Raw genomic sequence first — 277,574 nt, 5'->3', positions numbered from 1 at the left:
GCTGAGGGAGGGGAAAGAGGGAGGGGGAGCTGGGCCTCCAGGCAGAGCAGGTCCCAAGACCTTGGGAAAGAAGCTGGACATGAGAGGGGCCCTGAGGGGAAGGGTGAGGCAGAAAAGATGGGGAGGAGCTTCCCTCTCCCCCTCTCCCCTCAGGAGCAGGAGATCTTCCTAATCAAGGTTGGAAACCCAGAATCTGTGAAATATGATAGACCTACTTGTATAGCACTTAAATACACTGTAAGGCAATGTACAAAAGGCTTGGGGGACATAACTATAATATATAAAGAGTGGTTACAAACTGACAAGAAGGTATCAAACAACCCTCCCCCCCATTCCAAGAAAATTAAGTCCTAGGAGGGGGAGAGGGAGGGAAGAGGAGGCTGTTACTCCTCACTACCACTGTCTAGGAGCCAGGAGATTTTCCAAAAGGCTAGAAATCTTGAATCTATAAAATAAAGAGTATCCATTGAAATGTATAAAACCTTTGATTAGCAAGAAACAAACCCAAACCTAATCTGGCGGGAAATAGACAGTTCTTGTAACATGCAATGAACACTTACCAATCAATAAGCAGAACTAACACAAGCCAAAGGAAAAATTAGGGAGCAACACAGGAAGGGGAGGGAGGCTGGGATCTCAGGGTGGGACAGGGCCCTGGGCATCTGGGAGCCTGGCCAAAGCCCTTCAGAGGCTCTTTGGAGTTCCTGGACTCCTGCCAGACAAGAACAAGGTCAAGAGTGTGAATGAGCTGCTCAGACAGACAGTAGTTCAAGTCTCTGGCTCTGCAGGTTAGTCAGCCTGGACCTCAGTTTTTTCATCTGTGAAATGGGTAATATTTTCTCCTATACTATAGGATTATTGTGAAGATTATAAGGGATAACAGAAAGTTTGAGGGTTAAAGGAACAGTCTATGCAGCCAGGCTGTCTGGGACCAAATCCTAGCTCCTCCATGAACTTTCGCACAGGCTTCCACCTCTGGGCCTCATGGAGACAACAGTGGTACCCACCCCAGAGGGAGTGAATAGATTAATCCACATAGCAGCACTTACAGTAGGGCCCTCACTAAGTGCCATAGGAGCATTTGCCATCATTATTATTATGAAAGCCCTTAGCGTGGTACCTGGCACACGATAAGGGCTCAATAAACATAAACCAGCACAACACAACATCAACAACAATGTGCTATCATCCAAGGTCATTCAGCTAACCCTACTCCCGCCTGTCCCCTCAGCTTCTGTCTTCCATCTTGACCAGGGTAATGGCAATAATGTCTGGAAAGAGCCAAAAGCTGGAAACACAGAAGTGGGTTCAAATTCTGACTCGATCACCTTCCTGAGTGACCTCGTTTACTGTGTGACCTTGGGCAAATTAATTCACTTCTCTGAGCTTCAAGTTTCTTCCTATCTTCAATGGGATAATAGAATATGATAATATAAATAGAAAATGATAATATAAAATCAATTTATATTATAAAGTAATTTATAACTGATTTAAAGTATTCATAAACATGAACAACTCACATAATTGTTATTTATAAATATAATATACTTAATATGTCATATTGGATAAAACAACAGCATAAATATAAATACAAGGTGTGACAATTAAGTTCATGAACTAATCCTAGAAAAAGTGCTACATACCTCAATGCTGAATATCACTATGGCCACCTTCAAAGTACTCCCCTTGGGAAGCTATGCACCGATGTCAGTGCCTAGTCCCCCCTTCAAAGCAATTTTGGAACTTTTTCTGGAATGGCCATCAGAGCTGTCATCATATTTTATGCTTGATGTCCTGAATGTCATCAAAATGTCTTCCTTTCAATATTTCCTTTATCTTTGGGTAAAGAAAGAAGTCACTGGGGGCCAGATCAGGTGAGTAGGGAGGGTGTTCCAATACAGTTATTTGTTTATTGGCTAAAAACTCCCTCACAGACAGTGCCATGTGAGCTGGTGTATTGTGATGCAAGAGCCATGAATTGTTGGCAAAAAATTCAGGTCGTCTAACTTTTTCATGCAGCCTTTTCAGCACTTCCAAATAGTAAACTTGGTTAACTGTTTGTCCAGTTGGTACAAATTCATAACGAATAACCCCTCTGATATAAAAAAAAGTCAGCAACATCGTTGAAACAAGTTCACGAACTTAATTGTCAGAACTTGTATAAAGAGTGAATACAGTGCCTGGCACATGGTAAATGCTCAATAAAAAGGAGTTATTATGACTATTCTTATAATGATTTTGAGACCCTGGACCCTGGCCTGGCCCTGCCCCAGACCAGACCTGGATCTTTCTCCCTCCTTTCCTCCCATGACCACAAGAAATCTAATCTCCAGCCGCTAATTTCCCAGAGGGCCTCCTTGACCTCAGTGACACAGAGTCCCTACCCACCCAGCTCTGCAAGGGCCTGGGTTCTGATGGAGACAGGTAAGTGTAGCATGCTTGGACACAGTCACGTAGAGCCCCACCCACCCAGAAGGGCCCTGAGCTTCAAACATGGATGGCAACGTGGGATAGCAAGGAGACCTTAAGAGGAAGGCAGACCCAGGGACAGGAACACAGGACCCACTGGGCCACAGCACATGGCCACTGTCAGAGAGAACCCACAGAGATCACAGCATCCCCAATCCAGGGACACACACATGGGCAGGGAGGAGGGATCCCTGTTCACACACCCAGACACTGAAGATCACTGAATCTCACTGGTGAATTCTAGAGAACAGTACCCATCGAATGTAGACACATGCTCCCTATACAGTCCCAGAGAAACACAGTCCCAGACAGTGTACCCCACCAGCAAGCCCCTAGCCCTCAATCACACCCACCCTACACCCCACAAAACTTCAATCTCAAAAATACTGACATGCCTGCATGAGCACACACATGGCATCTTCATCCAGAAACAATTTTCTCACTGTTTAGTAACACAAACTGGACAAATAGTAGAAAAATAAATATCTCTTTATTACACTTTTTTTTTTCAAATGGAAGAATGTCCTGCCCTTGAGGAACCCATGAGCCCTTGAGAAAGTCAGACAGTAAATCAATAATTTGAACACAGTGTGAGAAGAGTTATAACAGAGGTATTTCAAAGGACTCTGGGAGTGCAGTGGGAAGAATAGCAGGTTTTTTTTTTAATCCATTGATATATTCTGATTCGTATAATAAGAAAAAAAAATCTTCTTTTCAGATCTCATAACCTTGATTCGACATTTTTCACCAGACCATAAAAAAGGAGATTGGTATACACGTGGAATTGCCGCTAGAAGAAAAGAGAAAGTATTAGTCTTACTCAGGGTAGTACTTCAACATAAACAACATTACAGGTGACACACAATTTAAATGAAAAATGCTATGTGTGTTGCATAAATACAGGAAAATATTCAGATCAGTACGTAAGCTCACACTGGACCATCAGAACTCATTAATTTCACTTCTGTAATGATGTCACTGAATGGGATTATTTCTTAAGGGCTAACATGACTCTCCAAAGTAGCCATAACTGTGTGGTTTGGAAACGGGTTCTCAAAGTGTGGTCCTGGGCCAACAGCATCAGCATCTCCTGGGAACTTGTTAGAAATGTAAATCCTCAGACCCACCCCAGTCCTACTGAATCAAAACTTGTAGTGGTGGAGACCCAACAATCTGGATTTTCACATGCCCTCCTTCCTGGTGAAACATGCGCTGCAGTTTGCCACCCACTGGTCTTCTGAGGCTTCGTATGTCACTAGCTGTTTATTACATCTAGAATTTTCTGCATTGATACTTCAATTTGCTCAGCTCCTATAAAGTTTATTTCATGTAATTTTCCTGATTAAAAAAAAAAAACTTCCACAAGCAAAAGAAAGAAGGACCTCTCTAGGGGTCCCACGTGGAGCCTCATAAGACAGTGCCTGGAACCCAAATGCTGGGAATGAACTTGAACTCTCCCACATAGACAATAGGTCAGTCATCATCTAACTTGAGGACAGGGCTGAAGACCGTTTTTCTCAGATACCCCTACCCCAGTTGAGGAACCTTGTTCCCGTCTCCCTGGGTCCCAGGGCCCCCTTGTGGTCTAGGCGAGAGGTACTCAACCAGCAGTGTGCTGCAGATCACATGGGGGTGGAGGTGGGGGAGGGTCTTGTTAAAATACAGATTCCAATTCAGCAGGTCTGGGGTAGGTTGCAGGTTCTGCATTTCCTACAAGTTCCCAGGTGATACAGGGCTGCCGGGGGCCGTTGAGTAAGCGGCTCTCCACAGACTGCACCCCAGTTGAGACAGATACGGTAAGAATACAGCTCCCAATCCGGAACCTGCCACCAAGAGGGTGTGGCAGGAATTCAGAGGTGAGCGAGGCCGGGCGAGGGGTTGGGGGTGGGGAGGGAACGCAGGATAGTGGCTGAGACTGAAAGAGAAACGCAAATGAAAGTTCAGAAGAAAGCCTGTGGAGGAAGCGGAGTCTGAAGGTCTTAGGGGCTGGAATATCTTTGCCTCAAGTGTCCCTGCGGGTGGGCAGTGGGAACCCTAAGCTAAACCCGGAGAGGGGACGTGTTTTCTCTGGTAGCAGGATGGGTTAGGGGAGGCTGGAAGTGCTCGCGAGGTGGCGCCACAGCACAGAGATTCAGCAAGTACGTTCCAGCGTGCTGGACCCAGTGTTCAAATCCCAACTCTGTCATTTATATGCTCCACGAACTTGTGCACGTTACTCAACCTCTGTGAACTTCAGCTCCCTCCTGTGTAAAGTGGGGATAATACACGCAAGATTGTAGTCTCTAGCTTTGAGGCTTGTAAAGGAAGTTTGTTTCCTTATTGCTTATATTGGTCATTGATACGTTCTCTTTTTTTTCTTTACCAGTTTTAAGATATACTTGCAACAGTTTTATTAGTCTTTTCAAATTACCCATGATAATCGATATTTAGCTTTGCACATCCTATTGTATATTTTCCCTTTAGTTTGATCTTATTTCATTAGTATTAATAAATAGTGTTAGTTTCTATTGTGTATTTCTATTGTGCATTTTCTTCCATTTTACTTTCTTTGAATTTATTGTGTTGTTCTTGTCCTAACATTTGAGATGGTGTTTAGCTTGCTAACTTTCAGCCTTTTGTCTTTTCCCATATTTGTCTGTAAGGTTTTCTACTTCCTTTGTAGGAGTGTTGTGTGGCTTCCATAGATAATATGTGTAGCATGCTGAGATTGTGTTAGGAACACAGAAAGTGCTCATTATGTTAACTGTTAGTGTTGGTGTTGGTTTTGATTATTATTGTTAATCAAGGGCCTTAAAGACACAGAAAGAATTGGGGGAAGAAGCCTGGATCGATTGCTACCATGAGCGTTACAAACTTAGTGGTTTAAAAATCACACAGATTTATTGTCTGATAGGTCTGGAGGTCAGAATTCCAAAATGGGTTTCCTTGGGCTAGCACTAAGGAGTCAGCAGGGCTGCATTCCTTCTGGAGGCTCCAGGGGACAATCCATTTTTCTTGAATTTTCTGATGTCCAGCGGCTTTTTGCATTCCTTGACTCATGGATCCTTCGTTCTTCAAAGCCAGCGACATAGTATCTTCAAACCTCTCTCTGCTTCTGATTTCCTCTTTTCCTCCCTCTTCCACTTTAAGGGATCTTTGTGATTACATTGGACTCACCCAGATAACCCAGGATAACTTCCTTATTTGAGGTCAACTGATTAGCAGCTGTTCTTCCAACTGCAACCTTAACTCCCCCTGGCCATGTAACAACGTATTCATGGGGACTGGGGATTAGGACATGGACATGTTTGGGGGGGAGAGGGTGTCATTAGTCTGCCTACCACAAATTAGTGTGGAGGTTTACCATAAATGAAGAATAGTCATCTCTCTTATATGAAGAGAGGTGGATGCCCCAGCTGTCTGGGGCTCCAGTGTCAGGGCCCAAGCTTCTTTTATATTATTGCTCCTTCATCAATGTGTGTCTTCCTCTTCATGGTCCACGATGATTGCTTGAGTTCCATCTTTCATATCCACATCCTAGACAACAGGTGAAGAATGGGAGGGGGTGGGGAGAAGAAGAAGGGACTTCCTTACCCTCTAAGAGCCCTTCCCAGAAGTGCCACATGATACTGCTTTGTGTATCGAACTTAGACACAGGTGGGTGCACTAGAAGCTGAGTCTTGACTCAGGTTAACCATCTGCCTGATGAAAAGTCAAGTTTCCTGTTACTGAAGGAAGAACACGTACTCAGGTATTGTCACAAAGCTTGGGTGAGAGGCAGGTTGAGGGATGACAGAGAGAAAAGACACAGATATCTGGGGGGAAACAAGGGGAGGAAATCCATCCTTTCCACAACCTGGGCATAGTAGAGTGAAGGTTGTCTGTAGGAGGCTGATAATGGCCTTCAAAGATATCTAGGTCCTAATCCTGGGACCTGTAAATGTGACCTTATTTGGTGAAAGGGACTTTGCAAATGTGATTGAGTTATATAATATACGAGTAGATGTAGCTCCTGTTGGTTCTGTTTCTCTGGAGAACCCTGACTAATGCAGGGAGTCCGAGAAATGGGGTAGTACTTGGAGGGAATGTGGAATTAGGATAAAATTTCTTTAATAGAAATTATAGAAATACACAGAGGAAAAGTGATGATGCAGGGTAAGGGCGAGGATCGTGGCGGGTGCTCTGGAGTGAGAAAGGGGTAGGATCCAGGGCCCAAGTAAAGAAGTTGGACCTAGGAAGGAGGACAGCAGAGTACGTAGGCCCGGATGCGGGTGGGTGAGCAGATGTAGTCATGGGAGCACATGGGACGTCTATGGCTTCCACGTTTTCAGTGGAAGAAGCAAAGCCATCCATGAAGATGAGGAAGGGGGAGTGGGAGGTTTAAGGAGCGAGGAGATAACTTGAAATAGGTGTTGGAGGATTATAACAAATTATGGGGGCCTGAAAGCACTTCAGTTTTTTGTTTTGTTTTTTAAATCTGTCCTCTTTTCTATGGCCTGAGCCTTCAGGGGAAGTGGTCCTCAGCCTCACTCCATGAAGTGAGCAAAGTATCTTTGCTCTGAGCAAATCATAGTTGTCTCATGTCCCTTGCCAGCAAATTATCTAGACCGAGGCATGTTCTGGCCAATGTGACAGTCATTCTTTCAATAAATATTGAATATGCACCTACTATGTGCAGGGCACCATTTTGGGTGTGGGGACACAGGTAAACAAAACATCCCAGCCCTGGTGAAGCTTAATATTCTAGCAGCGAGAGACACAGGTAACAAACTACAACATAAATAAGCAAATTTATGGTTTGTTAGAAGGTGATATGTGCTCTGGGGAAAAAGTGGAGCAGGGTATTGGATATGAGGAGACTAGGAAGGTTGTAATTTGTAATGGGATGTTAGTTGGGCTTGAAGGGAAGTCTGCCAGGGGGTTCCTGGGAAAGGTTTCCTTGGTGAAAAAAAGGACACATGGCAAGATTCTGTCCCTTTTCTTCCTCTGGACATTACCAAGAGGATGTAATGCCTGGAACTGTGGTGGCCACCTTGTGACCATTAGACCTAACTTGGGGATGAGGCTGAAATGCTGAGGATGGCCAGGCTGAAAGATGGGAAGAATCTGGATTATTAATATTGTTATTGTGATGCCCTGAATTGGCCAGATCCTGATCTATATTACCCTCACTTCTTGTTATATGAGATTACAAATTCCTGATTCTTTAAGCAAGTTGAATTGGGGTTTTCCATTACTTAAGGGGAAAAAAAATCCCGGATACACTTATTTGCATTTCATACACAGTAGGATAGTTCTGTTGGTTCTACAACCATATGTGATGTGACAATATTTCATTTGAAAAAATAAAAACAATCTTAAGTGTTGAAGATGTTAACAGGGTCCCAGGGATGAAAGAAACTACCCTGCTCTAAGCAGACGGTGGTGTTCAGAACCATGGAGAGCCCCTGACGTTGCCTTCTCCACACTGTAGACTAGCTCTTCTTAGGAGGGGTTCCACTTGCCATTCCCTTTCTGTGGATCATTATTCGGAAGATGGCAAAGAAACTATTAGGACCAGAGTCTTTGTTGCTGTCGGTTTACCAGGTGGTCCAGTCTGAATCGGCTCTTGAGTTGGTTTTTGTGTACACGAATAAAGCAAATTTGTCCTTGTTCTTGAGATCAGCGTTGGAGATATGAATTTAGGATGTGTTATCATTCAAAATATCTTCTCCTCTTCCAAAGTAAGGAATCCATTTCTTGGAAGAAATTATAACTCTCTGCCCCATTGACCTCAGGCTTCGCTATGTCACTCGTTTGGGCAAATGAAATGGGGGTAAGCGAAGTGGTGTGTATTATTTCTGGGCAGAAGCTCTAAGAGCCGATGCATAGTCCTCCATGTGCTCTTATCTCTCTATTCTAAGGCCAGACATATCCTGGGTCTGCACCTTTATCTTGTATTCCATGAGGAGCTGAGACTCAGCCTACCCAAGGTAACCATTGCATGAGTGAGTAATAAACCTCTGTTGTTATAAGCCAGTGAAATCTGAGGCTCATTTGTTACTATAGCATAGTCCAGCCTCAGTGCACTAGTACAAGGGTAATCAGTGAGAAGGTGGTTGGTCTCATGCTTCAGGTTATCCCCAGGGATGTCTGAGATAAACCCAGAGAGAGGATAAAGAGGGAAGAGAGGAGAGCCCAGGACCGAACCCTGAGAAGCTCCAGTATTTAAGAAGTGGGAAGAAGAAAGAGAACCAGAAAATGTGACTGAGAAGCAGCAGCCAGAAGCCAGAGAGAGACAAGAAGAGTGTGATATCACATAAGTCAAAGTGAGAGACAGTTACAAGTAGGAGTTGGTGAGAAATGTGTTAGATGCTTCTGAGAGGTCTTCTGGAGTGAGAACTGGAGAAACAATCACAGGATTTAGCTACGAAAGGATTGTTGGTGTTGCGTGGAGCTCTGGGGGGGGGGGGCAGAAGCTAGCTGTCAGGACTGTGGCGACTGGAGCAGGTGAGGAAGTGGAGCCAGTGGAAAAGACAGATGGAGAAGTAGTTGAAGAATATACATTAAGAAAGGGACTTTTAAAAGAGGAGACTGCTGATTTGTAGAAAGGCAGTTTTGAGAAATAGAGGGGAAGAGAGGGTTAATTTATAGCGGAATGACATAAGAGGGGCTATGATCATGCAGTGGCCCAAGTTAGGACAAAAGACAGCTCATCCATGGTGACAGGAGAGAAGGGGAGGGTGGGGGCAGGTAGCAGAGTGGTCTAGATGATGAGGAATTTCTACCTGGCAGCTCTGAGGCAAAAGGCAAAGTAATCTCTCTGAAGAGAGAAGGGGCATGATGGACTAGTGGATATGAAGAAGCAGAGATTTGAAAGACTTGAAGTGAAACTTTCAAGAAACAGAGGTTTGAAGAAATAGTGATGTCACATAGATGGGGGTAGGCAGAGGTGCCTGTTCCCTGGATTGCAACCCCAGATTACTCATCTTCCCATCTCCCTCTGGGAATACTGATACAAGGATGCTTTGCAGCTTCATACCAATGACAGTCCAGAGAATGGTGGAGGCAGAATAATACACACAGCTTTGAGGGAAACTTACCTTTCCTTTCCATGTGTATCATTAAGCATGTTTTTGGCTGCAAGTAACAGAAAGCCCTAACTCAACTAGCTTAAACATTGAGGTAAATTGATTATCTCACACAAAAATAAGTAATGAATACAGACACAAAACTCCTTCACAAAATATTGACACATAGATTCAGCAATAGATCCAAAGAATTATACACCATGACCCAATGGGATTCATTCCAAGGATGCAAGCCTTGTTCAGTGTTTGAAACATAATCAGTATAATCCACCAAAACAGGCTACAGGAGAAAAATCACGATTACATTAATCAATGCAGAAAAAGCATTTGACAAACTTCAACACCAATTCATGATTTTAAAAAAAAACTTAGAAAAATAGGAATGGAAGGGAAGTTCATCAAATTGATAAAAAGTATCTACAAAAACCCTGCAATCAACACTACACTAAATGGTGAAAATGAGTGTTTTCTTCCAACAATCAGGAAGACGGCAAAGATGTCCTCTCTCACCATTTTAATTCAACATAGTATTGTGGTTCTATCTAGTGAAATAAGGCAAGAAAAGGAAATAAAAGGCATATAGATTGGGGAAAAAAAGAAATGAAACTGTAGCTCACACAATTGTCTACAAAGAACAATGCCCACAATGATACTTAAATGACATTTTGGTGACAACTCTTTTCGTGACGATTCATTCCTCCCAGCAGATTTCCACCCTGACAATAGTCACTGCAGGTTTACAACCACAGGAGGTTTAGATGAATGAACCACAAACCCACGTTTGATACATATCCTTAGAAATACAGATACCGACCTTAGGTTCATGATAAAGCCATTGTCCCACTGACCTCACCTGGCCACAGCCTCCTCTAGGCATCTTATTACGTGGTGTAACAACTGCTTGTGATGTTTAAGTCATTTACAATGAAATCTTCCATTACCTGTAGCTGAAAGCATCCTCAGTGATCCCTTCACTCATTTTTCCTTCTTTCATATTCTCTCCCTGTCTCACTTCCCCCTCCCTCTCTCCCCTTCTCTCTCTTTACCCCTCCTCTCTCTTTCCTGCCCTTCTCCCCATCCCTGCCTCCCCTTCTATTCCCCCTCCCCCACTCATACACACACACTCAGAGGGCCACAGTCACATATGCAGTCATGCAGTCATTTATACAGTCACATAAACAAGGTCAATGTCACAAATTGTTTATTTTCACACATTGTATGGAAAGTGCAAGAATAAACACTTTTGTGGGATTCATAAACAAGTAGGAATCTGGAAGCCATAATCTAGGGGAGGTAACTGGTGCATAAATAATATTTAAGGTGCTGGGACAGTTTGCAGGTGGGTTTCAGGGGTCAGACACACAGGTCTCCACTGTTGATACATATCAAGTCCCTGGTGCAGAGGCAGAAGAGGTTGAATGTGACAGAGGCTTCAGGCAACCTTGGTTTAGTTTCCTTCCCTGGTCACTCACCTTCTTACACATCTCATGAAGCCAGTGCAGCCAGTGGCAGAGGTGGCCCTGGGGCCCGGGGCTTGCTATGGGCTAAGCTGGGATCTGTGGGCAGAGAAGGGTGGTATGTGAGGCAGGGCCTGGGACAGAGGGGGACATACGGGTGGTCAGAGCCCACAGACATGGCCTGGGTGCCCCAAGCACTCACACAGGCCTGGAGCTTGGGGTGGATGTAGCGCAGCATGTGGAGAGGCTGGTCCAGGGTGTCCCCCAGGGTCGGGTTAGCCATGGTCCCCAACACCTTCAGCGTCAGGGCCACCTCAGCCTCCAAGGCCACGGGGTGCTCCCACACCTGAGCAGGGGAGACAGAAGACAGGTGAGAGTTGTGCGTAAGAGAGAACAGGTAAGAGGGACAGGTGAGGAGGATCCACAAAGGGACAGGTGAAGGTGAAAGTCAGGTGACAAATGAGAGAGCACAGCCTATGTGGGCAGGTGAGGGAATGAGGTCAGGAGGACGGGAGGGGAGGGCAAAGAGACAGGGACAAGTGAGAAGGAGAAGGTGAAGGGGCCACCTAAGAAGCCAGAGAGGGGCCAGGTGAGGGCAGGGCTGGGCCTGACTCTCCCAACTCACCTGCAGCCGCCTCAGGTCCCAGGCCTTGGGGAACGGGTGGGAGCTGCAGCTCCAGTTCTTTAGCAGGAGCGACTCTTCCTGTAGAGCAAGGGCAAAGGTCAGTCCACAGCCCAAGGGAGGGACATTGGGGAGACTCACGAAGGTACCTTTCACCCTGTTGAGGCCCCTCGCCAGGCTTTATTCCTGGCTCCTGAGCCTCTTTCACCAAAAGGAGGATGCACATCTGCCCACAAATCTACCACGCAGGCTCAGTCTTGTCTGGCCTCAGTCTCCCCACTGCTCTGTCCCTGACTGCGTCTGGGATTTAATTCTTGTCTCAGCTCCACGTTGAAACATTTAGCCGGGACAGGCAGAAGGTCCAGGCTGAACTTGGCACTGCACTGGGGTGGCCTGGGGCTGGGAAGCCAGGAGCAGGGCGGGGCCAGGGAAGCCTGGGAAAGGGAAACTGACAAGGAAAGGTGACTTCCTGAATCGAGCAATCCTCAGGACTGTACAGATCCAGCCCCACAGAACAGGGTTGTAGGTGCCCAGATGGGCTGGGGGTGGGGCAGGGGTTCATCTCTCAACAAGTTGCTCAAATATGGAAGTGGATGGTGACAGGAGACCCAGGAAGTATTTCCACAAAGGGGCTGCAGGCTCCTAGGGGGAAGCTGCTTAGATGAGGGGAGACAACCCAGGGAGAGAGCCACTGTGGGGTGACAAGAGAAAATCAGCAAGGCCACCACCCACCACCTCAGAGTATAAAGCACAGGACAGGTCCCACCCCTCCCCACCTGCCACCAATATGAGATGGGAATGAAAGAATCTGCTCAGTATTATAGGTATGGCTGAGGTCTTCAAAGAACCAGTTGGTTATGACCAACCCATCCATTTATTCATTCAGTCAGTCATTGATTCCAGAATGTATTTATTGAGCAGCTACTATAGGCCAGCACTGTTCTTAGCACTGAGGATCCAGCAGTAAACAAAACGCACAAACTTCCCTGACCTTCATGGAGCTGACATTCCAGTGGGGTCAGACAAGAAGAAAATAACAAACTAAATACATATAATGTCAGCTATTGAGAAGTGCTCTGGAGAAAGATTAAGCTGGAGATGGAGTCAGGTGTTCAGAGTAGGGGTTGCATGACAGTTGAGAAGGTGACAGCAGATTGAAGACCTGAAGGAGGGAGGGAAGGAACTATGAGGACATCTGCGGGAACAGCATTCCAGGCAGTGGGAACAGCCAATGCAAAGTGAGTACAATGAAGAGCTTCTCTCACTGCCACTTCCCTGTCCTGGAAGCTTTTCACACACAAGAGCAGTGAATTCTCAAAACACCTGTGGTAGGTACTTTGCTTTCTCCCACCTTGAAAATGAAAAAGCTGATGCTCAGAGAGGCTAAGAGACTGGCCAAGTTTACACAGCAGATGGGTTCCAAGGGTAGACACCCAGGCCTAACCCTGGCACCTTCTGCCTCAGAATTGTTGGGTTTATTGAGGAAACTTGTCTGTGCTCTCTGTCACCTGACGCCTCCCACCCAGAGTCCCCTGAGGGGACCTCAGGACTGCCTTTGCCTTGTCCACTAAACTCCTCTCACTCCTCCTTCCTCAGAACTAGAGATGGAGGCTGGTATGAGCCCCAAACCTAAGATGACAGTTCCTGCATTTTCTACACTGAGTGTGGCCACGTGACCTCATACTCACCAGCATCTAGGTCGTCCAACATGGAGCAGGTTGTCCCCCTCTTTCCCCTTCCCACAACCTGGAACTTGGATCTGTCTGAGAACCAGATTTCACAGTGCAGAAAAAACGTCTTTATTTTCACTAACCTCTGTCTGAAATTTGACATTTCCTTCCTGTACGAGCTTCTTATGGCTGCTCTAACAAATTACCACAAACGTAGTGACTTAACACAAATTTTCCATCACATGATGATTGGATATACAAAATGTGGTATATACAGACAATGGAATATTATTCACCCTTAAAAAGGAAGAAAATTCTGATACATACTACAACATAAATGAAATTTAGGACATTATGCTAAGGGAAATAAGTCCATCACAAAAGGACAAATTCTGTATAATCCCACTTATAAGAGATCCTAGAGTAGGCAAATTCATAGAGACAGAAAATAGAATGGTGATTGCTAGGGGCTGGGGGAAGGGAGGATGGGGAATTAACCAAGTTACCGAGCTTCAGTGTTGCGGCCAACCGACGACTGGCGATGACGGGCGACTGCCTCAGCCGGGGGGAGCACAAGGCTCCTAATACCAGCGTGGGCCAGGGAGCTGTGTCCTACACAACTAGACTGAGAAACAGTGGCTTGAACCAGAGTGGGGGAGGGGAGGCGAAAGAAAGGGGAGGGAAGAAATCACACGTACAAAAAATGGCCAAGATGATCAATTTTATAAATATTTTTCATAATAAAAAATAAAAAATTACCTAACCAAAAGAACAAAACAAAAACACTCCACAAACTCTTATACTCCTGCAGTGCTAGAGGTAAGAAGTCTAAAATCAAGGTATCAGCAGGGTTGGTTCCTACTAGAAACTTCTGAGGAGAATCCACTTCCTTTACTTTTTCAGCTCCTAGAAGTCAACTGCACCCCTTGGCTCATGTTTCCTTCCTCACATAACTCCAATCTCTTGCTTTTTGTGTCACACCTCCCTTACAGGCTGGGCCTGTGAACCTGTAAGAGCAGGGCTACTGGCACTGACCCTCTCACTTCCCTCTAATAAGGACCCTGGGCCCACCTGGACAACCCAGGATGACCTTCCTATCCTGAGACCCTCAGTCACGTCCAAAGTCTCTTCTACCACATATGGGGACCTATTCACAGCTTCCAGGAATTAGGAACACTTCTGGGGGGACCACTATTCAGTCTACCACACATCTGCTACAAATGTAGGCAACAAACCCCAACAGTGTTAGCAGAACTTGTGACTTTGTCACCAAAAGAAATCACAGATATTTTCATATTACGTTATTTTCTAGCAGGCATCTTGAAATATCATGTATGCTCAGCTCCACTTTGAAGTTACAGGAGCTATCAAAGCTGCCACGAGTGACTTTTTATTTAATGTATTAATGAAGAAGCACAAAAATTACTGTATCACACTTTAAAAAAAATATTTTGATAACTGCCTTACAATAGAAATTGGATTCCTTTGTCCTGTGTATTTTCTTTTATTCTGAGAAGCTTTGCTAGGTTGCCATGAAATCCAGTGCATGAAGATGGTTAAGAATGCCTGCCCTAGGGGATTGTGGGGCACAAAACCAGGTTCCTGGCTGACTGAGTAGAGCTGTCCTGCCAACTGGACCCCTCCCCTTGGGACTGCGAAGAGGCCGAGAGTTCCACTTCTGTTTTTCAATCCATGGATTTTGAGGTTCTCTTTGTTACATCCACTCAGCCTCTATGTGAACCTAACTCAGCATGGATGGACTGGTTTGTGTTGTTTGCACTTTTAGGGGCAGATTCAGGATTAGTAGAGCTTTAAGCTTACACTACTTAGGGGCTCCTTTTAAGAAACAGAATGCAAAAAAATACTTTATTTTGCTTATTTTACAAAAATATATGACCATGTGAAGACATTGACAGGGCTCCATCCCAGACCTGGGAAGGGCCATGCAAAGGCGAGACCCTAAAGCTTAAGCTGTGTAGTGGGTTCGGTAACGCTCCACCCAGACCCACACGTGTGCTCAGGACCCACACTCGCCCCAGCTGTTGGGAAAGCTGGCTGCTGATGCTGATGGCTCCAGGCTACACCCCTCGTGGGGGAAGTGCTGTCGGCCACAGGGTACTGCCTTGCCTCAAAATTAGTCCCCCTCCCAGGACACTGCCCTTGGCCAATGGTTCGCTAACATAGAGACATCACAGCCTAGGTCTCTCTGAAGGGCCCTCCCAGGTGCAGTGCTCTCTGTAGGATGGGTTAACGTCTCTGTTGCAACTGCATTGCCCCCCACCCCAATCCTGCCTTCCCCATGTACTTACAGGTGCTTTTCCTGAGACTGCTCCCCAGTAAGCATTCTGCCTGCAATTCTGTCTCAGAGTGTTTCCAGCAAATCGAATCTAAGGCCATTTGTATCACAGGTGGTCCTAGCAAGCTGACTGCAATGGGCTTTTGGAATGGACTCACTTGCTGGTTGGCTGGCAGTGGGGACCCCACCCTGGGGGCAGGTGAAGCAGTGCCATACTTAGCGGTGCAATAGTTAAAATTTGCACCTATTGTGAATGGCGATGAGATACCAGTGAAAGAGGAGGCCTGGACCAGAGCCATATCCACAGCACTGGAGTGACACCATGGAAATGGAAATAATGACCGTGGAATTGGGTGGCTGTTGCTGAAACCACTGATTCATTGACAAGAGATAACGACAGTCGAAGGTCGTTAATCACCAATTCAAAGCAGAACTTAAAGACCAAGAATCCACCTTGGTGGCAGATAAAGCAGACTCAGGAGATCTTCCTAAGGGTGCAGAGCTTCAGGGAAGGTTGAATACCCAGGTCCGCAAGTCCCCTGTGCCAGTGTGAGACTGGGAGACTTTCGATGGGAATATCTGAACAGATGCAGAGAGAAGCTTGAAGATCATTAAAGACCTCAAATGACACAAGTGCTTATAAGACAACTGGAGTCGTTTCCAGTGGCTGCTTTAGCAAATACTATTAACTGCGTGTCTTTAATAACAGAAACGTATTCTCTCACAGTTCGGAAGGACAGAAGTCTGAAATCAGTACCACCGGGCTAAAATCAAGGTGTCAGCAGGGCCCCCCTCCTTCTGGGGAATCCGTTCTTTGTCTCTTCCAGCCTCTGCTGGCTGCTGGCATTCCATGGCTTGTGGCCATATCACTCTATCTCCAAATCTCTCCCTGCTCACCTTCACATCACATTCTCTTCTATGTGACTAACTCAGAGCCTAAGGGCAGCGGCCCTAATGACAAATCATGATCCCTTGCCGGTTTCCAGACCTGAGTCGGTTTTCTGATCCCAAACTGCAGGGGGAGGCCAGGCCCCCTGTGGGGAATGACCCTGCAATGCCACAACAAGTGTGTTCATTAGTGATTTCCCCAGTCCTTCCCAGGGGGACCCATGACCCATGGTGTGTTGGAGCTGGCTTGTACCAACACACAAGAGCAGATTGTTAAATTGTCGGGAATTTTCTTAGTCGATTGTTAAAGCCGTTAAAAATTAAATTATTGGGGCGGCCGGATGGCTCAGTTGGGTACACCGTGAGCTCTGAACAACACAGTTGCCGGTTCGATTCCCACATGGGCCAGTGAACTGCTCTCTTCACAACTAGACAGAAGGACAATGAGCTGCCGCTGAGCTTCCAGAGGGGCGGTCGGATGGCTCAGTTGGTTAGAGCGTGGGCTCTTAACAACAAGGTTGCTGGTTCAATTCCTGCATGGGACGGTGGGCTGTGCCCCCTGCAACTAAAGATTGAAAACGGCGACTGGAATTGGAGCTGAGCTGCGCCCTCCACAACTAGATTGAAGGACAATGACTTAGAGCTGATGGGCCCTGGAGAAACACACTGTTCCCCGATATTCCCCAATAAAACAATTTAAAAAAAATTAAATTATAGAAACTCACAGTTTAAAATTGTATTAAAACAAAAGTAAATACTCACAAATCACTTTCTGGATATTTTACCACATTTTCCTAGTATCTATACTCTTGAGATTATTTATGTGTTATGGGTTGAAGTGCGTCCCCCCAAACGAAAGACATGTTGAAATCCTAACCCCCAGTACTCAAAACATGACCTTATTTGGAAATAGGGTGTGGGGACAGAGCCAGGAGTGCAGTTTCCAGGCTCTCGGCCTCACGTGGAAAGGTGCTGGCTCGGGTAGTAAATGACCATCAACTGTGATTGGATGGCCATCAGCTGTAACCAGTGAGCCATTGGCCACTAATATAACTGCTGTGGCTACGCTAGCAGCAAATGGGGGCTAGCAAGAAGATGGTGGCTGAGCTAGCAAGAGTGGATTGCAGTTAGCAAGTGGGGTTGGTTTGTTGGCAGAGAAGTGGATGGCGGGTTGCAGATTGTGTGGATCCTGCTTCCTGTGTCTCCATCGCAGCTGCCAGTGAGACTATAGTGGTGTGACTCCCCTACCTATGGCTCTGTGGGTGTTCCTTTTTGGCCTCACCATGTCCTGCGTTCTTGTGTGGGGAGAGGGACCAGAGACCCCGCCTGACGCCACGCATGACAAGGGTCATGGCAGATGTGATTAGTTAAGATGAAGTCATTAGAGCGGGCCCTAATCCGATAGACTGGCATGCTTGTAAAAGAGGAAGAAGACGCAGAGGGAGAGACACACAGGAGAAGCTGGCCATGTGACAGTGACAATTGAGGCAGAGAATGGAGTGGTGCTGCGGATTGCCGGCCGACACCGGAAGCTGGAAAAGGCAAGGAAGGATCTTCCCTACAGGTTTCAGAGGGAAACCTGCGTGGCCCTGCTGATGACACCTTGATTTTGGACTTCTGGCCTCCAGACCTGTGAGACGAACTGTTGTTTTCAGTCACCCAGTTTGTGGTACTTTGTTATGATAGTACTAGGAAAGGAAAACATTCTGTCTATTATATCTACATAAAAATACTAAACAATAATGTCCTACTGTCCATGCTGTGAGACAGCATATTGGCAGCTTGATATCAACCTATGGTGGTGGTATTTCCACCATCGAAACTGGAAAATGCCACAAATTAGAGCTTTTCTTTTCCGAGAGCCACTTATTAAACACGTGCTGGGAAGCTGCTGCCAATGGCAATTTCCTCGGGTAATGAACAGCACACTGGTGAAAGGTGAAAACGTAGACCTTTGGATAACTGTTGAACACAGGGTCTGGATTAATATTGATGTTCAGAGCCCAGAGTACCTTCCTGGCCTTTCTGTTCAAGTTGGGGGGCATGTGGAGGCAGGTGATAAATGGAGTCCTGACCCAGGTCTGGCTTACAGAGCTGTTATAATGGGGAAAGGCCAAAAAGAAACCTCTGACACGGGCCCCTTCCCATTCTGGCCATCATGGTTTTTAAAAATCATCACTTCCCAAAGGCCATGGGAGAGATCAGTGTGATCCTCAAAGACATGAAAGATGCAGGGATGGTGGTCCCTGTCATGTCCCCACTTAATTCACCTGTTCCCTTCAAAAACCATATGGATCATGGTAGATGACAGTGGACGTACAAATTTAACAAGTAGTAGCCCAAATTGCAGGTGCCGTGCTGAACGTGGTATCTTTGCCAGAGAGGATTCACGCAGCCTCACTATGTCATATGTGGCCATTGATCAGGAGAATGCAGTCTTTCTGTCCCCACCAGAAAGGAGGAGCAGAAGCAGTTCACATTTACTCAGGATGGCCGAGATGCACATTTAGAAGATGACTACAGGGATATGTTAGCAGTCCTGCCCTCTGTCATAACATTAACTGCAAAGCCCTTCCACAGATCTTTATATTGGCCGACTGCTTGGAGGCAACAAGCTAATCAGATTTTATGAGGAAGAAGTGAGGAGGACATTGAAAGACATGCTCCAGAGGGCTGGAGAGAAACTTTTTAAAGACTTGTGCACCTACCCCATGGGTGAAGTTTTTAGGCATCCAGTGGTCTGAGGTATGTCAGAACACCCCCTCCAAAATAAATGTATTGCAACTCACACCTCACACTACGAAGAAAAAAGCATAAGTCTTGTTAGGTATCTCTGGGTTCAGCAGACAGCATATTCCATACTTGGGAATAATGCTTCAAGCCAGAAACATGGAAAGGTGTCAGCTTTGAACGGGGTACAGAACAGAAAAGCACTCGGCAGTAGGTCCAGGCTGAGAAGGAAAGACCCTTTGTGGAGTTTACGTAAACCTCAATAGAAGAAGCAGGGTTCAAGGTCACAGCATTCTACAGAAAAGCATACGCCATTCGTAAAGCAGTACCTGGAGTGTTTCTGCATCATGGTAGAGAGGAAGCACAGGACCACAAGACATCAAGTGACCGGTTATGAGCTATACGACCCACCAATTCATAAAGTCAGTGAGCCAAGCAGCAGTTCATTAGAAGATGGGAGTGGTGCACGCAGGATCCAGCAGGCAGGGCCAGAGGACAAGCCAGCTTCACGAACAGGTGGTCCCCGCGTCCATGTCATCGCCACTGTTGCACCAGTGCCTATTCCTCTGATCACACCTATGGCAGGGGGTCCTTTATGACTGGCTGATGATGAAACAAAGAGGCTAAGCTTGGTCCCTGGGTGGGTTGGTTGAGTATGTGGGTATAAGAAGAAAAAAAGAGTTTTGTTTCACTACAGCTCAATTCAAGGGTGACCCTGAAAGGTGACAGTGAGAGGAAATCATCCCAACAGGCAGAGCTGATCATCTACTGTGTGGAAAGAGAAGTAGCCTGAGGTAGCGATACCGGAAGTTATGAGCAGCGGTAAAAGGTGCTTAGTCAGCAGCCTGAAGTTAGCCTGAAAAAGATCAGATGAGAACATTTGAGGTAGAGGTAGGTGGGTGGACATATGTCAAGGGACACACAGCAGATTTTTTTTCATGTCAATGGCCACCAGAGAGCATCAGCTACTGAAGTGGCACTAATCAACCAAAGAGAAATAATGATTTGGCCAATTGACATCAGACAGCCTCTATCGTCAGCCCTCCCAGTCTGGCACCATGGGTACATGAATAGAGCCACCATGGGAGCAGATGGAGGCCATACATGTGGCCCAACAGCGTGAGCTCTGATTCACGAAAGCTGATCTGGCTATTGCCACTGCTGAGTGTCAAGCCTGCCAGCCAGAAGCACCATCGTCTGAGAAGACAAACCTGCTGTTTGGTGGCAAGTTGAATACACTGGATCCCTCCTACCCTGGATGGGGCAGGGACTTATCTTGATTAGGATAATCCAGCCATGGCTTTGCCTGTACTGACCTTAAAACCTCGGCCAGAACTATTGAGGAAATTCAGAACTCTGATCCACCAACAAAGGATTCTGCGAAACATCACCACAGATCAAGGGACTTCGTAGAAAAGGAGATGCAGCAGTGGGCGTACAAACACAGGATCCTCTGGTTCCATTACAAACCCCACTCCGCAGAAGCTTCTGGCCTAACAGAGCAGTGAAATGGCCGCTTAATGATGCAGTGTAGGCCACCGCTTGGAATCAAAACTCTGCAAGGACAGAGTACTTTACAGGGCGTGCAGTATACACCTTAAATCAACCATCACTAAAGGGTGTTGAGTCCCCGACAGTTAGAAAAATGAGTCCAAGAACCAAGGGATGAATGCCAAAATGATATTGCTTACCATCATTTCCACTGACCCACCTTAGAAATTTGTGCTTCCTGCCAGAAAAAGTTTAAGCTCTGCAGATTTAGGGACACTGCTTCCCAAGAGTGGTTCTTTCCACCTGAAACACAGAAAGAATCCCATTAATCTCTGATTATCACCCACTCAATATGCGCTTCTGCCAAAAGACCAAGGAACAAGGAAAGGGGTCATATTGGCAGGGATAATTGACGCTGGTTGTCAGGAAGATATAGGGGATGCACAGTGGGGACAGGGAAGAATATGTTTAACACTTAAGTGATCCACTGTGGCATCTTCTGTTGACCAGTTTTAATGAAAAAAGAAATGAATGAATAGGTAGACAGCAGCCATAACACTAGAGTCCAGTGCTTTCTCCACAGCCTGGACACTGCCAACTCCTGTCCAATCTCTCCCTAGAATGAGGGTAGGAGACAGTGAGGGTGTGGGTCAATGGAGTGGAAGAGAGAGAGGCCATATGAGAAAAGTAAGACAGAGACAGGTGAGAGGGTAGAGCCTAACCTCCCTATGGACAATTACCAACTCTGGACAAAATATTTTTTAAAAGTACTATTATGAAGGCCCTGGAGAGTAACCAGAAACAGGAAGAAACTGGTGTGGATTTGACCTTTTAAAGAACAGAACACACTGTGTGAGATCTAAGTTTATATGGCTTTTCCTCTGGAGACACACCCCTGTCCATGTGGCAAGGGACAAATTGAACTCAAGCAGAAAACCAATCATTGACTTGAGGTGTCAGATGCCAGAATTTGGGCTGCCAGAGAAGTCAGAAATTGAGAGGAGAAACCTCAATATGGAGGGAGCCCCACAGGGAGAGGAACTAAGTCTATATCTAAATTACCTACTGAATATTTAATGTACTGAAAGAAAAAAAGAAAACTATCAACACAGAATTCTATACCCACTGAAAATATCCTAGAAAATTGAAGGCAAAGTAAGATGGCTGCTCTAATTTCTGTCATTCAGCAAGAAAGGAGAAAGGAGATAAGGAGAGCATTTTCTATGTCCTTTAAAGGAACTCATAAGGTGCTCAGTTCACTTTCACTCATACACATTGTCCAGAACTTAGTGCTGTAGGTGCAGGAATAGTTGGAAAATATTGTCTTTAGTAGAGCATTCCCGAATCCACATACAATTCAGGGATTCTCTAAGTAAGAGAAGAAGAGGAGAATAAATATAGAGACAGCTAGCTGGAATCTCTGCCACTCCTGCTTTGTAGACAGTTATGTGATTGTGTGATGGCTGGAGCTGTGGCAGTCACATTATGATCATGAGGGCAGATGGTACTAATGCACTGAGAATGGAGGATCAGCCAGATGGAAAGAGCTTGGATCCACTATGACATCATGCTCTCTAAACCAGCACTGTTCGGTCTAAATCTTATGTGAGCCACATATGTAATTTTAAAATTTCTAGTAGCCACATTTAACAAGTAAAAAGAAATATATGAAATTATTATTATTATTATTTTTAAAGATTTTATTGGGGAAGGGGAACAAGACTTTATTGGGGAACAGTAATAGGACTTTATTGGGGAACAGTGTGTACTTCCAGTTCTCTTTTCTTCCAAGTCAAGTTGTTGTCCTTTCAGTCTTAGTTGTGGAGGGCGCAGCTCAGCTCCAGGTCCAGTTGCCGTTTCTAGTTGCAGGGGGCACAGGCCCACCATCCCTTGCGGGACTCGAGGAGCTGAACCGGCAACGTTGTGGTTGAGAGCCCACTGGCCCATATGGGAATCGAACTGGCAGCCTTCGGAGATAGGAGCACGGAGCTCCAACCACGTGAGCCACCGGGCAGGCCCTGAAATTATTTTTCTATAAACTTTATTTGACCCAATATATCCAAAATGTTATCATATATTACTATATTATGTTAACATATAATCAATATAAAAATTATTAATGAGATTTTACTTTTTTAACAGTAAAAAAAAGTTTTGTACATACATCCATCTATTCCCTAACTTTGTCCATTGAGATGGTGTAGAAGCAATGATAGCCTTGTAGCAATCAGCCCACCTAGCACCCAGATCTTGGTTTTTAAATACTGTTATCCACTAAAAGGAAGCAGATCTCCTTGGAGAAATGGCTGGTTATAGAGCTGTGGCAGGGAAAGTACAAGATGAGCCTGGAACATCTTTCTGCTTATTCCAGAAAGCAAGGAGGTACTCTAAGAATTACAGGGACACATCAGAAGAGCATCAGACAATCTTGTAAAAGTTTCCATTGGCTTAATCTGGGACAATTTGAGCATCAAAATAAATGATAGTAAGGAATTATAATACACTAAATAAAATAAGAATTCAGGAATCTATGCTGATATAAATCCATTGGTAAATACATAAATGAGGGAGGGGAGAAAAGCTCTGAATAAATGTGAATAAATGTAAAAAGAATGATGAAATTATTTGGTGACTGACATACAGTAACAGTCAGGTAAATACCATCTGTGGATGCTAAAGTTAATGGGCCAAAGTTTGAGAGGTATTTACAAAGTCTCAAAGTCTCTTCGCATATTTATTACTAAGAAAAAAATAGTAACTTTCCAGGGATAAGCTTGACAGGCACCATCCGAAAAAAAAAAAGTTTTTTAATAAAAATTCTTCAAATTCTGGGGTATATTTTGCATGTAGAACACAGCTCAGCTTGTCCTAGCTACATTTCAAGTACTTAGTAGCTACATGTGGCCTGCGGACCATACTGGACAATACAGCTTTATATGGACCCTGCTGTTCTAGACTTCTCAGCATGTACAATGATAAATGTTCATTTTATAAAGGCATTTTTAGTTCATATTACTTTACTTATAACAGAATGCATCTAAGTGATTCACTCACACACTCTCAGAGGGATCACACATATACACAATCACACACATACTGTGGTAGGATGTCCACCGCCATCCCTGGAGCCTCTGCCTGTCTTATGTTATGTGGCAAAGGGACTTTGCAGATGGAAGTAAGATTTATGGACGTTATAATAGGGAGATTATCCTGGATTATCTGAGTGGGCCCAATCTAAACACACGAGTCCTTAAAAGCAGAGAACTTTCTCGGGCTGGAGGCAAAAGAGAAATGTGGTAGAAGAAAAAGTCATAGGGATTCTAGGTAAGGGAAAGGTTTGACACACCATTGCTGGTTCTGAGATGTAGGGTCCATGCACAAGAATGAGAGAGAGGCTGGCAAGAGCTAAAATAAGGATCCTCAATGCCAGCAGGGAAATGAGGACCTCAGTGTTATGACGGAAAGGAATAGAATTCTGCTAACAGCTTGACCAAGCATGGAGGTGGACTCTTCCCAGGGTCTTTTAATAAGAACCCTACTGACCACATTGCATTTCAGCCCTGTGAGAACCATAGCAGAGAAACTAACTGAGCCCCCTGGATCTTTGACCTATAGAACTGTGATAAATAAATTTGTGATGTTTTAAGATGACAAGGTATGATAATTTTTTATGGCAGCAAAAGAAAAGTAACCCGTACAAATACACACAGTCCTACAGTACAGAAAGCATCTTTCTTATTGTTTATTTGTACAATTATTACAAAAGTAGAAAAATAAACATTTTGAGTTTGAGAATTCACACAAATGAATACACATAAATATACAAATAGATATTGGGTGGCAATAAATTAAGAAAAGTGGCTGATACATAAATAATATCTACAATGACAGAATAGGTAGCAGGGGATGTCAGGGGTCAGACACACAGGTCTCCACTGGCAACACATTTCAGGTCCAGGGTGAGGAGGCGGAAGAGGTTGAATGTGACAGAGGCTTCAAGGCAGTCATGAGACTCCTGTGGAGAGGAAGGGATGGGTCAGTGGTTGTCCCTCATCTGGGCTCTAAATGTCCCCAGAGACTGGGCACTTCCATTCACTCACCATCTCCTCGGCCTTATGAATCCTGTGTAGCCACTGGCGGAGGAGGCCCTGGGCCCTGGGGCCTCTTGTGGCCTGAGCTGGGACCTGTGGGGAGAGGAAGCTGTGTGAGGCAGGGCCTGGGACAGAGAGGGACTAAGTGTGGTCAGAGCCCACAGACATGGCCTCGGTGCCCCAAGCACTCACACAGGCCTGGAGCTTGGAGTGGATGTAGCGCAGCGTGTGGAGAGGCTGTTCCAGGGTGTCCCCCAGGGTCGAGTTAGCCATGGTCCCCAACACCTTCAGCGTCAGGGCCAGCTCAGCCTCCAAGGCCACGGGGCGCTCCCACACCTGAGGAGGGAAGACGGAAGACAGGTGAGAGTTGTACAGGAGAGCAAACAGGTAAGAGGGACAGGTGAGGAGTATCGACAAAGGTACAGGTGAAGGTGAAAGTCAGGTGACAAATGAGAGAGCACAGCCTATGTGGATGGGTGAGGGAATGAGGTCAGGAGGACGGGAGGGGAGGGCAAAGAGACAGGGACAAGTGAGAAGGAGAAGGTGAAGGGGCCACCTAAGAAGCCAGAGAGGGGCCAGGTGAGGGCAGGGCTGAGTCTGAATCTCCCAACTCACCTGCAGCCGCCTCAGGTCCCGGGCCTTGGGGAACGGGTGGGAGCTGCAGCTCCAGTTCTTCAGCAAGAGCGACTCTTCCTGGAGAGCAAGGGCAGAGGTCAGCCTACAGCCTGAGGGCTGGAGGTGAGAGCACTGCAGGGGGACTAGAGGATGGCTAACAACAGGAGGAGGGGAGGTTAACTTGGACAAAAATGGGAGAGGCACCTCCACTGCAAAGGCACATGGTCAGCTCCCTGCAGTCAGAACAGGACCTAGCCCACTGTGGGAAGGCTGGCGGTTACCCAGTGAAGGAAGGGTGCTGGTCCAGCTTCAGTGGAGCGTGCATGGTAATCCACAGAGGGAAGGGGGAGGTTAGCCCACAGCAAGTGGGGCAGTGGGGAGACTCACCAAGGCGTCCTTGGCCCTCCTGAAGGCCTTCAGCTCTTGTGGAGACAGAGTCTTGAACTGGGACATGTGGCAGCCCCTTGCACCTGGGAGGGTCCTGAGGGGTGTGGGGACAGGAACTGCCCCTGTGCTGGTCAGCACCGTGGTCAGCAGCATGAGCACCAGCCTGCAACCTGTGGCCATGTCTGTGTTATGGAAAGAGAGACAGATGAGGGGAGAGAGGGTGTGAGGGGCTGAGGATGGGGGCTGTGGGGAGGCGAGGATCATGGATGATAACGTGGGGCTCACCCAACTTCATCCTGGTCTCTGGTCTCTGGTCTGTCAGCAGATGGGGATCCAAGTGTCCACACCTGGGTCTGTCACTCAGTCTTGTTTGGTGTCTGATTCAGTCTCCTCTTCTGGATCTCAGCTCACTGCTCTGTCTTGAAGTTGAAGAAGGAATTGTGTTGTAATGCCTGCCTGAGCTCCATGCTGCGGCTTTTAGCCTGGTAGTGGGGGCAATCCCAGGCTGACGTGGGAAAAGTGAAAACACACCTGCCACCAGGGGAGGCGCAAGACTGGGGAAGCCCGTGCAGGGCAGGGCCATGAGCCAGGTGAGCGGCCAGAGCGAAAGAGAAACGGAAGCTGAGTCACCTTCTCTAACAGGAGTTCCCAGCATGAGCCCTCAGGATAGGGGCAGCTTCTACCACGCAAAGAGGGGTCAGGGCACCCTGATAGGGCTAGAGCCAGGACTGGGTGAGGAGGGGACAGAGGGACTTGTCTTTCTGCAAGATGTCCTATTGTAGGGACAGGGGGGAAAGGCACCCCTGGGGTGTGGCCACGAAGAACCTGGAACTTCCAAGAGGGAGGCTATTCAGGGGAGGGGAGAGGACCCAGGGAGAAGGCTGCTGGGGGCAGGAGAGAGTCAGAAAGGCAAAGCAGCCAAGAATTAAGAGAGGCGACCAGCTCTTCCTCCCCTTCCCCACTCAGTACTGAGAGAGAAAGATGGGAGAGAAGGGGAGCTTGACTAACATCTTCTTTCATTGTCCAGGCACAGAGGGGCCCAGGAACAGGAGGCTCTGCTAGGGAATTATGGTGTGGCCAAGGACTTCAAGGGAACCAGCTCAGTTTGTGACAAACGCCTTCGTTCATTCACCAAGTATTATTCAGCTTCCGCGTTGTGTCAGGCACTGCTCTAGGTGCCAGGAATGGAGCACGGAGGGGTCGGGGGGACATGAAACAATTCTCCGTGGAGCTTTTCACTGGACAGGAGTAACGGAGAGTATGGGGTGTTAGTTAAGCACGTGGTGTGTATGACATCACGTAAAGGAAAATGAAAGAAGAAAACAGGCATGAAAGCAGTGGGTTTGCACTTAATGACGTAGTCTGAGAAAATCCCATTTGAGCAAACCTCAAGAAAGTGAGGAAGGAAGTTATGTGAAGATTTGAGGGGAGCCTCTTAGGCAAAGGGAACAGTCAGTGCAAAGGAAAACGAAGACCCCCCTTCTTGGAGCACTTTATGTCTCACCCCATCGCAGAGGCTTTGCCACGATGTAGTATTGGATCCACTTTAACATCAAGGGCGAACCGTGCTTTGTCTACATTTTCCATACAGACTAAACTGCAGGGACTCAGAGAGGTGAAGAGACCTACCCAAGGTCACACAGAAAACACATGGTGAGGGCAGGATTTTCATGGAGTTTCGTCTGAACCCACACAGTAACCACTGCACCCTCCAGCCTCTGTGCAGCTAGAGCTCCTGGACTGGCAGCTGACGATCTGGGACAGCGGGTGCTGAGCCCTTGCTGACTCCCACCCCGACCCCTTTCCCTTCATTCATAATTCCAGGGAGACAGTGGACAGAAGTCCTCAGCTGGGAAAATCTTTGAGCTCTGACACACAAAAATGTTTCAAAGCCAAGAGCTGGGACGTGCCCAAGTCACTTTCCAGGGCATTGGTCAGTTTCTGTCAATTGTAGGGGACCTTACCCCAGGGTAGGAGACACTGCATCAGGAGTGAATTCTGAAAATGGACATATGATCTCAAAATTCCTAAACTTCACACTTAGAAAGGAAGTTCAGCATGGGCTCTGGAGCTAGAGGGTCGGGTTGAAACTTGGCTCTGACCTTCACTAGCTGTGTGACCTTATCAACAGAGAGGCGTGCAGTTAGAACAGAGATCCCCAGCCTACACTGTGGAATAAATAAAAAAGTGCAATGTTTCTGCATTGTGTGTGTGGTGTTAATTAATAGAGACCATTAATTAAAACCATCCTATGACCTCAGCTGCAAGCTTTATAAACACTATTTCAATGTACGATGACTCATTTGCAAGGGAAGGATAATAACGCCATTGGATAGAAGAGAAAACTGAGGCTAGAGAGAAGTAATTTCCGGGTTACACCATAAATCAGTGGCAGGGTCAGACTTGAAACTCAAGTCACCTCATATCCCTGGCTCAGCATTGTTACCTGAAAAGTGACCCTCAAAATGATCACAGGGGTACAACCATCATAGATGCAATAATATTTATTAACGGCAATAAATTAACATCGGAAGAGCACATTACACATCACAAAGACAAAAGACACATGGGTAACAGAATCCGAAAACTACATTCACTTGAGGACATTTGGTCCTTTCACTGCCAAATCCCTCAGGGATGAGGCCTCCCCAAGGGGAGATCCAAGGGTCACAGATTCACAGAATCTCAAAGCAGGCGCTGAAGGTTCAAATCGGGGCGTGGACCTGTCATGGGAGAGGGGCTTCTGGTAACCAGAGAGGTAGAAACTAGTCCACGGCACGTGGCGGACTGAGTAAGGTCGACCCAGGACTCAAGTTTTCCTGCCACACACGGACCCTGGGAGACCTTGGGGAAAGGCATCCCACGGAAATGTTCCTTCTTCCGCGGGACACGTTCTGGTCCGTGGAAAAGTGCTCGCGCCTTGTGCACCCAGCGCAGGCGTCGAGTCCGACCCGCGGCGGCACAGAGTCTCCCGAGGCTCAGCGCCCACTGGCTGGAGATCCACCTGGACCGAAGGGCAACACAGGGCCACGCCTGCAGAGGGGCGGGTCCCCGCGGAGCAGTTGCGGGATCAGAGACAAGGTCCCGGGTGCGCCACCAGCCTCAAGTCCCACGTGAGCAGGCGCACGAGGTTGAAGATGACGGTGGCTTCGTGGCACCGAGGCGAGTCCTGGAACCCGGGAAGGAGAAGAGCGGGGCTGAGGCAGGAATTTCTTCCGGAGAAACTCCCCTGGGTCCCTCACCGCCCCAGCCTCCCCTCCAACCCTCACGGCCCGAGCCTCGACTCCAACCCTCACGGCCCGAGCCTCGACTCCAACCCTCACGGCCCGAGCCTCGACTCCAACCCTCACGGCCCGAGCCTCGACTCCAACCCTCACGGCCCGAGCCTCGACTCCAACCCTCACGGCCCGAGCCTCGACTCCAACCCTCACGGCCCGAGCCTCGACTCCCGGCCCGCTCCACCTCACACGGTCCCCGCTGGCGTCTACTCCCTTTCCGGGCCCGCTCCACTCACAGCTCTCCGCGTTTTGGGTCGCCTTCGGGGTGACCGGAGGGACTTCCTCCAGGAGCCTGGCCTCACCAGCTGGAGCTGGAGGGGGGACAGGAGGTAAACGAAAGAGGCGGAGATCTGAGTCTCCCACCCACCCCGACCGCGACCCTCCCAGACGCAGACCAAACCCCGGATCTGGGGACACTGAGAGGACGCGAATCGTGTCTGGACGGTTTGGGGGCTCAGCGGGCCAGATCTAGAATCCTGCGGCCTCGCGGTGGGACGGTGCGCGCAGAGCGACCACGGGGGGTGGAGGGGCCGAACCCGCAGATACTCACGCAGGCCGCCACGTCCCGCCCGGCGGCCGCCAGCAGCTCCAGGGTCGGGGGGACGCCGGGGAACAGCTCCGGGCTCGGCAGGCTCTTCAGCACCGCCTGGGCGTCCGCGAGGCCCCGTGCCACGTGGCGGAGCCGGGCGCACGACTGAGGGGACCCGGCGGAGTTAGAGACGGTCGCGCCCCTGGCCTGCGCCTTCCCCGGGGACCCCCTCCCCCGCCACTCCCCAGCCGCCGGGCAGCGGGCCTCACCGAGGGCCGCGGGGGATCCCTCCTTGGGCGGAAGGAGCAGTTGCGCGGCCTCCAGCTCAGCGTCTCTTCCTCCTGCCGGACAAGAGCTAGGGTGAGGCTGGACCTCCTCGCTGGGGTCGCTGAAGCGCTGGCCCGTCGGGGATTCCGGGACGCGGACCGGGACTGGCCGGTACGGTTGCGCGTGTTGTGCACCCAAGCACCGAGCTCTCCCAAGACGTGAACGTGGACTGAAATGCAGCCCTTGCGGAGCGCTGCTCCCCAGCGTGAGCGGTATTCTCCAGGAGGGGCCGCCCTCTGGTGACTGGCACGAGGGCGTGTCTGTGCCTCGAGCTCCGGGGCCCGGAAGATCTCGTGCTCAGAATTCTGGACCCTGACATCCGAGATGCGCCTGGCGGACGCTTGGATGCTGGGCCCCTCGGGACAGGGACCGGCGTCTCCTACCCCGGCGGGCCCAGGGCTCCTGGGAATGGGGCAGGGGTGCTGACATCACTCACGTAGCGGTCTCTCAGCGCCTTGACCGCTGCCAGCGCCCTGGGGTCCAGCGAACGGTAGTGCGAGAGGATGCAGCGTCGGGGCGCAGCCACGTCTGGGCCCGCCGCCACGCTGACTGTCACCGAGAACCACAGCCCCACGGCCACCGCGGCTGCGCCATTCGGCCCCATCTCTGCTCCTGCATGAGGCGCGGGACGTCAGGGAGGCCGAGGGGGAGAGCCCCTGACTCCAGCGCCTGCCTCTGGTTGGGACTGACGCTCAGCGCGCTGGCGCTTAGCACCCGCAGGGGAGAGGCGCGGGGGGCCCCTCCACCCCGCCAGCCTCAGCCTTTCTCCCCTCGCTCCTCACCTGCAAAGTGCCCTGGGTGCCTCGTGCTGGAGCGGGGCCTGCCTTTCACTGTCCCCTGAGAGGCGTCCAGAGTTGTGTGGACCATCGGCAGCTGTGCCTGCACCCTTCATGGCGTCTTTTATGTGCGGGACGGAGACCTGGGGAGCGGCCGGGCTTCCCCGTGCAAGTTCAGGTTTCCGAACATCAGCGCTGGCCGCTGGCCTGGGAATGAGGACTTTACTTGCCCGAGGGACGGTGCCAGCCATGGCTCTGCCCCAACTCTCTATCCTGAGCCAGCTGGTTTGCCAGTTTTTCCAACATCTGTTTGTCTTTCAAATGCCTTGTTGGTTTTTTTTTTTTGGTTTTTTTTTTGCACTCTAGGAATGAACTGAAAACACACCATTTACTTCTCTTCGAAAATGCAAACTTGGCCACGGTCCCCACACACCGGCCTGCCTGAGGAGTTCATAATGGGGGTTTCTAGGGCTCTTTTTCTTCACTCTCCTTCATTACATTCCTGTCTGTCTCTCCCTGTCTTTCTATCATTCTCTGCATGAACATTTCCCCTTTTCTACTCTCTGGTTATTCCTCATTTGAGTCTTTGACAAACTGTCTCTAGCTTTCTTAGTCTGTCATTAAATGATATTTATTCCTTTACCAATTACAGTCCTGTGCCGCTTAACCACGGGGACACACTATGAGAAATGCATCATTAGGCAATTTCGTCATTGTGGGAGCATCACAGAGTGCACTTCCACACACCTAGATGGGGCAGCCCACCGCACACCTGGGCTGCATGGGCTGGCCTATCACTCCTGGGCTACAAGCCTATACGGCATGTTATTGTACTGAACACTGCATGCAATTGTGATACAATAGTATTTATGTATCTAAACATATCTAAATATAGAAAAGGTACAATGAAAACATGGTTTAAAAAGGTTAAAAATGATACACTTGTATGGAGCACTTAACATGAATGGAACTTGCAGCACTGGGAGTTGCTCTGGGTGAGTCAGTGAGTGGGGAATGAATTTCAGTGAAGGTCTAGGACGCTATTGTCCACTGCTGTAGACTGTAAACACTGTATACTCAGGCTACACTAAATTTATTCAAAAATATTTTTCTTTCTGCAGCAATAAATTAACCTTGGCTTATTGTAACTTTTTACTTTATAAACTTTTTAATTTGTATTTTTTTACTTTTTAATTTTTTTTAACTTTTCTACTCTTTCAGAAGAATACTTAGCTTAAAACACGCATTGTACAGCTATACAAAAATATTTTCTTTCTTTATATCCTTATTCTAAGCTTTTTAAATTTTATTTTATTTTTTGTTTTACTTTTTAAATTTTCTTGTTAAAAACTCAGACACAAGCACACACTAGTCGAGGCCTACACAGGATCAGGATCATCTATAGCACTGTCTTCCATAGCTTTTCCCACTGGACAGTCTTCAGGGGCAATAACACGTGTGGAGCTGCCATCTCCTCTGACAACAGTGCCTCCTCTGGAAAACCTCCTGAAGGACCAGCCTGAGGCTCTCCTGCCTCAAGAGGTGTCACTTTTTTCAGAAATATGTCCATGGTGCTGTGCTTGGTTTGTTTTTTCATCAGAGATTTGCTTGTAAGCAGTTAATGCACCATGAACGTTCTTCTCTACTATTGAAAACCTTTTGGTGTCGGGATTCATGTTTTCAGACTTTTTAAGGAGCTTGGTGAGGTCTGCAAAAGCTTCTGCTAAACCTTCACTGCGGATTTTCTTGGGGATTCTTCTTTTTCTTCTCCTGCAGTTTCCTTTTCTCTTGCTTCCTCTTTAGCCATGAGTTCCTGTCCTAGTTCTGACAACTCCTCATTAGTTGCTTCCCCAGGAACCACCTCCAGGAGCTCCCCAGTGTCATCCTCACCCACCCCCAGGTTAAGGTTGTTTGTTGTCTCAACCACAGCCTTGAGGGTTTCTGCAACCCCCTCAACCTTGAATAATCCTTTGAAGTCATAGATAAACCTTCTGAGTGTCTTCTTCCAGATGACACTCATACACTCCTTGGTGACATCACCTGAAGCCCAAGCAAGGTTCTTGATACTGTCATAGGTATTGTAATCCTTCCAAAATTGCACCAGTGTCTTCCTCAGTTGCAGGAATACCCTGGACAAAGGTCTTCTTCTGGTAACAGGCCTTAAAAACTGCTATAACTCCTTGATCTGTTGGTTGGACAAAAGTGGTGGTATTTGAAGGGAGAAACTTGACTTTGATATTCAGATACAGAGCACCAATAAAAGGAGGCTGTCTGGGAGCATTATGAATAATAAGCAAAATATTGAAAGATACCTTATTCTCCAAATAGTACTTCTCCATTTTGCTGACATAGCAATTTGGAAGGGCATCTTAAAAGAGGAGCTGGGTCATCTATGACTTCTTATTGGCACTGTAGGACACTGGCAGTGTGTGCTTATTGACAGGCCTGACGGCCTCCGGGTTCTCCCTGTGCCAGGTCACAAAGTGTTTCAGTTTGTAGCTGCAACACTGCCCCCAAGCAAGACTGTTATCCTGTCTGTAAAAGCCTTGGAAACTGACATTGACTTGGCCTCCTTATGGATGAAAGTCCTTTCAGGCACCCATTTCCAGAAGAGGAAGTTTTCATCCATATTAAATATTTGCTCTGGCAGTAGTTTTCCTCCATAATCAGCTTATCTAGAGTTTCCAAAAATTCTTCAGCTGCCTTCACATCAGCACTCACAGATTCATCATTTGCTTTTACATTATATAATCAATAATAATCTTAAACCTTTAAACCACCCAGAGGTAGCAGTAAATTCAACATTATAATCAGGTCCAGCCTTTTCTTTCAACATCGCAAATAAAACTTTTACTTTGATTGTGATCGTCATGGTGCTGAAAATAATTTGCCTGTGTCTTGTCTTCAGTTCAGGTCATTAGAAGTTTCTCCATGTCTGATATAGACTCTTCTTGAATTTTTGTTAGTTTCATTGCTTTCAATGAAATAGCTCCTTTAACAGTTTCCATCACTTCATTCTTGTTCTTCAAGACTGTAGCTGTGGTGGAATGGGACATGCTGGACTAGTGAGCAATAACCATCACCGATTTTCCACGTTTGTAGTCCTTAATCGCTTTTTAAAACACACTTTTTTAAAAAAATTATTTTAAGTGTGTTTTTCCAGGGCCCATCAGCTCCAAGTCAAGTAGTTGTTTCAGTCTAGTTGTGGAGGGCACAGCTCACACTGGCCCATGCGGGGATTGAACCGGCAACCGTGGTGTTATGAGCTGATGCTCTAACCAACTGAGCTAACTGGCCACCTCCCCTTAATCACTTTTAATTTGATTTCTAGGTCAGTCACTCTACGTGGCCTCTTATCAGCAGCATAGCAGTGAATTTTGTATGCTTAGGGGTCATGATGAACAAAACAACTGAGATTAAATTAAGAACAAGAGAAAAATGATGCAATCAAGAGACATGGTAAACACAAGATGTATGAATGAGGCTGCTGCTGGGGTAACATTCATACTGTTTTACATCACACTTTTTTATATATAAGTAGAAAGAGTACACTCTTAAATAATGATACAAAGTATAGTATAGTAAATATATAAGCCAGTAACATAGTCATTTATTACCTTTATCAAGTATTATAGACTGTACATAACTGTACGTGTTACACTTTTATATGACCGGCAGCTGACAGCGCAGTAGGTTTATTAACATCAGTGTCATCACATGTCGTGATGGCTACAATGCCACTACGTGATAGGAATTTTTCAGCTCCATTATTCTTTTATACAATGGTAAATGTGATCCATGGTTTACTGAAATGTTATGTGGTCCATGACTGTATATAAGTATTGTAGTTTGCTGTTGAAAATTGGAATTACAGACATGTTTTCTCAATCATTGTTAATAATTATAGCTACCATGTACTGAACACTTCTCACACTCTAGGCCCAACTTGAAACTCTTCTCTTATATTTACTGCTTTATTCTCCTCATCAACACTGTGACATAGGTCCTCTTATTGGCTGATATGTTATAGATGAGGAAACTGAGGCACAGAGAGGCTATGAGTCCTGCCCAAGCTCACAAACCTTGTAAATGTGGCTTTGGGTTTTGATCCTAGGTCTTCTGGGTTATTATCCATGATGTCTGCCATCTCTCATCTATATAGACTGATCTATCCACGTACAGAATAGCTTAAGTATGCTTTGGGCAAGTTCAGCCAAGCGTCCTACGTGAGACCACCATTAATTAATTATAATTAAGTTCATTAACAAATATTGATTAATTACAGCCAAGTTGTGGCTGTTTCTAAGATGTGTGTCTTTCTCAGCATTAATATGAAAAAAATATTTTGTTTTTTGGTGTATAAATTAGAAGGCATAGAGATTTTTTTTTAAATTGGGGAATACTGGGGAATAGTGTGTTTTTCCAGGACCCATCAGCTCCAGGTTAAGTCATTGTCCTTCAATCTAGTTGTGGAGGGCGCAGCTCAGCTCCAAGCCCAGTCACCGTTTTCAATCTTGGTTGCAGGGGGCGCAGCCCACCATCTCATGTGGGAATTGAACCAGCAACCCTGTTGTTAAGAGCTCATGTTCTAACCAACAGATCCATCCAGCCGCCCCCCGCATAGAGGTTTTAAGAAACATCAAAATGATTGAAACATAAGAACTCTGAAAGATCCTGAGAGAAATTGTACTGAAACATCAGGAAAGATCCCCCAAAATGTCCAGGCAACATATTTTCCAAGCTTCCATTACTTCTCCCCCACCCTTCCCAACAGTCCCCATTGTAGTTGTAGTTCCAAATAGTTTTGGGAAGGTGACTTGACCTCCCCACCACCATTCCTGGCTGTAGCCATTTACCTCAGTTTGTCTCCTTAATCACAGTAATTGGGTTTGGGGGTGGGCATATGAACTAAGCCAGTCTAATCAGAGTGAATCTCAATCCTGAAGATCTTGAGGGAAAAAAGCTAGAAAAGAAAGAAGTGTAAAGCCGGGGGACCTGCTAGCACCCATCTTGGAATTATAAGGGTAAACAGCCTATCCAGCAGTGGATGGAAGACCTGAAAGATGAAAACAAAATGGAACAAAACAACACTGGGAGGTTCTCGAACTTTACCTGAAGTCTCACCTTCACTCTGGACTTCTCAGTTTTTATAAGTCTATAAATTCTCCATTGTTCAAGCCATCCTGAGTTGGGGTTTTGGTTATTTGCCACCCAAGTGTCCAAACTGATATACACCATGGGGCTGAAATGAAACCACAAGTCTTCAAAGACCGAAGAACTAGAAGCAAAATTGGTAATGGCAGGAAGAGTGGTGTGTTGTGGGATTGGACACAGGAAAGTACCAAAAGCAAATTCCTGACAATCAATAATTCAACTCTGAGCACCACAGTGCAGGTTACCGGTTTGAGTTATGTACAATAAAAATATTACATTTAATACTGCTATGACCTGAATGTGTGTTCCCTCAAAATGTATGTGTTGAAATCCTAACGGACATAGTAGGAGGGGTCACTAGAGGGTAGTACAGTCAGGAGGTGGAGCCCTCAAGAATGGGAGGGCTTTCTTTTAAAAGTACGGCACAGAGCACCCTAGCACCTTTCCACCGTGTGAGGACATAATGAGAAACTTTCCCCCTGAAAAATGGCCCTCGCCTGACTTGGCACCTTGATCTTGGATTTGCCAGCCTCTAGAAGAGTGAGAAATAAATTTCCGTTGTTTACAAGGCACCCAGTCTGTGGTATTTTGTTATAGCAGCCCGCCTAGACCTAGACATATATCCTTACAGAAAGGTTTCCTGGGAGCCCCTGCTAGGAATGCCTACTGTATTACAAAAACTGCTTCCAGAATTGAACAACAAAAGCTCTGGAGCACTTACTTGTAAGTACCATTCAAAAATGATCTAGAAACTGGATCATTCCTACGTTACCTGTAGGAATGTGAAGCCACTCTGAAAAACAGTTAGACGGTTCCTTATAAAACTAAACATGAAACTGCTAGTCAACCCAGTAATTGCACTGCTGGACATTTGTTCCAGAGAAACGAAAACTTACATCTGCCTAATAAGCTGAACACGAATGTTCACAGCAGCATTATTCGTAATAGCCTAAAACTAGAAATGTCCTTCAGAAAGTGAATGGTTAAACGAACTCCGGTACTTCTATACCATGAAACAGGAATAAACAATTGATGCACGCAACAATTTCAATGCATATCCAGGGAATTATGCTGAGTGAAGAAAGCCCACCCCATAAGGCTACTATGTACCACACGGTCCTATTAATATCATATTTTTGGAGTGATAAAATTTTAGAAGTGGAGAATAGATGAGTGGTTACAATGGGATAGGAACAAGGTGGACGGTGGAGGGAGGAAGATGGCTGTGGTTATTAAATGGGGAACCCTAGGGGTCCTTGCAGTGATGGAACCATTCTGTCATGACTGTGGTGATAGATACATAAACCTACACATGTGATAAAATTGTGTAGAACTAACACACACACAATGAAAACAAGTAAAAGTGGGGGCATCTGAATAAGATGGGTGGATTGCATCGATGTCAATATCCCATTTATGATATTGTACTATAATTTTGTAAAATGTAACCACTGGGAGAAACTGGGTAAGCAGTGCACAAGATCTGTCTGCAGTATTTCTTAGAGAGCAGAATGCAAATCTACAACTATCTCAATAAAAATTTCAATGCAAACAACTCAGAAAACCATGTGTGCAGACAACAGGTGACCTACTAAAAAGTGGGTGGGGTTAAGAGAACCAACAAGGTAGTCATGTACCCAGAGGCTAACAGCATGGAGAACTATTACTGTCCTACCAGGTGAGCCCAGGCAGAGAGTAGCTAGAGACCCAGGAACACAGCCATTCTCAGACCCCAGCCCAGGAGGGAGAGAATCAGGAGAATGGAGAAGAAATATCCCAGCCTTGCTCTTCTCCCTCCCTTCAATCTCCTGCCAGCACCTCCCATTGGCTGAACCCAACCATAAACCAGAAGGCTGGAGAGCCTCACAGATGAAGTATCTGAGGGCCCAGTATGGGGGCCACAAATCAATCTGGAGGGGTCACCAGCACAGCGGCAGAGTGGCATAGGGCAAATCCAGTGTTTTACTCAGCCATTGTCATCATGTCGAGTAGTCAGACCAACATACTCTAACTCCAAGAAAGCTCTCAAAAATTGTTCACTCTACCAGGAATTAAGGAATCAATGAGCTAGCATTTCCCCCATATCCAATGAGTTTGTTGTTTTAATTTTTAATTACTCAGATAGAATTATTTCTCCTTGTAAGAAATTAAAATATTATTGATAAAATGATATACCCCAATGATCGCAGTAGGGCCAGGGAGAGGGGAAGGAGACTGTTTATTCTCTGAGAGGTGAGAGTATTTATTTCCCAGGCTTCCTCCCTTCGATGCCACCACAACTGGTCTGTTTCCTTCACCTGTGCCTGTGACTCTCTCCTTCCCAGGCCAGATAACCACTCCGTCCAGTCCCATACCCCCTTCCTGGACTAGGGATGACAGACCATCCCCCAGGAAGGCCCCAAGGTCTTGCACTACCCCCTGTCCTTTCCCTTCACTATCCAATCCCTTTGTAAATACTCCTGGTATTAAATCCACCCCAAATTATCCTAAATTGATTGGGCCATCTGTTTCCATCTGTTTTCTGCTGGGGCACTAACTGGTAGTGTATAAGTAAAGGTGTGGGGAAATGCAAATGAGAGACAATGGTAAGACATAAAAAGCAGACTACCAAACTCTGTATAGCCTGGTTCCATTTGGGGAGAAATTGATCATAAAAAGGGGCGGGGAGGGGGGGAGGAGAGGAGGAATAACTACTAATTGTTGAAAAGAATTACTTCCAGGAAGTGGGATTAAAGGCTTATTTTAATTTTCCAAGTTGTATGTTTTTGTATTGACTGAAGTTTTACAATTAATGTGTTACTTTGGAAATCAGAAAACACAGGCACTAATAAATATGTGTAAAATTTCTGCACATTGGAAAAATTGTTCCAGACCTGGGTGAAGAAAGAGAAGTGGGTGGTGAAGTTATAAGTGGGGTTTATTTTCTCCTTTATGCATTTCTGTCTTTTTCAAGCTTTAGCAATAAGCCTGCATTGTTAATTTTATAAGAAAAAGAAGTCGATTTTATTTTCAAGCTAAAGAAGGAGATTGATTGAAGCAGACAAACAGAGAAAGACAGACAGACTGAGAGACCCTGGCCTGGATATTTGCTAGAAAAAAGGAGTGAGAGACCCATGGAGTTAGACAAAGGCAGAGAGAGAGAAAGAGGAACAAGAGAAAAGACAAAACCGCAGGCGTATACAGAGGGAAGAAGGAGAAATGGAGTGAAATGAAGACAGAGACAGAGAGAGAAAAGGAGACTGAATCAGACAGTTAGGGGTAATGATGGCATAGAGAACAAGCTTTGCAGCTGTACAGTGTCTAGGTAGAAATCCTCCCTATGACACTAACTGTGAATCTTGGAGAAGTTCCTTCACCTTACAGTACCTCCGTTATTCCGTCTGTAAAATGAAGGTAATGGCAGGACATCCCTTGTAGTGACCTTTTTTGAAAATTAAATGACACATATATTACTTAGAAAAGGGCCTAGCGCACAGTAAGCATTATGTAAAAACTCGTTATTATATTACAACACAGAAAAAGACACAGAGGATGACGAAGAGAAAGAGAAGATACAGGGAAAGACAGAGACCACAACTGGTGACAGAGAGTTGGGGCAGAGCCATGGCTGGCACCGTCCCTCGGGCGAGTAAAGTCCTCATTCCCAGGCCAGCGGCCAGCGCTGATGTTCGGAAACCTGAACTTGCACGGGGAAGCCCGGCCGCTCCCCAGGTCTCCGTCCCGCACATAAAAGCCACCATGAAGGGTGCAGGCACAGCTGCCGATGGTCCACACAACTCTGGACGCCTCTCAGGGGACAGTGGAAGGCAGGCCCCGCTCCAGCACGAGGCACCCAGGGCACATTGCAGGTGAGGAGCGAGGGGAGAAAGGCTGAGGCTGGCGGGGTGGAGGGGCCCCCCGCGCCTCTCCCCTGCGGGTGCTAAGCGCCAGCGCGCTGAGCGTCAGTCCCAACCAGAGGCAGGCGCTGGAGTCAGGGGGCTTCCCCTCGGCCTCCCTGACGTCCCGCGCCTCATGCAGGAGCAGAGATGGGGCCGAATGGCGCAGCCGCGGTGGCCGTGGGGCTGTGGTTCTCGGTGACAGTCAGCGTGGCGGCGGGCCCAGACGTGGCTGCGCCCCGACGCTGCATCCTCTCGCACTACCGTTCGCTGGACCCCAGGGCGCTGGCAGCGGTCAAGGCGCTGAGAGACCGCTACGTGAGTGATGTCAGCACCCCTGCCCCATTCCCAGGAGCCCTGGGCCCGCCGGGGTAGGAGACGCCGGTCCCTGTCCCGAGGGGCCCGGCATCCAAGCGTCCGCCAGGCGCATCTCGGATGTCAGGGTCCAGAATTCTGAGCACGAGATCTTCCGGGCCCCGGAGCTCGAGGCACAGACACGCCCTCGTGCCAGTCACCAGAGGGCGGCCCCTCCTGGAGAATACCGCTCACGCTGGGGAGCAGCGCTCCGCAAGGGCTGCATTTCAGGCCACGTTCACGCCTTGGGAGAGCTCGGTGCTTGGGTGCACAACACGCGCAACCGTACCGGCCAGTCCCGGTCCACGTCCCGGTCCACGTCCCGGAATCCCCGACGGGCCAGGGCTTCAGCGACCCCAGCGAGGAGGTCCAGCCTCACCCTAGCCCTTGTCCGGCAGGAGGAAGAGACGCTGAGCTGGAGGCCGCGCAACTGCTCCTTCCGCCCAAGGAGGGATCCCCCGCGGCCCTCGGTGAGGCCCGCTGCCCGGCGGCTGGGGAGTGGCGGGGGAGGGCGTCCCCGGGGAAGGCGCAGGCCAGGGGCGCGACCGTCTCTAACTCCGCCGGGTCCCCTCAGTCGTGCGCCCGGCTCCGCCTCGTGGCACGGGGCCTCGCGGACGCCCAGGCGGTGCTGAAGAGCCTGCCGAGCCCGGAGCTGTTCCCCGGCGTCCCCCCGACCCTGGAGCTGTTGGCTGCCGCCCGACGGGACGTGGCGGCCTGCGTGAGTATCTGCGGGTTCGGCCCCTCCACCCCCCGTGGTCGCTCTGCGCGCACCGTCCCACCGCGAGGCCGCAGGATTCTAGATCTAGCCCGCTGAGCCCCCAAACCGTCCAGACACGATTCACGTCCTCTCAGTGTCCCCAGATCCGGGGTTTGGTCTGCGTCTGGGAGGGTCGCGGTCGGGGTGGTTGGGAGACTCAGATCTCCGCCTCTTTCGTTTACGTCCTGTCCCCTCTCCAGCTCCAGCTGGTGAGGCCAGGCTCCTGGAGGAAGTCCCTCCGGTCACCCCGAAGGCGACCCAAAACGCGGAGAGCTGTGAGTGGAGCGGGCCCGGAAAGGGAGTAGACGCCAGCGGGGACCGTGTGAGGTGGAGCGGGCCGGGAGTCGAGGCTCAGGCCGTGAGGGTTGGAGGGGAGGCTGGGGCGGTGAGGGACCCAGGGGAGTTTCTCCGGAAGAAATTCCTGCCTCAGCCCCGCTCTTCTCCTTCCCGGGTTCCAGGACTCGCCTCGGTGCCACGAAGCCACCGTCATCTTCAACCTCGTGCGCCTGCTCACGTGGGACTTGAGGCTGGTGGCGCACCCGGGACCTTGTCTCTGATCCCGCAACTGCTCCGCGGGGACCCGCAGCTCTGCAGGCGTGGCCCTGTGTTGCCCTTCGGTCCAGGTGGATCTCCAGCCAGTGGGCGCTGAGCCTCGGGAGACTCTGTGCCGCCGCGGGTCGGACTCGACGCCTGCGCTGGGTGCACAAGGCGCGCGCACTTTTCCACGGACCAGAACGTGTCCCGCGGAAGAAGGAACATTTCCGTGGGATGCGTTTCCCCAAGGTCTCCCAGGGTCCGTGTGTGGCAGGAAAACTTGAGTCCTGGGTCGACCTTACTCAGTCCGCCACGTGCCGTGGACTAGTTTCTACCTCTCTGGTTACCAGAAGCCCCTCTCCCATGACAGGTCCACGCCCCGATTTGAACCTTCAGCGCCTGCTTTGAGATTCTGTGAATCTGTGACCCTTGGATCTCCCCTTGGGGAGGCCTCATCCCTGAGGGATTTGGCAGTGAAAGGACCAAATGTCCTCAAGTGAATGTAGTTTTCGGATTCTGTTACCCATGTGTCTTTTGTCTTTGTGATGTGTAATGTGCTCTTCCGATGTTAATTTATTGCCGTTAATAAATATTATTGCATCTATGATGGTTGTACCCCTGTGATCATTTTGAGGGTCACTTTTCAGGTAACAATGCTGAGCCAGGGATATGAGGTGACTTGAGTTTCAAGTCTGACCCTGCCACTGATTTATGGTGTAACCCGGAAATTACTTCTCTCTAGCCTCAGTTTTCTCTTCTATCCAATGGCGTTATTATCCTTCCCTTGCAAATGAGTCATCGTACATTGAAATAGTGTTTATAAAGCTTGCAGCTGAGGTCATAGGATGGTCTTAATGAATGGTCTCTATTAATTAACACCACACACACAATGCAGAAACATTGCACTTTTTTATTTGTTCCACAGTGTAGGCTGGGGATCTCTGTTCTAACTGCACCCCTCGCTGTTGATAAGGTCACACAGCTAGTGAGGGTCAGAGCCAAGTTTCAACCTGACCCTCTAGCTCCAGAGCCCATGCTGAACTTCCTTTCTAAGTGTGAAGTTTAGGAATTTTGAGATCATATGTCCATTTTCAGAATTCACTCTTGATGCAGTGTCTCCTACCCTGGGGTAAGGTCCCCTACGATTGACAGAAACTGACCAATGCCCTGGAAAGTGACTTGGGCACGTCCCTGCTCTTGGCTTTGAAACATTTTTGTGTATCAGAGCTCAAAGATTTTCCCAGCTGAGGACTTCTGTCCACTGTCTCCCTGGAATTATGAATGAAGGGAAAGGGGTCGGGGTGGGAGTCAGCAAGGGCTCGGCACCCGCTGTCCCAGATCGTCAGCTGCCAGTCCAGGAGCTTTAGCTGCACAGAGGCTGGAGGGTGCAGTGGTTACTGTGTGGGTTCAGACAAAACTCCATGAAAATCCTGCCCTCACCACGTGTTTTCTGTGTGACCTTGGGTAGGTCTCTTCACCTCTCTGAGTCCCTGCAGTTTAGTCTGTATGGAAAATGTAGACAAAGCACGGTTCGCCCTTGATGTTAAAGTGGATCCAATACTACATCGTGGCAAAGCCTCTGCGATGGGGCGAGACATAAAGTGCTCCAAGAAGGGGGGTCTTCGTTTTCCTTTGCACTGACTGTTCCCTTTGCCTAAGAGGCTCCCCTCAGATCTTCACATAACTTCCTTCCTCACTTTCTTGAGGTCTTTGCTCAAATGGGATTTTCTCAGGCTACCTCATTAAGTGCAAACCCACTGCTTTCATGCCTGTTTTCTTCTTTCATTTTCCTTTACGTGATGTCATACACACCACGTGCTTAACTAACACCCCATACTCTCCGTTACTCCTGTCCAGTGAAAAGCTCCACGGAGAATTGTTTCATGTCCCCCCGACCCCTCCGTGCTCCATTCCTGGCACCTAGAGCAGTGCCTGACCCAACGCGGAAGCTGAATAATACTTGGTGAATGAACGAAGGCGTTTGTCACAAACTGAGCTGGTTCCCTTGAAGTCCTTGGCCACACCATAATTCCCTAGCAGAGCCTCCTGTTCCTGGGCCCCTCTGTGCCTGGACAATGAAGAAGATGTTAGTCAAGCTCCTCTTCTCTCCCTTCTTTCTCTCTCACTACTGAGTGGGGAAGGGGAGGAAGAGCTGGTCGCCTCTTAATTCTTGGCTGCTTTGCCTTTCTGACTCTCTCCTGCCCCCAGCAGCCTTCTCCCTGGGTCCTCTCCCCTCCCCTGAATAGCCTCCCTCTTGGAAGTTCCAGGTTCTTCGTGGCCACACCCCAGGGGTGCCTTTCCCCCCTGTCCCTACAATAGGACATCTTGCAGAAAGACAAGTCCCTCTGTCCCCTCCTCACCCAGTCCTGGCTCTAGCCCTATCAGGGTGCCCTGACCCCTCTTTGCGTGGTAGAAGCTGCCCCTATCCTGAGGGCTCATGCTGGGAACTCCTGTTAGAGAAGGTGACTCAGCTTCCGTTTCTCTTTCGCTCTGGCCGCTCACCTGGCTCATGGCCCTGCCCTGCACGGGCTTCCCCAGTCTTGCGCCTCCCCTGGTGGCAGGTGTGTTTTCACTTTTCCCACGTCAGCCTGGGATTGCCCCCACTACCAGGCTAAAAGCCGCAGCATGGAGCTCAGGCAGGCATTACAACACAATTCCTTCTTCAACTTCAAGACAGAGCAGTGAGCTGAGATCCAGAAGAGGAGACTGAATCAGACACCAAACAAGACTGAGTGACAGACCCAGGTGTGGACACTTGGATCCCCATCTGCTGACAGACCAGAGACCAGAGACCAGGATGAAGTTGGGTGAGCCCCACGTTATCATCCATGATCCTCGCCTCCCCACAGCCCCCATCCTCAGCCCCTCATACCCTCCCTCCCCTCATCTGTCTCTCTTTCCATAACACAGACATGGCCACAGGTTGCAGGCTGGTGCTCATGCTGCTGACCACGGTGCTGACCAGCACAGGGGCAGTTCCTGTCCCCACACCCCTCAGGACCCTCCCAGGTGCAAGGGGCTGCCACATGTCCCAGTTCAAGTCTCTGTTTCCACAAGAGGTGAAGGCCTTCAGGAGGGCCAAGGACGCCTTGGTGAGTCTCCCCACTGCCCCACTTGCTGTGGGCTAACCTCCCCCTTCCCTCTGTGGGTTACCATGCACGCTCCACTGAAGCTGGACCAGCACCCTTCCTTCACTGGGCTAACCGCCAGCCTTCCCACAGTGGGCTAGGTCCTGTTCTGACTGCAGTGAGCTGACCATGTGCCTTTGCAGTGGAGGTGCCTCTCCCATTTTTGTCCAAGTTAACCTCCCCTCCTCCTGTTGTTAGCCATCCTCTAGTCCCCCTGCAGTGCTCTCACCTCCAGCCCTCAGGCTGTAGGCTGACCTCTGCCCTTGCTCTCCAGGAAGAGTCGCTCTTGCTGAAGAACTGGAGCTGCAGCTCCCACCCGTTCCCCAAGGCCCGGGACCTGAGGCGGCTGCAGGTGAGTTGGGAGAGTCAGACTCAGCCCTGCCCTCACCTGGCCCCTCTCTGGCTTCTTAGGTGGCCCCTTCACCTTCTCCTTCTCACTTGTCCCTGTCTCTTTGCCCTCCCCTCCCGTCCTCCTGACCTCATTCCCTCACCCATCCACATAGGCTGTGCTCTCTCATTTGTCACCTGACTTTCACCTTCACCTGTACCTTTGTCGATAGTCCTCACCTGTCCCTCTTACCTGTTTGCTCTCCTGTACAACTCTCACCTGTCTTCCGTCTTCCCTCCTCAGGTGTGGGAGCGCCCCGTGGCCTTGGAGGCTGAGCTGGCCCTGACGCTGAAGGTGTTGGGGACCATGGCTAACTCGACCCTGGGGGACACCCTGGAACAGCCTCTCCGCACGCTGCGCTACATCCACTCCAAGCTCCAGGCCTGTGTGAGTGCTTGGGGCACCGAGGCCATGTCTGTGGGCTCTGACCACACTTAGTCCCTCTCTGTCCCAGGCCCTGCCTCACACAGCTTCCTCTCCCCACAGGTCCCAGCTCAGGCCACAACAGGCCCCAGGGCCCAGGGCCTCCTCCGCCAGTGGCTACACAGGATTCATAAGGCCGAGGAGATGGTGAGTGAATGGAAGTGCCCAGTCTCTGGGGACATTTCAGAGCCCAGGCAAGGGACAACCACTGACCCATCCCTTCCTCTCCACAGGAGTCTCATGACTGCCTTGAAGCCTCTGTCACATTCAACCTCTTCCGCCTCCTCACCCTGGACCTGAAATGTGTTGCCAGTGGAGACCTGTGTGTCTGACATTGAGACTCACCTGGAATCTGTCCCAGCACTTCAGATATTATTTATGTATTTTTCTTAACTTATTGCCACCCAATCACTATTTATGTATTTATGTTTTTCTATTTATGTGTGAGTTCTCAAATTCAGACCATTAAAATGTTTATTTTTCTACTTCCTGTAAAAAATGCGCAAATAAACAAAGAGGAAAAGACCCTCTTTGTGCTGTGGGACTGGGTGTGTGTTTCTGTAGATTAGATCTTCCATATAATTGGTCTGGAAGAGGTCTAATCCCTGTTCCACTTTGGTTCTGACCCCCGTGTACAATGGAGCAGTCTTATTTACAGCATTGTCTGGGTTCCCCTGACCTATACAGGGCTGGACCTCTGGTTTGAACTCCAAACGCCTCCTTTAGGATTCTATGAATCTCTGACTCTGGGATCTCCCCACCTGAGCAGGTCTCATTCCTGAGGTATTCGGGATCATAGATGTTAAAGTTCCTAGTTACAACCCCGCACCCCTTAACCACAGGGCTTTGTTCTGAGAAATGTGTTGTTAGGCGATTCTATTGTGGGAATGTCACAGAGTCAACTCACACATACCTAGGTGGTCTCGCCTACTACGTACCTGGGCTGTATGGTCTGGCCTGTTGCTCCCAGGCTACAAGCCTGTACAGCATGTTACTATACTGAATACTGCAGGCAATTGTAACACAATAGTAGGTATTTGTGTATCTAAACATAGAAAGGTACCATAAAATACAGTATAAAAGGAAAAATGGTACACCTGTGTAAGGCACGTACCATAAATGGAGGCTGCAGGGTGAGTGAGTCATGAATGAACGTGAAGGTGTAGGACATTACTAAATACTGTTATAGACTTTATAGCACTGTATACTTGGGCTACACTCAATTCATAAAATAACACGATATTAAATCAAGCACTAGAGAAAATGATGCAATCAAGAGACAGTGTAAAAATGAGACGTGTGAGAGACTGAAAGAGTACGCTCTAAAATAATGATTAAAAGTATAGTACAGTAAATATAGAAACCAGTAACAGAGGCATTTATTTTCAAGGATTATGTACAGTATAGAATTGTAATGTGCTATACTGCCACATGACTGGCAGCGCACTGGGGATGTTTACAAACATGTGAGCAATGCGTTGCACTAGGAGGTCACAACATCTACAGCGTCGCTAGGCGAGAGGTATGATCCTGCTCCATTATATTCTTATGGGACCACCGTTCTATATGCAGCCTGTTGTTGACCAAAATGTCATCATGCAGCCCACGACTGTATTGTGATACTTTGGGATTCTGTTATTTATGTGTCCCTTGTGCTTGTACCACTGGTGCACCTGTGGTGTTATTTTGTTTATCCTGGTGTTAATTTATTTTTATTTATTAAATGGTGCCTGTGGGGACAGAGCCAGGAGTGCAGTTTCTAAGCTCTCGGCCTCACATGGAAGGATGCTGGCTCAGGTAGTAAATGGCCATCAACTGTGACTGGATGGCCATCAGCTGTGGCTAGTTGGCCGTCAGCTGTAACCAGTGAGCCATTGGCCACTAATATAACTGCTATGGCTATGCTAGCAGAAAAAAATGGGGGCTATTGAGAAGATGGTGGCTGAGCTAGCAAACGCGGATTGCAGTTAGCATGGCAGATTGCAGCTAATCAGTGGGGTTGGTTGGTTGGCAGAGAAGCGGACAGCAGGTTGCAGATCGTGTGGCTCCTGCCTCCTGTGTCTCCAACCCAACCGCCAGTGAGACTATAGTGGTAAGACTCCCCTATCTATGGCTCCGTGGGTGTTCCTTTTTGGCCTTACCATATCCTGCATTCTTATGTGGGGAGCGGGACTAGAGATCCCGCATGCCACCCTGCATGACAGTGCCACACTTAGTAGCAAGAACAATCATTTTGTATGAAGTAGAGGAGGCCTGACTTTGAACTCAGACCTTAATTTGATACTCAAATGGGACATTTATCTGCCAAGTGACTTTTAGTAATATACTTGCCTTTTCTGGCCTTCCGTTTTCTTCACCTGAAAATAACTTAGTGGTACCTCTCTTGGAAAGTTTCACTTAATCATCCATCCATCCATCCATCCATCCATCCATCCATCCATCTTACATGGGTGGTATTACCTGCTTCCTTGTCATTGCCCAGGTATTGGGGATACAAAGCCATAGGCCCTGTCCTCAGGGAGCTGCAGACTGGAGAGGGAGCCAGACATTGAAGTTTGAGGAATGGAAAGGAGACCAATGTGCTGCATCCAGAGCTCACAGAGGGATGGCCGGGAGCGAGGTTAGACAGGGGCCAAGTCCCACAGTGCCTGTGAGATCTTTAAAGCATTTTGATTTTCCTGGAGAAGACAGAGGGAGGAGTCCTTGCAGGGTTTTAAGCAAGGGAGCAACTGCTCCAATCTCTGTTTCTAAAAGTTCAGGCCTCATAAGCAGAGAGTTGACTGGAGTGCCCAGGAGTGGGTGAGGGAGTCTAGGTGCGAGCTGATTGTGAGTTTGACCTCAAATGAGGCAGAGATAAGAGTGATATGTATTCATATATTTGTGGATTAGAAACAATATATGCAAAACAATAACATCTCACCCGATAGGTAGAACTATCTAAAGTACAGCAAAGGAGACAGTATGGTTTTGTGGTTAAAAATGTGAGCTCTGAGGTCAGAGAACTCTTAGAATCCCAACTTCTGCTCACTTAATTACTGTGTGACCTTTGGCAAGTCTCTTAAACTTTTAGTTTCCAGTCAGCAAAATAGTTACACTATCCTTGCTCAATGGATGGTTGTGCAAATTAGATGTGTTAAATCATGTCAAGTGCTAAGGCACAGTCCCTGGCACAAAATAGAACTCAATATTAAATCCATTTATTATCATTTTAGAAAGCTCTAATGGGTGAACTGTTGAATAAGAGGAAGCTTTATCCTGGGGCCCTGTCTCTAAAATAGATGAAGGAGACTCACAGCTGTTGCCAGCCAAACAAAAATTTATCAGGCCATTCTTTTTGGCAGAGGCCCTCCCCCATGTCATTCTTGGTGAATCTTGATTGACCTAAACCAATCATGGGGTTCCCCTTCCTCCTGCTAGAGATGAATGTGGGTACGACTGTGTGATTGCATCAGCCAGGATCCCTGCAGGAGACCAATGTCACTGTCCAATGGGGCAAGGGACTTACTTACGTAACAATGTACAGATGTGGCACATAGTTACAGGACACCAGCAAAAGGAAGCAGCCCAGGCCCAACTAACAGCCAGAAGCTATTGCCATTCCTAAACCAGAAGGGACACAGGAGCAAATGGTTATCAGTCCCCTGGCAGAGAGTCTGGAACACCACTGCTGCCAGCCCACAGCCCAGCAGGGAAGTAGACAGTAAATATTGGTTGGGAAAAAAAGGGGGTTCTATAGAAAGTAACCTCACAAGGTGATCTGAAAAATTCCTAACTAGGCAGGTCATGGGGGGTAGTCACACCCCAGGCATGTAACTTCTTTAGTGAGAGGTTTTGAAGCCAGCCCTGTCCATTGTTCTTGTGCATCTAGGTTAACACATCTTTGAGTGAGATGTCAGAAGTAATACCCCTGGAAGACATAATCCCCCTTAAGAAAGCACATAATCTTTTAAACTATCCTGTAATCCGATGCCTGCCTTGCTTTCTCTCACCTTCCTGTAATCTTCTTTATGTCCCCTCCTTAATCTCAAATGCATAAAAGAAGCTGCAAAACTGTTATTTTCTGGAGCATTTGAGATCTTGCTCCCTGGCATATGTTGTCAGGATGACTCAAACAAACTCATAAAAATTCTCTACAGGTTTGGATGTTTTTTACTTTGACAATACCCAACTGCTCTCTTCCCCCTCCAATTTTCTGCTAACACCTCTCATTGGCTACACCCAGCTGGAAGATAGAAGGCAAGGAGTCCCACCCGACATAGTCCCAATTCCCCGACCTAGAGCAACGCAAAGGGAAAAAGAGGACATGTTTCACAAGGATCTCACTCTGGCCAATGACGAGGGGACACAGGCTTGGGGAGAGGGGGTACTCTAAGAGAAGTTTTGTGTCCTTTTATGTGGCAGGCTGAAAAATGGCTCTCCAAAAAAATATCTATGTCTTTATCCCCGGAACCTGTAAATGTGAATTTATTTGCAAAACAAAAGTCTTTGTAGGTGTGATTAAATTAAGGATTTTGAGGTGAGATTATCCTGGATTATCAGGGTGGTCTCTAAATGCTATGGCAAAGTGTCAGTATAAGAGAGACACAGAGGGAAATTATCTACCCAGAAGAGGAGGAGGCAGGGCTTGGAGGGATGCAGCCACAAGCTAAGGAGCGCCGACAGCCACCAGAAGCCGGAAGAGGCAGGGAGCCGGTGCTCCCCTAGAGCTTTGGGACGGAGGCCCTGCTGACACTGATTCTGGACCAGTGATACCCATTGCAGACTCCTGGCCTCCATAACTGTGAGAGGATAAATTTCTGTTGTTTTATGCCGCAGAGTTTGTGGTAATTTGTCATAGTAGCTATAGCAAACTTACACAGTTCATTACAGAGACCAGGACCTAGCCTAGTTAATTTTTGCAGAAAAGGATTCATTATAGTGTGTTGAGTGGTTTACAGAAGTGTCAGGAAGGTTAAACAAATAGATTCTGTGCTGGCCATTCGGGTACAACTTCAAGAGCCAAACCATAAACCTGAGCTTTTTAAAAGCCCACTTCCTTTCTAGGAGCCGGATCTTGGCTGCTTAGTTAGGACTTGGCTTCCACCACCATGGTCAGGAAGGCAGCACAATCAGGATTTGGTTGCCATTGGGGGCAACTGCCATCAGGAAACTGCTATGATCAGAAAGATCACCACGGAAAAATGGACCCTTCCACCGTGATGGCGCCAGAAGCGTGGCCTCCACCCTACATCCACCAGGCAAATCTTGTGAGAGTCTGCCTGGCAGACTCTAGCTGCAGGGTAGTCGAGAAATGTAGTTTTTAGCTTTTCAGCCCCTGCAGGCAGGACGGGAGATAAAAGTGAAGTTGAAATGGATGCTGAGCACCCACCCATCATATTCAGGACAAGTTTCCTGGTTGTTAATAGGAGACACCGTTACTCATCCAGTTGAACGGCTATAATTAAAAAGATTGAAAAGAGCAAGTGCTGGAGTTTGAGAGCAACCAGACTGGGAACTCGGTGATGGCAGGACCTGGGCTCTCTTTGTCACCATGGTGTCCCATAGCCACTCAGTTCAGGACTTAGCATAGAGCAGGTATTCAGTAGATGTTTATTGAATGAATGGACAAACTATTTTCAGAGGATACTTCTTGATGATGACTGAGATCCCCTTCTTACCCTGGATGTCACTGTGTCTCTATATGATGCCTGGAATTACAGCAGCCATCTTGGAACCATGAGGGTCTGAGAACAAGCAAACCCTCTAAGACTAGCAGACTTGAGTGATAGAAGCTATCTAAGCTCTCCACACTTCCTTGACCCTCTAAAATTCTCTATCCTCCCTCCAGAGCCACCTACATTTAAGACTCCTTAATTATGACAAAATTCATTTTCCTTAATGCTAGGTCCCAGGTGAGACCGGGTTTCCAGTTATCTGCAGGCAAAGCATCCTGGTGACTTGACACAGGCATATTTTCTGTGTGGAAATAGAAGGGCTTCGTGTCAAAATAACATAGTTCTTTTACGTAAATGTTTACTAGTTTGCATTTGTCCCTGCACTGGTCACTTGAAGATACAGTGATGATGAGACAGACCCCTCTTGTCCCCACAGAGCTTCAGATACCCCTCTTTGTCCCTTAAGATCTAATTAGGTCATCCCTTCCTCTGAGAGGCCTTCAGTGGCCTCATCAGTAAGTCATGTTTACCTTTCTTCCTACACACTTTGCCCAGGACACTTACAGAGGGTATGGGCTCTTTGTTCATGTGAATTCTAAGCCCTGAGAGGGCTGAGACAATGGGTTCCATTGGATTCCAGCATTAAGGACCAAGGCCTGGACTCTGTAGATGGCAGAAATACATGATGAATGAAGAAAGGAGTTAACCAACAACTATTGTGAGGCCATCACCCCGAGGTGGGACATTATCTCAGGGTATCCCCCAGGAGAGCGGGTCCAACTGCCTGGGACCCCAGTCATCATCAAGAAATGTCCTCTGAAATTATTTTGTCCATTTATTCAATAAATATCTACTGAGGACCTACTCTGTGCTAAGCCCTGAACTGGGTGGCAATGGGACACCGTGATGACAAAGACAGCCCGGGTTCTGCCGTCCCAGAGTTCCCAGTCCAGTTGCTCTCAAACTAAAAAGCATTTATTTCCAATCTTTCTAATGATAACCATTCAACTGGGCAAGTAATGGTATCTCTTGATTTTAATTTGCATTTCCCTCCTGACTAATGATGAGCATGGTTTCATATTGTTATTTGCAATCCATGTATCTTCTTTGGTGAAGTGTCTGCTCAAAATTTTTGTTCATTATTGGTTTTTTGTCTTGTTGAGTTGCAAGTTTTAAAAAACATATTCTGGAAAAATAAGGCTTTATCAAATCATTGTTTTGCAAATATTTTCTCCCCATCTGTGGCTTGTCTTTTCATGTCTTAACCTTGTCTATTTTATGTATACAGCTTTACTGAGATATAATTGACATATATAAACTGCACATATTTAAGTTTACAATTTGATCAATTTTGACATAAGAATACATCTGTGAAACCATTACCACAATCAGGATAATAAACATATTTAATGGCCCCTAAAGTTTCCTCATGCTACTTTGTAATTCTCTCCTGCTTTTCCTTGCTTATTAACCCTCTCCTGAAATAAGACAGAAAAAGGCCACATCCTGTATGACTCCATGTATCGGACATTCTGGAAAAGGGAGAATGATTGAGACAGAAGTCAGATCAGACCGCCAAGGAATGTTCCGGGTTGGCCCACCCTGGTCCCAGAAACAACTCAGACTGGGCCAATCCTTATTCTGCAAGTTGACAGTGACATAAATAGAGGTCATCAGGCAGAGTGAATGCCCACCTGTGGACTTTTTTCTCTTATTTTATGAGTTTTCTATTGCTGCCATAATAAATTACCATAAATTGAGCAGTTTAAAACAACATGAATTTATTGGTTTACAATTTCTGTAGATCAGAAATATGACTGGGTTCAAATGGGTCTCACAAGGCCCAGATTAGGGTGCTGTGAGGGTTGCCTTCCTTACTGGAGGCTCCAGGGAAGAGTCTGTTTCTAAACTCACCACATTGTTGGCTAAATCCGTGTTTCTTGCTGGGTGTCCAACGGGGATGGTTTGGAATCTTTTTAAATTTATTTTAAAATTATAGTTGACATACAATATTATATTAGTTTTATATGTACAATATAGTGATTAGACATTCTACACTTTATGAAGTGATCACCCTGGTAAATCTAGCCCCCATCTGGCACCATATATAGTTACTGCAATATTGACTATATTCCCTATGCTGTGCTGTATATCCCCATGAGTATGTTTATAACGGGCAGTATGTATTTCTTAATCCCTCTCCCCTTTTTCCCCCAGTACCAACCCCCCTCCCATCTGGCAACCACCAATTTGTTCTCTGTATCTGAGTTTGTTTCTGTTTTGTTTTGCTTATTCATTAATTTTGCTTTTTAGATTCCACTTGTAAGTGAAATCATACAGGTATCCGTCTTTCTCTGTCTGACTTATTTCACTTAGCATAATGTCCTCTAGGGCCAGCCGTGTTGTCAAAAATGGCAAGATTTCATTCTGTTTTATGGCTGAGTAGCATTCCATTGTTATATGTACCACCTCTTCTTTATCCATTCGTCTATCGATGGCCTACCGTACGACCCAGCAATCCCACTTCTTGGTATTTATCTGAAGAAATAAAAAACACTAATTCGAAAAGATACATGCATCCCTATATTCTTTGCAACATTATTTACAATAGCCGAGATATGGAAGGGATGGGTCTTTACTCCTAGAAGCTGCCCACATTCCTTCTCACACTTATCATGTGGCCCCTTCCTGCAACGCTGGGTGGAACCCCTCTCACACGTCGAATCTCTCTAACTTCTCCCTCTTTCACAGCTCTCTGACTCCAGCCATAGAAAGTCCTCTACTTTTAAGGGCTTGTGTGATTAGATTGGGCCCACGAACTTAACTCAGGACAATCTCCCTATTTTATTCTCAGAGCCTTAATTATATCCTCAAAAATTTTTTTTGCCATGTGATGTGCTTCAATCCCTCACATCTGTCTTCTCATTCACGGGCCTTGCTTCATCTTCTAGCCAACCTAGTTTTGCTCAAACTTAACTCAACCTCTTCAGGAATTAGGACATCGACATTTGGGCAGAAACATTCCGCCTACCACCCTTTTTATTGAGTTGTTAGAGTTCGTTATATATTCTGGATTTAAGTCCCTTATCAGATATGTGTTTTGCAAATATTTTTTCCTAGTCTGTGGTTTGTCTTATTATTTTCTTAACAGTGTCTGTTAAGTTTTAAATTCTGATGTTCACTTTTTCTATGGTATTTTTGTGTCCTAAGAAATTTCTGCTTAACCCTGGATCACAAGGATTTTCTCCTAGAATCTCCATAGTTTTAAAATGTACATTTAGGCCCATGATTCATTTTGAGTTAATTTTTGTAGATGGTGTGAAGTATGCCATGAGGAGTTTGGTTTGTTTGTTGGTACAGGATGCTCAATTATTTCAGCACCTTTTGTCTTCCGTTGAATTACCTTGGCACCTTTTGTAAAAATCAATTGACCACGTATGTGTGAGTCAGTTCTAGACTCTATTCCGTTCCATTGATTTACATATCTATCTTTCACCAATACTACACTATTTTCTCAATAGCTCTTGCTTTATCATAAGTCTAGAAATCAGATGGTGTAGATATTCCAATTTTTTCTTTTTCAAAATTGTTTTCTTTGCTTTCTATATAAATTTAAGTATCTGTCAGTTTCTTCCACTCAGAGAGCATCCTATGATTTTGATTGGGATTTCATTGACTCTATAGATCAATTCAGTAAGAATTTATATCTTAACAATTTTGCATCTTACAATCCATAAAAATGCATATCTCTCCATTTTTAGATCTTTTTTTATTTCTTGCCATTATTTCTTAGCTTTCAGCATACACATCTTACACACATTTTGTTAGATTTATTCCCAAATATTTCATATTTTGATGCTACTGTAAGTAGGACTTATAAGTTTTCAATGTTTAATTGGTAGCATATAGAAATACAATTAGTTTTTAATATTGATCTTGTTTCCTGTGACTTTATTAAATGTATTCAGCTGTTTTTGTATATCGCTCAGGATTTTCAGTGTAGACAATCATGTTGTCTGTGAATAAAGATGCTTTATTTCTTCCCTTTTTTTTTTTTAAGTTATGTGTGTGTTTTTTAAAGGGGAAGGGGAACAGGACTTTTATTGGGGAACAGTGTGTACTTCCAGAACTTTTTTCCAAGTCAAGTTGTTGTCCTTTCAATCTTAGTTGTGGAGAGTGCCGTTCTCAAGTTGTCCTTTCAGTCTTAGTTGTGGAGGGCGCAGCTCAGCTCCAGTTGCCATTGTTAGCTGCAGGGGGCGCAGCCTACCATCCATTGGATGGTAGGAATCTAACCGGCAACCTTGTGGTTGAGAGGATGCGCTCCAATCAACCAAGTCATCCGGGAGCTCAGCGACAGCTCAGCTCAAGGTGCCGTGTTCAATCTTAGTTGCAGGCGGCGCAGCCCACCATCCCTTGCGGGAGTCGAGGAGTTGAACCAGCAACCTTGTGGTTGAGAGCCCACTGGCCCATGTGGGAATCGAACCGGCAGCCTTCAGAGTTAGGAGCATGGAGCTCTAACCGCCTGAGCCTCTGGGCCGGCCCTATTTCTTCCTTTTTAATATGTATGTCTTTTGTATCTTTTTCTTGCCTTGCTGCACTGATTACAAGCTTCAGTACAATGTTGAATAGGAGTGGTGAAAGTGGACATCTTTGCTTTGTTTTCAATCTTATGGGAAAACAATCCTGCTTCATTCCCCTCCCTTCCCTGAGTCGATCCCAAGAGCCCTCCCTGATAAAAGGCCTACACACTAATCTTCATCTCAGAATCTGCTTCCTGTGAGTCCCAGCTGTGACACACTGCTGCTGGAAGGATGCCAACCTGGGCTAGAAGCTAGAGGAAAGTTCCTGCTCCCTTCTTCTCTCATTGGCAGGACTTCATCAGAAGATGGCGAAGGAGTCTAGGAAAATGGACTTTGTAGATTTTCAGCCATTTAATCACAGGGCAGAATAGAGACAAATGAGCTTGGGGCTGAGACCATAGAAGAATAATCAGTCCTCCCAATTTGCTCCTGAATTCAACAATCCCACAAGAGCCTTCAGAATTCGCACCTCCTGGTTATGGCAGAAGGAGTAGCTCCCCCGGTGGGTGAATTCTGCAGCACTGATTGAGAGTCATTTCTGGAGGCCAAACTAACAGCTTTCTCCTCTGAGCCTTTCAGTGACTTTATAAGTGCATTGTCAGGGTTATGCAGAGAAACAGAACCAACAGGAGATCTGTAGATATCAAGATAGGAACATACGAAGATAGAGATAGATAGATAGATAGATAGATAGATAGATAGATAGATAGATAGATAGATAGATAGATAGAGCTTTAAAGGAATTGTCTCACCTGATGATTGTGACCACTGGCAAGTCCAAAATCTGCAGAGTGCACTGGAAAGCTGGGTACTCTGGGAAGACGTAATGTTGCAGTTCAAGTCCAAAGACTGTCTGAAGGCAGAATTTCCTTTTGCTCAGGGGAGGTCAGTCTTTTCTTCTTTTCAAGATTTCAACTGATTGGATGAGGCCCACCCACATCATGAAGAGCAATCTGTTTTATTCAAAGTCCCATTGATTTAAATGTTAATCTCGTCCAAAACCACCATCACTGAGACATGTAGAGTAATGCTTGATCAAATATCTGGGCACCGTGGCCCAACCAAGTTGATACATAAAATTAATCATCAGAGTAAATGCCTGATTCTTACTATTAAACCCCTTTCTGTTTAGAGTAATTAGAATGGTTTAATTCTCCTATAAATGAACCCTGACAAATATAAATATTCGTCTTCTGGCAAGATATCTGAAGTCTTTCTCTTTGCAAAGTCTCTTTGTTAAAGTCAAGAGGGGTCAGATAGATAACCCGGGGTGAGTTCACTGGGTTCAGGTCCCAGAGCTGCCACTTACTTGGTATGTGACTTTGATCAAATCATCTAACCTCTCTAACTCACTTTCCTCTGAGATGAGGATAAAAATAGCACCTGACTCACAAGGTTATTAAACAATGCAGTTATTTCATACATATACATTACTTAGAATAATTCTTGATACATCATCAGTGCTCAATATATGTTATCTACCATCATCATCCTCATCATAACCTATCTGTGGTCCTGAAGCTTCACCGCCCACTTGAGCTTAATGATTTCTCCAAATGCTAGGATACAGGGACTTTTGGCCAGTCTTTCCAAGGAATTCTAAACCAGGAAAGGGAAAAGACAATAGGAATAAAAAAGGGAACAGAGACAGACACATAGACTCAGGCTGTGGGGAAATATATGTGTATATATATATATATATATATATATGTATTTTTTTAAAGAACAAAGCTATTATTGGTATAACTAGATAAATTTGAACATGGAGTACATATTAGATAAAATAGTGTTGATAGCGTTACTATAATGTTAAAATTTTGGTGTGTTGTGATTTATGTAGGAGAATATCCTTGTTTTGAGGAGATTCATGGGAAATGTTCAGGTGTGAGGTATTGTAATGTCTGCAATTTACCTTGAAGTGGGAGAAAGAGAAGGAGGCAAAATGTTAGCACTGGTGGTGAATCTAGGTGAAGGGTACTTAAATATGTATTGTACTACTATTATAACTTTTTCATAAGAGTGAAAATTTTCAAAATAAAACATCGGGGGCAAATCAACAAGTATTTCTTTTAAAACTTATACCATGTTCCAAAAATTACGTGTTTTTTTTTTTTTTCTGTTCCTTAGAGTATTAGCCAGAGGTACATTCAGTAATTCATTCAACAGTTAGTGAGTGCCTAGTGCGCGCTGGCATTGTTCCAGGCCCTGGGTAAGTAAGCAGTGGTGAAGAAAACACAAAAGTCCTTATTCTCATAAAACTGACATTCTAGTGGAAAATGCTTCTCCACCCGACCATAACCCTCACCATCCAGCTATTGGTGTGTGATAAAGACTGCTGGTGGCGTAGGCCTATATCCCTTCTCCACTTCTTTAGTAACAGAACCCTGACCTAACTGCAGATGGCAATGCACTCAGCTAAAAGATGTTTACCAGTCTCTCTTGTAGCTAGGATAGCTAAGATTAAAACAAAACAAAACAAAACGAAACGAAACAAAACCAAACCCTTAAGTGATCGGGTAGGGCTTCCAGGAAAGGAAAGTTTCTCAAAGGAAATAGGCAGCTGGCAGGTGCCTTTGTGCCCTTGACTTCTTCCATGTAATTTCTGCTTTAAATATGGCATGGGCTTCAGCAGCCACAGCGAATCTTGAGAATAGAATCCATGTGCTGCGATGGGCAGAGCAGAGGCCTGAAAGGAGCCTGGATCCCGGGTGACCCCGTGGGGCTGAAATACTAGCGCTAACTCTGAATTTGTCTTCCATGGGAAAGAAACAAACCTCTATCTTGTAGATGGTCTCTGTTCTAACAGTCAAATATCATTTACAACTGACAGGACAGCGTGCAGGAACACCGACAAACCAGCCAGAGGTGGTAGGGGAAAGTGATGATAATGGCCATTGTTTATTGAGTGCTATCAACATGCCAGGCATTGATCTAAGTATTTTGCATGCATTAACTTATCTAATCCTCACAACAACCCTCTGAAATAGATGAATATCGACCCATTTTACAGGTGAGGACACTGAAGCACAGAGCAGTTGAGTCACTTCATCCAAGTCACACAGCTAACAAATGGTGGAGCCAGGCTATCTGGCACCTAAGCCCATTCTGTTACAGCACACTACATTGCCTCACAAACAAGAGGGAACCCAGGGGCATTGTGGTGGGCTTACCTGGCTGGCCCTGATCGACCTCTTTTTCCAGAAGCCCCAGTGTGGTCTTCTCTCACACTGACTGTGACTTGGCCATGTGACTGGCTTTGGCCAATGGAACATTAATGCAGAAGCTTGGTTAGTGCTTGTGTATTGGGGCCTGGGCTCTTGGAAATGCTCTCACCACCATACATGGAAGCCCAGCAGAGACTACTGAATGATGAAAGACCACAAGAAAAGACAGAGACCCACCCATACAAGCATCTCAGCTGCCCCAAACACCCATCCAGCCAACCAGCTGACTACAGCCTCCTGAGTGAGCACAGGAAAAATCAGGAGGAGAACCACCCCTTCAACTCAGAATCTTGAGAAAGAAGAAATCACTGTTGTTTTTATCTACCAAGCTTTGGGGTCATTTGTCATGAATCAATACGTAACTGAAACAGGCAGACAGAGACAGAGGAAGTGACCTGAGGAAAACATACAGAGAAGAGACAATTAAATTCCTTAACTATTTATTGAAGCCCCATGTCTTGTAGGTCCCAGCGGAAGCTGGGGAAGGGGAAGAATGAGGTCAGAATGCCCAAGGAATCAGTCTCTGACCTCAAGGAGTTGACAGCCTCTGGTCCCATAAGATTCCTTCTGGGCTCCAGCAATCAGATGCATCCATATAACCCTGAGTCGAAAAGTGAGCCACAATAGCCAAGATAAATAAAAACAAATATCCACATAAAAACGTGTACACGAATGTTCATTGCAACATTATTCATAACAGCCAATGAGCGGAAACAAGCCCAAAGTCCACCAACCGATGACTGGATAAACAAAATGTGGTCCATCCATTACAATGGAATATCATCAGCCATAAAAAGGAGTGAAGTACTGATCCATGTTACGACATGGATGAGCCTTGAAACATACGAAGGGAAAGAAGCTAAGCACAAAAGACCACATACTGGATGATTCAATTTGTATGAAATATGTAGAATAAGTAAATCCATTGAGATAGAAAGTAAATTAGTGGTGATTGCCTTAGGCTGGTTTCTGGGAGGTGGGTGGGAGGAAATGAGGGGTGACTGGTAAAGTATACAGGATTTCTTTTGGGGGTGATAAAAATGTCCTACAATTGACTGTGGTGGTGGCTTCACAACTCTGTGATTATATTAAAATCCATTGAATTATATACTTTCAATGGGTGAATTATATGGTATGTGAATTATATCTCAATAAAGTTGTTACCCCAAAATGTATAATATAATGTGAAGTAGGAATAAGGAATATAAAATACATAAGACACATTTGGGTATGAAGCCTGGCTTTACCACTTACGAACCGTTTGACCTTCAGTAGATGGATTCACCTTGCCGATGCTCAGTCTTCTCATCTATAAAATTGGGATAAAAATAATACCTACTTCATGGAAAGATTGTGAGAATTAAATGAAATGAATAACAGTAGCTGGGAGATAATAAGGGCTCAACAAATGTTGGATTTTGTTGTTTAAAAAATCAATAAATAAGTGAGCTACGAGAGAAGATGGCCACACAAATGGAGAGCAGTCAGCTGGTGGCCTCTGCAATAGAAGCCCCCAGTTCTTTGCGGGAGGTTGTGAAGGAGGTTCCTGGAGTCTGGCCCTGACCATCAGAGATTCTAAGCAGCCAGGACAGGGTTTCCCGCCGAGAGATGCCTTTGTGGTGTGATTGGGGATTATTCCAGGTTATTAGCTTTATAATCTGCCTCTCTGTCCTCTCTGATAATCTATGAGCTTCCCAATGGCTTTAATTGGATGTCTTTACCATTCCAACTAGCCAGTGTGGATTCTGTTGTGTGCAACTAAGAGCCCTGATGGATACAGGCAGGAAGGGCTTGTTCAAGAGGCAGCAATGAGGTCATGTGTTAGAGGAGGGGGTGTGAAGAGGGACAGGGGTTAGAATGCTTGGAGGGGCCAGACCTCAAAGGGCTGTGAAAGGCACAGCAGGGAGGTTGGATTTTATTCTGAGTAAAATGGGAACCAAGAGAGCAATTCGAATAGAGGAGGGCCATAATCTCTGACTGTATGTGGGAAACAGACTGGGCAGGGGGTGACCACGGTGGAGGCTGCTGTGGGCTTCCAAGCAGGAGGTGATCAGAGATAGGTCCAGGATGGGGGTGTGGAAAGAGTGAGAAGTGGGTGAATTTGCTGATGAATTGAAAATAGTATGGGGTGTGTGTGTGAGCAAGACAGACAGACAGAGAGAGAGACAGAGTCAGAGACAGGGAGAAAGAGAGAGAGAGAGAGAGAGAGAGAGAGAGAGAGAGAGAGAGAGAGAGATCAAGGATAACTTGATGGGTACAACGAAGCCTCGATCTCACCAACAGGAAGAGGAGAGCAATACTTACCTCATAGGGTCATCATGTGGACTCTACATAATCATGGGTATAAAGCACTTAGCACATTTCATGTACCACTGTCATCACTATTATGCGGTGTGTTTGAGACAACTCATCCAAGACCCTCATCTTTGTTCTGGCATCCCCCAAAACACTACGTGTGTCCCATAAGATTCCAAGAAAGGCCTCTACCAAGCCCCAATTTCTTCAAAAACATCTGCCTCCTTGTTTTGTGCCCCTCACAAGAAAAATAGGGGTAACTCAGGACAACTTCCTTCTCTCCCACTAATCCATGGGTTCTAAGGATTTGCCAGTCCAGGGATCTCTTTCCAGAATTCCAGGGTCCCTGCTCTCCCTTCCTTTCTGTTTCTCTTTCAAATTCAGCCTCCTATCTGTCATCTCCTGGCCACCACCCACGTGGATTTCCCCTGTCCTACTCAAGCCCTGCGGCAAATTCCAAACTCAGGTGTTATATTTGCTTTACTTACATAAACTGGGATTGTCCCTCTGGCCAACCCAGTGGCTGACAGCCTTTGCTTGCTTTACAATCACCGGGGGAACTCTAAAGATAACAAAGTCTGGGCTGCAGTCCCAGAGATTTGATTGGTCTCATTACACTCTATCAGTGCTTCTCAAACTTTACTGTACATCAGAATCAGCTGGAGGTCCTGCTGAAACATAATTGCTGGACCCGGCCCAGAATTTCTGATTCGGCAGCTGAAAGAATTTGCATTTCTAACAAGTTCCTGGGTGAAGCAGGTGCTTCTGCTCTGAGGCCCACACTTTGAGAATCCCTGCTCTGGAGCAAGAGGCAGTTACATGTCATGAATGGCTCAAACTCGTGCTTCTCAAAGTGTCATGCATAATAGATGATTGGCATCACCTTGGGAGACTGTTAGAAATACAGAATCTGAAACCCTACCTGCGACCTCCTGAATCAGAAATCTGCATTTTAACAAGATCCCCAGGCAATTCGTACACATGTTCAAGTTTAAGGCTCATGGGGTTCATTCCCAGTTCTGCCTATTTGGAAGCGGCTTCTTGAGGTCTCAGTTTCCTCATCTGTAGAACGGGGGTAATAGTAATACCTACCTCATAAGGTCGTCATAAAGATAAATGAGTTCACATAAGTATAGCTGTGCCTGGTATAGGATATGCACTGTTGACATAAGAAATGACCAAGCCTGTAGGGAATTTTTATAACAGTTTATTTGAGCCAAACTGACAACATATTATGGGGAGCAAGATCTCAAATGCTCCAGAGAATAACAGTTTTGCAGCTTCTTTTATACATTTGAAATTAAGGAGGGAACGTAAGGAAGATTCCATGAAGGTGGGAGAAAGCAAGGCAGGGGTTCGATTATAGGATAGTTAAGACCATGTGTTCTCTTGAGGGTGGTTATGTTTATTTCAAAGGTGTGTTAACTGAGATGCATAGAAACAATGGACAGGGCTTGCTTAAGGCAAAGATAAACCTTTTACTATTAGGTTGGTGCAAAAGTAATTGCGGTTTCAAAGGTTAAAAATAATTGCAAAAACCGCAACTAGTTTTGCACCAACATAATAAAAAGGTCTGTACCTCTGTGTGACTACCCACCATGACCTGCCCAGTTAGGAATTTATGATCAGATCACCCTGTGCAGTTACTTTCCATAGAACTCCTTGTTTTCATCCACAGCACCAAAAAAAGGTTAGCTATTTTTGTTATTATTCTCAGTCCCCAGGTGTTTCTGATGTGCAGCTGAGGCTAAAACACTTAGCAAGGCTGAAACCTACCCGTAGGGCCCCAGAAGCCATGAAGATGTTGATAAAAGTGTGGAAACAGACTCACCTGGAGATGCAGACACCAAGATAGAGGCCAGAGCCAAAAAAACAGCGGCAAAGTGCCCGGGACTGGGACCCAAGAAATCAAAAGCTGAAACCAGAGTGACCCAACGGGGGAAACAGAGACTCCAAGAAAAATACACTCTCAGAGAAGTACTAGCCCTTTCCATAGTCGGAAGTTAGAGGCAAAGCTAGGTGAGGCAGACCTCTCTTTCCTGATCAACGTCCATCCATCCATCCATCCATCCATCCTCCCCAACTCGTGGCCCAGCCCTGATCCCCTCCCCCTGCCATGTCCTTATCCCTTCAGTCTGCCCATCCAACAGGTGAGACCACGGGTCCAATCCTAGTCCTGATAGCACCCTCAGGGTGCATGGGAGAGACTGCTACATTGTAAGGTTCTAGTCAGCAGGCATCCAAGAGAGCAGAGCCACCACCTTTGTGAGTCTCTCCTCTTTGTGATCAAGAAGGCAAGCTCTAGAGTCAGTTCGACCTGGGTTTGACTCTGACTCTACCACCTACTAGCTGTGTGACCTGGGACAGATTACTATACTTCTCTGTGCCTTAGTTTTCTCACCTCAAAAATGGGAACCATAAATAACATGTCTGACTTCTTAAGACATTTCTGAGGATTTAGGGGACTAACACAGGTGATATATTTAGAACAGTGCCCAGATAAGGTAAGCATTCAAATATAGCCACCATGGTTTATGATTTCCCACTTGTCCTGCTGTCGGGACAGAGTCCCAGAGAGCAGTTTCCAGGCTCTCGACCTCACGTGGAAAGGTGCTGGCTCGGTTATTAGATGGCCATCAGCTGTAATCAGATGGCCATCCGCTGTGGCTGGGTGGCCATCGGCTGTTACCGGTTAGCCATTAGCCACTAATATAACTGCCGTGGCTAAGCTACGGGGGTTGGTTGGTTGGTCGGCTGGCAGAGAAGCGAACGGTGGATTGCGGGATCGTGTGGCTCCTGCTTCCTGTGTCTTGCGCAGCCTCCAGCGAGAATATAGTCATGTGACTCCGTTATCTATGGCTCCGTTGTTGTTCCTTTTTGGCGTCACCATATCCTGCATTCTTGTGCGGGGAGCGGGACCAGAGACCCCGCATGACACCTGCCAAAGGCTCACCTCTCATACTTCCCTCCAGGCATGCCTCTCTCTGGTTCTCTGTGGACTCACAATCTCCCTCACTGGCAAATAAGAGGTAGCTCTTACTATTGAGGTCTACCCTCCATCTCTGCCACTGTCCTTAGACGGACTCCCCCCTGAGGGACCAAGGCAATAAACAGTTGGTCATCCCAGGCACACAGTAGGGACTCATTAATATTTCATGCGATACTTCTTAGAAACTTGGTGGGCCATGGCTCCGTCCCTCCACATGACTTGAAACCTGGGACCTGCTGCGGCAAGGGAGGAGCTGGGAGGCTTAAAGGACAGGTACATGTGAGGGGCAAAGGTGAGAAAGACAGTGGGGTTGGGTAATGGGAAACAGGTGATTAGTGAGAAGGAGACCCACAAGGTCTGGTTGAAGAGAGACATGTGAGCAGACATAATTGAGTAACCCAGGTGGCAGACACAGGAACGGGGAGAGAAGGTGAAGGGTCCCATGGGGGTCCTAACTCTCCAGCCTCACCTAGCCACTTCACCTGGCCCTTTCATCTGGCTCTCTTCCCCAGCCTCTATAACCTGTGTCCCATCACCTCTCTCCCTCCCTTACTTTCCCTCAACTCTCTCACCTGTCCCAAAAGCCATCACCCCTCTACTTTCTCAACTGTTTTTATCCAGCTGTCACTCCCTTCACCTGCCTTTACCACCTGTCTCTTTGAGTCACTCCTCACAGATCTCCCCCTTCATGTTTAATCCTCAGCCTCTGTCTCATTTGTCCCCCTTCACTTAATCTCTTCTTGTCCCCTCTTCCGTATCCTTTTTGCTAACAGGGTTGTCTGTTCCCACCCAGGGTCCCTCAATGGCCCACAGGGCTTCTGGGCGCCCTGGGGAGGGGGGCAGCCTGTGGACCTCAGGGCAGGGAAGGGATGTGGGGCATCAAGACATCTCAGACGTGTGGGGATGGATGGGCCAGAGGTGGGGAGGGCATGCTGAGAAGGCTGGGTAGGAGATGGAGGTCCTGTGGGGTTGAGATCTGAGTGTGGGATCCGAGGTTCTGCAGGGCAAGCCAGTGGGACCAGTCCACCTCCTCTGCCCCAGCTGAACCAACGTGCCCCTTTCTGCCACCCTCTGCCCTTGAGGATGTGCCCCTGTGTTTGCCTCTAGCATCCCTTACCCCACCCCCACTGCAGTGGGAGTCTCACCAGAGAATTCAGTGTAACTCGGGAGGGGTGGGCAATAGAAGGGGGGCTGAAACCCGACTCAGGGTCCCCTGACTCAGCTTCTCCCACCCCCACCTGGAAACCTGTACCCTGTATTCTTTCTGCCTGACATACTCCAACCACCCAGCACAAATTCAGCCATTTGCAGGAGAATTACAAAGCGAAAAAAGCAAATTGCAGAAATATATATTCTGTGTGATTGACGCCACTTTTGAAAACCAACAAGAATATGGGCGTGAATCTGCATTTGATGTGAGTGTATAGAGAAAGCAGTGAATTAACAATGGTTCTCTAAGGGGGTTAGAGTGGGGAAGAAAGAGGTGGAAAGGGAGGTAAGAAAGAAAGGGAAAATAGACTAAGCTGAATGGAAAAATAGACATGGAGTCTTTTTTTTTCTTTTAGTACATTTTTATCTACTTTAGCTTTTTAAAAATTCTTGTTTAAAAATACTATAGACCTATAAGAAGTTGCAAAAATACTACAGAGAGGCTCCCTGTATCCTTCCTTACATAAATATAGCATATTCTCAAAACTAGGAAATTGACATTGTCACAATACAATGAACTAGACTATAGCCTAATTACTGAGACTTCACCAGCTTTCAAACGCACTCATTTCATTTTGTATGTCTTTGTGTATTATTCGGTGACATTTTATCACATGTATAAATACTGCAATCAAGATACAGAATTGTTTCCTCACCACAAAGAAACACCCAAGTGCCACCCTTTTTACAGTCACACCCTTCCTCTTCTTCCATTACCCTTGACAACTACTAATCTCTATTATTTTGTCATTTCAAGAATGTTATGTAAATGGAATCATATAACACGTAACCTCTTGAGATTAGCTTTTCTCATTCAGCACAAAGTCCATCCAAGTTGTGTATACTACTAGTTCCTTCCTTTTTATTGCGGAGTCCTATTCCATTGGATGGATGTGCCTAGAATGGAATATTTAACTATTCATTGGTAGAAGGACATACGGATGGTTTCTAGTTTGGGGGCTATTACAAACTATTAATATGGAATAGTTTAGCTAGTATTAAATACTTTAATGGGCTATTAAAGCTGTTATGAACATTTGTATCAGATTTTTGTGTGAACGTATGTTTTTATTTCTCTAGGATAAATGCCCAAGAGTGTGATTGCTGAGTCATACGGTGTAAGTTTCTTAAACTTTTTAAGACACTGCCACCTGTTTTCTAGAGTAGCTGTACCATTTTACATTTCCACAGCAATGGGTGAGAGTTCCAGTTTCTTCGAATCCTCACCAGCATTTGGGTCTATCAGTATTATTAGTGTTTTTAGCCCTTCTAATGGGTGTGGAATGGTTTTCATCACTATCATAATTTTGTATTTCCCTAATGGCTATCTAGAGTGGCATGTTTTCTTATGTTCATTTGCCACCTGTATATTCTCTTTGGTGAAATGTCCATGTCTTCTGCCCATTTGCCAATTGGATGGTTTGGATTTTTTTTATGTGAGTTTGAGAGTTTTAAATATATTCTTTTTAAAATAATTTTTTAAGTTTTTTAATCACAGTGGACACACAGTATTATTGTCCTTGTTGGATACAGAGTTTGCAAATATTTTCTTCCCGTCAGTTACTTGTTTTTTCTTCCTCTTAACAAGGTCTTTAATGGAGCAAAAATTTTAATTTTTGGATAAAGTCCAACTGACCCTTTTTGTTTTTTTCAAAGAATTATGCTTTTGGGATCAAATCTGAGAACTCTGCCTAACCCTAGGTCATGAAAATTTTCTCTTACATTCTCTTCTAAAAGTTTATAGTTTTACATGAAGGTCTATGACCCATTTTGAGTTAATTCTTGTATAAGGTGTGAGGTTTAGGTCCAAGTTCATATTTTTACCGATTGATGTCTGATTGTTCCACTACCATTTGTTGAAAAGACTGTCCTCCTTTATTGAATTGCTTTTGCATCTTTGTCAAGATTCATTTGGGTGTGCTTATGCGGCTCCGTTTCTGGGGTCTCTACTCTGTTCCGTTGACCTACGGGTTGGTGCTTCCGCCAGTACCACACTATCTTGATTATTGTTGCTATCCAATAAGTCTTGATATCAGGTTGTGTTATTCCTCTACCTTCTTCTTTTTTAAACTATTGTTTTAGCTCTTTCTCTTTTCCATATAAATGTTAAGATAAGCTGTGTATTTACCAAAACAAAAAAATCTTGTTGGGGTTTTGATAGATGTGCCATTGATCAATTTGAGGATTTGAGCATTGCAGTCCATGAACATGGTATGTCTCTACCTTGATTTAGATCTCCTTTGATGTCTTTCATCAGGATTTTGTAGTTTTTCACATACAGATCCTATTCGTAGTCTGTTTACTTACACCTAACATGGGTTTTCTTGGCAATTGAAAGTGGTATTGTATTTTCACTTTTGCATTCAATTGTTTATCGCTGATATAAAGTAATGTAATTGATTTTGTATGTTCATTTCATATCCTGTATCTCACTAAACTCACGTACATGTATTAGTTCTAGGGCTCTTTGTAGTTTCCTGGTGGCTTTATATATAGACATCCATGCCATCTACAAATAAGGAGTTTTATTTTTTTCCATCCAATCTCTATGCCATTTATTTATTTATTTAGCTAGCTAGGCTTTTTACTGCCCTGGACTTCCAGTACTATGTTAAGTAAGAGTTGTGAGGCCTCATTAAGATGACTACTATTTAAAACACACACACATGCACACACACACACATGCACACACACACACACACACACACAAACACAGAACATAAGTGAGAACAAGGATGTGGAGAAATTGAAATCCTTGTACAGTGTTTGTGGGAATGTAAAATGGTGCAGCCGCTATGATGATGCCTCAAAAAATTAAAAATACTATATGATCCAACAATTCCACTTCTGAGTGTATACCCAAAAGAATTGAAAGCAGGTATTCAAACAGATGTTTACAAGGTCTGACAATTAATTTGGTGAACTTGTTGCAATGATGTTGCTAACCTTATTTCTTTTTGTATCAGAGAGCTTATTCATTATGAATTTGTACCAACAGGACAGTTAACCATTTGGAAGTTCTCAAAAGGCTGCATGAAAAAGTTGGATGACCTGAACTTTTCACCAACAATTCATGCCTATTGCATCACGACAATGCACCAGCTCACATGGCACTGTCTGTGAGAGTTTTTAGCCAGTAAATAAATACCTATATTGAATCACCCTCCCTCACCTGATCTTGCCCGCAATGACTTCTTTCTTTACCTGACGAAAAAGGAAATATTGAAAGGAGGACATTTTGATGACATTCAGGACATCAAGAGTAATACAACGACAGCTCTGATGGACATTCCAGAAAAAGTTTCAAAATTGCTTTGAAGGGTAGACTAGGTGCTGGCGTCAGTGCATAGCTTCCCAAGGGGAGTACTTCAAAGGTGACCATAGTGATATTCAACAATGATGAAACATAATGGTACCGTTTTTCCCCGAAAATAAGAACTAGCCGGACAATCAGCTCTAATTCGTCTTTTGGAGCAAAAATTAATATGAGACCCAGTATTATATTATATCAAATTATACACCCAGTCTTATAGTAAAATAGGACCTGGTCTTATATTAATGTTTGCTCCAAAAGACGTATTAGAGCTGATTGTTTGGCTAGGCCTTATTTTCAGGAAACACAGTATGTAGCACTTTTTATAGGATGAGTTCACAAACTTAATTGTCCAACCTTGTATATGCCCATGTTCAGAATAGCATTATTTGTAATCACTGAAAGATGGAAACAACCCAAGTATTTATCAACAAATCAATGGATACGCAAAATGTGATATATATAATGGAATAGTATTCATCCTTAAAAAGGAAGGAAATTCTGACACATGTTACAACACGAATGAACCTTAAAAACATTATGCTAAGTGAAATAAGCAAAAGGACAAATACTGTATGATTCTACTTATGTAAGGTACCCAGAGTAGTCAAATTCATAGAAGCAGAAAGTAGAATGGTGGTTGCCAGGGGCTGGGGGTGAGGGAGAATGGGGAGTTATTGTTTACTAAGTACAGAGTTTCAGTTTTGCAAGATGAAAAGAGTTCTGCAGATAATTGGTGATGATGGTAGCACAACACCGTGAATCTACTTAACGCCTCTGAACTGTACACTTAAAAATGGTTAAGATGGTAAATTTTACGTTGTGTGTATTTTACCACAATACAAATAAAAAGAATGGTGAAAGTGGGCTTCCTTGCCTTGTTCCTGATTTTAGGATAAAAAAAAAGCATTCAGTATTTCACCATTATAAGGTCAACTGAAAGTTTTTTGTAGATTCTTTTTATCAAGTGAAGTTTCCTTATACTTCTAGTTTGCTGAGAGTTTTAAATCAGGAATGGATAATGGATGTGAGATTTTTGTCAGATGCCTTCTCTGCATTGATCAGTGTGATTACATGCTTTTCTGTCTTTAGCCTGTTAAAATGGTGGATTCCATTGATAGATTTTGAAATAATTAGAAGTGTACAGTTCAGAGGCGTTAAGTAGATTCACAGTGTTGTGGTACCATCACCACTATCTGTTTCCAAAACTTTTCAACAGCATTGCATTCATTGAGTAAATCTTCACTTGCTCGTGGTATATGATTTTTAAATATATATACAAAGGGTGCCCAAAAAAGCACATATTTTAAGAAAGGAAAAAAACTATTAAAATTGTAATACTCAATATATACCGGTACCAAAAAATGAATACAAGTCATGTTTGACTTCTGCAATTACAAGAGATGCTCAAAGTGGTTACCATCAGCATCCAGACACTTCTGATTATGGCGAACTACTACTTGAGCAACGCTGACCAAAGTGTCCACTTGTATACATTTTTTGGCACCTCCAGTATATGTAAGAATATATATACACAATATATAAAACATCTTTATTTGTTTTGGACTACAATACTTCCAATGAGGTTGCCTTTTTACCCCTTAATTGTGGTAAACTATATGTAACATAAAATTTGCCATTTTTAAGCGTATGGTTCAGAGGCGTTAAGTAGATCCACAGTGTTGTGCTACCATCACCACTATCTGTTTCCAAAACTTTTCAACTCCCCAAATAGAAACGCTGTACACATTAAGCAATAACTCCTCCTTCTCCCATCCTCCCAGGCCTGGGTAACAGCTTTTCTACTTCTGCCTCTATAAACTGGTCAATCCAATATATTTCCAATAAGTAGAAAGATACAATATTTGTCCTTTTGTGTCTGGCTTATTTCACTTAACATAATGTTTTCAAGGTTCATCTGTGTTGTAGCATGTATCAACATTTTATTCCTTTTTATAGTTGAATAATGGACACTTGGGTTGTTTCCACCGTTGGCTGTTGTGAATAACGCTGCTATAAACAAAGGCATACAAGTATGTTTTTGAATCCCTGTTTTGAATTCTTCTGAGTATATACTAACATTTTATGTCGTTTTATTGTTGGGTATAGTTTCCTAATTTTGGAGGGGTGGTTTTTCTGTTTATATTTGTGAGGAATATTGGTCTACAGATTCCTTTTCTTTATTTTTGTTCAGTCTTTACCTGGTTTTGGAATGAGGGTAATGCTGGCCTCATAAAATGAATTGGAAAGTGCTGCCAACTCTTATTTTCTGGAAGAGGTTGCAAAGAATTGGTGTTAATTCCTTCCTAAATTAATGTTTGGTAGAATTCTTTCTACCAAAGAATGGATATTTCTTCCTTAGGAGCTTTTAAATAACAGATTAAATTTCTTTAATAGTTAACAGATTATTCATATTATCTATTTCATCTTAGGTGAGCTTTTGGTATAGTAGTTTATGGTTTTTGAAGAATCTGTCCATTTTGTCTAAATGTTGAATATATATACATAGAATTATTTAGTTCTCTCTTATTTCCATTTTAATGTCTGTGAGGTCTGTAGTGATATCTCCTTTTTAATTCATAATAGTGGTCATTTGTGTCTTCTCTCGTTTTTTTATTCTGTCTTGCTAAAAGTTTATTAATTTTATTGACATTTTCAAAGAAACAGCTTGTGATTTTGTTAATTTCTTTATTGCTTTCTGGTTATTTCATTGATTTTTGCTCTTATCTTATTTCTTTCCTTCTGTTTGCTTTGGGTTTATTTGCTCTTCTTTTTCCAGTTACTTGAGGTGGATGCCTAGATTGTTGATTTAAGACCTTTATTTATTTCTCAGTATAAGCATTTAATGCTATAAATTTCTCTCTAAATACTGCTTTAAATTTTTTTTATATGGTCTATTTTCATCTGACCAGTATATTTTTTATTTGCCTTGAGCTTTCTTCTTTGACCCATGGATAGTTCAGGAATGCATTGTTTAATTTCCAAATGTTTGGAGATTTTTTTCGTTCTCGTTCTATATTTATTTCTAGTTTGATTCCATTGTAGTCAGACAATATATTCTATATTATTTTAATTCTTTTAAATTTGTTAAGATTGGTTTTATAACCCAGGATATGGTCTATCTTGTTGAATGTTCCATGTGTATGTGAAAAGAGTATGTATTCTACAGTTGTTGAGTGAACTATTCTGCAAATGATGATTAGATACCATTGGTTGATTATCCGGTCTACTATATCCATGCCATTTTTTGGTCTAGTTATTCTGAAAGAGGGATATTGAAGTACTCAACTTTAATTGCACATTTTTCTATTTCTCCTTTATGTTCTGTTGGTTTTTGCTTAATGCGTTTTGAAGCTCTATTATTTGGAACACACATTTAGGATTATTTTGTCTCCTTGGTATATTGGCCCTTTTATCATTATATAGTGTCCTCTGTCTCTGAAAAATTTCTTTAGTTATTTCCTAAAGCCTATTTTACCTAGTATTTGTATAGCCACTCCAGTTTTCTCTTGATTGTTATATATTTTTATCCATTTACTTTTATTCTGCCTATGTCATATTCAAAATAAATTTCCTGTAGACAACATGTAGTTTTTAAAACATATTCTGCCAATCTCTGTCTACATGTAGGCCATTTACATTTAATGTAATTATTGATACGTTAGCACTTAAGTCTGCCATCTTTTTTCTTTCTGTTCCTTTTATTTTTCATTTTTCTGTTTCCTTTTTCCTGCCATCCTGTAGATTACCTGAACATTTTTTAGTGTTCCATTTTGCTTTATCTATAGTGTTTTTTAGTATATCTATTTGTATAGCTTTTTTCAGTGGTTGCTCTAGGATTTCAATATACATATAACTTATCTCTCTGTGACAGTGTTAACATTTTACCATGTCAAATGAAATGTAGACACCTTATTGCTAGTTAGGTCCCTTTAACCTCTCTGCATTATAAATACATAAATATATATTTTAATATGTTGAGAATAACATCAGACAGTAGTATAATTTGCTTTGAAACATCAAACATTATTTGTAAAACTTCAGAGGAGGATAGTCTATTATATTTACCTATATATTTACTTGTTCCCTAAGCCTTTCCTCATTCCTAATGTTCTAAGCCTCCTCTGGCTTTTGTTTTCTTTCTGTTTGAAGAACTTCAGCAATTCTTTTAATACAAGTCCGCTAGTAACAAATTCTATTAGTTTTCTTCATTTTAAAATGTCTTTATTTCACGTTCTTTCCTAAAGAATATTTTCACTGGATAAAAAAGTCTGGATTGACATTTCTTTTCCTTCAGCACTTAAAAAATGTGCCACTTTCTCCTGGACCAATCCACAGTCAAATTGTTCAACCCCTATAAAATGTAATGTGTCATTTCTCTCTGGTTCCTTTCAAGATTCTTTCTTTGTCCTTCATTTTCAGAAGTTTGATTATGATGTTCCTGGATATGAATTTCTTTGCATTTATCCTGTTTAGAATTTATTCAGCTTCTTAAATCTGTAGGTTTATACAGTTTGCCAAATATGGGATGTTTTCAGCCATTATTTCTTCAAATATTTTTTCAGACCTACTTTCTTTCTGTTTTTCTTCTAGAACTTCAGTGATGTGAATGTTAGATCTTTTGTTATCATCACAAAGGTCCCCGAAGCTCCTTTTGTCCCAAAAGGTCCCTTTTAAATTTTAAAAATCTACTTCTCTTTTGTTCACACTTCAATCTATTTACTCTCTGTTGTTCAGAGTGGATAATTTCTATTGGTCTATTATCAAGGTCACTGGTTCCTTTCTATCTTATCCCATTTTTCTATTTAGCCCTTCCAGTGAGTTTTATTTCAGTTAGTGTATTTTTCAGTTCTAAAATTTCAGTTCAGTTCTGTATGTCTTCTATTTTTTTGCTGTGACTTTCTATTTTTTAATTTGTTTCAAGAGTTTTAATGATTGATCATTGAAGCATTTTTACAATAGTTACTTTAAAATTCTCATCAGATAATTCCAACATCTGTGTCATCTTGGTGTTGGCATCTATTTATTGGCTTTTCTCAGTCTATTTAATATTTTCCTGGTTTTTGAGATGATGAGTATAATGAATTATTTTATCTTGTATCCTAGACATTTGGAGTATTATATTGTGAGATTCTAGTCCCTTTTTAAATCTTGTCACTGACAGGGCAATAATTAGAGCTCTGTTCACACATACCCAGGGCCAGTCACCTTGCACAATAGCCGAATCACACGTTTTGGAATTTTGGATAATTTGTTACATATTAATTATATATTTGTTACATGGTAACCAGACACACACACACACACACACACACACACACACACACACACACACGTGTATGTACATGCATTTGTATATAAAGGGGGAGATTGTATGTTATGAATATATGTGTGCATATATAATTCTTTTGTTCCCTGGGCTCCAGAGGCAGTAGAGTAAAAATGGCTACGTAGGATCCTAGGTAGGGTGGGAATTAGAGGTGATAGAACCCAGCCATAGTTTAAGGGATCTGAGAGCTGGGCTATATGGCTGAAGTGGCCAACTCACATGGCTGGCAGTCAACGCCGAGTGAGGGTGGGAGCATGATCTCAGGGTAATCACGGTGGGTGCCTTCCCCAGAGTGAGTCTCAAGAGCACCAAGCAGAAGTCGCCTTGCCTTTTTTGACTTAGCTTCATGGGCCGTGCAGCACCCATAGTTACACATGAGTCACTAAGGGCAGCCTAGATTCAAGGGAAGGGGACAGACCCACTTCTCAGTGGGGGAAGGGTCAAAGACTTATTTTTAAATTACTACAGCCTACCCTCTCTGCCACAAAGCATTTACATTCCTTCCATGTGCAAATTCACACCTCTCTTTCCACAGTCCCAAAAGTCTCATCCATTTTGCATTAGGCTCACCAACAAGGTCCAGGACCACGTCATCTAAATGAGATCCAGGTGTTGAGGAGGCCACACTATTGTGGGGATACAGGAACTCTTGAGCACTTCCTGAGGAAGGGAAACAGGTGCAGCTATTTGGAAGAGCAATAGATGAGTACTTAGAACTGCACTGCCCATTTTGGTAGCCACGAGACACATAAAGCAATTCAATTTAAATTAAAGAAAAATGAAAGAAACTGAAAATTCAGTTCCTCCATTGCACAGCCAAATTTTAAGCACTCAACAGCCACATGTCATTAGCAGCTACTGTATTGGACAGTTCAGATACAGAACACTTCCATCATGGCAGGAAGTCCTGTTGAATAACGCAGACCAGACAATATAAGTACAGGTATGCCCTGCGGCCCAGACATCCTACTCCTGAATATGTCTTAGTTTTGGGTCTTCCAAAAACATGCCCTCAACCGAGGGTGCAGTTGGTTTATTTGGGAAGTGTCCCGAGGAAGCACAAGAGAGTGGGGAAATTAGGACTGAAAGAGAAAAAAGCCAATAAATGGTGCAGGGTCTGGACGACAGTGAGGCAGCTGAGGCATCTAGGGCACTTGCGTGAATCTGAGAGTGAGCGCCGTCTTAAATTTTGCACACTAGGCACGTGGGATTCCTCTCCTTAGTCCCTGCCCTGAAAGGGTTAATGCTGTAAGCAGCTAGATGAAGCTCCTTGTTCCAGGAACCCTTTGAGGATTTAAGGGATCATGTAGAACACACCTCAGAACTGATACACTGAGGAAAAGGGACGCAGAGTATTTATTCACCGGCTCTGACTCTCCCTGGTTGAGGAATGCCCCTGAAGAATTAATCCTGGCACTTCCGGTGTGTTGTGCACGCAGACAGGAGAAAGAGCTCATACAGAAGCAGAACAATACCTGCACGTGAGGTGGGAAGCTGTCAGTATGTGTGGAAACTACCCACCATTTCAACAGGAGCAAGAAAATGAGCTGAGGGCTGTGATGGGGGCATTAGCTGGGGTGCTCTGGTATATCCTAGAAAACCTCCCACAGTGAGGACATGTGAGAGCCTTATGGTGATGGGGAGCTGGAGGCAACCTAAGTGTCCATCACTGGGAGACTAGATAAGAACGGAAAAGTGAAAGTGCTGTGGGCACACCATGGAATACGATGCAGCAATTAGAAGCAGAGGACTTAATGTGCACAGCTATACATCATCTCAGAAATGTACTGTTAAGTTAAAAAAAAAAGGAAGCGATAGAAGAAGATTTATAGCACAATCCCATTTATGTAAATTGGAAACACATATACACACACAAAACCACAAATTATAAAGATATATCAAGTGTATTAAAGAGGGTGCCTGTGAAGGGGAGGGCTGGGAATGGAGATTGGGTATGGGGGCACAGGTAAAATCTTAGAGGGTCTTTCATGGGCCAATTGCGATTCTGTTATGATCTGAAGAATATGATTAATAACTTGCTGTACTTGAGGGCCAAGGAAAAAATAATGAAAAATACAAAGTGCCTGAACATCAAAGCAATTCCTTGTTTGCTACACAAATATTATTACTGTGGGGCGGGGGTTGGGGGGTGGTGGTGGTGATAGCAAAGCAACCAGACTCTGCCTGCCTTCTGGAAGCCCTCCTGACAGCCTTCATACCAGGCAGCTCCTCGGGTCCCCAGCAAATGTTCTTGCCCCAGTGAATGAGGAGCTCCCTACCCTGTCATGTTACCCAGCGGGAGAGAAAGGAGAGCTGGGTGTCTGTGATTCCCAGAGGTGCCCAGCTTCTACTTTGGCTGTATATAGAATAGGGAGGTACTCACATGGGGCTCTTCAAACCCCAGCTCTGCCATTAACCAGCTGTGAGACCTAAGGCAAGACACTTTTCCTTCCTGTGCCTCAGTTTCCTCACAGGTAAAATAGAGATGATCATAAAAATAACTACAGCAGTTCCTCGAATAATGTTGTTTTATTCAATGTCATTGCGTTATAATGTCACTGAGAAGCAAAATCGATTCCCAGCTGGGGGCACTGTCTGTGTGAAGTTTGCACGTTTTCCCCACGTCTGCAAAGGTTTTCTCCAGGGACTTCGATTTCCTCCCAACTATTGGTCCGAATTTTCCCAGTATGAGTAAGTGTGGGTGTGTGTGAGTGGCCCTGCAATGAAGGGCTCCTGTCCAGGGTGGGTACCACCTTGCACCCTGAGCTGCCAAAAGAGGCTCCAGCCACCTGTGACCCTGCAAAGCAGGCCGGAAAATCATGATTTTACTTGTTTTTATTAACCTTTCTTTAATGTATGGATAGCTCACATTTATTTCAATGTTTAATATTAGCAGTGTTTTGGCGTGGCAGGTTAAATCAGTTGGTTAGAGAGTGGTGCTCTTAACAACAAGGTTGTAGTTTCGATCCCCACATGGGCCACTGTGAGTTGTGCCCTCCACAGCTAGATTGAAACAACTACTTGATTTGGAGCTGATAGGCCCTGGAAAAACACACTTAAAATAAATAAAAGTTTTAAATATATATATATATATATATTAGAAGTGTTTTGGATCTTTATTTACAAGTTTGGTGATATTTTTGTGACCAGAAATATGCCGTAGCAATTTAACTCTTGTTTATATCAATTAGCCTACAGTCAAATTGATTTCGTTAGATGGGTTCCAAGAACCTGCCAATGACATTAAGTAAGGATTTATTGTCCTCACAGGAATGTTCGAAGCATAAACCATGCTTAAAACAGGGGAGGAAGCTTCCTCTCTGCCACTCAGGCAGGCTCACCCTTACTCACCCCGCCCAGCCCCTGCCCCGCTGTGATAGCTGCCTATCTGTCTACCTGCCACAGCTCCCCAAAGTCCCAAAGACTCCTAAACTAGGCTCAGGAATTTCTCAGGCTCCCTCCTGGGATTGATTTCAGTTTCCCTTTCCTTCAAGGCAGAGCTCTGTGCTCACCTGGCCCCACCCACACCTGTGAGCTCACCTGGCTCAGCAGCTGGCCCCACCCACTCATGCCTTTTCAACCCAACGTTAACATCGAAATTTCCACTTGCTTTTTCACTTTACACACATCATCCAGGATTGCTCATTCAGCTTGGTTAAAAAGCCAAGCCATGCAGCTGAGGAAGCATTTGCGATTTTGCCATGCTTGCAACTTGGTTCCTCGTGCTTGTAGCCTTAGAGCTGGGCTTGGCCAGAGCAGGCCCTGTCCCTATTTCCACCTCAACCAGGACGGGCTGTGACATTGGAAAGTTCAAATCTCTGCTGCCAACAGAATGGAAAGCCTTCAAGAAAGCCAAAGATACCTTGGTGAGTACCTATTGCTTTTTTTTTAAATTGAGATATAATTGACATGCAACATTATAATAGTTTGGGGTGTACCACATAGTGATTTGATACTTGTATATATTGCTAAATAATCACCACAATGTCTAGGTAACATCCCTCACTGTATATAGTTACAGAATTGTTTTTTTCTTGTGATGAGAACTTTTTTCTTTCAGTCTTGCATTTAACTTTCTTGTTAAATTCCCTTACTAATTCTATAGTTTGCCATAGATTGTTTTAGTTTTTCTCCATAAATAGACATGTCAAATGCAAATGAGTTTTATTCTTCCTTTCCATTCATTATACCTCTTATTTATCTTGCTTTATTAAACTGACTAGAACCTTAATACATGTTAAATGAAGTGAGAATAGTGAATATCTTTGTCTTGTTCCCGAACTCAGGGAGAAAGTGATATTTCACTATCCATTCATATATTGATGGACACTGAGGTTGCTTCCATATCTTGGCTATTATAATTAATGCTGTAGTAAACATAGGGGTGCATATATCTTTTCAAATTAGGGTTTTTGTTTTCTTTGGATAAATACCCAGAAGCAGAATTATTGGATCATATGGCAGCTTTATTTTTAATTTTGTGAGGCAGCTCTGTGCTGTTTCTATAGTGGCTGCACTCATTTACAATCCCACCAATAGCATACGAGGGTTTCCTTTTTTCCACATCCTCACCAGCACTTGTTATTTGTTGATTTTTTTGATGCTAGCCATTCTAACAGGTGTGAGGTGTCACGGTGGTTTTAATTTGCATTTCCCTGATGATTAGTGACGATGAGGATTTTTTCATGTCTGTTGGCATCTGTGTATCTTCTTTGGGGAAATACCTATTCAGATCCTCTGACCATTTTTTTCATTGGATTGTTTTGGTGGGTTTTAATTTTTTTGGTGTTAAATTGTATGAGATCTTTATATTTTTTTGGATATTAACCCCTTATCAAATATATAATTTGCAAATATCTTCTCCCATTTAGTAGGTCGTCTTTTTGTTTTGTTGATGGTTCCCTTTGCTGTGCAAAAACTTTTTAGTTTGATGTAGTCCTGTTTGTTTATTTTTTCTTTTGTTGCCCTTGCCCAAGGAGATATATCCAAAAACAGACTGCTAACACCAATATCAAAGACTTCACTGATTATGTTTTCTTCTAGGAGTTTTATGGTTTCAGGTCATACATTTAAGCTTTTATTTCACTTTGAGTTTATTTTTGTACATGGTATAATAAAGTAGTCTGATTTCTTTTCTTTTCTTTTTTTTTTTTTTTGCATTCTTTTTTTACCCCCTTTCTTCTGCCTCCCCCCACACTCCAGTTCAAGCCACTGTTTCTCAGTGTAGTTGTGTAGGACACAGTCCCTTGGCCCATGCTGGTATTATGAGCCTTGCACTCCCCTGGCTGATTTCCAGTCATCGATGGTTCACTCACAGCAGCGCATGGCAGCACACTGTAGCCTGCGGCAGCACACAACGACCCATGCCAACCTCCAGCTGCTCAGCGCAGCCCAGCTCCAGGCAGAGCTGTCGTTCACAATCTTAGCTGTAGAGGGCGCAGCTCACTGGCCCATGAGGGAATGGAACAGGCTACCTGGGCGTTAGGAGCATGGCGCTCCAAACACCTGAGCCACCTGTTCCGTGCCTTTTTCATTTTTTCCCCCATGTATTTGTCCAGTTTTCCCAACAACACTTATTGAAGAGACTATCTTTACCGTATTGTATATCCTTGCCTCCTTTGTCATAGATTTATTGACCATATAAGCAAGGATTTCTTTCTGGGACACCTATTCTATCCATTGATCTATATATCTGTTTTTATGCCAGCATCATACTATTTTGATTATTGTACTTTTGTAGTACAGTTTGATATCAGGGAGTCTGATAGCTCCCACTTTGATCTTTCTCAAAATTTTCTTTTCTTTTCTTTTTCTTTTTTGGCTATTTGGGATCTTTTCCACATAAATTTTAGGATTAGTTGTTTTAGTTCTGAGAAGAATGTCATTGGTATTTGTAATAGGGATTGCATTGAATCTGTATATTGCTTTAGGCAATAAGAACATTTAATAATATTAATCCTTTCAATACATGAGCATGGTATATCCTTCCATTTATTTGTATCCTCTTCAATTTATTTCTTCAGTGTCTTACAGTTTTCTAAGTGCAGGTCTTTCACCTTTTTGGGTAAATTTATTCATAGGTATTTTATGCTTTTTGATGCATTGTAAATGGGATTTTTTTCTTAATTACTCCTGATTATTTGTTATTGGTGTATAGAAACACAACAGGTTTCTGTATGTTGATTCTGTATCCTGCAAAAATGAATTCATTTATTAGTTCTAATAGGTTTTTTTTGGGGGGGTGGATTCTTTAGTATATATAGTATCATGTCATCTACAAATAATGAGAGTTTTATGTCTTCCTTTCCAATTTGGATGTCTTTTATTTCTTTTTCTTGTCTGATTGCTGTGGCCAGGAATTCCAATACTATGTTGAATAGAAGTGGTGATAGTTGGCACCCTTGTATTGTTTCTGATCTTAGAGGAAAAGCTTTAATATTTTCACCATTAATTATAATATTAGCTGTGGGTTTATCATATATAGCCTTTATTACGTTGAGATGTGTTCCTTCTATACCTGCTTTATTGAGAGGTTTAATCATAAAAACATGTTGAATTTTGTCATATGCTTTTTCTGCATCTATTGAGATGATCATATAGCTTTATCCTTCCTTTTGTTAATGTGATTTATCACATTGATTGATTTATGTATATTGAACCATCCTTGTATCCCTGGGATAAATCCCACTTGGTCATGGTGTATGATCCTTTTAATGTATTGCTGAAACCAGTTTGCTAATATTTTGTTGAGAATTTTTGCATCTATGTTCATCAAGGATATTGACCTGTAATTATCATTTTGTAATATCTTTGTTTTTTGGTATAGGAGTAATGCTGGCCTCATAAAATGAGTTTGGAAGTATTCCTTCCTCTTCAATTACTTGAAACAGTTTAAGAAGCATAGGCATTAATGTTTCTTTAAATGTTTGGTAGAATTCACCTGTGAAGCCATGTGGTCCTTTTATTTGTTAGGAGTTTTTTTTCTGCTTCAATTTCACTGCTAGTAATTTGTCTTTTAGATTTTGTATTTTTTCCTGGTTCAGTCTTGGAAAGTTATATAGTTCTAGAAATTTATCCATTTCTTCTAGACTATCAAATTTATTGTCCATACTATACTTTAATGGGTCTTTGTATTTTTGGTATCTGTTGTAATTTCTTTTTTATTTATGGTTTTATTTACATGGGCTTTCTCTTTTTTTGTTGATGAGTTTGGCTAAAAGTTTATCGATTTTGTTTATCTTTTCAGTGAACCAGCTCTTAGTTTCATTGATCTTTGCTACTGTGTTTTTAATTTCTATTTTGTTTATTTCCACTGTGGTCTTAATTATCTCCTTCCTTCTGTTTACTTTAGGTTTTGTTTGTTCTTCTTTTTCTAGTTCATTTAGGTATAAAGTGAGATTGTTTGTTTGGAATTTTTCTCATTTCTTGAGGTTAGCCTGTATAGCTACGAACTTCCCTCTTGGAATGGCTTTAGCTGCATCCCATAAATTTTGAAAAATTGTGTTTCATTTTCCTTTGTCTCAAGGTAGTTTTTGAGTTCCTGTTTGATTTGATCCATTGGTTGTGTAGTAGCATGTTATTTAGTCTCTATGTATTTGTGTTTTTTCCAAGTTTCTTCCTGTAGTTGATTTCTAGTTTCAAGTTATTGTGGCCATAAAAGATGCTTTATATGATTTCAATCTTCTTAAATTTACTGAGGCTTATTGTATGACCTAATATGTTATCTGTCCTGGAAATACTTGGAAAAATAAAAGTGTATTCTGCAGTTTTGGATTAAATGTTCAATAAATATCTGTTAAGTCAATCTAATCTAATATGACATTTAAGGCTATTATTTCCTTATATGATAAATCTTCTGTTTGGATGGTCTATCCATAGATGTGAGTGGGGTATTAAAATCCCCTATTATTGTATACTGTGAATTTCTCCCTTTATGTCCATTAATATTTGCTTTATATATCTATGTGCTCTTATGTTGGGCGTGTGGATATTTATGATTGTTATATCTGCTTGTTGGATTGACCCCTTTATAATTATATGATGTCCTTTTTTGTCCATTATATGTCTATGTCTATTATAATTATATGATGTCCTTCTTTGTCTATAGTTTTTGTTTTAAAGTCTGTTGTATCTGATATTTCTACCCCAGCTTTCTTTTCATTTTTATTTGCATAGAATATCTTTTTCTATCCCTTCACTTTCAGTCTGTATGTGTCTTTCAATTTGAAGCAAGACTCTTGTAAGCAGCATATAGATGGGTCATGTTTTTTAATCCATGCAGCCACCCTATATCTTTTTACTGGAGCATTAATCCATCTACATTTAAAATAATTGTTGATAAGTATGTACTTATTGCCATTTTGTTCATTGTATTTTAATTGTTTTTATGGTTCTCCTCTGTTTCTTTCTTTTTCTCTTAATCTCTCCCCTTATGATTTACTGGTTTTCTTTAGTGTTTTGTTTGGGTTCCTTTCTCTATTCTTTTTGTATCTTTTATAGGTTTTTGGTTTATGGTTATCATGAGGTTTATGGATATCATTCTATGTCTATAGCAGTCTATTTTATGCTAATAGGCATTTAAGTTAAAATATATTATAAAACTACTACATTTTTATTCCCCCCTCTATGCTTTATGTTTTTGAGGTCACATTTTAGATTGTTCTGTGTATCTCCTAAGTGTTTATTGTAGTTTGAGTTGAGTTTGGTAATTCTGTCTTTTGATACACTGTATTTATTAAATATTTGACTTTACCTGTGAAATTTTCTTCCCCCTTCCTCACATTTTCTTATTTCTGGTTATGGCTTTCCCTTTTCTGCTTAAAGACCCCTTAACATTTCTTGTAAAGCTGGTTTAATGGCTATGAACTCTGGTTTTTTGCTTGTCCTGGAAACTCCTTATATCTCCTTCAATTCTGAATAATAACCTTGTTAGGTAAATTATTCTAGGTTGAAGGTTCCTTTCTTTCAGTACTTTAAAGGTGTTTTGTCACTCTTTTCTGGCCTGTAAAGTTGTTGCTGAGCAATCCTCTGATAGCCTTACGGCATTTCCTTTACATATAACTAGTTGCTTTCCTCTTGCTGCCTTCAAAATTGTCTATTTATCTTTTGCCATTTTAAATACAGTATGTCCTGGTGTGGGTCTCTGTGGGTTCATTTTGTTTGGAACTCTCTGTGCTTCATGGACCTGAATGTCTTTTTCCTTTCCCAGTTTAAAAGAGTTTTCAGCCATTATTTCTTCAAAAAAAGTTTCTGTTCCTCTCTCTCTCTTTCTTCTCCTTTTGGGATTCCTATAATGCCAATGTTTGTGAGCTTGATGTTGTCCCCAAGGTCTCTTAAACTGTCCTCTTTTTTAAAATTCTTTTTTCTTTTTGCTCTTCTGATTGATTGATTTTCATTAATCTGTCTTCCAGGTTGCTGGTCCATTCTTCTGCATTAGCTAATCTGGTGTTGATTCCTTCTAATTTGCTTTTGGTTTCAGTTACTGTATTCTTCAGTTCTGCTTGATTCTTTATTATACTTTTTAACTCTTTGTTGAAATTCTCCCTAACTTCCTCTATTCCAGTCTCAAGTTTGGTAAGCATCCTTACGACTGTGTGTGTGTGTGTGTGTGTGTGTGTGTGTGTGTGTGTGTGTGAATTCTTTATCAGGCAAATTATTTATCTCCATTTCCTTAGGGTTTTTATTCGCCTCCCACCCCAGGGATTTTTTTTTTTTTTTGGTACCTTCATTTGAGACATATTTTTCTGTCTTTATTTTCATTTTGTTTGATTTTCTACGTTTATATGAATTGGACAAAATAGCTCTCTCCCAGTCTTGAAAAAATGGCCTTGTGTAGAAGTGAACTTTGTATAGGCTGTCTGTGCTGGGTGGTTTTGGCAGGCCAGTTGGAGCCAAGCAAGTGCCTACAGCATCTAAAGTGCTCGCCTATCAAGCTAAAGCTGCTCCAGGTGGGAGGCTAGGTGCCTGTTGTAATGCCCTGTTGATCTTGCTTGCTACCTTTGTTCAGAGCCGAAATGGGCTCCAGGCAGTGTGGCTGGAAACATGCTGCATTGACCTTGCAGGTAGGCCAGAGCACCCAAATGGAGCTCCTGCCTACCCTACTGAGACAGAGGGGAACATAAACAATGGTGTTCTCACTTGCACCTCCAATCCCAGAGAGTTCCCACAGTTTCCTAGCATTTTCTATTCAGTCTCTTTTCCTCATTTATTGTTTAGAAGCTGTTCATTCAGCCCTCAGTTGTCTCTCAAGAGTAATTATTCTATATATAGGTGTATATTTCAGTGTGCTCCTGGAAGGGTGAGAGTTCAGCATCCTCCTATGCTGCCACCATCTTGGATCTGTGAGCTATTGTTGTAGGCTAACCCCAACCCCTCCTACTTTGGCCAAGCTGCTACCCTGCTACTGTGAACTAACCTCTGTCCTCCTCGTATGGGTGAGCATTTAGTTGTTCAGCTATGGTTAATCTCTATCATTTCTACCATAGATTAAAGTCAAGCTCTCCTGCTACACCTTCATCCTTGCTCCTATGGGCTAGCATCCTACTTTTGGCTAACCTCTGCTCTTGCTCTCCAGGAAAATTCACTGAAACCTCAGAGCTGCTGCTTCAGCCTCTTCCCCAGGAACTGGGAACTGACACAGCTGCAAGTGAGTTGAAACTGAGGCCACCCTTACCCTCACCTGGCCCCTCTTCGTCTCTCCTTAAGTGCCCCCCCCACCTTTATCTCATCTGTCCTTCCCTCTGTTTGGTCTCATCTCACCTGTCCTGTGCCCCTGTCCATCTTCAAATGCTCCTTTGACTCTGTCCCTCCCTGGGTCCCTTTTGTCCATCTTACTTTCCTTCTCATTTCTCTCTTCTTTTTTCTCCTGGGGTCTGTCCCCTCACCTGTTCCCCTTCCCCCACCCAACTTGTCGCTGTCTACTCTCAATAGTGATTCCCTTTTCCCCTCTCACCTGTCCTATTCACCACTGATTCTCACCTATGTCCCTCATCATGTTTCTTCCTCTGAGATTTTCCCAACGTACACTCCTCCTTCATCCACCCTTCTCACCGAGGCATCTAACTGTCCCCCTCTCACCTGCCTCCCTAACCTGTTATCTTCTCACCCGTCCCCATTCCATGTCCCTCAAACCTCTGTGACCTCCATGAATCACCTTTCATTAGTCTCCATTTCACTTTTTCGCCTCTCTTCCCTTATCTTTTTGCCTTACCTATATCCTCTGTATCTGCATCCTTCCTCATGTGTTCCCTCTCACCTGTCCTATAACCTGTCCCCATCACATGTGCCCTTATCACCTGCCCTCCTTTCCTGTACTTCCTACTTGTCCCCACTTAACTGGACCTTCTCGCCTATCCTTCCTCACCATTACACCTCACCTGCCTCCTCACCTGTTCTTTCTCACTTACCCTCAGATATGGGAGCGCCCTGTGGCCTTGGAGGCGGAGCTGGCCCTGACACTGAAGGTCCTGGAGACCATGCCTGACTTATCTCTAGGGGACATCCTGGACCAGCCCCTTCACACACTGCACCACATCCACTCTGAGCTCCAGGCCTGTGTGAGTGCTCGGGACACCTAGGCCATGTCTGTAGGCTCTGGGCATATGGGATCTCATTCCTCTGTCCCAGGCCCTGCCTCTCACAGCACCCTCTTCTGCCCACAGATCTTACCTCAGCCTGCAACAGACTCCAGGCCCCATGGCCTCCTCTACCACTGGCTACACCGGCTCCAGAAGGCCCCCAAAAAGGTGAGTTATCCAGAAGGAGGATGAATGTCTGGGCTCTGGATAAGGAAGGAGGCTGATGCCCGGGCAATGGGAAACCATGTTCTGATCTCTCTCACAGGTGTCTCAAGAATGCCTTCAATGCACTGTCACATTCAACCTCTTCCGGCTCCTCACACGGGACCTGAATTGTGTAGCCAAGGGAGATCTGTGTGTCTGAGAACCTGGACCCACCCCTAGCTCATCTGGGAGCCCAGACCTTATTTAAGCACTAAACCCCACCCCTGCCTTAAGTTATTTCCCTTCACCCCTTATTTATGGAGCTGCAGCCCTGACTCGGGCCTGAAAGAAATGTTTATTTTTCTACTTTTATACAATATGTTCAAATAAACAACAAAGAATTGGAACCTTCTGTGATTAGTGAATCCTTGAGTATATGTGTGACTGTGGATAGCTGTATGGTGCAGGCAAAATTTGTGACTGGTTGTGTATATTTGTATGTGCTTGACCTCTGTGACTATGTGTATATATATCCAAGTGAACGTGCTTGAAAATGAGTCTAACTGAAGGTGCATATCTCTCTTTTCCATGTATACGTAGGATAGATGGAAGTCTGTATCAATCAGGATACTTTATCCTATAATAAGTATCAGAAACCAAACTCAAATAAGTAGAATGAAAATGAGTTTATTATCCCACATAACAAAAATTCAGTTGGCAGGGAAGTTCTAAGACTGATTCATTCATTCAATAATGTCATTGGGGAACTAGGTTCCTCCTATTTCTGTTGACTGACTCTTACTCTGGTTACCTCATGGTCTCAAGACGGCAGCCACAGCTCCAGCTGTCACACATGAACAACATCCTCCAAGTCATAACAAACCACCCCAAACCTAATGGAATAAAACAACAACCATCTTATTATGCTCACAGATTCTATGGGTCACGAATTTGGACAATGCTTTGTGTGGATAGCTTGCCTTTGCTCCACAATGTTTAGGGTCTTGATTCTTCCGCAGTTCTTAAAAGCAAGGAAAACCTTTCAGAGACACTCCCTATTGGATGTGCATGCTTGTCTCATTGGCTAGAATTTAGTCACATGCCCAAGCCTAACCCAATCACTGGCAAAGAAGAGGTAATTACAGAGATAGTGTTAGACTAACCAAGATCTACCTCTAAGGCTAGGGAAAATATACCCCAGGGAGAGTGAATACCTGAATAAATTTAGAGCTCTACCATCAGGAAAAAGGTGGGAGATGGACCTAGGGAGCAGCCTAAAAATGGAGGTTCCAAGTTTGTGAATCTCTTGCAGGACTGATATCCAGTGGGTCCCCAATGATAGCACTATTTCTGTTGTTAAAATATTGAAATACTTTCATACCAGTTGGCAAATAGCTATTTTCCCAAGGTCCCCCTAAACAAACTTGTTCCCCCTACACTGTCCCAGCCCTCCCCCTGAAGCCCCTAGACCTCGCCACAGTTCAAAAATGAAAAAGTTAGTACCTGATATAGAGGGGGCAAGGTGGGGATTCTAGGATCTGCTCCAACGTGCGGCCAGCGTGCATTCTGATTCTAGCAACAATGCTAGTTGTTAAATAGCTTGCTGGCATCCCCATGTGTATTGTGGTTTTTTAAAAGTGGCCACCAATTTTTGACATGCCTCCCTTCAAGAGGTGGAGGCAATGTTCCCCTCTCATTGAACCTGGACGTGTGACTTCTTTAATCAATAGAGTGCCGTGGAACTCAAGCCCTGTGACTTTCAACACCACGTTCATCTAACTCCCTCAGAACACGCATTCTCAGACTCTCCCTCTTGCAACCCAATCGCTGCAAGAAACTCAAACCATATGGAGAGGCCACATGTACATACTTCGGTTGACAATCCCAGCTGAACTCAGTTTTGTAGTCATCCCAGCTCAGTAACCAGACACGTGAGTGAAGAAGTGTCCAGATGATCCCAGCTCCCAGCTGGGGCAGAGATAAACCATCCCCACTGTGTCATGATCAAGCTCCTGACCCACAGAATCTGGGAACATAATATTAAGTTGGTGCAAAAATAATGGCGGTTTTGCCAATTTTTTTTACTGTTTTAAACCACAATTACTTTTGCACCAACCTAATAAAATAATTTTTGTTTTATGCCACTAAGTTTTTTTTTTTTTTATGAGCAATCGATAATTGGAAAAGTGTGGCAGCCACCAGCACATCACAATCCATTGTGAGGCATGTCACAAGAAATTTATTACCAAGAGTAACCCATTGAAGTTTCTGAATGGTTGAGTTTTTGTCAAATTACAAGAGTTTCAGAATCATCCCCACAATTCTATAACTCTCACTCCTTCACATTCTCGTGTTTTATCAATTAGGAGACAAAGGCTGGAGTACAGCCATACACTAGAAATTACACACAATCTCACAGTATTCATTATACAGTTTGCAAGAGACAGAACAGATTAGACAAGGGCAGCAAGGTACCCAGCCCGGGGCATGAATTTCTTCTCCCCTTGCCCAACACCTGCTCCCGCAGACTCCCTTGTGGTTTGGAGTGGCCATATAACTAAAGGGCTTCTTAAATGAGTAAACTTATGTGAAGAATTTAAAACAGTTCTTGAAACAGCTTAAGCCCCATATATGTGTTTGTCACAATTACTCTTATTATTTTAGAATTTTTTTCTTCCCTGATACGAAGAAAACTTCCATTTGTTCCCTTCCTTCCTGCTTAGTTCATTGGTAAGAAGATGTGAGACCTGGAGCTGTAGTGGCCATTTTGTGACCATGAGGCAACAAGCCTAGAATATGAAGGTATCCTTCTCAGGAAGGTAAAACAACAGAATAGGAAATTCATCTTTGTATGCCCAGCACAGAACCCTGAGAAGGTGGTCAATTAATATTTGATAATAAAAATTTGCATCACATAGGTCATGACTGAGTTAGGCATATGACTGCTGTAACGGAAATAAGGTTGTAAATCTCTGCTTGGAGAAGTGAAGGCCCAACAAAGAAATTCTGACTGGACATATTGTGGTTTTACCTGCCCAGCATCCATTTCTCCTGGAAAGCTCCCTTTCCCAATCCCTCATTTGGCTGGACACACAATTCAGGTTTGCTCAGTCAGAGCACTCCATCTCTAGATCACAGTGACAAACCTTCCCTGGTTCTCTGTCGTGACAGACAGCCTTTGCATAACCCTTCCCTCTGCATGGGACATGCCCCACTATTCTGCCCCCACCACGTTTTCGCCTGACTGATTTCCACTCACCTTCTATGTGTCAGCTAACATCACCTCCTCCTCCAAACACACTTCTAAGTGATCCACTGGAGTTTCTATTGCTTTTATAGGCCCACAATCTTTCCCATTTGACATTTCTGGTGAGTATTTAACATAGCCCATATGAAATTGCCAATATTCCGCCATTTCTGACCTATAAAACTAGCAATTTCATATGGTAACTTTTTTTTTTTAGCCACTCCCCTCCCCCAGGTTACCCAACCTGGACACCTGGGTATTAAGGGCTAAACCAACGCCCACTTGGCCAATCAAAGCATTCCATTTCCTTGAATGCCACAACCAGTACAGGGATGTGACTCTAGTCAAGCCAATCAGAGCCCTTCCCTGGGATTTTTTTCGTTTAAGACTGGAGATTTCCCCATTTTCCCTCTGGCCTGTGGTGCTGGAAGGACTGAATCTGTGTCTGTAAATAAATGGCCATTTCTCTAGTACATGCAGTGAAGGAGATGAATCCGAGCTGAGACAAGCAAAGGAGAGAAATGAGTAGGAGAGTGTCTTTGTGGAGTTGAATCTAGGTTTGTCTCTAAGGCCATATTCCTTGTATCTTTACTCTAATTGTCTGCCTCACAGCTATGAGCCAATGAACGCCCACTTTTTATACCTATCTGGTTAAGCTGTGTTCCGTCACTTGCTACCAAGACTCTAATACGTGTCTCTGAACCTCTGGGCGGAGTCAGACAGCTTCTCTGGGTTCCCACAGCCTCTTTTTCTTCTCCCATTGCAGCCCTATTGCCATCTGTCTGTCTGAGCTCCAGGAGGGCAGAGACTGGGTCTGTCTTGGTCACTGCTGGGTCTGCAGAGCCTAGCACAGGGCCAGGCACAGAGCAGATGTTCAAACATTCCCCTTGGAAGAGACCATGTGCTTTCTCACTGGTATACCTTTTTGTTGGGTTTAAAGCTCCCAATTTTGAAAAAAACAAGCATCTCGTTGGCTTTGCTAAATACTTCTCTATTAAATGAAGGGCCTAGGGTTACAAGAGAAGGAAAGTGGTAGGTGTTCTCCAAAGGGCTAAACCAGGGACCATAAGGGCCCCAAATATGTCGATAAGTGGATGCCAGATTCTGAGATAGCAGTTCCTGGTTTTGTTTTGAAGGCAGGCACATCCCCTCCAGAACTTGGGTCTCCACAAAAATCAGACCATCTACGACCCCTGCTGAGAACCCTCCATTGAATTCCCACGGCTCTGAGGACAAAATCTTGACTCTTAACTACAGACAAGTCTCTGCAGAATCTGCTCCCTGCTTGCCTCTTCCACCTGTTCTCTTCCCACCCTCCCCCTAACTCTAGTCCAGACATACTACCTGCAACACACCAAGCACACGCCTGTCTCAGGGCCTTTGCACATACTATTTCCGTTGTTAGGCATGCCTTTCCCTGGCTCTTCCCACAATGGATTTCGTCAACTCCAACATCACCTCCCCAATCTAAAGTAGTCTTCTTAGTGTCCCATCACCCTGTTTTCATTCATTTCATGGCACTTATTTACCACCAGGCACTCATAATGTATTTACTTGCTTGTTTACTGTCTCCCCCCTCTAGAATATAAGCACTATAGAGCAGGCGTTTTTTGTTTGTGTGCTTTGTTCACTGCTCTATCTCCTACGCAGAGGTACATCGTGCATGCTCAATAAAGTTGTATTGGGTGACTCAGAGACAGTATAGTTATATGGTTAGGTGTGCAGGATTTGGAGGCAGTAAACTTTCCAATGATGGCTCTGCCGTTTATTGGCTTTATGACCTTGAGCAAGCTTCTTAACGTCTCTGAACTGTTTCCTCATCTAGGAAAGTGGGTGTACACACTATATATCTGTTGCAGAGTATAAATGCAATCATGCTTAATATCCAAATAACTCCATTTTGTGAGCATTACATGCCCAGAGCTGGGTTGCATGCTCTCTATTCTTGCATCAGGGAGGGTTTGTGAACAGTGCCTGACGTGTGGGAAGCCCTCAGTACCCAGGCATCGTGATGACTGAGATAGGTGTGACTGGGTCACTGGATGAGAGCCTCCTGGCCTGTGATTCTCTGATATCTGTCCTTGCTGCCTCCCACCCTGTCTGCCCAGATCCATTCTCCTCCCTCCTGCTCTGTTTCTATTTCTGTCTTTCCTTCTCCCCAGGCCTCAGGGAGCCTCTGGCTGGCATTAAACCTTCTTCCTTCCTCCCCAGGATCAGGAAGGAGTTTTCACTGCAGGGCCCCCAACAAGGGCTGAGGTGCCTCCCAAACCAATTTCCCTTCCCCAGCCACAAATCGCAGCCTCACCTGAGAAACTCCCTTCCCCACACTATCCTGTGTCCCCAGCAGACCCCCCTTCTCCACCTAAGATCCCTTAGATTCCAGAGTAACCAATGAGCTCTTTCCAGCCTCCCCTCCACCACCAGGCTGACTTTGGATACCCATGTTCAGCTAAGGTCACTGGGGCCATTACCCAGCCTCCAGACACCAGAGGCAACATAGAGTAGTGATAAGGAAGATAGACACTGAGGACAAACTGCCAGCTCCCACTTTTCTTTGTTGGGGGTCCTTGGGCAAGTTGTCCAACCTCAAAGAGATGAGCTTTGCTTTGTACAATGTCCATGTGTAGAATGAATATTCACTAATTGCTCAGCGGTAGAGGTCTATAGTTCAGTAGACTCAAATCAGGCTGCCTGCCTTTTTAAATCCCAATTTTGCCACCTTCTGGTTATGTGACCTTGGGCAAGTTGCTTAACGTTCCTGGGCATCAATTTCCTCATGTGTAAAATGGGACAACAGTACTGTGTTCTAGAGTTGTTGTGAGGATTGGATGACTTAAGTGCTTGGCACATAGTAAGCACTCACTTAAATGTTCGCTATTATCATTTTATTATTATTATTTCCCACCTCTAAGTCTCCCAGAGGATATGAAATTGTTTGCAAGCCTCCCTGGTCTGCTGACCATCCTTCCTTCAGTCTCACTTAGTCTTTGTGCTGTAATTTAGGTCACCTCTGTCCCTCCCACCCTCCAAGACACAAGGACACACACAGAGGTCAGCAGAGCGGCCTCAGACACAGAAAAAAGTTTAATTCTGCTGCGGCGGAGGGTCCTGGCTCCTGTAGGGAGGAGGACTTGGTTTTGGATTTTGTTCATGTGGGGATTTACTTGGGGAAACAGGAAGGAATAGGGGAAAGTCTGGTCCTTCCAGTGGGACCTGCCCCGGAGAATGTGTAGTGGGGAGAGGTAATCCGGAGAGAAAGGGAGACTGGACAAAATATGGGAGGTCAGGGGGAGAAGAGACGACGGGACAAAGGAGAGACAGGGAAAAACAAAGACCTAAGACACGACGGGACGAAGGAGAGACAAATAGGGAAAGACAAAGACATAAGACAGAAGACAGAGCGGGACAGAGACAAACGAGGGGAACAGAGAAGGGTGGGACCCCAAGCCAGACCTGATGGAACCAGGGAGGTGAATGGGGTGGAGGGGGTGGGGCTTTGAAAGCCGCCGCGGGACAGAATAGGATCTAGTCCAGCCAGATACAAGAAATGGGCCCCTCGCCCCTGCCCCGGGTCCGGGGCTGGAGGAGAGGGCTCGTGTCTCAGTGCTGCAGTGTCGGGGGGGCCCTGCCCCTCCCCGCGCTTCGCTGTGTAAGGCACCGGCTCCAGCGAGGTCCGCGAGCGCGCGGGGGGAGGAGCAGAAGGGCTAGGAGTCCATTGGGGAGGAGAGCTTGGCGGCCCGCCCCTCACCCCCCAGGGCGCCGGGGCGTGGCCTCAAGCCTCAACCTGAGGGTGCCCCACCCCCTCCAGTAAGGAGGAGGGCGCGTCTCCCCTCCAGTCGACGTCTCGATGCTGTGCTTTCTCCCCGGAGTCCTGCCCCAGCGTCCGGGCAGCTGGGCGTTTGTCCGTGGCACCCAGGCATCCCGGCGCCCGCCCGCCGCTCACACGGTACTCTCCAGCATCCACTCGGTACTGGTAAAGGCCAGGCGCGCCCTGGCGGAGCCCAGCCCCAGGTCTCCGTCCTCCCCGGCCGCGCCCCCTCCGGCCCCGTCCAGGTGCGGCGTGGACCGGTGGCGCTTTGTCCGCCGGGCGCGGCGCGGGTAACTGTGGCTCTGGAACAGCGCCCCGTAGTCCCCATCGAACGAATAGCGCTGCTGAGGCCTCGGCCGGGCCGGGGCCCCCCCAGGAACCAGAGCTAGAGTTGGGGGCGCCGAAGCTGGCGGCCCCAGGGCCCCAGAACGGCTCCTTCGAGGGCCCGCCGCTGCCCGGGACTCCTCTCCAGAGGTTTCCTCAGACGGCAACAGGCACAGCGAAGTGGCCGAGCCGCCCAGGGAGCGTCCAAGGACCGCCTCCGACTCCGCGGAAGCCTTCTCGACCGCCGTGGCCTTCGCTTCCACTGCCACCGCCGCAGCACCGGGGGACGCTACCTCCCGCAGCGCCTCATAGCGGTCTTGGGCCGGCGGGGGTGGGGCCTGCGGCGCACCTGCGCCGTTGGTCTGCGAACACACGTGGCTGACCCGCGGGGGCGACCTGGAGGTGCCTTTGACTCGGCGGCCGTCTCCGTCACCGTAGACCTTGTAGCGGATCATGAGCAGAACGATGAAGACGAGGACCGAGGCGACAATGACGCCCCCGATGGCGATGATCATGGTGCCGCCCAAAAAATGAGCCCTCAGCGGGCGGCAGGGCGCCGGATCCCCAGCCGTGGTAAACTGCACGCAGCCCACCACTCGCGTGGCTGGCAGCGCCGTGGCTTCGTCATCGTAGACGGCCAGCACGCACAGGTCGTAGGCGCGGCCCGCCGCCAGATCATTCACCAGGAAGGTCTGGCTGGTGGAGGGGATCATCCTGCAGGAGGGGGCGGGATCAGCGCGGGGTTAGCCTCTTCACTTACATGTCCTACCCGTGGTGACCAGCGGGGACCAAATCATGCATTCCTACGGGTATCTCACCCCCTACTGGGACAATGGCCGCTATTCAAGCAACAAATTTCCAGCTTTTCAGGACCACTACGACAGGTCACGCCCCTTATCTGCATGCCCCGCCCTCAGACCCACTCCGTCTCATTGCCTATTAGGACAATATCTGCCATTCATGTTCCCTCATCTACATATCCTAGCCCCTGCATGGGAGGAGTACTATAGATTTTATGCCCTGCCCTCGAGGGACACGCCCCCTAGCAGTGTCTCACTCTTAAGACAATGGCCATTTAAGGTCTCTTATCTACACCTTTTAAGGGGCTTCCCCACACCCCACACTAGGCCACTCCCCCTAGTGTTAGGTGTATGCCGCACCCTAACTCAAGTGAACACTGAGTTCGACTCATACCCCCTGTCTTAACCCTACTAGGACAATGGATGCTCTTCTATTTCCTCTTTTCTACATATCCCTGCCCTTTCCCAGAAACAATGATGTAGGCCACTCCCCTCATCTGTATGTCCCACTTTCCGGTAAATCTATCTTCTAGCTACTCCTAGCTTCTGGGATAATTTCCAAGCCCCTTAACTACACATTCCTGCCCATGAAGAAGCCATGGCTACAGGCAACTCCCCTTCTGATTGACCATTGGCTTCCAAGCCACACCCCACAGTGGCCCACTTGGATATGGTTCCCTGTGGCCCTAGGGAACTATCCCCAGTGGGCCATCCACTCTTTGCATGTCCTGAAACTACTCTATGTGCATGCCGTATCCTGTACCACCCAGGAGTCACCAAATCACACCCCCAGGTAAGTCTCATCCATAATTGGGTCAAATGAGCCAAACAAGCACGCCCCTTTCTTGCTCTAGAGAAGTGGTTAAGCTGACAAAGTCTGGGAGCCAGACTGCATTGGGCTTGAGTCTCTCCTCTGCCACTTGCCAGCTCTGTGACCTTAGGCAAGTTTCTTAACCACTCTGTGCCTCATTTCCCCCAAATGGGGATATTAAGAAGTCCTACATCATAGAGATGGTATGGAGTATGAATGAGTTAACATACCCAAAGCCTGGTACTTAATAATTTAATCATTACTACTTGCATATCACCCTTTGTTGACCAGTAACTCTTGCTGTGGCTCATACTCTACTGCCAGTTGCACCCCTCCCCATCTATAAGACCATTCCCACTAGGCCTTGCCCCTCTTCCGTAGGACACACCCCTTCCACGCTGTTGGCCAGGTTCAGCCTTGGGTAACTTGGAACAGCCACATCCACATGGATTTGCAACAGCACTCAACCTCACAAACTCTCCTCTCCTACAAAGCTCTTAATGGGTCACCGGAGACAAGGACCACCTCTTCATCTACATGAAACCATGCAGCAGGAGCTCCACCTCCTCGGAGAGGCCCTGCCCCCATCTCCATAGGCCTCTTACCTCTCAGAAGTTTCACCTTCCCTCCAGCCAGGCCACCTTCTGGTCCTGAAGCCCACCTCAGTTTTTCCAGCTCCTGGAGTTTCCCCCACCCACAAGAACCATCCTCAAACCAAGAGACTTCAAGCAAGGGCCCCACCCCCTTGTACAGGCCCAGCCACTTCTCCAGCTCTCCCCCTACCTGCCATTTCACAGACCACTGTACCTCCCACCCAACCCCCCAACCTTGTGCTCCAGGCTGTAAGTCCTCCTCTTCCTCTCATCTCCCCTTTCAGACAGCCTTGGATTCCTCTTGCTCCTTCCCCCAAAATAACCAGTTGCTACGGAATCCCCCATTTTCAAGGACAGAGGCTGGCTCCTTAAGAAAGCTTGAGCCCATGTGTCTTAATTGGCTGTAAGCAACCTAAGCAAGCAGCAGAGCAGGCTTCTGGTTGGATGTCACCTCCGCCCATGGCAGCAGTGAGGAAATTAACCCATGCAGCACCATAGCACAAGCATCTCTAATGGGGGACGGAGGACTGGAATTGTGGCCCTAAGGGGAAGGGAAGCGCCCCAGGGGTCTATTGCCCAGCTAGGGACAGGGGGCTATCAACATCTGCATACATGCAGGGTCTGGGGGCCTGAAAACTTCTTCCCACCCCACCATGTATTGGCCATGGGTTAGAGAGAGAAGGAAAGAGAGAAACAGAGAGGTAGAGAATCACAAACCAAGAGTTATTTACAAAAATGTATTATTCATCTCCCCTAATCCCTGCCTGGCAAACAGTAGGTGCTCAATAAATGTCTAGACTAGGAGTTAAAGGAGTAAGAGCTGGAATCCTGGCTCTGCCACTTTCTGTGTAACCTTGAGCAAGTGACTTCCCTCCACTGAGCCTCAGTTTCCCTGTCTATAAAATGGGATGGGGTATCATTGCTGCTTCACAGCAGAGTTGGGAAGATCGAATGAGGTAGCATCCTTGGTAGTACCTTATAAAGATTTTTGTTTTGTTTATTAGTTTGCCCTAATGTTTGTAAGACTGGGCCAATGTCTGATCTATCTTGGTGGGCCCAGGGCCCAGCATGGAATATGGCATACGGTAGGCATCTACTCATGATTTGGGGACCAGGTTCTAAAAGAGCAGAAAATGAGGATGACAGAGACAAGGGAAAAAAGAGGCATTTACTCATTCAGCCAAGAGGGGAAAAGTGCCTACTGTGTGCCAGGACTGTGGCCAAGAGAACACTGGGAAAGGTGGAGATGGAGGACAATAAGCAGGCTTCTTGGTGCAGGTCTGAGTACCCCAAGAGCTGGGGCTCCCAAAATTGGCTTTAGCGCCCCCGCCCCCAGCATTCCCAAATGAAGTCAAACAAAGGAATAAGCATTCAGCAGTCACTCTACAATGTGCATGAACGAGACAGGGCCAGGAAGAAAGACATGTTCACAAAGCCAACAACCACTTATCAAGTCTGTGTACCAGGTCCATGGCGGTGAGCTATACTTAAAAGCTCCCAAGATGGAGGACACTGCAAGGCCAAGACAATAATTCAGCATGTACTTGCTGCCTCCTTCCTCTGGGCTGTGAGCTCCCTGAGGGCAGGGCCTTGTCTCTTGGTCTCCTTGTGTCCCCAGCACCCAGCTCAGGGCCTACCACAGAGAAGGGCTCAGTGCCTAATGAGGGCAGCAGGTAGAGAAGGGACAGACAGACAGAGACAGAGGCGAGAGCAAGAGAACAAGAGAGGTGATGAGAGAAAGTGACTCTTTAATGCTGTCTGTACCATATAGGTGTGTCCCCATCAGGGCAATAGCTTCTAACCCAGTGGACGGTGGGAATAACACATATTTTTCTGATACTTTCTGTTTTGTGTGCTATAGTGTACCCAATGTGTTGATATAGTAGCACGGTATATAATTTATAAATGTAAATGTAACTGTAAATATATGTGTATGTATATTTCATGTTCCAAATAACTGACCAACGGCACAATCAGACATCTTTGGTGAGCAGGGCTGTGGACTATGAGGCCTATGGGAGTGAGGATCACGTTGGGCACATTCACTGTTATAACTCCCTTGTCCAGCCCTGCTCTGGCTCATATGGGTGCTCAACGAAGATTTGCAAAACGCATGAAAAACAGAGACAGTGAGACAGAAATAGAGAAGATAAGGCAACTCTGCATGGCCATCTAGAACCCCAGCCAAGCAAACAGGCCAAGGGGCAGATGGGAGGGCGGGCCCCTGGGGTGGGAGGAGGTCCTGGGACAGCAGCACCTACCTGTACACGAGGGAGTCATCGGCAGAGCTGTTGTACTGCACCTGGTACATTCGGATGCCAGGCACCGGCCTCTGCGCGGGCCAGCGGATGAGCACAGAGTTGGAGGTGAGCTCAGCCGCTACCAGGCGGCGCTCAGCAGTGGATTCATTGGCACCAGGTCGGCCGGGCGTGGCGATATCAGAGGAGCCAGGCTCAGTGAGAGGCGGCGGGGCGGCAGGCGGAGGCGCCATCAGAGGCAAAGGCACCACGCACACCTCCACGGGTGCCGTGGCTTCCCCGGCGGCATTGGAGGCAATGCAAGTGAAGGTGCCACTGTCCCGCAAGGTGGTGATGGTTACATCCAGTGTTCCATCCCCCCGGACCCGAGTTCGGCTCGAGTTCCCCAGCAACCGCCCGTCGGGTGCCACCCAATGCACCACGGGCTCAGGGTCACCCACGGCGCGGCACCGCAGGCTGACCGCCTGGCCCTCCACCACCAGGGCCCTGCCCCCTGCCTGCCGTGTGATCAGTGGGGGTTCACACAGAAACTCCTCCTCGGGGATGGACCAGAAGTAGCGGTCAGTGAGGTGCTCGGGGGTGGCGCACGTCTCCAGGTCATCCTCTCTGGTCAGCCGCCGCAGCCAGAGCAGCTCACAGTTGCAGTGAAGGGGGTTCCCCCCGAAGCTGACTGTGAGCGGCGTGGGTGGCTTTGGCCCAGGGCCTTGGGACCTCAGGAAAAGCCCATCAGGGGGCAGTTTGTGGAGGCGGTTGGAGGTCATGTCCAGGCGAACCAGTTTGTGAAGCTGCACGAAAGTACCTTCGGCGATGTGGTCGATGAGATTGTGGTCCAGCGTGAGGGTGTTCAGGTTCACCATCTGGCCTACGGCCTCCCAGGGCAGGGCCTCGAGGTTGTTATAGGACAGATCCAGGTCCTCCACGGTGGACAGGAAGGCGTCGAAGGCCGCCGACTCCACGCGACGGATCTGATTGTTGCCGAGGATCAGGTGGCGGAGGTTGCCCAGGCCACGGAGCTGGTCGCCACGCACCTCGGCCAGGCGGTTGCTGTCCAGGTGCAGGGCGCGCAGGGCGCGGAGGTCGGCGAAGGCGCCGGCTGCCACCTGGCCGATGGTGTTCCGGGAGAGGGTGAGGTGTACCAGGCTACTCATGTTGGCAAAGTCCCGGCGGCGGACGGCCGCGATGAAGTTGTCGGTGAGCCGCAGCTCCACCACGCGCCGGTCGATGGCTGGCGGCACAAACAGCAAGCCGGTCTTGGCGCAGAGCATGGTCAACGTGGGCGCCACGTTCTGGCAGATGCAGCGGCCTGGGCACGGCTGGCCGCGAGATGCCCCGGCCCAGAGTAGCAGCAGAAAAGACAGGGCAGCAGGCGGTGGCGAGAGAAGCGCCGAGGAGAAGGGCCCCGGAGCCATGGTGCAGCGGGAAGGCGGGAGGCGTGGGCAGCGAGACCTGCAGGAGAAGGAGCGGGGTTACCCAAGTATAGAGCTGGATTGCCAGCCTGCCCACCGTGGGATGTCCTGATAAGAGTCTGACCCAGATCCCTCCCTTCCTGACAACCAGGTCCTATAGGACAGTGACAGGCCTGACCATCAGCTGGCATGCACTTGTGGTTAATGAATAACAGTATATTCAGGCTGGTTGGCAAATTACCACTGCCCCCCACCCCCACCTCTGCCCCTCCTCTAGGAGCTCCCAGACCTCTCTCATGATTTCTCACCAGAGGGGTGACAACTGGTCCAGCCTGGGCCTTCCAGCACCCACTAAACATTTTTAAAAATCACTGCTCACTAGGGTTTAAGGTCATGGATTTCAAAGCCATGCTTCTTGGGTTCAAATTCCAGTTCTGACACTTACTAGCTGTGTGACCTCGGGCAAGTGTCTGAACCTCTTTGAATCTCGGTTTCTTCATCTGTAAAATGGAGATAAAAACAGGCCTTACCTCTGTGAGGATTAAATGGATTAATGAGCTTGGTATACTACTTAGAACAGAGCCTAGCACATAAAATATGTTCAAAACGTTTTGGTAATCACTGTCATCATCATCATCATCATCATCGAGTGCCCATTATGTGCCAGGCATAGAAGTGTGCACTGTTATTAAGAGCAAGTGCTTTGAGATCAAACAGACGCAGGTTCAAGTCCTGGCTCCCCCACTTGCTAGTTCTGAGGCCCCAAACCAATGATTTCCCCTCACTAGGCCATCATTTCCCGTTTTATAAAATGGGATGATAATTGTACCATCTTCACTGGGTTGTTGCAAGGGTTCAGTGAGCTCATTCATGGGGGCCCCCGAGCACAGGTTCTGGCACACAGTAAATATGCAATAAATGGTAAGGATAACACCCTCACCCACTCTGTCAGAGGCAAAGGGAGTCTGCAGGTGGGAGGAGCTGAGAAAATCACATCAGTCTCCCTGCTCAGCCTTGGGAAGTCCTTCTCTGAGCCTGGTTTCATCTTGGGCTCTTCTGAGCTCCTAAGCAAGGGGCAGACTTCCATGCTCACATCCATGGGTAAACATAAGGCCCTATACATGCCTACACATGCACACACACACTCACTCACTCACACACACTCACGCTATGCCTCTGCTCCAGGCAAAACCTTCCGGCAGGGATTCCCCCTGCGGCAGCTGCAGCCCACGACGTGTCAGCTCCCATCACAACATGGGGTGGGTGGGGGGGAGAAGAGAAAAGGATGGGAAGGGGGCGTCCCTGAAACTGTTTTCATCCCATCCCGCACCCCTGTTGGCCCACCTGCCTGGCAGTTCAGGGCTGCGGCCTGATGTGGCCTTGATCCTTCAGCCTGTGGGGAGAGGGGCTGAGGGCCTGGAGAGGCGCAACCAGACAGTCAGAGAGAGAGAGAGGTAAAGACACAGGGAGAGAAAAGGGGCGGAAGAGATGGACTGGCAGAAACAGAGACAGATTCAGAGAGACAGAGACTAAGAGACAAAAAGAGAAAGAATCTGAAAGAAAGGTGAAGAGACAGGGAGCAAGACTGAAGTAAAGAGAGACAGAAAAACTGAGTGGAGGAGACATACAGAAAGGAGAGATTGAGACATAACGGTGGAGAGAGGAAGAAAGAGAGAGAGAAAGGAGAAAATAAGAGTGTTAGAAAGACAAAGACAGGAAGAAAGACAGAGGCTGCGGGGCAGTGACTGGGCTGAAGAGAAAAAGAGGCAGGCTTAGGGCATCCCACCATCTCTGAGGTCCCCAACTACTTTGTATTGCACTCCCTCTGGGACGCTATTGGACAGAAAACCCTGGCCTAGAAGGCAGAACGCCTGAGTTAGGAGGCTCAGCTCTGTACCTGCCAGACTGTGGGGTCTATAAGGCTAAGAACCGCAATCTATGAAATGGAAGTACAGCGCTTCGCCTCCCACAGCTGGGTGGGACTCAAGTTGAAGGAATAATAATAGGAATGAAAACAGTTAACATTTATTGAGAGGCAGTGCAGCACTGCGGGACAGAATCTGGACCTGACTGCCCGGGTTCACCCTAATTGCCCGCTGCCTGACTCTAGTCAAGTAACTTCCTGTCTTTGTGCCTCAGTGTGCTCCTCTGTAAAATGGGGATAATGAGAGCACTTACCTCATAGGGCTGTTATAAGGATTAAATGAGGTAATGAATTGTAACATGATTAGAATAGTTCCTGACAGAGTAAACACTACATAAATGTCAGCTGCGATTATTATTATTATTATCATTATTATCATCATCACTATTTTTTTCTCTGGTTGTCTCTCAGCCACTACGCTAGCAGGCTGAACTATTAGATCTTCCCACATACATGCACATACACACACAAAACGGTAAACCACATCCATGCCACTCTCCAAATGCAAGAGTCATTTCAGGTTATGAAATTCTCTTGGACCCTTTACTGATATCCTGAGGAAACTCCCCTTTCCCAACTACCTACCCATCCTGAGAGAGGATGCCTCCAGGCCTGACACTCCCACCTGCCTCACCATGTCCTGGCTCTACTATGAGCCCTTACCCAAACATGGTGCTCATGACTTTGTCACCACACCCAGCATGTAGGACACCTGGCCCCTCAGGACACTGCCATACCCTACACTGAAATCCATACAAGGCAGGGCTCCAGGCCTCCAGTGGGCTCAGAGCAAGCCCGACCACTCCATGTCTCTATCCCCAGCCGGAGGTTTCCCACTCACCTCTCTTCAGGGAGTCAGGGCCTGGGCCAGTACCTGCAAAGAAACAAAACGACAGTTAGCATCCTCTGGCTCCTCTCTGGAGACCTACCTCGGAGACCATCTCAGCCAAGGAAGTCCCTGGTGTGTTCCCTCTTTTAAGCCCTCCTGCTGGAGGCTCTGCATAATCTCAGATGGACCCAAGAAGTCATCTCTGGAAACTGAGGAGTCTGGCCCTCAGGACTGTTCACCCTCCAAAAGCCACAAGTCCAGGACGTTAGCCCTTCGTCCTCTAGGGTCTCAAGGGGCTAGTCACTCTAGCCCCCTCCTCCCTCAAGACCCTAGAGTCGGGACCCTCCTCCCCCCTCCCTCAGACTCAAGAGTCCAGGTCTCAATCCCCTCCTTTCTCAAGACCCAAGAATTGGACCCCACCCCAGCTTTCTTCTCCTTCAGATCCAGGATTCTAGGCTCCCAGGCTCCTCTTTCCAGAGTTCACATCCCAGTCCCCCAACTTCAAAGATCTGAGGGCTGGGGAAGGACCAGAGGTTCCCATGCTTGCCATCACACCACTATCACACCAACATGTGTGGACATGCCAAAACACACGTGGACTCACAATCCAAGTCTCTACATCTGGATTTCCATGGACACACCAGCATGAGCTCTGTACCCCCCACCCTCCACCGACCCTAGGCCTGGGATGTGGACACACTTGTGTCCATGGACCCCACACTGGTCCTCGGCATACTATAGGTCACGCCAAATGGGCCCCAATCTCACTGGGCCCAGAAGCAAGGTCAGCCTTGTTCTGGGTACACAGGCACATCTGTGCATACAACCCTGCATATATGTGTTTGAACACATATAACACCACTCCCAAGAGACCAACACTGATGCAAAAATGGACTCACAACATAGACACATACCCTCAAGGTTGACACACTGGCATACATCCACACGTGTACAACACTGACTTCCTTGCACATTCACACACATAGATGCACACACACATGTGCCCCCTTGCAGACAACCAGGTATATGCACCTATAACAGAGATACCCTTGCACACACCAACACACAGGGACACACACATATAACACACTCTCACAATCAAAGATACACAGGTGCATACTCTTAAATGCCCAAACACACTCAGACACCTTCACATACCCTCATGATGCACAATCACAAAGCTGATACATTCTGACACCAACAGATGCACAAATGCACACACTAGCTGATACACACTTCACACACATACACAGAACCACAAGCATATACAGATATTTTACAAGGCTGATACACTCAAACACACAGGTACAAAAAAATCCACCTTTGCACAGACGCTCTGAGATGTTCACTCGTAACAGACACATGCTCACACAACAGCCCTCTAAGGGATTTGCACACCTACAAATGCACACAAAATATTGAACCACAGACATAGTCAACAGATAGGCACAAATTCACACTCACACGCAGGTATGGACATACCCTCCCAGCCCGGAGGCACCCTGGCCCCACCTACATAGCTGGCCAAAGAAATCCTAACATCCCTCCTTTTACCATAGGTCCCCTCACCAGAGCACAAGCCAGGGCGAGAGGTCAGAGTTCAGCAGGTCGAATCTCAGAGGGTTGGGGGGCTGAGTCCTAAAGCACTAGTCTAAGGCGATCCTCCCACCAGCAGCCCAAAGGTCCCCCAGCCTGACCATCTGGATGCAGGCAACTCTGGCCCCATTGCAGAGATCTGGCCGGTGGGGACATTGGGGTGGGGTGGGTGGGGAAAGGCCGGGTCTGCGTGCCTCCCCTCGGGCCCATCTGTCCAACCCTAGGCCTCTCATCCCTCCATCTGTCCACCTACCGGCTGCCCATCCCCCCCTCCCAGCCACCGGGAAGGGGAAGACATGGCCGTCTCCCCCGAGGACCGCTGAGGAGCCCCCCATCCAGTTAACATGGACCGGGGGAGCAGCAAACTCCCCTCCGCCAAACCCACAGAGGCCTGGAGCCACAAGGCGCTGAGCCCCAGCCCCCGGCCGGGAACCTGACGTGGTCACACAGACACACACCCTCGGAGCATACAACCCGCAGACACACGCGCGCGCGCACACACACACACAAATGGACACCCAAGCAGGCACACCCGGCTACACAGACCCTCAGATGGACATCCAGCCGGGACACAAACCCCCGACGCAGCTAGCCTCGCTCACTGGCTGGGGGGGGACCCACACCTGGGCACACAACCCACGCACACACACCTGCACACAGCCCCTCCGATGGGCACGCGACAGCCCCCCAGACACACAGTCGAAGGGGCAGCCACTCGGAGGGGCAGCCACTCTTGGGGACACAGGCACGGCTGGACCCAGAACCTCGGCACACACCCGGATGGCCACACAAGCAGGCGCCGCACACGCCGGCGCCGGGCACACACAGGGCCGCGCGAGCGCACGCCGGGCCCGCCGCAGCGCCGCGGACACACACTCACACGCTCGCGCGCTCACACCCGCGCTCACACCGGCACCCCCGCCCGCCTCCTCCCGGGCCGCTGCGGGCCGCGCTCACCCAGCCCCGGGGGGGCCCCGGGCCCGGCCCCGCCGCCGCCGCCTCGCTCCGCGCCATGGTGGGGGAGGGCCAGGGGAGGGGGCGCGGTGCCGCGGGGCCGCCTCCCTCCCGCCTCCCGCCCTCCCTCCGGAGCCGCTGCCGAGCTCCGCCCTCCGCGCCGCCTGCCGCCAGAGCCCGCCGCCACCACCGCCGCAAGGGGGAGGGGGCTCCAACCGGAGGGGGCGGGCTGGCAGCGCGGCGGCTGCACACCCCAGACCCCCGCCCCCGGGCCGTCGCAGACCCCCTTCCACTGCGGAGCCGCGGGCCCGCCCCCGACTTCTCCCCAGCCCCACCTCCAGCCTCGCAGGCTTCCCAAGAGACCCCCAGACCACGCCCCGACTAGCATAGGGACCCGGGACCTTCCAATAGAGACCGCGGATCATGTCCCAATACCCAGAGGGACCTCAGACCATGCCTTACCTCCTTTGAGGACCCAGAACATGTTCTACAGCCACCCAGGACCACAAACCACGTCCTACTCTCCTTGGTGACCTCAGACTCTGCCCCACACCCTATCAGGAACACCAGACATGCCCTCAAATCCAGAGGGACCCCATACCATATATCTCAACATCCAAGGGAATCCAGAGAACCCCTATCAGGGACACTAAATCATACACCAACATTCGGGTGGGCCCCAGACCACACCCCATCCCTCACGGACCCCAGACCAAACCCCAACATCCAGAGGTGATCCAGACCATATGTCAACACCCGGGGAGACCCAGATTATGCCTTACTCCTTTTGGGGACCCAGACCATGTTCTACAGCCACCCAGGACCACAAATCATTTCCCACTTCTTTCTTCCACACTCTAAGACCTCAAACAATTCCCTGACTTCCACTGGGGACCTGTGACCATGTCTAAATTCTGAGAGTCCCAAATATGTCTCTTGTCCCCATGAGGAGACCCTAAACTTTCCCATTACCCCCATTAAACCCAGACATCCTCCCCTCAAAGGAACCTCTTGGTTTCCAAACTCCCAGATTTGCCCCAGATTCTTTCCCATCCTCCCCACTAGTCCTACTGTAGTGAGGCTCCTGCTTCTTCCCTTTTCCTATTCTCTCTTGGACCCTGTAGACCCTACCCCCTTCCCTGTGAATTCGGTGGTGTCCAGGATTCCTCGTTCCTTCCTTGTTCAGATGCCTTTGCCCAACTCCTACCCAATGACCCCCTACTCCTCTCTCAAATCCCACTGAGTATTTTTTCATGTACAACAATCTATACATAAAACTAAATAAAACAAAAGAAAAATTTTTTTAAAAAGAAAAACAATCCCACTGAGTATCTCAGGCCACTCTTCACCTCTTTCTGAGATATTCACTTGGCCCCCAAACCCAGCAAAGCCTCACTTCAAAATCTGTCTTATGGCAGTCCCCCAGATCCCTGGATGCCTAAGCCCTTTCAATTTTGGATCCCACTGTATCAAGGTCCTCCCCCAAACCCCTTCCCTAAATTCTCCCTTGCTGTCATCACACGAAGACTGCCCTGTCCCTCAGATCAAGGGTATCTCTGCACAGCCTCCCTCTAAGTGAAATTTGACCCCACTCACAACCATGAGATACCCTCCGGGGACACTCACAATCCCCCCACCCCCAGTCTCCAGATTCCACCATTACCACCACTGTTACCAACACCTCCCACCCTGGTGCCTGGTGTTCCTTGCCAGAGCATGGAGGTCCAGAGCTAGGAAAACAGAAGTGGGAGAATAACAACAGCAAAAGTGGACACATGTCCAGCATTGTTTGTGTCAGAAAACGTTCTACAGCTTCAAGTAGATGACTCCATTCACTCTTCACAGCAGCCAGATGAGGTGTCATCACTATCCCCATTTTACAGATGAGGAAAATTGAGCCACAGAAAGCTTTAGTTACTTGTTTAAGGTCACACAGATCGTAAGTGGCAGAATAGAATAGAGGGGAAAGTGGAGGTGAAGGGGAAAGAGGGTGAGGGCAGGCCTGGGAAGGACAAGAGTGAAAAAGGAGAGGATGAGGAGAAAGATAATAATAAGAGAGGCAGAGATATAGAAATGGAGAAACAAAGAGCCTGAACCCAGGCAGAGGCGGCCTCACTCACAGAGCATATCTGGCCCTGCGAGCTCTTGGCCTAATCCCTGATCACTCTTAGCTTCTGGCCTCGATGACTTTTCTGTTCCAGCTCATCCCAGCCCCTGGGCCTTGGCAGTTTTTCCGCTTCCATGTCTGATTCCTTCTCTTCATACAAGTCTTAATTCAAATGTAACCTCTTCAGAGAAGCCTTCCTTTCCCATTCTCCAATTGACACCCCCACCCCCACCAACGGTCCTGATGTCTGCAAATTGCTTGTAAATACTTAAAAAAATAAGTTGATGGATGGATATGTGATAAAGCAAGTGCAGTAAAATATGAATGATTGTATCTAGATGGTGGGTAGATGGGTGTTCACTGGAAAATTATTTCAACTTTGCAGCAAGTTTGAAATTTTTCATAATAAATGTTGGGAGTAAAAAAAAAAAAAGCCGGGGGACTCCTCTAGAGACTAAAGAGGCAACAAAAAAAAAGGCCCAAACAGGTCCCATCACTTCTATCATATCACCTCATTTTATTTCCTTCATAGCATTTGTCATTCTTAGTAATGATCTTGTTTGCTTATTTGTTTACTTATTTGTTTATTGCTGATTGTCTAGTCATTGAAATGTAAGCCTCCTGAGGGCAGTGGCAGAGGCACCAATTTTCTCCAGTGTCCAGAAGGCCAATTAGCACCCGTAAACATGTGTTCTTGAATGCTTCTTGGGAGAGGACCTCGAGCTCCGTCTGCTGCAGACTCCCTGCAGAGGCCATACTCAGGAATAAACATCATCTCCCAATCTAGGGTCACTAAAAGGGAAAGGGTACACCCCAGCGGCTAGGGAAATGTGAGTTGGCCGGAAAAAGAGGACAACAGATGTAAGTCTGTAATGTGATTGTTTCCCTAGGGGCCTAATTCCTACCCCAAACCACAACTTAGATCCCACCCTCTGTCTCTAAAGCTCTGCCCTAAAGCAAAAACTCCAGCTTTATCTGACTTAAGCAAAGCCCAAGTGTAGGACCCACCCCCAAGCCTGAGCACCTCCCCTTAGACACCACCCTAGAGTATATAATAGTTGTTCAGACTCCCTCAGCCTCTGCCCCCAGGGGCAAGTCTCAGCCCCACTCCTCAGCCCCAGCCCCACTCCTCTATCTTAGGCTCCACTCCATAAGCATATAGTTTTCAGCCTACGGACTGGCCGGCCCTTCATGCCTAGTCTGAGTCCTTCATTCTCAGCTCCCCCTAAAATCCAGTCTCCACCTCTCCAACTTAAGCCCTGCTTACATTCTAGGTTAGCAGGGAGAAGTGCCCCAGGGAAAGCCAAGGGCTGGGATTCAAAAATTAGGGAGCTTTGGGGTGGCCGGTTAGCTCAGTTAGTTAGAGCGTAATGCTGATAACACCAAGCTTGCAAGTTAGATCCCCGCATGGGCCACTGTGAGCTTCGCCCTCCATAAGAAAAAAAAAATAAAAATAAAAATTAGGGAGCTTGGATCTGTTCCAGCCTAGAGAGGAGGTTGGGGGAAAGAGAGGAGGTGGTCCCTAGTTTGTACCACCCCTCTAAGGCGTGGCCTCAAACCCAAAGCCACACCCCATTGTGCTGACTCTTCATTGGATAATGTATTCTGTTCTGGCTTCGCTGATTGGTCCCTCCATAATCCCTCTAGCCAAACCTACTGTGTATTGGGCTGCCCCTCAGAGTCACTCTCTCTTATTGGTCCCTGCTTTCCAAACTCCCTTCTCCTGATTGGATAAATCTTTGTACATGCCTCTTTCTAATTGGATTGTTTGCAACCATAAGCCTGGATGCAGACAGAAGTTCTACAATTGGGGAGGAGGAGAAATGGAAGAGGGAGAGGAGGGAGAGGAAGAGGAGGAGATGGTTCCCTAAATCCCATGCCTAAGAGAGGGAGTGGCCATTGGCCACAGGATAGCCTTGGGTTAAAGTTGTCACTATACAGACCCCAGCTGTGGGACTTCAGGGAACCATTTTTAGCTTCTGGGCCTCAGTTTCTTCATCTGTAAATTGGGGATTATAATGGTACCTTCGTCATGGGGTATTAAATGAGTTAATACCTGTAAAGTGCTTATAGCAGTACCTGGCACGTAGGAAGCCCTCAATCAGAGAGTTAGCAATTATTATTAATTTGATCATGTGAGTGCACGACCTTGGACAAGTCTTTTTACCTCTCTGACCTTTGCAGGTGGGGAATTGCCTGACCTGTTAATTGAATGACCTCTCCTATCTCCAGCCCATCCTCCTCTTCCATCTCTAGCCATCAGGACTCAGGCTATGATGGGTGGGTGAGGGGCGGGGGATTGGAGATGTGCCTGGCAGAGAGATGGGGGGGACACTAGGACAGGTGTCAGCGGAGAGGAGCTCAACCCAAACCCCCCTCCCCAGGGGGAATTTCTCTATGCCCGATGTAGAATGAGTCTATCCTGAATCCCTCATGCAAGGGCTTGTCCTGATTGGGGATGGGCAGAGTGGGGTGGTGAGCGGATGGTGTGTTCCAGCTGGGGGGGCTGGGGGAGGGTTAGAGCTGGGCTTGTGGACCCTCCCCCAGGAATGCCAGGGCTAGGGGAGAGGCAGCCCAGGCCCAAGGTCACAGTGCCATTGTTTCCGTGGCAACGGACACGTCTCTACAGGGAACCTGGAAAGGGGTGGGAGAGAGGGAGCTCCCAGCTCCCTGAATCTGCAGACTGACAGGGGAACTGAGACATGGAGAAGCAGAGACTGAAAGAGTGATTTATATCTATGAAGACCTGCCCATCTCAGAGTTTTTAGAGCCTGGTACACTATAGCTGCTCAATAAATGTCCCTTAGAGATAGAAACAGGGAGGCTGAGAGAGTCAAGTGCCCAGAGATGCCAGGAGAAAAAAAGAATTTCTAGACAGAGATGAGTAGTATGTCCCTTTCCTGTCCCCTCAACTTCATGCCCTTCACGGATCCACTGAGGAACCTGGATCCTCTTTGCCTTCCCAGCCCTGGGCCCTCAGACCTACCCAACCACACAAACCACCCACCCTAGCAACTCCTGAGCCCCTCAAGCAATTATGTTTGATCTTTAACAACTTTTCGGCTTTTAAATTCTTCCTGCCTGGGGGCTCACTGAGAAAAGTAGCATTCAGTGCAAGCTAATGCCTGCTAGCCCCTAGAGCTGGGACGAGAAGGAGGAGGAGGGGAAACAGGCACCCACCCAGGTGTCTTTATGCCCCTTGGGAGTGGCTCCTCCATGGATTCAAATATTCCCACAATTCCTTCAGGAAAACCGACCTCTTCCGCCACCACCACCACCACCACCCTCCCAAGGAAACCCCTCAGGCCCCTCCCTTTCTTTCTGAGAAACAGGTATCCATCCTTCTTTCCTCCCCGGACTTGTCAGGCATCCACTTGGTCTGCCTGCCCTCTGCTGGCCCAAGGCTGGTACTGCAGGGACTGTCCGCTCGCGCTCACCATGAGAAACAGAAACTGAGCCATAACGGAGGAACTCTGAGTTCTTGCATTTTAATTTATTTAGGGTCTCAGCTGTTCAAGTCCTAGGGATCCGAGTCCCCAGTTCCTTTGGGAACTCAGACATCAGGAATTCAGATCCCCATCCCAGAGGTCAACGAAAGAAAGACAACTTCTCTTGGAGCCAGGCCTCCGTGAGGTCATCAGTGGTACGGATTTCAAATACCTGGGAAGGGAGAGTGCTCAGTATTATGATCCACTCAGGAACTGAGACAGCGAGGACTCTGGCCCCCTCCTCTCTCAGACCAGAAGTCCAGATCCCCAGAACCCTCCCCCATCAGACCCAGGAACTGGTCCCCCAACCCCTCCTCCCTCAGACCCAGGAGCCCAGACTCCCAGACCCTTCCTCCCCAAAACTAACACAGGCCCAGACCTTTGTGAGCTCTGCTGTCTGTACCAGTCTGTTTTTACTCCCTGCATACATCATCTGTTGTTCCGGCTTGCAGCCTGCATGGAAAAGAAAAGAAAAGAGAGCAGTGCTGGGGGGCCCTGGGGTGTTCTCTAAGGCTCCAGTAATGTCCTGCAGGCCGTGGAGTTTTCTAAGTGTCCTAGGAGCTGTTCTAAGGAGTTCCTGGAGGCTATACTCAGTTTCCAGTTTTGTCTAGGGGCTTGAAGTTATTCTCAGGGTCTCTGGAGATGGCTTAGGGGCCAGACAAGAGTTTCTAGGTAAAACGAAGAAGGAAGTTTGCTTACACCTCTGGGGACTGAGAAAGATGGGTGGGCTCTTGAATCTGTGCCCCAACCTCTACCCCACTACTCTTCCAGTACTCACACACAGCACATATTCACCCACTCAGGTACTCACCATGTCACACACGCACACACACACACACACAGGCACCTACACTCATTCACACAGTCACATACACCTGCACTCACAAACACACTCTTATACACCCCACACTCAGAATCTAAGACCCTCTTCTCAGGATGGGTAGAGCTGTGTCTTACCCACAGGACTGGAGAAGATGAAACACAGTGGGTAGGATACTCGGCCATCTCCGTGCACGTACTTGTAGCTGTAAACCACGAACCTACACCAGTGAAAGCGAATTCAAATTGAGGCCTTCAGCCTGGAGCCCAGGCCCGATGCCTATTAGCTGAGTCTCCAACCTTGAAATCTTGCCTCAGTCTGAGATCCTAGGGTTAACAACTAAGACCCAGGGTTCTCGTCTCAAATACAATAAGTGATCAAAAATAACAATTATAGTAAGTGCTAAATAGAACTACCATATGACCCAGCAATTCCACTTCAGGGTATTTATCGAAAGAAAATGAAACATTAATTTGAAAATATATATTGCACCCCCATGTCCATTGCAGCATTATTTACAATAGCCAAGATATGGAAACAACCTAAATCTCCAAAGATGAATGAATGGATAAAGATGTGGTATATATACACAATGGACTACTACTCAGCCATATAAAAGAATGAAACTTTGCCATTTGTGAAAACATGGATGGACCTTGAGGGCCTTATGCTAAATGAAATGAAGTCAGACAGAAAAAGACAAATACCGTATGATCTCACTTATGTGGAATTTAAAAAAACAAAAAAACAAGCTCACAGATAGAGAACAGATTGGTGGCTGCCAGTGGGAGGGGTTGGGAGTGGGCCAAATGGGTGAAGGGGATATCAAAAGGTACAAACTTCCAGTTATAAAATAAATAGTCATGAGTATCTAATATATAGCATGGTTGACTACAGTTAATAATACTGTGTTGTATATTTGAAAGTTGCTAAGAGTAAATCTTAAAAGTCCTCATCACAAGAAAAAAATGTTTTTGTAACTATGTATGGTGACAGACTAGACTTACTGTGCTGATGATTTTGTAATATATACAAATATTGACTCATGTTGTACACCTGAAACTAATATACAGTCATGTTATATGTCAAATATACATTAATAAAAAATTTTAAAAAGAAAAACCTAATGGCTTAAGAAATTATTTGACTCACAACAACCCTGTGCCATAGGTGCTGTTATTATCCTCATACTAAGATGGGAAAACTGAAGCCCAGAGATGTGATGTCACTTGCCCAAGGTTCTGTGGATAGAGTTGAACCCAGGAAATTTGGTTCTAGCGTGTAAGTGCTCAACCATTACTACTAGTGTCCAACACTCTAGAACCCCAGGCTGAGACCAGACCCAGCTACATAATTTGCCAAGCTCAGTGCAAACTGAAAATGTGGAGCCCTTTGTCCAAAAGGCCGGAGAAGTTTTTTCCTTTCTTCAGCAGTCTCTCCCCAGACTAACCTTTTTTTTTTCCAGACTAATCTTTTTTAATTTGCTATTCAAAGCCATGCTGTCTTGGGCATGGGGACACTTGCAGGGAGAGTGTGGATTCTCACAGGCAAACCCTGGCACTTGTCATGCAGGAGGTGTGTGCTGACCCTGGCCCTGACCCTGACCCTCTCTGAATCTGCACTCAGGCCCCTTGCCTGGGGCAGAGGACAGCAGCTGCCACTGGGCAGTGCAGGCGGTGGGTGGCTGAGAACCCATCCAGGGCTGGAGCTGGGACCCCACGTGAGCCAAGAAAGGCTCCAAGCCCCCAACACATGCTCCATGGTCCCAGAAGACTTCACACAAAATACAAATTCAAAGATAAAATTATCAAGAATTTCCAGACAGCAGGCAGCTGCAGAGCATTCCATCCCCTACCCCCACCCATTCGAGGTACCCTTCCAGGTATGGGGCCCTGTGAGATGCCAGGGAAGCTGGTCTGGCTGAGAACTAGAGTCTGGGATGGAGGCTCAAAATCCTTGGGCACCCAAAATTCCCCCCAGGCGAGATGGAAAATCTAAATAGACCAGTTTTCATAGAAGTGTCAAAGAGCTCCTGCACACACAGAAAGCACCAGGCTCATGTGGCTTCACACAGGATTCTCTCCAATCGTTAAAGGTCAGATCATTCTTTTGCTATCTGAGGTATCCCTCAGCATTGAAAAAGAAGGAAATTTTCATTTTTTTAAAAATGAAACATGTGCAATGTTGAGACCAAAACCTGACAGTTTGTATTTTAAAAACCAAGCTCTAATAAATACCATGCATGATTATCAGTATAAAATTCTGCACTAACATATTAGTATACTGTACCAAAAGTCCTAGGGTAAAAACTCTTGGCCTCAAACACAGATCTCAAGCCTGTGAATAGGACTGGAACCCAAGTCTCCACCTCCATTATCGTCCCTCTCCCCATGGCCTGACCCTCCCATCCCTTCCCCAGGATACCTGGGCTGTCTCTCTGGCAACTCCATTTTTAGTTCCTCTGGAGAAATGTTCTGGGAGGGGTGGGGAACAAAACAGGAAAGAAGAAAATACTGCCATTAAATAAGCACTTACCATGTGCCAACGCACTGGTCTAAGAAACGCACATGGATTAACTCATTGAGCTCTCCCCTAACCCTGTGGTGTAGGTCCTATTATTATCCCTGCTTTACAGGTAAGCAGTCTGAGGCCCAGAGGTGTTAAGACACTTACCTAAGATTGCACAGCAACTCTGAGCAGCAGAGTTCTGATTTGAATCTGGGTTTAAATTGTAACCACTTCACTACACTTCATTTCAGAGAACCCGAGGGAGCCCAGCTCCTAGTCAGTTCTCCTCCCCTGTCTCAAAGTCCCAGCCTCAGTCTCCATGGACTCCCCTTAAATCCTACCACAACACTAGCAACTAAGCCTTATTATTATCCCCATGTTACTGATGAAGACAGGGAGGCCAGGAGAGGGTGAGGTCTACCCTTTTATAAAGGATTTCCGCTAACTTTTTGATAACTTGTCTGGAAACTCTTTCATTTATCATCATCATAATCATCATCATTTTATTGAGTATATACTATGTGCCAGGGCTTCTTCTAAGCCCATTGCAAAGATTAAATCATTGAATCCACAAACAACTCTATGAGTTGTTATCCCCATTTCACAGACAAGGAAACAGAGGCCCACATAGGCGACATCTCTCGCTTAGGGTCACAGCTGAGTTGGGACTTAACCCCCAGGTCTTTCTGGTCTCTAATGTCATGCTCTTAGCATCAGTTCTAGCCCCTGGATCTCTCAGTCCCACCCTGTGCTTCTTGGGGGGTGCCATCCACCCCAGCCCCTCACCTGAAATTCTTCCTCCAGCACAACCATCTGTCGGTCTTTGTCCACCTTCACTGGGGAGGGATGGCATACAGGGGTTAGCTGCCCCCTCCCATCCATTGGTGACACTTGCCCAGCCCTCCTCATTTGTCCCCAACCCCCTCCCATCCTTCCACAGGAGTGGGGGGATGGGGAAGTGGGGGGGTAGGGTCGGGGAGAATGACACTCACTTATTATGGCTGCATTGTCTGTCTCCTTTCGAAAGCGGAATTTCCTCAGCTTTTCCTTTAGCTCTGGGTCCACCTCACACACCACCAGGGAGTCCGACTGTAGAGGAGCCCAGTAAGAGCTGAGCTGGACTGGCCTAGGCCCCTGCCACCATCACCCCCACACCCCAATCCTGTTTCTCCATCTACTAAGGAAAAGGAGCACCCCGATAGCCTATACGAGACCTTTGTGAACATGAGAAAAAGGCACCCTTTCCTTGGGCAGACACTACCCTCACCAGGGCACACACTTGGGATGCAGAGCAGAGGCTGGACTCCAGCCCTCCTAAGGGGAACCCTTGGGCAACACTCAAGGAGACCCAGGGATCTGCTTGCCTGGGGCTAAACCCGGAACCACCATCTCTCTTCCCCCAGCCTGAACCTTTGCTGCAGTGGGGTCCCCTTCCCAGCCCCTGACCTCCAACCCACAGCCTGACCTTCACCCAGGTGCCCTCCCAGCCCCAGACCCACCCCATAGACCCCTGGCCCCCTGACCATGGCTTTTCTGTCCGCAGGCCTCTTCTTTACTCAGTTCCGCTGTCTTCTAGGGGTGGGGACCAGCGCTGGGGGGCGGGGTGTGGGGTAGGGGAAAGGTTTCATCCAACACCACATCCTGTTTATGCCCATTCTGAGACAACTGTCACAGAGGGCTCCTCCCCCTTCTTCCTTCCCTTCATCTGCCAAGACCTCCCAGCCTTTGCTATCACCTAGACCAGCGTTCAAATGCTACTTTGCTGTGTGACCCTAGCTAAGTAACTTTACCCCTCCGATTTAAGATTTGTTGTGAGGATATAATAGCTTCACATGTCTCCTGGCATGGTGGACACACTCCATATACGCTATATAATGAGCTCTTTAGCGCCTACCCTCCTCCAGGAAGCCTTCCTGCATTTACCCCAATTCAGAATATTTTAATTCCAGAGCTGAAAAGAGGAGCTTAGAGATGTTTGCTGGTCAAACTGCCACCTGTTATATTGATGGGAAAAGGGAGACAAGAGAGGAGACGCCACAGCACCCAGGTAATGGTGATTTTTTTCCTGGTGTTATTCAGCCTCATGGGCTTTATAATAGACCCATAGTATTCAATCTTGGTATTCAACCTTGTCAGACCAATACCCCCTTTTTATTAAGAGCATTTTGTATTGCTTTCTATCCCATACTGAAATGAAATTTCTAGATAATGTAACCTACTTATACATGATTTTAAAAAAAATCAATACAATGTCCTTACTGTCATATAAAGGAGAAATAAGAAGGAAGTAATTTATAGGAAAATTTATATGTATTTCACTGAGAATTTATAAGCACACAAAAGAGAATTTTCACAAGTCCCAGACTCACAATGGCTGGCTTCTCTCCATAGTAGTGGATAAATCTTTCTCGTCCCCCTCTGCTCCGCACTAGATGCCACCCTGTCACCCACTCAAGGGCATGGCTGCAGCTATTCTCCCTCTCCCTGCATTACCTATGTTTCTGTCTCTGCTGGATCTTTCCCTCAGACTACAGTGTTCTCTCTTCCACCTTACAAACTGAAAACCCTATCTCCTGCCCAGCCACTGCCCATTCATTTCCTTCCCTTTTCAGCAAAACTTCTCGAAAGAATCATCTACACTCGCTGCCTCCAATTTCTTCTGTTAATTTTCTCGTCTAGTCTCTCCCAGCAGACTCTCAGTCCTGTCCATGTCCACTGACCAGGCCACCAATGACCTCTAAAGGGCTGGATAGAGCTCATGGTCAATTCTCAGTTTTCATCGACCATGCCCTGTCAGCTGCATCTGACACCATCCATAGCTCCCTGCACTCTAAAACATGTTTTTCACTTGGCCTGTAGAGCGCCACCCTGGCCAGCTTTTCCTCTGACTTCTCTGGCTGTTCCTCCTTTTAACAGTGGGGCGTCCCAGGACTCAGACTTTGGTCCCCTTCTCTTGTCCATCTACTTTCCCCTCTTCCTGATCTCCTCAGTCTCTTGCCTTTCAAAGGGGATACCTTAATTCTTTCTCCAGCCTGGGACTCTTACATCCGTCAGCCAACCTGACATCTCCACCTGGATGTCTTGGAGTCATCCTTGAACACTTCTCTTTCCAGAACTTGTCAGCCCTGAACTTCTAAATATAACCAGAACCTGCCTACTTCTCCCTCTCCACAGCCCATATCCTGGTTCTGCCACCTTCATTTCCTGCCTGAACTCATGAAAGAGCCTCTGTACTGTTTCCCTGCTCCCCCGCCCCACACTCCATTCTTCAGAGGACTACCAGAGGAATTCTAATAAAACTCAAGTCAAATGACATACTTCCTCTCTTAAAACCCTTCCGTGGCTCTCGTATTATTTGGGTAAAAGCGAAAGTCCTTCCAGTGGCCTGTAAAACTAAATTATATTCCATCACCCCTCCTCCATATCCTGTAGGACCCTGTCTTCCACTACTCTCTTCTTTGCTCCCTCCAACCACGCTAGCCTTTTTGTGGTTCTGTGAATGATCCTGCCACTGGGCCTTTGCACTTGCCATTTCCACTTTTGGGAACCCTCTTTCCCTTATGGTTCACCTCTTCATTCCTTCAGGTTTCACCTGTTCAAATTTCACCTGATCAAAGACGCCTTTCCCCATCTAAACCAGTGCTGACACCATCTCTCCATCCCCTTAGCTTGCTTTTTCTCTATAGTACTGATCACCAAGGTACATTGTGTTTATTTATTGTTTGTGTCCCCCAGACTAGAATGTAAGCTTTGCGAAGGCAAAGATGTTTGTCTGCCCTGTTCATTGTTGAATTTCTAGTACCCTGAGCAGTGCGTGGTGCATATTAAGTACTTAAAATATATTATTAAATGAGTAAATGAACCGGCATCTATAGAGCACAATCACTCTATATGGTGTGAAAGTTGTTGCTTCAATATAGGGGGTAGTGGATGGGGGGTTAGTGCCATCACCCCCCCTGGCCTGAAATGGCCTTTCCTCACAGCATCTGTGATGCCACTCTCCTGGTTTTCCTCCTCTCTCGCTGCTCTTTCTCAAGGTATGTTGATTGCTTTGCTCAAACCTTCCGTGTTCCCTTTTCTCGAAGTTCTGTAGGGTCCTTGTCTCCATTCATCCCGCATACCCTCCCCAGGATAGGTCACTTAACTCCCACAACTTCAATTACCATCTTTGATAATGCTCAAATCTTGGTTTCCAGCCCCAATTTCTCTCGTAAGCTTTGGACCCAGAGGTTGTACAGCCTCGTAGACCCTGCTGCTGGGTGGCCCACACTGGGCTCAGCCTCTGCAGAACCTGCATCTTTTCTGGGTCTCCTTTTCAGGTAGACCCCCCCCCCCCAAACCTCCAATCTCCCAACCAGAGGGCCTTGTCTTAGATTTCTCTCTCTATTCCCCTCCGTAGCCAGCCAGTCCCATGGTCAGTTCACACAGCCTCCTGGGCTCCTCTCCCACCTGCACCTCCTCCCCTTCCCACAGTCCCACCCTAGTGCAAACGCTCCTCTCCCATCCCAGCTGCTTCCCTGGACTCACGCCCCCAGTACTATTCCCTCCAATATAGAAGCCAGAGACAGCTTTCCAAACACCCAACTCACCATGGCTTTTCCCAGCTCGAAGACTAGTGCTCAAGGGGCAAGTCCAATCTCCCTCAAGTGGCCAAACATCTGGCTGCAGCTCTTGTCCCACCATTCCCTGCCTTAACTCTACAGTCCATCCCGACAGTATTTCCTGAGTTCCTCTAAGAAGCCACGTCTCTGTCACCTGAGAACCTTCTGAGTGAGGACCCACTCTGCTTAGTTCACCCTGAGCCAGGGAAGTTTGCGGAATGAACGGACAGATTACAGTAGCCGGAGCAACAACTCCCATTTATTTACCGCCTGCTTTGTGCCCAGCGCTTTACACGCATCGTCTCTTTCAATCCTATTCCGTTTGAGAGAAGGAGCAACAAGCTTAGAGAGAGGTGCGCTGAGAAAGTGGAGACTCCAGAGGCCTGAGAGCCAAACCGGACTGTCGGGACACAGTTGGGCCAAGGCCTTAGGCAGGGCGCGCCGAGGGGCGGGCCTTGAACGCCAGAATCAGGAATTGTGACTTAGCGTGGGGCTGCTGAGGTAGACGAACACGAGACTGCCCCCTGCGGGAGGGGAGGCCCAATCCCCGGCTCTATCGGCCCGTTGCCTGTGGCAACGCCGCGCGCGCCCCGCCCCTTCCCCGCCCGCTGGGTCGCCTGCCCGTCAGCCCCCTGACCGACCAATCACACGGAGCTGGGGGCGGGCCTCCGGGCCTCGTCCAGCCCCCGTCGCTCCCCTCACCACCAGGACCCCGCCTTCCTCCGCACTCACCGCCCGCCCTTCGCGCTGCCCTCGCCGCCCGTTGGCGGGCGCGCTGTTCGTCACAGTGGCGCCTGCTAATACCGACGCGCGGCGGTCCCGTCGGGGCGGGGTCAGGGGCGGTGACGCACAGCGCGGTGACGCAGCGCGACGGCGGCGGTGGCGGCGGCGGTGGTCGGTGAGGGAGGAGGGAAGGGAGCTTGCGGGCCGGAGAGGGGGCGACGGCGGTGGCGGTGGCCTGAGGAGGCCCGGGCGGTGGCGGCGGCGGCCTAGGCGGTGAGTCGCGGGCAGGCCGGGCGGCTCCAGGGCGGCGGCGGGTCGGGGCGCGTGGGGCTCACCTCAGGGCGCCCCAGGCCGCCGCGCGGGCGGCCCCGCCCCCTCAGGGACCCCGAGCCGCGGGCGGGCGGGGAGCGCGGGCCTCGGGGGTCCCAGCCCCCGAGAGGAGCCCCTACCCTGTTCCCCGAATCGCCCTCGTAGGGCTCCTCGGAAGCTTCCCTTCCAGATCCCCCTCACACCCTCGGGATCGACCCCGCATGTCTACCTTAGACATCTCCTTGGAGGGCGGTCCCCGGCCCCCCCAAATCTCCCTGAGAGACCCCCTGACAGCCCCCATCCCACCCCCTCTTTCAGGTCCCAGGTCTCTCTGGGAGCCCACCCCTTCCATTCCCACAGGCTTCTCCAGAGACGACCTAGGTCTTCGAAATCGGCCTCAGAGAACCCCCGCTCTGGCCCCAGTCCTCCATCCTCCTCCTCTTTCCAGAAATATTCCCCGAGGCCACTCCTCGGATATTCCAGCAATATGTGTCAGATGTCTTCTCCAGGAGCCTCCCTCGGAAGCCCTGAAACCCTCCTTCAGAGTCTCCCTCAAATACCCTCCAGACCCAGCATTCCTGGAATCTCCCCCAGAGACCTACTTTACGTTGCCCCACAGTCTCCCCCAGACTTCCCTCTCACACATCCCAGGAATTTTCCCTCCCGCCTACCCCCATACCAGAAATCGCCGGGGAGATTTTCCACTCAGAGGCCCCAAATCCCGGAACCCCTTCCCCCAAATCCTTCAGAATGCCCCTAATGTGCCCAGAAAAATCCTCTTCAGAGACTGAAATGTCCTCAGATCCCCAAAACCCACCTGGAGGACCCCCCACCAGCAGCCATCTCCCATATACACTCCCCCTTCACATATCCCTGAAGTTATATCTTTGGACCCTTCCACAGATCCCAACAATCTCTCCCAGAGACCTCATGTCCCTTAAATCTCACCACCCTGAAATGACCTAGAGATCACCCCCATGCACCCCAAAAATCTTCCTCTGTGACCCCTCTCACTTATCCCAAAAATCTTCTCCAGAGATTCCCTGAAGTCTATGGCAAACTCTTCTCCCACGTTCCAAAAGCCTCTTCCAAAACCCCTTTTCACCAAATCTTACCCAGTAACCCACACCAAATGTTCCAAAAATTGCTTTTTCAGGATTGCAAAAAGTCCTCTTATAGTTTCTCTCTACAACCTCCCCTTCTAGACCGATTTTTTGATGAACTTTCTAAACATCCTCCCCACAACCCCTGTCAGCCCTAAGACCCTCTTCATGATCCCTCTGAGATACAGTTTTTCAAGATCTCACATCTTCCCAGAGATCCAGCAACCTCTCTTGAGCCCTCCTGAGGTGTGCCCTTGAGAGACCTTTCCAACACTCCCCAGAACCCCTTGAATCACCACTCAGAAACCTCCTGCCTTTACTAAGAGACTTTTCCTAGAGATTTTCCTCCTCGAATTCTCCCTTACAGCTTCCCTCAAATCCTCTGTAGAAGACCTCCCCGCCCACCCCTCGCAATCTTCCCTCAAAATAACTCTTAGAGCTCCTGCTCTTAGAAAGTCCCAGAATTCTTTCTGAAAAACCCTCTCCTCTGACATTCCCACGTTCCACTCAGAAGGCCTACCTTCCCCATACACCCTTTTGAGGACTTTACTCAGAGTTGTTCCTAATAGACCTCTGTCACCCTGCTCCAGCGCATGGAAGGAAGATCTCTTTCGGAAGGCCACACCTCCCAGATACCCTTTAAAGGATTTTCTCCAAAATTGCCCTGCATCAACAACCCAAACTTCTAGCCTTTGGAGCAACTTCATGAGACTTCCTCAGAACTCTCCCGCAGAAGCCCCCTCTGATATCCGCAAGAAACCTTATCCAGGACCCTATCAGATTTACCCCTTTTAGGACCCCTGTTTACACCCGCTCATCTCCATTCTTTTTCCCCTGAGATCAACTTAGAGATCCTTCGCAGATCTGAACCTCCTTCCCCCATTGTCCCTTCATAGGCCTCCATCATCCTCCAAACAACACCCCCCCCCAACAGGCTCCATGTCTCCTTTCAATAAAAAGTTCCCCAGGAGACACCTTCACCCCTTGAAATCCTAACCCTCAGAGACCTTTCTCTCAGACCATTTTTCTTAGGTTCCGTCCTCATAGATCCCCCCCCTACTTCCTTCAGATCCTCCCTTCAGAGATTGAGAGACCCTAACACCGTCCTTAGAGACTGTTTGAGGAGTCCTCCCACTTTCCTTTCAGAAGCTTTCTCCTTCTTTTTCCCCTTTGGGGGCCTCCTCACAAAGAATCTCTTCCCCTATAGCAGTGCTTCTCAAAGTGTGGTCCCTGCACCAGCAGAATCTGCGTCACCTGGGTACTTGTTAGAAATGCAAATTCCTGCGTCCCAACCCAGCCCTACTGAATCAGAAAACCTGGTGCTCGGACCGGCAACCTGTTAGGACCCCTCCTGATGCTTCTGATGCATGTGCAAGTTTGAGAACCCCTGCCCTCTAGGAGGGTTTCCCTTTCCCCACAGAAAGCCCTCGAAAGATGCCTCAGGGTGTACTTCTGTGCCCTACTGCCCACCCCCATTTTCCTGGGTGTACCCTTTGTGAAGTAGTCATCCTCCAGAAAGACTCCTTACTCTCCTCACAAGGCTTCTGGCTTCTCCACAAGGTTACCCCACCCTTTGAGCAGTTACTTCACATTCTTCCTTTGTATGGTTCCCTTTCACATCTTCCTCAGCACTTTCTCCTTCTGACTTCCCCTCCACACCGTCTTCTAGCCTTTGGAGCTTCTGCTTCAAATTGGTACCTCCTCGAACGCCCATGTCCAGTTCTTCTCATCTGTCCCTCATCTACCCTTCACGTAGGCATCTGCAGATATTTTCATTTTCTGTGTCTTACTGCCCAGAGCCCTCCATTGTATTTCTTAGAGCACATTCACCTTCCTAGTAATTTTTTATGTACTTGACCACTCATCCTCACTGGACTGGGAGTTTGGAAAGTACTGAGATGTGTGTTGTACCTCTCTGAATCCCACAAGGGGTCTGTCATCTTGTAAGTTATTGGGAATCATTGGAGAATGGGCTGCTCTTCTTGGTTTGACCAGAAATCTCTAAGTTCCTCAGATCTCACTCCTCATTCAGGTTCAACACACCTTCTTGCCCCTTCCTTCCCTCTCCCCTCCTTTCTTCTCTCCCCAGCCCCTTTTGCCTCTCCTGTCTGCCCCACCTGCTCCTACCTGTGAGACTTTTCTTTGTGCTTTCTCCTGATTCTCAGCTACCCAAGTCCTATTCTGATTACCTGTCTCACCCCAGCCTGATTGGCTTCTCAGCCTTCCACAGGGCTCTCAACTTGCTCCAAAGGATTCTGTTTATCTCTGGGGTCGAGAAGAGGAAACACAGATCACAGGCTTGGGCCTGCCTTCAGGGAGCTCACAGTGCAGTAGAGGGTTTGAGCGGGTACATGGGGCAGAACATGAGGTACAAATTATATGTTGTAGAAATTCAGCAGTGAGAGAAAGAACATTCTATCTGGAAATGCTTTATAGAAAAGGTGGTATTTGGGCAGGGTGGTGTTCCATAGGAGTTGGGACAATGAGTAACCTTCCAGGCAAAGGATACAGCCTATGTAGTGGGTCAAAGACAAAAAAGCCTCCTTACCTCTCACCTGTGGCATGTCTTCTCCCCTTAAAGGACAGAGATAAAAGAAAAGAGATCTCTTCTGTCTGCATTGTATTTTGCCAGCTGCACTTTAGTGACCCAAAGGGTAATAATATTAATGACTACTGTTTATTGAGTAATTATTATGTGGCCATCATTGTTTAAGTGCTTCACATGTATTGTCTCATCTCACTCACAGGAACCCTATGAGGTAGGTAAACTACAATTATCCTCATTTTACAAAGGGTGAAATTGAGGACAGGTGGCACAAATAGAAGCTCTCTTGGCCCTGTCCATGCCAAGATGGTCGTGTCTGGAGTCAGAGTTGGATTTTCTGTTCAGATAGGGTTGGCAGCAATGGGGCATTTTAGTGTTGTGGTTAAGTGTGCAGACTCTGGAGCCAGACAGGATTTGCGTCCCACGTTAATCACCTACCAGTTTTGTGACCCAAGACAAGTAACTTAAGTTCTTTGGTCCTTAGTTGCCATGGCTAAAAAATGAAGGTGATGATATCCTGCTTCATAAAATTATTCTAAGGATTAAATAAGTTAATACATATAAAGTACTTAGAACAGTACCCTGCACATAAGTTCTTAGTGTTAGCAAAAAAAATAAATAAATAGCTCATATCAGCCAGGACTCTAAAGATGTAAGTGATAGAACCTTAACTGCTCAAACTAGTTTAATCAAAAATGAGAATTAATTGGCTCGTGTTACTGAAAAGTCCAGAGCTAGCCTTAGCATCCTCAATGGAAAGAGAACTCTTTCCTGAGAGCCCCAGTTTGAAAACAGTGTTTTTTCCCTGAATAAATGTGAGATGATGACAGAAGATCCTTAGAGACCTGTTTTGGGTTCTTTACCCTAGAACTCTCTCACTTGCTGAGCCAGGTAAGACTATGATTCCATCCCATGACCTTTCTGAGCATTGATAATAGTTCCCCTCACTGTTCCCCAGCCCTAATCTGTGATTGTTTGCATCCAGAGAGACTTTATGGCTAGTCTGACCCAATCAGATTTTCCTTTGGGTTCTCACTGGGAGAGACAGGAATGAGCTGACTGGCTCGCTTTGGTCGCCTTAGGGGGGAAGAGTACTGATATTCAGTTCCCTACCTCAGCTTTCGGTTTCCGGACTCAAAACTTTGGAAGGGAGTTAAGTAGATTACTGTGAGTAGTTTTGTTTTGTTTGTTTTCGTGTAAATGTGTTGAATAGAGTCTGGTTGAGGGCAAGTCACAGAACAGCGGTGTATAGAGTATGCAAGTCTCAAATGTCTCTAGCAATTAAATAATTTATGGAGGTACTTCTCTAGGTACTGGAGATGCAGCAGTGAATGAAACAGTCAGGGTCTTGGAACTCATGGAACATACATTCTAATGGGGGGGGAGAACGTATAAACAAAAGAAATCAGGTAGTGACGTGTGCTCTGAAAGAATTAAAGTAGTAGTGGGAAAGAGGGTGGGGGTGGCCGCTATACACAGGAGGTCAGAATTGCCTCTTCGAAGTGGTAACAATTGAGCCCGATACCATGAAAGATGAGAAGGCACCACCTTGAAGATCTGGTAGTGGGGCATTCTAATCCAAGCATCGTGACATGTGGGGAGGGACTGCAAGGTGGGGGAATTCTCACAGGTGTTTATTGAGGGTCTGTTATGCCAGGTGCTGTGCTAGGAGTTGAAAATGCAGCAGTGGATAATAATACAGCCACAGCATTCCCTTCCCATGTGGGTCTTACAGTCTGGGCATTTCTGGAAGAGCTGTAGCCTTTGAAGAAATACCTTTTGATGATATCAGACCAAAGGCTCCTTCCTACTGGGGAGATGATGAAGTTTGGGGCACACATGAACCCAGGTCTGGTTGATGAGAGGGAAACAGTCATGTGATTTTCTGGGGAAGAGCATTTCAGGCAGAGTGGTCAGCAAGTGCAAAAGCCCTGGATGTGTCCAAGGAACAGCAAGGAGACCAGTGTGGCTGGAGCATAGTGAGGTAGAAGGAGCAGGGGATGGAGAGGTGGTTGCCAGAGGCCAAATCATGGGGGGCCTTGCGGTCCATGGCAAGGAGTTTACATTTTCATTTAAGAGGATTGGGAAACTATTAGAGGATTTTTAAAACCAGACAGTGACATGATCTGATTTTTTTTTCTTTTTAGAAAGTTAACTGATTTCTGCAAGGAATAGAGAGGGGCAAAAAGTGGAAGTAGGAGGCAAATTAGGACACAGTACATTTGTCCAGATGATAAAGGATCATGACTTAACATAGTGATGGTAGTAAGAATGAAGAGACGTGGATATATTTTAGGTATAGAGAAAACAGGACTTAATGGTGTCATTAGAAAAAGAGAGGAATCCAAAATGATGATAATAGCTAACAACTCTATCAGAGTATTTATGCCTCACAACTCTGAGACTAGGTACTATTATTAAACCCATTTTATAGATGAGAAAACAGGCACAGCAAGGTGAAATCACTTGCCCAAATTAAGGAAGGTAGGAAGTGGTAGGGTTATATTTCCACCCCAAGCAGTCTGGTCCCAAAGCCACTTGAGTTTGGGGAAAGAAAAAGGAGGGCATGTTTAGCTGACATTAAGAAAAAAGAATTATCAAGACTAGATGACAAGGTCTTATAGAAGAGGAAAGAGTCAAAGATGACTCAAGTACTGAGTTGTCCGTAGAGAAGTGATAGTTGATTCTATAGGAGTTGATTACATTCCTAAGTGAGAGAATACATATATGGAGAAAGGAAAGAGAGCCAAAGATAGGGTTTTAGAGGGGAGGGGTCACACATTTGAACGTGGGAAGAGTAACAGTGACAGCAATACTTTGTGGGGAGGCAGATGGGGGTTGGGGGTGGCGGGAGGAACACCAGCTTCTCTACTCCAGGGTTTCTCAGCGCTCTCTAGGCTTTGTTATCTTACAGGAGGCCCTGTCTGGCTTCTCACCTCACCTCCCTCCCATCCCCAGGACCATTCATATGAAAGCCTCATTCTTGGCTGAGGCAATACTATACCTGTATATATGTTGTGTGCATATTTCAGGAGTTTCTGAAAATAATGGTTGGATTTTACAAGAGAGAAGTTGGGCTCCCTTGGCTTCTGACATTGTCCTGTTCTCAGGTCAGGATAGTGAGTTAACCTTAGGTAACTAGCCTATTACCTTGTTCATGAAGTGTGAATTCTTCAAAGGCCTAGGTGGGTGCTGTAGAAGGGCTAGGAATGGGTAGGAAGGCTAATAGGACCCCATTATTTATCCAGAGATGTTGGCATTTAAAGGGTGTACCCTTCAGCCCAACTTTCTAGGCAGTGAGAGGGAACTTACAGGAGTCTGTAGCATTATTCTCAGGAACAAGCAAGAGCTCTAAAGCCAGACTGCCTGGCCTTAAACAATCTCATCTCTGGGCAGTCTTGGATAACTGACTTAACCCTTTCTGCCTCAGTTTCTCCATCTATATAATGTGCATAATGTTATATACATATATATGAGATAGATATAGAATATATATTTTTGAATCAAATGAGCTCATCCATGGAAAGCTGTTAGCATAGGGTCTAGCAAATGACACTGAATGTGTGATGTAGGAAGACATGCTCAGCATCATGCTTGGTATTTTTATATACATTGTTTCATTTCATTCTTGCAAGCTTCACTGAGAAAGAAACTGAGTTACTTGCCAAAGGTCAACATAGCAAGTAAGTATCTGCGGGAGAGCCCAGGTTTCAGCGAGGTCTCACTGACTCCACAGTGCTGCTGCGTAATGAGGAGAGTTGACCTCCAAAGGTGCCTTCTGTCTGTGGGCCATTTCTCACTCTTTGGGGCCAACGAAGGAGCCTAGTGGGCAGCTTTTCCTGGAACACCTTAGCCAACTTTTGTCTCTGTTTCCCACCTTCCAGTGTTGATAGATGCTTCTGAAGAAGGTTACTTGGTCCCTTAGAGACCACATATGGCAGCAATATTATTGGGTTGTTTGGGAGGCTTTGCTATAGGTGTTCCCCTTCCGTGTCTTTCCTCAAAGACACGGAGTCATTTTTGGTGACATGAGGGCAAAGACCAGAGCAGTGGTGAATTCTGTTTTGTGTAGGAGCAGTTAAGGCTTTTTCAACTTTAAGTGACAGAAACCCAACTCAAACTGGCCTCAGTCAAAAAAGACATTTATTGGTCCGTGTAACTGAAAAGGCTGGGGTGGAGGAGGTGGGTTGGGGGAGCTTGAGGCTGGCTAGATCCAGGTCTTCAAATGATGGCAACAGGTCTCCCTTTTTCTCCCCTCATCTCTTGACTCTGCCTTCACCTGTGTCGGCTTCCTTCTAAGGCCGACTCACTGTGAGGTAGCTGAAGTGGCAGCCAGTAACATCAGGAGATGTGTAATCTGAGCAGCACTGAGAGCTCATTTTCCCCACTACTTCCAGCAGAGGTTCAGGGAGGACTTTTCCTCGTCCAGGCGTTACTCCTTGTCTACTCTTGGATCCAAGAAAGAGTTAATTAATCCTCCAAAGGGAACTTGTGGGGCTGGTACTAGAAGGTAGAAATGGATGTTTGGCAGGCAAATCCGTCAGGTTCACCACAGTAAGATGCCTTGGAGTAAGTGCTGATGCCTCTGCCCTGGCTCTCTCACCAAGCCAGGTGTTCCTTTCTCACGGCTGCCACGCACCCAGAAGAGGCAGCTGAGGGCCTCTGGTCCTTTGATGGAAGAAAGCCATCCAGTCCTCTGCAGTTACCGTGCAGACCAAGCATCCATCATCTTTCTCGGGTCCAGAACATAGGATCCCTTCCTCTAGGGGTAATTTTTTTTTTTAACAATGCGTTCTTAAAGTGGACTGTTACCTAAAACCCATTGTTTACTGAGGACTGTGAACCATCCTTGAGCACTAGATCCTCTCTGTCAGTCATGTTCCCTGAGCAGTGGGGTGGCTTGAAGGTGTGAACCAGAGAGGCCCGACGGAGGGATAGTTTTCAGACTTCTGGTCTTTTCCCAGTGTGTGTCCGTCCATCTGGTCTAAGGACCACAGGCCACAGTTTTTGTTTGTTCTGTATACAAGTAGTAGTTCATTGTTGCTATATTAATGTGAATTAATTTCCAATATTTAAAAATAGGGGAATTTTATTTAAAATTCCAGATTTCTGGCTCCACTTGAAAAAAAAAAAAGTCTAAGACCTAGTAGTACTGGACCCACATAGCAGCAGTTGATTAGAGCTAAATTGTGACTTCTCCCTTTAGACAGGGAGGTGCACTCCAGCTCACCATAGTCTTCACCAGCCTGCTTTGTCTAAACCTTCTAAGCATCGTGTTTGAGACCCCGCTCTGTCCTATGTCTTTGCTTCTAGCATTTGGCTTAGAGGAAGAAGCTGGATTAATGTTTAGTCAGCACTTTATTTGGGGAGTACAGTGCTGTTGCTTAGAAAAAATAACAACCCAATAAAAGAGTTTATGGGTAAGAGTGTGCACAACTTTGGTCTGTTTGTGGATTTGGTCACTTTTGCCGTAAATGCTGTTGGCATATCAAATCTCCCATCTCAAATATTCCCTCTGAAATAGTAACATGTCCTTCTGTCTTATGAGTTGCCACCCAGCAAAGGAATCCCTCCCACTCCCAAGGGATGTTCATCTAGCCTCTGCTTGACCACTTCCAGCAGCCAGAGAGCTTATTACCTCCTCACATGGCAGCCAGTTCCATTCTTGGACAGATACATTATTTTAAAATTCTTCCTTATGTTGAGACAGCAGTGGTTTCCTTGGGACTAAAAGCCACAAAATGCTGGAGCTGGGAAGAGAAACTGATTTTTTCAGGTGTGTGAGCTACCCCTCATCTATCCTGCATCCAGGGCAAATATTGATAATCAGTCACAGTACTCTTTCTCATTGAGCCAGAAAGTAGAATGTACCCCTAAAATTTTTGAAATTAAATTCCTTGAAAATGTACAGAAGTATGTGTTCAGTTGTAACTATCAGTGAAACAGTAACAAGTTATGTAGAGAGTGTTATTTATTATTATTTCCTCCTCTTCAAGGTAACCAGTGTGAATAGTCTAGGGTATACTGTTCTATACACTTCTATACACATGTACACATAAATATTCATATATAAGATATATAAGCATTTTTGTATATGGCTTTTTTTTTCTTTTTACAAAATGTCATTATATTGTACATATTGTTATGCAGCTTATGGACATCCCACCAGGTCAGTGTTTAAACATCAAACACTGTATGTAGATAACAGATTTTTTTTTTTTTCATTTTGCTATCAGGATCAAGCATGTTTTTAATAGCTACATGATATCCGATTCTGAGAGGTGTGCCCCAGTTTATCAATCATTCCTCATTGCTTCATTTCTTCAGGATCCTTCTCACCATCGTGCTCCTACCACAGGCAGCTACTACCGATCGATTGGAGTTAGCCTGTGAGATAAAACCCATTTGTCATGTCTCATCCAGTCTGGCTCCTTATCGCACACATTCTAGAGAAGAGAAGCAAACTAGCTCGAAGATCAAAGTGAATCAGTGGCTGGGGCAAGACTAGAACTGAATTTTCTTGACTATCAACATTTCCCATATCCCATGTTGCCTCTCTCTAAGAGCTGTCTGTCTACCCTGGTTCTCCTCTGGAATAAATAAATCTAATTCCTCTTCTGTGTGCTATCCCTTCAGGTATTTGAAGTCAGTTATGCCATTGCTCCTGAGTCTTCTCTCCCCCAGGGGAGACTTCCTCAATGCCTTCAGATTTTTCTCTTAGGACAAGATTTCCAAATCCCTTTACTGTTCCTTCTATCTTCTTCCATGCTTACCTTTTTTATTCATTCATTCATTCATTCATTCACTGAACAAATACATACTAGCATCTTCTATGTGGCAGTCACAGTTCTGGGCACTGTGTGACTGTATAGCTTGCATTTTGATGGGAAGCGAGAAACACCAAACATAAATAAGATGATATGTGAGGGTGTTTAATTATATAAAAGAAACGAAATACTGTTAACATAATAGAGTTAACAGAGAGACACTCCTTAGATTGGTCAGAGAAGATCTCTGAGGAAGTGACACTCAGCTGAGACAAGTGACAAGTAGGAGCCAGCCACAGATAGGTAAACAGGAAAAAACTTGGTACAAGAAGAGGATGGAGAGGCCACAGGAGTCTTGTGGGGCCCTGTAGAACAAGATAAGAAATTTGGGTTTAGTGTAGATTTTATTTAAGTGCTATGGGAAGTCCTTGGAGGATTTTAAGCCAAGGAGGCAACATGTGATTTCCCTTTTTAAAAGATTTCTTGGAGGCCTGTTTAACTTGGAACAGTGTTTCACTTTCCCCCACACTTGCCTCTTATATTCAAAGGGATTGACAGCCAGGCCAGTTCCCTTTGTTCAGGTGTCCCACAAAGAATGGGTGAGGTGAGTCACGGCCATTGTCAGGAGCACCTCCCAGCCCTCCTCAGCAGGAGCATAGAAGTTCAGGGAGATGGCAGTAGCTCCTTAAGACCTGAGCCCAGCAGGTTCAATGGGTCTTTGTATGGAGTTCTCAGTCCTCTTGGCAGCCAGAGGTTGGTGGAGCCAAATGTGGTTTGGGGATGGAGCCAAGAGCACTGGTTGCAAGAAAGACAGGAAATGTGAGTGGAGACCTAGAGCTGGAGACACTTAGAAAAGGTTTCAGAGTCGTGTCCAGAAACCAGTCAGCTGCAGAAGAGGCCTGTTGTCTGCTCAGTTGACACAGCTTATGTGTAGTTCCTGCCTAAGAGAGGAATTTGGATACTTTCTTCTCTGGAGTTTTTGACTTTTGATGTGTCCCCTTCTCAGGTTGACATCCTCTTGGCTCTTAGGTATCTGGATGACACGCTGGGATCTCTGGTAGCCAAGGGGAGTTCCCAACCCACTGGACTTGCTTGGGTCAAAATTGGCCCTCAGGGGAATGAAGAAGAAGACTGGGAGAGTAAAGATAGTGGGACCTTAGACATCGGGGCTGCACCTTTTCCACAGTGGGAGAGCTGGATTGGAGGAGGGGAGATCTGCCTAGCCTGTTGGAGGTATTTGAAAAGGTCCCTGTCCGTGCCCTTACCCTTGGGCACCCAGACAGTTAACTGATCAGGGAGCTAGCCACACACCTGAGATCTCCACTCGGGGTCACCACCCACATCCTAGCTTTGTGAGTCTTAGCTTGAAATATAATGTAAAGACCCCATGGGATCCTTTTAGCAGGTGAGCAGTCTGTCCAGCCCTCGGAGGAGGTGGCCAGAGACCAGCAAGGTCAGGGCATGTGCTTGGGGTCACATGTCTGCTGAGTCATGTCACCTGGGGCCAGGTCTCCATTAATTCAGACCTTTTATTATAGTGTGTGGCCTCTTCTATTTCCCATTCCTGGAAAATCTCACCAACTTACTCACTGTTTTAAACCCACACTCCTGTGGCCCTCTGCCAGCCATGCCTGAGGGGCGCTCTCCTTCGCCTAGGGTAGGTCTCTTGAGTTCCAATCAAGCTTTTTCTCTGGATCTGGAAATTGGAGGGAGAATTGTTTTAGTATCTGGTGGTGGTTTCACCTTCCTCCCAAGAGCTCAGCACATTCTAAAGAAGGCACCCTGAAAGAGGAAGGCAGGAGGCCTCCTTACCCTCTCACCTCATGCTCACCAGGCCAATTCCTGCCCCTTCATCCTGTCTGACCCCCTTGCTTCCTGTTCTAGGAGCCTGGAGAGGTGTGGCTGGACCAAGACCTCCCCCGATGTGAGCAGGTGTCCTCCTCCCACCACCACCTGTTGCCACCACGCCAGGGAACGTTCTCAAGCCCTGGCCTTCAGGGGAGAGGTAACAGGAGCCCGGAGCCGAGACCATGTGACGGCGCTGGCCCTCGCCACCGCCGTCCCCCCCACCCTGGCCCCAGGCCCGGCACCATGATGTTCCGAGACCAGGTGGGCATCCTCGCTGGCTGGTTCAAGGGCTGGAATGAGTGTGAGCAGACGGTGGCCCTGCTGTCCCTTCTGAAGCGGGTCACCCGCACCCAGGCCCGCTTCCTGCAGCTCTGCCTGGAGCACTCATTGGCGGACTGCAATGACATCCACCTGCTGGAGTCGGAGGCCAACAGTGCTGGTGAGTCCACCCCCAGAGATGGGAGCACAGCACGAGGGGTACCTGGAGCAAGAACAGGGAGGCCCACTCAGCGACGGTGCTAAGACATGTAGGCACTAGGTTTGTCGGTTGTCGGCAGTCCCTGATCCCCCAAGTCATCACCTTGGGTCTCCTGGGGCTTTGTTGCCTGGTGTCCTCAGGCATGGAATGGGGACTCCTGGGGGAGGGCGCTGCAAACTGGAAACTGCCCATAGCAAAGGAAGGATCACGTAGAGGGGCTTATCGGGGCAGCTGAAAGGAACAGGCTAAAGTCGTTACCTCCTGTGAAAGCGGGTGGAAGGTGAGCACTGATTCATTTTTCAAGCGCTAGGAAATCAGAGCTAGGAGGGAATTTTAGAAACTTCCAAATGTACAAGTTATCTTACACTGTTCTTCACTTCTCAAAGGTAGGTTGGACTTAAAGCATAAAGAGCTTCAAGAGAGGATTGAATTTAGATACAGCCCATATTAGCTCCCTAAGTCCTCAGTAGGGAGACGTTCTGTCTCATGACGTTGGCGTTCGGATGGTTAAGCCAGACTTTTCTAGAACCTCTCCTTAGGACCCAACACATAAACAGGCGTCAGGCCCGAGCACCATCTCAAAGGGCACCGCTGACGCGATTCTGGCCTCTGGGCCTCAGCAGCTTGGCTGGGGGAGAGCTGCTGTCCTCGCTGACGGGGGGAGAAATGGAGGCCAGAGCAGAGGGCGAGTTGTTCACACCTGAAAACTAGCAGGAGAGGGCAGCCGGGACCCATGGAAAGTGTTTCCAGACCCTTCCCACCTTCTTCCGCATAATACAGTTCATACTGAGCCCTTATGACAAGCTAAGTACTGGCTGTAACTTGTGTGGTAACTTTGAAAGCAGTTTTCTTTGGTGGCTCTAGAGTCAGACTTTCTACGTTTAAATCCCAGTTCTGTCACTTGCCATAAAACCAAGTAACTTAACCTTTCTGAGCTTTGGTTTCCTCATCTTTAAAATCAAGTTGGTAACTTCCAGGGTGGTTGTGAGTTCTGAGACTGGTGCCAGGCAGGTAGTAAACACTCAGTAAATGTCAATTGTTGTTTTCATTGTTATGGGTGAGGAAATCAGCGTGGGCCGTTTGGATTGGGGAGCCACAGAGCTGCCTGGCTCTTTCTCATCTCCCCAGGCCCCCCTGTCTCAGCAGCAGTCACCTTCGTTTTGCTCAGTTTTTATGTACAAGTCACAAAAGCCCCATGGTTTCCGGAGAAGGAGGTTCCTCAGGCCCGCAGTCACACCGGCTTAAGTCCCGGTCTGCTGACCATGAGCAGCAAGAACCCGGCTCGGCTCAGCCGTTTCATACCCTCCCTCCCTGCCAACCAGGAAGGGCTCCCCGTTGCTCTAGCACCAGGGACAGGAGTTCTGTGGTCATGGTATGGCTGTGCCCCGTAGTGGGGGCTCCTTTGGGCCAGGCCAGTGTCTTACGCGGCTTTGTCCCACATTCTCAGCGACCACCGTGTCCTGAGCAGGCAGTTCGATGAGCACTGGGAGCCAATTGTGGCTCTATGTCATCCCCAGTAGCGCTTTGGGCTGTTGGAGCATTTTTAGTTTTTGCTTTTGTTTGTAGAACTTGTAGTAAAATCAAACCATGTGAAAGGTGAAAAGTGAGGTCTCCTTTCCAGACGTCCATGCTCCCAATTTGTGTGTATTTTGTGACATGTTCTGTGCATGTATGAGCACATACATGTTCTCCCTCTAGCCTTTTCATTGTTTTGATTGTTTTAACACATAGAACAAAGCACTGTGCATATTAACCAGTGTGCTTTTTATATAACTTAACAGTATAACTTGAAGATCATTCAGTATTCAGCACATACATGTATACCTCGGTGTTATTAATGGCTGCTTAGTAGTAAGAATAGGTAACGTTTATAGAGCCCGACCTGCATAGTAAGGTAGGTCTTACTATTTCCTCATTTCAGAGACCTGGAGAATTTAGTGACTTGCCCTGGGTTGTACACCTGCTCAGAGGTGGGGCTGGAATTTACTTTAAAACTCTTGCTCTTGACCAGTGTAGGCTCTAACCGCATGGTATGTTCAGCCTTACTCTTATAAACAATTCTCTAATGTCTGCCCTTTAAGCATCTCTAGGATAAATTCCTAGAATTCTCTGGGACTCCTAGTTTGAAGTTATGTGCATTTACAGTATTTGTTCCTACCACATGGCCCTTGAAAGACATGGTACACTTTATGCCAAGAACCCGAGGCTCGTCCCAGATGGTTGCATGGGGATGTTGGAGGGAATGCGTAGTCAGGGTTGGGAATTGCTGTGGAGCGAATTGACTAGTGAGTGCATGTATGAATCAAGATCTTTATCCACAGTCCCATGTGAGACGGTGAGAATATAGCAAGCTGATACTTAGATAAATGGAGAAGTAGGGAAAACTTAGAAAGAAGAGAGGGAAGGCCATGGTGTGCTCCAGAGTCAACAGGCACCCTGCTAGGGTTAGAGAGCAAAGCATGACCGGAGAGCAATTCTGTAGGGCCTTGAATGCCTCTTCCCTGGAAGACATGGGGGCTCCGAAACTAAGAGGCCTGTGTCTCCTGACTCGCTCCCACTCTCAAGTAGAAAGCCCCGCCCGGCCTTATTTGTGAAGGAAGCAGCTGCTTCCAGGGCTGGGGCGCCTGCCTTGTGGAAGGAGCTGTGCATCCTCTGACTGTTTCGCCTCCTCTGTTCACTATGCCCTTCCCATTCCCTTGTATTTCCCAAACTTACATCATCGTCAGTATCACCTGGTGGCAGAAGAGGTGACTGTTAAAAGCCAGGTTCCCGGGCCCCTTACCCACACCCACTAAGTTAGAATGCTGAGGGGCTGGGCCTGGGAACAAGTACCCGGGTTCTTCTGCTGAGCAGGCAGTTTGCAAGAGGGTGCCTGCTGGATGATTCATTTGTCATAGGACGTGAGAACAGGAGTCGGGACACCCAAGAGTTTTAGATCCAGCTCTGCCACCGAACACCTCTTGAGACTTGGGCCAGCCCCACCCTTCTTGTGCCTGAGGGTTCACATCTGGACAGTCAGGGCGTAGTTCTAGATACTCTCCCAGTATCTCTTGGGCTCTGAAAGAATATGCCGAAGAAGGCAGAGTTACAGCCAAGCATACTGCTCTGTTTGGGGATCCAGCACATTCTTCTACAGCAGTGGTTCTTACTATTTTATGGGATGCCCCTCCCCCAAATCTGTCCCTCCTCCCCACTAAGATGCACACCTACCCCAGAAACCAAATCTTGATTTCAGTCAGTCCACCAATTCCTCAGTAAAAGCTGCCAATTCCAGGGTCTGAAGTTCTTCATCTTTTCAGATCCCTTCAGGTCAGGAGGACTGAACAGTGAGGCAGTTCCCTCTGCCTTTTTCTGGGTTTGTACTTCATGTCCCACCCACCCAACGCTGCTACTTCCTACGGTTCTCCCAAGGAGACCCTGGGCTCAGGTTTGGGTTTGGGGCAGAGCTGCCCACCTGCCCACCTCCTCAGGAAGGGTGGGGAGTGCAGAGGGTTTGATCTAGGCGAGTGGGTTCCAACTCTGGCTTCATGTCGAAATCACCCAGTTTCTTTATAAAAAGAACCTGAGGTCTGCGTCCTATCCCCAGAGACTCTGATGTTTTTTTAAGCTCCATAATTGGCTCTGTGCATCTAGTGGAGAACCACTTGTCTTGATGCTGATACTGATTCTGGGTGGGCCCAGGAAGGTGGTGAGGGTACTGTCATGTGACCTGCAAGGAGTGGGGGCTGTGGACAGTGGCTCTGTTCTGGGCTGTCCTTTCCTCAAGCAGCTGGGAGGGTCTAGGGAAGTCCCCCAGCCCAGGCAGCTAGTGTTGGTTCCATTGAAGCAGAATCTGAGACAACACCCTGGAACAGGCAGGGAGAGGCCCCAGGATTCCCCTTGTGGTCATCCCTGTTCCTTCTCCCAATGCTGTCTTCCCTGCCTGTCTGGAGCTATAACTAATCCTGTCTCTCTCTTTCCCTGATTCTTACTTGCAGCAGAAGGGTGGGGCCAGGGAAGCTGAAATCCCCTTCCCTCCCTGGTCCTACAGCTTCCTGGGCCACATTTCCTGTAGTTCTTTCGTCCTCCTGTCCTCTGTCAGTGTCCCTGTATCCAGCAGGTTTAAGCCCCTCCCTCTCTGGCTCACTGAATCGGGTGAGGAAACTGAGATCAGGAGGGGGCCATGGCTGAGTGAGTCACCAGAGCTCAGCTCTGATGCCTCCACCCTCCCCTTTCAAGCTCTACTGACACAGTTCATCAAACAAAAATGTAAGCCCCTGACCTTCCCCGTCTGTGTGAGCTGGAGTGAGGCAGAGAAGGGCGTATTTGGAGCCAAACCCCAGTCCCTCTGACTGGTGCCTGAGGCTGCCACGATTTGTTGCAACAGCCCAGCACATAAAAATGGGTTTGCTCTTATGGCAGTCTCCAAGATATATTTAGCTCCTGTGATTTGCCAGGACCCAGGGTCGTGACCTACTTAGCTCTGGTCACTTGGCCAAGAGGGCACTCATATTCCCAGTCTCCCTAATCTTCTCCATGCCTTGGAATCCAGGTTTGCAGCTTGGGCAGAAGCAGCCATTGGCATCACGGCATTCCCCAGCCTCCACCCCCATCCGCCCACCTCCAGAATTTCATCATTGCTTGTTGTACCTCTAGCTCAGAGAAACCAGCATCGTGTCTGTTTTTGGTAAATAACTGCGTGAAATTCCCCACTGTTAGTAATCTTAAGGGGGAGGCCCAGATGTGCTCTCCTATGTGAATTGCTCCCCCTAGCCTGGGAACAGCATGGGCTCTACAGCTTCAACCAGGAGCAGCAATAATAGGTCAGATGCATAGAGCACCTAACACAGGTGCTGTGCACAATTATCTCATTGAATCATTACAACAATCCTGTGACAAAAAGGGCTTTTACTACCCCTGTTGTACAGAAGAAGAGACCCACGGCTCGGAGAGGTTAAAGGACTGGCCCACAATTATGTTGACCTAGGTCATGGAGGCAGAGCTGGATTGCGAATCCAGGCAAGTTTGCCTGTTGCACTTGTGCTCTCTTATTCAGTATACTCTGCTAGGACACAAGACAGAATGACTTGAGGTCGGGGGTCCTAGAGAAGTCACATTATATACATATAGACACCCTTACCTTCCAGGGGACCTGTCTGGGTCCAGTTGTACCCAGTATTTGTTAGGCCCCTGCTATGCCTCAGCTCTGGGCCAGACTCTTCTGATCTGGGCAGGAAACTAGAAGTTCCATCCCCACCCGTCATCTGCAGCCCCAGCTGGAGGCTCACCCCAAGGGGCCTGAGGCTGCACTAATTTTTTGGAAGAGTTCCAGTGCTCAGTGATGCTTCCCAGTTATGGGAGGCCCGCCCTCCCCACCACACCGCCACACGGACACATGAACACACATTTCCCTAGGGTCAGCCTTTATTCGTCCAAAACCACTCTCCCCTTTCTCCACAGTAGAACAAGGTCCTTCATTGAGCCTGACCCTTGGGGCTGGTCTGTCACGTCCCCTGGCAGTACCAGAGGAGAATCTGTGTCCCTTAGCCCTGGGGTCCTGGCAGTACTCTGGGGTGGGGGAGGGACTAGACAAGGCTTCTCTCTGTTCCAGTTGCCTCTGGCCACCCTGCAGGGCCTAAACAGCAGTGATGGAGAACATCAGGGTAGGGCTGAAGGCAGAGGCTAACTGCTAGAGAAGGGAGAAAAACACCTATCATTGAGTCACAAACTGAGTGCTTCCTCTGGGCAGACTCTGTCAGGTGCTTTCCATGCATTGTCTCCCTAAATCCTCTCGGCAACCCTGGAATCCCTCTTATGGAGGAGGAAGCAGTTGTCTCTGCAACTTCATGACACAGCTGGGATGCAAGCCCTTGACTATCTGTCCCTAACCTTAATCGCTATATTCTTTCTCTCACCAAGAACTAAAATCTCAGGGACTAAGTCAGGGAAATGGGGTACCAGGGAGTTCCATCCCATGTGATGCAGTGGCAGACGGAGGTGGGAGGATGGGAAAGATGAAGACTCTAAAGTCAGGAAGGCCTGTCCCACCTTGGGAAGATCTGTGAACATGGAGATGACCTAAGATAAGAGACAACTTTGTGGTCGTGGGGAGCTGGTTTAAGAGAAAACGGATGGAGCGGATGAGGTTTCCTGGCCTCATCGTAGCAAGTCCTGAAGGGCATCTAGAAAGCCAGGGACAGAGAGAAGAAGAGAATTGATACTGGAGAGATAGCAGAGGGTTGTGGGTAAAGTTTCTCCAGACAGAGCTGGGTTCGGATCTCCACTCTGTCACTTTAGGGAAGTGACTTTACCTTCTCAGATCTATTTCCTCATCTACAAGATGGGGATGCTAAAACAGGCTTGAGGTGAGGATGAAAATCAGCATGTTCTTAGAATAGTGTGTGGCTCATAGTACGTGCTCAATAAATACTATCCATTATTTCTATTATTGTATAGTACAGTAGTCACCCCTCACGCGCAGTTTTGCTTTCCATGGTTTTAGTTACCCATGGTCAATGATGGTTCGAAAATATTAAATGGAAAATTCCAGAAATAAGTTTTAAATTGTGTTCCATTCTGAGTAGTGTGATGAGATCTCGAACCGTCCCGCTCCACCCCACCTGGGATGTGAGTCATCCTTCTGTCCAGCGTATCTGCATTGTACGCGCTCCCTGCCCACTAGTCCATTAGTAGCTGTCTCAGTTATCAGGTCAGTCATGAGATACTTTGAGAGAGAGAAAAACCACATTCACATAACTTTTATTGCAACATATTGTTATAATCTATTATTAATTGTTAATTTTATGCTGTGCCTAACTTATAAACTAAACTTTACAATACAGGGAAAAAATAGTATATATAGAGTTTGGTACTATCCATGGTTTCAGGCATCACATATCCCCCATGAATAACGGGGGGATTACTGTATTAGTATTCTGTTTTTGCCAGTACTACGGGCATAGCATGAGTTGATGACCCTGAATAAATAGATACATCCCTAGCCCTTCAACAGACGTTTTCTAGGAAGCTTGTAGCAGAGAGGCCCAGGCCAAGAAAATGTGCAGTTATATGGCCAAGAGTTGGGAGTTGTGTGTGATTATTTTCGTAGAGCTACAAATTGAAGCAGAATTAGAAGTTTGTGTGAATTCCTAGGCCATAGATTTCCAAACAGGTCATTAGAAGAAAGAGAGGTGCACAAGATGTATTCTCAGGTTTTTATGCAAGGCTCCCAGTGGCCCTGTGTTGGCCTGTAGTCTGGGCGCATGCGACCAGAGGTTCTTGGAATCTTAAACCCTAACGAAGTTGGTTTGAGACACCGTCAGATGCCGAGGGGTCCAGATCAGGGCTCACTTTAAATCCGGATGCCTAGAGTTCTGAGGCTCCCCTTATGCATGTGCCCATTCACAGCCTCTCTGTTTTCCTGGGCCAAGAGTTGTGTTGTGCCTTTAAAAATCTCTGTGGGGATTTGAAAAGAAGGAGCTACGGTAAGATATAATAACTGTGATGCTAAAAGTAGCACTTACTTTGTGCTCTACTTTGTGCTGTGGTCTCGTTTAATTCATAGCAGCCATGTCAGGCAGGCATGATTCTGAGCCCCACTTCACAGATAAAGTAGAGCTCAGTAACTTGATCGTATTTGCCGAGAGGCACATGGTCGGTAAGTGGGAGAGGAGGGACCTAAGCCACATCTCTCCCTTTTGTTTTTCATCGCCCACCCCTCTGGGGTCCTCGCTCTGTCAGTTAGACTAACCTCCTTTGCCCCTTTCCAGGACCTCACCAATAGCTCATCTCTCAGAACAACCTCATTAGGTGTTTGCGAATTGTCACTTTGGCTACAAGTATGAGTTCCATTGCCCGAGAGTGAGGGCAGAGTTGGCGCCAGTGGTTGATCATTGCCTCTTTTCTCAAGTATTGGTATTCTGGGTCTCTTTCCTGTGCCCCGTCAGCATTACCCCCCAGTCCTCTAGTCCATTGAGCTAGTCATGGAAGAGGTAACATATTTTTCAAGGAGGACACTCAGACCTGTTACAGTTGTTCCCAAGGCTTCCTTTTGTAGCCATTCTGGGGTCTTATTCTTAGGGAGCACCCTTCTGGGTCAGGAGGGGAAACCTGGCTCATCTCCACAGGCCCTCAGACCATGGGATTGGAAGGAGACGTCACCAGATCACTACAGCATGGAGTAGCCAGGGGAGGCTTCCCAGAGGAGGGCAGGTTTAGGCAGTCATAGAAGACATGGGATTTGGATAGGAAGAGGGGGACTGTTGCAGGCTGTAGCCTTGAAGCTCAGCCTGAATGTAGAAGCTTGGATGAATGCAGCATGGAGACAGCCCCAGGGAAGAAGGGGTGTCTTGCTCTGAGTCTCTGTTGGGAGGAATAGGAGGTGGGGAGTGTCCTGGAAATGATGGGAATGTTGGGCTAGGAGTTCCTGAACTTGAGTCCGTTGTTGCTGGTGACCATTATAAGCTCCTGGTCAAGAACATGACGTCCTGGTGTACTTTAGGAAGATAAACCTATCTGGGCTTATGGGACAGGTTGGAGTGGGGAGAGATAGAGGCAGCGACCAGTTAAAAAACAACAGTGAGCATTTATTAAATATATTCTGTATGCCAGGCCACTTTCCATTCTTCATTAGCTCTTTGAATCTCAGAGCAACACTGTGAATTGGGTACTGAGTCTCCAAAAATTTTCAGGTAAGGAAATCAGTGCTAGGTGAGATTCAGGATGACTTACCCAAGGTCCAGCTAGTAAGGTCCAGACTATCTGATTGCAGAGCCCAAGCTTTTATATATATATATATATATATATATAAATAAAATATATATATATATATATAAAATATATATATATATATATATTTTAAAGATTTTATTGGGGAAGGGGAACAGGACTTTATTGGGGAACAGTGTGTACTTCCAGGACTTTTTTCCAAGTCAAGTTGTTGTCCTTTCAGTCTTAGTTGTGGAGGGCGCAGCTCAGCTCCAGGTCCAGTTGCCATTGCTAGTTGCAGGGGGTGCAGCCCACCATCCCTTGCGGGACTCGAGGAATTGAACTGACAACCTTGTGGTTGAGAGCCCACTGGCCCATGTGGGAATCGAACTGACAGCCTTCGGAGTTAGGAGCATGGAGCTCTAACCGCCTGAGCCACTGGGCTGGCCCCCAGAGCCCAAGCTTTTAACCACATATTCCACTGTCCTCCCCAGTCAAGAAAGAGGCTGTTTTGATGGGGGAAGGGGTTAGAGGCCATGAAGATAATAAGGGCAGGGGTGCAGCAGGAAGAGTAGGCCTGGAGACAGCAAGAGGAGCTCAGATTCCAGGGTAGCAAGTGTGGCTGATGGGGAGCCACAGCAGGTATTTGAGAGTAGGACTGATGAAACCGGGAGAAGTTACTCTGAAAGCAGGGTGCGTGTGTTTGGTCTCACCTATATGAGGATCAAGGTTGCGGGTCATGAAAGGAGAAGGGAGAGGAGACTGGAGCTGAGGGAGCAGGCTATAGGCACCTCTCCTGGGTTTATAGAAGTTCGCCACCTCCGTGCCCCTAACATTCCCGCTTGTCCCCTCTATAGCCATCGTCAGCCAGTGGCAGCAGGAGTCCAAAGAGAAGGTGGTGTCCCTCCTGCTGTCCCACCTGCCCCTGCTTCAGCCACGCAACACGGAGGCCAAGTCGGAGTACATGAGGCTGCTGCAGAAAGTGCTGGCTTACTCGATCGAGAGCAATGCCTTCATCGAGGAGAGCCGCCAGCTGCTCTCTTACGCCCTCATCCACCCGGCCACCACCCTGGAGGATCGCAACTCGCTAGCCCTCTGGCTGAGCCACCTGGAAGAGCGGCTGGCTAGCGGCTTCCGCACCCGGTCCGAGCCCACTTACCACTCACGCCAGGGCTCAGATGAGTGGGGGGGCCCTGCAGATCTGGGCCCTGGGGAGGCAGGGCCAGGCTGGCAGGACAAGCCTCCCAGGGAAAATGGACATGTGCCCTTCCACCCATCCAGTTCGGTGCCGCCAGCCATCAACAGTATTGGGAGCAACGCAAACACAGGTGAGGGGGTAGAGAGTCCCAGGAGGCAGTGCCTACTTGAAAAAGGTCAGATTAGGCTCTCTTCACTTGCTCTGTGGCCCTGGGCAAGTCACATAACCTCTCTGGGCCTCAGCTTTATGAGGCAGTGCAGATGTTGTGAATTGGCATTCCCAGAATCATATCTCTCCTACAGACATGTTTACCGAGCCCAAACTCAACAAAACTTTGATTCTGTTTGTTGTGTTTTTTAATAAATTTGGTGATGTAAGGAATCAGGAATTTTTCCTTAAAAATCCACATTTTGGCTTTTCTTGAAATGTCAAAAGATCTGGTGGCTCAAGGCTTATATTCTTGGAGGCAATAGTAAGATGGGGTTTAGTATTGGTCACCCCTTTTAAATCCTACACGTTTCCCAGTCAGCCTCTGCCCCTACCACCCTGCCCGTGGGCATGCCTGATACCTGCCTGGCCTCTGAAGGCATTGAGTTAATGACCACAATCTGAGGTCCCTTCCAGCTCAGACATTCTGGATTTTTGTATCTGGCCTCAACTTAAAGCATCGTTTCTGAGAAACCTGTGTTTGTAAGCCTGTTCATATAAGATGTAATTCACACTGCATTAGTGACAGTAGGTAACATTGTTGAGCATTGACTGTGCTGGATACTCTTTTATAAGCACTTTTCACACATGCTCTCATTTAATCCTCATGGCAACATATCATTAACCCCATTCTGTAGACAAGGACACCAAGACTCAAAGAGATGAAGTCATGTGTTCAGCGTCACATACGGAACAAGTGGTGGAACTGGCCAAGGTTCAGACCCAGGCAGTCTTCTGCCAGAACCTGCCTCTGACCACTACACCAGCCTCCAACTAAGTGGTTTTGAAAGGGCCCTTTTCGTAAGCTCCCTGGAGGCTAAGGTGAGCAGGAGGAACTGTGTTCCAATAAGTTTTTGAAATGTTAGTTGAGGTGAACAGAAGAGATGGTGGCGTTTCCAAGGCTTGGTGAAGTGCCATGACTTGACTCAAGGCATGAGGTTTTGAAGATTATCCTCAGGGTGGCCGGCTCCCTTTGGTGGGCATGAGCTAAACAGGCCAGGAAAGAATGGCAGTAAAATGTCATCTGTGCCAGCCAGTGGGGTGAACCCTGGGTCTCCAGTGCCCAGCTTTGTGGCACCTGGTACACATTAGTTACCCCCTGAGCCTCTTTCTTCTCTAGTTAAATATGGATGTCCTGGTCACCTGCCTCTCTCCCAGGTACTGATGAGAATCAGGAAAGATAAAGAGATAGGGGGCATTTCTGGGAATTCATGCAACCCAAGGTGTTTTCCAGTCTTAGATCATGACAATTTCTGGGTCCAGGGTGGGAGGATTTATTAATAATGATAATTCTGGCTAAAATATATTGAGCATTTAGGCTTTGCCAAGAACTGTTCTGAGAACTTTATACCTTTAAATTTATTGGCTGAGTCACAGAAAAGTCACTTGTCCAAGGTGGTGTGGCCAGAATTTAAACCCACGTAGTCTGGCTTCACAGCTCATAATCTTAACTACCATGCTACACTGCCTTCACCCCCAAGTGACCTTCCCGAAGATGCTCAGACCTCATAAAGGGGAGGGTGCCCATACATCCCTTCTTCCCCATGATGCGGACAGCAGCTACTGTAGGACCGAGCTGGAACAGTGTCGGACAGGGGCTGTGAGCCAGAAGAGAGAAAGGAATTGGCATTCCAAGGGGAGAGCACAGCATGAATTGAAAGTATAGGGGTGGCAAATTAGCGGAGGGACAGTGTGCAGACAGGTCTGGCAGGGCTGGAGAGGGGCAAGGATTTAAATAAGAGCAGTAGCAAACATTTGTGTTTACCGTGTGCCTGCCCCTGTGCCAAGGACTTCACGTGGAAATGGAGGCAGGGGGCAAATGAACTGACTTGCCCAGGATCATGCAGTTAATAGATAGCAGAGCCAGGATTTTTGTATTTTCTTTTCCCCCCTTCTTCCTCCTCCCCCCTCCCCCTTTAGCTCCCCCTCCACCTCCGGTTCCAGCCGTTGTTCTGCTGGTATTATGAGCCTTGGTTCCAGCCGTTGTTCTGCTGGTATTATGAGCCTTGCGTTCCCCCGGTTAAGGCAGTCGGTCACCGGTTGTCAGTCGGCAGCTCTCGCCAGCTGTCGGCCACTCACGCTGGCCACCTGCAGAGCTAGGATTAAACTTAGGTCTGTCTTGACTCCCAGATCTCAGTATGTAAGGGCCACATTCTGGGGGGACCTTGAAGGATAGGATGAAGCTGTTCAATTTCAAGCAGTTGCAGGAAACAGGAAATTACTAAAATGTTTTTGAATGGGGAGCAAGGATTGGCCTGTAATGGCAGGCAGGGTGAGTTTGCGGTGCTGCCCAGGACAGACCAGGGTTTCTTAGAGAGTGTGAGGCCCCGAACCTCCGGCCGCACTCCTGTTTTTATAGTCCTCATGCTGTGGTGAGCCTCCACCCCAGGGGGCCAAGCAGGACTCCTCAGGAGCTGCAGGCTCAGTCCAGTCAGGGTCACTGCCAGTCCTTTCAGCCTTGCCTGTCTCCTTCATGGCTGAGAAGGGAGGAGGGAGGAGGCCAGAGGCACCAAGACAGGCATATAAAGGCCTATGCTGAGGGCTCCCCAGCCCCCCAGTGCCCAGAGTGTGCTGGCTTCTTCTGGGCGCTCAGAGGCTTGGAAGGATCCCTGAGCAGAGGACCCCAGAGGTCACGGGCAGGGCCAGAGACTGGCCTTATGGGTGGGTCAGTGCACTGCCCTCTGGTGACTTCTGTCCAGGAGTGTAGATTCTCTCACAGGTGAGGGAAGGTGCTTTAGGGCCTGGACTGGCTGGTCCTCCCTGGGCTGATGTCGGTGGAGCACCAGCAGAAATCCATCAGAAACAAGGCTGGGGTCCTTCTGCCTCTGCCTCCCAACTCTCTGTGGGAACTGGGGCAGAGGGCTTTAGTTCCCTGGGCCTTGATGTTCTCACCTACCGAGGTTGAGGTTTTGGGCTTTGTTTCTTTTTCTTTGATTCAGGGTACTCTCGATTACCTGTGTGAAGCTCAGAGGCCCTGTTGGCACTCAGGATCATGGGCGCCCTCCTTTAGACATGTAGGAAACTTTGAGGGCTCCTGTGTATTACGCCCTGCTCCTGGTGCAGGTGATGCAGACATGACTGGACAGGGTTGCCATCCTACACAAGCCCAGAGTCCAGTGCGCGAGCGAGGCAGGGTAGTGAAGAGGGCAGTGAGTGCTGGGCTTGAAGTGGCAGCAGCACAGGGGCCCAGGGAATGCAGAGAAGGAGCGAAGGCTGAAGTGGCTGGCAGATAAGGGTGGACGAGCGGTGAGCTAGGGAGAGGGAATAGCATGTGTAAAGATCTAGAAACTGTGGGAGCCTGCCCTGTCCATAGAATGGTTAAAGATCAGGTTGGAGCCCTCTTCCTACCTTAGGAAATGGGATGGATGGATGGATGGATGGATAGATGGATGGATGGATGGATAGATACATCCTGTGGAAGAGGGCCTGGATTCACCCTGATTTGGGGTCAGTCCAGGAAAAATTTGTGGGAGGTGGTAAAGCCCAAAGACAGAGATGTGAAGGAAGCAGTTTATGTACCTCCTTCGTTTACTTTACAAGTACTGCTGAAGAAACTCCTCTGCTCCAGGCCCCACTGTAATTGCTGAGGATTAATGATGTCTGAGACAGGACAGGTCCCTGCTATCCCAGATCATTCATTGCAGCAGGGGCGTATAGTTAATAAGCAAGTAAACAAACAACTAGATACGATCATTTCAGGTGGTGATAAATGTAAGAAAGATAAAACAGTAACATGATAGAGTGACCAGGACTGGTGGGGACAGCTACTTCAGAGGGAGGGTTCAGGGAAGGCCATGGAAGAGGTGACTGTGACGCTTGCTGAGATGAGAGCTGAGGAAGCCAACTGCTAAGATCAGGATTAGAAGAACAAGCAAGTGCCAAAGTCCTGAGGCGGGAACACGCTTGAATGTTCCAGGAACAAATGGGAGTGGGAGGCAAAGGCTTGAAAGGCTTGAACCAAAGGGTGAGTTGTGGGAGATGAGAGGTCAGAGATGAGCAGGGCCGTGGAAGGGAGTGTGTGGAAGAGTTTGAATTTTATTCTCAGCGTGAAAGGAAGCCACAGGTGGGATTTAAGCAGGGACTGACTTGCTCAGATTTGCGTTTTTAGAAGGATCACTGCAGCTGCTGTGAGGTGAATAGACTGTAGGAGGCAAGAGGGAAGGCAAGAAACCAGTTAGGAGGCTGTGGCAGTAATTTCAGTAAGGGGCACCATTGGGCACCATTGCCTCAGACCAGGGTGCCAGCAGAGGAAGTGGAGAGGTTCGGAGAAGTGGCTGACAGCTTACTGATGGGCTGGGAGTGGGTGGGGAGGGAGGGAAGGAACAGTATCTGGAAGTTCCCTTCAGACCCTGGGGTCCCTTCTCCCTGTCAGATTCTGGGGCTAATCTGCCATCCATGGCACTAACTGGGGGGCATGGTCTGTGGTCAGATCCCTGCGCCTGACCTCTTGCCTCTCTCCCCCCTCTGGCCAGGTCTCCCCTGCCAAATCCACCCCAGCCCGCTGAAACGCTCCATGTCACTCATTCCCACGAGCCCTCAGGCCCCTGGTGAGTGGCCGAGTCCAGAGGAGCTTGGGGCCCGAGCTGCTTTCACCACGCCCGACCACGCACCCCTCTCGCCCCAGAGCAGCGTGGCCTCCTCTGGCAGTGAGCAGACGGAGGAGCAGGGCTCCAGCCGAAACACTTTCCAGGAGGATGGCAGTGGCATGAAAGGTACAACGGGAGGGCAGCACTAGGACCCTCCAGAGATTTCTGCAGAGCTTAGAGGACAGGAGAGAGCTTCTGGCTGCCGCCTGACCTGTCCCATCCCCCCACCTCCCCTGTCCCCCCACCTTCGAGAGCAGGGGAAAACTCGGAGGGGAGTAGACAATCCCTGTCCTTAGGGCTCAGACTGAGCAGAGAGACTCCCCCGACTGAGCCCAGTCTGATGGGGAGAAGTCCTTGCCCTTGGACTCTCCAGTCTGACCAGAAAGCCGGGACACAGAGGTAAGTGACAGAACCTCTGCCCTCCCTCCTTTTCTACAGATGTGCCCTCGTGGCTCAAGAGCCTCCGCTTACACAAGTACGCAGCCCTCTTCTCACAGATGAGCTACGAGGAGATGATGACACTGACCGAGCAGCATCTGGAGTCTCAGGTAAAGCTGAGGGGACCATCAGGGCAGGGTGGGGGCAGCACCATTGTGACACTACCTTTGGGACCTGACACTGCTCCATCTCTTCGGGCCTTGTTGGGGCGCCCCAAGTACCTCTACCTCCTATTTCCAGCTTCCTGTCCCCTTCTGTCCTACTACAGAATGTCACCAAAGGTGCCCGCCACAAGATAGCCCTGAGCATCCAGAAGCTGCGTGAGAGGCAGAGCGTCCTCAAGTCCCTGGAGAAGGTGAGGACCTGGTATCTTCATCTCCAAGGTCAGCTGGCTGCCCAGCGGTACCAGAAGACCGAAGGCTCTGGGGCATTCTTGCTACCCTGTGGCCTCCCTTTGGGACTGCCCCAGCCCTAGGCTCTGGGGACCAAGTGCACATCGGATCACGCACTTGCCTGTGGTTAAAAGGCTCCCTTCTGTCTGTCCCGCTGTGTGTTTCCAAACTCTGTCAGTTGACTCTCTCCTTTGCTTTTCCACTTCTGACTGGTCTTTCTGGTCGAATAGAATGTCTCCTTGTGTGTATGGTCTCACTTTCCATTTGCTTTCTTACCTCCTCACCCTCCTTTTGTACCTGCCTGGATTTGCATTCTCTTTGCCCTTCCCTGCCACTTGCCTTCTGGTTTCCCCAGCCTCGGTGCCTTAGTCCAGGTCTCTGGGTCTGAGTCTGGTTCCATCCTGGGTAGGACCTTAAGGCTCCAGCATTAGCCCACCTTCTCCAGACTCCCATCTTGAAAGGGGAAAGAGAATGTGTGTGTCGGCTTGTGGTGCCTTACCTGTCTTCTCTGTGTGCTGAACCAGAGTCCACTAGCCCCTTCCAAGCCCTGTCTGACCCCATGTGTGTAGCCATTTCATGGAGATGTGGGATCGGCATGTGGCCCCAGCTGTGTTCTCGCCCCCAGGATGTGCTGGAAGGAGGGAACCTGCGGAACGCTCTGCAGGAGCTGCAGCAGATCATCATCACCCCCATCAAGGCCTACAGTGTCCTCCAGGCCACCGTGGCCGCCGCCGCTGCCACCCCGACTGCCAAGGATGGGGGACAAGGGGAGCCACTGCAGCCAGGTGCCGAGCCCCCCCTGGCTCACCCCGGCACAGACAAGGGCACTGAGGCCAAGGACCCTCCGGCTGCAGAGAGCTACCCCCCTCCACCAGCTCCAGCTCCCACTGATGGCAGTGAGCCAGCTCCGGCTCCCGTCGCTGATGGAGACATCCCCAGCCAGTTTACACGGGTGATGGGCAAAGGTGAGACCACCCAAGGCCCAGCAGGAAGTTCTGGGGCCGGGAGCCAAGTGAACCTAGGCGTTAGGGGTCAAATGCAAGTTAAACGGTGGAAGCAGAGCTTTTTAAAGCACTCTGGGGACTAGAACATGGCAAAGAGTAATTGAGACTGAGGGTGGCAAGGGCCCTGCCCTCAGGTGTGTCAGGACTGGTGGTGGGAGACACCCCTTACCCTGAAAGCTCTTCAGCCTGAGAAGACAGGACATATGTCAGTGGAAACTGCATACAGTACAGGGTGAACAAATGCTCTGCAATCCATTGGTTCTCTCGGGGGGACTGAAGCCCACAGGGTGGGTATGGTGAAGCTCTTAAAGGGCTCAGCCTTTCTTAAGACAGCATGGCATAACAGACTTTATACTTGGGTCTAGATCCTTTTAGCTGTGTGATCTGGGGCAAGTGAATCAGCCTCTCTGAGCCTCAAGTTCCTAAGGCTGAAAATGCCCACATTGATGAGATTGTTAAAAGGAGAAAAGGTATCATTGACTTCATATCTGCCTTATGCCAGTGCACTATGGTGGGCATTTTGTGTATCTTCATGATAAGCCAGGTACCATGCTTGGCACATAGCTAGTACTTGTCCAGCCTGAGTTTCCTGTCCCTCCTTCTGCGGCAGAGGGCACACTGGGGGCTAACCTCCCCACCTTTCCCGTGTTCCCCAGTGTGCACCCAGCTGCTGGTGTCCCGACCAGACGAGGAGAACATCACCAGTTACCTCCAGCTCATCGAAAAGTGCCTGACTCATGAGGTGAGGCCTCCTCTAGACCTGCCAAGAAGGGAAAGGCAGCCACTTCTCTCGCAGAACCAATATTCTTTGTGTGGCCAACAGGGCCCTGCCTGGCTGGCTCCTGCCCACTTCTCCAGCCTTTATCTCACCAGTGTTGGGTTCAGTGGATGCCCTGAGCTCTCCTCGGAGCCTTTGGACATATTCCTTCTCTCGGGAACAAGTCCCCTTCCCTCCTGCTGGCCCCTCAGCTCCCAGTTCAAACTGGGAGGTTCCCTCCCAGTTCAGGGATAGCTTCACCGGCCTTCATACTAGATGGGGTTTCTTGTGCCTCCTGTGCTTCTCCCTCACAACACTCATCACAGTTATGATCGCATGTGTATCTTCTCCCCACCTCAATTGTAAGCTCCACGTGCACAGGTCACCTCTGCGATCCAGCATTGCCTGGGACAGAGCAGGCCGTCGATAAACATTTGAGCTAATGAACAGAAGGTAAATCTGAAAGAAGCACCCACTTTCTGCTTTACTTCTCTAATTCTAGGCTTTCACGGAGACGCAGAAAAAACGGCTGCTGTCCTGGAAACAGCAAGTGCTGAAGCTCCTCCGGACCTTCCCACGCAAAGCAGCACTAGAGATGCAGAACTACCGGCAGCAGAAAGGGTAGGTGGGCGCTCAGGGCAAGCGGGCCTTCCCTCCCTAGGCCCTGGCTGGGGCACAGTTAGTGCTTAGAGGGGTGATTGCATTCTGAGCTGGGAATCCAGTGATACTCATTCGGTCACTGGGTGACTTACACACTTCACCCAGTGAAGACTTCCCAGAAGAAAATCAGGGTGTTCTTACCGCTAGAATAGGGTGCTGAGCTGGCAAAACCAGCTTATGTCCTGATGGCAGGCCCCTTGCCTGTCCCTTGTTCTCCTCACCTGTGTACAGAGGGCTCTGAGGTCCCTTCTCACCCCAAACAAAAAGCAGAACTATCACACCTGAGTATTGAAGTTAGGAGAACTTCTTTGCGTGGACACGAGGAACATTCCCCATCTCCAGCTTAGGGGTCCCCTTGAGCAGGAGACAGAATGTGTGATGCAGGGACTTGGACAGGGAATCCTTGCTCAGAGCAGGTCTGTGTTGTGTCCGACCCATTGGGATTGTGGGGGGTGGTAAGGAAGGGACAGACACATAGGCCCTGTCTACCTACACTGACGCCCTGCCTTCTGCTCTCTCGCAGCTGGGCGTTTGGCTCCAACTCACTCCCCATAGCTGGCTCTGTGGGGATGGGGGTGGCCCGGCGGACCCAGCGGCAGTTCCCAATGCCTCCCCGGGCCCTCCCGCCTGGCAGGATGGGCCTTCTGAGCCCCTCGGGCATTGGGGGCATCTCCCCCCGACATGCCCTCACCAGTCCCAGCCTTGGGGGCCAGGGCCGACAGGTGAGTGGCTGGTGCTTTTGGAGTTGGGGTGGTGGTGCCTGGGATGTGTGTGTCCGTGTCTTTGCATCTGCGCCTGGCTTAGAGGGGCGGGGGCTCCTTTGCCAGCTCCACCACTCCGGGGCCTGGGCCTCTTCCCCAGTCACTGACTTTCTTTCTCTTCCCATGCCCTTTGCAGAACTTGTGGTTTGCCAACCCCGGAGGCAGCAACAGCATGCCCAGCCAGAGCCGCAGCTCTGTGCAGCGCACCCACTCGCTCCCAGTCCACTCGTCGCCCCAGGCCATTCTCATGTTCCCTCCAGGTAAGGTGCCTCAACCCGTGGGATTCTGCCTCCACAACACTTGGCTGGCCTTTCTCTTCTGGGTCTCGTACGCTCCAGCACCTCTACCCTACTTCCCACCACTCTGCACCCATCTCCCTGCATCATGGGATTTTTCTGTACTCTTCCTTACCCCCATTTCAATTTTCTATGTCAGGTCCTGCCTTCCTTTCTCTAACGTGTTTCCCGAAAATAAGACCTAAGCGGAAAATAAACCCTAGGGATTGTTTAGGATGACATCCCCTAAACATAAGCCCTAATGCGTCTTTTGGAGCAAACCTTAATATAAGACCCACTCTTATTTTCGGGGAAACACGGTATCTTCTCTCACCTCTTACTTCCACCCCTGCATGCCCACCTCTCTCCCTCCTATGTCATAATCTTAGTATCTCATTTGGTCTCTATCACCATCTCTTTGGAAGGGGTTGAGGGGATGAGAGAGTCAAAGCAGCGAGGTTTCTATGGAGGGGAGTCCCGTTTATCAGTCCACTAGCATTCTTCCAGAAGCCGGGTAACCAGGCAGCAACCCTTAGACTTCAGCTCTGAGATCAGGTTTTACTCTAAAGCGTGTTGGAGGTTCGAGGGCTGTTTTCCCTCTGTTCACAGACCAGCCTAGAGATGGGAGATCAGAATGAGGGCAAAGTGGACGGAAGGCAGGGTAGAGAAGCACTAGCCCTACCTTGCTCAGCGACTGGGGACAACCTCCTCTGCTCTGTGCCAGGCCCACTGCTGGGCACCAAGGCTGCAGAGGCAGATGAGGCTAGTCTGGAATGGGCTGCCTCTGGAGAGAGCTTACATATGCAGGTGACCCTAAGCTTTTCATGTGAAACTGCCTAATCATTAGGGCTTCTTAGCTAATGAGGTTGTGTGGACTGCCGCATGTTGAAGGCAGGAGACCGCATCCGTCGTGTTCATCCGAGCACGGAGCTGGGCATGTGCAGGCATCTGTAAATGGTGTTAAAAGACTGGATGGATGGACTGCGGGAGCAAAGTAAGAACGGTTCTTTGGACCTGAATGCTGTGTGCCAGGCTGTGTGTCAGGCAGCTTTCCTGAACTGTCGTAGCAAACTCTCCCAACGGCACATGTGAGGGCGCTGATGTTATGCCCATATGATTAGTTATGAATCTGAGACTCAAAAAGGTGCCTTGCCCAAGGCATAAACATTTTTTGTTAAGGAGAGACAGTTAGGTGGTCTGACATGGTCTGAGCTCAGAGTTCAGAGGGGTTGTGATGAGAGGTGAAGCTGAAGATGGCAGCAGGGTCTTCTAAACCCAGGTAAAAAACTCAGACTTCCTCTTGACAGGAGTGAGGAGCCCAGGAAGGGTTTTCAGCAGTGTAGGGTGGGTGTAAGTCTGCCCAGGGAGGTGGGCTGTTTCCCAGACTCCAGAACAGGAGGCCCTTTGAGAGGTGGTTTGAGGACAAGCCCCATGGCTGCTGTCCTGATTTGCCCTGCCTGCCTGGCCTGCCCAGATCGAATCCTGCCCAGAGGAGCAAGTCCAAGTGGGGATGGCAAGATTTCTAATTAAGCTTCTACACCAAGTACAGAGCAGGTCACCCGTCAGGCAGCACGGGGGAACCCAGCACCCCCAGCAGATGCCCAGACTGTGCCCAAGGCAACATGCAGTGTGTGTCCAAAATAGTCCCAGCCTGTGTATGGCCTCCAGGAAGCTCCCTCCGCTTCACATCACTTCTTCTGTCTCCAGGTCAGGGTTTCTCTGTGTCGCCCAGCCTCTCTGCCCTTGCCATTGTCGCTTCTGCCTACTTTGTGACACACCCAGGCCTGTCTTTGTCCTGCATCTCTGCCGTCACACCTTCCATCCGAGTGTGTGTATGTCTCTTGTGCTCTATCTCTCCCTCCTTCCTGTTCACACTCGTCCCTCAGCTTCTCCCCAGTGCCCACCCATCCCGTCCTTTGTCTTCCCGGCTCTGCTCTTCACCTCCACTCTCACTCTCCTCTCTCCCACCCAGACTGCCCGGTCCCTGGGCCTGACCTGGAGATCAATCCCACTCTGGAGTCTCTGTGTCTGAGCATGACAGAACACGCCTTGGGTGGTGAGCATTTCCTCTTTCCCTGACCCAGCTCCCACCTACCCAGCAGCGTCTCCACCTCTGAACTGAGCAACTCAGAGTCATCCTGAGGGGTCCCTAGGGGAGGCCGGACTCCAGGGAGGGCCTGACTGGGATGACAGGCTACCTGAGCACCTTTTCTCGAGCCTCCTGCTAGCTCCTGATCTTCCTCCCTTCCTCCCTTTCTTACCACAGATGGGACAGACAAAACCTCCACCATCTGACGGGACCCACAGCCCAGCGCACCCATAGGCTCCCCGGGCGGCGGGCGGGGGCCGACCCCCAATGGGCTTCTCCGCGACAGCGAGAGGGTGGGCTGGCTCAGCTATACATTCTAATATTTTTCTACTCTCTCACCCTTTTAACTTTTGTTTAACATTGGCAATGCCTTGCTCATTCCCAGGCCCATTGAGGGATCTTTGCTGAGGCCCGGGGAGGTAGGGGGCAGCCAGAATAAAGGGGGCAGGGACTGGCCAGCCTGCCTGCCCTCTCCTTCCCTCATCTCTCACCTGGCCCCATCCCACCCCAGTCTCCTCCGGACCACCCGTCACCTGCCCCTCCCAAGGGAGCAGCCTCCCTCAGAGACTCACTGACCCACTATCTTGTGGGGCCTGCCCAGAACCAGGTGACATTTGGGGAGAGACAAGCGGGATAGATAACCTGCTCTCCTGGATGTTATTTGAGAGGCGCTAAGAAGGCAGGTGAGGAGAGGAGCCTCTCCTTGCCACCTTCTTCCCCTTCCCCATTCCCGTCATTCCCTGAGAACAGGAGCTGCTTTCCTCTCACTCACCTCCTTTGCCCTGTTTATCAGAGGTTCTCTACAATTAATTTCTTAGGCCTATTTAAGATACATATTTATATAGTTCTTAACGGTTTTTCTCTGATCATTCCCTCTCATTTTTAGAATCCCCAGGCCTCTCTCTGAGCCAAGAAAGTGGCAGGGGGAGCCTGAATTTTACGAGGGGAGAGGGGCAGAGCCCCCTCCTCCAAACCCCCTAGCCCTTCCCCATGTCCCCCTAGCCCTGGCTCCCCACATGCAGAGGCTGAAGGTGGAGAGCCAGGGCAGCTAGTGAGGTCAGGAAGTCTGTTGCCTTAACGTCCCCTTCCCCCACCAACAGACACCCTTCTCCACTCCCAGGTCTAGTTGCTGAAAGACTTGGGGGTGAGGAATAAGGGAAAGGGAATTGTTTGGTTTTTGGTTTCTTTCCCCACCCCCCTTTTCTTTCAACCTCCCCCCACCCCCCATTATGTCATGACCTCATTAAGTGGAACACTATTATCATAACCCAGAGATTCGTCCCAGCCCCAGAGTCATACAGACCCTCTGGTCCCTGTTCCTACTGTGGGGCTGTGCTGGGGCTCAGGTGGAGGGAGGGAATTTAGGGGTTCAGGTTGTGGGGAAGCCAGGGTGCCCTATTCCAATCCCCCCTTCTCCCTCACCCTCCCCACTGGGACATTCTCAAGCTTTTCACACCGAAAAGGAAAAAAAATGTTATTTTTAGATACATTTTATGAATAACTTTTGTTATGAATATGGCTGGTAACCATTGTGTATGTTATTAAAGATACAAAATGTTGGGGAAAAAAAAACACCAAAAAAAAAAAAAATTAAAACCACCGCCCTCCCTGCACTCTCAACCCATTCCCTTGACCTTTTTACCCCCACCCTCCTGGTCTGGACCTCCCTCAGCTGAGCCCAGGGAGGGGGAGGAAGCCAGGGGGTGGTGTAGCCCTGGGGACCTGCTCCAGGTCCCCACCTCCTCTCCCAGTGCCGGGCTGGGTGGGGTGTCAGGTTTATTTATGTACCTCTTGCACACTCATCAACCTATGCAAGTCCCCCACCCCGGCCCCTCCATGTTTCTGTGCCTTTGCTCATTCCCCTCAAACTCCCAGGGCTTCTCCAATCCCTCTCCCACCAGCCCCGGGAAGTGGGATGGACAGGGGCCACCTTGTTTGGAATCAGCAGGGTGTCCCTCTTACAGGACCCTCCCCCTCCCAGCCAGTCCCATCTTGTTCACTAGCCATCAGAGTGAGCTGGCTCTTCCTGGCACTGGGAGGTGGTAAGGGACAATCCCCCCCCAACACAGTGGGCGGCAAGAGCTGCCCCCCTCCTTCCACCTGACAGCAGAGTGTGCAGGACGCAGGCGGCCCCACTCTGATGGGCAGGACCCTGACCCTCTCCCGCTCCAGTGCCCCCACGGGCCCCTCCGCCATGATTTCACCCTCCCTTCTATCCTCAGCCCCACTGGCAGATCAGCTTTGAGTAACTGTACAGTTTTTCTCGCTGTTGGAGAAGACTTATTTGTTGGAGTTTCACTTGTTTAATGGTCTGGGCTTATTTTGGAAAAAAAACAACGAAAAACGATTCTGACCTTTGTTATGCTACATTTCATTGAAAACCTAATGGTCCTGCCTTTGTGGACTTTGCTTCTTATGCCTTAAGCGGAGGCCACCTAGTGCCTGGGGGAAAGGGGTGCGGGAAGGGCGGGGGTGGGAGCGGGAAGATGTCAGCAGAATGAGACCATAGGCCTGGGGAGGGAATGGAGGAGCTGGCTTTATTAATAGCAAAGGTTTGGAGGGAGGCAGGGAAACAAAAGGGCTCACGAACGGACCACTGGGAAAGTGCCTTCCTGCGCGTAACAATCACATAACAATCACGGCTGCGCCAGCCCTGAAGGTCCTGGGACTCAGTCACTGTCACTGTCGGCTTCACTGGAATCAGAAGGTGCAACTTCACTGCCATCCTCCTGGGCTGAGTGCTCGCTGCCGCTGGGGAAGGGACTGGCGCTGCGGCTCGGGCTGGGGCTGGGGCTGCGGCTCGGGCTGGGGCTGGGGCTCCGCTGGCCCGCGCCATCGCTGCCGCTCTCGGACTCATTGTCACTGCCGTGGGCCCGTCCTTGGTCCTCGTCCTCAGAGTCCGCGTCCTCCGAATCCGCATCGCTGCCGAAGATCTCCTCTTTGTCCCGGGCGGCGCGGGCCTCATCCTCACTGCTCTCGTCCTCGCCGCTGCCACTCTTTTCACTCGCCTCATCCCTGTCACCCTCTTCCCGTTCACTCTCACTGCCAGAGCGCTCGTCCTCACTGCCTTCTTTCTCACTGCTGCTGCCTTTCTCTCGCTCCTCATCTGTGAGGGAACAGGGAGAAGTGAAACCCAGTTTCCCACCCTCCCAAGGCTCCCAGGGTTTGGCTTCTGTAGCTTTACCTGAGGCCCCAACTTCTTTCTCTTCTGTCTCCATCTCCTCTTCCTCTTCCTCCTCGGGTTCATGGTTCTCCAGCTGGGCTTTCCGTGCCTCCTGGAAGCAGCAGGATAGAGGGAAAGAAGAGTGTATTCAATCTATGAGGCTTCTGTTCCCCTCCTCACCCACCACCACACTCCCCATGGGTGCCCTGGGCCAGAGGTGCGTGTTACCTGAGCTTCTAATTCCTTCTCGTTCATGTCGCGGTGTTTGACCACAAGCAGGGCATTAGTACCCGAATGAACCCCAGCCTTGGCCCGGCGCTTACTCAGGCGGACCCTGAAGTGGGCAAGTTGGGGGAGGGGTGTGGAAGATGCAGTTAAAAACCCCCCGTGAGGGATCTGCTCTGACTTGGTTCTTAGTCCAGAACAGACCAGAATAAATACAGATTGAATAAGGGTAACCAAATTCTGCTTTGGAGCAGGGGAAGGGAAGGATGATAGCTCCCAAGATACCAGCTTGGATGCTCTGCACTTCATGAAGTGTGTGTATACACACGCATATAGAGATTTTAATGAGAATTAATTACCAACACATAAAAACACAAAATCTAGATTTCTGGTTTTTGGAAAATAAGAGTCTACAGCCCCACTGGGCCTTTTTCTCTCCTACAGCATATCAGCAATGGGTTGGAGCCTTTTGTTGGGCTGGGTCATGGCACCCCCTTGGAGATTGTCAAAAGCTCTAGGTCACCCAGATCCCACCAGCCCACTGTGCCTTTTTTTTACATTTCCTGCCTAGCCTTGTTTATGGGTTCAGAATTTGTAATCTCTGCTTCAAATAAAAATTCAAGGACACCCTTTTTTCCCCCAACCCTTATACCAAATGCCCCAGCCATCAGTAAACTTTTAGCCTTCATGGAAAAATTTTAGGGGTCACATTTTCAAACGTGTGTATCCACTGTTTTGTTTAAAATATGCTAAGGTGTATGACCCCATACTTTGGCTATGTTTACTTTTACATGAAGTCTCTTAATATCGGGAGACTTGGCTATCTACCCTACACAAAAGCTCTAAATATCTCCAGCGTTACATAAAGATTTTCTCTCTGGGTTCTCGTGTTAAACAAGGCGTCTGCTGCTCTTGCTTACAAATGTGTATGACAATTCCTTAGGTATAAATGACCTCCAAGGTGGCGTACCCCAGGATCTTGACCCTGAAGCACAGACCTAGGCTAATCTGAGGTAGGAGTGTGCTGAGTACCTGGTCTCCAGCTCATTGTAGTAAACTCCATCACCCTCTCGGAAAATGAAGAAGTAGTTTTCCTCATAGCCCTTGCTAGCCTTGTTCTTCACATTCCAGTTATACTCCCGAGCGATCTTGTAGTCATACCTGAGGGGGAGGAGGACAGGGTTAGGCCCGTTTCTTCCATATGAGAGACAAAGGGAGACATAGTTCTCAATCCCCAAAGTGTAACCCCAAGCCACGCACACATCATCCGGGGCATAGTCCATTTCCTCCTCCTGGTCCCGCTTTCGTTTTTTCAACGTCTCTTCCACAGGCAGGAAGTAGGCCACAAACTGGTTCCCTTCCTCATCCATCATGCCCCTGGTTGGGGGAAGAGGAGGAAGAATGAAGTGAGGACAAAGGATAATGAGGAGCAGGCCAAGGGGGGCAGCAGGGCCACTTACCTGATCATGGCCTGAGACATCATCTCCAAAGCAGCTGTACCACTTGTGTCCTTGGGGGCTGGGTCTGAGTCAAAGATGACCTGAGCGCATGGATTGATCCACATCTGGGGGGTGGAGGGCACGGGTCAGACAGACAGGCAGAGATGGCAGGCTGTCCATCCCCTTTGCCTGCTGTCCCACATCTGACCTTAAAGTCGGGGAAGACAGGCATGACCTCCACTGGTGTCACTCGGGGCTTGCTGTAATGCTGGGAGATCTGGCGGGGGCAAAAACGGTGAGGAGGACGATGAAGAGCTCTAGAGCCACCCCTTTGTCCTTTGTCGGCCTCCCCCATCCCAGTCCCTCAATCACCGATTTTTGGGCGTCCTCAAAAGTCTTCTCAATGGCTGTGATCTGGCTATCCCTGTCTTTGTATATTTCTTCCTCAGTGAACTGCTGTTTCACAGAAACCCCAATCCTAGGGGTCAAGAGAAAGGCCTTTAGGGGCCACTGGACATACCTGAAATTTCCACCTTCCCTCCCTTCCCTCCACGACTTACTTGACCTCAGGCTTCTCGTTGGAGATACCGTAACGGTTGAACTCGGTGGAGATGTACTCTGTCTTCCGCATCCATGGCACCACCTTCGCGTGCTGCTGTGACCTGGGGTGGAGGGTCAGGCACTTAGGACCCCACCGTCCTGCTCCCACTGGAGCCAGTCCCCAGTCCCCACTCACCGCCCCCTCACCTCTTGGAGCTAGTGGGGGCCTGAATCTCCTCTTCCAGAAGCTTCTCATCAGCTGGATCTAGGAGTACTAGAGAAGAGCAAGACGGCAAGAGGACCATGAGGGAGACCCAGGCCTGGCCTTTGCTGGCCGATAGCAGGCCCTCCCTGCCTCCCTACCTACCACTGGGGTCAATGCGGTAGGTGTCGGGGTTGATGAGGTCAATGGTAACCCCCAGGTCTGGCTCAGTCAGGAGGTCATGTTTGTGCTGTTTTTCCAAGGAAGTCGCTTTGTACTGGACGAACCTGGGTGCGGACACATGCCCATTATGGTTTGTTGATTCCAGCTCTGCCCCTCACATCCCTGCTTCACAGAGGCTAAATTTCTCTGGAGGAGCTCAGAGCGGAGTGTCCCCCATGTTTGAGTCAGAACGCTGGCTCTCCAGTGGGAAGAGACTTGGACACTGCTTTCTCATTAACAAACATTTATCAGGCATCTACTACTATAGTATGTGAGGTACTGTTCTAGGCCCTGAGGCGAGCAGTCAACAAGAGAAACAATCCTTATCCTCAAGGAGCTCGTACTCAGTTGTTTCCAATCCCCAATCTTAGTCTCACCTGTTCTGGTCAAAGGGGTAGGTGATGAACTTGGGGTCGAAGGGGATGTCAGGGAGGCTATTGCAGTACTTGACTCGGCAGACCACTCCAGACCTGGGAACACAATGGCTCATTTAAAAAGCTACTATGAAAGTCAAAAGAAAAAAGTATCAAACTACAGTAAGTAGCAAGGATATACACAACACAAAAAGACTGAAAACACGATAACATAAACAGACTGCTAATGGTATCCATAAACCTCATGGCAGCCATAAACCAAAAACCTACAAAATATATACAAAGAATAAAGAGAAAGGAACCCCAACAAAATATTAAAAACCAGGAAACCACAAGAGAAGAAAGGAACAGAGACGAATATAAAAACAACCAAAACAAACAGAATGGCAATACGTATATAACAATAATTACTTTAAATGTAAATGAATTAAATGCTCCAATAAAAAGACACAGGGTGGCTGAATGGATTAAAAAACATGACCCAGAGGCGACTGGATGGCTCAGTTGGTTAGAGTGCATGCTCTTAACAAGGTTGCCGATTCGACTCCCACATGGGATGGTGACTGGACTTAGAGCTGAGCTGCACCCTCCACAAGATTGAAGGACAACAGCTTGACTTGGAGCTGATAGGTCCTGGGAAAAACACACTGTTCCCCAAAAAAGTCCTGGAAATACACACTGTTCCCCTTCCCCAATAAAATCTTTAAAAAAAAAAATGACCCATCTACTTACATGACCCAGGCTGCTTACAAGAGACTCACTTCAAATTTAATGACATACAGATGGAAAGAAGGGATGGAAACAGATATTCCGTGAGAATAGAAATTAAAGGTAGAATAGCAATACTCATATCAGACTTTAAAATAGACTAAAACAAAAAATGTAAAAGACAAAGAAGGACATTATATCATCATAAAGGGGTCAATCCAAGAAGAAAATATAGCAATTGTAAATATCTATGCACCCAACACAGGAGCACCTAAATATGTAAAGCAAATATTGGACATAAAGGGAGAAATCCACAGTAATACAATAATAGGGGATTTTAATACCCCACTCACATCAATGGATAAGTCCATCCAGATGGAAAATAATAACCTTAAATATTACATTAGACCAGATAGCCTTAATAGATAATTATAGAACATTTCATCCAAAAGCTGCAGAACACACTTTTTTTTTCAAATGCATATGGAACATTCTCCAGACTAGTTACACACTAAGCCACAAAACAAGCCTCAAACTCAAGAAGACTGGAATCATATCAAGCATCTTTTCCTACCACAATAGGAATAAATACTAGAAATTACAGGAAGAAAACTGGAAAAAACACACAAATATGTGAAGACTAAACAGCATGCTACCAAATGGATCAAACAAGAAATCAAAACTATCTTCAAAGAAATGAAAATGAAAAGAACTTTTCAAAATGTATAAGATGCAGCAAAAGCAGTTCTAAGGAAAGTTCACAGTTATACAAGCCTACCTCAAGAAACAACAAAAATCCCAAATAAACAATCTTAAGTCTATACTTAAAGGAACTAGAAAAATAAGAACAAACAAAACCCAAAGTAAACAGAAGGAAGAAAACAGGATCAGAGTGGAAATAAGTGAAATAGAAATTTTTAAAAATAGAAAAGATCAATAAAACTAAGAGCCGTTTCTTTGAAAAGATAAACAAAATTGACAAACCTTAAACCAAACTCTTCAAGGAAAAAAAGAGAGCCGAAATAAATAAAACCATAAATGAAAGAAAAGGTACAACCAACACCACAGAAATACAAAGAATCATTTAAAAAATACTATAAACAATTACATGCCAACAAATTCAACAATCTAGAAAAAATGGATAAATGTCTACAAGTATATAACCTTCCAAGACTGAACCAAAAGAAATACAAAATCTGTTAAACAGACCAATTACTGACAATGAAATTGAAGCAATAATCAAAAAACTTCCAACAAATAAAAGTCCAGGACCAGACTGCTTGACAGGTAAATTCCACCAAACATTCAAAGAATGAACACCTATCCTTCTTAAACTAATTCAAAAAACTGGAACAGGAAGGAACACTTCCAAACTCAATCTATGAAGCCAACATTACCTTGATACCAAAACCATACAAAGACATTACAACAAAAATTACAAGCTAATATCCTTGATGAACATAGACACAAAAATTCTCAATAGGGGCAGCTGGACGGCTCAGTTGGTTAGCTCGCAAGCTCTGAACAACAGGGTTCCTGGTTCTATCGCCACAGGGGCTGTGCCCTCCACAACTAAATTGAAGGACAACAACTTGGGGGATATTGGGAGCCCAATATTCCCCAATAAAATTTTAAAAAAAATTCTCAACAAATTATTAGCAAACCAGATTCAACAATACATTAAAAAGATTATAGGGGCTGGCACGGTAGCTCAGACGGTTGGAGCTCCATGCGCCTAACTCCGAGGGCTGCCGGTTCGATTCCCACATGGGCCAGTGGGCTCTCAGCCACAAGGTTGCCAGTTCAATTCCTCGAGTCCTGCAAGGGATGGTGGGCAGCGCCCCCTGCAACTAAGATTGAACACGGCACATTGAGCTGAGCTGCTGCTGAGCTCCCGGGTGGCTCGGTTGGAGTGCGTCCTCTCAACCACAAGGTTGCCGGTTCAAGTCCCACAAGGGATGGTGGGCTGTGCCCCCTGCAACTAGAAACTGAACCTGGAGCTGAGCTGCGCCCTCCACACCTAAGACTGAAAGGACAACAACTTGAAGCTGAACAGCACCCTCCACAACTAAGATTGAAAGGACAACAACTTGACTTGGAAAAAAAGGCCTGGAAGTACACACTGTTCCCCAATAAAGTCCTGTTCCCCTCCCCCAATAAAATCTTTTTAAAAAAAAAAAAAAGATTATAAATTATGACCAAGTGGGATTTATCCCAGGGATGCAAGAATGGTTCAACATCCGTAAATCAAACAGCATGACATTACATTAACAAAATGAAGGATAAAAACTATTTGATTGTCCCAGATGCAGAAAAAGCATTTGATAAAATTCAACATCGTTTTATAAAAACTCAACAGAAGGGACATATCTCAACATAACAAAGGCTATATATAATAAACTCACAGCTAATATACTCAATGGTGAAAAGCTAAAAGCTTTTCCTCTAAGATCAGGAACAAGACAAGGATGCCCAGTATCACCACTTCTATTCAACATAGTATTGGAAATCCTAGCCACAGCAATGACAAGAAAAAGAAAAGGCATCCAAATCAGAAGGGAAGAAGTAAAACTCATTATTTGAATACAACATGATCTGTATATAGAAAATCCTAAAGAATCCACAAAAAAACTAGTAGAATAAATGAATTCAGTAAGTTGCAGAATCAATATACAGAAATCTGTTGCATTTCTATACACCAATAACAAATTATCGGAAGGAAAAATTAAGAAAACTATCCCATTTACAGTTGCATCAAAAAGTATTAAAATACCAAGAGATAAATTTAACCAAAGGTGAAAGACCTGTACTCAGAAAACTGTAAGACATTGAGGAAATAAATTAAAGATGCAAAGAAATGGAAGATATACCTTGCTCATGGATTGTAAGGATTAATATTGTTAAAATGTCTTTATTAACTAAAGCAATTTACAGATTCAGTGTAATCCCTATTAAAACACTAATGGCATTCTTCTCAGAATTAAAACAACTAATCCTAAAATTTATATGGAAGCACAAAAGAGCCCAAATAACCAAATAAATTTTGAGAACAAAGTAGGAGGTATCAGGCTCCCTGATATCAAACTATACTATAAAGCTACAATAATCACACATATGGTACTGGCATAAAAACATATAGATCAGTGGAATAGAACAGATAGCCCAGAAATAAATCCTCGCTTTATAGTCAATTAATCTAAAGGAGGCAAGGAAGTACAATAAGGTAAAGATAGTCTCTTCGATAAGTGGTGTTTGGAAAACTGGACAGATATATGCAAAAAAATTCAATTGGACCAATGTCTTACACCATATACAAAAATAAACTCAAAATGGATTAAAAACTTAAATGTAAGACCTGAAACCATAAAACTCTCAGAAGAAAAATAGGCAGTAAAATCTTTGACATTGCTCTTAGCAGTATTTTGTTTTTTGGTATATCTCCTCAGGCAAGGGCAACAGAAACAATAAACAAATGGGACTACATCAAACTGAAAAGTTTTTGTACAGTGAAGGAAATCATCAACAAAACAAAAAGACAACCTACTGAATGAGAGAAGATATTTGCAAATGATACAGTTGATAAGGCATCAATATCCAAAATATGTAAGGAACTCATACAACTTAACACCAAAAAAACCCCAAACAATCCAATTTAAAAATGGGCAGAGGATCTGAACAGACATTTCTTCAAAGACACACAGGTGGCCAACAGACATGAAAAACGCCTCAGCATCACTAATCATCAGGGAAATGCAAATTAAAACCACAATGAGATATCACCTGTCAGAATGGCTATCATCAAAATCAACAAATGGGCGGCTGGATGGCTCAGTTGGTTAGAACGCAAACTCTGAAAAACAGGATTGCCGTTTTGATTCCCACATGGGCCAGTGAGCTGTGCCCTCCACAACTAGACTGAAGACAGCGGGCTGCTGCTGAACTTCCAGAGGGGCGGCCGATGGCTCAGTTGGTTGGAGGGCGAGCTCTCAACAATAAGGTTGCAGGTTCGATTCCCGCATGGGATGGTGGGCTGCGCCCCCTGCACCTAACGATTGAAGACCGCGACTGGACTTGGAACTGAGCTGCACTCTCCACAACTAAACTGGAGAACAACCACCTGGAGCTGATGGGCCCTGGGGAAACACACTGTTCCCCAACAAAATTTATTACAAAAAAAAAAAAAAAAAAAGTTTAAAAAATTTTAAAAAGAATGTGCTTTCCTTTAAAAAAAAAAATCAACAAATAACAAGTGATGGTGAGGTTGTGGAGAAAAGGGAACCTTCATACACTGTGGGGATTGTAAATTAGTGCAACCACTATGGAAAACAGTATGGAGATTCCTCAAAAAAATAAAAAGACATACACACCCCTATGTTCACTGCAGTATTACTAGTAATAGCCAAGATATGGAAGCAACCAGGATCGATGTCCATCAATATATGAATGAATAAAGAAGACGTGTGTGTAAAATTGAATATTATTCACCAATAAAAAAAGAATGAAATGTTACCATTTGGAACAACATGGGTGGACCCACAGATTATTTTGTTAAGTGAAATACTTTAGACAGAGAAAGACAACATAACATGCATGATTTCACTTACATGTGGAATTTTAAGACAAAACAAACAAAACAAAATAGAAACAGACCCACAGATATAGAGAACAAGCTAATGGTTGCCAAAGGGGAGGGTGTTGGGGGGTTTGGAATCATAAAATACGCTGATAATATTGGTAGGGGGTGGAAACCGGCCCCTGCTGCCCCACCTCTGCTCCCTGCCCCCCTTGGACCACCCCTCCTAGGAAAATATAATGGGGCTCACCTCTCAGGCAGAGTCCGGTGGGAATTGGGCCTGGTGGGTAAGAGAGAGACATCGGTAAACGATGAAGAAAAGGAGACTGACAGGAGAGTGAAGGGGGCTTCTCCAAACTTTTAAGAAGGGGATGACAAATGCTCATCCTTTCGGTATGGGTGCACCAAGTGCTTTAATGGAAGGAACCAAGTGTTCAATTCCTTTTAGAGAAAATGCTCAATTCCTTTTGAAAAGGGTGTCTTCAAGTGTAATCAAAAGAACCACGTACTCAACTGTTTTTGGAAAAAGGGGTCTCCAGACGCTTGACTGGAGGAATAAGAGCTCAATCCCTTATGAAAAGTCTCCAAGAGCTTAATCCCCGAACTCCATGGCCGGGAGGCAACATCCCATCCCTTAAGGAACTCAGGGATGAGGAACCTGCCTTCCTCAAACGTGAGCACTCCGTGACGTCACGGGCAGATCTGGGGGGCTAGTGACGTTATAGGTAGACACCCGACCCTGACCCCCGCCTCCCCGAAAGCTGGACAGACCCAGAGGAAAGCGGTACAGCCAAGAGGTGTGAAGCCTACCTGTGGCCATCCTCCCGCTGGGCCTGGGTCTGGATGGTGGGCGCCATGGCGACGAGACGATGGCAGTCCGACTGGATTCTGCTGAGCCGCAGAAAGACAAGGTGGAGCGTGCAGACTTCGGCGGACACGAAATCCCACGCAGCGCTCGGGTTGGCGCCCCTGTCCGGGGGTTTAGCCCGGTGGGTTGATAAGAGTTCTCAGGTAAACGCGCAGCCGCAAACTCGCAGCTGCGGCTCCACCAACTGCCGCCAAGACAGTGAGGCTCAGACTGGTCGCCTCAAGCTGCGAGGCCTTCTGGGAAATAGAGTCCAGATTAAACCCACACCCGGATTGGCCAACGGCTGAGTAAGGGTCAGACTGGACGTCGGATTTGACAGTCTGGTGTTGGAGAATGGGGTGCCTTTCCTTCCATTGGCTGAATTGCTTGAGAGGCGGAGCTAACAAGCAAACAAGGCCTAGAGACGAAAACGCTGTAAGGAAAACCGGAGAGACACGCTTATAACGCACTTCCGGCGCGCTAAGTGAGAAAGATGGCTGCGTCCCAGCAGCAGGCTTCAGCGGCATCCTCAGCTGCTGGTGTGTCTGGCCCAGGTTCGGCTGGTGGCCCGGGTAGCCAGCAGCAGCCGCAACCACCGACACAACTGGTGGGGCCTGCCCAGAGCGGGCTTTTGCAGCAACAACAACAGGACTTCGATCCCGTGCAACGCTATAAGATGCTCATCCCACAGCTAAAGGAGAGTCTTCAGGTGATTGGCCGGGAGCTTCATTAAGCAAGCGGGGTTTGGCTGTCAGACTTAAAGGGGTGGGCGGAGGGGCTGTTAAGGCTGGGAGCGGGCAAAAGAAGCGTTAGGCAGGGAAAAGGAGTGAGAGTTGGTCCTAGTGGGAGCAGCGCGGATGTTGAGCCTGGGATTGGCTGGAATTCAAGTGGGAGGGAGTTTAAAGGAGAAACCGAGCTTTGGTCCTTAATGCCTGAGAAAGGACGGCTTGTACAGACAGAGATTCTGCTTGTGATTGGTGGGTGAGGACTCTAAGATGTGTCCGGGAGGTCATTGGAGAGAATACGGGTGATTATTGCTATAGAGGAATGGAAACGGGAGTTACTCTGGAGTGACAGACGGTGTCACGTGAAGAGGCCTGAGATTGATTAGATCTTAAGGAAGAGTGTAGACTACCAAAAGTGTCCCCTTCTGTTTCTCCATTTCTCACCTTTATTTTTAAAACTAGACTTTGATGAAGGTTGCAGCCCAGAACTTGATTCAGAACACTAATATTGACAACGGACAGTGAGTATAGTCCCATATCCTAAGATGTTACCCCTATCTCCACCCCATCTTAGAAACTCATCCCCCAAGCCCCGCCCACCCACCCTCCTTTCCTCCTATTTTCAAGAAGGGCTCCGTAGGGCCTTGCTCTTTTTGCCTCTTCTACTATTAACAATTCCATAGGCCCTGCCTCGGGGCTCCTGGGCCTATACCTGGTTTCCTCATGGTTACTTAGTTGGGTAGATGTCCCAGAGATTGAAAACCCGTTTCTCAGTCTCCTTCTCCTGGGCTATAGAAAGAGCAGTGATGGACCCATACAGCGCTTTGACAAGTGTCTGGAGGAGTTCTACGCACTCTGTGACCAGCTGGAGCTCTGCCTGGTAAGGGGCCTCCTAGACACTGGGTGACCACAATCTTCCCTCAATCCCTGGGTCTTCAGGAACCCTTATTCAGTCAGTTAACACACACACACACACACACACACTGGCACCTCCTGAGGGCCAGACCTATACTTCATCTGAAGCTGGGAACACAGTGTTGCCCTGATCTTTGCCTTCTCAGAGCTTCTAGCCCAGTGGGGTGACACACATGCCCAATCATTGATGCCTCAGAGTGCTCAGAGCTGTGATGGAGAAGCCCAGGCCTTAGAGATCAGGGCTGGGATAGGGGATTGGGAGCACAGTTAAAGAAGTCAGGATTGAAATGAGGGAAGCTCAGGGGGCTGTGGAAGCCCAGAGAAGGAACCTGACCCTGCCTGGGTTAGGGATAGGTAGAGAGTGACTCAGGGAAAGCTACTGGTGGAGAACACATCTGAGCTGAGGCAGGAACAAAAATGGAGGTGGGGCAGGAATCCAAAGGAGGGCAAGTGGCTAAGAGCACAGCCTCTGGAATCAGATGGACCACCAACCTCTACATCTGAGCCTAGGGTTCCTCCTTTGGAAAATGGATTTTCGGGAAACACTCAGCAAGATCATGAATGTAAAGTACTTAACATGGTACTGGGCACATGGCAAATATTTCCATAGTATTATCATTGCCATCATAATTTTGAACTGGGTTTTGAAGAAACAGTCAGAGTTCAAGAAGCCTGATAGTGGTAGAAAGGCATTCCAGCCAGAAGGAACAGCTTCTGCTTTAAGTTCCCTTTAGGAACATCATGCAATGCAGTCTGGCTAAGGTGTAGTTGGGATTGGGGCTTGCTGAATTTTGAACATAGTCCTGAGGGTGCTGGGGAGCCATCCAGAGTTTCAAGCAGGGAAGAACGTGGACCCATTGCTTTTTTAGGAATATGACTCTGGCTGCCAAATGAGGGATGGATTAAAGGGGCCAAGAGTGGAAGCTTGGAACCCAAGGAGGCAGCCAGGGCAGGATTCAATGGGCGAGGCTCCACCAGGACAAGGCCCTGAGGAAGGGGGGAAGGGCCGAAGGGAGAGAAACTCAGAGGCCATGGGAACTGAGAGGTTGCAAGAGGAGGAGCCTCCAGGATGAGTCCCAGGGCTCCAGTTGGAATGGTAGTGCCATCCGTAAGACAGGGACCTAGAAAGAGGAGCCGTTGGGGGTGCGGGGAGTGTGAGAGCTCTGGAATGTCAGGGGAGGCTGGGGACACAGATGTGTCGTCACAGTGCTGAGGTGGGCACTCATACGGGAATGAGACAGCGCCAGAGGACTTGAGAATTAAAGGAGGAGATGGGATGTGGGAGTTGCTGCATTTAAGTATCTAGAAGGAACAACCAAAGAAGTAGGAGGAAAACTGGGAGCAGATGTCATCAGAGAAGCCACTGCCAATACCAAGCCTGGGGTTAGGACAGTCACAGTCATAGTAGCTAACACTCATTCGTTAGCACTTAAGTGATGTGCCAGAACCTGTGTCTGTCCCACACCCTGTTCTCACCATTCTCACCTTATGAGTTGCAGAGATAGTTATTAAACCCATTTTCCAAAAGAGGAAACAGGTTCAGAGGGGCACAGCTGCTCACCTGAGCTCACCCAGCAAGTGTTTAGCAGGGTTAGGATCTGACCCCCAGACCAGGAGTCCAGGGACCCAGCAGGCTACCTCAGGCTGGTCTTTGGGGCGGGGTTGGGAGTACCCAGAGTGAGGCTGATGTTGCACCTTGCCTGCCCATCCACAGCGCTTGGCACATGAGTGCCTGTCACAGAGTTGCGACAGTGCCAAGCACTCTCCAACGCTGGTGCCCACCGCTACCAAGCCCGACGCAGTGCAGCCTGACAGCCTACCCTACCCACAGTACCTGGCAGTCATCAAAGCCCAGATTGCCTGTGCCAAGGACATTCACACCGCTCTGCTGGACTGTGCCAACAAAGTCACGGGCAAGACTCCTGCACCACCTACGGGCCCTGGGGGTGCCCTGTGAGCTGGCAGGGCTGGGAATGGACCAGGCTGTCAGGGAGAGGGAAAGGGAGGGAATGAAGAGTGGCCTCAAAACAGCCTTGTCTCTGACTTTTCTTCCCGCCTGAGTACTGGGGCCGAAGCCAGCAGGGGGCAGCAGAGGCCAGCAGAGCGCGCACGGGGCGGGGCCTTGCTTCAGCTGGCGGCCTGCTCTCCTCCCTCCAAGGGTGGACCTTGGACTGTGCCTGATGATGACCTGAGGGGCACGTCCCCTACCTGGCCTGGGTGTGAAGCCCTCACTGGGCCCCTCTCCCTCTATCCTTACTTGATTCTGTCCCAATTTAAGCATGATCTCTGTGTCTGCCCTTTTTTCTACCTTGCCTGCCTGCCTTTGTGTGTCTGCTGGGTGTGTCTGTTGTCTCTCATTCAGTCTTTTTTTGTCCCTATGTCTGTCTCTGCTCTGTGGTCCTGTGTCTCCCTGTCGCTGACCATCTCTCTCCCAGTTCCCCTTTGCTGCTGTGTTCTGTCCCCAGCTCCTCACTGGGACTCTGTCTGTGAAGGAGGCCAGATTCTGGGAGCCAGAACCCCTGGGTTACCTGGAGAGGGACCTTCATTTCCAGGGGTTACAGCCGCCAAGCCGAGGATCCTTAGCACCTCCCATTTCAGCCCAGCCTCCAGTGTCCTTGGTCTAGGAAAAGGGAAGTGGAGGGGTCTAAGCCCTGACTTCAGCATGCCTGGTCAGGGAGCACCTCAGCCCCAACCCATACCAGGCTTGGGCCTGCGTCAGCAGCACCCCGACTAAGGGCATTGTGCAATCCGTGGTGAAGCCTGGCCCAGCTGGATGCCTCGGTCCCTATATTTTTAGCCCCAAAGGAGAAGTGAAAAGGCCCCAGAAAGTGTGAATCATCAGTCCTGGGGAAGAACCCAGGCGCCTGAGCCCCAGCTCCTCCGGGAAGCAGGCCTTGGGGAGGGGGCTCTAGGGAGGGAGTGCCCCACCAGGCTCTCCACTTCTCTGAGAGCAAGCTTTGGGGAGCTCAGCCATGGCCTTCAGGCCTGGGCAAGTGCAGGGTGGAGCTCCCAGCCCAGGCCCAGCTGGTGGGGTGTGAAAGGCTCAAGTGACTCAGGCTGGTTGGGGGACTGCCCCACCCAACACCTTCTGTCACTGCCCAGACGCCTCCTGTCCTGGACCCCACATCTGCAAGGAAACCCCAGAACCATGTAGACCTGGTGATTCACCCAAAGCCCAAGTCCCCACACTGAAGTCCTGGGAAATGGCCAGCCGGTGTGTGTGTGTGTGCGTGCGTGCACATATATATCCCAGGAGGTTCCTTCCCTTTCTCCCTGTCCTTCCTTGACATGCCAGGCACATAGGGCAGGCCCTTAGGGAGGGCAGCAGACTGGGGCACTAGCTGAAGCTGCTGTCCACAGGTAGAATTCCTTCCTCAGGGAAGCCACCGCTCTGTCCATTTATTTGACTGAAGCAGCCCTTTCACCTGACTCCCCAGATGTAGGATCATCTCCTTTACTTAAAGTCAACTGATAATGGACTTCAGCCATATCTACAAAGTATCTTCACAGCATCATCTAGAATAGACTTTGATTGAATAACTGGATATTGTAGCCTAGCCAAGTTGACACATAAAACTGACCAGTAGGGGTGGCCGGATGGCTCAGTTGGTTAGAGCGCGAGCTCTGAACAACAGGGTTGCCTGTTCGATTCCCACATGGGCCAGTGAGCAGCGCCCTCCACAGCTAGATTGAAGACAACGATCTTCCACTGAGCTTCCGGAGGGGCGGCCGGATTGCTCAGTTGGTTAGGGCACCAACTCTCAACAACAGGGTTACCAGTTCAATTCCCACATGGGATGGTGGGCTGCGGCCTTTGCAATTAAAGACTGAAAATGCAACTGGACTTGGAGCTGAGCTGCGCTCTCCACTAGATTGAAGGACAACTACTTGGAGCTGATGGGCCCTGGAGAAACACACTGTTCCTAATTAAATAAAAAAAGCACTGACCATTATAATCTAGTCCTTGTCAATTTAGCACCATGCACATCCTCAACCATAGTGATCTCCAAATAAATACAAGAACAAAGTCATATTCCCACTTAACATGATGCAATTATCTGTGTACAACCAAAAAGGCACCTTCCCCAGAAGAACCCACCAGCTTCCAGCCTGAGGGTACATAGCAGTTGAGAAGTGTCAGACCATAGGCACAACACACTCCAAAGACTGAGGTACAGCTAGTCCTGAGGTGGAGTCAACACAAAAACCACTAAGAAAATCATAAGGAAAAACACATTTACAGTATTTATTGAAAAAAAAATCCACATATAAGTGGACCTGCCCAGTTCAAAACCTTGTTGTTCAAGGGTCAACAGTATATCGGAAGTTCCAAGAAGAAAACTAAAAGTAGAAAAATTGGATCAGAAGTGGAGATTTTTAATAGAAAAAAATAACAAAGGTACTTAGGAATCTAACATGCAAGACTTGTGTGGAGAATTATGTTACTTTATTGAGAAAGTTAGAGCTTAGGTTGGGTAGTGGTTCATGGGTATTCATTATGGTCTGTAAATAGATGTTACATGTATTTGTTAAATATACCAAGATTTGTGGGTTTGTTTGTTTTTAACTTTTAAAATCCTTGACATGACATGAAGGCCTCGCTGAGAAGGCAGACTTGGAGAGCGAATACTGTGGACACTGGGGGAAAGAGGTTCCAGGAAGGGAGTGGCAAGTGCAAAGGCCCTGAGGCAGGAAAGTGACAGTGTGTTTATGGAATAACATGGAGTCCTGGACCACAGTGAAGAGGCAGGGACAGAAGTCCAGGCAGGTTATGGAGGCCCTTGGTTTAGATCTTCACTAGGTTATTTGACCCAGAGGGCAACGTACAGCCTGTTGCACGACCACACTCTCCAGGGAAGGGTGTACATGAGATGCACTGCCACACAGCAAACTGTTTTGGGGGACAGAGGCACATACAACACCCCACCGCACCCCAGCAGAGAATAGCATAACCCACCATCCTATAATCATGGTGTCCCCAGGCTCTCAGTCCCAGTGACAAACCCACAACAGACTAAAGGAACAATCCATGTGAATACACAAACAACACTCTAACCACTACTTAACCTGCTATCTCTTACCCCATCGCAGACTTTGCCCATCACTGGCTGACTCAGCCATGCCCTCAGCTCAACATTATCAAAAGCAGCCTTGGCTGGGGAGAGATAAGGTTTCCCAGGTGCCAGTGTGTGCGCCTGTGTGTGTCTGCTCTGCCCATACAGGCTGGCAGAGACACGGAGTGGAGAGTGCGCCCACAGCCTCCCCATCATGCGCCAGTTGTAGACGTCAGGAACCAAAGTTCACCAGTTTCACTACCTTGTGACTGGGCCACAGAGGAACCACATCCAGATGCTGGCCTCGTATGTTCTCAGTGACACCCCCAAATAAGGACACAGACATATAAAAACACTATTCATTACACACATGAGCTGCAGGGGCCTGTACACAGCCCCAACTGCCAATCGTCTCACAGATGCTAATACATACTCACCTTGGAAGTGTGTATGCAGAGATCCTCGTCACAGCAGAGGGCAGGCAGTCATACCCTCACCAGGCTCTCATGGAGTTATACACACTTAGTCACTCCAGATCCCACAGTGGTTCAGAGGTACAAGAGACCTGCAGGTTGGGTTTGTAAGTCACACCAACACCACCTCAGAGACAAGGCTGAGTACACACTCCCACACCCAGAGATGGTTAAAGTAAAAACAGTATAAATCAGTCACAGGCCCAAGCGGTTTCACACAATTTATTCACAGCCATGTCAAGTGGGATTGAAAGTACACAGCCCTCACACAGGAAAGTGGGCCCGCTCGTGTCCCACACCTATTTGCCCAATGGCATACCCAGGCACCCCAGGTGTTACACACCCAGTCACGTCGGGGCACACACCTTCGCACCTGCAGCGCACATTTCACACAATGTCCGACACACACACATACACACACACACAGTTAGGCCCACGCAGTTGCACAAAGCCGGCCGCACCCGCTCACGCCCAATCACACCAGGCGCACACTCGGCCTGGGCACACGTGCCGCTGCGAGTACACGGCCCCCGCTCGCCCGCGCACTCGCCCGGGCTCTCACACCCCCGCATTTCCCGTCCCCGCTTGTTTTTCTGGAAACTACTCTCCGTTCCCCTCCCCCTAGGCCGGAAGTTCTCGCTGTATTTTTAGCTTCTCTGGTTTCCGCCCCTTTCCCCCAGCTCCTGCCCGCCCAGGACTTGCCCCCTGAACCCCGCCGGGGACCCCGGCCATCCCCTTCCCCACCGTCATTCCAGAGGGGATTCCCGGCCGCCGCTGGGGCCACGGATTTTCCCGCTGGCTACGTGGGGCGTGGGGAGGAGTCCTGCCCTGAATTTCCTCCTGGGCTGGGACGTCTAAGGCCAGGATAGGGTGGGAGGTGGGTGGAGAGCTGGCCTTCTAAGTCGGAGGGAGGAGGGGCTGGGGGTTCGGACTCTAGGGGCTAACCTAGGAGGGACTGGAGGTCGGCTCTTCTGGGTCTGAGCCAGAGGTGGCTTGGAGACCTGGACCCCTAGATCTGAGCAAGGAAGAGTCGAGGCCCGGGCTCCTGGGTCCCACCCGTCCGAGTTTCGGGGTCGGTCCTTTCCGGTGCAAAGCCCCCCCACCCCCTTCCAGCCTCTTCGAGAGTCGCCCAATCCCAAGCGTCCAGGCTCTTGGGCCGATGACTCAGCAAATGGGAGAGGGGAGGGGGTCAGCCTGACTCAGGGATGGGAAATGTTCCCTGTCTCCAGGGAATCGAAACTGGAATCCCTCCTCCCAGATCGAGGTTGGAGCCAAGCCGGACTCCGGGGACCCCAGGGTGCACCCCACCTCCCGTTTTCCTGCTGCCTTCGTCCTACTAGCGGCACAGGGATTTGGAGCCCAACCGGGAGACGGGTGCCAGGCACCTCCCCTTTCCCTCTTTTCCCGTTGTCCTCGAGGCTTTGTTTACAGGCGACTGAAGCCCTGGTTACAGAAGAAGAACCCTGGCGTCCGGGCTGAGCCTCCTCGTCACGGCTTCCAGGAAGGCCCCCTCCCCCGCCCCTTGCGAGTGAGTCACGGGCGAGCGGGAGGCTGCAACCGTGCCAGAGCCGCCCGCAGCCACCCAGCTCACGGGACTGGTCGGGAAGGCCCCCTCAGCCCCAGAAGGTGCCGCACCAGGGATTTCCCCGAGCTCTGTCCGACAAGGCAGGTTGGTGTGCCTTGCCGAATCTCCCCACTTAAATCTGCAAGAATGAACTTTGCACTATTATAACAGCACTCCATGGCAATGGTTTCTGCTCCCATATTTTCACTCAGGGCAGCCAGCTCACCAAGACTCCCTTAAGAAACGAGTTTTCTTCCCAGATCTTGATGTTTTTACGAAGAGCAATCGCTTGACAGTAAACGGCTTGCTTATGTGGGGAGTGATCCCCGTAAGTTTAGAATTCCCTCAAGGAACACCCCTTTATGATACCCATTGGGCTATCACTTGGGGATGACCCATTACTTCCATCTCAAACAGCTTTCCATCAAGGTAACCCTCCACCACAACGAAAGATCTTGCCCTTTCCGATCTTGAGTTCTCTGAGAAGGCAAACTCAACATAATTTAAAGCCCTGGTGTTGGGCTGCTGCCACTTATTGAATGAGAGTAGGCGAGTAACTTGACCTCTATGCCTGGGTTTCCTCGTGTATAAAATGATCACAGTAACCCCTCCTTGAGTTAATGTATGTATATACGTAAAGCACTTTCATACAACAGTGCCTAGCCCAAAGGAAGCGATCAGAAGTGCCACTATCTGTGAGAGTGCGAGAGGCTACAGTGGCTCTGGAATTGGGAAAGGAGGCCCCTTTCCAGCCTCGCCAAATATCCAGGACCCCACCCCTGGAGAGTGGGGGCAGGGAGGGCGGTCAAGGTCTCCGGATCTGGGATGTTTGAACGAGACGAAGCCAGGCCGGCAGGTCTCGGGAGAGAATTCCCTGCCAAGCCTGTTGGTTGCCTTTCTCTGTTTTGCTCCTGCGGATTTCTGTCTAAGGGTGTTTATTTCTTTTTTCAACCTCTTTTTCTGTTTCTTTATGTGACCCTCCCTCTCACTTCTCTGAATTTGACCCTCTCTCACTTCTCTGAATTTATCTCTGGGGCTGTCTCTGTCACGTCTTTTCTGTCTGTCTCCCTACCTCCTCTCCTCTCCTTACCCAGTCTCTCTTCTCTTCCCTCTCTCTCTCCGCCCCTGTGTATTTCTCTCCCTCCCTCTGCTGTGTCTCTTGTGTTTTTCTGTTTGCCTCTCTCCATTTCTCCGTCTCTGGCTCTCCGCGCCTCTCCCCGCCCCCGTCCGTCTGTCTCTCACACGCACTCCCACTGCCTCGGCCTCTGCCCTTGTCAGTTCTCCTAAGAACCCTGCCCCCACCTCGGTCCCAGTTCCTATCTCGCGCCTCAGTCTCCAGCCTTGAAAACTGGGTGGATACCCGCACCCCACGAACTCCCCACTGGGTCGCGGCCGTCTGCGGGCCCAGCTTAGGCGCATCCGGGTTGGGGGCCGGGCGGAAGGGGACCATTCCCAGGTTCGGCGGGCTGCGCTGGGGGCGCGCGTCCGGGAAGCGCCCCGTCGTGGCTCCGCCCATCAAGCCCGCCCCCTCATGGCCCCGCCTTCACTTGTCTCAAAAAGGCACCGGCTCCTGCACCCGGCGGTAGTCTCACTCCAGCGTCTCCTACTTTCGGCCGGGTTCACCGTTGATCGGCCCTCCGCGCCGCCATGGATCTCCGCGCCATCTATGAGGTGAGTCCCCTCCGATCGGTACCCTGGGGTCCCAATGCCTGACTTCCTTCTCAAACTAGGGCTCTCTAGCGCCGCAAACTCCAGCCCGGGATCCCTGGCTCGCTTCTCAAAGTGGAACTCCTTAGCGCCGTACTCTCCGGCCGGGCTCTTGCCTTCCTTCTCAGACTAGTGTGATTCCTTAGAGGTGAAAAATGGAGCCTGCGACTTTAGGGTCTCTGCCCAAACATGGGTGGGGTGACCCTTGGAGATGGAAAGCGGGAGGAGTTTTCTCAGACTAGGGCTGTGTGGAGGCGGAAATGGCCCCACACCTGGCTTCCCCCCAGTAGTTGCTGAGGGCGCGGTTTTGCGCGGAGGCGTTTCTGGGGCTGGAGTCTCGGGGTGATGGGAAGGCGACTTCTGTCTCCACTCCCTGATCCAGAGGAGTTCTCTGGGACTCAAAACCTAAAAGATCCAACTGCTAGGTTAACTTTGCCGGCTCCTCCAGTTGTGAAACCGGAGAACACAAGGAGCGGGGGTCAAATCCCGAGAGGCCCGAAGGCTCAAAATTGGAGGACATTGGTGTGCCCTGAGTTTGGGGGCCTCCATCCAGCCGGGGGACCCAGGATTCCTGGGTCCTTCGAGATAGGCTTCATTCGCTAATAAACTCAACCTGCAATTCGGGGTCCCTCCGATCCGGAACCTATGAGTTTCTGCGGGAGGGTGGGGCTAAGGCTAGGAGCCCACAAACCGGACTGGCAAGCTCCTAGGTGCCCTGAAGCTGAGGAGAGGCGTCACCCTGCATTCTCGGTGTCTTAACCGATCCCTGTTCCCACAGAGCCTCCTGTCGCTGAGCCCTGACCTGCCATCCGACCACGGAGACACTGAATCCAGCCCAGGCTGGGCCTCCCCGGGACTCTGGAGCCTCAGCTCATCTGATTCCAGCCCGGCTGGGGTTGTTGCCCGCCTGCCCGGCCGCTCCACCAGCCTGGTGGAGGGTCGCAGCTGTGGCTGGGTGCCCCCACCCCCAGGCTTCGCACCCCTGCCTCCCCGCCCAGGCCCTGAGCTGTCGCCCTCACCCACTTCACCTACAGCGACCCCCACCACCTCATCCCGATACAAGACTGAGCTTTGTCGGACCTTCTCAGAGAGTGGACGCTGCCGCTATGGGGCTAAGTGCCAGTTTGCTCATGGCCTGGGTGAGCTGCGCCAGGCCAGTCGCCACCCCAAGTACAAGACGGAACTCTGCCACAAGTTCTACCTCCAGGGCCGCTGCCCCTATGGCTCGCGTTGCCACTTCATTCACAACCCCAGCGAGGACCTAGCTGCCCCTGGCCACCCCCATGTCCTGCGCCAGAGCATCAGCTTCTCAGGCCTGCCCTCAGGCCGCCGAGCCTCGCCACCACCAGCAGTCCTGGCAGGCCCTTCCCTGTCCTCATGCTCCTTCTCGCCCTCCAGCTCCCCACCACCACCATCTGGGGACATTCCACTTTCACCCTCTGCCTTCTCTGCTGCCCCTGGGACTCCTGTGGCCCGAAGAGACCCTACCCCAGCCTGTTGTCCCTCCTGCCGAAGGGCCACACCCAGCAGCGTCTGGGGACCCGTGGGTGGCCTGGCTCGGAGCCCCTCTGCACACTCCCTGGGATCTGACCCCGATGAATATGCCAGTAGTGGCAGCAGCCTGGGAGGGTCCGACTCACCAGTCTTTGAGACTGGGGTTTTTGGGCCACCCCAGCCACCTGCAGCCTCTCGGCGACTCCCCATCTTCAATCGCATCTCCGTGTCTGAGTGACAAGTGCCTGCCCAGTACAGATCAGCTGGATCTTAAGGGGGGCCATTTCTCTTGTACTGTGGGGAACTCTTATAATCAAGTAGCCCCCCTGTCTTCCAAAGTGCATTAACCCACTCCACTGGCCCCATACTGGGGCAGGTCCCCAGTGTGCAAGCTCAGTGTTCATGTTGTTGGGGGAAGGAGTGTATTCTGAAGTCTTTGTATTAAAAAAGATGTAGCAAATTTAAGGGAGGCAGTGAGGCCTCTTCCCCGCACCCTCTCCCCTGCCCAATGCTGTGAATAAATAGGCCCCCACTGCCCCCTCCCGGTTTTGCCTAGACCCTGAGGTTCTGGTGTGACGAGCCTCCCCATGAGGGGCAATCCTGGTGCTCAAGTTTCCCTCCAAAAGCAAGTAGCCAAAGCGTTGCCAACCCCCCTCCCCCAATCATTGGGCCCTTTATTTATGACGACTTTATTTATTCTAATAGATTTTATAGTATTTATATATATTGGGTCGTCTGCTTCCCTTGTATTTTTCTTCCTCCTTTTTGTAATATTGGAAACGATGGATAATTATTGTTGTAAGTGTACTATAATAATATATTAAGTAATATATATTGTTAAAAGTTTATTTTTGTGGGTTTTTTTTGAATTTTTAAATAAAAGGCATCTATGTGTAAACTGGAATCCTGGCTTTCCTGCGATCTAGAGGCAGTGAGAGTGGGGAGGATGGTGTGGCCCTTTTTAGAAGCGGGTTGAGTCGATTCCACAGTTCCTTCAAACCTTCCCGGAGCCACAGCCACCAGCCGCGCTTACCTGGCAGGAAGTGACGTCACCTGACCCGGCCGTTCACCTGAGGGGGCGGGGCCAGGTGAGGTCACCCGGTAGGAACCCGGAGAGCCAGTTCCCGGGGCGTGGGGGGCGCAGGCGCTCCCCTCTTGTCGGGCTCCTTGACCCAGCTCTCAGCTGGGCGCGGATGGGATGTTTCCATCCCCGCGGGGCTGAGGGAGGAAGGCGGGGCGGTGCTGGGAGGACGGAATGTGCCGGGGCGCGAGCCCAGGGCGGGCGGGGGCGGGGGGAGGGTCAGCCCGGAAGCCGGGGTGGCCTGGGGTCCACCACCCGGCCTTCCAGGACCTGAGGGGTTGGGGGATTCAGACTCTCGCAGTCGTTGGGGGAGGTAGCACTAATTAAGCTTCAGGCTTCTAGAATCGCTACATTTTGGAATCTCAGAGCTAGTTTCCCGGACGTTTAGAATTCTAGACCCTGGTGTGTCTGCGTTTAGGAATGGCGAACTTGTAGCTTCTGGCTTTCCGGGACCTCAGAGCCTCGGAAGTACCGCACCTCGGCCGGTCGGGAGTCGAAAAATTTGGGCTTGCGGGATTCTGGCCTTTCCGCGCCCACGAAACGCAAGGCCCGGGTGTGTGGGTCGCGGACGCGTGGGGGCGGGGCCCGGGACAGCGGCGTCCTCGGACCATACAAGGCAAGAGGCGGCGTGTCGGACCCACCCTGGGGCGGGGAGCCCGGAAGCCGCCCCGCGTCAGTGCCCGCGCCCCGCCCCCCTTCTGTCACAGCCTCCTCCTCCTCGACCCCTCTTCCTTCTTCCCCCCCCTTTTTCCTCTCCCCTCCCCCCCACTTCCCTCTGCTCTGCTCTCCCCACCCTCACCCCTCCCTCAGTTCCTCCTGTCTTTCCTCACCCACTCCAACTCTCCCCACCTACCCCGGTACTTCTCTTTCCCCTTTTAATATCTTTCCCTTCCAGCCCCCCAGCCCTGTCTTTACCCCCCTCTCCCCTTTCTTTCCAGTTTTTCTCCCCCTCCCTTCCTTCTCTCTCCAACCTTTCCCTCCCTCCCTGCTCTCTCACTCCTAGTCCCCTTAGTTCCACCTCCCCTCCCCACCCCATTCCCTCCATCAAGTGGTCTCCCTCCAGTTCTTTTTCTTCCTTTCCCTCTTCCCTTCCCCTTCTCAGGCCTCCGTGGCCCTGACCATTGATCCCTTCTTGGAAACTGTAGGAAAAGGCTCACTCAGGACCACGTACATAGGAAAAGATAATTGGGAAAGATCGAAACGCAGAGATCTAAAGATATTGGGGAGGCAGAGAGGAAGAGCAAGCCTTGCAGAGACATTTACAGACACTGAAATAACAAGAAATAGCTATCGCTGGTCCTTCCCTTAGCAAGAATAGATGTTCTGCCCTTTCTCAAAAAAACCTTCATTAAAGAGGATGGTACCTATCACCAGCTACCAGTGCCAAACACCTGGGAGTACCCTTGACTCCTCTCTCTCAAACCCACACCCCAGCCCAACAACAATCCTGTCCGATTTACTTTCTAAATAGATCTACAATCCACCCTCCTGTCTCCTCCTGTGGCCTCCACTCTGGGCCTATCCAGCATCATCTCCCACCTGAACCATCACAGCCCCTTCCTGGTCTCCTTGCTCTGGCCTCTGCCCTCAGTCTGTCCCCACTCTCCCATAGACGACCAAAGGGAGCCTGTCCTGACACCGGAGTGAGATCACATAAAAGCCAAAGTCCTAAGTCCTCACCAGCCCACATGGGCTTGCTCAGCCACACTGGCTTCCTAGCTGCTCCACCAGTAAATATATCTGACATGCTTCAGCCACAGGGCCTTTGTGCTGGCTGTGCCCTCTGCCTGGAATACTCCCCCAGGTATCCGCACTGCTCACTCCCCTCCTTCAAGTCTCTGCTCAAATGTGTCCTCAGTAAGATGACCTCTGACTTTTGCAATCCACATCCCACTTCCCACTCCGCCATCCTCCCTAACTTGCTGTAGTTTTCCCATGACATTTATCATCAAACATATAAAATGTACTTAGTTCCTATGTTTATAGGAATCTGTCTCCCCTTAGAATGTCAAATTCTCAGGGACAGGGATTTTGTCTTTCTCACGCCTAAACCCTAAATAGGAGCTGGTCACAGAGTGGATGTTCAGCACTTGTTGAAAAAAACAAAACAATTCAGAAATGAGGAGAGAAAGAGTGAAAACTCTTAAGACATAGTCGAAAAATAATTAGTAACTATGAGGTGACTGATGTTAACTAAACCTAACCTGATAATCATTTCACATTTTATACGTAAATCATTATGTTGTTTACCTTGGACTAATATAGTACAATGTTAAATGACAATTATATCTCAATGAAACGGAAAACAATCCAAGACACCAAGACAGAGAAAGACGGAGAAAAAGGCCGAGTGCCATACACAGGTTTGCGGAGGTCCCACAGCCTGACACATCTACACAAGTCTTAAACTGAGATTTGCAGACCTAATTGTCCAGGCATCGAACAGGCGATACCACCCTCTGGCGCCCAGGATGGAAACGGCACCTCCGTGATACAGAACACTCCCTAACCGACCAACGCGAGTCCCTGGAGTCTTTACAGTCCGAAAATTCCAAGATGAAAATGGTCACTCCTCTAAGTGATGCAGATGTTTTGACTGATTGATAAAATGTGTACGTTTATAAAAGCTGATGAGAAAAGAAAAAATTAAAAGTGCTCCAGGTGAGGATCGAACTCACAACCTCGGCATTGCTCCGCTCGCACTGTCATATAAGTACCGCGCGCTAACCGATTGCGCCACTGGAGCTCCGGCCGCACCCTTGCGCCACCGGGTCCTTCAGTCGTTCATAGATATGTGACCTCGCCGGTTAGTTCCTCCTTTGGTTGCATATACAAATAAAAAGCTTTTGGTTGGCCAATAGGAGAAAGTACGTGACCAGCTCCGGATTCTCACGCCTGGAAGGACCTTGCTGTAAAAGGGAAAAGTCCGCGAGGCGTTTGGAATGTGAGGGTGTAGCCTGCCTACGACCCGCCTTCTCATGAATATTCATAACCCAGGGGGCAGGGGTTTTAACCCTTCGCTGGCTGGGTGGCCGGAAGGTGGCCCCTCCCCCCCGCGGGCGGGAACAGGATATGAGCCCAGGCGGTTGGGGGAAGGGGAAGCCCCAGGCGACCGCCCCCCGCCCCACAGCTGGGACCAGACTCTCCAGCCGCAGATGTGGCGCCGCCGCCGCTGCCGCTGCCGCCCGACCCCCGTGCCACCCATCTTGGAACCTGAGGGGTCCAGAGTCGCAGATTCCGGCTTCCCGAGTCTCTGCACCGCGTCCTGAGAGACCCTGAATGAAGCACAGGCCCCCGCGTCCAGGGTAGAGGACCCTAGATATCCAGGTGCCCAGCGCCCCCTCCTGGAGGAGCCGGGACTCCGGGACATCAGCCCCACGCGACCCTGGAGGGCGAGCTTCTTGCACCCCGGGTTGAAGAATTTAGGAATCCAGACCGGAGATCCTGTCCAGGGGTTCCCAGAAATCCCAGCTCAAGACTAACGGGGTCAGAGGAACTTGGGTTATAGACTCCTAGCTCCCCAAACTCTGTTTTGCGCAGAAGTGCCTACTACCTGAAGGGGACCCAGGAATTTTGGACTCCCCTGCATTCCCTCCTGGAGGTGGTTTAATTCCTGCTCCTAGAGCTGAGGAACTCAAGAATCCGGGCTGCCCACGGCCCTATCTAGAAGTCTCAGGAATTTGGGTCCCCAGCACCCCCATCTGAGACTCAAAGAGTGGAGTCTCCTAGCATCTTCTGTTTAGAGAACCAAGAAATTCGGACCACTGCACCCCATTCTGCAAGAGATCCGGATTCCGGTTCCCTGAGCCTGAGAGCCCCAAGTTCACGACTCTGACTTGCAGAGACCCAGGAGTCCCGGCTCTGAGCTTCCGGGGGGAACCGTGCTACGGTCGAATAAGAACCAGGCTGCCTCGGTCTGGGGCTGGAGACTCCCGGGGAGGTGAGGGGGAAGGCGAGGGGCCCCGACTGGCTGGGGGAGGGGGCGGTGCCGCTGCCGCTGAACAATGAGGGGGCGTGCCGGCGGGGGGCGAGCGGAGGCGCCGGCGGGAGTTTGGGGTGGCGGAGTGTGGGAAGGCGCTGGGGACCCAGTCTGTGGCGGTGGGGACAGTGAGCGGATCGCGGAGGGACTGGCTGGAAGGGGGAGGTCGAGGGCTCAGGGCCAGCGCCCAACTCGCCGCCCTCGGTGTGGGGGAGGGAGCCGTCTGCAGGACCCTGGCATCCGGTCCCCCAGCCTCCTCCGCCCTCCCTCGGGACCCCGCGGCCTCCCGCCCACGGCTTTTCCCAGCCCTGCCCCTCGCCCTCGGCTCCAGCCAGAGCCCAACCGTTCCCAGGATCCCTCCCTGAGCCTCCGGGCCCCAGACAGACCAGACTCCTAGCTTCGGCGACTCTTGCTCTCTTCACCCTTCTTTGTCTCAATCTTTCCATCTTTTTCTCTATGTTATCTGTCCTTGTTTCCTTCTTTCTATCGCTTTGCTTCTGTCTGTTCCGTGAGTTACTCTCAGGGGCCCCTCCCTGGATTTAGACCACACTCCTAATTCTCAGCCCCCAATCTGTGAATGTGGGTGGCAGGGAGGCCTATGGGGTCTTGATATCCAAGAAGGAGGTCTTTCTGCAGAAGCCGCTGAGCCACTCAGCCATGCCCGAGGGAGCCCGTGGACTGAGCCTGCCCAAACCCAGCCCTCGCCTTGGCTCGCGCCGCAGAGGTGAAGTGTGTGACTGTTCAACTGTGTGTGAGACTCAGACAGGTGAGCGTGCAAGGGAGGGGTGGAGTCTGCTGGGCATTCACTCCTTCATTAAAGACTGTGCAGCCCTTTGTGGTTGGCCCAATGCTGGCAACACAGGGTGACCAAGACAGCCCCAGCCCTGTCTGCACAGAGCTAGTCTGGTGGCGGACATGGACCCATCCCTAGACAGTGTCATTCCAGAGGAGGTAGGCCAGGGCAGAGTGGTCACAGCTGGGATGAAGAAAGCCCAGGGGGCTGTGGGATCCTAGTCTGGGAGGTCAGGAAAGGCTTTCTGCAGGAGGGGACATCTGAACTGAGAATTGAAAGATTAGGAGAAATGAGTTGGGAAAAGCAAGGAAGAGTATTCCACATAGAGGGAACAGTACATACAAAGGCCCAGAGATAAGAGGAGGCTGTTTAAGTGACTAAGAGAAGCTGAGTGTCACTGGAGTCTTGAGTATAAGAAGTGGCGTGTCTGTGGAAAGAGAGCAGACTGAAAAGGTCTCTAATGGCCACTTTGCACAGGTCCCTTGGACCTGATGAGTTTGAATTTTATCCTTAGGGCATGAAGGGGTTATACTCATAGGCATGACAAGGTCAGATGGGCTAATTAATAAAGGTTTCCCATGGAGGTAGATTAGAGAAGTGGAGGCCAGAAGCCCAGAGAGGACCTGGATGGGAGAGGATAGGACTGGACCAAGGCAGCACAGTGGGGAGAAAAGGGAGCTGTAGGAAAGACATTGACCAGTGGGGGAGACGCCCTGACCTCCTGCTCCACACCCCTAACAGCCTCCACAACCCCTGCCATGGCCTCCCCCCGAGGTTCTGGGAGCTCCACATCCCTGAGCACAGTGGGCTCTGAAGGGGACCCGGCCCCGGGGCCCACCCCTGCCTGCTCAGCCTCCAGGCCAGAGCCCTTTCCAGGGCCCCCCATCCGCCTGCATCTGTCGCCTGTGGGGACCCCGGGTTCTGCGAAACCCTCAAGGCTGGAGCGTGTGGCCCGTGAGATCGTGGAGACAGAGCGGGCCTATGTCCGGGACCTCCGCAGCATTGTGGAGGTGAGGCAGGAGGGCACTGGAGTGCAGTGGGGACCCAGGCCACCCCCTCCACCCCCATAACCCCAATCATCCCCACAGGACTACCTAGGCCCCCTGCTGGATGGCGGGGTCCTGGGACTGAGCACGGAGCAGGTGGGCACGCTGTTTGCTAACATCGAGGACATCTATGAGTTCAGCAGGTCAGGACCAGGGGAAGGTGGGATGGGCAGAGGTGTTGGCTGGTGGGCCAGGGGAAGCAGACCATATCCTAACCCAAAGCTTGGAGCCCCATAGGGCCCTGTCCAGGCTGGTCCATGGGGTGTCGAGACATTGGGCAGGGATCATGATGGGGAGTGAGGACCCAGAGTGGTGGAAGAGTGAAGGGATGGAGCCTGAAGATCCCAGTGAAGTCCACATCCGGGGACAGGTCCAGGCCTCTGGATGGGTCTTAGCACTGTGTCAGGCCTGGGAGCATGACTCCAAGACTCAGGTGGGGCCTGGAGAACATGACAGTGTGAGCATTTGTGTCCTGGAAAAGCCTTCAGTCCCAGACAAACCAGGGTGGTTTGTCCCCAGTGAGGAAGGCTGGACTCCAAGAATCAGGACATCTGAGTGTCTTGACGATGTTTTAAGATTATTGCAGGAGGTCTGAGATCCTGACAAGATGGCAGGATCACAACAGGATTTTAAGATCATCACAGCTCTGAGGGTTATGACATTGCTCTCCCTGGGTCATGACACCCGGGCTCAGGCCAACTGTGACAAGATTTCAGGCTGAGGAGTATGACACTGTCCAAGGAAGTCTGAGCAGGCTGCCATATCCCATGTAGCAATCAGAAGAACCTTCCTCTGGACATGACATCCTCTTGAGACATTGGCAGCCACCAAGCTACCCGCCTTCTGGAGTCCTCCCCTGGGGGGCACTGGGGAGCAGCGCAGTCCTTCACTCTTCCTTCTCCCCATAGCGAGCTCCTGGAGGACCTGGAGGGCAGCAGCAGTGCAGGGGGCATTGCAGAGTGCTTTGTGCAGAGGGTGAGTCAAGGTCCAGGGCTCAATCTGGGCTGGCGCCTGGGTAAGCAGGAAGCAGGCCTGCGTTAGGCTGGAGGGATCTGAGGTCTTCCTGCCTCCTGTGTCACCCACAGAGCGAGGATTTTGACATCTATACGTTGTACTGCATGAACTACCCGAGGTGAGGGGCCCCAGGCCGTGCCAACCAGCTGAAGTGCCAGCCAACCTCCCTTCACCCTGACCCATCCAGCTCTAACCCCTGCCAGGCTGTGATAGTAACAGACCTCTCCCTAACCTGTCTCTGACCCCTGCCAGCCCCTGGCCGTTCCCAAACCCTGGCCACTCCCTGACTCTTCCCAGCCCTGTCCACCAGAGCTACTGGCCCCCCTGACCCATGCTGTGCCCCCAGCTCCCTGGCCCTGCTCCGGGAGCTATCGCTGTCTCCGCCAGCAGCCCTGTGGCTGCAGGAGCGCCAGGCCCAGCTCCACCACTCGCTGCCTCTGCAGAGCTTCCTGCTGAAACCTGTTCAGCGCATCCTCAAGTACCATCTGTTGCTGCAGGTTTGCTATGGTCCTGTGGGGGGCTGCTTGGGGAGTGGCAAGGTCCTGCCCATGGACCACTTGATCGTGCATCTGGAGAGTGGCCGCAGGACAAGCTGGCCGAGACCCGGGGAGGCAGCCAGCCCCTGGAAACTGGGTCAACGCTTGGGGTAGGGTCTTGTTGGCAATGGGGACTGGCACCAGCTGATTCCACTTTGTGTCTCTGCCTGTTTGTCTCCATCTCTGGGTCCCCATCCCTGTCCCTACCTTTAAATTTTTCTGTTTCCTGTCATTATCATTCATTCTCCTTGTCTGTTTCTATTCTCCTCTCTGGGTGCCCGGTGGCTCCCTGGCAGGAGCTAGGCAAGCACTGGGCAGAGGGCCCGGGCGCCGGGGGCCGCGAAATGGTGGAGGAGGCCATCGTGTCCATGACAGCGGTCGCCTGGTATATCAACGACATGAAGCGCAAGCAGGAGCATGCTGCACGCCTCCAGGTGACCTCAGGATGGGCTGGGGCCGATGGATGGGAGGAGTGGGCATGAGGGCCTTTGGCGGGTGGTCAGTGCTTTAGCATGGCCCAGTTGCTAACCCCCCTGTCTTGGTGCATGTGTGCCATCCACTGGTGTGTTTCTGCGCCCGGTACACCTGGTGGGGTCTTGGCAGGAAGTGCAGCGGCGGCTGGGTGGCTGGACCGGCCCGGAGCTCACTGCTTTCGGGGAGCTGGTGCTGGAGGGCTCATTCCGAGGTGGCGGAGGGGGCGGCCCCCGACTTCGAGGGGGTGAGCGGCTGCTCTTTCTGTTCTCACGGATGCTGCTTGTGGCCAAGCGCCGGGGACCAGAATACACCTACAAGGGCCACATCTTCGTGAGTGCGGGGCTGGGGACAGGGCTGGAATGTTACCTACAAGCTGTATTTTATATACCAATACCCGTAGACCTAAAGGGATGGCCGGGGGCCGGGTCTGCAAGGAGGGACGACCTGACTTAAAAGGGCTACCCTTAAAAAGGCTACGTTTTTCTTGAGTCTGAGGACCGGGCAAGGTGTGATAAGGAGGGTTGAAGCCAGCAGGTTGCAGAGGGGTGGAGACCTTGAAAGGGGAGGACCTGGATTTGCCCACCAGGCAAGCATCTTCATAGGGAAAGCACATCATGCTCCAGATGGGGGACTGGCTGGTGAGGGAGAGCAGAGCCCAGCTTGGTGAGGAGGGTCAACAGGGGAAAAGGGACCCACCATACTACCATACAGGGTACATCTTTCTAGGGGGTAGGGACCTAGATACAAGGGACCCATTGCCGAGTCCAGGGCCTCTGAGCCTGCCGCCCCTCTCTGCTCCCCCATCCAGTGCTGCAACCTGAGTGTGAGTGAGAGTCCTCGTGACCCTCTAGGGTTCAAGGTGGCGGATCTGACCATTCCCAAGCACAGGCACCTGCTCCAGGTGAGCACAGGGTGGGGCTGGGAGGGCAGGGTTCTCTCCAGCCCCTCAACCGCACATCTGACTGCTGACCGCCCTCACCCCACCCCCAGGCCAAGAACCAAGAAGAGAAGCGGCTGTGGATTCACTGTCTCCAGCGCCTTTTCTTTGAGAACCACCCCGCCTCCATCCCAGCCAAGGTACAGCTCCTGCCACGGCTGGGGACCCTCAGAGTGCTGGAGATCCCCAACCCTCTCAGTACTGGGAAACCCTCAGTCCAGGGGCACTCTCTTAGAACATGATCGTTACATTGCAGAATAGGCTGCCTGGGTTTGAATCCCACCTCAACCGTGTTCCTGCTGTGTGACTGGGGCAAGTAACAACCTCTCTGGCCCCAGTTTCCTCACCAGGAGGAATAGCACTGACCTCATAGGACTGTGATGAGAATTGTCATCACGTAACCCACCTGCCATGTAGCAGCACCCATTAAGGGGACTTTAACTGGGGTGCTCAGAGACTGGCCCCCTCAATCCACATCCTGTCTCTTTCAGGCAAAACAAGTTCTCCTTGAAAACACACTGCACTGTGAGTTGGGGCCTTCAGTTGGGAGGTATGGAAGTAGAGGAATTACCTCCAAGAGAAAGTAGATGATTAGCCCCAAATCTCTCTCTACAGGTGCTCCTAAAAGTAAGCCTATCCCAGAGCCCGTGACACCCCCACTTGGGTCTCCCCGACCTCGAGATGCTAGAAGTTTCACCCCTGGACGAAGGAACACAGGTAAAGGAGATGGAATCCTGAGTCCCACCCCTTACTTCCCCCCCAGGACTCAGGAATTGTACCCCCACTCCCTCCTCCCCCAGGAGCCTGGAGCTGGGCTCATGTGGGGTTCTGACCTGCCTCTCCCACAGCTCCGTCTCCAGGCCCCTCCATTACCCGCCGTGGCCGCAGACAGTCTGGTGAGTTCCCTCTACCTAAAGGTCAGCTAGGGATTGGGATGAGAGCAGGGCCCTGACATCACTGTGTCCGCCCCCTCAGAGCCAGTGAAGGACCCTTATGTCATGTTTCCACAGAATGGTAAGTGACCGTGCAGCCCAGCTGGGTCCAGCCCTGTCTGTCTGTCTCTTCCCATACGATGCGCAGTGTTCACGGGGGAGGGGTGTTAGGGGCAGCTCATCAGTTACAAGGAGTAACACTTATTTCTACATCTCACTCTCTCATCTCTCCATCCCCAGCTAAGCCTAGACTCAAGGTAAGAAATATCTTGGGACAGGGTCTGGGGAGCCAGACTCCGGGGTCTGATGAAGGAGAGGGCTGGGGGTTGGTTGGAGTCCTCCATCTGAAGGAGGAGAGGGCTGGGGCCCTGGGCACTTGCCCGCCATCCCTTTCTTCCTCACAGCATGCTGGCAGTGAGGGGGAGCTCTACCCCTCCTTAGAGCCTCAGCCACCAGGTCCAGCCTCTGAACCCGCTGAGGACCTGGAAGACACTGGACCCCCCACACTGGACCCCTCCGGGACCTCAATCACTGAAGAAATCCTGGAACTGCTGAGCCAAAGAGGCCTCCGGGATGCGGGGGTGAGCTGGACGTCCCATCACAGTCTCCTTGGGGCGCTCGGCTTGGGCAGGCACAGACCGGGGGCCAGGGCAGCCCACCACCCTGACACCTTTGGCCTCTTCCCCAGTGCCCATTACAGCCATCCCCTCACGACCTTCCCAAGTTCCCCGGAGACACCCAGGTGCCAGGTGACAGCGAAAGCCTCACATTCCCAGCCCTGCCCAGCCGGGACTCTTCAGAAGAGGAGGAGGAGGAAGAGCTGGAGATGGACGAACGGGGCCCTTCCCCACTCCACGTGCTAGAGGGACTCGAAAGTTCCAATGCAGCTGAAGTTCCTGACATTCCTGGCCTTACCAAAAATCCTGCTGTGCCCACCCTCCCTGAAATTCCCAGCCTTTCTGAAATTCCCCAAACTCCCCGCCTTCCCAGTCTCTCTGACATTTCCAGTGTTTTTGAAATGCCTGGCCTTCCAGCTATGCCTAGTATCCCTGACATTCCTGGTCTTTCCAGCTCTCCCGCCCTTCCCTGTGACTCCTGGCTGCAAGGACCTCTGCAGGAGCCGGATGAGGCTCTGGCCACCAGGAGAGAACTGTTCCCTGGAAGCAGTTCTGGAGAACTGGGAGAGGCCTCCTCAGGTAGCAGGGCAGGTCAGGAGGAGGATGAAGAAGGGGTGTCATTCCCAGATTTCCAGCCCCAGGATGGCACCCAAGACCGGGGATTCCAGGATGAGCTGGAATTCCGCTCTTGCTCAGAAATCCGGAGCGCCTGGCAGGCTCTGGAGCAGGGGCAGCTGGCCCGGCCAGGTTTCCCAGAGCCACTGCTAATTCTGGAAGATTCAGATCTGGGTGGAGGCAGTGGGAGTGGGAAGGCCGGAGCCCCAAATGCAAAGCGGGCAGCATCCCGAGTGCGAGAGCTGGCCCGGCTCTACAGCGAGCGGATACAGCAGCTGCAGCGGGCTGAGACCCGGGCCTCCGCCAACGCCCCCCGCCGCCGGCCACGGGCTCTGGCCCAACCCCAGCTGTCCCCCTGCCTGCCCCATGAGCAGGCTGAGCCAGGTGAGGTCCAGGTATGTGGTCATCAGAGGTCACCCATTGCTGGGGCACCAGTCCTCACTCCGTCCTTTCTTCACACACAGGGCCCCTGCCTGCTTTCGGACACGTGCTGGTGTGTGAACTGGCCTTTCCGCTGACCTTGGCCCAGGAATCTGTCCCCCTGGTCCCTGCTGCCCAGGTTCAAGTTGCCACACCTCTGTCTAAACCGGGAGGCTGCTTGGATGGTCAGGGTCTAGATGTTTCCAGTTTGCCTGAGCCAGACCACCGGGGCATCCATGTTCCAGTCGCTACCCCTTTGCCTGAGGAAGGAAGCTTCTGGAACATCCAGATTCCAGCCACCACACCTTTGCCCGGGCAGGAAGTCCCCCCACATGTCCAGGGCCCAGCTATTACAAATCTACCTGGTCAAGAAGGCCACCTGGAAGTGCAAGTTCCAGCGATCGCTCGTTTGCCTGAACATACAGGCCTAGTGGATATACAGCTTCCAGCTACCACCTTTTATCCTCAGCAAGGATGCCAGATGGACACCCCAGTTCCAACCACCCCAGCTTTGCCCAAGCAGGGAAGTTGTTCTGATGTCATGGCTTTAGCTACCACTACTACGCTAAAGCAGGAAGTCCACCTAGACTGCCAGAGCCCCGCCAACACCCCCTTAACTAAGCAAGGAGGTTCCAGGGATGTTCAGTTCCCAGCCACTGTCTGTGGCCAGGCTGTCGACGCTTTGCTTCTGCATGGAAGCAGCCTGAACAATCAGATTCCAGAAAAGACCCCAGCACCCTTGGAACATGACCTTCCACACATTCAGGTTCCAGGTACGTCACCTTTGCCTGCATGCGGAGGCCGCTCAGACCGTCAGATCCCAGCCAGCGCTCCATTGTCTGGGCCCCAGGACCTCCCAGGCGTTCAGGTTCCAGCCACCACAGCTTTGCCCCACACACAAGGCTTCACGGACACCTGGGTCCAGGCCCTCCCACCTTTGCCCAAGCCGGGAGGCCCGCCCGACATCCAGAAACCTGCTGCTGACCCTTTGCTTCAGGTGCAAAGCCTCACAGACCTCCAGGTCCCCAACTCTACCCCTTTGTTGGAGCAAAAGAGCCTCACAGGTGTCCATATTCCAGCTGCCACCCCTCTGCCTGAGCAAAGAGGCTGTGTGGACGTTCAGGGCCTGTTACCTGCCCCAGTGCAGACCACCGTGATTTTGTCCAAACCAGGAGGCCCCTCAGACTCTCATGTTGCCAGGTCAGAGTCTTCAGACTTGACTCCACCCCACAGTCCCCCACCCCCCACCCGTCAACTGCTGGGCCCCAATGCAGCTGCCCTCTCAAGATACCTGGCAGCCTCATACATCAGCCAGAGTCTGGCTCGACGGCAAGGGCCTGGGGGAGAGGCCCTGCTAGCCTCCCGGGGTCCCTGGTCCTCCTCTGCCCCCACGTCACGGGCACCTTCACCACCACCCCAGCCCCAGCCCCCACCGGCCCCAGCCAGGAGGCTCAGCTATGCCACCACTGTCAACATCCAGGTCGGGGGTGGTGGGCGGCTACGGCCAGCCAAGGCCCAAGTCAGGTTGAACCACCCTGCTCTCCTGGCCTCCACCCATGAATCTGTGAGCCTTCGAAATGCCCAGGGGACTCCTGATGCCCCTTTCCACATGTGAGCCAGGATATCAGGCTTCTTGAAAAGCAAAGACTTCAACCCGATGCCACAGACCCTCAGAACTTCACCCGGAAGTCCAGACACTGAATGCAGGTCTCAAAATTGCTGCAGCTTTCCAACTCCTAGGATCTGCTTTGGCGAGTGGTCCTTATTAACCTTGATTAACTCAACAGGGATGGGGAAAGGGGATGTCATTAATATTTTGTTAATATTATGCAATTATGTCTCTCTTCCCATTCTGGAGATAGTGGTGGATAACAGTAGACAACATTGAATGGGGAAGGTCTGGCACAACACATCAATGGTTCTGAACATTTGGAGACTCAAACTCCTTTGAGAATTACTGGAAACTGGACCCATTATAATTTGGTGTGTGATTTCAGAGGGTTTATGAACTGCTTGATGCCCATCTGGGAAAGCCAAGTTAAGAAGCTTTGTTCCAAGTAGAAATTCATTCCCTTAGCAATTGAACCAGTTCACGTGTCCATCATCCATCCATCTCATGTGCTCAGCCATCTCTCCACCTATCCATCTTCCAATCCATCATCCCACCCATATGCCTTGATTTATTTAACCATTTTTACCCTACTCATCTATCCATCATCCTACCCGCACATCTAGCATCCATTAATCTGTCATTTCACCTGTCCATCTTTATCCAACCCTCTCCATTCATCCATCTGTCCTTCCATATTTCTGTCTATTCAACTGTACATCTCTTTCCCACAACCATCTCCTAATCCGTCAAGCTAACCATCTCAACCACCATCCATCCTAACTGGATCCTGCTGAGTCTTGGTACTTCAGACAATTCCATGCTAACACGTGTGGATGAAGTTTGAGATTCTGGGAAAAGCCTGTCCCCCATCTGTCTGATTTCTCTTGGCAGCCACTCCACCCATATGAATATTCCAATTCTTGTGCCCACCCACACATACCAGATCCCTTTACCCCCTTTCTCCAGTTTGAGACCTCTACAGTGCCTCAGTGAGCCCCCCCCCCACCAAGAAGAAAATTCAGGTTGTAGAAACAAAGGCTTTTAGGATCCTTCTGCCCCCTCCTAGCCATGGCATGCCCAGGGAGAACTGAACACAACCTCTTGTGCTTTAGCACATTATCTCGTTTAACCTTCCCTGGAATTCTCAGGCATACCAGTGTCATGGCCGAGTTCAAGTCCCGAATTTTCTAGTTACTTGGTATGTAACATCCCTCTTAACCTGGGCCCTCTCGTGTACACGAGGACTACAGTACCTGCCTTGTAAGATCATTGTAAAGATTCAGTGAGCATATCCTCACTTCCCAAAGCTGTTGGAGCCTCTTACTTGCTGGGACAATTCAAGTCCCAGATCCTCCAGGATCTAGTCCCAATCTATGGAATTAGAACCGCAAGGGCAGGAGCCCAGGAATCTGACGTTTTAGCAATTGGCTAACAATAACAAAAAAGGCTGAGATTTGTTGAGTACTAACTGCATACCATAGGCATTTAGTCACTTTATGTGAACTTTGAATCCTCACAACAGCCCTAAAAGGCAAGTGACGATGGTTTTTAATCCCTACTTTAGTGATGAAGAAACCAAGGCCCAGCGAGAATAAGGGACTTGCCCAGCCAGTCACGGGGAGGGGCAGAGCTGGAACTCACATCCCTGCGGCCCAGCCCAGTGCCAGGCAGCACAACGGAGAGAACACATCCCTGCCCGCTTGAGGCTTACAGCCTGGTGTTCGAGGAACTTAGGTCACTATTAATAAGGTAGGCAGAACAAGGCCTGGCTCTTTAAATGTTAGCTGCTGGCTTCCATTCAGAGTGATTCCATGCCCTACACCAGGACCCGGGCCTGCTCCACTGCGCCTCTGCAAGGTCAGGACAGGCTGGCCCTCCCCTCCTCCACCCCCAGCTGCACATTCCCAGCCACCCCCAGCTGTACATTCCCAACTGTAGGAAAGTTCCCAGCCTGGCTTGGGCTCCAGCAGCGCCGGAATTCCCGGTATTTGAGGAGGCGGCAGGGAGGGAGGAAGGGACCGTCTACTCCAAGGCCTGGGCCTGGAGCGGGGTAAGGAGAGGCTAGCCCCCTCAGCTTTTCTAGATGCGTTCCAGCTGTGCCTGTGGGAGGGAATCAAGAGCCTCAGTAAGGGGGTCTCTGGACCCTGTGGGCAAACCATGAGCACCAGGCTTGCCTCAGATTCGTCTCTGCCCCTGAATTCCATTTCTCCTGCCTGCCCAACTCCTACCTCTGCTTCGTGGCCCAGCTCCGTGGCCTCTTCAGAAATACCTTTCTTGCAGGTTTATTATAGTCCGATCTGTAAGGTGTATTGTAAAGGTCTTGCAGGTTTATTGTAAGCCGTCTTTAGAACTATGATGCATAAATCAGGTTCAAAAAGGGAAAGGTGGTTGGTTGCTGCCCTCCTTGGGACGTTTTAGGTTAATGCCAGCCAAACCAGTTAACCCGTTAACTCCAGCTCCCATGCAAAACTTGGTGAGCTGCATTTCACTTGGCCCCTAGGCTTTTTCTCATCTGCTAATGTGAACTCGCCTATCACCAACCTGGCAGGGATATTGTGAAGATATGTCCAACAATGCTTAGCCTGGCACCTCGCTGGTGCTGTCAACCTCACTCCATCTGTAAGAACTTCAGTCATGCACTGCATATACAGTCGTGGTCCCATGAGATTATAATGAGGCTGAAAAATTCCTGTTGCCAATGACAGCCCTTACAATGTAGCACAGCACATTACTCAAATACTTACCATTGAGTAACAATCACCTACACTATTCAGTACAGTAACAGTACTGTACAGGTTTGTAGCGTAGGAGCTGTAGGGCAACAGAATTTGTCACCCCAAAATGTCTATTTGGCATAAGGATTATTTTAGGCTGGTTAAATTTAAGGACATGGGAGCAGCTCTGAAAACCATTAAGTTACCCTTGGTAAAAGACATGTATATTTATTTGTAAGGGGCCTGGGTCTCCCTCGCTGTGGGGGTCATTATCTCTAGAAATTTTCATCAATGCACAAGAACTTATATATGCCTAACAACCTTACCCTTGGTTATTGTACTTTTCCTGGTAATTTCCCATAACTGACTCCCCCCACTTCTAGTTATCTTGTCTTTAGCTAAAGAGGGTATTTAAGGTGGAGACTTCAGCCATTTTGGTGAGTTACTAAGCTTTCCTGGGTCTCTTCCATGTATACAGGAAGTATACATTATAAAACTTTTTTCTCCTGTCATTCTTTTATTACAGGGGTCTCAGCGAAGAACCCAGAAGGGTAGACGGAAAATTATTTTTCCTCCCCATAAGGCAATAGCCTAGGTGTGTAGTAGGCTATACCATGTGGGTTTGTGTAAATGCACCATGATGTTTGTACAACAAAACAGCCTAATGACACATTTCTCAGAATGTATTCCCATCATTAAGTGGTGCGTGACTTTGAATCCATATTTGTATGCATTCCCTATGTATTGGTGCTGTCCCATAGAATTTTCTGAGGAAACTGTTCTCACCTGTCAGGCCAGCTTGGTAGACACATGTTACTTGTGTTGGGTAGGGCAGAGATACAAACAGGGCAATTGGACAGCAAATCTGAAGTTCCTTCTATTATAAAGAAAACTTGTATAACTCTCTCCCTCAAGCAACATTCAAGTGGTATGATATGGCAGCCAGTGTATGCAGGGGGAATAGGGTGGGACCCCATCTGACAGGTGGCTGAGATACACAGGTTGGCTGCAAAGCCTGGTATGGAAGCCAAGATGCCCTTCCCAAGGCAATGAAGCTCACCAGCTTCCTATAAAAAAAAGGGAAAAAAACCTAAAGGTAACTTAATCCACAAGCCAACACTTTGCTTCCCTACAGTTGGCCCTCTGTATCTGTAGGTTCTGCACTGGCCAATGCAGAATTCCACACTGGATATGGAGGGCCAATTAAGGGACTCGAACATCCTTGGATTTTGGTATCTGTAGGGGGTCCTGGAACCAATCCCTTGCGGATTCCAACATTATTCTAGCGCCATCCCACAAAACTGTCTTTGACAATGGCAATGTTCTATTACATGTAGCCCAACGGTACAGCTGAGAACCCACTATATGTTGACTTTTATTACATGGCAGGCACAACAGAAGAGTTCAAGTCCTCAGAGCTGTGTTCCAAGCCCCATAAGGGTGGTCACCACATTGAGCACAACTGGGATCTGCTTTAAGGAGGCCATAGGGGGCCTTTCCCCAGCAGGTAGTGTTGACATCCAGAAGGAAGAAGCCAGTCAAGGGGAACCCCTCCCACCCACACCCACAACCGGGTCGGGTTTATAACCAATGGCCCAGAGTCATCCCCGTTGGCTGTGCCCACGATGGATTTTACTGGAGCTGCAGGGAGACAGAGACCAGGTTGCTCCCACCTGCCACCCCACCCATCCACACAAACTCCAGAGAGATGGCTTCAGGAAAGGCATAAAATCCAAACTGTCAGTGGGCTCGGGGCATTTCCTGCATTCCTTTTAGTCAAAGACCCACCACAAAAGACAGCACAATCTTCGGAACTTTAAATCCCACGACCCCTGTTTATTACAAAGGTAGACCCTGATGGGCTTATCGGTAGGATTTCTGGTAGCGAGCACGGGCACCAGGACCTCCAAACTTTTTAGATTCACAGCGACGGGGATCAGCTACCAGCAGGGTCCGGTCATACTGGATGAGGATGTCTTTGATCTCCTTCTTAGAAGCCTCATCCACGTCTGAGGATGACAAATAGGGTAGAAATTTAGATAATCACAGAAGCATCCTTACACTCTCTGGATCTAAATACCAGAGCTGGCCCTCACCTGGCCCCCATCTACCCAATGGGAAGGACCCATTCTCACTCACATTTCTGGTAGTAGGCCACCAGGGCTTTGGAGATGGACTGGCGGATTGCTGTGAGGAAGACACACAGAAAGAGTACATCAGCTTTGTGAAGGTCTAAGAGTGGGGGGGCCTTGGTCTCAGAGCCACCTCCCACCTGTATCCAATTCCTGGGACTCACCATAAATCTGGGCCACATGACCACCACCCTTCACACGAACTCGTATGTCCACACCAGCAAATCGCTCCTTGCCCAGAAGCAGAACAGGTTCCAGTAGCTAGAGGAATGGGATACAACAGGATTTTACACAGCAACCTGGGCAGCTGAGCACCCTTCTCTCTCTCCACATAGCTTAGCCACCACTGGCCTCTTCTACTATAGGCTGTCACTGCCAAGGCCCTCAACACAGTCAGAAGCCTTCTCTGGGCTCCCCAATCCCATCTGTGACTACTCTGAAGCAGTGTCCAGTATTGGGCCCAATCCATCTTCCCCACTGGACTGGGAGCTCTGAGGGTAGGGGTCTGGGGCCACTGCTGTGTCCCCAGCTCTCAACACAGGCTCCACATACAAAGCCTTCAGAGTGATGGCTTCTGGAAAAGCTTAAAATAAACTGACAATCACTAAGTAAGCCATAATACTCAGTATCTGGTATACCAAGAATCTCAGACCCTCTTATTAAATTCGAAGTAACCCTGCAACATAGACGTTATTCTTCACATTTAAAAGTAACAGACTTTAGGGGAGAATCTAATTTATCCTCACAAAAGCCATTAAAGGTATTAATCACCCCATTTTACAGATGATGATCCCAAAGCAGAGAAGTGAGGTGACTTGCCTCAAGTAACATAGACTAGAAGAGGTAGAAATCAGACTCCCATTTCTTTCCATTGTGAGCCAAAGAAACTTAGTCCCACACACGGATGAGAAGAACCCCTTTCACAGCCAAGCACAACTAATCCAAATTCCATTCCTGTTTTTTTAATACTTATTGAGTACCTACAATTTCCAGACCCTACGTTAGGCACAATGTTTTACAAGACAAAACATTGATTCCTCTCCCAGGGACCTATTAGGTGCAGGAGTGGAAACTGACAGTAAGTTGTAAACATGACACATATCCCCCAATAACTGCAAAAAAATCATGCCGCAAAAACTCTGGTAATGCTCTGGCCATCTAGTCCCCAATCGAGCGAGCTTCCAAATATCCCAGTTTTCAACGCATCCTCTTAACCTTCGACATGCACGTTCTTTCGTTCAAGCTTTTATCACATCTTCTGAACCCCCAAACCCATCTTATCTGACCCCAACTCAGCTTTCTAAACATCCCACTGCTGATACCAGATCCTTTAGTTTCTAAACTCAACAAATTCCAGAAATCTGCTTATTTCAATATCTCTGTCCCAGAGCCCTCCACGCAACCCAAACGCCCAGCTTCAGTCCCCCTACCTTGTATTGCAGCGTGCGCGGCTCGATCATCTCCAGAGGCCGCCCGTTAACCTTGATGAGGCCGTTGCCCCGTTTGCAGTGCGCCACGGCTGTGGCCGTCTTCTGCGGAAAGCGAGGGGGAAAAGCAGAAACACGTGAGCTCAGGGCCCGGCTCCTATGTCGAACCTACACCCCTGCCCATCGGCTTCTCCTAGGCCCGGGCCTCCCTTGGCCCCTCCTCGGGCGCCGGCTCACCTTTCGTCCGAAGACCTGCACGGACTGTAGAGGACCCTTGGACGGCATGGCTGCGGGTGTAGACAAGAGAACCTAACCGCGCGGCGCCGACACCGGAAAAGGAAAACGCAGGGCCACCCCAGCTGCTTTTCAGGGTCTGCGCAGGCGCCTTGGGCGCTGCGTCGCGACAGAAGGGAGCTTTACGGCTCACTTTGCAGCCAGGGGGCGGGACTTCGGGCTGGCGGAGGAAGGTGGGTCCCAGGAGCGAAGGGGTGGGGCCTTCATTAGTCACCGCCGGTTTTCCTTTGCGTTCCGCCTGTTGGATGTTGTTGCTTCGCCCCTTCCTCTCCATCCCGCTAAAATCGATTCTCACCCGCCTCTAAAGAGGCTCTTCTTGACCTTTCACCAGCGGCAGTCTTTCTCTCCTCTAGATTCCCTCCTCCTTCCTCCCTCCTCCCCAAAGCCTCCTCCATCAGAGTCTGCCCTCTGGAACCAACAGCAAGAAGTCAGGCAGGATTTCGACTCAGGAATCGTTGTCTTCCTACCCCCTAGAACCCACCTCCTCCAACAGTCCTTTCCCAGAATCCTTTTCCTTTTAAAACCCCCTCCCCCAGAATCTACCTTTTTTTTTAGAATTTTCCTCCTTTTCCTAGAATCTTTTTTCAGAAGTCCACCCCCAAACTCCCCTTGGGATCCCTCACCTCAGATTCCCTCTTTCCCTGAATGTCCTTCCACTCGAGGGTCCTCTTCACCCAGTCGTCTCCCCCGGAATCTTCCTCTCCTCAGGACCCGCTACCCCTAGCATCCCCCTCCTTCCGAATCTCCTTTCACAAAATATTCCTCCCTTTCGGAGCCCCCTCCCTCAAAATCTACCGCTCCCAAGAATTTTTGTTACCTTCAGAGCCCCCTTTCCCTAGCAAATGCCTCCCCTGAATTTGTCTCTGCTAGAATCCTCCACTCCTTAGAGACCCTCCCTCCAGAATCCCCCTCTTTAGGGTCTCTACCCTAGAATCCCTCTGTACAGCGTCCCCAAATCATCTCTTCAGTCTCTCTTTCAAATCACTTCCTCTCCAGGCCCCTCCCCACAGAATTCTCCATCCCCAGCGCCCACCCCCATCCCACCTGAGCAGCTTCAGGTTTGGGTTGCCCCCTTACTCCCGCCCCACTCAGGATGCTCCCTTCCCAGCCAAGAGGCTCTTCTCTCAGGGCTGCAGGTAGCCCACAGTTGCCTCAGTTTCTCCGGCAGCACTGAGTCTGTAGGTCCCAGGTTCAAAAAGGGTGTGGTGGCTCACCTTGTGCCTGGAGGGCAGAGATAGGGCTGAGGTTGGTAGGTGGATCTGGGGCCAGAGGGAGGATCCTCCAAAAGGATGAGAGAGGGAGAGGGGAAGGGGGCAGGAGAAGGGAGCACCCAGAACCTGATCTAGAGGGACACAGGGACCGATACACAGCACAAGAGAGAGACAGGCACACATGGAGGAGAAAGACAAAGAAGGGACCAATGGAGACGAAGAGAAGTAAGGAGAGACACCAGGTCAGTCAGAGATGGGCCCAGAAAACAGTCACAAGTGACAGAAATTCAGAGGCAGAGAGGCCAACCCTCAGATAATGAGACAGACAGGTACAAGCAGGCATGGAGATCCCAAGATATGTGAGACACTAATAGTAGAAAGCAGAGCAAAGACCTCCAATTATACACCTGAAGGCCCAGATAAGGTTAGCAGTGTTTTCCAATGAGAAGACAGGCCACAGAATACACACACTCTCACAACATACTCTGTATTGCTTTATGGGCCTGTTTTTTTTTGTTTTTTGTTTTTTTTTTTTTGTGGGGGGGTGTCGGGGAGGCTTTCAAACTCTCCAGTGTCTTCGGACTGATCCTCACACTCTTGCTAAGTCTCCTATCTCCCTTGGGGGGTTATGTCAGGGAGCCCTCTGACCTAGGCCCTCCCTACTCTAGGATCACCTTCTTCCCTGCCTTTTGAAGAACATACCCTGAGTATCTAGATTGAGTGGAGCTGGACAGGGAGGGGGAAGGGGCAGTTCCTTCACCCACTCCAGTCTTCAAAACTGTTCCCTCTCTCTGTACCTCTGGCTTCCAGGACCCTGGGCCAGGGCAAGCCTCAGAGTGGGCAGGGTGCCCACGTGGCCTCTCTGGACCATCCTCCTGCTGTCAAGGCCCTCCCCTCGGGCCTAGGGCCACCCCTCTGCCAGGAAGCCTTTCTACTTCCTGGTTGCCATCATTAAGATGCAGCTGAGGAGTGGAGAGGGGAGAGCCAGCAGGGGGCATATTTGAGGAAGGTCACGCTCTCCTCCTCCAAGATCTGATTCTCCTCCTTAACCCCAAATTGTAGGGAAAGAAAAATGATGGCACTCCTACATCCCAGATGATCTCTCAGTGAGTATTTCATTAGCTCACTAGCCAAGGTGGAAATTTAGGGAGAATCTACTAGGCTTGGAATTCATGAATGAATATTAGGGGCAGGAGGCTGTGGGGCCAGTGTTCTGGCCAGTCCCTGACCCAGCCTCCAGCCCTGATGAATATATTTTGTTCACTGCTGTCTCCAACACCTAGAACAGTGGTTAGCACATAATAACAACAAAGGAGGATGGTGATGATTATAGCTACACTTAAATAGTGCTTATCCTGTGCCAGGGACTGGTCTAAATGCTTTAAGTATATTATTAGCTTATTACTCTGCACACTGGCCCTATGAAGTAGACAGGGCCACGGCGTATAAATGCAAAGGTTGTGTACTGCACAAGGATCCCCCATCTGCAAGTACAGGGTTCACATCCTGGACATATTCGTCAATTTCCAGCAGATGGCAGTAAAGTATCTTTTTCTAACAAAATAGCACTTCCGTGTTTTCCCAGTCTCACTTTAATGTAAGACCTGGTCATATAATATAATACAATACAATATGATTTTATATTAAAATAAGAGCAGGTCTTATATTCCTTTTTGCTCCAAAAGACGCATTAGAACTGATTGTCTGGCTAGGTCTTATTTTCGGGGAAAGACAGGGTAGAAATGTCTTAAGGAAGGAGTGTCTTTTTCTAACTTACACAGGTACGGTATGGGCTAGTGTCAGCCCTCAAGATAGGCATTATTCAGAGCTCTGTTTTACAGATGAGGAAACTGACACCCAAAGAGATGAAGGGGTTTGTCCCAGCCCACAAGTCAGCAACCTTAGGGTTGGGGATTTGGGATCAGGCCCTTGCCCAGAGACATCAGGTCGCTCTATCCCTATGGCTGTGTCCTGCTGAGATTCTAGGCTGCTTCCGGCTGGAGCTATCTGATTGGGTTCGAGGAGGGCCCATCTGTGGGGACTGCTGTATTCCGGCTACAGCGCTTGCTGGATACCCTGGGATCCCAGCTGTGGGTCACAGCCCTGGGCCGTTGTCCACCCTGTGAAGAACATCCCCACAGACCTGTCTCTCCCTTCCTGGCCAAACTCTTGGAGTTATTACAGGAGGCTTGTGCTTGGCACCTGCCCTCATCATGAGCCTCAGAGGACGCTGACTCCCTGATACTCCTGGAGAGGCTGGGTGGAGAGAAAGAGAGAGGAGACTTGGTCTCTAGTCCCAAACCCTAAGCCTTCTCCTAGGCCAGAGGACACCCCTGGGGAAGAGAAGCCAGGGGGAAGAAGAGAGGGAGGAAAATAAGGTGAGATCTGAAGCCTGAAGTCTCTGACCTACTGGGGCAGGGGGTTGGACAAATTGCCTCCACCTGCCCCTGATACCCCGCTCTTTCAGATACTCCTTTCTCTCTCCTCTTCTAGGAAAGGGACAGACCATTGCATAAGTGTCTTTTAACCTCATACCTTCCCCTTGAGGACAGGGAGGTTCACATCCCTGGCTGCAAATAATTACCACCTGGAGAACTTGCAAGTAATACTGATGGCCAGGTTCCAACTCAGAGAATTTGGTAATTGCTCTCTGGTAGATCCTGAGTATCTGTATTTTTAAAATCAACTGTATTGAGGTACAATTTTAAGCATGCATTTCAATGTGTTCTGAATTTATAACAGGCCCCACATTTCCATCACCCCAAAGCATCCCCTCACATCCTTTGCAGTCAATCTCTACCTCCCGTCCTAGACACCCACTGATCTGCTTTCTGTCCATATAGGTTAGTTTTGCTTCCTCTAGAGTTTCATATGAATGGAATCATATGGCACATATCCTAGTGTCTGGCTTCTTTCACTCAGCGTAACATTTTGAAACTCATTATGTGTGCATCAGTAGCTTGTTGCTATTCCATTGCATGGATATGCCGCAACCTGTTTATCCATTCTCGATGGTGGACATTGATTGTTTCCTGTCTGGGGCTATTATGCCTCTCTCTCTTATCATCTTAAGTATTCTAATGTACTGCCAGGGTTGAGAGTTGAGAACCACTGGTACACCAAGAAAGAACTTTCCATGATGAGAAAATGACTGTTCCCTCTTTTTCCTGGAGTAAATATCTTTCTGCAGAAGTGTCAATAGGCAGTTTGTATGTGGAATCCTATTTTAAAGAGCTGCTGTGTAAAGGAAGCAAGCTTGTAGAAGGAGAAATATTTCTATAGGGTGTCCTTCCCTTCCCCAATCTGTCTTGAGTTCAGTTTGAGGGATTGTTGGATGGGGGAGTGTGTGCTTATGCAGAAATGCACCTGTGTATATTCACTCTGGTAGCTGCCTTTTGAACCTGCTGTGAGCCCAACCACCCCACATTTCCCTGCAATTAACTAGGTGTATATTAAATTTCTGTAAATTGAATTCAGGTGTCTCAATGCTTATGCGAGAAACTTTAGCAATGTGTTCTAAAAGCTTCTAATGTTTTTTTCCTGCATCAGGTTAATTTTTCATATCTCTCCCTCCTGCCTGGTTCTGTTTGCCATCTCTCTGACAAATAATTATTGTACTAATACATAAGTTCACATTTAAATAAACTTAGGGACACTGCAAAGGAAAACAAAGGCTTTGGAGTCACCCGGGGTTGGGGAGAGATCATAGGTCTGCCACTTTCCACTTAGTTTATTTTTCTGACTTCAGGTTCCTTGTCTGCAAAATGGAGGTACCTATCTCCTAGGAATGTTTTAGAGAGTCTATGAGATAAAGTATGACTTATTTGCTAATTTGCTATTATTATTATTTGCTAATTCCCCTGCCTCCTCACGGCGTGGCACACCGCATTAGTGATCTGACCTAAATTCAAGTACTTATTCCTGGCTGGAAAAGGCCAGGTCCAATGAGGAATACCATATTTTGCTGTGTATAATGTGCACCCACATTTTTGGCCCAAACTTTTAGGGGGAAAAAAATCTTTTAATTTTTTAAAAATGTTTTTTGAAAGATTTTATTGGGGAAGGGGAACAGGGCTTTATTGGGGTACAGTGTGTATTTCCAGGACATTTTTCCAAATCAAGTTGTTGTTCTTTCAATCTTAGTTGTGGAGGGTGCTGTTCAGCTTCAAGTTGTCGTCCTTTCAGTCTTAGATGTGGAGGACGCAACTCAGCTCCAGGTCCAGTTGTTGTTGTTAGTTGCAGGGGCACAGCCCATAATACCTTGCGGGAGTCGAACCGGCAGCCTTGTGGTTGAGAGCCCACTGGCCCACGTGGGAATCGAACCAGCAGCCTTCGGACTTAGGAGCATGGAGCTCCAAAAGCCTGAGCCACGAGGCTGGCCCCTTTCAATTTTTTAATTCAAATTTTTATTTGTTTATATTTAGGTACTTTTTTGTATTATAAAGGAATTTTAGCATTTTTTAACATATGGTACAAGAAATTTTATGTAACAAATAATTACAAAAGACAAGAACAGATACAAGGTACAAGAATTTTATTAATATGTACTGGTAACAAATTTATGATATTTACACATCATAGGAGGCCAAAAACTCTTCATCACTCTCAATATCAGAAGTATTGTCTTCCTTAATTTCTACATTACCGGTGTTTTCTGAAGAGTTAGTCACTTTCCTCATCCAGTAAATTTCATCATCCTCAGTTTCATTCTTGATACCGTTCCACGATCTTAGGATCCAATCACAAACCTGGGAGATGGATGCTTTCTTGATTCTGCCTGCAGGTGTTAAATCATTACCAGCTGACTGCATCCACGACATCCACTCTTTCTTCATGAGGGCCATTAAGGGCTTGTTTACTGACACATCAAGAGATTGCAGTTGGCCGGAGCCCAATGGGTATCACAGTGAGTTGGGTTTTCAAGTCCGCTGCGATTGCTTTTGCACTTCGTGTAACATGGGCTTTGAAGTGATCAAAAACAAGCAAAGCTGGGTTTTTAAGTAATCCTCCAGGCCTTTGTGACTAGACTTTGTTAAACCAGATTTTTGTGCCTTCTTCATTTAGCCATCCTTTTTCATGTACGTGGACAATAATTCTACTTGGAATCTTTTCTTTTGGAAACGTTTTTCTTTTAAAGATGATCATAGGTGGTAGCTTTGTCCCATCTGTACAACAGGCTAGAACAACAGTGAAATGTGTTTTCTCATGTCCACTAGTTTTAACAGCCCTGGTCTTTACTCCTTTGACATCTGCAGTTCTGTTAGATGGCATATCAAATGTGAGTGGGACCTCATCCATATTGGTGCTTTGGGACAGCTCAAAGTTGTAAGTCTTTTGAAGATTGATAACATAAAAAATGAAATTCCAAAACTTGCTTCTCATTGGCTGCTGGAAGTTTTGGGGCAAGTTTCACTCATGTCCTCATGCTTAAACCTTCTCTCTTGATAAAGTTAAAGCACCATTTAGGTGTCCCTGAGAAATCATCAATATTTTTTTTCTCGTGCAATCTCTTTACCCTCTTGTATCATCTTGGTTGACACAGAGATTCCAGTCTGATGCTCCTCCAGAATCCAGGTCTTTACCTCTTGCTCCAAACCGGCCACTTTGGAGGTTTCCCTTGCATTGCCTTCTTCTATCTCGGCATCTGAAGAAGCTTTTCTTCCTGTTGCCTCCACAATCCGATGACACTGTCTATGGGAGGAGGTCCAAAGTGTCTCTTGGCAGCTCTGTTGCCATGCTCTTTAGCGTGTGTGTGTGTGTGTGTGTGTGTGTGTGTGTGTTTTAAAGAGGTCGCAGCTCACAGGGGCCCATGTGGGGTTCTAATTGGCAACCTTGGTGTTATGAGCACTGCACACCAACCAACGGAGCCAACCGGCCACCCCTACTGTTACACTTTTAACTCATAAGCATAAGTAAAATAAACACATTTATGTAGATACCGAATTAGTACTACCCATGTATAATGCGCATCCTTATCCCCCCCCACATACACAAACAAATTTGGGCAAAAAAGTGCGTATTATACACAGCAATATAAGGTTACTTTCCCCCCTCTTTGACCTTCCCAAGATGTCAGCTCCAAGCGCTACCTAAAGATAGCTCTGCCACTCTCAAGACGGTATCCGGGAAGTGAGTAGGAGGAGCCCTAGAAATCTCGCGTTAGGCGAGGACATGTGGTAGGTTATCGCGAGAGGATACGTCATTCCCAGCCAGGCGTCGTGTGAACAGCAACCGGTGCCGAAGGTGGAGGTGAGGCCGGAGCGGTGAGGGCTGGGTTGGAAGCCGACGTAGCAGGCCCAGGGGTCGCCGGGAACCAGGGGGGTGTAGAGACCGGATTCAAGGACTCTGGAGGTGTAGCAGGTGGCTTTGGGGGCGGGTCTCCTTTCGGGTTCACGGTTGCCAGAACGAGGCTGCCGGAAGTGCGCTAAGGGGCTTTTCTTCTCCCCGGGAACCGGCGGGTATACTGAGGCTCGGGGTGGAGTTCGGGATTGGGGGATGCACTGAGGCCGCCGTCTTTTCCTGCAAGAGCAGAAGATGTCGGACAGCGAGGACAGCAACTTCTCTGAGGAGGAAGACAGCGAGCGCAGCAGTGACGGCGAGGAAGCCGAGGTCAGTGGCCGGGACACTGGGAGGCATGGCGCCTGGGGACAGGGCCAAAGCAGAAAGGCCCCTGTGCGAGCTCAGAGCGGATCAGAATGAGCTCTGGACTCTCGGAGCTTCCAGGTTGTCGGGAGAGATGGAGAAGTAGGGAAGCCCAGGTTAAGCAGAGGGGACAGGTGCTGGAGGCCAGGGCTGCCCCAGGTACAGGTAGGTAACAAGCGATGTGGTGAAAGGACCTGCCATGTAGTGAGCCCTCACTATTAGCTTTTATTTTTAGGTATGTTCAGTCATTCTAGAAAGATGTTTTTACTGCCTACTATGTGCTACGCACAAGTCTTTGCCCTTGAGCTACACCAGTAAACAAAGCAGATTTTAAAAATCTTTGCCTTGTGAATGTAAGTCAACATAATAGTAAGTAAGTCATTAGTGTGTTAGAAGCTACTCTGGAGGAAAGTAGAGAAGGGGAATAGGGAGACCTCATTGCACTTCAAATAGGGTAATCAGGGTGAGTCTGAGCGGGTGACATTTGAAAAAAGACTTGTTGGAGGTGAGGGAAGAAGAGTGTTCCAGTAAGGGGGAACAGGAAGTGCAAAGTTGGGAGCACGTCTGCGGTGTTCAAGAAGTAACATGGAGTCCACTTTTGCTGGATCAGAGAGAGTGCAGCAAAGAAGTAACAGAAAGAAGCCCAATCACACAGGATCTTGAAGACTGTGGTGAGGAATTTATCCTTAACTGAGTGAGACGGAACCATGAGAACGTTTCGAGCAAAGGAGGGATCTGATCTAATGTTTTGAAAGGATCACTCCGGCTTTGGGTCTGTTGAATGTCGCCATTTCAGGAACTAAATATCAAACATTTCCTGGGACACATCTGATTTCAAATATTGTCACTCACTGTTATCCTCTTGTATTTATTTTTGATTTCCTCATTTGTTGAACAAATGTTTGAGCATCTACGTTGTGCTGCAGATACATCCCAGGTGTTGGAGAGAGTGGAACAAGGCAAATCTTTCCTTTCAGGGAGTTTAGTAGGCAGCAGTTACAAGGGAATAAGCAAAGAGATGACACGATGGTTACATGGGTTTCATTTAGCCTACAGAAATGGGAATTTATTTTGTAAGTTAGTTGCCAGCACTTGTAAGGGTGATTTCGTGTAAAAATCAACATTTCCTGCTTTTCTGGGGAAATGGGAGGAGCCAGCAACTGGGACTCAGGATTGTTCCATATAGTAGCTCTTTGCTCAAGAAGTGGCAGCCCTGTTTAGAACTGAGCGTTTTCTCCAGTTTCCAGGATACATAAATCGCCATCTATCATCATGCCTGTCTTGTGGCAGATTTAAGAAAAGGCAAGATTTCATATACCTGTGTTATGGAAAACACAAGGCAGACGGAGAGTGCCGTGGGATTCCCTTGAGCTTATTTATGTTGCCTGCTTGCCCTCTGGAGGCATTTGATTGTCAAGCCTTGTGCCTTTTGGGGAGTCTTCAGCTTCCAGTGAAGAGTTGGAGGAATTGGGATATCGTGGTGGGGAAGTGGGGCAAGTAGGAGGATGCCAGGAAGGGCCTTTGCTTCAAGAGTCCTTGGTCTCTGACTCATGGCTTCAGGACACTTTGCTTGTGGTTAAAGCCTGGTGGTAATGAGACCAGGATCCCTGCGTCCTTTTCCTGGCTGGGGTAGTCTGCTTTGCACTGTGCAAGTCTCACTCTTAACACCACACCAGGCTGGCTTGTCTGCTGTCACCAGGTGAGGCATGAGGGCGGTGTGAAGCCCACCCTCACTGCCAGAGATGGGACTGGATGGGTTTTCAGACAGCCAGATGTTGGCATGGCCCTTGAAGAACTGGGTCCCATGGATAGGCAGTCAGGGGATGGTACACAGTGAGCCACTTTTCGGTTCACTCTTCTCAGCCCCAGTAACCTGCTCATTCACTAATCCGACATGTGTTCCTTCAGTTCCTGTCGTGTTGGGATCACAGCCTCCCTCGTGGAGACCTCTGTCCGGCGGGGAGAGTTTCATAAACAGAGGGACCGGTACTGAGGGGAATCCTGAGGACGGATGGTGTAAGAGCATGTGCACGTCCTGAGGTCACACAGACATAGTAGTGGGAGCTCTCTCCTCGGGGGTTGGGGAGCCGGGTGTGGAAAGAAGGCCATGCTGGGCCTGAGGGTGATGACAAGGTTTTTAGAAATCAGGATGTGATCCCATTGTAGTTTGAGTTGTTCATATGTGGATTTTGAGAGCTAGTCAGGATTCTGTATGAAGCAGATATTTCTTAAGTCATCTTGTGTTCCCGGCCATGGGCTGGGTGAGGCTGGCGACCCAGCAGTGCCTGAGATAGTAGCCTGGTCCCTGCTCTCAGGGATCTCACCGTGGTCACGCTGGTGGAGGAAGCCCGGAGGGAGGTGAATGCAGAGGATGTGCCTGCCTTTGCCTGGTGGGGAGAGGGCAGGCATGACTTCCTGAAAGAGGGGTATTTTCATTGAACTGTGAATGAGAGGCAGAGCAAAATAGCTCTTCATGCAGAGGAGCAGCATGGATGATGGACTGTGCTAAGAGTGTGTGGTTCAGTGTGGCTGGGACCTAGCATTTGAAGAGGGAGCCCAGAGAGGTGGGAGGAGAGGCAGTGGGCAGAGTGTGCTTCTCGTCCAGGCTGCTGGGGAGCTTGCTCCTTATCCGAGAGCTCAGGGGAGTTGTGGCTGTTTTAAATGGGGGACCAAATGATCAGATTCATGTTTTAGAACATGGCTTCCCAAGACTACCAGATGCTTTCCAGGTTGGGCGAGGGGAGGTGCTTTTAGGTGGAATAAGGATAAGACCTTCAGCCACATTGGATCATTTACTGAGAAAGTTATTTCCTTTTAAGTTCATTCCACATCCTGTCTTTTGACTGGGTCAGGGAAAGTTTCACTTTGGTGCTACTGTGTCTCAAACACCTTTCTGAAATGTGCTAGTCTCTCTGTGTATCAAGGAGAACAGGCTTAGAGCCTGCAGCCGGCAATGTTATCATGCTGGGACTTCACAACATTGTTTTGCTTGTATCTTTCTGGTCATTTTCTATTTATGACAAGCTAACCTTTAAAAAGTTTTTACTTCAGAAATATTTCAAAACAGGAAAGTTTCTTTTTAAATTAAATGAACTTGTGAGTGAATTTAAAGAAAATGTCAGATAAATGGGTTGTACTGATGGGGACATGGCAAGAAGTCATCAAGTTAATGAGGAAGAGATTGCAGTTGGGGGAACACTGTTTTGTAGGGATCGCTGCCTTTTTGTGACTGGTTTGGGAAGGGATTAGAGACCAGGAGACCAAAAAGGAGGCTGAGGCAAGGATCCAGGTTTTAGAGGGGAATATTTTCGCCCAGGCCAGGGGCTGTGAATGAGATAGGGAAGAAGGTATGGATTGGAGAGATAAGATTCAGAAAGCAGAAAAGTCACAAATTTGGTGCCTGATGGGAGCTAGAGGAGGCCAGCAGAGTTCTAGGGGAAGGCACGAAGGTCACTTTGGGACACGGTGGGTGTGAAGGGCTCAGGACATCGGGAGGCATCCAGGAGGCTTCTGGCACATGGGGATCTTTAGTTCTGGAAAAAAGGGGGACTGGTGACAGATGGGTGCATTGACTGCAGAGAGAGGAAGTGAGATTGTGGAAGGTAAAATGGTCAGGGAGAGAGCATAGAGGGAGAAGCATGGGGGTGGGCCCTTGGCTGAGCCCTGGTGATTGGAGCCAGTGTTTGAGGGGAGAGCAGAGTAAGAGGAGCCTGCGGAAAAGCAGCCAGAGAGGTTGGAGGAAAGCCAGGAGAGCACGGTGTGACAGACACCAAGGGAAGAACGTTTCCGTAGTGGGGGCGTGGTCAGTGGTATGAGATGTCTTATAAGTAAGGCCCAAAGAACATCCACAGAATTAGCAACAAGAGGTCGTTAATGACCTTGATGAGCACTGTGGACTGGAAACAGACGTGGGAGTCGTCGTCACAGCGATGTCTTCCACAGCCGAGGAAGTGGGTGGGATGGCCCGGGGAGTTGTGGAGTGCAGAGACAAGGGCCGCACCTCATGGAGGTGCAAGCAAGGAAGTCTGGGGGAGGGGGAGGCCAGGTCAGCTCCCAGTATTGGTTGGGTGGTTGGTGGTGCTGTTGCTGAGATAGGATGGCTACCGTGTTTCCCCAAAAATAAGACCTATCCCGAAAATAAGCCCCAGTTAAGATCAGCCAGACGGATGCATTTAGTATGTTATGACAGTGTTCCAGAAGATGACATGACTGTTTGAATAAATGTAGATTGTTGTACATGAAAAAAATAAGACATCCCCTGAAAATAAGCCCTAATGGAGCAAAAATTAATATAAGACCCGGTCTTATTTTCGGGGGAACATGGTACCAGAGCGGCCTGGCTGGAAGGGAAGGGATGTACGCAGAGCAGAGGGGCCTGTGATTGGTCAGGCAGAGCTGAGGTCAGATTTGGGGATGGGGAGCGTGGTGTCCGGGTTTTGGGGTACACAATCCTGCTGTCCCAACCATAACTGACCCTGCAGGTAGAGGAGGAGCGGCGGAGTGCAGCAGGCAGTGAGAAGGAGGAGGAGCCCGAGGAAGAAGAGGAGGAGGAAGAAGAGGAGGAATATGATGAGGAAGAGGAGGAGGAAGATGATGACCGGCCCCCCAAGAAACCCCGCCACGGTGGCTTCATTCTGGATGAGGCTGGTATGTCACGGGGCTGTGGTGCTAAGCAGAGGCTGGACTTTCACCCTTAGTCCCGTTTCTTGAATGTACTTTTTCAAAAAACATTTGGGTAAATGTCAAACACGTACAATAATAGGATACCATGTAAAGCCCCCATGTACCATCACCCAGTGTCAACAGTTACCAGCTTAGTATCAGCTTGTTTTGCTTATTCCTCCTAACTCCTGCTCACTACTGGATGACATCGAAGCAAATCCCAAATACATAATTTTACCCCCAAAACTTCTGCATATATTCCTAAAGATAGATCCTTTTAAAACACAATCACAATACCATTATGACCCTTTAAAAAACTGACAGTGATTTGTACTTATAATGGAAAGCTCAGGTGACCTAGAAATAAACAACAGGCCATGGTAGTGGAGGCTGACAGATGTGGGTCCCTTCTGGCCTGGCTCTACTCTTTTCTCCTGTCTGACTGAGCCTCTTGCCCCCTCTCTACAAGGCGGACAAACAGTTCTTCCTATTTCAGCAGGGATAGTTTGAGGATTTGGGGGACCATACATTTAAAGCACATTAAATTGAAGGCAACGCAAAGTGTAATGCCAGCTTAGAGTAGGCCCTCAGAAAGCAGGGTGGTTATTTATGTTATGTAGGTCCACATTATATTTACTGTTCTATAAACTGTTTTTTTTTTACTCAACGTTTGTGGAGATGGATATAACATAGATAGCATAGGTTAAATGAGTTAATTCGTGTGAAGAGTTTTCTGAACAACTTTTGGCACCTAAGTGCTTCATAAACGTTTTCTGCTATCATCAGCATTGAAACAGTTATTTTTCCAATGGCTGTGTAGTGTTCCATTCTGTAATGTATTTAACCAATCTCTTGTTGGACATTGAAGTTGTTTATATTTTTCAGTATTATAAGCAGCCCTGTTGTGAACATCTTCACATGTATTTACACACACATAAGCAAGTTATTATCTAGACCAGGGGTTCTTAACCTTTTTTGTGGCCCCTTTTGCAGTTTAGTGAAGTCTATGGACCCCTTCTCCGAGTCATGTTCTGAAATGCATAAAACAGAGGATTTTAAGAACGATTATATTGAAACAGTATCAAAACTAGAAGTACATTGTGAAGTATATGCTTCTTTTTTTTTTCTTTTCTTAAGATATTTTATTGGGGAAGGGGAACAGGACTTTAAGGGAAACAGGACTTTATTGGGGAACAGTGTGGACTTCCAGGACTTTTTTTTTCCAAGTCAAGTTGTTGTCCTTTCAATCTTAGTTGTGGAGGGTGCTGTTCAGCTTCAAGTTGTTGTCCTTTCAGTCTTAGTTGTGGAGGGTGCAGCTCAGCTCCAGGTCCAGTTGTCGTTGTTAGTTGCAGGGGCACAGCCCACCATCCTTTGCGGGAGTCGAACCGGCAACCTTGTGGTTGAGAAGACACGCTCCAGCCAACTGAGCCATCCAGGAGCTCAGCGACAGCTCAGCTCAAGGTGCCGTGTTCAATTTTAGTTGCAGGGGGCGGAGCCCACCATCCCTTGCGGGACTTGAGGAGTTGAACTGGCAACCTTGTGGTTGAGAGCCCACTGGCCCATGTGGGAATTGAACCGGCAGCCTTCGGAGTTAGGAGCATGGAGCTCTAACCGCCTGAGCCACCGGCCGGCCCCTGTGATTCTTTATTAACACATTTAAATAACAAGATTTAGTGGAGGGTCTGGTGAGACTAATTTTGAAGTAGCAGTAAGTGACTATGTTGAGATATCTGCAGCTGAGCTGTGCTATGAAAATAATCAGATTTCACTGCTAACACTGCTGTGGTTCTTGCCATTGTTCCTAATTGAAAGAAATGCTAAATCTCAATCAGAGATTAGTGGAAATGAAGGTATAGTTTTTCTCATCTAAGATGGATCCGACAGATTTCCTACATGGTAAATCCCTACAAGTCAAATTGCTGGGCAAAGAGGATGCATATATTTTTAAAGCTTTTTAAAATCTGCGGTCAAATGTTGGCCCCTGAAAGGTCACATTAGTTGATGCACCAACCAGCTCCCACCGTTCATGAGAGTGCTCGTTTTCTCCGCACCCATGTAAAGGGGAGTGACTAAAGGGGAACACCATCCTCCATTTTCTAGGGAACCCCTTGCTCCAGGGGCAAACAAGGGAGCAGAGGGGCAAGAAATGCTCTGGGTGTCCCTGGTTCTCGGAGAGCTTTGGCCCTTTCTCAAAGGCTGAGGGGGCAGGGAGGCCTTAGTAGAGAAAAGGTCTTAGGTAACACATGGGCCGCGATGGAAAGAATGGATAACGTCATCTGACTAAGATGTGGGACACTGTGTGTTGGTGGTGGGAGTGTTGAGTATTGCCTGCTGGAAGGCTGCATATGTGGCAGTGCCCATCAATGCTTAACATGCAGGGACCCTTTGATCCCTGCAATTCCTTTTTTAGGAATTCACCCTACAATTAAACTTGCATGTAAAGACATGAGAACAAAGACGCTTGCTGCAATCCTGTTTGCAGTTGCAAGTGTTTGGTGAGCTAAATGTCCATTGATGATAAGGGCCTAGTAAAGTGAATTTGGGGGTAGCTAATCAGGTAGCATATGAGGCATGTGCTGCTATGGAAGAGCTCCAAGCTAGTATTATTGCTTAGAAAACTAGGAAGGTACAGAACAGCGTGTTAAAAAATGGCATGGGGTGGGGTGGGTGGGAATAGTGGGGGGGGTTATATACAGTTCTTGTATATGCACAGATTATCTCTAGGCAAGAAATGTCAGTTGCCTCTGGGGAACATGATTGAGATACTGGGGGTCAGAAACGGGAGGGAAACTTGCTGTACACGGAACATCATGTGTACACATGTATACACATGTACCTCGTGCTGGTATTAATGTTGTTTAAGTTTTTAATACAATATTTGATACATACAGAAGAGTATATATAATATAGTGAACAGGTTAAGTGATGGACCCTGGAGCCAGGCTGCCTTTCAGGTACCAGCTAAGAATGTTTGGATAAGTTAGATACCTCTCTGGGCTTCAGAGCCCTTACTTTAAAATTGGAACAATGATGGTGCCTCCCTTAGGGTTGCCAAGAAGATACAATGAGGGATGTGTAGCAAGTGCTCAGAACAGCGCAGAGCACCTAATACGATCTCTGTAAGTGTTAGCCATTATAAATGTAAGAGAATAATGGTAAAACCAGCAAACCATGAATGCTGTCTTTTAAAAACTATATACCTGTCTTCTCTTGGTAATTGAAAGGGAACTTTTCTGCTTGCTTACTTAGATCTTATTTTATTTTAAAGATTTTATTGGGGAAGGGGAACAGGACTTTATTGGGGAACAGTGTGTATTTCCAGGATTTTTTCCAAGTCAAGTTGTTGCCCTTTCAGTCTTAGCTGTGGAGGGCGCAGCTCAGCTCCAGGTCCAGTTGCCGTTTCTAGTTGCAGGGGGTGCAGCCCACCATCCCTTGCGGGAGTCGAACCGGCAACCCTGTGGTTGAGAGGACGCGCTCCAACCAACTGAGCCACCCGGGAGCTCAGCGGCAGCTCAGCTCAAGGTGCCGTGTTCAATCTTAGTTGCAGGGGGCGGAGCCCACCATCCCTTGCGGGACTCGAGGAGTTGAACTGGCAACCTTGTGGTTGAGAGCCCACTGGCCCATGTGGGAATCGAACCGGCAGCCTTTGGAGTTAGGAGCATGGAGCTCCAACCGCCTGAGTCTCCTGGGTGGCCCTAGATCTTATTTTTTAAGATGGATCTGTGGCTAGGGTTGGGGGAAGGGATGACTTAGGTTCAGGTGGATCTACCTGGGAGACCTGACCCTGCTGCTTGGAGCAGCTCCGTGGCCCCAGGCGAGAACTTCACCTTTCTGATCCTCAGTGTCCTGTAAGGTGAGGGTTTGTTGTGTCCATCTCCTAGAGGCAGTTTCCTGGAACTGTTGTCAGGATGTCCCGTTTGTCCCTGCTGCCCCCTGACCACTTGGCTTGCCTGTTTCAGATGTCGACGATGAGTATGAAGACGAGGACCAGTGGGAGGACGGGGCAGAGGACATCCTAGAGAAAGGTGTGTGTGGGCCCCACCTCTGGAAAACCACTGGGAGACGGGACCGAGAAGGTCTTGAGAGCCCACCTTCCCACCCCCATGCCCTACACCACCCCAACCCCACCCTCCTCACCTGCTTCTTTCTGTCGTTGCCAGAGAGATCCGCTCCGCACCCATTTCCTTTGAGGCCCATGAGTTGGGGGGCGGGGGCCGTGGGGTGGTTGGTGTTGTGGGGAGAGGATCTGAGATCCCAGGGGCCCAATGAATCCCTTCTGGTGGTTGTAGGGTGGGTGGGCTGTGTCCCAAGATACCCCCCACTTCCTGGGCCAGTGCCCCCCTTCCCTGTTATTTTCCGTTCTGTGCGCCTCATACATTTCGGCTTGTCCCCCAACCACCTGGTGCCTGACCTTTACTTTTGATTTTCAACCTTCCTGTGTTCCTCCCTTCCCCTCCCCACAACCATTGGTTGATTTTGCTGCTATAATTTGGCTCATACTTTGTCTGCCCTCGCCCACCACCACCACCACCACCACCACCACCACCACCACCACCACCTCCTCTTCCTCCAAGTAGAAGAGATTGAAGGTAAGAATCTGAAAAGTGTGATTCCCCAACCCGCTTCCCATATCCTGACATCTCCTCCTTCCTGCCCTTGGCACCCTCCCTCACCCCCATCCTGTCCGGCCCTGGGGTCTCTGACTCATGTTAGGGTCCAGAGTCGGGGGGGCCAGGCCTCCAGCAGTGCTTGGCCTGGGAAAGTGTGTGTGTACCTATGCGTGTGAGCATTGTTGGGGACAGGGATGCAGGCATGAGTGCGGTGGGATGGAGTTCAGGGCGTGCTTAGACAGTGGCTGTGAGATGAAAACAGCTGGATGTCCCCAACGGTTAGGCCCCCTCCCCAAGTCTTTTCATGAGAAGGAGAATGCTGAGCAGGACAGAGTAGGAGGGTGAGGGTTGGGGGTTTCCTCAGTAAGGTGTCTGCTCCCCAGGGCCTGCCTCTGGTCCTCTTAGCCCCACCACTTTCTCCAGGCCCCTGTTCTTCACTTCCCCTTACTCACCCCATCTGCCCCTTTTTTCTTTTTTACAGCCTCTAACATCGATAATGTTGTCCTGGACGAAGACCGTTCTGGGGCTCGCCGCCTACAGAACCTCTGGAGGTGAGCAGGGAGGGGAAAAGGGGTGAGACTGGCTCCCATGGGAGATTTTGGGGCAAGTCAGCCCACCTCCTCTCTTCAGCCTTCAGTTCATGTTTACTCCCCTCCACCCCCCCTCCACACACCACAGGGACCAGCGAGAAGAAGAACTGGGCGAGTATTACATGAAGAAATACGCCAAGTCATCTGTAGGAGAGACGTAAGGACATGGGATGGGGGGTGGGGGGGAGCAGGTGATCCCTTTGTGGGAAGGGAAAGGGGTCTGATGGGGCTTCACCTCTTCTTTCCAACTGCCCTCTCTCCAGGGTATATGGAGGATCTGATGAGCTCTCCGATGACATCACCCAGCAGCAGCTGCTCCCGGGAGTCAAGTAAGGGGAATGGGACAGGGGGGCTGAGGTGGGACTCTTGTAGTGTACTTGGGTGATGTGCTCACGTGGGTCACTCCGTGAAATAAATCAGGACACAGAGTCAGTCACACAGGCAGAATGGTGGATGAGAGGGGGAAGGAGGGAGAGCATGATGCCACTTTATTCCTTCCTTCTGCTGATGGATGGAAGGATGGATAAGGGAGAGGGTGTGGAGTGAAGGGAAGAAGGATAGGTGTGATTATTTGTATGTTTCATGATGAGGAGACAGTTTTGCTAAAGGTCTTTCTCTTCCTCTCCTGTCTAGGGATCCCAATCTGTGGACTGTCAAATGTAAGGTGTGTGCTCTGGCCTCGTGGTTTGGGGGGGCAGGGGAATGCGGGAGGTGGCCTTGTAGGGGAGAACCGTCCATGTGTCTGTCCTGGGTCGTCTTGGCCTGTCAGCTTCTTGGTCCTTCTCTTTCTGCCTCTCCATCCTTCTCGCCCCCCTCACCCTCTCCCGCCCCTCTCCTCCCCATCCCGTCCTGGCCCTTCCTTACTCACTGTCTCCCACCTTTGTCTTTCTTGCTGTCTGTTCATCTTGCTCTGTATTTCTCCATCTCTCCTGTTCCCCTCTCTCCTTTACCTTTCTTGCCTAATGACTGTCTTTCTTGCTGCTCTTTCAGCCCTCTTTCCCCTGTCCTGCCCTCCATCTCATCATCTCTTAAGTCTTCCCCTCTTCTTCCAGATTGGGGAGGAACGGGCCACAGCTATTTCCTTGATGCGCAAGTTCATCGCCTACCAGTTCACAGACACAGTAAGTCTAGGCAGTTTGGGAAGGAGAGATAGGCCAGAACCCAGAGGGAGGGACAGTATAGGTTCAAGGGTTCCACTGCCTGTTAAGTTACTTCTACTGAGAAATGACCATTTCCTGGATTGAAGTGTTCTTCTGTGCCTGTCAGAGGTATTGTTTCTGCTTTCTCTGCATTTCCGGCTGGGTCCCCTAGCCCCTGTAGCCCTCTGGACGTCAGCCATCTAGCTTCCTGAGCCTTTTCTGCCTGAGAGTGAGTTCTGCCTATTCACCAACCCTGTCACTGTTTGGGAGCGGGTCTTATGACAGGACAGTGTGGCTAAGGGGGTCAAGAACAAAGCTATCTGGAGGAGAATTCCTTCCCTTTCATGCAGTGATCAAACATTTGCTGAGCCCCTCCTCTGGGCCGGTCCCTACACTGGGAGATACTGAGGATAAGCGGTGACCATGCCAGAGATGGTCCCTGCCCCTTCGGGGTCACTTAGCACACAAAACATGAAGAGATGCTATCTGCATGCAAGGCAGCAAATGCTGCATTAAAGGCACAGATTTTTTTTTAAAAGATTTTCTATTAAAAATATGGCTAATGTACAATATATTACTTTCAAGTGTACACCGTCGTTATTCAACAGGAGTTTTCTCCTTTTCTTTCATTTGGGATGTATTTCTTTGTTTCCTCATTTTGGCTGCCTGTCTGTGTTTGTTTCTATGTGTTAGGTAGCTCTGCTACATCTCCCCGTCTTGGTTGGGTGACCTTATGTAGTAGGTGCCCTGTGGACCTCTGGCACAGTCTCCCTGCTCACCTGAGCCAGGTGCTCCTTGAGTGTCCCTTGTGTGGGTTGTGTGTCCTTCTATTATAGTTGAGCCTTGATTGGTGGGTGGAATTTACCCTCAGGCTGACTGGCTGTGGGGTTTGGCCATATCCACAGCTTACGGCTTATCCTACTGAGTGGGATTCACCCCAGTGGGCTCTGGTGCCTGTTGAGACTGCCCTTTGTGTGTGCCACTTGTGGGGCTAATTTGGTGGTGCCCTGCTGTGGTCTGAAGCCAGCCTCCAAGTATGTTGGTTCTGGGGTCTCTTGGGAGGGGCTCTAGTACAGGCCCAGGTCACCATACTGCCTGTGACCAACTGGGGACTACCTGGTAGGAGCTACAAAGCAATCTGTGGTTGTTTGCTGCCTGTGCTAAACTTGGAGGGTCATGGGAGAGGCCACGCTGAGAACCAAGGCTGGCTCCCACCAGTACCGGGTCTGGGGTAGCTCTACAAAAAGCCAGGACACCGAGAAGCCTGCTGCCACCCGCTGGCTCCCTTAAGGTTCAGCCACTGATAAAACCTCTTGTGGTATTCAAGATGGGTGAGGTGGGGTCTCAGGGAGTCACTAGTGTGGGAAGGCTAATGTAGATTCACCAGGCTAATGTAGATTCTGTTTTGGTGCCAGTGCTGAGCATGGAGCTTCTCAGCAAATGTCTCAGAGCACACTGAGGCCAGTCGCTGCCTGACTGGGGTCTGCGAACCCAGATAGCTTTCCAAGAAAGAGTCCAATGTGGGCAGGGCTGGCTGTTGGCCTAGAAAGTGCCTCCACCGTTGTGGGAGTTGGATGGTGTGGGGTCCCATTACCAGGATGGAGCGAGCAGAGCTCACCAGACCAACTCAGATTCAGATTTGGCCATGGGCGTGGGAGGAGGGCTCAGCACAGGAAAGATGGTGCCTACCTGCTGGCTGCACGGGAGCAGGACCCCACACATAGAAAATGGCAACTTCAGTCCCTTCACTCCTCAGTCCCTTCAGTCCTCAGACCAAAGCCACACAAGTCAGTCTTTCCCCGTATGTCTCCTATACCCCGTGAGTCACTATCCCTCTGCTGGGCCCAGGGTGAGTGAGTGAGCGAGAGAGGCTGTGTGCAGGTCCTTTAAGAGGATGTCTGGGTTTTCCTCAGCCTTCTGTCCCAGTTGGATGGTCAGAATCCTCACTGTTTTTCACAGCCAGATGTTGTGGGCGTTCCTCTTCCCAGCACCAGTACTCTGGGCTGGGGAGCCTGGTGTGGGGCTGGGGTCCTTCACTCCTCTAGGGGGAGCCTCCAAGGCCAAGATATCCCTCCTGATTCTCAACCACCACACACAGATGTGGAGCTGCCAGTTCTATGTCTTTGCCCATCATACCAGTCTCAACATGGCAGTTATAAAACTTCTGCTTAGCTAGACTTCAGATGGTTCTCTTCAGATGGAACAATAGGGTAATTGTCCTATAATTTAGTTAGAATTTTCATGTGTTCACGGAAGGAGGCAAGTACAGCTTTCATCTATTCTGCCATCCGTGATCTCTACTAAGGGCACAGATTCTTCTTCAGACTGCCAGGGTTTGAATCCTGTCTCTGCCACTTCCTACTTGTGTGACCTTGATCAAATCATTTCCCCTTTCTGGACCCCTTGCTTGCCCTTCAGCATCATTAAGATTAAATAGCTTTGGGCATGTCCAGCTCTCAGCCAGGAATTGTCCAGCAGCTTGTGTTTAATAAATGTAGTTGACGTCAGAAAATTCTCAGTTTTGAAACTAGGGCAAACCTTATGAAGGGTGTCCTTAAAATTCGTGAAACCTAGGTCTGCTAGTAACTGTGCTGGCTGGTAACTTTTTCACTTCATTTGATTTGTGTTCGGCTGAGTGTGTTGCTTTTACCTGCTGAAGTAATGGGTGTGTGTCAGTGGGACCAAGTGGACAGTTGCAGGATTTGCAAATCACGATTTTTAATGTATACAAACCTCGGTGTTGTGCCCTGGGCAAAAGTCTAGTGACTTCATTGGAGTTATGACTCTGATTATTGTTCTTGTTCAGAGTAGTACATGTATATTGTGAAATCCCAAATCTCTTTATACCAGTCCCATTTTTCACAAGTAATTACTGTTGGTTTGTGTGTGTGTCTTTCTTTCCAGGAGTCTTCTCTGCATATTGAAAAACTGTCTTTTTTTTTTAAACACAAAATGGTGTTACATATGTACCATTCTGCAGTGAGCCTTTTGTCAGTGCCATAATTATCTTTCCATGCTCAGTAAATAGGAGGTTGTTTCCATTTTTCATGATCACAACCAATGCTGAAGCAAACTAATTGCTTTTTAAAAAATTGAGATATAATTCACATTCCATAAAATTTTTATATGTTGTTGGATTCTGTGTTCTATTTTATTATAAATTTTTACATCTCTATCGTAAGGGATAGTGGTGTAGTTTTCTTATGATGTCTTTGGTTTTGGTATCAGGGTAATACTGGATTCATAGGATGAATTCGGAAATGTTTCCTTCTCTTCTATTATAAAAGGAGTTTGTGAAGGATTGGTGTTAATTATTTAAATGTTTGGTGGAATTACCAGTGAATCCACGTAGTCCTGGGCTTTTTGTGTGTGGAAGGTTTTTGATTACTAATTCAGTATCTTTACTTCTTGCAGGTCTACTCAGATTTTCTATTTCTTTTTGAGGTAGTTTTGATAGTTTATGTCTTTCTATGAAAAACATTTATTTTATTTAAGTTACTTAATTTGTTAGCTGGCCGTTGTCCATAGTATTGCCTTATGATTCTGTAAGATTGGTAGTAATGTCTTTCCTTTCGTTCCTGATTTTAGTAATTTGAGTCTTCTCTTTTTTCTTGGTCCTTCTGGCTAAAGCTTTGTCAAATCTGTTGATTTTTTTTCAAGGAACCAACATTGGGTTGTAATGTGCTGCTCTTATTTTATTTTCTGTTCTCTATTTCACTTATTTCCACTCTGATCTTTATTATTGCTTTCCTTCCGCTTGCTTTGGGTTTAGTTTTCTCTTCCTTTTCTAGTTTTTTAAAGGTAGAAAGTTAGGTTATTGATTTGAGATTTTTATTTTTTATTTTTTTTAAGTTGGCGTTTCTTTTTTTTAAGTTGGTGTAAATTTACTTCTGAGCATGGCTCTCTTCGCATTCCAATAAGTTTTAGTATGTGTGTTTTTGTTTTTATTCCCCTGAAAATATTTTCGAATTTCTTTCTGATTTCTTTGACCCATTGGTTACTTAGAAGTATGTTTCCCGTATTTGTGAATTTCCTAAATTTCTTTGTATTGCTGATTTCTACTTTCATTTCATGGGGTTGGAAATACTTTAAATATGGTTTTAGCCCTTTTGCACTTATGGAGGCTTGTTTTATGGCCTAACATGTGGTTTATCCTGGAGAGTGCTCAATGTGCCCTTGAGAGGAATGTCATCTTGCTGTTGTTCGCTGCAGTGTTCTATCTGTACGAGTAGACATCTGTTAGGGCTGGGTGTTTATAGGGTTACTGAAGTGTTCTGTTTCCTTGCTGATTTGATATTCTGTCTAGTTGTTCAACCCATTATTAAAAGTAGGGTATTGTAGCCTCTGATTATTATTGTTGTTGTTTTTTTTTGTGTGTTTTTTTTCTTTTCTGTTGGGGAATATTGGGGAACAGTGTGTTTTTCCAGGACCCATCAGCTCCAAGTCAAGTGGTTGTTTTCAATCTAGTTGTGGAGGGCGCAGCTCACTGGCACATATGAGAATTGAATCGGCAACCTTGGTATGAGCACTGCGCTCTAACCAACTGAGCCACTGGGCCACCTTGATTAATATTGTTGAATTGTCAGTTTTCTCTCTTCATTTCTGTTAATTTTTTTCTTTTTAAAGATTTTCTTATTGGGGAAGGGGAACAGGACTTTATTGGGGAACAGTGTGCACTTCCAGGCCTTTTTTTCCAAGTCAAGTTGTTGTCCTTTCAGTCTTAGTTGTGGAGGGCGCAGCTCAGCTCCAGGTCCAGTTGCCATTTCTAGTTGTAGGGGGCACAGCCCAGCATCCCTTGCGGGATTCGAACCGGCAACCTTGGTTGAGAGGACGCATTCCAACCAAGTGAGCCATCCAGGAGCTCAGCGGCAGCTCAGTTCAAGGTGCCGTGTTCAATTTTAGTTGCAGGGTCGCTGCCCACCATCCCTTGCGGGAGTCGAGGAATCGAACTGGCAACCTTGTGGTTGAGAGCCCATACTCCAACCAACTGAGCCATCTGGGAGGCAGCTCAGCTCAAGGTGCCGTGTTCAATCTTAGTTGCAGGGGGCAGAGCCCACCATCCCTTGGGGGACTCGAGGAATTGAACTGGCAACCTTGTGGTTGAGAGCCCACTGGCCCGTGTGGGAATCAAACCGGCAGCCTTCGGAGTTAGGAGCACGGAGCTCTAACCGCCTGAGCCACCAGGCCGGCCCCATTTCTGTTAATTTTTGTTTCAGTGTATTTTGAGGCTCTGTTGTTAGGGTCACATATATTTATAATTCTTATATCTTTTTTGATGGATTGACTTTTTTATCATAAAATGTCCTTTATTTCTGGTAACAATTTTTGTCGTAAAATCTGTTCTGTTTGCTATTCGTATAGCCACTCCAGCTCTCTTTGGTTCTCATTGCGTTTTATATACAAAATATATTGGATTTCTTTCTGTGTTACTACATAGGTTCATGTTGTTGTTTTTTATTTAATTTTATTTATTAGTTTCAGGTTCTTTTTTTTTTTTTTTTTTTTTTTACTAGTTTCAGGTGTACAAAACAATGTAACAGACATTTATACCCCTCACAAAGTGATAAACCCCCTTCCCCATCATTTTTTTTTTTTTTAACTCCTGCATTATATTTCATGGTATGGTTAAGCTGTAATTTAACAGCTCCCTCTTTTGGGGCATTTTAAAATTTCCAATCTTGTTTGTTTGCTCTAATAAATAACTCTGCTGTGAACATTGTTGTGTCCATGTCATTGAGCCAGCCCGTGTCTGTGGGATAAAGTCCTGGAGGAGAGACTGCCGAAGTGGCAGTTGTTACTGTTATTGGCAGGTGTGTCTCACTGCCTCCTTCCATGGGCTCGGTCCTACAGCCCCTGCAGATTAAGTCGGTGGTGGCTCCAGAGCACGTGAAGGGCTACATCTACGTGGAGGCCTACAAGCAGACACACGTGAAGCAGGCCATTGAGGGCGTGGGCAACCTGCGGCTCGGCTACTGGAACCAGCAGATGGTGCCCATCAAGGAGATGACGGACGTGCTCAAAGTGGTGAAGGAGGTGGCCAACCTGAAACCAAAATCCTGGGTCCGCCTCAAGCGGGGCATCTATAAGGACGACATCGCACAGGTGCCTGGGGCAGGGTGGGATGACCAGGGGGGCCAGGACTCACGTTCACACGTCAGCTCCTCTGCTCTGTCTTCCTCTCCTCGCCTTTTGTCCTTCCCGGCCCCTTTCCTGCAGAGCCGCACCCCACTCAGGTTAGGGGAAGCAGAGCCTGGACTTGGTTGTGAGCACAGGAAGTGAATGACCATCTTCTGTGCATGATCAAAGCGTACTGAGTAAAGATTGGGGGGAGTGAGCTGTGTGGAGTTACTGGGGAAGTGTGTTGTGACAGAAGGAACAGCACATGAGCTAGAACTATCTCCAGATGAAGCCGAGTGAGTGAGGGTAAGAGTGGGAGGAGATGAGCTCACAGAGGCCCATCACTGGGCTTTGGCTTTTACTGGAGTAAGGTGGGAGGGCTCTAAGGGATACAGTATAACTTTGATTTTAACAGGTTTACTCTGGTGACTGGTTCTCAAGCACTGGTCACATGTAGCAATGTATGGCTACGTATTTGGTTATTTCAACTGGAAAGAGAGTTGATTCTAGCATCTCGTCGGTAGATGCCAGGGATGCTGCTGACGTCCTACAATGCCTGGGGCAGCCCCCACAACAAAGCATTACTGAGAAACCCTTGAATAGACTGGAGGGGACCCCAGGAGCAGGGAGACCAGTGAGTAGACCAGTGAGGCCGTAGTCAAGGTGGCCAGTGATGGTGGGGCAAGGCCAAGGTTGGAGTTTTTGAAGGCAGAGCTGGCAAGATTTGCTGGCAGATTGGATATAGATATTAAGAGAAAGAAGAGTTAAGAATGACCCTCAGGTTGTGTGCCTGAGCAGAAGGAAGAACGGAATGGGAGGACTGGGAGAGGAGCAGGTTTGGGGCAAATCAGGAGGTTGGTCGTGGTTATGCCACATTCGAGGGACCTTTTTAAACATCCAAGTGGAGCTGTCAAACAGGCAACGGCTAGTCAGAGGAAAGAGGCCAGAGAGAGAACTGGGGAGTGGCCTGCCGTCTGATGTCTTCCCCGTCACCCTGGGTCCAGTACTCTGCCTGGCGTCTCCTTGTCCGTCCTGTGTGTGGGCTCTGGGTGGGCGGGCCCTTCCTGACGGCGCCCCATTGCAGGTGGATTACGTGGAGCCCAGCCAGAACACCATCTCCCTGAAGATGATCCCGCGCATCGACTACGACCGCATCAAGGCCCGAATGAGCTTGGTACCGGGGGGACCTGCTGCCTGCAGGGAGGGGGATGCTGGTGGCCAAGCCCTCCTCCCTCGCCCTTTCTACCCGTTCCCCTTTTCCTCCACAGAAAGACTGGTTTGCCAAAAGGAAGAAGTTTAAGCGACCTCCACAGAGGCTATTTGACGCCGAGAAGATCAGGTGAGTGTTTTGGCGTTTGACTGGGTTGGGTCCCCAGACCTGTGGTACAGAATGTGCCCTCACAGGGATGGACCCCTGGCAGATACAGTTTGTGAGGGGTGAGCGGGAAGTATAGCCTCAGCCAAGTTATTGAACATTCCTGTGCCTCAGTTTCCTCTGCTTACAAAGATTGGTAATAATCCCTGTTTCCAAAGATTGTAGTCAAAATTGAATTAAATAATACGCATGTGTACCAGAGTAGCGCTTTGCATGTAGTAAGTGTGATTCATGGTATCACATATTGAAATGGGATTTATTAACACATCAGGCTTTATAAAGTCTCTCCCTGATCTTGTGATGCCTGGGCAGCCAAGATGGGGGGATAGAGCGTCTTCCTCTCAGAATGTCTCCCTCACCCTCCCCGCTGGATAGAGTTCAGAGCATCCGGGGATTCCAGCATTCCAGGCCTAGCAGGAGCTCTAACAGGGAGGGCAGGAGAGGAGGAGATGGAAAAACAAGAGCTGCCGGTGATGCTTTCCCTCAAGTCTTGTTCTGGAACCCATTGTGAGTTAGCCAGACAGTTTTTCATTGTCTGGATTATAGAACGTGCCTTCCGATCTGGACCTAAAGACCTGGCTAATACTTCCCGTGTCTGAATTGGACCCACTTACAGCACTGGTCTCCACCCAGCTGGACCACCCCTTGCTGTGTGGCAGAGAGCAAATCAGAGTGGCCCTTTATGCCCACCCTGACATGCCCAGCATGCTTGTCCCCTTCCACACCACACTGAGCATGTGAATGACAACACTGTATCGAGTGAGTGGCATGAGAGCCCCACCTGCTCCTTTTCGGGGACTGGGGGAGTTTTCCCTCCCTGTTGTGGAAGCAAGGGGCAGAGGCAGGTCCAGTAGAGAATCCTGACTCAGACTCACTGCCTAGGCCATGTGCTGTGCCCTCTCCAAGCCGATCCCCTTATTTCCCTGGAAACAAGGGACGTATGACTGCTGTGACAGGCGTTGGGGAGGCGTCGGTGATGCGGGCTGTGTCCAGGCCAGGCACAGGCCGAGTGCTCCGTGAAGGTTAACTGTCCGATACTTCGTCGAACCCGTGCTGAGTGTCTGTGCTGTGCAGGCACTGTTACGGGGGAAACAGTGAATCAAAGACGTTACGCGCCTTACCTCCAAGCTGCTATTCTACTTAGGGAGACAGGTCCAGCAGTAGCTCATCAGTGGGTGACGCGTGCTGTGGTGAGAAAGAAGGCAGGGAAGGGGCAGCGGAGTACGGGGCTGTGTGCCCCTCCACCAAGCCGGGTCCTTGGGCTCTGTGAGGTCCCTCCCGCCAGGAGTGCGTGTGTTGGGATGGGCTGGGTCAGTCCTCCTCTTCCCCCTTTGCCAGTGGAGGAGACAGTACAGCAGATTGTCGTCTTCACCTCCCCTTCCCATCTTCTCTCCTTCACAAAATCTCAGGTCCCTGGGGGGCGATGTTGCCTCTGATGGCGACTTCCTCATCTTTGAGGGGAACCGTTACAGCCGGAAGGGCTTTCTGTTCAAGAGCTTCGCCATGTCTGCTGTGGTAAGGGTCCCAGAGGGGGTCGTGCTAATGGCCACAGGGAATGGGGAGGCCAAGCTTTCTCCCTCCTGCAGCCCAGGTCCCAGAGCAGTGGGTTACCTGGGTCTGTCCCGTGTTATCCTCGAGTCAGGAGTGTACCTGGGGAATAATTCTCACCGTCTTTCTAGCCTGCTCAGCCGGGCTGTGACACTGACCTTCGTCCACTTCCTCCTCTTCCCCTTGTCTCTCGGGGCTCAGATCACGGAGGGTGTGAAGCCCACACTCTCTGAGCTGGAGAAGTTTGAGGACCAGCCAGAGGGCATTGACCTGGAGGTGGTGACTGAAAGCACAGGTATTTGGTCCCCATCTGTAACTTAGGCCAAGGAGGGGTGGGTGGCCCATGGCAGTGGGTGGCTCTGAGTCAGCCCTTCGTCTGCCCTTGCAGGGAAGGAGCGGGAGCACAACTTCCAACCTGGGGACAATGTGGAGGTGTGTGAGGGTGAGCTCATCAACCTGCAGGGCAAGATCCTCAGCGTGGACGGCAACAAGATCACCATCATGCCCAAGCACGAGGACCTCAAGGTGGGCGCCCACTGCCTGCACGTATGTGCTGGGTTGAGAGCGTGATGTAACCATGAGTAATCTGAGGTGGCTGCCGGGTTTACCCTCCCTCCCTCCCTCCCTCCCTCCCTCCCTCCCTCCCTCCCTCCCTCCCTCCCTCCCTCTCTCCCACTCCCCCTCTCCGAGGGCTTGTCCAGGCTAGCATGGCGTGTCTGGGGTGAGGCTGTCTCCAGGCGGGTCTGAGGTGGTGTCTGGTCTGTGTCGTGTCTGAGGACAGGCTGGCTCTCTGTGGCGTAATGGGTAGTCTAGGCTGATACCCTGTCTGAAGTCAGCTGTCTCAGGGGAGGTCTGAGGGTTGTCCTGGTGGCCTAAGGTAGCCTGTGGTTGGGGAGTATCAGCCTGGAGTGGGTCTTGGCCAGGGTCTTTTCCAGCAACTCAAGTGGATTCTAAAGACAGGTAGGGCAGGTGAGCTGTGATAGCGTCCCCCTCACCTGCTCGTCGTCTCCTCACCCAATCCACAGGACATGCTGGAGTTCCCGGCCCAGGAACTTCGGAAATACTTCAAGATGGGGGACCATGTGAAGGTGATTGCTGGCCGATTCGAGGGCGACACAGGCCTTATTGTGCGAGTGGAGGAGAACTTCGTCATCCTCTTCTCCGACCTCACCATGCACGAGGTGGGTTAGGAGGGTGGGAGTAGCGCGGATTTGTCCAGAGGAGATGCAGGCAGCCAAGCCACTTGGACTCTGCTTCACCTCTTCCTTCCCCCTCTCCCGGCAGCTGAAGGTGCTCCCCCGGGACCTGCAGCTCTGCTCAGAGACGGCATCAGGTGTGGATGTCGGGGGTCAGCATGAATGGGGGGAGCTGGTGCATCTGGACCCCCAGACCGTGGGCGTCATCGTGCGGCTGGAGCGGGAGACCTTCCAGGTGTGGGTGCTGTACTCAGTGGCGAGCTTACTTTAGGGGGCTTCCTCTCCCTCGAGCTCCTCCTCCTGGGAGGTGGCAGAGCATGGTGGCTGAGAACCCAGACTTCTCTGGGTTGCAGACCTGCCTCTGTTACCCACGACTGGATATGTGAGATTGGGCAAGTGGCAAGTCAGTTACCCTCTCTGTGCCTCATTCTCCCACCCTGTAAAATGGAGGTATTGGCAGCATCTACTGACTTAGTTGTGAATGAATCTCTGAGGTCAGGTATGCATGCTGGCATTCAGTGCTTGCTAAGGGACCCTTGCTAAAGGTGCCCCCCTCCCCTTCCCCCCCTCGCCAAGGATGTGGGAGCCACACAGCATAGTGCTTAGGATTCTGGACTCTGGAGTCACATCTCAGCTCTGTTGCTTTGGTGCTGTGTTACCCTGGGCTGCTGACTTGCCCTCTCTGGGCCTGAGACTCCCCCTGTGTAAGTTGGGAATCATGACAGCATCCATCTCAGAAGGCAGTTTTTAGGCTTCAGTGAAATCTTGTATGAAGAGTTTAGCGTGGGGCCTGGTACAGAGTAATGGGTTAACATAAGCTGTTATGTTAATATCTACTCCTCCACCCATCTCTTGGGGCCCTGATGCTCAATCAGGGGATTCAGTGCCTTCCCAGATAATTGGGAACAGTTTTGGTTGAGCCAGTGCCTAGGAGGTGGCACTGACATTGCCTGCCCCAGAGCCAGGGAGTCTAGGCGTCCTGCAGTCTCCCCTGAGGCAGGATCGTCCCACTTCAGGGACGCCCTGACCCATGTCACCCCACTCTTGCCACTCTCACCCCCTCAGCATGCCCCCGCTCCCTCTGTAGGTCCTGAACATGTACGGGAAGGTGGTGACTGTCAGGCACCAGGCTGTGACCCGGAAGAAGGACAACCGCTTTGCCGTGGCCCTGGACTCGGAACAGAACAACATCCACGTGAAAGACATCGTCAAGGTCATTGATGGCCCCCATTCAGTGAGTATGAGCTCCTGCCCATCAGTTGTGTCTGGAAGGGGACAGCTAGGGTGTGGCCACAAGTGACCGTCCTTTCCCCTCCAGGGCCGGGAAGGCGAGATTCGCCATCTCTACCGCAGCTTCGCCTTCCTGCATTGCAAAAAACTGGTGAAGAATGGGGGCATGTTTGTCTGCAAGACCCGCCACCTGGTACTGGCCGGGGGCTCAAAGGTGAGGTGGGCATAGTGGCACCCATCTGTTGAATACCTGGCTTGGCTTTTCCGGGTTTCCCTGACCCCAGAAGTGACAAGAATGGGCTTATGGAGGATTAGGAGACAAATGTCAGGGTCAGGTCCTTGACAAAGTATGTAAAAAGGTTTATTGCGATTCTGAGCTGTTTACGAAATCGCTTTTATTCAGCAAGTGTTAGGTGCCAGCAGTGAACAAGAGACAAAGCTCTGTTCTCCTGGAGCTACTGCTCCAGAGACGAACAGATAGATAAATACATACATGGCAGAGGATGCAACGTGAGGTGAAGACAACCATTATGCAGAGAAATAAAACAGGAGGAGGTAGAGAACGACGGGGACTGCTTTCTTTTATTTATCCATTTTAAAAATAAATGTGTTATCTTTATCCTTATTTTTCAGAGCTATACTCATGCCTTACTTTCAATTCTCCTTAGTAAATATGATCACTGCTGCCTAACAGGGAATGTCTTTGAAGTCTAAGCATTTTATTTATTGCTGTGTTTTAAAGAAGGATTGGTTCAGAAAGGGAGGGAACAGATCTGCTGGTTTATACTTTTCAGTAATCTGGTAAATTCATTCACCTAATGGAAGGGTCTTAGGATTTGGTTGAATAGGAGGCAAATGGATATAATGTGGCAGCGCCAGCAGTAGTATTTCTAAAATACAGTAAGTTGTGAGAAGATCAAACGCAGCCATAGTCAAATATAAGTATTTAATTTTGTTCCATAGTCTATATAGTTGACGTTTGTGATTGTCTTTAACTAATGATGATATAGTATGTCCCTCTTAATATGATGTTCTTTACTCTGCGTGTGTGGCTGGGGTTACATCTTGGGTTTTGAACATGCTACTTATAATTCCTGCTTCAGTTCCTCTCACTGCATTACTCTAATTTGGATTTTTTTTCCTGAAGTGAATTATGTCTTGGGTCAATATAGAAGGTGTGATAAAAAAATACGGTGAATGTTTAAATTTTAAAAATTATTACAGTAAAAGATATATTGCCATTAATCCCCTTCAAAATACTCCCCCTTTCTTCGAACACACGTATCCCATCGTTCTTGCCACTTTTTGAAGCGGTTCTAGAAGTCCTGTTTCATGAGTGTCTTTAGTTGCGCTGTCGTGGCTGCCTCGATACCTGAACCACTTTTGACTTTGGGGAAGAGCCAGAAGATGCACGGTGCCAGGTCCGGTGAATAAGGTGATGAGGACACCGTGATGTGTTTATTTGACAGAAATTGCCGAACCAGAACAAAGTGTGACACAGAGCATTGTCATGATGGAGGATGATTTACAGCACACCTTCTCTCAACTGTAGCTCACCACTGACTGACAGCACTGAACAAGCTGCAACTTGTCACACACTGTTACTAAGGTTCCATGCGCTGCTTCCTGTGTTGAAGATCCCTGCCTTTCTGTTGGATGGCACTTGGCAGCAGCATTTACCATATTTTCTGATCACAACAGAAAGGCTCCGTGTCACACATCGCTTCTGGTATATGGCAATTTCTGTCAAATAAAAACATCATGGTGTGTCCTCTTCCTGTTCACTGGGTCTGGCACCATGTGATTTCTGGCTCTTCCCCAAAGTCAAAATGACCATGAAAGGTAAACATTTTGAATCAATTCAGGATATTGAAGCAGCCACGACAGTGCAACTAAAGACACTCACAAAATAGGACTTCCAGAACTGCTTCAGAAAGTGGCAAGAATGATGGGGTGTGTTCGAAGTGAGGGGGAGTATTTTGAGGGAGATTAATGGCAATGTGTCTTTTATTGTAAGAATTTATTTTTACTTAAACAGTCACCATATTGTTTGATCACACCTTGGATACTGTTTTGTTTAGGAATGTTGTAAGGTGACCCAAAATAGTTTAGAGGCAACATAATACCTATTTAAAATTTTATAAAACCTTGTTACCAAAAACAATTATCTAAAAGTAGTACCGTGTTTCCCCGAAAATAAGACCTAACCAGAAAATAAGCCCTAGCATGATTGTTCAGGATGACATCCCCTGAACATAAGCCCCAATGCGTCTTTTGAAGCAAAAATGCACATAAGACCCAGTTTTATTTTCGGGCAACACGGCACAACTTTGCTCTCCTGTCATTGGAGGAGAGCACCCTTCCTGAGCAGAGATCACATGTACTGGTTAGGTTCAATTGCGTGTTTTCTGCTAGAACTGTGTGCATGCTGCCCGTGTGGGAGGCAGTAAGGACGGGAAGGGGGGCTGCAAAAGAGGGAACTCTCTCTACTGGAGATGTGTTTATTTTAAAACGAATACAGAATCGCATGGGTCGTTCTCACATTTTTACTTGGAATTTGAAATTTAAACTTATTCTACTGCTCTAAACCATTAACAGATGAAAACTTGTTCCGTCTGTTCAATTTTTATGTTTTATATGGGTGGTATATAAACTTGATATCAAACTTGTTGCAATTTAAAAAAACTATTTTTTTCTTGTTAATTTTGTGTAATGAATTCGTAAGTCTATATTTTACTGTTGAACGACCAAATACTACTGGTAAAGCAGTTTTAAAAATGATTTAACATGTACGTTCATACATTGTTAGTATGACATATTTCATTTTCACCCTACATTATGTTCTTTATGTGTGTGAGAAAACCCAAAAGAAGCTTGTTGGCACTGAAGAGCAATAGGTCTAATTGGCATTTATAATGAAAGTTTTCTTAGCTTTTCCCCTTAGTTTTTATTTTTTATTTTTATTTTTTCAGTAGTACTGTGGTCTATAAAAGGTAAGGATAAGGAGACAGAGAATGATGAAGGCTGTTGCTTTAGATAGAGGAGGTTAAGGAAAGGCCTCTTTGAGGAGGGGACATTTGAGCAGAGACCTGAAAGAAGGGACGGAGAGCCACGTGACTAGCCCAGGGGAACAGCAAGTGCAAAGGCCCTGAGGTGGGACTTGTAGGAAGGTTGTACAGACCAGCTATCAGAGGAAATCAGCCCAGGGTCTGGTAGCTGGGACCAGGAGGTGGTTTCCCCAGGCCCTGCAGATGGGATGATGAACTCCGTGGCATGCCGTTTCTGGGGCGCTAGGGGTTTAATTCCTGACTACCATATTTCAGACCCACTCCTTGGCCAGGGAAGGGTCAGGTGTCTTGATTGACAGGCCCACAGTGGCATAGGGATGGGGGCAGTTTCCCCAAAGGGGAATTGAGGCATTGTCACCAGAAGGTGGGGGAATGGCTGCCAGGAGGATCAAACAGGAACTGTTCCCAAATGCAGGCGGGTAGTTTGGCACAGGGCCTGGGAGCCTGTCACCCAGACCCTGCCATTTCACTTCTTGCCCCTCCTCTAGCCCCGAGATGTGACGAACGTCACTGTGGGTGGCTTTGGTCCTATGAGCCCACGGATCAGCAGCCCCATGCACCCCAGCGCTGGAGGTGAGGGGGAGTTGGGGCAGGGAGGTGTCTGGTGGGTGGGGGAAGGGAGGTCATTCAGCCCACACACCGAGTGCCTGCTCTGGGATGGCTCAGCCATGATGGCGCTCCCAGTCCACAGGAGACTGGACCCCCCTCCACAGTGACCACCCAGGGTGGTCAGGGCTGTGATAGGAAAGCCCAAGGCTCTGGGGGAGGGGGGCAGCCCAGAGGAGGCTTCTAACCCAGCAGGGGACGGGGAGAGTCAAGCAGGTAAAGAGGGGGGTTGGGGGTGCCTTGGCTGTGGGCACAGCATGTGAGGGGAGGGAACAGCCCTGGGGACTGGTGACATTCTCCTCCTTCTCCAGGTCAGCATGGCTTTGGCAGCCCAGGCGGCGGCGGCATGAGCAGGGGCCGAGGGCGGAGAGACAACGAGCTCATTGGCCAGACTGTGCGCATTTCCCAGGGGCCCTACAAAGGTGACCTGTGAGGCTATGTGGAGGCCTGGGGAGGGGCGTGGTGAAGGAGAACCCCTCCCGGCCTGACCTCCTGCTCCCCACCAGGCTACATTGGTGTGGTGAAGGATGCCACGGAGTCCACGGCCCGTGTGGAGCTGCACTCCACCTGCCAGACCATCTCTGTGGACCGTCAGCGGCTCACCACAGTGTACGGGCCAGGGCAGGGCTGGGAAGGGGGTTGGCAGGTGGTGAGAAGGCCCTGCTCACCCTCTAAGTTCTGCTGTCCACAGGGGCTCACGGTGCCCAGGTGGTATGACCTCGACCTATGGGCGAACGCCCATGTATGGCTCCCAGACACCTATGTATGGCTCTGGCTCCCGCACGCCCATGTATGGCTCTCAGACACCTCTCCAGGATGGTGAGTGCTTCCCAGAGGGCGGGGGGGATGGGGGCTGTGGGGGAAGCTGGAGACAGGACAGAACTGATGACATGCATCTCCCATTCCAGGCAGCCGCACCCCGCATTATGGTTCGCAGACACCCCTGCATGATGGCAGCCGCACTCCTGCCCAGAGTGGAGCCTGGGACCCCAACAACCCTAACACGCCGTCACGGTGAGGACCAGGAGCTGGGGGTGCAGGGTTCCCTGAGCCACCGGGGGTGCGTGCCTTGTGTGAGTGGTTATGCTGGGTGTCCGGGGGAGTGGCGACGTCTGTATAGCCCACCCTGAATTCTCTGCTGGTCAGGCTGGTCACAGTCCCAGGCTGGTCTGTGAAGGAGCAATGTGGCCGGCGGCAAAATAACCTCTCCACTGACCACAGTAGCAGGCTGGGGTTAAAACCTGGGCCTGGAAACAGATTGTGTGGCCTTGGTCATGTGACAGGTTGTGTGACTGCACAGGCAACCTCATGTCTGCCTCGCAGTCTCCTCAGCTGTGAAATGGAGGCCTCTGGAAGGGATGTTTGTGAGGATGACGTTTCCCTGGTTTGCCCGGCTGCAGTGCTGTTTTGGAAGCGTTGGCTACATTGTGATCACCACAGTCACTCTCAACAGACTTCTTTCCCCAACAGGGCTGAGGAAGAATACGAGTATGCCTTTGATGACGAGCCCACCCCATCCCCACAGGCCTACGGGGGTACCCCCAATCCTCAAACACCTGGCTACCCAGACCCCTCGTCCCCACAGGTCAACCCACAGTACAACCCGCAGACGCCAGGGACGCCAGCCATGTGAGTCCACTGGGGCTAGCCCTGATTAGCCCCTGCCCAAGCCCTCCCTACTGCCACCGCCTCCTTCTCTTCACGGCCACCCCAACAAGTGCCCCCTTCGCTCCTTGTCTCTGCAGGTACAACACAGACCAGTTCTCCCCCTATGCGGCCCCCTCTCCGCAAGGCTCCTACCAGCCCAGCCCCAGCCCCCAGAGCTACCACCAGGTGGCGCCAAGCCCAGCCAGCTACCAGAACACCCACTCTCCGGCCAGCTACCACCCCACACCCTCGCCCATGGCCTATCAGGTGCTGGCCAGCTGGCATGCCCTTGAGGGTGGTGGGCTAGGGTGCGCCTCGGACCTAGAAGCCCAGCCAGGCCAGATGACCTACTCCCAATTCTTTCCCCTATAGGCCAGCCCCAGCCCGAGCCCCGTTGGCTACAGTCCGATGACACCTGGAGCCCCCTCCCCTGGTGGCTACAACCCACACACACCAGGCTCAGGCATTGAGCAGAACTCTAGCGACTGGGTAACCACTGACATCCAGGTGAAGGTGCGGGACACCTACCTGGATACGCAGGTGGTGGGGCAGACAGGTGTCATCCGCAGTGTCACGGTAAGTGGGGCTCAGGTTGTTGGTGGGGCAGGATCTCCTTTGGGATCCCCAGTCTCTGTGGTTACTGCTGTTGTTTTTCTTTTTAACTATCAAACCACATCTTCCAGTATGGTTATGGTTGGAAAAAGAGAAGTGGAAAAGTTTGGCGTGCAAGCTCCACAAAACTGGGATTTGCCTATTGTGCTCAGGCCTGGGCCCCAGCTGCCTAGAATGGTAACTGGCACCCAGGAGTGTGGTTACTTTGTGACATACTCCTCTGAGATTAGTTCAGTAACATGGACTGCGTGTTCCTCTGTGCCAATCTTCGGCTTAGCACTGGGCACCCACACACCCACACCAGCACTATTGGCCTCTCCATTTTGTAGTCACTGAGTTTCCTCCAGCCTCAGGGCCTTTGCTCATCACTTTCCTCTGTCTAGAACTCTCTTCCTTCCATTCTTTGTCTAGTTAACTCCTACTCATCCTTCAGGGAAGCATCTAGGCTATTTCAGATCTGTCTTTTATAGGTCCATGTAATTCTTTTTCTTGTTATCTATCTCTGCCTAAAAGCTTCAAGTTTACCCTGATGTGATTATTTGATTATAAGCCTGTGTTTTATTCCTAAGTAATCCCAGTTCCTAAATGAAGGACTGGCACCTTGTTGGTTCTCTGGTAAATATTTGAATTAACTAAACATCAGAGACCAAGACAGCTCCAGGCCCTGCCCTCACAGATTTCACATTCCAGTGAGACATTTCCCCAGACAGTGGCAGCCTGAGTGGCCAGAGCTGGCATGCGGGAAGCCCAGAGGGCGAAGGGAGCTATGCAAACCAACTTTGGAGGGGACCAGGAAGGGCTTTCTGGAGGAGACATCTACATCGAGGCCTGAAGAATGAATAGGAGTAAGCCAAAGGAAATGGCTAGGGAAGGGGTTAAGTATGTTTCAGATAAAGGGGATTTGCAAAGGCCTAGAGGTGAGGGAAAGCCTGGCACATTTGGAGAGTTGAAGTATGTTCATTGTGGGTGGAATAGAAATAACCAAGGTAGAAGGTGATGAGGTCAGAGAAGTGGCTGGGGCCAGGTCATGTGCCAGCCTGGGAACCAACTACTATGTCATGAGGGCACTGGGGTCATGGAGGAATCTCAGCAGGGATCACCTCTGTGGTTTGGAATTAATTCACTATGTTGCTCTATCAGGGATGGGGCTGGGAGCCCGGTGGAGGTCAGGTTGCACTACAGGGCCTGGGAAGGGGAGGAGGGAGGAAAGGAGGGAGGGACCCTTAAGAGGTCGAATGGACAGGCCTCAGAGATGGAGGTTGTCCAGAAGGAGCTGACCAAGACAAGGTCCAGAGCTTTGGCTGGGGACTCAGGACCATAGGGCCATCCCAGAAATGAGCCCAGGAGGAGGGACAAGTGTGGGGAAGAAGCTGAAGCCGGTTTGAGAAACGAAGAGTCAAGTGCCTGAGGAGCAGTCTCCCTTTTAGCCTAAGTTAGCTTCATTCTGGTGTTCCCTTGCTGCGCTGGTCACCCTGGCCTCACACACCACAGACTCCAGGCCTTGGAACCAGGCTGAGCCTTGGCCTTTCCTATGTCTCACCTTGGGAAAGTGACTTCTTGGAATGAACCTATGTCCCCTATGTGTGAGCATCAGCCTGTGTTGGGAGCAGGCGGGGCTGACCAGGCTGTCCCCACCCCCAGGGAGGCATGTGCTCCGTGTACCTGAAGGACAGTGAGAAGGTTGTCAGCATCTCCAGTGAGCACCTGGAGCCCATCACCCCCACCAAGAACAACAAGGTAAGGGGGGGCAAGGGGCTGTGGGGGCTTTGGGCTGCTGACGTGGACCCTGACCTCATACCCCTCCCCAGGTGAAGGTGATCCTGGGTGAGGATCGGGAAGCCACAGGTGTCCTGCTGAGCATTGATGGTGAAGATGGCATCGTCCGCATGGACCTTGACGAGCAGCTCAAGATCCTCAACCTCCGCTTCCTGGGGAAGCTCCTGGAGGCCTGAGATAGGCCAGAGGGATGGACTTTGGCAGATATCTGGCAGATAGTGTCCCTCCTGCCTTGCCTGGCCCTTGGCTCTGACACAGTATCCGGGCCTGGATCAGGGCTAGCTGGCCTGGTTGTTCAATACTTTTATTTTCCTTTCCGGGTTCCTGTTTTCCTCCCTGATGTTCATGGGAATCAGAATAGAGTCTGGGGGAGGGTTCCCATCTTGTAACCTCCCTTCCCCAGCTTGCTTTTATGTTACAGTCTTTCATTAAAAACCTATTTGGTCAAAGTGTGTGTGTGTGTCTGGTTGTGAGGTCATTTGTAAACCCCACTTCCTTGCTATGTGGTCTCAGGCAAATAAATAACCGGGTCCTACCTAAGCCTCAGTCTCCCCATGTAGAAGATGACACTGCCTACCCCAGACGGCCCTGGAAAGGAATGTCTGAGAAGACATCGGAAAGAAATTATTAGAACAGAGCCTGACATGTGATTGAACTTGTCTTTCTCATGCTTCAGTTACGTGAAAATCAGTATCCCCCAGGAAACCCAAGCTCCTCCTGTGGTGCCCGACGCATTTAATGGTCCCTTCTTTTGATCCCACATAGCAGTGACACCAGAATTACTGTAGCTTGTCTGATGGCTAGGGGGTGGCTGGGGATGGGGAGCAGTGTAGAGAATGGGGCTTAGTACCTTGACCTTCCTTCGCCTTCCTCATTTGATAGTCACATGTCTTTATACAAATGTAATATAAAATGTGTTATAAAATATTTCACATGTTCAAAAAGATACACCAGGAATACCCAGCTTAGGAAACAATATGTACCCACTTGAACAGCACCCCCTGTCCATTTCCCTCCAGAGGTAGCCACACCGCTGAATTCCATGTGTCTTTTGCCTAATTGTACTTTTATTACTAGTTTTTATCCCTAAATGTTGTTATGTTGTTACATGGTAGTTTTTAAAGTTTACATAAACACTATTCAGGCATTTTTTCCTCAAAATAATTTGAGAGAGATCCTTCGTGGCTACCAGCGGCCTCTAATTCGTTGATTTCCGTCTCTCAACACGACCGACTCCGCCAGACACTGCCGCTGCTCTTTGGCTGTGCTCCCCATGACACGGTTGGCTTTCGAGACCGTTTAGAAGATGGGCGTGGGAGGTGGGGCAAGAAAGGGCTCTGAGAACAGGAGCGAGGACAGATGGGCCTCCCGGCTCTGCGTGAGGAAGCGAGTTTTGAGGGCTGGCTTCCAGCCCGCTTCCCGGGCAGACCCCTCAAGGACCAACGAGCTACCTGACTTGTGGCTTTCGCTTTTAGGACAAGTCAGGCAGCCCTTGGGTTCCTTCATTATGGCCTCAGCTTTACCTCTGATCAATGGGTGTCGGCCTGTTGCTGGCGCACCCTAGGGCCAGAGGGCGGCGTGGTGCCGGCGGGCTCCCAGTTGGCGCGCAGGGGCGAGCCACAGCGCCAAGAGCGAGGAGCACGCCTGCGGCTTTCGGCTCGCAGCCCTTTGTCTCTCTCGGGCTCCCGTCCACCCGCTCCGCCTCTGCGCCCCCATTGGCTGCATCCCCAGGCCGGGGCGGGAGAGGGGCGAGTGGGCGGGGCCGCGTGGCGTCAGCGCAAGATGGCGGCCTCGGTGGCGCTGGTCCTACGCTTGCGGAGCAGGCTCCGGCTGGGCTCGCGGGGGTTGTGCGCGAGGCTGGCAACGCCGCCCCCTCGGGCCTCGGACCAGGTGAGAAGGACGCGGGTGGGCCCCGGCTGCGTGGGCCCCTTCCTGGAGTTGCGGGCGGACCGCTGCTGCCCCTGGGTCCTGGGACGCAGCACCTTAGGGTGCTGAATGGAACGCCGCCCGTGTTGCGGGGCGCTTCCCTGCCTTCCAGGGTGGGCGACACTTGCTCCCTCGGGCTAGATGCTGGGGGCTCAAGTACGTCCTCTGGACTCCACCTCCTTTGGACACCACGTGGGTGCCGGGGGAGGGTTCACCTGTTTCCCATCTCAGTGACTGTTCAGGTAATAATTTGAGGGGAAGGGATCGGGACGCTGGGGTCCCAGCTTGGCTTTAGGGGTATTTTCCCAGTGATGGTGGTTGTGGTGGTGTTGGTGTTGGTGGTGGTGGTGGTGGTGGTGGTGAGTTGGACGTTTGGGCTTTTGATTCGACCTTCCTCCATGTTGACAGAGAACCAGCCTTTCTTACCTCCAGGTCCATCACTTCTGTGTCCTTCTTCCCCAATCCCCAGACAAGCGATTGCCCCTCCACCCTCGCTCCCATCTCTTCTCCTCTATACCCTGATCCCCAGACATCGGATGCCTCAGCTCTCCATTCTCTCCCGTCTTATGTCCTCCATTACCTTGCACCCCAACGCCCAGCCAGGCTCCCTGATCTTATCTCCCTGCCCTGCTTTTCTGGGGTCCAAGTTCTCCAGTGCTTTGCCTCCAGGATCCTGGGCACCTGGCCTGTCAGCTCTTTAATTCTTGGGATCCTGGCACTAGCCAGTCTTAATTTTTTATCTTTCTGGGAGACCCATTCAATCTGCAGGGACACAACCCCTAAGGCTATGTGGGTTTCTGCTTCCTGATTACGGACCTTGATTCTTCAGAGTGCTGGAACCACCCTGATCTTTCTCTTCTCACTTAGCTATCCTACCCGCTCTCAATTGCAGGCCCAGGAGATTGGGAGCCGTGCCAGCAGTAAGGCCCAGGCCCAGGGGTCACAGCAGCAGCGGGGCACGGAGGGTCCCAGTTACGCCAAAAAAGTTGCACTCTGGCTTGCGGGGCTGCTTGGGGCCGGTGGGACCGTGAGTGTCGTCTATATCTTCGGTGAGGGACATATCCCTGTCCCCTAGTTTCATTCTGTTGGCTCTATATTCCATTGCAGAATCTCCCCCTCTTTTCCCTAAGGGCTTCACCCATCTTCATTCCCTGGCTTCTCCCATAATAGGACAGTCAACTAGAACGTTCTATCTTGGAAAGGGGGAAGCCTCCTTCTTCTCCCTTCCACCACCTCTGCTTAAGGGTACATTCCTTCTAACTGGGTCCTGCACTAGGCTATAGGAAATCAATTGGAAAAGGGGACGATGGGGAAGGATAGGCCTGGACCAGCCTCCTAAGCTACCTCTTCCCTCTGCACCCAAAGCTCCAGTTCTCGCCCTAGTCCCTTTATCCCTCAGATACCCAGGTGACCCAGCCCCAGCCCCTCATCTCTCAAAGACCCATGGATCCCAGCTACCAGCCCCTTCTTCTCAGTCTTAGGAGACCATGCCTCTAGCCATCTCCCCTTAGTCTCAGGAGTCCAGGCCCCCTGCTCGTCCTCCCTCAAGACCCAGGAGACTGGGTCTCAATTCCTCTCATTCATCCCTGTCTTCCTTGCAGGAAACAACTCTGTGGATGAAACTGGTGCCAAGGTGAGGGGGAAAGAGACCCAGAGGCCTTGCCAGGGGTCCCATCCTGTGGGTGCCCGCCCCTTTGGTCTGTTGAGGCACATTTCTGGTCTGGGGTGAGCCTCTCCTTCCCAGGGACCTTTGCCTACTCCTCCCAGGGTCCTGGAGATTCCTTTTCTGGGTATGATGGGATTTTGCCCCTGCTGTTCCAAACACTCCATTTTTCTCTCTACCTCCTAGATCCCTGATGAATTCGACAATGGTGAGTAAACAAGCATAGATTCCGGAGTCCCCTGACCCTCCTTGTTCTGGCATTTGTAGGGATGGGATGTTGCCCTCCCCATCTAGTGTCCCCCCTCCCCTGCCCCTCCTCCTTCCACTGGTGGGGTGGTAATGGAGTCAACAGCTGGATGGATTTGGGGGGAGGGGCATTACAAAGCCCCAGTCCCTTTCCCTGGCCTCTCAACCCAGTAGCAGATGGTCAGGGATTGATGGGGGAGGGGAGTCTGGGGTGGGAGTGCTTGGGGGGAGGGGGCTGTCTACCATCGCCAGACACATGGCTGCCTGTGCCTTAGATCTGAGCATCTGCAGCCCCTAACCCCTTCCTCTGTAGGACAGCTTCTTTTTCCCCCCCAAGTCCCTACCCCATCCAGCTCCTCGTTTCCAAAACAATGCCTCCTTCCTCCCTCCCCCTTTTAGTTAACCAACTTTTGGTGGGGAGTTTCTGACAAATTGGATAGTAGACAGTAGTTGTCAGTTCTGTCACACCTGGCCCTTCCCAGGAGAAAAATACAATTGATAGGTCCAGAAAGCCACCTGTTGTTTGTACTGGGGAAGTTTGCAAAACGGCATGTTAATACATTGATTGTTTTAAACTGGGCAGGTGTGATGTTTTAACTGAGCAGATACATAATCATTCTGGATTAAACAAATCAGTATACTGATTTAAACTGGGCAGGTAAACACGTAGGTTTAAAATGTGAGTGTTTACTAGCTTAACTAGTTTGAATGTTTTGGTTTTTAAAACTGAAAATACTGTATTGAAGTAGGCAGTCATGTAAGTATTCTTTAAACTGGATTCACTATATTCATTTAAACCAGGATACTTCAATCTCGGCCCTATTGCTACTTTGGACCAGATAATTCTTTGTTGTGGGGGAGTGCCCTGTGCATTGCAGGATGTTTAGCAGCATCCTTGGCCTCAACCCACTAGTTGCCAGTATCCTGACAATCAAAAATGTCTCCAGACATTGCCACATTTCCTGGGAAGGTGGGGACAAGATTGCTCCTAGTTGAGAAACGCTGGTCTAAAGCACACAGGTGTGTATATGTTCATCATGGGTTCACTAGACCCAGCATGCTGGCTTACAGTGGGCACATCTGGGCGCCTAGTGGTTTAGAATGGACTAAATATACCGGTGTCATGTCAGCAGGGTTATATGTATGTGGGCTTTAAGTGGGCAGATGTATAAACATTCTATTTTATATCTGGGGTGGTGTGTGAATAAAAGTATTCAACTTAAAACGGGGCAGGTGAATAAATATATTTGTTCCTGTCTGGTGGTCATGTCATTGCCTTCTACCTTTGGACTTAATTATGAGCTGGTTCAAACCAGGTAGGTGTGTGGACCTGGTTTGTATCTGGTCGATAAGTAAAGCCCTGATTTGTCCGGAGGTTGAGCAGCGGCTTATCTTGGAATCCCTTTGTGTCTGGTGTTCTCCTAGATCCAGTTCTGGTACAGCAGTTGCGCCGGACATACAAATATTTCAAAGATTATAGACAGGTGAGCAAGAGCCCTGGGCCCAGTCCCCGCGCCTCCGTCCCCAGCTCCCTGCCTCCTTGTCTCAGCGACCCCGTTCTGTCCCTGTCCCACAGATGATCATCGAGCCTACAAGCCCCTGCCTTCTCCCAGACCCTCTGCGGGAGCCATACTACCAGCCGCCCTACACACTGGTCTTGGAGCTCACCGGCGTCCTCTTGCACCCTGAGTGGTCGGTGTGTCCTGGGGAAGGCAGCGAGTTGGGGACACTAGATAGACCTGGGTGACTAGATGATGGGATTAGGAGCAGAGACTCTGGAGGCAGGCTGGGGTTTAGCCCCAGCTCTGCAGGTGTCACTCTCATAGTCTCCCTTTCCTCAACTGTGATACTCCCCACCCCGTAGGTGGCTGTAAGTGTGCCGTGGCACACAGTAAGTGCTATAGAGGAGCCAGCTGTTATTCTGGGACCCAGACCCTCCAGGCTGCCAGGCCCTCAGTCATAGCCATGTACTCCTGAACCCCCCAAGAGCCACAAAGACAGAGGGAGAGCACTGCGGTTCTGGGGCTCCCTCAGGCTGGGTCTTTGTTCTCTTGGCGGGTTTGTTCTCTGGGGATGTCTGGGTTTCGGTGTTTCACTGTTCTCACTGTCTCCCCAGCTGGCCACTGGCTGGAGGTTTAAGAAGCGTCCAGGCATTGAGACCTTATTCCAGCAGCTTGCTCCTTTGTATGAAATCGTCATCTTTACATCAGAGACTGGCATGGTAAGGCCCTGGGGCAGGGGAGGGATGTTTGGTGGTGTGAAGGGAGATGCAGGATAGCTGCAGGGCTAGTGCTCAGCCTGCCCTTGTTCTCTCCCCAGACTGCATTTCCACTCATTGACAGTGTGGACCCCCACGGCTTCATCTCCTACCGCCTCTTCCGGGATGCTACGCGATACATGGATGGACACCATGTTAAGGTGCCATGTGAGGGCGATGAGATTTGGTGGGGGGCTGGCACTTCCTGAGAGAAAGAGAGCCCAGCTCTGACCCCAGCCTCAACCCTGCCCCGGGTCTGATTGTGGCAGGACACCAGCCTGCCACAGTCTGGGCTAGGCCTCTAGGCCTTTCTCCCTTCCCCAGAATCTGGCAATGGGAGCGGGGGGAAATGGAGTCCCCCTAAAGAAGACACTTGGGATAAGGGGTAGGGACATGAGGTTTGGAAGCTGTTTTTGTCTCTGCCTGGAACTGAGTGTCTCTGGGACTGTGTAATTGTAGTAACTTACATGAGACTGGGGGTTTGTTTGACCTGGGTCTATTGCTGTCACCAGCAGTATATCCAGGGGTTCAGGAGTCTGTGGGTCTGGTCCAAGTTTCCATGTGTATAGGTGTCTGTTGGGTTTCTGACTGTGTCTTGGGGGGTCTGCATGGTTCAGGGTGCAGAAGGACATGGGCTGTGATTGAGGGTTTTGAAGGGTCTGTGTCTGGGTACCTGTTTGAGTGACTCCCTGTGTGGCTGTAGATCTGTCCGTACCTCTTTATCTGGGTGAGAGGTTCAGAAACTTTCAACATGTCATAATCATCTGGGGCCGTGGTTGAACACTCAAATGCCTGCCCCCTCCCCAGGGAACCTCCAGGTTAACCTGTCTGTGTGAATCTATGTGACAAGCTCCACAGCTCCCTGGGGAGGGCGGGTTAATGCTGTCATCCCAGCCTGCTCTTTGGGCAGCCCTGTCATGGTGACCCTAGCATGCGGTGCTGTCTGTGTATCTCTGTCTTTCTCCCTCTCTCTTCCTCTGTGAGTTCCTGGTGGGAATGGAAGGAACATCCTTGACCTGACCCATCACCCGCTTCCAGGACATTTCGTGTCTGAATCGGGACCCAGCCCGTGTAGTAGTCGTGGACTGCAAGAAGGAAGCCTTCCGCCTACAGCCCTACAATGGCGTTGCCCTGCGACCCTGGGATGGCAACTCTGATGACCGGGTCTTGTTGGACCTGTCTGCCTTCCTCAAGAGTGAGTCACCCCTGACCTGGCCTCTGACCCCACAGCCCTTGACCTTCAAGAGGAATGATAGATTGATTCTGGCTTACTTTTCATGTATAACTGGGCAGTAGGTCCACTGCCCTGGGGCTTTTAAGGCCTCTTGCAGTCTTTAGAAACTTCTTAGAATGTTTGGGGTGCCCTTCCGGAGCCCTTTCCGAGTGTTGAGAAGCATTCCAGGTAGCACTGACCCCCCCAGTGGCTGACCTTTGCCCTGGTGGGCTCCTGCCTCTGGCCTTCAGCCTAGCTGACCCCCACCTGCTGTGCCCCCAGCCATCGCACTGAATGGTGTGGAGGACGTCCGGACCGTGCTGGAGCATTATGCCCTGGAGGACGACCCGCTGGAGGCCTTCAAACAGCGGCAAAACCGGCTGGAGCAGGTGGGTGCTCAGGTCCCTGTGGGGGGCAGGGTGCGGACATCGTGGCAGTTCCTAAGGGTCCTGAAGGAGGAGCCCTGGAGCAGCCTGGCCCAGCTCAGGCTGTGTGACTTGGAGCAAATACCTTTTCTCCACACCCCCTGCCCCCTGAGGCGTGGGTTGATTGTGCTCTGAGAAAAGGAGGCAGGAAACACCAAGCATTTGAGTTAGGTCTGGGACAGGGGTCGTTCTTCATGGTCTCCAGCAGATGTGTGGGCCCTGGTTTTCTGTGGACCGTGGGTTGGATCAGGTCTGAGAAGGGGGATCCACGGACACTTGGCCCCAGGGTCTAGGGAAGGAGTTCTGGTGGGATCCTGGTGATTTGGAAGTGGGGCTGAGTGTGGATTGGGTCTGGGGAAGAGATTCCCAGGGATCTAGGCGGGGGTTGACCAGATTCTAGGTTGGCTTCCTGGAGTAGGGCTGGAGCTCCTGAGTGCCCATGCAGGGCTCCTTGGAGAGTTGGGCCTGGCATCCCCCAGCATCCTGACAGAGGCCGTAGGGCTCAAGGCTGGCCACTAGGGGCTCAGAGGGCAGGATGATGCAGTCTGGTGAAGGGCTTGGGGGTCTCACCAGCATCCAGGGTAGGGTACATAGGTTGCCAGTGGTGAGGGGAGGGACCCCCCTGGGATCTGGGGAAGGGGATCATGACCATGATGGGATTGGAGTCTGGGCTCCTGTGGCTCAGAGCTGGCTCCTGCCAGTGTCTGGGCTGGATCCCTGGAGTCTGGGCTCCTCCTATGTCTTGGCTGGTATTCTAAGGGTTTGGGGTAATGGGTCTGGGCTGGGCAGAGGTTTAAGAAGGTGGCCCCTGGGCTGAGGGCTGGGGACCTGGAAGTCTGGGAGGAGACTCTGCCCACCCCAGCTGACCCTCCCCCTCCATGTGTCCCCCAACCCCAGGAGGAGCAGCAGCGCCTGGCTGAACTCTCCAAATCCAGCAAGCAGAACCTCTTCTTCAGCTCTCTCACCAGCCGCTTGTGGCCTCGCTCCAAACAGCCCTGACCTCTGGGCCTCCTCAAACTCAGTGCCTGGGTCCCAGGCCCCAGGCCGCAGTGCTTCCAGACCACGGCTTGGGCAGCCACATGTCCAATAAAGTCCATCCCAGACGCCATACTCCTGTGTCCGGAGAGTCTCCAGATGGGGGCATCGGGGTGAGGTCCAAGTGGCTCATGGGCTGCCAAACACAGACTAAGTGCTTTGGTGAATCAGGGTTGGTTTTTAACTCTGGCCTGGAAATCTGAAAACCTGGGTCCCTGCTCTGACTGTGTCTTCCTGAGTGCTGTGTGATCTGCAAAAAGTGCATCTCCCTCTCTGGCCACAGATTCTCCATCTGTGGAAAAGAGAAGAGAGGACTGCCCTGGGGGTTTTAAAGACAGGTAGCTGCCAGGCAGCTGTGGAAATATGTGAAGTGTGGGCTCTGGTGGACAGGGATTGGCCCATCTCAAGAGGGCAGCTCTGCCCAGCTCTGCCACCTGTGGCCCCACGGGAAGGTGGGTGTAGCATTGTTTGAGCTTCTGATTTTTCAATAGAAGCCAGCAATTGGGATTTTTATATTAAATCTCCCAATTTTTAATGTTGGCTTCTAGCTGAAACAGGCCAACTGCATGGCAGCACTGCGGCGGGACTTCCTGCGATGTTTATTCCGCGTTCTATGTCCGCACCGTCCAGTGGCCACAGGAGGCTATTGAATACTTGAAATGTGGCTAGGGTAACTGAGGAATGGAATTTTTAAATTTTATTTTATTTTGATTAATTTTCATTGAAGTAGCCACATGTGGTTCCTGGCTCCTTCACTGGACAGCACAGTTGTGTATTCCTCAAGAGGATGAGTTTTCCTCATTTCTAAAATGGAGGGGATGGTACCTAGCTTAGTATAGTGCTTGTGTGGAGTAAATGGGACAATTCATACTCAAGCCATATGTGTATTCACATGGGGCTTACTAGGCTGGTTATTCGCAGATTGAAATATCCTGTACCAGTTTGGCAGCTGCTACCCTGGCTGCCCCAGCCTCTCCTGCTCTAGCCTGCATTTAATGCTAGTGCTAGTTAAATATTTTAAAGAGACCTCTGGTAATTGCAATAATTAAAATGTATTTGAAACTGTATGGGCCAGATCGAACCTCTGAACTCTAGGTTTTTAAAAAGGCTCACAGACATCTACAAAGGAGGATTTAGATTTGTACCCCCGCCCTCAACCCTAAGGCGTACTGTCCATAATGCAGGGGACAGTCTCCTGAAGTCCTCAGGACTCCCTAGCTTGAGGACCTCTGCAGCATTGAGGGGTTTTTTGTTGGTGTTTTTTGTTTTGGGCTTTTTTTTTTTTTTTTTTTTTTTGCATGTAGCTTTGAGAATTGGAGACTGTCTTAACTGAAAGCAAACATGGAGGCCAAGGCTTATGTGTTTGGACAGTGTGATCCTGATCCTGGGGAGAGAGAGTTGTGGACAGAGGGAGAACCACAACTGTGTGCTTGCCTACCACACAGGTGACACGCGGACCTTTCTCAGGAGGCTTTTGAAATGTGACTCAACTATGCCCACCCACAAGGCAGGAAAGGAGGAAATGGATCCATTGGCCCCTGTCCCTCAGTGGTCAAGAGTGGCCCCTAGGGAGTAAGGCTCTGGCACCCTGGGTGGCACGTGCTTCAGTGCCCACTGGGTTCCCCCAGGCCTCTCCACCCACCTCAGTGCTGGCTTAATGATGGTGCTCTGTCAGGCCACGCCTGCTCGAGGCTAGAAGCCAAGAGGGAAGGAGAGGGTTTGCCATGTGCACTGGCAGCCTCTGCGACTTTGTGACATTGCTTACTCGGCATAGCCAAAGATGGTTTTCTGAAATGCCCTCGGGCTGCATTGCGGCATCATGTGAAGAGCAGGACTGGGCCAGCATTAAAGGCATATCCCAACAGAGCCTGAATTCCCACCTCGCACGTCTCGCAAACCCTGGGCAAGGTCTCAAGCTTCTCAGTTTCCTCATAAGAGGTTAATGATAGAACCTCCCTCATTCAGTATCTCCTAGGCACCAGCTGCCAGGCCTCTTTCTAGGCACTACGGTGCATCAGTGAACAAATCAGGTGAAAAGTTCTGCCCTGATGCAGCTGATGTTCTCTTAGAGGAGACAGACAATGGTCAGGTATCTCTCGGGGTACAGATGCATAAAGAAAAAGTCTGGTAAGCAGATGGAGTGGTTTGGGGACTTGGGGCTGTTTTAGATGGGATGGAACAGTCAGGGAAGGGCTCGGGAGGGTGTATTTGAGCCGAGACCAGAATGAAATAAGGATAGTTATGGGGATATCGGAGTGCGCCCAGGCATGATCACCTCAGGGCCTTTGCACTCGCTATTCTCTCTGCCTTGAATGTTTTTCTCCAGGATCCATATGGCTTACTCCCTCCCCTCTTTTAGGTCTTTGCTCACATGTCACCTCATCATCGCCTTCTGTGGGCTCTAAGGTTGGCACATAAGGAAAAGTCCTGAATAGCCAAAAAGATGCTTAGAAATCCCTTAAAGTACTTCACACACGTGAAAGAATTCATGTGAAACACTATCAAGCCTGGCACAGACGCTCAATAAAGGCTGGCTATTTTTATGATGTTTACATTTTTTGAGATACCCTCCCATAATTATCCAGGGCAGGAATTTGCCTTCTCCCACAGCTGGTCTGATGGCTGTCCAAATGCTATTTGAATGTCTCCTATGATGGGAAGCTCACCCTACCTACCCCAATACAGGGTCTCATTTGTCTCCTAGTAACTGGTCCACAAGGTCTGGCTCCATGCTTTGGGGCCACAGAACCTGTTGGAGTAAGCAGAATGTGGAAGGAGGGTCTCAAATGGCAAATTTAGAATCTCAAAGTGTATTTTCAAGGCACTGTGGAGCCATGGGAGAGTCTATGCAGAAGAGGGACATGGGCAGATTTGTGCTTAGAAAGACCCCACAGACCACAGTGGTCAGGGCTGGGATGGAGGAATCGGGGCTGTGGCAACTGAGAGGAGGTGCTTGGAGTGTTAGGGAAGGCTTCCCATAGGACGTGAAGTCAATGGTGAGAACAATTAAGTAGAGAAGGGGGCGGAAAGAACAAGTAGAGGGAAAACCTGTGCAAAGGACCCTGGGATGTTCTGCACGTTTTGACTATGGCCCTCTGCTCAAAACCCACAACTCCCGTCCTCAGGATTAAGAGAAAACTAGATTGAATTCTCTGGTTTATTAAAAATGACACAGCACAGTATGCCTGGCTCTGCTAGGCTGGGCTTTATTGTTCACTCTATCTTCCCTAAAAGAAAAATATGTATAGAAGTTGAACCTGTATTTTTCCCTATAGTTACTAGCCTGTAAGTATTACATTTTTTATACTGGGGAGGAAAAAAGATTGCTCCATCCAAAGGGCTTTGCTCGGCACCTGGCACAGTGATTATGACCAGAGGGCTGGAACATCTGCTCCTAACTGGCTTTCCTTGCCATCGTCCCGGAATACTAAGCGGCTTCTGGAGGCCCCAGGGGTGCCTCTCACCCCCGCCCCCCGCCCCATCCTGGAGTGAGGGATCAGGCCCTTGATATGTGAAGACGGAATTTCCTGCCCATTTGCTCCTCACACCTTCCGGAGGCCAAACGGGCAGCCCAGCTGCGGCCCAAAGGGGGAGGGGCGCCGCCGCCCGGCAGATGGCGACATTTACATACAGCTGGGAACCCCCTCCGAGGCGAGAGCTCGCCCTGGCGTCTGGTGCATCCGCGATGCGGGTTTGGGAGGGTTGCTTTGTCTTAGGGAGGGGAAACACACACACACACACACACACACACACACACACACACACACACGTCCACAAAGAACTCCGATCTTAATCGTATCCACACACAGCTCAGCCATGGACCTCCCATACCGAATCTCCTTCACACATGCACCCTCAGTCATTCACAACCGTGCACAGACCCTACCCACTCCCCCCACACACACATCCAGCCTCCTAAAGGCCCCTGCACGGATGACAAAGTCACAGGTTCAGACGACTGCACACAGTGCTCCAGGCCCTCACATGTATCTACTACACATGCACAGAGAAGCGTGCACACGAGTACACAATCTCAGTCACAGTCATGAAATCACATACACCCCCCCACCTTATGCAGGTGTGCATGCGTCCACACGGAATCTTACAATTATTTACAGCTTCACAAACTGGCTAAACCGTATCCAATTTGAGACACACGTGGATCCACATAACACATAATCTCACCTAGACACAATCACAAAGTCCTGTACACTGGTCCAGTAGCTCTTGCTTACACCACACACTCACAGAATCTTAGCATCATATACACCGTCACCTACAGGCTTCACCGCCTAACCTCACCCCATAGGTAGCCACACACAGTCGCGCCTCCAACCACACACAAGATCATACACTCACTACATTGCCTGTGCCCACGACACAATCTCACTGTGGCTCCAGCATGCTTCCCTTCCCCTCGACCTCCTCCCCTAGGGTCCCTGGAGCCGGGTAGCTGCCTGAAGGGGCGGAGCCGTCCCCTCAGATATAAGGCTCCAGAGCCAGCAGCTGCGGCTCCCCAGACCTCCGAAAGGCCATGGTCGCCTCGTGGATGCTCCAACTCCTGTCCCGGACGGTGATCCTGGCACACTTTTTCCTTCCCCAGGTCAGAGTGGAGTGGAAAGGGATGATGGGAGTGCGACCCAGAGATCTGGGTGGGGGTGGAGTGGAGGGGCCTCAAGGGGGGCGAGACACCTGGATCCCCGCGGTCCCCTCACCCCGTGCCCCTTCCGTCCCAGGTACGGCTGGCCGGCGTCTTCGAGCTGCAGATCCACTCTTTCGGGCCTGGACCTGGCCCGGGGATCCCGCGGTCCCCTCACCCCGTGCCCCTTCCGTCCCAGGTACGGCTGGCCGGCGTCTTCGAGCTGCAGATCCACTCTTTCGGGCCTGGACCTGGCCCGGGGATCCCGCGGTCCCCCTGCAGCGCCGGGGGCCCCTGCCGCCTGTTCTTCAGGGTCTGCCTGAAGCCAGGGGTCTCCGAGGAGGTCGCTGAGTCTCGGTGTGCCCTGGGCGCGGCGCTGAGTGCGCGCGGACCGGTCTACACCGAGCAGTCCCGGGCGCCCGACCTGCCGCTGCCAGATGGCCTCATGCGCGTGCCCTTCCGGGACGTCTGGCCGGTGAGACCCGGCCCCAGGACATCCCGGTGCTGGGGACCTTACCCAAACCTTGCCCTCTTTATGCCCTCCAACTTCCAAGACCCCAGCCCTGCCCCCCATCCCAAGTTCCCAGACCAGTAAGTCTACCACCTGGAACCCCTCATTCTCAGACCCATAAACGTTACCCACTGGGGACCCCAAATTTTCTAACTCCACCTTGCTCTCTAGGGATCCCGAACGTTCTGATCCAAGTCCTGCATTCTTTGGACCTCAAATTCCTGGAACCCCTACTCACCTGCAAATCCTAAATTCATAGAACCCTATTTCTGTTCTGTGAATCCCTAAATACTGGGATTCTTATCTTTATCTCCAAATCTTCTTGCACCTAAAGGCCCTCCCACACCCTATCTTGGGTACTCCAACCCCTTCTTACATTATCCCTTCTTAGATCTTCCATTTGGGGTCTGTATTCATGATTCTTTCACCTCTAAAATCTTATCTCCCACCCCACAACCCCAAAATCACAGAGGTGAACAGACCTATATTTGAATTTTAGAGCCTTGTCCTTTTGGGCAAGTAACTTTCCCTTTTCTAGCCTCAGTTTCCTCATCTGTAAAATGAGGTCATCATGGTACCTCACGAGGGTCCCTTTTGAGGGATTCAACCAAGTATCTTGAGTATAGCACTTACCATTTGGTAAGTGCTCAATAAAGAAAGCCCAGACTGTTATTCCTTCCCTGCACTAGCCCCTCTGGGAACTAGCTATCTCTTGCCTGTCTGGTCCCCAGAATGGTAAACATCCCTAAACTCTGGCCTTCATTGAGTACCTGCCCTGCCCAGTCTTACATTCTTTCTCCCCCTTCCTCCACCCAACAGGGCACCTTCTCTTTCATCATTGAAGCCTGGAGAGAGGAGTTAGGAGAGCAGATTGGAGGTGAGTATCTTCAGTCTTGGGACTGCACTGTAGAGTGTGGGGGCTCCAGGGAGTTGGGCCCTGATGTGAGTTGAGGTCCAGGAGAGTGTCATAGGGCCATCTGGAGTGCGCGGGATTGCTGGACCCATGATGTAATCACAGCTCCTGGAGAGAGGTGCTGGGTGGTGACAGCTCCAGGGCTCTTGACATGTCAGTACAGAAATGTCCTGGTACTGGATGTAGAAGTCCGTGGTCCAGACACCAGGCGAAGTGGAGGAAACTCTTACTATCTTGGAACCAAAGATAGGATATAGCATCTCACAGTGACATTCTTGCTCTGTCACCATCTGATTTTGAGAACCCAGGGTACAACATAGTTCTTGTATGTGAAGCTCTGTGACATGTCTATACAGAGGTCCCAGGGAGCTCTATGGGATGTTGGTTTCACCAGAGAGAATATTGAGCAAAGATTTCAGGGAGGGACGTTGAGTGATCTTATCCTTCCTTGGAGGGAACTTTGGTGCCATATAAGGCCCACAGTGGGGGTTGTCATCATTTTGAGATAGACAGCTGTGGCACAATATTGGGTTAGCAGCCTTGCTGGGGGAAACTTACTACTCTCCCTGTATCCCAAGGCCTCAGGCAATAAGGGTAATTTATGGTTTAGTAATTGGGGTCTCCGTCACCATTTTGATATGGCACAGTTTGGGGGTATTATGACCTCACTTCAAAAGACCTGTTACTGCTCCTTGGCCATATCGAGATATCAAAAGTCACAGGGTGTTTGAGGTTTCATCACTACTCTAATATGCAAAGATTCTGGGGCCAAACATTGGGGTAGTTCGGCTTTTATGGGAGAACTGTGATCATCGTAATGGTCATTGGGTACTAGATGGGATCATGACATCAAAGGTCCCTGGGAGCATTAGGGGAGCTTACAGCCTTGCTAAGGGGTAACTGCCATTCTCAGGGCTCGAAAAGAGGTATCTTGGCCTCGCTAAGTGGGGCGGGGGCCGTGCAAGTCTGCGCGCTCCTCCTCTGTCGCTAGACTGGGGCCACGGTCAGGAGGGGCCCACCTCAGCTCCGGTCCCTTCTCCCTGCAGGACCCGCCTGGAGCTTGCTGGCGCGTGTGGCGGGCCGGCGCCGCTTGCCGGCCGGGGGCCAGTGGGCCCGGGACATGCAGCGCGCAGGCGCCTGGGAGTTGCGCTTCTCCTACCGCGCGCGCTGTGAGCTGCCCGCCGTCGGGGCCGCGTGCGCACGCCTCTGCCGCTCGCGCAGCGCCCCCTCGCGGTGCGGCCCCGGACTGCGCCCCTGCACCCCGGTGGAAGATGAGTGCGAGGCGCCGCGTGAGTCCTGCATTCAGCACCACCCATCCCCCGCCCTTCTTTAGCTCCCCTCATGGTCCCCGGGCCCCTTTCTTGCAACCCGGTTACCCTCTTCAGGGACCTGGGGACCCCAGAGCCCTCCCCAGGTACCCCAGACACCCCCCTCTAGGAAACTTGGAAATGAGGCTGCCCCTGTACCCCACGCCGTGCTCCAACTCCATTCACAGGTCTCAACTCCCTCCCACGATCCAGCTTCCCCCTCCAGGGAAACTGCGGACCTTAGACTTCTCTCCAGCCCTGCCTGTGCACTCCAGCCCCCTTCACTCTTTCCAGCACTCTTGTCACCCCAAATAGAAACCCCACACCCATTTCTCATGCTGGCGGTACCCTCCCACCTCCTCCCCTAACCCATACCCCTTTCGAGATGCTATGACCCCCAAGCTATTCTAATTCTGGGGCCCTCCCTACCCCCATCCAGGATCTTTGGAAACTCCTCGTAGTCCCCCCACCCCCCTTCCTTCACCAAGGAATCCTTCATCCTCCCTCCTTGCAAATGCAAGCCAGACCCCATTACTTTCTAAACCTTGGAATCCATCCTCTATCCTGGGTATCCTCAGACTCTTCCCCAAATTTCTGAGCCCCTCCCAAGTCCCTAGGATTCCCCGGCTTATCCAAATCCTCCCAGACCGGCCCTAATCCAAGGCCCTCCTGTCTCCCCTGAAAGGCCAGGGGTCCCTGCCTAATCCCCAATGCTCTAGCTTCATTCTCCACTCTCCAAGTTCAGACCTGCGAGCCCCCACTCCATTCTCTTTCCAGGAGCACAGACTCTGGAGTCCAGTGGCTTGGGTTCAAATCCTCATTCCTCTTCCTAGTTGGGCGAGTCACCCCTGCTCTCTGGGCCTCAGTTTCCCTGTCTGTAAACTGGGGGTCACAATACCATCTAGCCCAGAAGATTGTTTGTCGCAAGGACAAAACCAGGTGGTGCACAGAAAACTCTCAGAAACTTCTCTATTCCTATCCTACTGACTCTGCCCTCATTAGTATTCCGTCCCTCTGCTTCTCCGCCCCGCACAGCGGCATGTCGACCTGGCTGCAGCCCAGACCACGGCTTCTGTGAGCAGCCTGATGAGTGTCGATGCCTGGAGGGCTGGACTGGGTCCCTCTGCACCGTCCCTGTCTCCACCAGCAGCTGTCTCAGCTCCAGGGGCCCATCCTCTGCCGCCACTGGATGCCTCATACCGGGTCCTGGGCCCTGTGATGGGAATCCCTGTGCCAATGGGGGCAGCTGTAGTGTTAGTATCACCCCTCCCACCTCATCCTCATGAGTACTTTGCCTTGGGAGCTCCCACCACCCGCTGATAGGGGTTCCATGAGAACAGCCTGGGGAGGGCCTGGGGTAGCTGTCAGGGAGGGCTTCCTGGAGGTGTCCAGCCTGCATCTGGGGCCTTGAAGTAGGATTAGGTGATGGAGATGGGATTTGGGAGAGCAGCTCTAGTGTGTGGCACATAAAGGTGTGGTGTGGGAATGATGAGGAGTCCTGTGGGGGCAACAAACTGCCCCTCCTCTGGGATAGAGAACAACTCAGAGCTCAAGGTAGGGTGTGGTGGGGCCAGGTGGATTAGGGATGGGGGGCATCAGAAAGGGCTTCCTGCAGATGGGCCCAGGGCTGGGGCTTCTGAAGTCTGATTTGGCTGAAGGGAGGTGAGTGGAGAGGGTAGACCGGGTGAGTGGCTTGGGTAAGCAAAGGAGTGGCTGTAGGAATGAGCCGGGTGTGCACTGGGATAATGTAGAGCCCAGAGTGGGACATCTGGACATTACCAGCATGGGACAGGGAGACACACTCAGGGTTCAAATTAGGGGGAGGGCCTGAGAAGTCTCCATGGAGGAAAGGGGCTCGGAGCTAGGAGTTTAAAGTAGGATTTGGCTATGTGGACAGAAGCAGGGAGGGCAGACCAGGTAGACAGCGTTTGGTAGACAAAGGAGTGGAGGGGGGAATGGGCTGTCTCTGGGCTTCCAGACCCTCCTCCCTGTGGGTCGGATGGGCAGACCCAGAAACATGGAGCAAGTGAGGGGTTGTTTGGGGAGGACTTCCCAGGTGAGGTTCCTGCATGCTGGGGGGTAGGACCCGACAAGGAGCAGCACTTCCACCCCATGGTCAAGACTGAGGAGGGAGATAGGGTTTTGCTCCAAGGAGACCCCAGTCTGAAGTCCTCTTGCCCCTGCTCAGGAGACGCTGGGGTCCTTCGAATGTACCTGTCCCCGTGGGTTCTACGGGTTGCAATGTGAGGTGAGCGGGGTGACATGTGCGGATGGACCTTGCTTCAATGGTGGCTTGTGTGTGGGAGGTGCAGACCCCGACTCTGCCTACATCTGCCACTGCCCACCCGGTTTCCAAGGCTCCAATTGTGAGAAGAGGATGGACCGGTGCAGCCTGCAGCCATGCCGGAATGGTGAGGTGGGGAGGCCAGAACAATCAGGGATGGGGGTGGGGGTGGGGTCCCTGCATGGTCAGTAGGCAAGAGGAGGGCTTGGCTCAGACAGTCCTGGATGGGAATCCGGGCTTTGCCTCCTTTAGCCCTGAGACCTGGGGAAGTGAACCACCCTTTCTGCCCAGCCTCAGTTTGTTCTTCTGTAAAATGGGTGAGGCGATATTCCTATCTCATAAATATTAATTGACCATCTACTGTGTGCCAGACTTTGTTCTAGGCACTGCGGATACAGCAGGGAATGAAATACCAAAACCCCTACCCTCAGAGATGATGGGGCAGGTAGACAATAAATAAGATGAAGTAAATTATGTGGGAGGTTAGGTGGTGATAAAAACTAAGAAGAAAAATAAAGCCAGAAAGGAGATGTGGCGTATTGGGGAGGTGGGGGGACAGGTTGACATGTTGACATTTTAGCTGGAGTGGTTAGGGAAGACCTTGGTGAAGTTAGTGAGGAGGGAGCAATGTGGGCACCTGGGGGAAAAGTGTGTTCCAGGTAAAGGGAACAGCAAGTGCAAAGACTCCGAGGAAGGAATGTGCCTGGTGTGTTGAGGATCACAGGAAAGCCAGTGTGGTTGGAGCAGTGAGTGAGGGGAAAGTGGTGAGAGATGAGGTCAGGGAGGTGACCAGGACATATTGGGCCTTAATGGGCCATGGGGAGGATTTTCGTTTTACCCTGAGGAAGACAAAGCAACAGTAAGGTTCTGAGCAGTGGAGAGACCTGATTAATAGATTAAATATGAATGTAAAGGGCTCAGTGCAGTATTATAATAATACTAATTCTCACCAAAGCATTCCCTGAGTGTTTACTCTGGGCTGAGTGATACTAGGGACACAGCAGTGACCAGGTCAGCTCTAGGTTCTGACCTCATGGGGGTACCAGCCCAGAGAGGAACACAGAGTCGTCCTTAGACAGAGCCCAGAGTGGTCAGGGTTGTGATTGGGGAAGTGCAGAGCTGGTATGGAGGAAGAGTCCGGGAGGGCTTCTTGGAGGAGGGGACATCTAAGCAGAGACCTGAAGGTTAAGCTTGGGAAGAGAAAAGGTGAAAAGAATGGGAGAAACGGAAGAAGTGAAATGGGAGAAGCCTTTGGCAAAGGCCAAGTGGTCCAAACCCATCCTTCTGGAACCGTTAGCTATTTAAGTACAGTTGAAGCTGAGAGAAAAAGAGAGGCACCTGCCTGCTGGTGAAGACTGGGTTAATCCACGACTTCACCAGCAGGGAGGGGCTCCAGGCACAGTCCCAGAGGTTGGCCCTGGAGTTGGAGACAGGGGGGAACCCAGAGACAAGATGAGGGGGGCTTACAGAACAGAGAAAAGAGAAACGCCGGCGAGGGGAACCCTCCTCCAGGCCGCACCCCTGACGCCCCGCCCCCCACAGGCGGGCTCTGCCTGGACCTGGGCCACGCTTTGCGCTGCCGCTGCCGCGCAGGCTTCGCGGGGCCGCGCTGCGAGCACGACTTGGACGACTGCGCCGGCCGCGCCTGCGCCAACGGCGGCACGTGCCTGGAGGGTGGCGGCGCGCGCCGCTGCTCCTGTGCGCTGGGCTTCGGCGGTCGCGACTGCCGCGAGCGCGCCGACCCGTGCGCCGCGCGGCCCTGCGCCCACGGCGGCCGCTGCTACGCCCACTTCTCCGGCCTCGTCTGCGCCTGCGCACCCGGCTACATGGGCACGCGTTGCGAGTTCCGGGTCCATCCCGACAGCGCCGACGACGGTGCAGGTGACGTGCCCGCGGCCCTGCCTGGCCTGAGGCAGGGCGACCCACAGCGCTTTCTTTTGCCGCCGGCTTTGGGACTGCTGGTGGCCGCGGGCTTGGCTGGCGCAGCGCTCTTGCTGGTCCACGTGCGACGCCGTGGGCCTGGCCGGGATACTGGGTCTCGCTTGCTGGCTGGGACCCCGGAGCCATCTGTCCACGCGCTCCCTGATGCACTCAACAACATGAGGACGCCGGAGAGTTCCGGCGATGGCCCAAGGTGAGGCACTGGGCTGCAGACGTGTGCCTTATTCCTCCTGGCTGCTTGCATCTATCTCTACAATGCAGTTCGCCTGATTCCTTCATGGGCGTTCCTGATTGTCCCTTTTATCCCTGCTCCAGCTCTCTCCCGATTGGGTCGTTCCACAGTCCCCCTAGTTGGCTTTGGGTTCCCCTCAACGGTGGGTGGGGAACATAAGATCTGAGAATGTAAAGAGCCTCGATCTTTTTCTTCCGCAGCTCATCCGCAGATTGGAGTCATCCTGAAGATGGAGATTCTCGCGAGATTTACGTCATATCTGCTCCTTCGGTCTATGTACGGGAGGTAGCTATTCCCCTCTACCTCCTCTGCACACATTGCGCACACTGGGCAACACCTGCATTGCCTGTAGCCCTACATTATCATATCTGTAAAATGAGGAGGGTAGAGTCTTTGGAAGGTCCATAATCTACGTTTCTGTTCTGACTCAATTTAATTGTATCTGTAATTCCTCTTGCTGTCATTTTGAGCTACTTGCTACCTTCTCAAGACCGTGGGCTTGAAGAGGTCAGAGTGTGGAGCCTCAGCCAGACATTCTCTACTGATTTCCCCTCCCTGGGGAGAGGGGGAGGAAGCAGAGGGGCAGCCCTTTCTAATGCCTCCTACTCACTTTGTTTCTAGGCCTGACCTGCCCCATCTTCATCGGCGCCTGGAGACAGAGCCTGGAGACTTTTATATTTACCTGGTGGTGCCAATTTCTGCTTCAGACTTTGGAGTTCAAGCTGGAAGGGGTGGCTGGGAGAGTTTTACCACTGGAAGTTGTACATAATGGTTATTTATATCCTATATTTTTTTCTCTCCCCACCTCTCCAGAGACCTCTATAAAGGCCCTTATTTTGGTCAGCTTTGACTGATCAGGCGGTGTGATTTGTTTGTGTTGTTGGGGCTCCTCCACGTGTTTTCACTCCCAGGCTGAGGCTAACAGAGCAGCCTCTGTCTGGTACATTGCCAGGCTCTGGGGGAGAGGAAGAAGTAGTGAACCATGTCTGAGGCTCTTAACACTGCTGCTCACATTTCTTTTGCTAAAGCAAGTCACATGGCTAAGCCTGGTATCTGTAGAGCAGTAAGTCAGTCCTCTGTGAGGAAGGGGCAGTGAACATTTTGAATAGACTAGAGTCTGTCACAGATATATACCCAGGAGAGAGATTGCCTGGTTATGGGGCATAGCTATCAATTTCACCGAGAATCAACAGATTGCTTCCTCAGCCCACACTCCCACCATGGTGTATAAGAATTCCTGGGAAGAATGCCTTTTCTCAGTGTACACCTTTGTTCTATTTTAAAAGTTTTCCCATGTATATATATTGTTTTGGAGAACTTCACAAAGGTCCCATGTGACATCACTAGGTAACAACTTTTCCTTTCTCACTGGTTGCACAGAGAATAGCAGACTGATTCCTTCTGTTATTCCTGAGGTGCACTGATACCTGTTCAGATTTAAAATTTTGGTTATTGGCAATTTGATGTAGCTCACTGGATACCTATTTACAAGACATTCAGGGGACACAAGGACATGTTACGTAACACCATGGGCATGAGCAAAATCCAGACTGAGGATTCTATAGTTGGTTTCTTGAAGAAGGAGCCTTCCACTTCCTACCCACTAGAATGACTAATCACAATGACAGACAACAAGTGTTGGCAAGGATATAGAAAAATGGGGACCTTCATACACTGCTGGTGGAATGTAAAATGATGAAGCCCTTTTGGAAAACATTTTGGCAGTTTCTTTAAAAATTAAGCAGAATTACCGTATAACCCAGCATCTCTACTTCTAGGTATCTACCCAAGAGAAAAAATATGTACATATAAAAACTTGCATGCAAATGTTCACAGCAGCATTATTCAGAATAGCCAAAATGTGGAAGCAACCTAAGTGTCCATCAACTGGTGAATGGATAAACAGAATATGGTCTCACCCTACAGTGGAATATTATTCAGCCATAAAAAAGAATGAAGTACTGTACATACTACCACTTGGATGAATCATGAAAACATGCTGAATGAAATGTGCCATTTATGTCGTCTGATTCCATTTATATAAAATGTCCAGAAGAGGCATGTCTGTAGAGACAGTAGATGAGTGGTTGCCTGGGTCTGGGGGAGGGAATGGAAATGAACTAAATAGGCAGGAGGGATCTTGCTGGAGTGGTGGAAATATTCCAAAATGGTTGTGGTGATGGTACCCAGCTTGGTCAGTTTACTAAATGGCTTGGAGATACACACTTAAAACAGGTGCATTTTGTGGTCTTTAAATGATTTCTCAATAAAGTTGTTTTAGAAAAAAGCAAATAATTATCAAGGGAGGAAAAAGAATGAAAGGAAACCTATAAATGAAAAGAGACTTAAAAGATAAACAAAGGGCCGGCCCGGTGGCTCAGGCGGTTGGAGCTCCCTGCTCCTTACTCCGAAGGCTGCCGGTTCGATTCCCACATGGGCCAGTGGGCTCTCAACCACAAGGTTGCCAGTTCAATCCCTCGAGTCCTGCAAGGGATGGTGGGCTCCGCCCCCTGCAACTAAGATTGAACACAGCACCTTGAGCTGAGCTGCTGCTGAGCTCCTGGATGGCTCAGTTGGTTGGAATGCGTCCTCTCCACCACAAGGTTGCCAGTTCGACTCCCGCAAGGGATGGTGGGCTGTGCCCCCTGCAACTAGAAAACGGCAACTAGAAAACGGCAACTGGACCTGGAGCTGAGCTGCGCCCTCCACAACTAAGACTGAAAGGACAACAACCTGAAGCTGAACGGCACCCTCCACAACTAATTGAAAGGATGACTTGACTTGGAAAAAAGAAAGGCCTGGAAGTGCACACTGTTCCCCAATATAGTCCTGTTCCCCTTCCCCAATAAAATCTAAAAAAGAAAAGAAAAAGAAAGATAAACAAAAACCTAAACTGTAATGTCAGAAAGGCACATTTGGGTGGTAAAACTATAAAAGAAGTTACCATAGAAGTCAGCATAATGGTGATATTTGTGGTAGGGGGTGCACAGAGGGATCCCAGGAAGCTCTGTCTTCTGATATGGGTGGTGATAAGGATACTTGCCTTATACCGCCTTATGTTGTTAAGTGAGTCGTTCTATGCAGTTTTTTTTTTTTTTTTTGCATGTTATATTTAACAGCAAAATGTTTAAAACAAAAATGTGGCTAGTTGTATCAGTTATCTGTTGCCACAATAATGCTGCGTAAACTCAATGGCATAAAATACAAAACATATATTTTTTGCTGCCAAGTCTACAGGTTGGCTGGAGTTCTGTTGCTTTGGGCTGGGCTGGGCTGGCCTGACCTGGGAGGGGCTCATGAATGTGTGTAGTAAGCTCAGGGGTCTGCTGGAGGCTGGCTGCTCTGTTCTGCTCCACCAGGCCCGCCTGGCTTATTCTCGTGGCTGAGGCAGGGCTCCAAGAGAGAGTGGCCCTTGCTGAACATCATCACTTGCCCGAATGCTACGGGCCAAAGCAAGTCACAAGGCCAGCTCAGATTTGAGGCGTAGGGAAACAGACTCCACCTCTTGATGGGAGAAGGTACAGTCACATTCCACCAGCATGTTGCCTTCCCCCTCTGGAAAGAAAACCATCCAGGCTGTTGGACACAGACACTCCCTTCTCATGCCATCAAATTACTGGAGAACAGAAATAAGACATGGGTCATGGATGTCATTCAGACAGTTGAAGAGTCCAGTCTTTGGCAAGTGGTAGGAAGCAGAGCTGGCAGTGATCGAATGCTGCTGGCGCTATTTTGGATGTAGAATAACGGGAAAGTGCAAATACTTTGACTTGTTTCTGCCTCTCTGGGTCCTGAACTTTCCTTCCAAACGAGATGGAACAAATATAAGATCTAGCGGAGAGGGGGGGCAATCTCCCTTAATATTGGGAATATCCCAAGACAGTTACACATTTAATACTACTTTTGCCACTAAAACAAATAAAAGCCTACATCAACCAATTCCTGCCAATCCTCCATATTTTCTAGCGGGTTGTAGGCTGGGATTGTGCCCAAGGACTTTTGGAAATGAACAAAATCATGGGAACTGAAGAAGAAAGAACAAAGAAAAATAAGAAATGGAATATAGCAACACATGAACAAATGAAGGAATCCTTTTATTAGACTGTCAGCCACGAGATCTGTATATTCCTTTAATTCAGTCAACAGAGACTGTAGTGAATAAATACCTATAAATTCTTTCAGGTTTCACTATATTGAATGTGTCATGAGGAATTACTTTACCATTAAAGAATAAGTGGACATTGAAACGGAAGCCTATTAATAATAATATTAAATAAATAATATTAAATTGAGATTAAATACACCAGCCCATGAATCCTCCTAAGACAACTCTCGAAGTTGAGACAGAGTCTTTGCTGCCTTGAACCAATGATGCAGCCTGAGAGAGCAGAACTCAGTTTAAAAGCCAAGCTGGGAAGATGTGCTTTCCCATGGGAAGAACTCATGATATTACTTTGATCAGTGGCTGTGTAAACACAAGGCAGGCAGTTGAGTCCCATGGATTCCCCCTTTGATGTACTTCTGGCCTAAAGAATGCCTTACTTATATGGCAGAGTCTTGGCACTGTTGCCGTACACATCCAGTAGTCATTACAGGAACAGAGCTAGCTGGATTATCAAATAGGGGTGACCGAAGTTCTCTGATTGACCATCATAAGGGAAGAGTCCCCTATCCAAATCAGCAGGCCCTGCTCCATGGCTTTGCCTCATACATAGGCTGCTGCAGGCTTAGCCTAAGGTAGCAGCTTCCGGAATAAGGAAGACCATCTCAGATTATCAGAGCTCGCAGGGAAGGAAAAGTTACTCTGATCCAAATCCCTCACTTTACAGGTGAAAGGAAGCAGAGTCCCAAAGGACTAAGGTAGAAGGCATTCCACACCAAGGGGCAACTTGTAATTTTTTTTCTTTTGGCCAAGCTTTAAATCTTTCAGGCCCAAACTTACTGCATTTAGCACAATGGTAATAGTACATAAAGTAACCCAGATGATCACTGAACAAATAAAGTCTATTTATTTTTGCACAGAAATGAGATTGCCTATGTCCAAATCTTGGTTCTGCCACTTATACAGACAACTCATTTCACTTCTCTGTGCCTCAATGTCCTTACTGGTAAAATGCGAATGCTAATAGAATCTGCTTCAGAAAATTGTATTAAATAATAAGTGCAAAGCATTTTATAACAGAGGCTGGCACATAATAGGTGCCCAGTAAATGTTGGTTTTCAATATTATCTAGAAGCGGAAAGCCCATTTCACAGAGGGGCAAATTGAAGCCCAGAGAGGGGTAGAGACTTGCTTAGCATCATACGGAAAATTGGATGTGTTTCCTGATCTTCCTGGCTTTTGAGACTCAGGCCCAAGGTTTAACAGAGGAAGGGCTCAGGGAAACAGAGAGAGAGGTCAGGACTCTCTTCTATTGGAAACCCTTCTGTGAATGTGAACAAGGTCTGTACTTGATCTAATAGTATGGGACCAGTGTCAACATTCTGGTTTCACATAAGGTTTTACATTCTGTGGTTACATAAGGTGTTATTACTTATGTATTGTGAAAGTTACACAGGGATTCTTTGTACGATTTTTCCTACTTCTTGTGTTAAACTATTTCAAAATAAAAACATTTATTGGGTGCCAGCATTTGTGCTAGGAGCTGGGGATTCAGCGAAGAACATGACGACATCCCACCCCGGAGCTGCTTATCCTGTGATAGAGTTCTGTGTGACAGAGTTCTTGGCAGAGTGCTTCTGCACCAGACCTCTGGAGTCTGACAGCTTGTTTGAATCCTGGCTCTGCCACTTACTAGCTGTGGGCATGTGTGTAGCACTTAGCTCTATATAAATGTAAAATCTGTTATTATTTTTCTCGAGGTCTTTCAGTTGTCAGCCCTCTTCTAGGGAGCCCTCTCTGCCCCAGACTGGATCCATCACCTCTTCTGGGATCCCGCAGGTCCCTGCGATGCCCTCACCATGTCTCTGACCCCGCTGCCTGGGGTCCTGCACCCCAGTCCTGACCACACTAGTCAGTCTTTGTTTAGCGATAGGTATGTTTCCCCCACTGGACAGGGAGCCTGATCCCCGGACCAGGGCTTTCCTGATCGCTGCGCTGTCCCCAGAATCACCCAGTACTGGACCGTGCACAGGATAAACATGTAAACCGTCTGCTTACACGGTGGAAAGTTCGCGAATTTAATTGACCGACCGGGACCTCGTATACTGAACACGTGAATGTTAACGACAGTGAGGGGAACGCTGGGGCAGCCTGCGTGTTCCTTACCCGGGTGGTGGGGGCCAAAGGGGTAGGAATTATTAGGCGAGGCCTAGCCGCCCCATCCCTGGCCCAGAGCACTGGAACCTGCGCAGCGAGTGGAACACCGGGTAACAGTCCCCCCTTGTGGTCGCGCCCCGTTATAGAACCCTGGTGTGTGCAAGGTTCTCCCCCGCTCGAGGAAGGCGGGGGGTGGGATCCCAACTCGGGTTTCCCCGGGTCCCCATGGCCCCCATGAACAACCAGGCGCGGGCCCCAGCCCCTTCCCCGGCCCGGACCTCGGCCTTGGTCCGGGCTTCGACCCCGGTTAGGCCCTCGATCGCCGTCCGGTCCCCGACTCTGATCCCTGCCTCGACCACGGTCGGGACCCCGACACCGGTTCCGGCCTCAGCCTCGGTCCAGACCCCGACCCTGGTCCCCTCCGCCCTAGTCCGGACCCCAACTCGGGTCCGGACGCCGACTCCGGTCCGGACCCAGATTCCGGTCCGGACTGCGATCCCGGTCCGGACCCCAACTCCTATTCGGACCCCGATCCCGGTCCGGACCCTGATTCCGATCAGGACCCAAACCCCAACACCACGCCCAGTCCCGGTCCCGGTCGCGGCCGGTGTCCCTGCCTTGGAATCCTTCCCGAGCTCGGCCCTACCTTTGGGTCCGCCCCCAGCCTCTGCTCCGGAGCCCACTTTGTCGCCTGATAAGGATTCTGCGCCGACGCCTAGTATGAAGCGCGTCCTATCAGTCGCCAAAGAATTTGGGCCCATTCCGGAGCCCGATTCTGCGCTCACTCCATCAGCCATTGATTTACTCGGGCCCACTGTCGCGTCCACCCGGAGGGCAGATCCAGCGGCCACCAAGTTGACAGAGATCACTGCTGGACCTATTCCCACGCCCATCCCACCGGCCACCTCCTTACCTATTTCTGCCAACACATTGGCCTCCACTAGCGTGTACTTCCAAGTGGACAACAAGATCGTGATTCGAGTGATCTACTGGTGAGGGGCTGCTCCCGCCCACGCCTGCTTTCCTCCTCATGGGGAAAGGGCTGGACGGGCAGGTGCTGGGACTTTGAGGATTTGCAGGTAGGGCGAGGAGAGGGAGTCCCAATGTCCAGATCAGAAACGTGGCTCCACCTGTCGTTCTTATCATTCTCTGCGGGGCTAGAGAGCTCTGGGTTCAAATCCTTGCTCTGCCCCGCCCTCCCCATTCTTAGCTCCGAGCTTCATTCATTGATTCATTTTGGAGTAGCCTGCGCACCGTTGGTCAGGCCTGTGCTGGGGATGCAGTGCTAAGCAGAGCCACCTGCTTTTGTCCCCAGACAAGGCTGGGCAACGGACCCAAAGACAGAGTGCCAGGAGGAGGGACCAGTGGTGGGGAACTTCAGGTTGTGTGGTCAGGGAGGGCCTTTCTCAGAAGGTGCCACTTCAGCTGCCACTTCTCAGTGATGAGAAGGAGGTGGCTAAGTGACGAGCTGGGGTTTGGATCAGGGGTGGGGGGGAGGGGATCAAATAGCAAGGGGGAGGGGAAGCAGCAAGTGCAAAGCCAAAGGAGGCTGGCCCTAGTCTCCGCATCAACGACAACATCAGCAATGACCTTCCTGAGACCCAGTGCCGATTGCCACAGGGGGAGGGGCTTTGTCTTGCCTCCAATGTCCATGCCTCTCTCCTGCTCTGGAAGGTTCTCTCCCTCTTATTGCTCCCTGTCTCACTTTTTCTGTCTTCTGTCTCTGCCCAGGGCCGTCTCTGCCACTCTGTCTCTCTCCTCCACTCACTGTCTCTTGTCTGACTCCATGTATTCATTATTTTATCCACTCAACAACCGTTCAACCACCTGCCATATGCCAGGCCCTGTTCTCGGCATCTGGGACACAGCAGTGTCAGAGATCCTGTCCTTGTGGCACTGGCATTTTGGTGTGGGATAAGTATGACACACAGTAAATTATCTGATATTCTAGAAGGTGATCAACGCTATGGACAAAAGGCATCTTGGGGTGTCACAGCTTTAGCTAGGGTGGTCATCAGGAAGGCCTCACTGAGAAGGTGGCAGTTGAACAAAGACCTGAAGGAGGGGGGAGGAGGAACCTTGCGGGCACCAGGGAAAGAGCATTCAGCGGAGGGACAGCCAGTGCGGGCGGAGGCTCTGAGAAAGGTGTGCCAGGATGTTGGGAGGAGAGCAAAGAGCACCCTGTGGCTGGAGCGGAGTGGCCAGGGGGAGAGTGGGAGGAGATGGGGCAGGTCACGTGGGGGCTTGTGGACCACGGGGAGTACTGTGGCTTTCTGCCCTGAGTGAGACGGTGCTACAGGAGGGTTCTGAGCAGGTGAAGGATGTGACCTGACTCAGCGATTCACAGGGTCCCTCTGGGCTTGGGGAGATACTGACATGGTGTCTTTCTTCTGTTTCTCTCTGCCTCCCTCCTCTTGCCCTTGGCCTCCAGTGGCTTATGAAGCTATAGCCTTCGGGTGAGTGCTTTTGGCTTTGAAGGTGGAGGGAATGTGGGCCATGAAGTCTGCAAGGAACTTCTGTTTCTCCTCCCCACAAAACCCCTGACCCCATGATCCCCTCTTCTCCCCACAGTACATTCTACTGAAAAAGAGTCTGGAGCAGCAATTTCCCAATTGTCTACTCTTTGTGAGTGTGCTGGTGATCTGGGGGAGTGGGGGGTAGTCAGGGTTCCACAGCCCCTGAGGGGCTTGGAGTGGAGTTCTTAGCCTCCCCCCACCCCCAACATTCCCTCCCCAGGAGGAGAACATATCCACCCTGTCCGCTGGGGAGTTTGAAGTGTTTGTGGACGGAAAACTGGTTCATTCCAAGAAGGTGAGCAAGGGTCCCAAATAGGGAGGGAGGCTGGTGCTGGGGTCCTGGGAAGGTGGGAAACACATGTGTGTGCACTTTGCCCTCTGTGCCCAGAAAGGTGATGGCTTTGTGGATGAGGCCAGGCTAGAGAAAATTGTGAACATTATCAATGAGGAGATCAGGAAAAGGCAGCAGGCAACTGGTGAGCAGGAGGTGAGTTGAGGGAGGTGAGGTGGGGGGGGTGGAGGCTGGCCTGTGGGTGTGTGGGTGGGCGGGACGAAGAGACCCCAGCCCCAATCCTAGCTCAGTCAGTCCTCACTGTTAGAATCAGGACAAGTCATCGGCACCCTTTCTGAGCTTCCATGTTTTCATCTGTAAAATGTAACATCTGTAAAATGGGGCTGTTGAGATGATTCTGTGAGTTGTCTCATATAAGATACTAAATTGTGCACAGCTCGATTTAGGGCTCCATGTATGTCAGCTATAAAGTTTTTTTTCAAAAGAACTTTAGGTTTATTTATTTTTCTTTCTTCTCCTTTCTTCTTCTTTTTAGCTTTTAGTTGTAAAGCTATGCTATCCAATAACAGCATTTGGTTTTTCCATTTAAAATTAAGTTAATTAAAATTAAATACATGAAGAATTCAGTTATGAGTCACACCAGCCATGTTTCGAGTTCTCTGTAGCCACATGTGGCTACTGTATTGGACAGCACAGATACACAACACAAATACAGCACTGCAGAAAATTCTATTGCTGACATTGTTTTAAGGTATTGACGTGTCTACACAGTAAGTTATTTGCCGCCAATACTGGAGTTTTGAAACCACTTAGTATATAAACATTTGCAAGTTACTGATTTTTCAAATTTCATTTCTAAGGCTGCTACTGATTTAACACTTCATGTGTTGGATATCTATTGTTTACATTTATTTTCAACTTTACTGAGGTGTAAGCGATATATAGGGAACACTACCTGTTCGAGGTATACAAGTCAGTGAGCTTTGACATGTGCACACATCTGTGCAACCATCACCAAAGTGAAGACGATGAACTCCATATCCATCACCACCCCCTGAAGTTTCTCCCAGCCCCTCCCCCACCCTAGGACACTGCCGATCTGCATTCTGTCACCAAAGATTAGTTTGCATTTTCTAGAATTTTATATAAATGGAGGCTATAATTTTTAAAAACTTTTTTGGTGGAAACTTTTAGACATACTAGTTGAGAGACCAGTATAATGAACTCCATGTACCCATTGCCCACGTCGAGTATTACCAACTTTCTCTTCTTTTATTGCATCTGTTTTCCTCCTCACCTTTTTTTTCCACTGTAGTATTTGAAAGTCTGTTCTAGACCTCATGTTATTTCACCTGTAAATATTTCAGTATGCATCTCTAACAAGTTTTTAAAACAGAACTACAAAGCCATTATCACACCCAACAAAAATTTTAAAAGGTCTTAATACCATTCAATACCCACCCAAGTGTCTCAAAAATATCTTTTTATAGGTGATTTGTGGAATCAAGATCTAGACAAGGTCCATATGTTTTTAAAGCATTATAAACAGGATTCTTGGAATCCCTACTACGTGCCAGGCTCTTAGTAGGTCTATTTTTAAGCAAACACACTGGAAGTGGGGAGCAGGGGAGGCAGAACAGAGATCTGTTTCTCACACCCACCAATATAATATGCAGAATACAATAGCGGTTATACGTGCAGCTTCCAGGGTCACACAGACTTAGGTTCAAATCCTGGACCCACCATCCACACAAGGCTGAAGTGGGGTGCAGTTAGTTGTAGGTAAGGACCTGCCAAAACACTTCTTCAGTAAGTGAAGCTGTTGTTGTTATTGAAATCAGGACTGTTCTGACTGCAGCTGAAAACCCAGATCAAATTGGCTTATGGAAAAATATTAGCTCTTGGGAATAAAAGTCTAGGGGTTAATTAGCTTCAGGCATGGCTGCATCCAGGCACCTGGAGGTTGCCATTGGGAATCTGACTCTCTCTCACTCTGCGTTCTGCTTTTTTCCTGGGCTGACTTTATTCTCAGGAAGCTCCCCCTTCTGGTGGCATAAATCCTGCAGAAGATTCCCATTGGGCTGGATTAGGTCACACGTCCATCCTTGAACCAATCACTGAGACCCAAGGGAATGTAATGCTCTCATTGGCCAGTCTTGAGTCATGTGCCCATTCCTGGAACTGCGGGTGGAGTTGATTCCCCTGAACCCGATGGGGAAGGATAATGGGGGCAGAGTTTTGGGTGGACAAGAGCCACAATCCTCTACATTACAGATCTAGAGGGTGGCCAATGGTTAAGTCAGTGCTGCTTGGCTTTGAATACCAGCTCTGTCATTTACTGGCTGTGTGACCTGGGGCAAATACCTTCACCTCTCTGTGCTCCAATTTCCTCCACTGTAAAGCAGAAACTCTGTGATTTCTTTTACCTCATTGGATTTCATTGTATTTAACTAATGTTTGCTGAGTACCTACAATGTCTGGATACTGTTCTAGGCCCTGGAGGTGATACAGCAGTGAACAAAACAGATATAAACCCCTGCCCTACTGGAGCTGACATTCTAGAGGGGAGACAGACAATGAACAAGACACATAGGCAAATAAAGGCAATTTTAGAAGGAGATAAGTGGTGAGAAGAAAAATGAAACAGGGAAGGGGAGTGGGGAGTGCTGGGAAGTTTTTCAACTTTAAATTGAGTGGTCAAGGAAGACTTCATTGGGAAGGTGATATTTAAACACTTGAAAGAAGGAATTGAACCACGTGGGTGTCTGGGGGGAAATATTCCAGGCAGAGAGAGCAGCTGTGCAAAGGCCTTGTGATAGGAATGTGTCTGGTGTGTCTGAAAAATGGCAAGGAGATGCAAGTAGGCATTGTAATCCATGGAAAGCGTTAGAATGGTGCCTGACGCATAGTAAGCCTGGTATAAATGTTACTATTTTTATGTAGTTTTTGTTGTCATCATTATTGTTACTAATTTTTTCTCTCTCTCTTCTCTCCCCATCTCAGGAGCTTCAGCAAGATGATGAGAAGGGCTGAAATGTTGCCGTCAGGGTCAGGTCCTTTTCTGAAGGTGGCTGAGGCTGGGATGGGGCCCCGTGGGATGAAGAGGGAAATACATACAGAGTCTGGCTCCCTGTGTTCTGGTCTGACTGTGTTTGCCGTTACCACACTCAGTCCTGAGGTCTGTGGCCGTCTCCTGCTTCAGTGCTCCCAGCATCTCCAGCGGTCTGCCCTGGGTGGGGGAGGCCAGTCGGTGTGAATATAAGGTGGTCTTGTTGCTCCCCAGGTTTGCTCCAGAAACACAGGACACCAGGAACCCCTCTTCCTCGTTGTCCTTTCAGACACCCCTGCCCATTGTGGATTTATGAACTCCTACCCACACTTCACAGCCCAGCCTTCTTTCCCAGGAAGCTTCCTGACCTCCCCAATTAGTGACCCTTCCATTCCCAGACATCTTATGAACTTGGACCCCCTTCTCTCATCCTGTGACAGGCCAGCTCTGCCTCTGAGGGAACCACCTACCCTCAGTCCTGTATTCCAGTCCTCAGCACAGGGTCTGGCTCAGTGTATATGCAGCAGAATACACTGCATACAGTATTTGCAGCAGAATACTCTCTGCATACAGCAGGTTTCTCTAGAAAATTCTATGCAACATTTATCTGCTGTATGCAGAGAGCTCTCTGGGCAAGGGCCTGGTGTCAGGAAACTGTGTATGGTGGGTGGGGACAGGAAGCCCCAAAGGGCCAGGCGTGCCTGTGGCAACTAGCTGGCAACTTCCCCTGTGGGGGCAAATCTTCATCCCACACTGGCCACACCCCTGAGGGGGCAGCCGTTGGGAACCCTCCAGGAGCAGGTGTGGAATCTTACCAGGGAACTCCAGCAGCCCAGAGGGTGGAGTGAAACCCTCTCCTGAAACCACGCACCCAATGAAATCCTCATTGGTCCCCTTGAGGACTGCCTTCTGCAGGTGGGCTCATCAGCAGCTCAGCTCAAGGTGCCGTGTTCAATCTTAGTTGCAGGGGGTGGAGCCCATCATCCCTTGCGGGACTCAAGGGATTGAACTGGCAACCTTGTGGTTGAGAGCCCACTGGCCCATGTGGGAATCAAACCGGCAGCCTTCGGAGTTAGGAGCATGGAGCTCTAACTGCCTGAGCCACCAGGCCGGCTCAGTTGATTTCTTTTTAATTACATTATCCCATCTGTCATTTTTGTTCTGTGGGTCCTTGCCAAATGTGTTTCGTTGTTTAGTGCCTTTGTATTTTGAATTTGTACAAAAGACATTATACCACAGTTTTTATTTCACTTACTTTACTTTTCAAAATTTTTTTGGAATTCATTTACTTTTTTCACTAAGTGCTGTTTTAAAACTTTAAACAATGTTTACTTGTGAATAATTTCAAACTAACAAAAATAATGCAAGAATAAAAACAGTGCAAAGAACACCCCTATACTTTAACATTTTACCTCATATTCTCTCTCTCTCTCTCTCTGATACACACACACACACACACACACACACACACACACACACACACACACACAGAGTTCTTTTTCCCTGAACCAATTGAGAGTAAGGTACATACACCCTCGTTCTTCACCCCTAAGTACTGTTGGGGTGTAAGAATAGGAACTTTCTCTTACGTAACCACAGCAAAGTTATCATCTAATCATTTCAACATTGATACCACACTTTCATCTCATATTCTGTCCATATTCCAATTTTGTCAAGTGACACAATAATGTCCTCTGTAGCATCTCCCGTCTCCATTACAGAAGCCAGTCTAGGATCAGGTATTGCCTTTCATTGTCATGTGTCTTTAGCCTCCTTGAATCTGGAACATTTCCACAGCCTGCCTTTGCTTTTTATTGTGATTTATGACAATTGTGAACAACACGGCCCCTGCCCCCTTAATAGAACATTCGATTTGGGGTTTGTCTGATGTTTTCTCACGACCAGGTTGAGATTATTCATTCTCAGTTGGAATACTGCAGAAGTGACATGTGTTCTTCTCAGGGACACCTGCAGGTGACAGTGTCCATTTGCCCCTCACTTTGCTCACTCAGTTACGGTATTGTCCATTTCCCCTCTGTGTAGTTACCGTTTCCCCCATCTTTTTGCAGCCAATGAGCAATCTGTGGGGGAGATGTGTCAAGAACTTCGCAAATATTCTGTTCCTCATCAAACATTTTCCATAGATTTAGCACCCATTGATGACTCTTGCCTTTACCATGATGTTTGCAACCTGATTTTCCAGCTTCAGAGCTGCTGCCACATCTACTAGGCAGCACTCAGCGTCCAAGTGTAAGCAAGAGCATCTTCCTCTCCCTATTTATGCCTCTGTGTATTTCTCTATTTATTATAGGTATGGACTCATGAATTCCTAATTTTTCCCCAATGGCTTGTAATTCATAACTGATAATTCATTACTGTAAGCACTATGCTTAAACGTCCCCGTGTTTCTCTGTGCAGGTGTACACACTACTCCCTGGTGTGTGTCCCCCTCAGATTACCTGGATTACTCTCCATGGGGTGGACACCCCAGGCGGACCCCAGCTTCAGCCACCACTGTAAATAATGCTGCAGTGGACATCATCGTGCACCCCCCTCACGGACCTGTGTGAGAACTTTTTTTTTTAAATTGGGTTATATTGGGGAACAGTGTGTTTTTCCAGGGCCCATCAGCTCCAAGTCGTTGTCCTTCAATCTAGTTGTGGAGGGTGCAGCTCAGCTCCGAGTACTGTTTTCAATCTTAGTTGCAGGGGGTGCAGCCCACCATCCCATACGGGAATTGAACTGGTAACCTGTTGTTCAGAGCCCGCGCTCTAACCAGCTGAGCCAGCCGGCTGCCCCTCCAGAGACTCAGTGGCACAGCTCGTTGTCTTCAATCTAGTTGTGAAGGGCACAGCTCACTGGCCCATGTGGGAATCCAACTGGCAACCTTGTTGTTCAGAGCTCATGCTCTAACCAGCTGAGTCATCCTGCAGCCCCAGAACTTCTTTAGGATGACATCCAGGAGCAGAATTGCTGGGTCACAGGCTACTTTGACTTGAGGGGGGAACATACTGTCCCCCAGAATGGCTGTCCCAGGCTACATTCCACCCACAGTGTATGGGGGTTCCCGGGTTCCCACCACCATTTGCATTATCCAGCTTTCTGCTTCTACCAGTCTACTAGGTGTAAATGACATCTCCTTGTTTTAATTTGCATTTCTTTGATTATTCATCATATATTTGATGGCCTTGTGGGTTTCTTCTGCAAATTGCTTGTTGATATCTTGTGCTCTTTTCTCTACAGGGATTTTTGTCTTATTCTTATCGACTGGCATGAGTTCCTTGTATAGTCTAGATATTAATCTTTCTTGGTCTTAGATATTGCAAATAATTTTTCCTGTCTGTTGTCTATTAACTTTGTCCTGTTACCACAGGACACCTTTGGTGAAGAGAAATCCTTAGTTCTGTTGTGATGAAATTAATCAGTTTTGGTCTCATGGCTTTTGTTCTTGAGGCTGTATTTAAGATGGCCTTTGGTATCCATTAATAATCAACATATTGTCCTTCATTAACTGCTGGGGAATCCTGCAAAGCCCCCAAAAATGCAGACATTTTTTTTCCTGTCAAGTCCTCCTCTGCTAACTTGTGAAACCCTAACTTCCGTAAACCTATACAACCTCTTTCTTATCTCATATTCATAGGGTGAGGTAGTCCTGCCTGAAGTCTAACTTCAGTCCTTCTTTCCATCACCTCAGCTCATTCAGGCTGGAGAATTGGGATCTGACATGACTTCTCTGAAGTCCCCGTAGCTTGGCTATCACCCACCTATGGTTTGCCCTTCACCACCCATTGGGGGTCGTGAACTTCCCCTGAAGGTCACTGTGTGACCCACAGTTGGGCTGATCTGCCATCTGTTGGGAACAGGTTGGGAAGGTGGAAGGGGGGAGGGGACTCAGAGACGCCAGGTCTTCTTGTTCCTCATTCAGATGTTAGGATAGATGGTAGGATGGAGAACACACATATAGCATCAAAGCCCCTCACCCCACCCAGATCAGGAGCTCAGACACATAGAGACACAAACAGATGTGCCCATAGAGACACAAGTCCTCACACCAGGTCCCATTAACCAAAGGTGCACACAGACAAAAGCAGACGTAGACATTGACATACAACCACAGATGCACACCTCCACACACTCATACATACTCAGACACAGACGTGTATCACACACACAGTGTGACGTCCATAAATACACTCACTCAGACAGATGGCCACTCATTCATTCATTCCCTAAATGGGTACTGAGCACCCCCCGTGAGCCATGCACAGTCTTAATCATTGAGGACACAAGAGTGAAAAAAATGGACAAAAATTCCCACCGTTGTGGAGCTCACATCTTATGGGAGAATCAATGAACAACATAAATAAGGAACTGAAGTAGAATACAGAAAGTGGTAAATTCTGTGGGGTAAATGAGGGAGGGAAAAGAGAGGGTTCTGCAGCATTTGTGTGTGTGTAGTTGTATGCGGTGAACAGAGCATGATTCGAGCCAAAGACCTGAAGAAGGTGAGGGAATGAGTCAAGTGTCTTTACAGCTTTGTGAAAATAAGAAATCTGGCAGACCCACGAGTTTGTATATTTTCCTGACATGCTTGTGGCAGAGGAGAAATAAAAATTCTGAGTATTTATGCTGCCTGGGAACACGGAGATGTCAACAGCACCGCTGTCACCAGGGCAACCAAACCTCAAGTCTGGCAACTGAGCAGGACCACACGTTCCTTCTGAAGGGCGTTTTCCCAGAACCTGGCACCAGTGTCTGCGGCTGTAGGAATCTGAAGAGAGCCCTTTGTTGAATAACACTTGCCTGGGTAGATTTGACCTTCACAGGGAACACGGCCTGCTGAAATAGTTATGAATATTTACACAAATCTTGTTTTACTAAGAGAGCTTCTCAGTTGAACTGAGACCTCATCAGAGCAAGTTCTCTGAAATGGCTTAATGACCAGACCCACACCTCCCAGGGCGGCTGCAGGACCTCGGGGCGGCTCTTTGCCTCACTTGTCTCCTTGGTCAGGTTGAAGACTTCCATTATTGAAACTGTACAGGCTTTGGATACTTTTTTATAAGGTACCTATATGAGGTAGATATTGTTAACATCGCCCCCATTTTAAAGATGGAAGACTGGGCCAGATGAGGTAAATAACTCACCTCAGATCTCACTGCTGGTAAGAAGCAAAGTAGGGAGTCCATCCTTGATGGTCCAGCTCCAGTATGAACTGAGCAAATTTCACTGGCCCAGCCTAGTCCAAGTGCCACCTTTGATAAAATCAACTATAATTGTGGGGGCTGAATGGAGTCACTAAGATCAAATATTGACAGGGTGGGCAAGATTCTTGGAGAAAGGACAGATTGGATAGATATGCTAAGAAGTATCTTCTAGAGTTGGAGTCAAGTCTTGGAAAAAACATTTTTCTTGCCAGTACTCCAGTTCATTTCTAAAGTTGGTCCATTTTGGCAATCACTGATGAACTGGTAATTAGTATGAGTTTTGGAGTAAAAAAAGCTGACCTTGAGCCTCAACTCTACTACGTCTTAGATGGGTGTACTTGGGCTAGATTATGGTGACCAATTGTTTGGTCAAATGCTACTATAGATGTTTGCTGTAAAGATATTTTTTAAACATGTGATTAATATTTACAAACAGTTGGCTTTCAGTAAAGCAGATTGGCTTCCAGATTGTGGGGGGACTTATCCAATCAGTTGAAGGTCTTAAGATTTCCTGAAGAAGAAGGAATTCTCTAAATCGCAATAGAGATATTCTGCCAGTGTTCAGCTTTCAGACACAACATCGTAACATCAACTTTACCTGAACCTACACCTACTGGTTTGTTCTACAGATTTTGGACTTGCTAGCCTCCACAATTGAGTGAGCCAGTTCCTTAAAAATCTCTCTGTCTATACAGTATGGATATATACATATACAGTATACATATATACAGAGAAAGAGAAGTCTTTCATATTAGTTCTGTTTCTTTGGTGAACCCTAATACAGCAAGTAAGCCTCAGTTTTTCTCATCCGTGAAATGGATATACTAATATTCTTTACCTCACACCATTGAGAATCCATTGAGATACTATATATAAAGCACCAAGGTCGGTGCCTGGCTCGCAGTAAACTCTCCACAGATGGCAATAGTGGTTAAGTCTTTTGTGGTGGCCGGTTCCCAAAGGTGGCTCCCAGTGAACCACTCTCAGGACACTCTCCCGTGGATCATGCCCTCCCCTTGAAATGGGCTTGGTCTATTGAACTAACAGAATGAGGCAGAAGTGTGCTAGTTCTAGGCTTGAGTCTTAAAAAGGGCTGGAAGCTTCCATCTCTGCACTTTTGGGAGCCCAAGGCCGCCATATAAGAAATCTGGCTACACTGTTGTGGAGAGACCATGTGGAGAGGCAGAGGCCTTGGAAGCACAAAGAGAGAGAGGCTCAGCCTTCCAGCCTTTCCCCACCGAGGTGACAGACACCTGAGTGAGCCATCCTGGATGTTTCACCCAGTTGAGTTTCCAGACAATATGGTGTGGAGAAGAACCGGTCAGCTGAGCCCTGTCAACCTACAGAGTAGTGAGCGATAATAAAAATGGTTGTTGTTTAAAGCCAGTCAAATTTCGGGTGGTTTGTTATATAACAGTAGATAACTGAAGCATTAATATTAGTAGGTGGAGACTCATTTTTATCAGAATTCTTAAGGAAGCGCCAGTATTAGTTCGGAAGAACCAGCATGCTGTGTGATAACTAATGTTGCCGGTCTTTGAGCCACTAGTATCAATCTGACTTCAGGGCTCGAGTTTCCCTGGTTGACAACACTGCATATTTTTACACATCCATGTAGTATGTGTCAGGAGTGTGATATGTCCCCTAGGATGACAGAAACATCATGTTTGGGACTCTCCCAGAGTTATGCATCTTTCCCTTTAGCTGCTTATGACTTGTATCTTTTGCTATAATAAAGCTGTATTCATAACCATAGTGTTTTCCTGAGTTCTGTGAGTCATTTTAGAGCATGACTGAACCTAAGGGGGCAGTGGGAATCCTTGAACTTGTAACCAGCTTGTCATTAAGTGAGTGGCCTGGGCACCTCGAACTTATAGCTCGTGTCTGGAGTGAGGGCAGTTTTGTGGAGGACTCGGTCGCTAACCTGTGAAGTTTGGCTGACTCTGGGGAATTGGTGTCAGAATTCATTGTCCACACTATCATGCAGCTTACATTGTTCAAGCAAGAGAAAATACTCCTTAAAATGCCTTGAGAGATAAGAAGAGGACTTGATTTTGCTACTGAGAAGGGGACGAGGAGAGGGGGAGAACGGCTTGAAGTACAGAAGTGAAAGCAGCCGGCCAGGTGGGAAGGCTCTGTTCTCACCATGGGGTGACCCCAGCCCTGTGACCCCCTCAGATCTTCACTCAAGGCTACCAAAGTGAAGGAGTTTGTAGTGTGAGTGGATTTTATTGGAACAGTATCAAGGAACATTTGTTGAGCCCTGGATGCTGGTTGTTATTCCTCTCCTACGCACCTCTTCAACTCTCACAAAGTAACAAGAAACACAGCCTCGCCTCACTACACAGTCACTTTGTCACACCCACTCTGACAAAGAGCCCGCATGGTCACTCAAATGCGGGAGACTTACCTAGTTGCACTCACTCAAGCCAGTCGCTCACACCATCACATACAACTAACTTGGCTTTTTTCCTTGGTCCTTTTGTTTTTGGGCACTGGGAAAGGGGAGACTCCAGACCAGAACTTGTTCAGATGAGCCCAGGTCTTTTCCTGAGGCTCCCTACCTTGGCAGCTTGGTGACTGTGTCTGCCTTGAGGGACTCCCAGGAGATGTCGCCGCAAAACAGGTTTTGGGGGAGTCCCTCCGACTTCCTTTCTCCACTTGGTCTTAGTCCTGCCCTAAGGTTCCTCCTAAATCGAGGGTCTCTGCAAGGTTTGGGGAGAGGCGCTATCCAGTGAGTTGTATTAACAAATATAAAATTAAATAAGAAAATAACAAAGCAATATTTACAAATGCAAAACAAATGAAAACCAATAAAGCTAATTGTATTCCAAGTTGATGGCATGACCACACAGAAAATGTGACTTTAAAATTCAGTATTTTTAGCTGTACATTGTAGCAACATGGAACTAAGCCATTTTATTAATGTAAACACAGGACACTGACCTAGTTTCTTGAAATAAATGGCACAAAAAAGGATGGAAAGGGAACTGTTAGAGATTAAAAGTGATTTAAGAGACATGTCAATCAAATGCCATGTGTGGATCTTGTTGGAATCTTGATGAAAAAAATCAACTGTTGAAAGCCATTTTAAAGACAACTGGAGAAATCTGAACACAGACTGGGTATAATATGATAAAGAATTTCTGTTAATTTGGTTAGCTATGATAAAGATAATGTTAATTAAAAAAAGTCCTTATCTGTAGAAACACATACTGAAGTATTTATAAGGGAAAGGATAGTCAAGGCTAGAGTAAGCTCTCGAGAATACTTTAGGATAGTTGGGTGAGGACATCTTTAAACAAAATGAGTGGGGAAAAGATGGACTAGTTAGTAACTGGTGTTTGGGCAATCGAGTAGCCACCTACAACAGACATTTTGGATCCTTACCTCATACTGTACGTCAGAATAAATTCCAAATGGTTCAGAGATTCAAATATGAACAATGAAAGCACACACATATACCAAGAAAAACTTGAGCTTCAAAATCTTATAGGTTTAAAAGAAAACAGGAAACAAACACAAATGTAAAAATCTCCATGCCAAAAGGCTTTCAGGAAAACCAAAGACAAATGACAAACTGGGAAAAAATTTCCATAACTCACATCCTAAGTTATTACCATATCTCATATGACTATTACCTAAATATCTACTAGAGTCAATAAAGGACAAAATTATGCAGGAGAAATGGATAAAATATATAAACAGATAGTTCATGGAAATGGGTATATGACTTTTAAATGAAAAGATATTTAACTTCATTTATAAGAGAAAAGCAAATTAAAACTGGTCTACCATATTTCAACTACTATTTAGATTGGCAGAATCCAGACATTTCATGGCTGTTGTGTGGGTTAGGCTGTGAGAAAATGTCCATGTTCTTCAGTTGGTGGGAGTGCAAAACTGTGTATGTAGGGATGACAACTTAGCAATAGCTACAAAATTTCAAATGAGTAACTTTGGCACAGAATTCTTGTTTCTGGAAATTCACCCTACAAGTATTCTATATAACAAAGAATCTAAGAAGCTGCTGATTATATGATGCACCATTATTTTTATGAAAATCCTGTATTACACCGTCAACTGTAAGTTATACCCCAATTTCAGAGATGTCAACATAGGAAAAGTGCCTTTAGAATTGAAGCAATACTGTATCTGTGTACATGCCGTGTGATACGCGTACAAGATTAGAGGCAGACGAGCAAAACCAAAATGCCCGTCATTGTGTTCCTGGTTAAATTACAACATAATCACAGAATGGAATAAAATGCAGCTCTAAAAA

The 277,574-nt window shown here is 48.8% G+C and overlaps 17 protein-coding genes, 3 long non-coding RNA genes and 1 other non-coding gene across 42 annotated transcripts; 11 read left to right on the top strand and 10 right to left on the bottom strand.

The window, feature by feature from the left end:
* Nucleotides 1-10,871: 10,871 nt before the first annotated feature.
* On the bottom strand, nt 10,872-13,291 carry LOC109458008 (interferon lambda-1). The gene is given in 5 exon segments (XM_074315888.1): nt 10,872-10,954; nt 10,957-11,074; nt 11,178-11,321; nt 11,601-11,678; nt 13,286-13,291. Coding segments are annotated over 5 exon segments (429 nt in total).
* An 11,119-nt stretch (nt 13,292-24,410) lies between these two features.
* On the bottom strand, nt 24,411-26,215 carry LOC141567676 (interferon lambda-3-like). Its single transcript, XM_074315899.1, has 6 exons — nt 26,051-26,215; nt 25,766-25,947; nt 25,379-25,456; nt 24,956-25,099; nt 24,773-24,856; nt 24,411-24,687 (listed from the first exon to the last, which is right to left on the bottom strand). Exons 1-6 carry the CDS (start codon nt 26,058-26,060, stop codon nt 24,589-24,591), a joined length of 597 nt encoding a protein of 198 aa, XP_074172000.1. The 5' UTR covers nt 26,061-26,215; the 3' UTR covers nt 24,411-24,588.
* Nucleotides 26,216-28,835: 2,620 nt separating this feature from the next.
* On the bottom strand, nt 28,836-30,766 carry LOC141567670 (interferon lambda-4-like). The gene is made up of 6 exons (XM_074315887.1): nt 30,682-30,766; nt 30,336-30,511; nt 29,842-29,913; nt 29,594-29,737; nt 29,280-29,354; nt 28,836-28,934 (listed from the first exon to the last, which is right to left on the bottom strand). The coding sequence occupies exons 1-6, from the start codon at nt 30,764-30,766 to the stop codon at nt 28,836-28,838; spliced, it is 651 nt and encodes a 216-aa protein (XP_074171988.1).
* Nucleotides 30,767-39,592: 8,826 nt separating this feature from the next.
* On the top strand, nt 39,593-41,372 carry LOC109458007 (interferon lambda-4). The gene is made up of 6 exons (XM_074315886.1): nt 39,593-39,677; nt 39,847-40,022; nt 40,457-40,528; nt 40,633-40,776; nt 41,016-41,090; nt 41,274-41,372. Exons 1-6 carry the CDS (start codon nt 39,593-39,595, stop codon nt 41,370-41,372), a joined length of 651 nt encoding a protein of 216 aa, XP_074171987.1.
* Nucleotides 41,373-44,044: 2,672 nt separating this feature from the next.
* LOC141567675 (interferon lambda-3-like) lies at nt 44,045-45,620 on the top strand. The gene is made up of 6 exons (XM_074315898.1): nt 44,045-44,156; nt 44,260-44,441; nt 44,752-44,829; nt 45,109-45,252; nt 45,352-45,435; nt 45,522-45,620. The coding sequence occupies exons 1-6, from the start codon at nt 44,147-44,149 to the stop codon at nt 45,618-45,620; spliced, it is 597 nt and encodes a 198-aa protein (XP_074171999.1). The 5' UTR covers nt 44,045-44,146.
* Nucleotides 45,621-77,578: 31,958 nt separating this feature from the next.
* Nucleotides 77,579-86,012, top strand: IFNL1 (interferon lambda 1). Of its 2 annotated transcripts, none has more exons than XM_074315895.1 (5): nt 77,579-77,747; nt 84,455-84,529; nt 85,296-85,436; nt 85,542-85,625; nt 85,723-86,012. In XM_074315895.1, exons 1-5 carry the CDS (start codon nt 77,583-77,585, stop codon nt 85,819-85,821), a joined length of 564 nt encoding a protein of 187 aa, XP_074171996.1. In that variant the 5' UTR covers nt 77,579-77,582; the 3' UTR covers nt 85,822-86,012. The 2 variants fall into 2 exon arrangements, with proteins under 2 accessions (XP_074171996.1, XP_074171998.1); XM_074315897.1 differs by having other exon boundaries at nt 77,583-77,747; nt 84,455-84,526; nt 85,293-85,436.
* A 5,888-nt stretch (nt 86,013-91,900) lies between these two features.
* On the bottom strand, nt 91,901-104,634 carry LRFN1 (leucine rich repeat and fibronectin type III domain containing 1). 7 transcript variants are annotated; one of them, XM_074314347.1, is made up of 5 exons: nt 104,614-104,634; nt 101,614-101,646; nt 99,294-99,348; nt 97,446-98,888; nt 91,901-93,694 (listed from the first exon to the last, which is right to left on the bottom strand). In XM_074314347.1, exons 4-5 carry the CDS (start codon nt 98,849-98,851, stop codon nt 92,788-92,790), a joined length of 2,313 nt encoding a protein of 770 aa, XP_074170448.1. In that variant the 5' UTR covers nt 98,852-98,888; nt 99,294-99,348; nt 101,614-101,646; nt 104,614-104,634; the 3' UTR covers nt 91,901-92,787. The 7 variants fall into 7 exon arrangements, with proteins under 7 accessions (XP_074170448.1, XP_074170450.1, XP_074170445.1 ...); XM_074314349.1 differs by lacking the exon at nt 104,614-104,634 and adding an exon at nt 104,155-104,373 and having other exon boundaries at nt 99,294-99,380; XM_074314344.1 differs by lacking the exon at nt 104,614-104,634 and adding an exon at nt 104,155-104,373.
* Nucleotides 104,635-109,730: 5,096 nt separating this feature from the next.
* On the bottom strand, nt 109,731-114,671 carry GMFG (glia maturation factor gamma). Of its 2 annotated transcripts, none has more exons than XM_019751301.2 (7): nt 114,598-114,671; nt 114,067-114,163; nt 113,861-113,910; nt 112,991-113,040; nt 110,704-110,786; nt 110,126-110,199; nt 109,731-109,918 (listed from the first exon to the last, which is right to left on the bottom strand). In XM_019751301.2, the coding sequence occupies exons 1-7, from the start codon at nt 114,598-114,600 to the stop codon at nt 109,847-109,849; spliced, it is 429 nt and encodes a 142-aa protein (XP_019606860.1). In that variant the 5' UTR covers nt 114,601-114,671; the 3' UTR covers nt 109,731-109,846. The 2 variants fall into 2 exon arrangements, with proteins under 2 accessions (XP_019606860.1, XP_019606859.1); XM_019751300.2 differs by having other exon boundaries at nt 114,574-114,625.
* A 3,861-nt stretch (nt 114,672-118,532) lies between these two features.
* On the top strand, nt 118,533-154,016 carry SAMD4B (sterile alpha motif domain containing 4B). Its single transcript, XM_074314342.1, has 13 exons — nt 118,533-118,671; nt 131,007-131,409; nt 140,991-141,461; nt 146,011-146,250; nt 146,563-146,672; nt 146,831-146,917; nt 147,580-147,919; nt 148,615-148,700; nt 149,218-149,336; nt 149,899-150,097; nt 150,273-150,396; nt 152,384-152,467; nt 152,678-154,016. Exons 2-13 carry the CDS (start codon nt 131,214-131,216, stop codon nt 152,704-152,706), a joined length of 2,085 nt encoding a protein of 694 aa, XP_074170443.1. The 5' UTR covers nt 118,533-118,671; nt 131,007-131,213; the 3' UTR covers nt 152,707-154,016.
* Nucleotides 154,017-155,016: 1,000 nt separating this feature from the next.
* Nucleotides 155,017-165,035, bottom strand: PAF1 (PAF1 homolog, Paf1/RNA polymerase II complex component). The gene is made up of 14 exons (XM_019751359.2): nt 164,757-165,035; nt 164,197-164,226; nt 158,669-158,761; nt 158,235-158,356; nt 158,075-158,141; nt 157,888-157,989; nt 157,700-157,805; nt 157,536-157,604; nt 157,349-157,452; nt 157,149-157,265; nt 156,921-157,049; nt 155,892-155,997; nt 155,685-155,775; nt 155,017-155,606 (listed from the first exon to the last, which is right to left on the bottom strand). Exons 1-14 carry the CDS (start codon nt 164,801-164,803, stop codon nt 155,170-155,172), a joined length of 1,620 nt encoding a protein of 539 aa, XP_019606918.1. The 5' UTR covers nt 164,804-165,035; the 3' UTR covers nt 155,017-155,169.
* Nucleotides 165,036-165,100: 65 nt separating this feature from the next.
* On the bottom strand, nt 165,101-172,821 carry LOC141567451 (uncharacterized). The gene is made up of 4 exons (XR_012490091.1): nt 172,705-172,821; nt 171,925-172,052; nt 168,962-169,053; nt 165,101-165,226 (listed from the first exon to the last, which is right to left on the bottom strand). It is a non-coding gene; the product is annotated as an uncharacterized LOC141567451 (long non-coding RNA).
* MED29 (mediator complex subunit 29) lies at nt 165,203-168,463 on the top strand. The gene is made up of 4 exons (XM_019751363.2): nt 165,203-165,502; nt 165,981-166,039; nt 166,314-166,398; nt 168,148-168,463. Exons 1-4 carry the CDS (start codon nt 165,287-165,289, stop codon nt 168,388-168,390), a joined length of 603 nt encoding a protein of 200 aa, XP_019606922.1. The 5' UTR covers nt 165,203-165,286; the 3' UTR covers nt 168,391-168,463.
* A 679-nt stretch (nt 172,822-173,500) lies between the features above and the next one.
* Nucleotides 173,501-177,623, top strand: ZFP36 (ZFP36 ring finger protein). The gene is made up of 3 exons (XM_019751360.2): nt 173,501-173,629; nt 175,085-175,195; nt 176,010-177,623. Exons 2-3 carry the CDS (start codon nt 175,172-175,174, stop codon nt 176,961-176,963), a joined length of 978 nt encoding a protein of 325 aa, XP_019606919.2. The 5' UTR covers nt 173,501-173,629; nt 175,085-175,171; the 3' UTR covers nt 176,964-177,623.
* A 2,836-nt stretch (nt 177,624-180,459) lies between these two features.
* TRNAI-UAU (transfer RNA isoleucine (anticodon UAU)) lies at nt 180,460-180,552 on the bottom strand. Its single transcript is given in 2 exon segments — nt 180,460-180,495; nt 180,515-180,552. It is a non-coding gene; the product is annotated as a tRNA-Ile (tRNA).
* Nucleotides 180,553-180,773: 221 nt separating this feature from the next.
* PLEKHG2 (pleckstrin homology and RhoGEF domain containing G2) lies at nt 180,774-194,194 on the top strand. 7 transcript variants are annotated; one of them, XM_074314341.1, is made up of 20 exons: nt 180,774-181,746; nt 182,422-182,551; nt 183,320-183,588; nt 183,667-183,767; nt 184,533-184,599; nt 184,710-184,756; nt 184,985-185,135; nt 185,471-185,608; nt 185,778-185,978; nt 186,457-186,549; nt 186,639-186,725; nt 187,077-187,110; nt 187,201-187,302; nt 187,434-187,481; nt 187,561-187,599; nt 187,758-187,774; nt 187,922-188,098; nt 188,206-188,713; nt 188,831-189,133; nt 189,214-194,194. In XM_074314341.1, exons 2-20 carry the CDS (start codon nt 182,443-182,445, stop codon nt 190,782-190,784), a joined length of 4,062 nt encoding a protein of 1,353 aa, XP_074170442.1. In that variant the 5' UTR covers nt 180,774-181,746; nt 182,422-182,442; the 3' UTR covers nt 190,785-194,194. The 7 variants fall into 7 exon arrangements, with proteins under 7 accessions (XP_074170442.1, XP_074170441.1, XP_074170439.1 ...); XM_074314340.1 differs by having other exon boundaries at nt 182,407-182,509; nt 188,206-189,133; XM_074314338.1 differs by having other exon boundaries at nt 180,775-181,746; nt 182,422-182,509; nt 188,206-189,133.
* Nucleotides 194,195-195,306: 1,112 nt separating this feature from the next.
* RPS16 (ribosomal protein S16) lies at nt 195,307-197,451 on the bottom strand. The gene is made up of 5 exons (XM_019751364.2): nt 197,292-197,451; nt 197,058-197,159; nt 195,792-195,888; nt 195,635-195,682; nt 195,307-195,504 (listed from the first exon to the last, which is right to left on the bottom strand). Exons 1-5 carry the CDS (start codon nt 197,337-197,339, stop codon nt 195,359-195,361), a joined length of 441 nt encoding a protein of 146 aa, XP_019606923.1. The 5' UTR covers nt 197,340-197,451; the 3' UTR covers nt 195,307-195,358.
* Nucleotides 197,452-204,714: 7,263 nt separating this feature from the next.
* Nucleotides 204,715-235,831, top strand: SUPT5H (SPT5 homolog, DSIF elongation factor subunit). Of its 5 annotated transcripts, none has more exons than XM_019751457.2 (30): nt 204,715-204,808; nt 205,091-205,168; nt 209,683-209,848; nt 213,823-213,888; nt 214,441-214,452; nt 214,955-215,024; nt 215,152-215,220; nt 215,327-215,392; nt 215,697-215,727; nt 216,116-216,184; nt 222,053-222,304; nt 223,404-223,493; nt 223,588-223,658; nt 225,104-225,209; nt 225,444-225,537; nt 225,631-225,767; nt 226,268-226,423; nt 226,527-226,673; nt 227,526-227,672; nt 227,757-227,882; nt 231,225-231,309; nt 231,654-231,764; nt 231,849-231,951; nt 232,034-232,161; nt 232,251-232,356; nt 232,813-232,971; nt 233,088-233,256; nt 233,362-233,565; nt 235,243-235,338; nt 235,410-235,831. In XM_019751457.2, exons 2-30 carry the CDS (start codon nt 205,094-205,096, stop codon nt 235,551-235,553), a joined length of 3,255 nt encoding a protein of 1,084 aa, XP_019607016.1. In that variant the 5' UTR covers nt 204,715-204,808; nt 205,091-205,093; the 3' UTR covers nt 235,554-235,831. The 5 variants fall into 5 exon arrangements, with proteins under 5 accessions (XP_019607016.1, XP_019607019.1, XP_074170434.1 ...); XM_074314333.1 differs by having other exon boundaries at nt 204,781-204,808; nt 205,086-205,168; XM_019751459.2 differs by lacking the exon at nt 204,715-204,808 and adding an exon at nt 204,822-204,919.
* Nucleotides 235,832-236,422: 591 nt separating this feature from the next.
* On the bottom strand, nt 236,423-237,131 carry LOC109458025 (uncharacterized). The gene is made up of 2 exons (XR_002139134.2): nt 236,901-237,131; nt 236,423-236,751 (listed from the first exon to the last, which is right to left on the bottom strand). It is a non-coding gene; the product is annotated as an uncharacterized LOC109458025 (long non-coding RNA).
* Nucleotides 237,112-244,217, top strand: TIMM50 (translocase of inner mitochondrial membrane 50). The gene is made up of 11 exons (XM_019751500.2): nt 237,112-237,267; nt 238,196-238,352; nt 238,905-238,936; nt 239,153-239,174; nt 240,638-240,696; nt 240,789-240,908; nt 241,329-241,433; nt 241,532-241,630; nt 242,508-242,664; nt 242,965-243,071; nt 244,005-244,217. Exons 1-11 carry the CDS (start codon nt 237,160-237,162, stop codon nt 244,104-244,106), a joined length of 1,068 nt encoding a protein of 355 aa, XP_019607059.2. The 5' UTR covers nt 237,112-237,159; the 3' UTR covers nt 244,107-244,217.
* Nucleotides 244,218-246,045: 1,828 nt separating this feature from the next.
* On the top strand, nt 246,046-257,994 carry DLL3 (delta like canonical Notch ligand 3). Of its 3 annotated transcripts, none has more exons than XM_074314332.1 (9): nt 246,046-248,745; nt 248,981-249,256; nt 250,112-250,169; nt 251,252-251,494; nt 252,548-252,765; nt 253,701-253,923; nt 255,339-255,930; nt 256,170-256,245; nt 256,591-257,994. In XM_074314332.1, exons 1-9 carry the CDS (start codon nt 248,677-248,679, stop codon nt 256,594-256,596), a joined length of 1,761 nt encoding a protein of 586 aa, XP_074170433.1. In that variant the 5' UTR covers nt 246,046-248,676; the 3' UTR covers nt 256,597-257,994. The 3 variants fall into 3 exon arrangements, with proteins under 3 accessions (XP_074170433.1, XP_074170432.1, XP_074170431.1); XM_074314331.1 differs by having other exon boundaries at nt 256,170-256,254; XM_074314330.1 differs by lacking the exon at nt 256,591-257,994 and having other exon boundaries at nt 256,170-256,584.
* Nucleotides 257,995-262,360: 4,366 nt separating this feature from the next.
* Nucleotides 262,361-268,163, top strand: LOC109458021 (selenoprotein V). Of its 2 annotated transcripts, XR_002139132.2 has the most exons (6): nt 262,361-263,220; nt 264,660-264,684; nt 264,800-264,853; nt 264,965-265,039; nt 265,133-265,231; nt 268,040-268,163. It is a non-coding gene; the product is annotated as a selenoprotein V (long non-coding RNA). The 2 variants fall into 2 exon arrangements; XR_012490089.1 differs by lacking the exon at nt 265,133-265,231.
* Nucleotides 268,164-277,574: the final 9,411 nt, after the last annotated feature.

This window comes from Rhinolophus sinicus, linkage group LG11, assembly GCF_036562045.2.
Source record: "Rhinolophus sinicus isolate RSC01 linkage group LG11, ASM3656204v1, whole genome shotgun sequence".
Taxonomy (NCBI): domain Eukaryota; kingdom Metazoa; phylum Chordata; class Mammalia; order Chiroptera; family Rhinolophidae; genus Rhinolophus; species Rhinolophus sinicus.
The sequence above is the reverse complement of the archived record's forward strand: the minus strand, read 5'-3'. Positions and strand labels throughout refer to the sequence as shown.

What these genes read in the sequence shown, in the direction of transcription:
- LOC141567676 (XM_074315899.1), bottom strand. An exon ending in GGAGGGCCAAGGACGCCTTG is followed by an intron (nt 25,457 to 25,765) that starts GTGAGTCTCCCC and finishes CTTGCTCTCCAG; the next exon opens with GAAGAGTCGCTCTTGCTGAA. An exon ending in TTCATAAGGCCGAGGAGATG is followed by an intron (nt 24,688 to 24,772) that starts GTGAGTGAATGG and finishes TCCTCTCCACAG; the next exon opens with GAGTCTCATGACTGCCTTGA.
- LOC141567670 (XM_074315887.1), bottom strand. Translation starts at nt 30,766, where the DNA reads ATGGTCCACACAACTCTGGACGCCTCTCAGGGGACAGTGAAAGGCAGG. An exon ending in AGGCGCTGAGAGACCGCTAC is followed by an intron (nt 29,914 to 30,335) that starts GTGAGTGATGTC and finishes CTTGTCCGGCAG; the next exon opens with GAGGAAGAGACGCTGAGCTG. An exon ending in GGGATCCCCCGCGGCCCTCG is followed by an intron (nt 29,738 to 29,841) that starts GTGAGGCCCGCT and finishes GGGTCCCCTCAG; the next exon opens with TCGTGCGCCCGGCTCCGCCA.
- LOC109458007 (XM_074315886.1), top strand. Translation starts at nt 39,593, where the DNA reads ATGGTCCACACAACTCTGGACGCCTCTCAGGGGACAGTGGAAGGCAGG. An exon ending in GGGATCCCCCGCGGCCCTCG is followed by an intron (nt 40,529 to 40,632) that starts GTGAGGCCCGCT and finishes GGGTCCCCTCAG; the next exon opens with TCGTGCGCCCGGCTCCGCCT. An exon ending in GACGGGACGTGGCGGCCTGC is followed by an intron (nt 40,777 to 41,015) that starts GTGAGTATCTGC and finishes TCCCCTCTCCAG; the next exon opens with CTCCAGCTGGTGAGGCCAGG.
- LOC141567675 (XM_074315898.1), top strand. An exon ending in GGGACCTGAGGCGGCTGCAG is followed by an intron (nt 44,830 to 45,108) that starts GTGAGTTGGGAG and finishes TTCCCTCCTCAG; the next exon opens with GTGTGGGAGCGCCCCGTGGC. An exon ending in TTCATAAGGCCGAGGAGATG is followed by an intron (nt 45,436 to 45,521) that starts GTGAGTGAATGG and finishes TCCTCTCCACAG; the next exon opens with GAGTCTCATGACTGCCTTGA.
- IFNL1 (XM_074315895.1), top strand. Translation starts at nt 77,583, where the DNA reads ATGCTTGCAACTTGGTTCCTCGTGCTTGTAGCCTTAGAGCTGGGCTTG. An exon ending in AGAAAGCCAAAGATACCTTG is followed by an intron (nt 77,748 to 84,454) that starts GTGAGTACCTAT and finishes CTTGCTCTCCAG; the next exon opens with GAAAATTCACTGAAACCTCA. An exon ending in TCCAGAAGGCCCCCAAAAAG is followed by an intron (nt 85,626 to 85,722) that starts GTGAGTTATCCA and finishes TCTCTCTCACAG; the next exon opens with GTGTCTCAAGAATGCCTTCA.
- LRFN1 (XM_074314347.1), bottom strand. Translation starts at nt 98,851, where the DNA reads ATGGCTCCGGGGCCCTTCTCCTCGGCGCTTCTCTCGCCACCGCCTGCT. An exon ending in GATGACTCCCTCGTGTACAG is followed by an intron (nt 93,695 to 97,445) that starts GTAGGTGCTGCT and finishes CCCCTCCTGCAG; the next exon opens with GATGATCCCCTCCACCAGCC.
- GMFG (XM_019751300.2), bottom strand. Translation starts at nt 114,600, where the DNA reads ATGGTCAGGGGGCCAGGGGTCTATGGG. An exon ending in TTGCCAGAGAGACAGCCCAG is followed by an intron (nt 110,787 to 112,990) that starts GTATCCTGGGGA and finishes TCACTGGTGTAG; the next exon opens with GTTCGTGGTTTACAGCTACA. An exon ending in CATCTTCTCCAGTCCTGTGG is followed by an intron (nt 110,200 to 110,703) that starts GTAAGACACAGC and finishes TTTTCCATGCAG; the next exon opens with GCTGCAAGCCGGAACAACAG.
- SAMD4B (XM_074314342.1), top strand. Translation starts at nt 131,214, where the DNA reads ATGATGTTCCGAGACCAGGTGGGCATCCTCGCTGGCTGGTTCAAGGGC. An exon ending in AACTACCGGCAGCAGAAAGG is followed by an intron (nt 149,337 to 149,898) that starts GTAGGTGGGCGC and finishes GCTCTCTCGCAG; the next exon opens with CTGGGCGTTTGGCTCCAACT. An exon ending in CATTCTCATGTTCCCTCCAG is followed by an intron (nt 150,397 to 152,383) that starts GTAAGGTGCCTC and finishes TCTCCCACCCAG; the next exon opens with ACTGCCCGGTCCCTGGGCCT.
- PAF1 (XM_019751359.2), bottom strand. Translation starts at nt 164,803, where the DNA reads ATGGCGCCCACCATCCAGACCCAGGCCCAGCGGGAGGATGGCCACAG. An exon ending in ATGTCTCAGGCCATGATCAG is followed by an intron (nt 157,266 to 157,348) that starts GTAAGTGGCCCT and finishes TCCCCCAACCAG; the next exon opens with GGGCATGATGGATGAGGAAG. An exon ending in TACAATGAGCTGGAGACCAG is followed by an intron (nt 155,998 to 156,920) that starts GTACTCAGCACA and finishes TGCCCACTTCAG; the next exon opens with GGTCCGCCTGAGTAAGCGCC.
- MED29 (XM_019751363.2), top strand. Translation starts at nt 165,287, where the DNA reads ATGGCTGCGTCCCAGCAGCAGGCTTCAGCGGCATCCTCAGCTGCTGGT. An exon ending in AGCTAAAGGAGAGTCTTCAG is followed by an intron (nt 165,503 to 165,980) that starts GTGATTGGCCGG and finishes TTTTAAAACTAG; the next exon opens with ACTTTGATGAAGGTTGCAGC. An exon ending in ACCAGCTGGAGCTCTGCCTG is followed by an intron (nt 166,399 to 168,147) that starts GTAAGGGGCCTC and finishes GCCCATCCACAG; the next exon opens with CGCTTGGCACATGAGTGCCT.
- ZFP36 (XM_019751360.2), top strand. Translation starts at nt 175,172, where the DNA reads ATGGATCTCCGCGCCATCTATGAG. An exon ending in ATCTCCGCGCCATCTATGAG is followed by an intron (nt 175,196 to 176,009) that starts GTGAGTCCCCTC and finishes CTGTTCCCACAG; the next exon opens with AGCCTCCTGTCGCTGAGCCC.
- PLEKHG2 (XM_019751357.2), top strand. Translation starts at nt 182,443, where the DNA reads ATGCCCGAGGGAGCCCGTGGACTGAGCCTGCCCAAACCCAGCCCTCGC. An exon ending in CAGAGTGCTTTGTGCAGAGG is followed by an intron (nt 184,600 to 184,709) that starts GTGAGTCAAGGT and finishes TGTCACCCACAG; the next exon opens with AGCGAGGATTTTGACATCTA. An exon ending in CCGCCTCCATCCCAGCCAAG is followed by an intron (nt 186,726 to 187,076) that starts GTACAGCTCCTG and finishes TGTCTCTTTCAG; the next exon opens with GCAAAACAAGTTCTCCTTGA.
- RPS16 (XM_019751364.2), bottom strand. Translation starts at nt 197,339, where the DNA reads ATGCCGTCCAAGGGTCCTCTACAGTCCGTGCAGGTCTTCGGACGAAAG. An exon ending in CGCGCACGCTGCAATACAAG is followed by an intron (nt 195,889 to 197,057) that starts GTAGGGGGACTG and finishes CCATTCCTCTAG; the next exon opens with CTACTGGAACCTGTTCTGCT. An exon ending in GGTGGCCTACTACCAGAAAT is followed by an intron (nt 195,505 to 195,634) that starts GTGAGTGAGAAT and finishes TGTCATCCTCAG; the next exon opens with ACGTGGATGAGGCTTCTAAG.
- SUPT5H (XM_019751457.2), top strand. Translation starts at nt 205,094, where the DNA reads ATGTCGGACAGCGAGGACAGCAACTTCTCTGAGGAGGAAGACAGCGAG. An exon ending in TCAAGGCCCGAATGAGCTTG is followed by an intron (nt 223,494 to 223,587) that starts GTACCGGGGGGA and finishes TTTCCTCCACAG; the next exon opens with AAAGACTGGTTTGCCAAAAG. An exon ending in TCAGACACCTCTCCAGGATG is followed by an intron (nt 232,162 to 232,250) that starts GTGAGTGCTTCC and finishes CTCCCATTCCAG; the next exon opens with GCAGCCGCACCCCGCATTAT.
- TIMM50 (XM_019751500.2), top strand. Translation starts at nt 237,160, where the DNA reads ATGGCGGCCTCGGTGGCGCTGGTCCTACGCTTGCGGAGCAGGCTCCGG. An exon ending in TCTTGCACCCTGAGTGGTCG is followed by an intron (nt 240,909 to 241,328) that starts GTGTGTCCTGGG and finishes CTGTCTCCCCAG; the next exon opens with CTGGCCACTGGCTGGAGGTT. An exon ending in CCTGTCTGCCTTCCTCAAGA is followed by an intron (nt 242,665 to 242,964) that starts GTGAGTCACCCC and finishes CTGTGCCCCCAG; the next exon opens with CCATCGCACTGAATGGTGTG.
- DLL3 (XM_074314330.1), top strand. Translation starts at nt 248,677, where the DNA reads ATGGTCGCCTCGTGGATGCTCCAACTCCTGTCCCGGACGGTGATCCTG. An exon ending in CCTTCCGGGACGTCTGGCCG is followed by an intron (nt 249,257 to 250,111) that starts GTGAGACCCGGC and finishes TCCACCCAACAG; the next exon opens with GGCACCTTCTCTTTCATCAT. An exon ending in AGTTCCGGCGATGGCCCAAG is followed by an intron (nt 255,931 to 256,169) that starts GTGAGGCACTGG and finishes TTTCTTCCGCAG; the next exon opens with CTCATCCGCAGATTGGAGTC.